The sequence below is a fragment of the Neofelis nebulosa genome, chromosome 12 (assembly GCF_028018385.1).
Source record: "Neofelis nebulosa isolate mNeoNeb1 chromosome 12, mNeoNeb1.pri, whole genome shotgun sequence".
Classification (NCBI taxonomy): Eukaryota; Metazoa; Chordata; class Mammalia; order Carnivora; family Felidae; genus Neofelis; species Neofelis nebulosa.
In genome coordinates this window covers 48,490,728-48,721,295 of record NC_080793.1, presented here as the reverse complement: position 1 = coordinate 48,721,295, position 230,568 = coordinate 48,490,728, and the positions used below count along the sequence as shown (strand labels likewise).

General features: G+C 40.2%; 2 protein-coding genes and 2 long non-coding RNA genes across 8 annotated transcripts; 1 reads left to right on the top strand and 3 right to left on the bottom strand.

Moving 5' to 3' along the window:
• Nucleotides 1-4,118: 4,118 nt before the first annotated feature.
• On the bottom strand, nucleotides 4,119-10,671 carry LOC131491830 (cyclin-dependent kinase 4 inhibitor B-like; the record flags this gene model as incomplete). Its single annotated transcript, XM_058695223.1, has 3 exons — nucleotides 4,119-4,330; nucleotides 6,506-6,812; nucleotides 10,357-10,671. Coding segments are annotated over 3 exons (636 nt in total), but the record flags the coding sequence as incomplete, so codon positions are not given.
• A 34,824-nt stretch (nucleotides 10,672-45,495) lies between these two features.
• LOC131491829 (cyclin-dependent kinase 4 inhibitor B) lies at nucleotides 45,496-49,865 on the bottom strand. Its single transcript, XM_058695222.1, has 2 exons — nucleotides 49,353-49,865; nucleotides 45,496-47,138 (listed from the first exon to the last, which is right to left on the bottom strand). Exons 1-2 carry the CDS (start codon nucleotides 49,506-49,508, stop codon nucleotides 46,878-46,880), a joined length of 417 nt encoding a protein of 138 aa, XP_058551205.1. The 5' UTR covers nucleotides 49,509-49,865; the 3' UTR covers nucleotides 45,496-46,877.
• LOC131491831 (uncharacterized) lies at nucleotides 49,515-215,997 on the top strand. 3 transcript variants are annotated; one of them, XR_009251671.1, is made up of 19 exons: nucleotides 49,515-49,628; nucleotides 60,553-60,584; nucleotides 69,857-70,664; nucleotides 73,870-74,018; nucleotides 78,287-78,471; nucleotides 90,288-92,594; nucleotides 116,345-116,506; nucleotides 141,822-141,959; nucleotides 144,490-144,616; nucleotides 153,999-154,129; nucleotides 154,707-154,899; nucleotides 203,058-203,150; nucleotides 205,741-205,782; nucleotides 208,901-209,100; nucleotides 209,753-209,870; nucleotides 211,965-212,054; nucleotides 212,749-212,890; nucleotides 213,025-213,131; nucleotides 213,777-215,997. It is a non-coding gene; the product is annotated as an uncharacterized LOC131491831 (long non-coding RNA). The 3 variants fall into 3 exon arrangements; XR_009251670.1 differs by lacking the exons at nucleotides 141,822-141,959; nucleotides 208,901-209,100; nucleotides 209,753-209,870; XR_009251669.1 differs by lacking the exons at nucleotides 49,515-49,628; nucleotides 60,553-60,584; nucleotides 69,857-70,664; ... (8 more) ...; nucleotides 208,901-209,100; nucleotides 209,753-209,870 and adding an exon at nucleotides 202,416-202,611.
• Nucleotides 50,411-77,725, bottom strand: LOC131491833 (uncharacterized). 3 transcript variants are annotated; one of them, XR_009251675.1, is made up of 4 exons: nucleotides 77,386-77,725; nucleotides 63,999-64,130; nucleotides 62,365-62,529; nucleotides 50,411-51,204 (listed from the first exon to the last, which is right to left on the bottom strand). It is a non-coding gene; the product is annotated as an uncharacterized LOC131491833 (long non-coding RNA). The 3 variants fall into 3 exon arrangements; XR_009251676.1 differs by lacking the exon at nucleotides 50,411-51,204 and adding an exon at nucleotides 54,101-54,313; XR_009251677.1 differs by lacking the exon at nucleotides 50,411-51,204 and adding an exon at nucleotides 56,103-59,087.
• Nucleotides 215,998-230,568: the final 14,571 nt, after the last annotated feature.

Genomic DNA, 230,568 nt, shown 5'->3' with positions numbered 1-230,568 from the left:
ATAGAAAACAAAAAGTAGAAGTGCACCGGTGCAAATAACAGGGTAGGAAGCCCCAAGAGCCCATCCCTAAAAAGAAACGTCAAGAAGATAAGCGTCAGAATTGACTTTGTGGGAACGCTGGAAAGTAGTCACAGGTTTACAGCAACCAACTGAACTCTTGATCAAGAAAAAGATGACTTGAACACAGTATAATGGGGACATTACTAGCGACATTAAAGGAACAAAAGGGATTATAAGATAAAACTATGAATAATGTATGCTGACAAGCCTAAGTAAAATAGACAAATTCCCTGGAAACACATAACCTACCAAAACTGACTCAAGGGAAAAAAAGAAAATGTAAATAGACTTATAACAAGTAAATAAATTGAATCAGTAGTCAAAAACCTCCTGACAAAAGCCCAGGAGCAGATGGCTTCACTAGTGAATTGTATCAAATGTTTAAAGAAAAATTAACACCAGTCCTTCTCTCTTCTTAGAATGGTGAACACTTCCTAACTCATTCCACGGGGCCAACGTTATCCTGATGCCAAAACCAGGCAAAGACATTACAAGAAATTAAGTCAAAGATGAAAAAAAATCCTCAAGAAAGTCCTTGCAAACCACCATGATCAAGTGAGATTTATCTCAGGAATGCAAGGGGTTCCACATACAAAAATGGATCAGTGTAATATATTAATAGAATCAAGGAAAACATACAATCTGTTGATGCAGAAAAAGAATTTGACAAAATCCAACACTTTTTCATGATAAAACATTCAACAAAGTAGGATTGAACAGAACTTCTTCAATCTGATTAATGGCACTTATGAAAAAATTACCACTAACATCATAATCATAATCAATGGTGAAAGACCAAAAGATTTCCTGCTGATATCAGGCACAAGAAAAGAATGCCAGCTTCTGCTTCTTCTATTCAAAATGGTATAAGCAACATTGTGCTGAAAAGTTTAACCTGAACGATTAGGCACAGGAAAAAAAAAAAAAAAAGGAATGAGGCATCCAAATTGGAAAGAAACAAGTAAAACTATTCCTCTTTGCAGATGATATAATTTCACATATAGGAAATCCTGGAGATTTTTAATTTACTTTTATTAGGGCTAATAAATTTAGTGAAGCTTCAATAAAAGACTAATACACCAAAATCACTTGTATTTCTATACACTAGTAATGACCAAAAAAATTAAGAAAACAGTTTTCTGTATATTCAAAAATAATAAAATAGGACTAAATTTAACTGAATACATGCAATACTTGTGCACTGGAAATTTTTTTTAAATGCTATAATTAAAGACTAAATTAATGGAAAGACATCCTTTGTTTATGAATTAGAAGACTTAATATTCTCAGGGTGGCAGTAGGACCCAAAATGATCTACATATACAATGCAGTCCCCATGAAAATCCCAGTGGCCTTTTTTTTTTTTTTTTGGTAGAAATGGAAAAGCTGATCCATAAATGTATATGGAATTGCGAGGGACCCCAGACACAAGCTTAAAACAGATTAAAATTATTTTGAAAAAGAAAAGAGTACTCACATTTCCCAATTTCAAAACATAGTAACCACAAAGTTACAGTAATCAAAATAGTGTAGAATGACATAAAGATAGACATATATCTCAATGGAATAGAATTGAGAGTCTAGAAATAAACTAATATCTGTATAGTCAATAGATTTTTGACACGGATCCCAGATCATTCAATTAGCAAAGAACAGCTGCTTTAACAAAGGATGCTGGGACAATTGGATACCCACATGAAAAAATGAAGTTAGAGCCCTACCTTATATTATATGCAAAAAAAAAAAAAAAAGACTCCAAGAAAACAAAACAAACAAAAACCAAAAATGGATCAAAGACCTAGATGCAAGATATAAAGCTGTACAAGTCATAGAAGAAAACATAGAGGTAAATCTTTATGACCTTGAATTTGTCCATGGATTCCTAGACATGGCACTAAAAGCACAACAAAAGAAAAACAAGGTTGATTACACTTAATCAAAATTAAAGTCTTTTGTGCATCAAAAGACACAAGAAATTGTCAGCAGACAATGAGAGAAAATATTTATAAATGATATATTTTATAAAGGTCTAGTATCCATAATATACAAAGAACTCCTAGAACTTAACAAAAATTTAAAAACTCAATTTAAAAATGGGCAAAGGACTTGAATAGACATTTCTCCTAAGAAAATATGCAAATCGCCAATAAACACATGAAAAAATGCTCAACATCTGTAGTCATTAAGGAAATGCAAATGAAATCTACAATTAGATACCACTTCGTACCCACTAGATGGCTTCTAAAAAATCCCAAAATAACAAGTGTTATTGAGGGTATGGAGATATTGGAACCCTTGTATATTGTTGTGGGAATGTTTAATGGTGCAGCTACTGTGGAAACAGTTTGTCAGTTCCTCAAAAAGGTAAACATAGAATTATATGATCCAACAATTCCACTCCTAGGTATATGCCCAAAATAATTGAAAACAAGTATTTGAACAAATACTTATATGTGAATATAGCACTGTTTGCTATAGCTAAAAGGTGGAAACAACCCAAACATTCATTATGAGATGGCATAAGCAGTGGGATACTATTCAGCTATAAAAAGGAATGAAGTACTGGTATGTGCTACAACATGCATGAACTGCAAACACTTAGGCTAAATGAAAGAAACCAGGCACAAAAGGCAACATATTGTATGCTTCCACTTACATGAAATGTCCAAAATAGGTAAATCCATAGACAAAAGGAGATTAGTGGTTGTCAGGGCCTGGGGACAGGGAGTATTTAATGAGTATGCCTAATAGATACAGGGTTTCCTTTGGAGGTGATGGAAACGTTTCTGAACTAGATAAATGGTGATGGCTGCACAACATTGTGAGTTGACTAAATGACACCAAATTGTACGGTTTAAATTTTTTAATTTTGGGGCACCTTGGTGGCTCGGTCAGTTGAGCATCCAACTCTTGATGTCAGCTCAGGTCCTGATCTGGAGGTGGTGGGATCCAGGCCCATGTGGAGCCTCACACTCAGTATGGAGCCTGTTTGGGATCCTCTCTCTCTCTCTCTCTCTCTCTCTCTCTCTGCTTCTCTCCTTTCTCTCTTCAGTGCATGCCCTTTTTCTTTCTCTCAAATAAACATTAAAATAAAATACACATAAAATTATTAATTTTATATGAATTGCACCTCAAAAAAATAAGTAATGAAGGTATGATACCTCTACTGCAGAGGAGGCGGCATGGCCTCCTGGCCTCTGCTGAAGTTGAAGCCACATTCCTCCTCCTGCCATGGCAGAGAAGCTGGAGCTGCTTTTGGTTTGAGTGGCGGTCAGTAGCTACTTCACAGCCCTCTGGAACCACTGTGGGAGGGTTTCAGGAAGCTGCGCTGGGCATGGTTGGGGGCAGCTCAGTCAGGCCCCCAGCAGACTGCAGAACCAGGCTCTGTGGTTGTAGACCACACTTTGCTGGCTCAGTCACATGCTTGCTTTGAAGATTTGGGCAAAATGCCCCAAACCTTGAGGGGCTCAACTCCTGCAGCCAGGTAAGTAGGGGAAGGCCAGCCGTGAGTCTGTCAATCTGAGGTCTCCCTGGAGTTTCTGTTCATCACTTTTTTATCCTATTTCATTGATCTTAAGACCCAGTTCTTGACATTTTATCATCTGAAATTCAGATGTCTTACAATCCATGCTATATACTCTTACTGCAGTGTACATTTATCTTTTGGAAACAATACTACCTTCTAGTCAATAAAATCAGCATAAAAATTTCTAGTCATGCGTTTGTGGGTTCATTAATTGATATCTGTCTCCATTTCCCATGCCCGTGGCAAGATGCCATAATAGGTACTCAGTAAATGTTGACTGAATAAATGAGTAAACAAAAGAACACTTTTTAAAAAGTGAGCTTTGGCACTGCCACTTAATGGCTGCTGGACACAGGAAAGGCCATGTAACCCGTTTAAGTTTGGTATCTTTAGTTCACAAGTGTCTGTAAAAACAACAGTGCCCTTTGAGGTGCCAGGCTGGAAAGAGGAAGTGCCCACATAGATGTGTTTTCAGGGCCTAAGAACTTGCTCCAGAAAACTCTAACCCAGTAATAAAAAGGCAGAAACAGTGTTGCTTTTTAGCTTTTATAACAATGTATAAATGGAAATACAAATGTAAATTTAGGGGAAGGGGAAGGCAGATTTAAAAAGCGCTATTTGATATATGGCAACTAAGAAAGCAGGGAAGAGCTGGGTGGGATGGGGTTATTTCTCTTGGGTGACGGAAGATCAAAGCCATATTGAGGGGTCTTCAGATCTCAATGATTCTTTAAGTCCGGCTGTCTGCAGGCGGTAGAAAGAGAAAAAGACATTAGAAACCAGAAGTCAAGAATGCGCGACCGATCCCTCCTCTCTCGTAATCTCCCACCTAGTATTCAGACATTTATGGACAAGATTCTCAAACGGCTTCCCTGGCATGTACACCTCCTCTCAATATCCACCAACCCTCGGCACAGGGTCTGTCCACCAAGGCTAGACCCTGCCAGCAGGTGCATTCCTCAGCCTCTCTGATATCGCATCGCGTCCACTGCGCGGCTGGCTGCTCGGGCTCGCCAGCAGCTCCGGGCCCGCCAGGCGAGGGCAGAGAGCGCGCGGTCACTCCGCCTCGCAGGCTTGCAACGGGAAAATCCCGGTATATAACGCGTGCTGCGGCCGTGCCTTGCACAGCGCCTAGCGCAGGGCGTGAAAATACCGCCTCGCTCTTGGCGCGTCTGCAGGCTATTCGGCGAACACGGGTAAGCAGAGGGCATCTGAGGCTTAGGAGCGGCTGGGCAATCTAGAAACTTCAGTTCCAGCCCTGTCATCTTTCTCCCTAGGCTCCCTCTCCCAAACCCACTAATGGCATCCTAAAGTTTCTCAAAATCCACGTTTCGACCCAACATCCTTTCTTTGACCTACAAGCTGGTACATTATCTGGCCTTTGCCCTCCTCCCTGATCTCCTTGTGTGCGCGCTCCAGTGCCCACCTTTCTGTCCTCCTAACCCGCCACATTCATTCCTGCCACAGTCTTTGCGACTTGAATGTGTCTCTGCCTCCAGTGGCTAATCTCTTCTCATCAGGCTCCCTGAGCACTCTAATCCTGTCTCCCTATTTACAACTAAATTGGTTTTACAAACTAACTCTGAAAATATATTGTTTAAAGTCTGTTTCCCAGAATATAAGCTCTATGAGGGCAAGTCTCCTGTTTTGTCTCGTTCATTTTTGTGCCCCATCTAAAATGGAGGTCGTGTAGTAGGATAAAGAGAAGGGAGGCAGGGAGAGAGGGAGGGACTTGGGTGCTTGGTCAAATCTCTTAGTTTTGCTTATAAAGGGTTACAATATGTATTTGTGACTCGATTCAATCACCTAATCCTTCTCTTCGGGCCGCTCAGCAGCCCTATGATTGGACCCTCGTCCTACGCTGTGTCCGTGTCCGGATACAAGCTTCAATGGGAGGAGAGGGTGGGCAGGCTAAAAGAGATCTTCTTGCTTCTTGTCAAAGGCACATCACTCGCTGCATCACCGGTCTAGGACCCAGAGGGAGCCTCTCCTCTCTGTCCTCCTAGGTCCCCCTAAGGCCCAGAGGGCCTAGTGCCCCAATTCTGAGCCAAAATAGAGTAGATCTCAGTATCTTCAAAGTCATGGTTTACCTTAAATAATCGTGTTAATGTCATGTATATATAATGGTTCTCCCTTCAGGAAAAAAAAATCAGGAAAATTGGTACTTCAGGCAGGCTGGAGTGGAGGTGGAGAAACAGGGCCACGAGAGAAGGCTTGTGGTTGTAGGAGAAGGCAAGGTGGACCATATAGCCATCTCCCTCTCAGTGATCTCTCTCACAAAGAAAAAAAGGCTTGAGAAAGAAAAGCTTAAGAGAGGGTCTCTGTTTCTCAGAGAATGCAGCAAATCCCCGTATGCAGACTGCCAGGGTTGGAGAGGTCTCTCTCCCTTGGACAGCTCTGGAAAACAACACCTCACAGAGCTGAGGGTCAGATTTAGTTGAATTTTGCAATAGAGCTGGGAGTGATAGATTTCTGTCAGATGATGCCACGTGCAAATGGTTGTAGAAATAGCAGGGCTGGTCCAGCTACCCATGCTAATGTGGACACAGAGCAGTTGAATGGATGCGGTTGCCAGCTAGTTTGGAGGAACTGGGGCTACTAGACCTCTAGCCTCCTGAGTCATCAATGCTCCTTAGTCAAGTCCTTGAGCTGTGGGGAGGGTGAGTATTTGGGGCGGAGGATAGGGGCACGGTTTATGGGATGGGTTTTAAAGTGCAGAAATCCTTCTAGGCTATTGCCTGTCCATAGCCCTGGCCAGGCAGCGAGACTGGACTCTTGGGGTTGTTATACAGGATGGCAGTGTGAGAGCTGACAAGGGACCCAAGATCCTGCTCTCCCGGCGCCAGCTTTCTTTTCTGAAAAAGGAGTGCAGTGGAATGCTGAAGCTCTTCGGGGTCCAAGTCAAATCTTCCACCTCACCTGCGACACCTTCTGCACCGTCTGTACTGGTGTGGCTACCACTTCCGGTGCCCCCCGTGGCTGCACGCAGGTACCGGACTATGTCGCGGTGGCCCCGCTCCTCAGCCAGGTCCACGGGCAGGCGGCCCCACGCATCGCGCACATCCAGCCGCGCCCCGGCTCGGTGCAGCACCACCAGCGTGTCCAGGAACCCCTCCCGGGCGGCGTCGTGCACAGGTCGGGTGAGGGTGGCGGGATCCGCGCAGTTGGGGTCCGCGCCGTGGAGCAGCAGCAGCTCGGCCACGCGGGCGCTGCCCATCATCATGACCTGCCGGAGAGAGCAGAGTGGTCAGGGCGGTGACAGGTGGAAGGGGCAAGATTCATTTAGAGAAACTCTTTGTGAAGCCTCCTCCCCGCGCAGACTCCGGTACAAGCAACTGGTGTCTAGTTACTCTCTATTTGCATTCAGTTACCAACTCTCTTAGCTAGTTCTCCAGTATACTCATTCCATCTTCTGTACACATTGAATTCCATTATATTCTCCAAACTTCTGTGGGTTTCCAGCCACACACACAACACTGCCAGATGCACAGACAACAGCAAAATGGTGAGGGACAAAACTGGCTTAACAACAGCCTGATCTCTTGTATTTCCCCCCTCGTTTTGGTACAGTTATATAAGGCCCAGAGATTTTATATGCTTTTCTGCTGTATATCCAAGTACAGATAATCGTTAAAAAGCTAAAATGAAAACAACTAACCTTTAATTCTTATAAAACTTTTAATCTATACTTAAGCCTCCCGGAATATTGAAATTCACTTTCTTTAAGTATAAAATGAGGCTTGCCTAACCAGCCCCCAAATTCCTTCCTGTGATAAGCTAAATAATGCCTCCCAAAGATGTCCACTTGAAAGCTGTGAATATATTACCTGACATGGCAAGAGACTTCAGATGTGATTAAGTTAAGAATCTTGAGGGAGATTAACCTGGATTGCCAGGATGGGCCCAAGGTAATCATAAGTTTCCTTTAAAGAAGGTCACAGAGAAAAGATCTAAGAATGGAGGTCAGAGAAAAGATGCAGGGGCCATGAGCCAAGGAATGTTGATGGTCATTAGAAGTTGCAAAAGGCAAGGAAACAGATTCTCCCCTGGAACTTCCAAAAGGAATGCAGCCCTATGGATCCATTTTAGATATCTAGATATCTAGATATCCATTTAGATATCCAGAATTAGAAGATAATAAATTTATGTTAGTTTGAGCCACTAAATTTGTGGCAATTTGTTACAGCAGAAATAGGAAACTAAGCAACTTTCCAAGTTTACACTCTGAGAGTTCATTAAATAGGAGGTGCTCCCGTCATTTGCTTCATAAATCATCTTTGAAACAAAGTCATCACCAAAGAGGAATTTTTAAATAGTATCCACAATCACAGCAACCTTATAATTTGAGTGTTGCATAGTGGATGGCAGTGATAGATAATTATTTTTTAGGGTAACCATTATTTGATTATATTAGCTAGACAACAGTGACTTATAAGGAGGAATTACTTATTTTTAGTTACATTGTGTATTAAACATGAATTATTTAATTTCTCTAGACCAAGGAACCATAATAAGTTCTAGTGTGGTGGTTGATTCTTGTCCTAGAGAAAGTGAAACTGATTTGGAAAAAGAGAGAATATGTAAGTGAATCAAATTACAGCTACAAAAAGAAAAAAAAAAAAAAACCTTGCAGTGCATTAGAACAATGCACTGTTTTTAGAAGAAAAACTGGAAAAGCTCTCACACTGTTAACTGCTTATTTACACAAGACTTCTAATAGATTATAGGGTCAACTACCAGAACAACGGGGCCACACCCAAGTATGCCAGAATCTTTTGGGGGCTCTAGTGCAAGTGCCAGAGCTAGGAAACACATGTCTAAAACCTGTTCTTAGAAGACATCAACCTCCATGTCTGCATATGACGCAAGTGAAAATATAACAGATGAAACGTTCTGTTTATCCAATGAAGTGCTTCATCATTTAATTGCTTTTAAGTGTTTTCATCATGTTAAAGTATGAAAGGAAACCTAACATTTAAATATTTAAATCTAAATAGCAATCCAAAGCAAAAAGAAAAAGAATCAATTAATGAATATTTGTAGAGTGTTAAATCCATTTGATAAGACATGGAGTTCCATGAAGTAGTTAAAATTTTCTATAAACTAAATAGTTTTATATTAAACACAAGTTTGGTTAGGGTTCTAAACCAAAATCATGCCCCCTTTTCTCTATGTTTTTAGCCTCCCTATTTAAAAAATTGCTAAAACTAACTATCCAATTATTTTTTTCTTTTTGTATTTGAACAAATGAAGTCTCTTCTAACATATTCCAGAACTTCAAGGCCAATTCAGTTTTCAGGTAAAATTTTTGAGATATCAAATTAGGAATCATGCATGCATTATTTTTAAAGGACTCATGCTTTTCTTCTATCACAAAACCTCTCTACTCTCAAAATCTCTCCACACTACAAATCCCAAATAATCTCAAATTTTAAGGCATTTTGGTTTTACTTTCATATCTGTATTTTATTTTATTTTTATTAAAAGATTTTTAACGTTATTTATTTTTGAGAGAGAGAGAGAGAGAGAGAGAGAGCACGGGGTAGGGGCAGAGAGAGAGGGAGACACAGAATTGGAAGTAGGGTCCAGGCTCCGGATGCAGGGCTCAACTCAAGAGCTCTGAGATTATGACCTGAGCCAAAATCGAGAGGAGGCTTAACCGACTGAGCCTCCCAGGCGCCCCTATTTTTATATCTGTATTTTAAAATGTGTAAAATTTGTTCGACGTAGCATAGTTTCAAGAAAGGAAGATGGACTCATGAAATCTGTGAAATTGCAAGTACAGTTACTTTCCTTTGTCTCGTTTCGCTGGAGTTTGTGCGAACCTTTCTTTCATATACATTTATTTTTCAGAATTAGAAATCACTGTCGACACTGGAAATAAAACTAGGGTGGGTGACTGCCAGGAAGAAATAGTTTTTTTGTTTTGTTTCGTTTTGTTTTAGCCTGGATTTAGGAAGTTAGTGAAGGCAAACAAAAACGACAAATACCTCTTCCCCCCGCCCCACCCCCCCCCCCCAAACTGGAGAAGGGGAGAAACAACCTTTTTGAACAATGAGGAATTTAAAACTCTGTCCCAAATAAGTTAATCTATAACAAATAAAGTTAAAAATAACAAAATAGGAGATACCCGCAAAAGAGTAACTAAATTGACAACATTTCAGGCAAGGTCACACTAACGTTTTTCTTCATATATGTCTGTATTTTCTAAATTCTTACAACAAGCATATATTTTCTTTATTCGGTTAAAATAAAAAATAAACACAATATATAGTTGCTTCTGAATAATTTCAGCTGATATTTATTCAACAAAAACAGCAGAAGGTTTCCACTGCAACCCCCCCCCCCCCCCCCAGCAAGGAAGATGGTCAGCTCCCTTCAGGTGTCTGTGAATTCCGAGCTAAGTGGGCCCAACAAACCTTACATTTCTTAAAAATCTTGCTTTTACCCCCAAGCGTTCGTAACTGTATATCTGATAAAGAACATACCTCGGACTATATTAACACAAATAGGCTCCCCCCGCCCGGATCTTCCCCACATTATACAGATCTGCACCCCAAAGGTCTCCTCATTCCTCCCGCGGCTTCCTAAGCCCCCAGGACTTGGACGAGGGGTGGGCTCCCTCTCCAAACTCCACCAGAGAACTCACCAGGAAGTCTCCCCTTACCCGAGAATCGCAACGCTCACCGGTACCAACTCTCTTGCAAACCTTGTGCTCCAAAGGCGCCCGCCACCCCCTTCTCCCGCGGCTGGCAGGCCGGCTCACCCACCTGAATCGGGTTCCGACCCAGGCGGTTCGGCGCATTGGGCTGCGCCCCGGCCGCGAGCAGCGCCCGCACCTCTTCGGCCCGACCCCGTGCAGCCGCGGTCGCGAGCCTGTCGGCCAAGGGCTCCATGCTGCTCTCCAGCGCTCGCTGTCCCGTTCCCTCCCTTCTTCTGGGGCTGTCGGTCGCCAGCGGCCCGCCCCGGCCTCTCGTGATCAGCCCGCCCCTCCTCTCTCCTCCCCGGCCGGCGGAAGCGGCCCCCAGACTCTGCCCTTCCCCTCCTCCTGCAGGAGTCTCTCTCCCGGGGAGCGCCGTCCGCCCTTAACTCGCTGCGAATGTGACACCCGGTGGAGTCGCCCCGCGCGGGGCCTCTGCTGTCAAGGGGTCTGCGGCTGGCCGGGGGGACGGGCGCTAGGAGCGGGACGCGGCCCTGGGGGAGAGGGAGCCCGGGGCTCCTCCCCTGCTACCCCCCCCCACCGCGTCCCCCGCCCGCCCTCCTCTCCGTGCTGCACTCCCCCCGCCCCCAGCGGAGGCACGCGGTCTCCGAGCGAGTTCCCGCGATTAAAGCGGTACTTCTCCCCTGTTTCCCTTCCTCCCCTGTACTACCACCTCGCATTTGAAAGCCGCACAGGATTCCTAACTGCCAAGTTCGAACCAGGGTGTTTGATGTCTTAGGCAAAGTACTGCTTCCTCTTTTAATCAGAAGAAACATCTAACTCTTCTGGCAGTAGGAGCCCTGCCCAGCATTGGTATCACTGGTAGCACTGCGTGGCTTACCTACTTTAATTTTTTTTAAGTTTAAAAAAACGTTTGTTTATTTTTGAGGGGGGAGGGGCAGAGAAAGAGGGAGATACAGAATCCGAAGGAGGCTCGAACCCACGAACTGTGAGATCATGACCCTAGCCTAGTCGGACCCGGTTTAACTGTATCCGGCCCCCTCCCCAGGCTTCCTAGTTTTAGATGACTCTTCCCCCTTCACCACTCAACACCTGGTTTTTTTTTTTTTTTTTAATTTTTTTTTTCAACATTTTTTATTTATTTTTGGGACAGAGAGAGACAGAGCATGAACGGGGGAGGGGCAGAGAGAGAGGAAGACACAGAATCGGAAACAGGCTCCAGGCTCCGAGCCATCAGCCCAGAGCCTGACGCGGGGCTCGAACTCACAGACTGCGAGATCGTGACCTGGCTGAAGTCGGACGCTTAACCGACTGCGCCACCCAGGCGCCCCTTTAAATTTTTTTTTTCAACGTTTTTTATTTATTTTTGGGACAGAGAGACAGAGCATGAACGGGGGAGGGGCAGAGAGAGAGAGGGAGACACAGAATCGGAAACAGGCTCCAGGCTCCGAGCCATCAGCCCAGAGCCTGATGCGGGGCTCGAACTCACGGACCGTGAGATCGTGACCTGGCTGAAGTCGGACGCTTAACCAACTGCGCCACCCAGGCGCCCCTCAACACCTGGTTTTTGCGTGCTGGGCCCATTATGCCAGAAATCCTAGCTCAAACATTCATTTCGGAGAGTCGGCCGCCGGGCCAGCAGCCTGTCCTCACTACATAACACGTGTAAAATGGATGTCGACAGCAAATCCTTTTTTCCAAGACTTGTGCAATGCCCGGTACTAGTGCCTTGAATAAGGGTTGGCTCCGAGAAGATGAGGTCTATTTAATAGGGATGATGGAGATTTCTGCCAACAAGCAGATAGGAAACTGGCAAGGGAATCATTGGGCTGCTAGACTCTGTTCTAAATAAATAATTACTCCTAGACCTTAAAAAGTGCTCAGAGCTCTAGAAGCAGAGTTGCTTAGTGAGACCAGGGTCACGCAATGTCCTGGGGCCGCTCCTCTCCCGCCCCCGCCCCTCCTTCCTACTAGGAAAAAAAAAAAAAAACCTTACAATTATCCTAGTTATAAATGGGAGGCTAAGAGTAGTCCCTACTTCATAAGGCTGTTGTGAGTTTTAAATGAATTGCTGAACATATAAGCATTTAGAACAGTGCAGCACATCTTAAGCTAATAATACCTTAGCTCTTAAATTTTCCATTTTGAGGATTCTTTTACAATCTTGTTGTGAGGCACAGAGAATAAAATGCTTTGGATAGAATTATCAATATTATATAAAAGGGAAGGCCAAGCAGACCTCACTCACTGAAAAGATAATGGATACCCTCCACCACCCACAAATTTAATAAACAGCTAAACAACTGAGAATATAGCAAGCAAAAGAAAATCCAGTGAGGTTCTCATTTTACCTGTGGTTGTTACTTTTTCCTGTGGCTAATATATTTTGCAATAGATATTATTTTTAAAAGATTGCTCAGGCTTTGCTGATGCCTTGAAGCACATGCTTAATATCCCTAATAGATAATCCAGCTCTACTTATGTTTCAATCCGTAGGTGACTTTTCCTGAAGCTCCAGAATACTCTCTGTTAGCTCAGGCAAAATATGAACGCCAATTAAGGAGCATCTGGCTGGTTCAGACAGTAGAGTATGTGAGTATTGATCTCTGGGTCATGAGTTTGAGTCCCACATTGGGCTTAGAGATTACTTAAACAAATAAAATGATGCCAGTTAAAACACTTATGGAATGTTAAAATCTGTTATAAAAATGCATTACTGTGCTTTCTATATTTTCTTCTAGGCACCTATCAATTATCTCAGTAATATTGGTGTGGAAAATTCAAACTGTGGCTAAGAACATAAAGTTCTAAAAAACAAAACAAAAAAAGGACATAAAATTCTTTTAATGTGACTGAAGGTATTGTATGATAGGGAAGGGGAAAATAGTAGTCGTGGTAATGGGAATGAGGAACAGATTTCCCTTATAATGTATCTGGCTGTTACACCAGTATCAAAATTAGCTTCCATCACCAAAAAAAAAAAATGCTTCTTAATCTTGGCACAGGGGAAGCAGGCCTTTGAGAATCTGTTGAAGGCTATAGACCCTCTCCTCAAAAAATAAAGTATGCGGGGCGCCTGGGAGGCTCAGTTGGTTAAGTGTCTGACTTCAGCTCAGGTCATGATCTCACGGTTTGTGGCTTCGAGCCCCGCATCGGGCTCTGTGCTGACAGCTCAGAGCGTGGAGCCTGCTTTGGATTCTGTGTCCCCCTCTCTTTCTGCCTTTTCCCTACTTGCTCTCTCTCTCAAAAATAAATAAAAGGAAAATAAAATAAAATAAAATAAAATAAAATAAAATAAAATAAAATAAAATAAAATAAAATAAAATAAAATATGCAATACTTTTTTAAACTAGTGTGTTCATGGGGCGACTGGGTGGCTCAGTCACTTAAGCGTCTGATTCTTGATGTTGGCTCAGGTCATGATCTTACAGTCTTGTGAGTTCTAGCCCCACATTGGGTTCTGGGCTGACTCTGTGGAGCCTGCTTAAAATTCTCCCTCTCTCTCTGCCCCCTACCCCACTCATGCTCTCTCTGTGTGTCTCAAAATAAATAAATAAACTTAAAAATATAAACTAGTGAGTTCATTTGCACATGTATTTCTGAATATAACTTTCAGGGAATTCAGAAATTCTTCTGAAACTCACCTATGGATTCCTACATCAAACTCATTAAAGGACTCCTGGGTGGCTCAGTTGGTTAAGTGTCTAACTTTGGCTCAGGTCATGATCTCGCCATTCTTAAGTTCAAGCCCCACATCGGGTTCTGTGCTGACAGCTCAGAGCCTGGAGCCTGTTTCAGATTCTGTATCTCCCTCTCTCTCTGGTCCTCCCCCACCCGAGCTATGTCTGTCTGTCTGTCTGTCTCTCTCTCTCTCTCTCTTTCTCTCAAAACTAAATAAACATTAAAAAAAGTTTTAAAAAGAACTCATTAGACTCTTATGCAATATACTGGACTGTTGTTTAAGGAAATGGGTAAAGGAACCATATTAAAACATCCACTGATGAATTGTAAACAGACCTGGAGGTTGACTTTTTTTAGACAGGTATATCCTAACTCTGACACTTGCAGTGGAGCTCCCAAAAGATTATGGCATCCCTGGGTGTGGCCCTTTTGTTCTAGAAATTGATCCCCTACTCCATTAGAAATCTTGCATAAGTAAGTAGTTAATAATAGTGTAAAACTCTCCTAGTTTTTCTTTTAAAGAGCCTACATACTCCCAATTTACTCTTCCATATCAGTAAATACCTGAAGGCCAGTACTTCAGAAGACATAAAATGTAACCTGGTGCTGGTTATTCCAGCCTCAGCCCACGTGTAAAATGGAATTGTAATATATTTCATAAGTTGATAAAATGAGATGATACACACCAAAGAGCTTTTTTAATCCTAAACTTATTACATATTATTATCTTTTTTTAAAGATTATTTATTTTGAGAGTGAGGGAGCAGCAGAGGGGCAGAGAGAGAGAGGGAGAGAGAGAATCCCAAGCAGGCTCCATGCTGACAGTGAAGAGCCCCATGTGGGGCTTGAACTCACCAACAGTGAGATCATGACCTGAGCCGAAATCAAGAATCAGACATTTAGCCCACTGAGCCATCCAGGTGCTGCTACATATTGTTATTATCATTCCCAAACTTACTTTTCTTCTTCCTTGAGAATATCATGGCCTTATTTAGGTCTGTGTTGCCTTGGCAGTTTTGAAAATCTATGCTATGAAATTTAAACTTGTTTAATTTTGATCAATTTTTTAAGAAAAAGACTCATGGGGTGCCTGGGTGGCTCAGTCGGTTAAGTGTCCAACTTTGGCTCTGGTTATGATCTCACGGGTTCATGGGTTCAAGCCCCGCATCAGGCTCTGTGCTGACAGCTCAGAGCCCGAAGCCTACTTCAAATTCTGTGTCTCCCTCTCTCTGCCCCTCCCCAACTCATGCTCTGTCTCTCTCTGTCTCTCAAAAATGAATAAATGTTAAAAAAAAAAAAAGAAAAAGACTTGTTCATTCATTTGACAAACTTAAGAGGCTAATGGTGGAGCATGGAGGTGGGGGGGGGGGTTTAAACACAATGGTTCTAGAGTAGGACTGCCTGGGTTCAAACCTGTACTTTTCATTTAATGCTCCTACAACTTTGAACAAAGTTACTTAATGCATCTGGGTCTGTTTTCTCATCTGTATAAGTGAGATACAGATGCCTCAAAGAGCTGCTGTAGGTATTAAATGTGGCATTGCATGTAATGTGCGTGGAAGCAAAAGGAAGCAGAGGATGACACAGGAAAGTGAAAAAGGAACGAAACTTCTGGTGGCTCAGGCCCAGGCTGCACGGATGCTGAAAGCTGACCCTGGCTTTGGAGAAAGGCGCAAGAGCTTAAAGACGTAAAAGGAGGAGCAAGATGTTCCAAGCAAAGGTGAGAGCGTGTGAAAAGGCATAGAAGTTCAAGAACACTGAAAATAATTCACTGGGATGTATGGTGAGAAGCTGGAGAAATAAACTCCCCGAAGAAGAGCCTTCAGAGGAGGCTGGGAAGGGCTGCTCAGATTGTCAGCTGGAAAACCCGGAGTGACTATTCTTCCCCGGCTTAGTGGTCAGTTCACAGCAACGTAGGGTGAAGGGAGGCAGGGCTGGGAGGCTTGAGCACACACAAGGAAAGGTGCCAGGTGAAGAGAAGGACAGTCAGAAGAGAAAAAAGGGCAGTCGAGGACCCAGGCAAGATAAGGTATTTCTGAGAACCAGAGGTCCTTAAAAAGTCAGGAAGAAATAGAATACAAGGCACAGAGAGCAGTCATGAATTTGGACGCAGGCACAGCTAGATTTGAGAAAGAAGAACAGGTTAAGGCAGGGAGGAAGTTGAAGCACTTCCTTTCATGAACCAAGTGGCTGGCTTGTTTGCAGTGAGGATAAGATGGTGGATTAGGAAGTGAGAGTGAATGCCATATCTGATAAAGGCTTAGTATCCAAAATATATAAAGAACTTACAAAACTCAACACCTCAAAACCAAATAATTCACTTAAAAATGCACAGAACACATGAATGGACATTTTTTTTCCAAAGAAGATACACGGATGGCCAACAGACACATGAAAAGATGCTCGACAGCAATCATCATCAAGGAACTACAAATCCAAACTACAATGAGATATCAACTCACACCTGTCAGAATGGCTAAAATTAAGAAAAAACAGGTGTTGGTGAGGATGCAGAGAAAGGGAAGCCCTCTTACACTGCTGGTGGGAGTGCAAACTGGTGGAGCCACTCTGGAGAACAGTATGGAGGTTCCTCAAAAAGTTAAAAATAGAACTACTCTATGATCCAGCAATTGTACTACTAGGTGTTTACCCAAATTTAATACAAAAAATACTAATTCGAAGGGATACATGCACCCTGATGTTTATGACAGTATTATCTACTATAGCCAATTATGGAAAGAGCCCAAATGTCCATCGACCGATGAATGGATAAAGAAGATGTGGTGTGTGTGTGTGTGTGTGTGCGCACACACACACACATATATAACGGAATTTATACTGGAATATATATAATGGAATATTACTCAGCCATCAAAAAGAATAAAACCTTGCCATTGGCAACAATGTGGATGGAGCTAAGAGTATTATTCTAAGCAGAATAAGTCAATCGGAGAAATACAAATACCATTGTTATCTCACTCATGTGTAGAATTTAAGAAACAAAACAAATGATCATGGGGGGAAAAAAGAAAGAGAAAAACCAAGAAACAGACTCTTAACTATAGAGAACAAACTGATGGTTACCAGAGGAGACCTGGGGGGGGAGGGGATGGGTTAAATAGGTGATGGGGATTAAGGAGGGCACTTGTAGGTAAGTGATGAATCACTAAATTGTACATCTGAAACTAATAAAACACTGTATGTTAACTGGAATTTAAATAAAAATTTATATTTAAAAAAAGGAAGTGAGAGTGGTGAAGATTTAGAATATCTGTTACTAGGAGAAAGGGTTGGGCTGAGTAGGACTTAGAGAAGCATTTCATCAGCCTGGAGAACCCAGCTAGAATAAGAGACTATGACATTGCAGGAGCATCTGACTATTTTATTTAAATTAAAGAAAGTCTTGCAATGGTGCTACCCCAGTAAACCTACAAATCAAAGAATAGTAATTCTAGATGTGACTATTAATTTAACACATCAGCAGAAGGAAATAGAAAGATAATTAAGAAGGTAGTATTCTGAAATTAGGTTCTGATTCTAACAAGGCACTGCAGGATTGGCAAGATTGATATGAATTGTGTGCAAACGTATCATATGAAAACATTTTATTGGGAAAATAAAAGGCGTTGGAGAAATCGTTCTGAAATGGAACCGAATGACAGTCCTGATGTATCTAGTGAACTGCTGTTGGACTATGAACTCCTTTGAGACTATTTTTAGCTTTAATGTCCATATTTTTAAAATGAGATCTATCTTGCTCTATTTGTTATACTTCATGAGGTTATGATATCAAGTGAGATACACATAAAAGCTATTTTTAAAAGCATATATATCTTTACCATATTCAATATTAGCACTGTTATTAAACAATTGTTCAAAATATAGTTTGAGGTTAAAAATAAAATATACATAGAATATCTCTGGAAAGATATAGAAAAGTCTGTTAACTGTTGGGAGAGGAAATGAGGAACTGTGATGGACACGAGACTTTCTTTTTCACGTTCTGCAACTTGTAATGTTTGAATTTTGTACTATGTGCATACTGTAGCCATTCTAATTAATTAAACATAATAACTTTAGTAGGCAAATAAGAGTTACCTTTCTGAAAACCATCATTCATATCTTTGACAAAGAGTAACTGAATACAGACTGTATGTCAGCTGCTTGGCTTTAAGCTGTGGGTCCAAAAAAAGAAGGGTCCTAGTCAAGAGAGAGTCCTAGTCAACATGCTTGCTTCTCTGAAGGAGGGAGGTGGTTTTGAAATGGGATGGGCTCTTGAGGGGAGTCTGCATTAATAGTATAGGAGAAGGAAAATGAATTCTGATAACTGACATCCCAGACCTGTGTTACCAGGGAAAAGATGTTTCAGGGCGTGGAGAGGATCCCATAATTAAGGAGAGTTTCTTAGGAAATAGCTTATCAGAGGAAGCTATGCTGTGTAATAGAGCTTCTGGACATAGGTGGGTTAAGCCTGAATAGATGGGCTCTAGGATTGAATGCTGGGTGCAATAGAGGATTATTCAAAGACAAAGACAATGGGAGAATAATTTCATGTGCCCCTTTTCATTTAGAAGTTAATACTGTAAGGAAAAGAGAGCCTACTTCTGCCACCAATCACCTTGAACAAGTCATACTTTATTCTGCTTAAATATCCCCATCTACAAAGCAAGTATATTAATGACTGTGCCTCAAAAGATTATTGTTGATCCAAGAAACATGCTCCTCCATTAAAGTGCCCCTGGGTAAGAATTCTGAGGGTTCAGTGTCCAATCTGTGTATTTTAAATGGGAAAGAAGGATTTCCTTAGGTGAAAAATGGCAAAGAAAATTAAAGACAAGGTTTCCCTTTATTTACTTTCCCACAAGAAGAAAATACCTTTAACATGAAAGGGAGACCCCTGAGAAAACAGAGCAGACCTCTGAACAAGTTTGCTGAGAAAGGGATCCAGGATTAGCTCTATGGAAAATTCAAGGTGGAGGATGTTTCCTTCTCCCTCTCAATATTCTCTAATCAAATTCAATATAGCACAATTGCTGAGTGCCTGCTATAGGTAAGGTGCTCTTTTAGGGACCCTATGACATCTCTGTTCACTCGGAATTACTGTAAATTTTCTCTTCTTGTTCAGACAGGACTTTGGCAAGGAACATGAAACTCAAAATGCCTTCACTTATTATACACTTGATGCATTATTATAGGTAAGTCACAATTTTCCAATTTTAGTTTCCAAAGTATTAACTGGGCACAGAATCTGCAGTTGCTATCATCTTCCCAAGATCATTTTGAGAAAAATTTAGAAGTGCATTATTTGTTATATAGCAGATATCATTTCTAAATTTTGTGCAAAACAAATATGATTTTAAATCTATGTAAGGAGCTTACTATAATGTATTTATAGAGTGGGTTCTTATGAAATGAGGAATCTTTGCAGCTCATGAAAACCATCATTCCCAAATTCAACTGTAAATGTCTGCTTTTGTATATGGAGAAGTTTCTGAGGTGAATTACTTGTATTTATCTATTTGTAGCTATTTGGCCAGTTGAAAAAACTAAAATGTTAGCACAGTGTGTGTGTGTGTGTGTACATCTATCTATGTATCTATCTATATCTATCTAGAGTATGTATTTGTGTGCACGTGTACAATTTTTTTACCTGTAGAGATACTGAGAATTAGCCTCATCCTAAGGAACAAAATAAGTAATAAGGTATATAATTAGAGGAAGGATAAACAGACATAAATAAAGAATAGGAAATTCATTCAAAATTGCCAAGAAAATCATAATGGCTACCATTTATTGAACCCCAACTATGTGACAAACATTAAGCAGCTTTACATATGTCATGTCTAATCCCCCAGCTGTCCTGTGGGGTGGACAGCATTATCCTTCCTTCATAGATCAAAACAGAAGCCCAGAGTGCTTCAGGAACAACACGCACAAGGAGATGGACTTCAAACTGCTAACGGTGTCAGCAGTTCTGTCTGAGAAGTCCACCCTCTCCCTGGTGCGTCTCCTGGTTGGCTGATTTGTACAGAACATGGGGGACAACTCAGCATTGCTCTTTTTTCTTTGAGAATTGAGAAGCAGGTGGCAGATCCTGACCAAGGTGTCAGGATCTCCACTTTCTGGAAGTACTGTGTTTCTCAGTGACGTACTGTTGGTTAAAACCACGCATAATGACAGAAATTTGGATCTTAAGGTCCTTTCAGAGTCACTTAACTCTATTATTTTTGAATGCTTTTTTCCGGATTATAGTTCACATGTGTAAAAAAATTTTTAAGGAATGAGATGCATAAAGAAAATGGAAAATGACACTGCAGAGAAGCAATGACTGTTAACATTTTGAAATACTTCCTTTCTTTTTCCTTGCTTAGTTCTCGTGGATATAACAGAATTCTGAAATAAGATTTTTCTCTCACTTATCATTAAAACAGTTCTATAAATTCTCCCCAAAAAATCACTTTATAAACACTACTTTTAACAGCTGCACCTCATTCCACTGAAACAATGTTACAGTTTACTTAATGATGCCCTGTTGTCAGATATTTAAGGTGTTTCCAATTGCTATAATAAATAGTATTGCAGTTTTTCACAAAGTATAAGGCTCTTGACACATACTGCAAAATTGCTTTTCAAAAAGCTACCCCCCTGACTTATAGATAAGAAAATGGAGGGGTGATATATTGCCATGGTTACACAGTTAATAAACATTTGCTGCGGGTTTTGAATCAATTGTCTCTCCATAATCTTTCTATGTTTACAGCTGTTTACTCTGACTTGGACAGGTGTGGTTGGTGAGATTGTCAACCATATCCTTCCTAATCTTGGAGGAGACACAAATACAGCATGGTAATGGGACAATCCCAGTCTGGAAAGCCTGATAGACCTGATCCCTCATTTAACTAGCTCTGTGGGATTGAAGAAATTGTGGAAACTTTCTGAGTCTACATTTCCCCACCTCTCAAGGTGGGGAAAATAAAGCTTACCTTATAGGGTTTTTATAAAGAATAAAGAATGTCAGATATATAAAAATCTAAGCACACAGTAGGCTCAATAAATAGAACTTACTTTTTTGGAGAATAGACATGGCATTTACTATCATGTTAATCATTTAGGCCATCAAAGTCAATTTCCTCTGGGGTATTTTTTTGTTCATTACTATACATTCTGGCTGGTATCTGCAGTTTGAACAAGCAAACTCCCTTCCAAAAGGTGTGATTAATTTTGTCTTTGAATTGTAAAGTCTGGAAAACAAAGCTTCTTTGTAATAAAGTTGGCTGTGTAAAACAAAAGAATTTACACAAAAACCTTCATTAAATCATGGAAAGTAACAATGAAGTATGTCAGTGTTCAAAGTTTTCTCTGCATTCATTGCCACCCCCCACCACTCCTGGTGTGCAGTTCAAATACCAGGTACAATGGGGAAACTACAGGCAAAACTGAGGGATTATAAAGTTTACCTCCTCTAAACCTCTATTCCCAACCTTCTTTTTCTTCCTGATGGGACAGATTTTCTCCTTTCAAACACATGTTGCCCTCTTCATTGCTAAACACGAACTTCAGGTGGAAAATGGAAACTTTGGAAATGATAGGAACGCTTGGTATCTTGACTTTGTGTGCATGTGTGTGTATGTATGTATATTGCAAACTTCTGTGAACACATCAAATTGTATACTTTAAATATACATAGTCTATTGTATGCAAAATCGACCTCAAGAAAGTAGTGAAAAGAAAAGCATATATACCAAACTAAGAAAATGAAGCATGAAACGAAGAGCCAATTGAGCTGTGAGGCATATAGGAATTTAGTGGAAGCCCCCACTATCCTGAGTTGAGCCCCTTATACCTACAGAAGCTTATCACAAAGTCAGACAAGGTTCCCAAGTAAAACCTATCTTAAAAGGCCTGTTTGCCCCAGGTTCTTCCCCAACCCGGGCACATTGGTATCTAAAATTCCTACTGGTATTGTCACTCTTTCCCCACCTCTGGAGACAGGGCCTTTTCAGCTGAATGTGTGTACACATCATGCTACATCATTGGCTAATGCCTTGCTTTATTTCCACTAGTGACTCCTAACCTTTCCCCCCAGGAACCCTAAATTGCATACCAGGGAGATTCTGTGACTCTACGCTTCAAAAGTAGCTTTCCTATTTTTCAGGTGATAAGTTTGCATGTTGGCATAATTAGCAGAACTCCCAAACTATTAAACCTTGGGCATCACTTACTCCTTGCCCAGTCCTTCTATCCCTAATGCCCTACCCTGTCTTCTCACCCACTCATATGGAAGCAAAGATGGATCATCATGACTCTCTCTGATTGATGCCTTTGACCCTGGCATCATGTTGCTTGTGACCACAGGGCTGAATTTTCCTTCCAGTTCATGCCTATTCCTTCCCCATCCATATCCTTTACCCTACCTTTTTTTTTTTTTTTTTGCTAATAAGTCACTCAAATGGTTCTTTATGATCTTCTGTGTAAATCCTTAGAAGTGCTACTTTCCACGCTGACCTGGGGTTGCAGACCAGTCAGCTGGGTAGCATTGCAGAGTGAGTTGTTGAGTGATTTACCTCTGTGGGCCAACACATTGGGCCAAGTTTGGTGTGTAGGGATAACATATGGGACTGGTAAATGTAGAATGTACGGAGGACATGGGGATGAAATCAGGAACAAGATGGCGCCAGGTCCTGGTGGGGGTGCTGATAGGCTAGAGTGCAGAGTTCTGGAGGTTGTATGGAGACCTTACCTACATCCCAGGGCTGCAGGGCTTCCTCCCTGTCCTCTGTCTCAGTGGTTCAGAAACATGGCATGAGGCTCTAGACACCCCTCTTCCAGGCACACTATCCTCCCAGGAGCCTGGAATCCCCACATGTCTTATTTCTACTCAGAGGAAGCAATTCAGATTTAAGTTAAGCTTTTAACTTAATGATGAGCTAGCCCGTGCACCTTGAAGAGAACAGCGTAGAGCCTTGCCTTTGTTCTAGGATCTATAGGCTGGTGCAGTCGCACACAAGGCCCATTTGTGAAGATGTCTCTGAAATGTATTCACTGAAGATAACTATAGAGGTTTAACACTACTGCTCTTCAGTTAATGATATAAAATTCATGGTCCTTCATTTTTACATCCTGTACAAATGATAGTGTCATCTCCAACTACAAGCTTCTCTGCTTGAATGCTGAATATGATTAGTATCCCTTTAAGTTGAATGAGAGCATGTGATCTTCAGGGGTATGACGAGGTGAAACTCTGCATGCTATTTCCAAGGTTTCATTATGGTATGCTCTTAAAAAGCAGAATTTCAGAGTTAACACCAAAACATGTTTCAGTGACTGATCTTTTGGGGTTGTGGCCACAGGAGAGGGCAGACAGGAACTGGGGGACAGCTCATCTACTCCTGTTTTCAGCCTGAGGTTTACCAGGCTCCACAATCAGCACATTTCCAAACAAAGGACAGACAGATTCCTGTAAGATAATGAGGCAGGTATAATGGAAATGCAGTGGTACTCAAATATTGTACCCAATAGAACCCCTTTTGCAAATAGACCCAAGGGGATGCTTGGCCAGGGAGTAGATGTATTTTCTTGGCAAGAAGTTCTGAGAACTACCAAAAATGGCTGACTCAGTGGCTTAGAGTGGGAAAAACTGATGTTACGATCTCTTATTTCAAAGACTAAAGTAGCAGAAACTTAGGACTTGGTGGCTTCTGACAAGGATGGTGACATCCTTGCAGGACTCACTGTGTGCACATGTCCATTCCATAAGAGGTGTTCCTGCACTGCAGAAAGCTTACAGGAATTGAAAATATTGGACAGTTTGAGTGCCCTCACACTGACAGTATCTTTACTCTCATTTGGGGAGTTATTGTCAAATAATGGGATACCATCTGGTATTTGAGTCCTAATGGGAGTGTGTAATTGAAGAGGACTGGGGACTAAGGAACATGACAGAAGGGACATGAAAGAAGGAAAACATCAAGAGCCTTAACAGGAGGAATTGGGTCCTAGGCTGATGAATTCTGAGGTCTCTGGCAGCCAGGATCACTTGGATTGATGGACACACTTCTGAAGCCAAATTCAAAGATGAGGCGTCTGGGTGGCTCAGTCGGTTGAGCGGCCGACTTCGGCTCAGGTCATGATCTCTCGGTCCGTGAGTTCGAGCCCTGTGTCGGGCTCTGTGCTGACGGCTCAGAGCCTGGAGCACACTTCTGTTTCTGTGTCTCCCTCTCTCTCTGCCCCTCCCCCGTTCATACTCTCTCTCTGCCTTTCAAAAATGAATAAATGTTAAAAAAAATTTTAAACAAAGAGAGTGTGCCTGTTTATCATTTGTGATCTGCTGAACTGCATGAGACACAAATATTCAGAGAATTTTTTTCTCTGTGGCAAGAGAGAATTCCTTGCTGCAGGAACACTGTGAGCTGAGAAAACTCAGAAGTCTGGAAGAGTCAGGTTTGAAGAGTCTGCCTACAGCCACAAATTTGCGGGGCGGGTAACGAGAATTGCACATGGGGAAACTGCTGAGCTTTTGCACGGGAGGAGTGTTGCATCTCACTGAAATAAAGACTTGTAGTGCGCGTGGCATCACTTTGCACAACCATGTTGCTGATCCCTGTCCAGCTGGAGCTGCACCAGGCAAGCAGCCTTCCTGGTGTCCTACCCCATTACAGGAAGGCATTCAGGGGGATGCTCCAACACAAGGTTATGGATATACAGGATGAACACGGGGGCTGGATCAGAAGTAGGAGCTGATTTCTGTATACATAATGAGGGAGAGAAAATCATATTCACCAGCATTCCTCTTAGAGAGAGCTCTGAATATATTTGGGTGAAGAAATACTTTAATAAACCATTTGGGGCAGAGGGTGAAACCCAAGGATATCATCAAGCTACAGAAGTTATTAGTAAACTGCTCTGCATGTGATAAGGAGAGGCATTTGTCATAATCATAAGAGGGAAGAGGAAAGAAAAGAAAGTCAGGGAAAGTGGTGGTGGTGCTGAGAAGAGGGGTGTGAGAAGAATGCCGCTCCATGGCTCTGGCTCCAGCCCCAACTCTTTTTTTTTTTTTTTAAGTTTATTTCTTTTGAGAGAGACAGAGCACGCATGAGTGCACAAACAGGGGAAGGGCAGAGAGACACAAAGAGAGAGAGAGAGAGAGAGAGAGAGAGAATCCCAAGCAGGCTCTGCACTGTCAGCACAGAGCCCAATGGGGGGTTCAAACTCCAGAACCTCGAGATCATGACTTGAGCCAAGTCAGACACTTAACTGACTGAGCCACGCAGGCGCCCCACCGGCCCCAACTCTTAAATAAAGTGAGGAAGCTCATTATGGGTTTTTGTGAAGATCCCCGAAGGAGCTGAATTAACGGTCTGGTTAAGGGGGGTGAAAGAGAGGTAGCACCCATGAGTGTGATCATCAGTGGGGAGGAGCCCACAAGCACATTAGCCATGGACAATCCCAGGATCACAGCACAACCTTTGGATCTTAATGGGTGGTAGAACTGGTTTTGAATCAAGTTTTTCTTATTCACCCAAAGGCAGGGGTAGTGGAGGTGTGGGCACCTGAAATCCAAGTTATTTATGTATAACTATAAAGCAACTGGAATCCCTGAAGATGGCAGTTATCAGTATATTTTGATGAGACATGCTATCTAAAATTAAAGGAAGTTATTATAGAATCTAATGAATTTGGAGATAGGGCCTCTATGGAGAAATTAAGGTAAAATGAGGTCATATGGGTAGACCCTAATCCATGTAAATTACTTGGGAGATAGGGCTTTCAAAACAGTAATTTAGTTAATCTAAGGCAATTAGAGTGGCTCCTTGATCCTGTATCACCCATGTCCTTATAAGAGAGATGCCAGGGTCAGAGGAAAAGACCATGTGAAGAGGCAGCAAGAAGGTGCCTGTCTGCAAGACTAGGAAAGAGTCCTCACAGGAAACCAATGCTGCTGGCTGGCATCTTGATCTTGAACTTCCAGCCTCCAGAACTGTGAGAAAATAAATGTCTGTTGTTGATGGCAAAAAAAAAAAAAAAAAAAAAAAAAAGGGAAATATTCCATTTTTGCTTATGCTGCTGATGCATGTATGTGCTATTAGAATGCAAAGAAACTATTGAAACTCACAGAGAAATAATTAAGTTTTTACTCTTGGGGGTAGGGGTTGAATGTTCATGGTTGATTGGGTTAACAGTGACATAGGATACTCTAATTTCAGGGTCATCATCTAAGTTGAAGCTTTCCTCTTCAAATGGAGAAATGATTGCCCTCCTCCCAACAATTACCCTTTAAGAGTAGCCTGCCTTCTTGGGGCTCTGTGGTCTTACTGTTATGTTCAATTTTTTTTTTTGGCTTTTCCTGGACTTCTGAAACCAAATTATCATCTGATATTATAAAAGACCTTTAAAAATAGTTCTTGTTTTGGGCTGCTTTTCCTCAAGTCACATTCTTCACCTAATATGTGATTAAACTTCTCTGGAAGGAATCAACTTCATAATGATATGTATCAACTCTGAATAAATGAGGAAATGCTTCTTATTCATGTTTAGCACCTTTTATTCACAGATATAACATCTCCATTCACGTTTTCTTTTGAGTCTCTGCGTTGAAGGTATAGCTTTATATATTTTTTCTTATGGTTAAGATGATAACTGCCATACATCATTTTTAAAAAGGCAATGATAACAATACATTTTATGCTTACTCTGCAACAATTTTATACACCTAAGTCAATTTTGACTTAAGAAAGTTTACATAATATATTTCATATTTTTGTAAATAAATGTAAATAATACATTTTATTTTTTTGATATCCTAATAAACGTAAATATCCTAATAAATCGCAAGCCACCTTCCAAGGCAGAGATTCTGAAGGTTTTTAGGATGACTTTAATGTTTCTAGTCCTCTTTCGTTGCATTCTCTCTCTCTCATACACACACAACTTTTTATTTATTTTTTTTAAAATGTTTTTATTTATTTTTGAGACAGAGAGAGACAGAGTATGAGCAGGGGAGGGGCAGAGAGAGAGGGAGACACAGAATCTGAAGCAGGCTCCAGGCTCTGAGCTGTCAGCACAGAGCCCGATGCGGGGCTCGAACTCATGGACTGTGAGATCATGACCTGAGCTGAAGTCAGACACCCAACAGACTGAGCCACCCAGGCGCCCCCACACACAACTTTTTACACTAAAATTTTTTTTACAAAATTCTGTGCCAAAACTATTGATTCAGATATTCAGACCATGGCAACCATTCTGGAGGAATTAAGAGTCCAGTATTTCAGTGTTCCCTCCAGAAATTATTATTCTGGGTTACTGAGTTTTTTGATCAATTGAAGGCAAGTCAGTAACTTTTTTTCAGCTTTCTAAAAGTCATTTGATTTTTCATCTTAGAAAATAGAGGTTAATGAATATTTAATATTGACATAATGATTATGAATACTAGAGTTCAGAGTCATTCTGTAAAGGACATCATACAGGGCTTCTGTATAAATGTGGGTTAAAAAAGTAGGCAAATTTACACTGATTTGACATCACACTTGGAAGGTGGCAGGGATTTGAATTGATAAATACATTTTTATTATGATATGTATGTATTTTAACATGGAGTTCAGCAATTTTCAGCTAGTCCAAATAATTAAGGTCAAATTAAGTAGGCATTTAACTGCAAAAGTAAACTAATGTGCTTTTAAGGGCATAGTTTAATTTGGCACTTTAACAACAACAACTGAAAAATGTATGCCAAATTAAAATTTACAGTATATCTTTACATAGACTATTTTATGGAGTTTTTATTAGATGAATATAATAGGCTACTGTCTCATGCTTACAGACTAGAAAATGTTTCAAATGCTTAGTCCTAATACTACATAGCTAGTAAGTAAAGGAAACAATCTAATCACAAGTAATGTATTCCAAGAAAGTTACTTTTCTACTTTGTGCTTTAAGTGATTCTTATGCTTGTGCATAGGTTTCCCACTTATGGCTCTTGAATCAAAGTGGGAATAAGTAATTTACACTTAATTTACAAGGGGGGTTTGGATTAATTTTACTCTGGGCAAGAAACAAATTCTGAAAGAAATTAATCTCCCTGTTTTATTATGAGCTGCAATGGCTTTTTGAGCCCATAAGGACACTTCAGTTATTATTATACTGACTTGTTTTTCAGAACTTTTCCATTCACCTGATCAATGTATATTAACTGGAACACATGTGGCTGATGCTGAGTAAAACAGAGATCCAAGGGAGTTAAGTAACTTATGAAGCAACAATGAACTAGAAGAGATAGAACTGAAACAATACAGATATAGATATAGACATAGAAATAGAAATAGATATAGATAGATATAAAGATAGGTGATATATGGATATATATATATATATATATATATATATATATATATATATCTATCTGGAAATTATAAAGTGGTTCGTCAGGGCACTTGAGGCAAGAAGCACACCTAGTTCAATTATATATGAATTACTGGTGAATTTTGGCAGACCATGCAACATCTTATCTGAACCTCAGTCTCCAGTCTATAAAATGAGAAAATAAAATCTCTAAAACAGACAATGTGACAATTAAATGAGATGCTGTGAGTTGATGTGCACTATTACTGTTAAGGTCCTTGTAATTATTTTGAAGGAAAAGAGAAAGCAAACTTGACCCTGTGCTCTTGGAACAAAGTTTCAATAAGCTTCTTTTAAAAATCATATATTACACAAAATATATTCAACTTCAATTATTCAGCATGTAAACTGAATGAGTTCCAAGTGCCCCATGTTGTATGGACATTTAACAATTGTTTCAAAGTTAAAATTTGGTACTTATTCTACAGGTGAGAAAGATTTGCAACTGGGAGGACTCGTTGTTCTTTGGATGGCTGCTGTTTCTTTAAATTGGGTGAAAAAACTGTACAGTTGCTGAGTCAGATGATCTGGCAGCCTCGGAGATTCAGAGCAAGAAAATGGTGGCACTCATAAAAAAAGAAAAGAAAAGAAAGCAAAACATAAGCTTCCTTAATACATCTGCAAAGTAGGTATAACATTAGACAAATTGTACTTTAAAGGCAGAAAAATTGTAATTTGGAAGGCATAATATTTTAGTTTTTCTTATAATGGCTAATTATTTTTTTAGCTTATATTATATATATATATATGTGTATATATATATATATGTATATATATTGTGTGTCAGTGTGCCTTTAGAGAGATACAAAGTCCCATTGTTTTGTCCATAAATGCTTTATTCTCTTATGGCTACATTTTATTGCAATTTTGCCTTTATTAATAAATATAATTTAAACCTGTAAAACACTTCTTTGTGTTGTTTTTCCTCTCTTACGTAATTTTAGATGGTCATGTTTACCAGGCTCGTTTCTGGTTTGGATAATAAAATGAAATGAAAGAAACCTCTTATCGATCTGTCTGTCTGTCTATCTATCTAACTATCTATCTAGAACCATTCATCCTATGTAAGCAGGAGTTAAGTTTGTATAGTGTTTCAAAAAGATATCACAAATGTTTTCTGTGGAAAATTTCTGTTTGGTGCTACGAGCTTTAACACACAAGTATATCATGTTATATCCTTCCCCCCTAAAATATGTTCTGATAGTAAAAATCTGGGATCTAAGAGATCATCTTTTTCAATTTAGATGAAGGACCACATAATAATAAAGAGTTTTCCTTTGTTTAGTAAAATAGCTTCTCCACTGATTATTCAGACTCTCCTGGGGCCCAAAGCATGACTGATTCTAAAATCTAAATCTTACCTAAAAGCCTGGGCCTTGATTTAAAAATAAAAAAGCAAACATAAGATTAGTTAAAAAGCAACATTGGCCATATGTGCCAAATGATGTTGCAGAAATCCACCTGTAACAGAATCCCCTCCAAGTGCTTATTTAAAATGCAGATTCTTGGAATAAAATAAAATAAAATGCAGATTCTTGGCACCTGCAGCAAGTATGCTGAATTAGATTTTCTGTGAGGAAGGCCAGAAATGTGTATTTTTAAACAGCATTCCAGGTAATGATGTTGCTGATAACCTTTGCCTCAGTTCTTCGACTTCTCATTACTCTCATGCTTAAATTAAGAAAGTAAAGGCATATTTGTTTATACCACTCTGATTGCACAATTTTATTAGTTTCAGTTTGTTTAAGAGATTACATATCTTTGCTCATATAGTTCTGAACCTCTACAAAACCTTTCTTCCTACTGGCTTTGAAACCATTTAAATAAATTGAGTTTTTTTTTTTTTTTGAGGTGAAGGGAAAAAGTGAGATCTTGTTGAAGAAGAATTAAAAAGTCATTTGTGATAGAATTTTTATATTATCATGAACAAAGCCATTATGTTACTTACAATATAAAAAATAAAAATCAACTTATTATTTTTCAAAGGACCTCTGAGGCACTGGAACTTGAAGTCTTGTAGTTGACGGTTTCGTTGTTTCCCTTCTATTACTTCTTTATGATTATGTAGGTCTGCCCAGTTGCAGCCATTATTCTAGGGCTCCTGAAATAAATAACTGCACTGACAAGCAGAGATTGTCTTCAATTTTCCCTTCTTTAAAATATAAATGCTGACACTTAGCAAGTTCAACAGTTGTCAATATACGTGGTTTTGCTGAATACACACCGACATAGCATGGCTCAGGATATGGTAAACCAGTGCAGGTCCCAAGTTGGGCATTTTCTAGGATGGGGGAGAGCCTTACAAAGAGACCTTCCTTCCCCTACTGAACAAAGCCTTCATTTATTCCCAAAGTTATCTCCATTGGTTGGCTTACTGTCATAGAAATTGATCTTATTTTAACGCTTAGTGATTTTTTTTTCATTCTAATAAATGAATGTTTTAACGTAGGGCAAGTGTTCAAACACAAGGAAAGCTGCAGTATGGGAAGAAAACAATTGACAGAACAATTTGAGGCAAATTCTTCATCACTGGAAAAACTTCTTATTCCATCCTCCATTCCGTCTTGTACCCCAGAAAGAGGAACAAAGAGAAGGAGGCCTTTCAACACTCGCTGGCGGCCAACTGGCGCGGAAGGGATTGGCTGCCGAGTTTTGGACACTTTCCTCGCTTGAACCTGACCCATTCCGCTCCACCCCTCCAGAAAAAAGGCCTGGCCAGTTCCAAGCTGGGGAGATGACCAAGAGACGTCCTCATCATTCCTTGCATCCCTCCTGAATCCGAGAGGCCCCCACTTCGTCCTCCACCTAGTTGGGCCCCAATCCCGCTCTAGGCGTCAGTCACTGTTAACGCAGATCACATCTTACCCTAGGAAACAGTTGGGGTGTGGGGCGAGGCCCGGGGCGGTTAACAACAGAAGGGGTGCATTCGCGGAGTGGGGTGATCAGTGGGCTATGCCTCTAAACTCTTGCTACGGGGTCCTACCCCAGCTGCCAGTTAAATCTCTGGGATCCGCAGCGTCTCTAGAAATTGAGAGGGTGGGGAGATGGGGTCGAGGAGGGTGGTCGCAGCTAGGAGGTGGGGGAGGCTAGGTCGGTGCAGCTTTGAGTCTCGCTTCCTACGGTAGACTCTCTCTGTGGTCCTGGGGAGGCCCTTTGCAACCCCAGCCAGGCTGTGGGAGGCGGTGAGCCCCAGTTTGAAATCGTCCAGAGAGGACTAGCGAGAGGGATTCCTAGAAGGGGGCAAGTTATGTGACCAGAGGCCTAACACCCAAGCTCTTTGGAAATAGACATAGCTATGCGTTTATAGTCTATGTAAAAACGAACTAGGTTGTGAATAGGCACAGCGAGCATTGGTCTGAAGTCACAATTGTCTCGTGCTTTCTCCAGACCTTACCAGAACCTTGTTATTTATGACCCTTGCACAACTCAGTTTCCTCACTGCCCAGCCCCAACCCCCCCCCCCACCAACAACCTAAGGCTAAGCAAGCTCTCAGTTCATCCTTAATGCACGATCATTTCAGGGTTTGAAAATGACTATATATATATATTTATATATATTTACTGGTGATGGTCATAACTTCTTGTAAAACTCAAAAGTATAACGAAGAAATTAAAGATCACCAATCCCAATCCCCTCATCCTGAGGAAAACACTATAAAAATTTTTGTACAAAAACAGAGTGTATGTGTGTGTCCAGAGAGAGGAAAGGAGGAAAAGTGAGAATAAGAATTGTTTACTGTTTTGAATCTTGAAAAATCACCTAACTTTATAATGTAATCATTTCACACTCTACTAAATATTCTTCAAAGACACGATGATTGTCTAGTATTCCAGATTGCAGAATATTCCAGACCATTATTCCAGAGCATAGTTTTGTACCACAATTTAACATCTTGTTGCTAGAATGTAAGGCAATTTTCAATTTCTTGCTACTATTTGTCTGTATTAACCTTTGTCAGAATCTTTCTTTCACTGGATGATGCCCACACAGAGAATACAAATGTATGGATGTTTTTTCTGATTAAAAAAATTTTTTTCAAGTCAGCTCTATGCCCAACATGGGGCTTGAACTTGCAAGTCACATGCTCTGTGGACTGAGCCAAACAGGTGCCCCCAAAAATGTATGGATATTTTAAAAGTTCTTCATACCTACAGTAAAAATATCCTTGCCAGTGAGGGGTTTAAGAAGTGCATTAATAGCTATCATTATGTGACAATGAGAATTTAGAGAATTGTAGCTTTTTTAAAAAGTTAGCAAATAACTATAATTTTATATTTATAAAGTGAAAGAATATCCATTGTTTACATAATTTAAACTGTAGAAATAAAGCACCACAACTTTTTTTTTAATCAGGTTAGATTTTGCAGCAGACAGAAGGATTCTCTGGCCCAAGGTGTTTTAGTGTGGAGGGGATGAGTGAGATTGTTATGCTTCTCAAAAAGGAAGAAAAATTGTGAAGAATAAAAATACTGGATCAAATGTTCAGCTAAGAAAGTATTTTTGAGATGATTTGGATCATTTTACTAACAGGGGTCACTCACATGTTGGGAAAATGGTTTAGATTAACCCTACCATGGTAGTTACTAGTGATGAATTAACATGTATTAACAGACATATAAAATATTATGGACGTAGACAAGGTTATGTCCTTGCTACCTGAGGATGACAATGGACTTTTTAAAATTCAAGAGACCCCCAAAGAAGTAAATAAAGATTGAGTTTGGTTAAGTGTTATTGTTTCTTTACATAATACAACCTGGGGATCATGTACGCATTGCGAATTATGGTTTATGCTAACTGTATAGAGCTTACCTTGAGAGAATGCTATTCTGTCAAAGGGGATAAAAAATCCTAAGGGTTCCCAAATAGCAGTAAACAAATAAACACTTACTGTTATATAAATATGACTATTTTGTAAACACACCAAGGTAGAAATAACAACAAATCAATTAATGTAATTCATCAGGCATGTGTGAATAAGAAACTAGTAATGTGGAATTTTATTATATACATTTTCCAGTCATATAAAAATAAAAAGTCATAATGAACATAGTTGCAGAAACTTTAAAAACAAAAAATAACACCTTCTATACTTATATTAATAATATTAAGTAATTCATACAAGATTTTTTTAAGCATTGTGGCTCGTAAGAAATTGTATGGGTCCCAACATAATTACCATCCATTCTATATACATTCTTAAATCAATATAACCATAGGCATAATATATATTTATGTGAACTATATAATTATATGTCATTTATAATTAATACTTCCATAAGTTTATATATGTGTATAACTTAAAAAATGAAGTTGGAGAATTGCACGTATATTTAAGAAATAGTCTATTCTACCTAAGTCATGTGTTCTGCCTTCAGATATTTACTAAAAATTGGGCTTTTCAAATAGTCAATACATTTTTAAATAACTTTACATATTATTCCTGAAAATTGATTTATACCTAAATAACAAGGAGTAAATGGCTACTTTCAAAGAACTACCATTTTTGTATTTTTAACATTTCATAAAATATATAAAATATGTCTTTAACTTAAAGTTAATTGCACTATTACATTGTGTATTCCTAAAATAGAAAACACATAATTATAATATTTACACAGATTAAAACTTTCTACTTTGTTACTATAGATTTCCAGAAGCAACCTAATAGTTTAAATAAAATAGCTTTAAGTAGAGAGTAATAGTAACCACTCTGGTATTCAAAAATGTATGATGGCTAAACATTTGCTGGCCAGAATAAATCACCATAAAACAAACAGGGTCTTGTTAATGTTGTTTAAAATGAAGGAAAGTTAAGTCCAGCAACATGCCATGAAATCTTTTACAAGCTCTTACTAATTCTTTAAAAATACTGAACTTTCATAATTATATGAAAAAGAAAATGTGTATTTACCCTATACATTGTAAGTTTTTTTAAGACTTTATTTTTAAGTAATCTCTACACCCAAAGTGGGGCTCGGACTTACAATTCGGAGATCAAGACGTGCTTGCTCTACCGAGTGAGCCAGCCATGCGCCCCTGCTTGTAAATTTTTGGCATTAGAAATGGAGGTACCTAACTAAACACCTATAGCTTAACAGTTTTACATTTACGTGTTAAAGGCCTATTAACGTTGGGGAGAAAAAAATTCCCCCTCCCCCCGCATTTGTTTTTTTAAAACGTCTATTGGTGGAAATGGATGCCTTACTTGTGTAAGGTCACAAAAATTAAGTCTCATTAAATTGCTTTTAGATTTATTATCCAAGTTCTAATTAGGATTCTGCATATTGTAGCAATGTGTATTTTTCAATTATTCGGGTCATAGGAAATTACACCGTGTAAAGATTTGTCTGTTGTGAAGACAAAACTACCCAGGATTTTGTTTTTCAAGAAGTAGGCCTCATTTTTAAACAAGTGCTCATTGTGGCCTGAGAGGATTAAAGTATGATTAATAGTGATTTCTCAGACTCACCAGTGTAGGTCTATTTTTTGCTAAACATTTGATGCTAAGCATCATTCGGAGCAGTTTGAATCTGTCAAGATTTCAAATAAGAAGTCTGCGCCTCACTACGAAAGCCCAACTCTCTCTATAGACTGCAAAAGCAAATGTTTGCTTCTTCGATCAGTGTTACTATTTCGGGAAGTCAAACCACGTGCCAGCCCCCAACCTCTAACATCCCCCACTACTGTATGGAGAGAGAGTTGACCTGGCAGAGGAGACAACAGGTGGCCCCCTTAAAACTAAGACCTTTGGTAATACTTTCCTCCAGGGCGAAATAAAGTGCCCTAGAAATACACCTTCACAGAGTGTGTGTGCGCGTGTGTATGTGTTTGCATGTGTGTGCGCGCCCGAGTGTTTACTGGCTCTCACCCAGGAAATTCAGGAGTGACTGACTTCTAAGGTGGGTTTGGGATCTCCCGGTTCCCCCCAGAGTTTCACCGGATTGAGGAGGTGTGTGAAAGGAGCTCCGGCCTCAATACATTGGGAGCACCACACCTCTAAGCAACTGTAACCCGAACCGGGAAAGAGGTTCCACCCCTAGAAACCTCCTCCTCCTATCCTGGTCTAGAAGATGGTTTATCTGTATTAAATCATACCAAACAAAGTCTTCCAAAGGCCGACTGCGCCCGGGACTTTTCGAGGCCTTTCTTACCTGCTCTTCTAGGATGCGGCTGCTGCGCTCTGCGACGGCTCCTCACTAGCTTTAGCACCAGGGCCGCAGCGGCCCGCACACCCGGAGCTGCCCACTCACCCGCTGGCCGCGCGATCCGCACAACAAAAGCCCTCACTCGTGGAGGGCCACCAGCGCGCCGAATCCGCACTGTGATCAAAAACGCGCGCACCATACTTCAGCAGCCGCCACCACCGCTGTGCTCCGAGGCCGCTGCGCCGCCCTTTGGCACCAGAGGTAGGTAGCGCCGCGCCCGCCCCCCGATCTCAGACTGAGACCCACGCACCGCCCCCCGCCCATCCCCGCCCCGCAGGCGCGCCCCCGCGTTCCCTGCGCGCGCTCGCGCGCCCCCGACCTCCCCAGGTCTCAGAACCGTTCTGCGCCCGGCGCGCGCGGGAAAGGCCGGCGGAGAAGCTCGGAGTGCTGCGCGCGCGCGGGCCGCTAGCACCCAAGGTTCTCCTCCCTTCCCCCACGACTTCTTTCCCGCCCGATCCGCGCGGGCGCCCCACGCAGTGACAGCTCAAGGGCCTGTCGCCAGAACGCATCTCCAGGCCCCCGCCCCCTCGCAACATTTGTCACCTGACACGGCCGTAAGCAGGAACCGCCGCGTTGCCATGCGGCAGCTTCCAGTCCTGCTCGCTCGCGCCCCAGTTCCCCTGCCCCCCCCCACTTCTTTTATTCTTCGCGCTCCTCGCTAGAGATCTTCCACTCCTCCAAACCGGATTATTTAAAAGAGGAAAAAGAAAGGAAAAGCAAGGTCATCTCAGCGCTCGATCAGCCACTCAGGAGGCTGGATGTCAGTTTTGAAAGAAATGGCGCTACGCTCCACTTCTAGATTTGGGAAACGAGCGAAATTAAAGGAAACCGCTGCCTGCAGCCGACGCGACATGTGGACACTGAGTGGCGCTGGCGCCGCCGGAGCGGCGGGCCTGGCGCCCCAGCAGGTAGGTGGAGCCGAACCCCAACCCCGGCTTCCTTGCTGGGTCGGGGTACCTCTTCCCCTCTGTGCTCCAGCGTCGCCGAGAGCGCGGGACTGGGCGGAGAAGCCCGGCAGTTTTTATTTTCGGTTTTAACCTTCGAGAAGCGGCGCAACATCTGAACGCTTCTTCCTCTTTCCTCCGCCCGCGGCACTCCCCTCCCCCCCAGGGGCTGCTCCCCGCTTTTCCCGGTTTCCTCGCGGTCAGTGATTCCCGGCGGAGAGCCCTCCTCCCTCTCCTCCCTCCCGGCGCTCTGACACCCTCGGCTTTCGCTGCCCGACTCCTCAGCGCGGTCGCTGTCCGCTCTCCCGCGCTCCCGGCTTCCTTCCCCTGCCCTCCGGTTTCTTCCACACCACTGATCTTTTATTGCCGGCCACCCTCCCTCCCCCTTCCCCTCAGTGGTCCCCTCAGCACAGGAAAAGCGGGGGAAGGAAAGGAAGCGGCAGCATAAAGGAGGGGTGAGTCGAGGATACGGAGGCGGCCTAAGGACACGGAGCCCAGTTCCAGAGCGCAGCAGGGCAGGTCCCCGCTCCGGGGCTGGATGGAGCTCGGACGCCGGCTCGCTGGCTCCCCAAAGGCGGGAAGTCCAGCCCAGGACGCAGCTTTCAGGCGGGTGGCGCTGACCCGGTTCCCCAACCTCCAGGGCCTGTAGTCAGTAGCGATCGATCTACAGCCTCTCGGGCTGGAGGCGCGGCCTGGCCGGCCGTGCGTGTAACAGAGGATGTGGGACTAGGCCCAGCCTTCGCGGAACCCTAAAGGTGGCCCGCCGCGCGGTGGTTTCTTCTATGTGCCCGGGGTGGTGGCTTAGCTGCCGAAGAGGACCCACAGCGTGAGAGCTGACAGAGCCTTACAGATCAGGTGCCAAGCCCCTCACTACGTGGAGAAAGCGAGGCTTGCCTTGCCCAAGCAGTGTACCGAGAGGCCGGGTCTGGCGGCAGATGTCTTCCCGTTCTGCATCCCTCCCCTCATCCCGAGACCGAGCCGCCGACCAGGCCGGTTAGAAGAAGCGAGACTTAGGTACCAGTCTTAAGTAGCTACTCTAAATGTCTAGGTCTTCACAAACGCACCTCTCCCGGAACCTGTAGGATTCACTCAATTTACTGAGCACTGTGTTCCGTGCTGGGGCTACGTGCTACTTCTCCGACTAGACTGAATTCTCTTTCTCGGTCTTCACGGGGCTAGCTCTTTCTCCTTCAGATCTCTTCTCAAGTTTCCCTGCTCACAGACTCTTCCTCTTTCAGGCCCCGTCTTATCACCATGTTGATGTGGTGGTTGTTTTTTTTTTTCTTTTTTTTCTTTCTTTCCTCCCTGCATAGCATTTAGCATACAGAAATTATCCTATGTGATTGTTTACTTGTTTGTGGTTTGTCTCTTACAGTGGTAGGTAAACTCCATGGGAGCCAGATTCTGTTCTGTCTTACACTTACACCCATGACCCCCCCCCCCCAGACACTTCATGGGTGAGATGGATTATAATGAGTGGATTTCATTTTATGGCCAATAGAGGAGGGGCACATTAGAGGGTGGGTAGAGAAAGCATCCTGGAGGGAAAATGCTGCCCAATTCCAGGAAGGTATTTTTTTTTTCACATATACATTACTTTTACTATTAATGTAATTATTAAGAGTAATACTTTCCATTTGTCCTTGGGTATATTGAATATAGTTTGATCATCAAATCCTCAAAGCCAGTCGAAACTCAAACACCACCTCCCTGGGATTTTCTCCCTAAGCTGTCACCAATGATGCTAATGATAGTAATAATAACAACAATACAAAAATCATGTAGAAGAGGGATATTGAATTTGAAGTTCAGTCCGTCTTAGGGAAGCGACTTTGCACACCATTAGAGAACAGTGTAATATCCAGTATGGTATTCTAGAAGAACCCTGGACAAGTGGCAGAGTGAAGGGTTTCCAGGAAGGGGGGATTAGCTGTGACAGTAAACCATAGTGGGTGAGGTCAAGAGGACCTGTATGGCACATCTCTTGAAATTATTAGGGTTCTTCAGAGAAATGGAACCGATAGGACATGTGTGCATGTGTTTCTGTGCATGATTTATTTTAAGGAACTGGCTTACTTGATTATGGGGGCTGGCAAGTCTGAAATCTGCAAGGCACGTAGATGAGGTTGGAGACGCAGGGAAGAACAGAGGAGGCAGCTTTGAGTCAAAAGACAGCCTGAAGACAGAGTTCCTTTTTCTTCCGAAAACCTGTCTTTTCACTTACGGCCTTGGTGAGGCCCACATGCATTGTGAGGATAATCTGCTCCCCCCACCCCCACAAAGTCTTTGGCTTTAAATGTTAATCATACCTAAAAAATGCCTTTGCAGCAACATCTTGACTGGTGTTTGAAAAGACATCTAGGTACTTTAGCCTAGCCAAATTGACACCTAATTAGCTACCACATTATCCCATTATGTCTGAGGGGTTTACTGAGCCTCAGTTTTCCAGACAAGTTTAAATTCAGGAATCTGTCTGTATTGATGCGGTCTGTATAGCTTAACCTATAGCCATTTCATCTCACCCAAACTTGGTCTGGGGATAAGGGAAGTTGCCCACTTCAGAGGAATGCCATTTGAGTAAGAACATTAAGGTCATTATATAGTAAGCTCTGTGTCCAATGAATATAAATTTTAACATTTAAACTTCAATTCCATCTTGGTTTTCCCCTGCTGCCGAACACCTGTGTTTTGTACGTTGTGGTATGCAGGGGGAATTCTATGCAATTTTAATAGTAGACTAAGCAAAATATAATTATGAAGCTGAATCTTTAGCAAAACAACTAATTTGTGGCATTACAAAGACTTTTGGAATCCCAAATGGCTTTTGGCTATGTGATCTTTAAAAAATGCATCCTTAAGAACTGGGTAGTATTATGGGTACGCACTTTCACATGTATTACTTATTATATCCTCACAGTGGCCCTTTGAATTTGGGATTTCTACTTCTACTTTACAGGTGAGAAAACAGGCCCAGAGAGGCTCAAATCTTGGACAGTCTATGGCCAGCAAGTGTAAGGGCTGTAATCATCAAGGAGGTCGTTAGACTACAAGCCTCGTGCTCTTTCTGTTGTACTAAAGGCTGGTGTCAGTAGGGAGTGAGCTATCAGTGGGTCATTTGTGCAGAATCACTGAATGTGATTTCTTTTCATTGCTCTCTTCCTTTGGCCTAAAAAACTGATCTCTCAGATCTCTCTGAGTTTTCAAACGGAGGCAGAGGATTTTCTATTTTGGATCAGAAAGTTCATCCCACGGGCAGAGATAGAAGAGAGCATTTTACTTAACTTATGTTGTACCACCTGCCCGTCTCCTCCCATGATGTCCCAGGATACTAGTTTCTTCCCTTCTTCTAACTCTTGATGATGAGAATTCCATGAGAAACTTCTCTAATATAGCACATGTTCAAACTGAAAACCCCAAAGGTATAAGACCAAAGTCACCATAAGCAAGATTTAAAAACTATCATCTGAACATATATGACAAAAGAGTAACTTTTAGGATATGTAAGTAAATACATATATGAAAAGATAAACTTGTAGAAATATGAGCAAAGAATACAATGGGTAGTTTATAGTAGGGCATATACAAATGGTCAAATGGGCAGAAAAATATATGGAAAGATACTCAGTTTTACTCATTAGTGAAGAAGGATAACAGAAACAATGAGCAGTATCTATGGATGTGGCAAAAATAAAAAAAGGAATGGTAGTGTTGGTAAGGTTGTCAGGAAACAATCACACACACTATTGTAACTTGGTGTATTGTTTTGGAAGGCAACTTTATTTTTTTTTAAATGTTTATTTATTTTTGAGACAGAGAGAGACGCAGCATGAACGGGGGAAGGTCAGAGAGAGGGGGAGACACAGAATCTAAAGCAGGCTCCAGGCTCTGAGCTGTCAGCACAGAGCCCGATGCGGGGCTCGAACTCACGGACCGTGAGATCATGACCTGACATGAAGTCGGACGCTTCACCAACTGAGCCACCTAGGCGCCCCATGGAAGGCAACTTTATAGTATTTATAAAAATTGAACATGCATATGTATCCCTTTGGCTTAGCAATTCCTCTCCCATAACTCATGTACGTATGCAAAGATACACACATACATAAATATAAGTATGGAAATATATATATGCTATATGCAATATACATGTATGTAAAGAGGTGTATGTTATGCATGCATGCATATATTTGTATTTATGATATTATTTGTATTTTTATATATACAGACATGTTTATATACATATATAAAGATATGCAGTCCCACTCCTATAACTCATACAAGTATGAAAAAATACATAATTCTATGTGTGCATATATACACACTCAATATTTAAGATATACATACACATAATATATATATGTATATATAAGTATGGAAAGGTTTTACATACGACACATGTATGCACACACACTTTGTGTGCGTGTGTGTGAGAGAGAAAGAGAGATGTATTCTTAACCCTATGAATTTCTCTCTATAAGTTTCTGCAGATAATTCACTTAAGGATGCAGAAAAGATTCTTTATAGCATCATATGTAGTAGCACAAAAAAAATCAAGAAAGGAAAAAGGAGATAATTTGTTTATCAATAGGTTTCTTTTTAAAACTGTGTTTAATCCATAAAACACAATACTATTCGCAGGATGCCTGGGTGGCTCAGTCTGGGACTTCAGCTCAAGTCATGGTCTCACTATTTGTGGGTTTGAGCTCCACAACGGGCTGTGTGCTGACAGCTCAGATTCTGTGTTTCCCTCTCTCTCTGCCCCTCCCATGCTCACGCTCTGTCTGTCTCTCTCTCTCTCTCAAAAGTGAATAAACGTTAAAAAACATTTTAAACCACAATACTATACAGCCATAAAAAAATGAAGTGTATCTCTGTGTCCTGATAAGGAAAGTTGTCAAAGATCTATTACTAATCAGAGAAAACAAGTTGTAGAATAGTATGATCCCATTTACGTTTTCCAAGTGTGATTATTGGGGAGAGGTGTTTACAATTATATGTACCTATATTTCTGGAAGGTCAGTTAAAAATTTTTAAAAATCATGGTTACCCCTGGGTAGTGAGAATGGGGAGGGGTAACGAGGTTTTAGGAGATTTTCACTTAATTTTGTTTATTATCTGTACTGTTTGAAAGTTTATCATGAACAAGAATTTTAAAGTAACCACCAGAGACACTTGGAGCCTCAAACCTAGGGATTCTAATTCTTGAGACTGGATGTTGGTCAATAAACCTAAATTCTAGAACATCTCTCTATATAGGTGATTCTAATATGGAGCCAAGATAGAGAACTGCATCCTTATATGTTGGTCGCAAATGACTGCTGGGGATAGCACTATCATTGTAAAGATACAATAAATACCTAAGGTGAATGTAAAATGAAGTATCATTCAATTTTTCCCTAGAAAGGATGATAGTAAGTTCTTTTGCTTATGGTGAGATTTAAGCAGATAAAAGGCTCCTGCAATATTGAATAGATCCTTATGTGATAACTCTATCAAAGGCGATCCAGACAATAGAGAGTAGTAGAAGATGACAAAATATTTTAGGCAAGGTTAGTATTTATAACTCTAGGTGACATGTTGGGAGGGGGTACAGGGATAAAGGGTTCTTCTGTGCCCTAGGAAAGGTGGTAAAGCTCAGCAACTCATACCCACAGGTACTGAAGGTCTCATGGAGGGGTGTGGGTGGGGGAGGGGGGCCTCTGAGTGGGAAGGGGATTCATAGGTGTTTGGAGTTCCTTTGTAAACTTTCACTGTAATGTAGATGGCTGTGAGATAGCACATTATCTTCACACATCTCTAATGTTTTTTTTTTCTTTCCCCCAGTCAAATCTTTGGTTTATATTTATTTCAAACTTCAAATTAGTAAATCAGAGTTGGTTGCTCAGTTTTGATGTACATGTTGATTTATATTACTGTGCCTAATATGTAATCCATGCTAGTTACATAGTATTTCATTAGCTGCACTGGTTTTGAAGGAAATTTGTGGTAAAATTAGTAATGGGATTATAAATATATAAATTAGATAACTACATATAGTCTACATTATACCTATATTATACATAATTATATAATTATAAATTATAAACGTAAGTGATATATAAAAGTTACCATATCTAAAAGTAATTTTTTTCCTTATGCAAGGAGTGATATTAAAATCTTCTGAGTGGGGGATTCAAGAGGCAAGAAAGGAGCTATCCCATTTGTAGTAGCTGAACTTGAGAAAGTTTTATAGAAAGGGTAGTAGGGAATGAGCAGATTCGAACTATTTTAGGCCTCAGAATATTTCACAAATCCCATAAATATGTAGACCATATAAGTTTGTTGTGGTTTGACTTGATGAATTCTGTTGAGTTGTTGACCCTCCTTCCACAAAACACCACCAAGCTGCTCCTCGTTTTTCTTTTGTTGCTTTCCTCTTCTCTGTCCTCCTGACAGAGTACTGACACGAACTCTGAGGCTGACATGTACATATTTAAGTGATACAGAAGGTCTTCCCTAACCAGATGGTTTCTGCTCCCACCCAGACAAAATTTAAGGATTCCAGTAGAAACAAATGAGAAAGTACAGACACTTAGAAATGGGTCTGTAAAATCCATGACAGCTGTTTACAGAGTTACTTATCTCCTGTTGACTATGTATTTTAGCATTTTCTTCCCTTTGCACTTTGATATCCCCAACCTTCTCTCTCTCTCTTTTTTTCTTCTAAACTAAGCTCTACAGGGGCGCCTGGGTGGCGCAGTCGGTTAAGCGTCCGACTTCAGCCAGGTCACGATCTCGCGGTCCGTGAGTTCGAGCCCCGCGTCAGGCTCTGGGCTGATGGCTCGGAGCCTGGAGCCTGTTTCCGATTCTGTGTCTCCCCTCTCTCTGCCCCTCCCCCGTTCACGCTCTGTCTCTCTCTGTCCCAAAAATAAATAAAAAAACGTTGAAAAAAAAAATTAAAAAAAAAATAAAATAAAAAAATAAAAAAAAATAAACTAAGCTCTACAGTCCAACAGAGAGTTGGGCTTGAACTCATAACACCAAGATCAAGACCCTCAAATAAAGACTTGCATACTCTACCCACTAAGCCAGCTAGGTACTCCAGCCCAACTTTTTCTCTTGGTTCTAAATCCTACACCAACCCATTCTAGGTCAGAATCCCTTCTTATATGCCAATAAATCTATTGTGTCTACTTGCTTATCTCACTTTAAGAAACCAATCCCTCTAGTGACTCCAGGTGGCATAAGAGAAATGCAAACAGCAACAGGAAAAATGAGAAGTAAAATGAAGTGAGAAAGACCTTAATGCTAAACTATTGATTTTGCAAAGCATCCTTTCTGTTCCTACTTCTCACAAATTTGTCGTGTCATTTTTCAACTAACTGGTGGAGGTGGTGCTTATAAAGATTTTTTTCCTTCCCAGGGCTCCAGGATTTTAAAACATGTTGTTCCTCTCTATTCTACATAATCCTTCCTGGATTCATACTATGGCACAATTATTACTAATAAAATATAAGACACCACTACAGTCAGGTGTGAGACAAATTCATAAAGGGTAAAACTTTAGTGATGGTAGGGAACTTAGGAGTAATCTGGTCCAATTCCCACCTTTTAAAGATGAGGGAAATTGAGGCTCATCAAAGTTATATGACTCAGTACATCATGTAGTTGAAGAACCAATACTGGGACCCTGGTCTTCTATTTTCCAGTCAGGCCCTAACTTCTCTTTCCTTCATCCTCTCCTGCTTCCCTGGCATTATAAATAGAACAGGAAAAGATCATGGAAAGTTTTGTGAAAAACTGTTCTTGCTCCAACCAATTTTTAAAATTAAAATTTTAGGGGTGCCTGGGTAGCTCAGTTGGTTAAGCAGCTGATTTTCGGCTCAGTTCATGATCTCACAGTTTGTGAGTTCCAGCCCTGCGTTAGGCTCTGTGCTGACAGCTCAGAGCCTGGAGCCTGCTCCGGATTCTGTGTCTCCCTCTCTGCCCCTCCCCAGCTTGCACTCTGTCTCCCTCTCTCAACAATAAACATTGAACAAATTTTAAACAAAAATTTTATTTTCTTACATACGTTCTGTCATCTATGATCTCCATGTCCATATCTACTTGTAGCTTAGTAATTGGACACTATGAAATTATACCAAGCCAAAAATTATTCAGGTTTTCACAAAAGAACTCAATAGGTTGTTAGTAATGAAAACTTAGTAAGTACTGTATGTCAGAATTTGGTTATGATTAGCTGCTGACATATACATGAAAGCAGATCTCTTATATTTTTAAGATATTTATTTAATTACTTAAGTAATCTCTGCACTTAAGTAATCCCTACAGTGTGGGGCTCAAATTCAGGACCTCTAGATTAAGAGTCACATGCTTTAACCAACTGAGCCAACTGGGAGCCCCAGACCTTTTGTATTTTAGATGGCACTGACTTTTGCGTTTTCTTCAGAAGCCAGTCCATAGAAGTGCTTCTTTTGATGATTTCTGTTCTTTTTCAGATCACTAATTCTACTTTTCTTTTGGTAGAGTGGCAATGTCTTGAACATTGGAAAAATTATACCCTATTATAAAAATAATCAATATTTCTCTGTCTTGTTCTCATCTGGGAAACGGTACCTATCTCTCAGGTTTAAGTATTAAATTCACAAATGTATTTTAAAGCATGTCTGGCCTAAGTTAAGAAATGCTCTGATTCTCAACTACCTTTCCCCAGTAATATATTCATTTGAGGCATAAAGAATTGATGGGGAAGTAAAGATTTTTTAGTCAGTTCAAAGAAACCCCTTCCTTTGGTCTCCCAAGTTAGTTTTTTTTCCTGTCTCTTTTTCTCTCATACACACACACCATGTATAAATCTTTTCCTAGTATGGGTAGCAGGTTTTTTTTTTTTTTAATGAATTGTTGTTGGTATCATTTATCAATAATCATTACAAAGAGTGAGAGAAATGACCGTCTTTGAGTCTTTAACATTTCTCAGGGGTTAGTGGTAAATCCATGATCATACATTTTTAAAACAAATTAGCCAGACGTGGAGTCCAATCTATTGCTTTTTTTTTCTTTATTAAAGTATTGAAGTATCAGTTGTTCCAATGCTGTAATGAATCAAGCAGCACTGGAAATTAAATCCCCAAAGCAGTGCCCCTTTAGTTTGTTCAGCGGATATTAAGACATTCCGTGAGCCATCATCATACATTTTCAACAGTTTGATACCCAGTTTACTCTTTCAGCAGCCCTCTGGGAAATACCCCGTGATAATTTACTGGGTGGGTGCATCGGTTTTCTAAAAGACATTTGGAATATTTCATAGTTTGACCCCCTGAGACACTCTAGTAAAGGAACCGGTCAGAAAACTTAAAGAAATAAATAGGTTATGGATAAATGGGTCTAGGCTTTGGCAGCGTGCCAAGGCTTCATTTAAAAGCTGCAGTTCTTCACTTCTTTACCAAGGAGTTACTTTCTTCCTTAAAGCCTCCCCGGTAAGTTAAGAACACCCCGAAAGTTCAAAACATCTCCAAATCTTTTCCGACTTCCGGGGGGGGGGGTGTATACCGTCGTACACAGACGAAGCAAATGGTTAATGGAGGCGGTTGCCCTCCCTGCAATCCACCACTTCATCCGGATCGCTGACTTCTGGAACTCCCGAAGAGTCTCCCCTCCTCTGAGGAACACACGGCAGGCTACAGCCCTCTTCCGAGAGCCGTTCTGAGTCATCTTGGCTCAGGGATTTTCGAACCTGTGGAAAAATTCCCCGCGCTCTCGTGTCCTCCGGTCCCTGGCGGTGGAGCTCGGCGCGTGTCTGCGGGGCTTCCGGGAAGCAGCGCTTCGCAGGTGAGTGCTTTGCAGCGCAACACACAGCGTGGAAAGCCTTGGGCACCTGGTGGCACCCAGGTCTGCGGTCCTCCTCGTCGTCCTCCGTCTCCTCGGCCTTCCGGTTTCCCCTCCAGCCTCCGGGGGCCCAACGCCTTACAGTAGGGGCTTCCGGGGCGCTCCCTTAAGGTCAGAGGGGCGAACGGATCACCCGCCCCCCCACTCACATGCCAGTGGCCGCCGCCTGCCCCTCTTGCCACCAGCGTCTTTCCTGTGAAGTTTCGCAGGCACCTTGGATCATTAGAGACCCTACAGGCCACTTTTTTTGCCAGAAAAGCCTGAAAAGTCAACAACACCAGGGGGCTTCACGTTCAGCTCCTAAATCTCTCTGGGAAGTCCGCTTGCTTCACGGTGAGCGTGAGGACCGGATCCAAAGAAAAAGGAAAAAAAAAATTTTATTCACGGTCTGCTTCTCCTCCCCCACGGTGAGTCAAGGCTCCTGGAAGGCTTTCAGGCTTTGCGCCGCTCCACGTTCGTAGCCTTCCTTGAACTAAGTTGGGCGTGGGGCACAGGGGAGAAAAGAAATGTCCTGGTGGGCGGCTGGCTGGACCGGCCATCAATCTCCCGCGGCTGCGCGCAGGTACCGGACTATGTCGCGGTGGCCCCGCTCCTCAGCCAGGTCCACGGGCAGGCGGCCCCAGGCATCGCGCACATCCAGCCGCGCCCCGGCTCGGTGCAGCACCACCAGCGTGTCCAGGAACCCCTCCCGGGCGGCGTCGTGCACAGGTCGGGTGAGGGTGGCGGGATCCGCGCAGTTGGGGTCCGCGCCGTGGAGCAGCAGCAGCTCGGCCACGCGGGCGCTGCCCATCATCATGACCTGCCGGAGAGAGCAGAGTGGTCAGGGCGGCAGCGGGAGCAGCGACACGCAGGCCTGGCCACCAGAGGTAGAACCATTCCGAAGAAATACCTATTCATGAAGTTTCTCACTAACGCAAAGGGGCTAGGAGCCTCGAGACCGTCTGGTTACGCTTCATTGGCTGATGCACTCACCGCTCCCCACCCCCCTGTCCCGTTTTACACTTTACTCAGCCCTGCTTGAGTTCCATTTCATGCTCCAAACAAGGGGAGACAAGAAAGAGCTGATAATCCTCGTGCAGAAAAAGAAAAAATCTTGATTTTCGTTGGAACATGGGAATCTAGTTTGTTAAATGATTTATGGGCAGAGTTAAGTTTAAAAGCCTTTAAAGTCTTAAATTATTTCCCTTGATGTCTTTCCTACCTCAGCCATAATCCACCTCTACAAATATTTATTAGGCAGTCAGCTGATATTTTTAAGAGTTAGAGTCATGCTTTAGAGGAGAAATAGGTTGTTTAGTTCTCATAGTAAATCCCTTGTCAGAGTTTTTACTTTTCACTGGCCTGCATGTCTGTTGTCATAAACTGAATATGGTCTGATAATTTGGGTCAAATTGGAGATAGAGGGGAAAAAGAAAATAAGATGATGAAAACAAGTTTTTTTTTTAACAAATGATTTACCAGTTTTAATATTTTTAAGTTAATGTTACAGGTAAGGGATAAAGTTTAAAGGGTAATATATTTAATGTAACATAAGCATGTAAAATAAACACTGTATTTACATTGTACAGGATTTTATAATGTAATAGGATTTTATAATGTTAGATGGTAAATAATTTGCTATATAAAAAAGAGCTTGGATGTTAGTCAAATCAGAACAATGCATAACTTAGAAAAAAGATGTTTTAGAGCAGTAATCCTGTAGCAGCCATTTGTGTATATGTACATTATGCAAGCATTTACTTTCTTGTAATTAACAATAAAAGTTTTTGATAATTAAATATCCAAAACGGAGTTACTTGTTCTTGCCAGTTCATGTATTTTGAAATGTACCATGTAACTGAAAGATAGCATACTACTTTTTTGTTTCATGAATATTAGAAGCATCCATTTACTCCCTTAAAAACCATGAGATGTTATCATTATCACTATTAATGTAAGGTATTTCATACATAGAGGGAAAAAAGGTTTTTTGTTATCTCAGGAAATGGTGAATTAAAACTATAATTAAAATCTTTTTACAATTATTAATATTGTTTGAAGTCTAAGAACTACCAGATTTTTGCTGCTTCTTAGAACACTTTTCCAAGAAGGCAAAAGGAATGGACACATATTTTCTTTAAAAATCTATACAGTTAACAAGACTCCTTAATAATAGTTTGGTTCTAGAATGTGACCTTGAGATGAATACTAATTGTGGCCATTATAGTCAACAATAAAGCACAAGATATTGGATTTTAAAGGAATGAAAAAATACATATGTACTCATTAAAGCGAGATTAATAAACATATTGAACAAAAGAACTTTATCAATGAAGAGGCTAATTATTCATGTAGAACCTCTGCCATTTAAAAAGGACCTAACAGTTGCTATAAGCATGCTTTTGTAATCCAATCATTTTGTATGATAATTAAGCAAAAATCCATAAAAGCATTTTTTTCTTATGTAATATTCAAGAGACTCTTCTAACATAAAAGTTAAATACTTTGATCGAGGAATCCTGGCTCATCTCTTTGTATTCAGTTTGCCTCTATGAGGAAAAAATATAAAGAATTTTATATCACAACCTATAAGTTCACGGTGAATTTTTTCATGTAATGTGATTCTGCATGATTCCTCAAATTTAATCCGGACTGTGTAACTTGTAATTTAATTATCATTGAAAGTTGATAGATATTTGTTTAAAGACAGACAAGACAAAAGTTTTTCTCCCCAAATAACCTCTCCTTTTCTTCCCAATTGAATCTATCCGTTGTATCTGTGATCATGAGACGGAAGAGAGATTGACATTTTTTCCACCACTAAAAAGAAAACCAAACTGAAGTAATGTTTTTTTCCACTCCCGTTCTTTAGGATCTTTGGGGCGGGAGAACCTGTTTTACACCTAGGCTCCACACCTCCAGGAAGAGAGAAAAAGGGACGTCGGTGAAGATCTCGGTCCCAGTCGCGTCCCACGGAGGCCGCTCCCCTGCACTCCTGCGCCCCCTGCCGGCGAGGCCCCAGGGCCCCAGCTACCTGGATTGGGCGCCTCCCGAAGCGGTTGACTCCGTTGGGATCCGCACCGGCTTCCAAGAGCTGCTGCACAGTGTCCACTTGCCCCCGCGCGGAGGCGTTGGCCAGGCCCGCGCCGTCGCCGCCACCACGGAGCATGCCCTTGTCCTCCTCGCGCATTTCGCAGTCCACAGACGCAGACTGGCCCGGATAATCCACCACTGGCTGTGAGCTTCGCCACACTCCTCCCTTCTTCCCCACCTCGCCCTGGCGCGCTCACCCCTACGTGGGAGAGCTCAGGTTAGCTTCAGCTCTCTTTCACCGTCCTCCTGTGGCTTAGGCGGCCCGTGCAATGGCCGAGCCACTCGTGGCTAAACCGGGCTTTTCCCAGCTCGCTCCCGGGAAAAAGCGCCTCGCTTGGTCGCAATGGTCCGGCTAGGTAGAGAGCCTGCAAGGGAATGAGTCCGTTTCCAGCTGGGCGGCCGGACAGGGTATTCCCCACCCCCTTAGGCTCCGCCTCCTGTCCGTCTGGCCGGGCCGGGCAAGTCCCCACTTTGCAGGCTGCGAGGCCCGGCCCTCGGATGACGTTACAGCCGACGAGGTAGGGGCGGGGCGCGGGAGGGGGGCGGTGCTGGGAAGCCAGCCCAGACTCTGCTGGGACGCATGCGCCAGACACCAAGCGCGCAGAGCCTGTTGTCCTGCTCGCCGAGTGTCCTGCAAGGCCTTAACTAAGGTTTGGAAAAGTTGAATCCATGCACTCAGCTCCTAATCCCCTTCCTCCAGCAGGCGGAGCAGAGGATTTCTATTCCTCAGTCCCGTGCCAGCTGCTTTCACTTTGGGGACGTTAGTCCTTCCTTGTATAATTGAATGGCTGGCTGAGAGAAAGGCATTTAAAATAACTCTGTCTCTCCCAAGATTTCTGAAAGTGACAGCTTTGCACCTGTCATGCAGGTTAAATTCACCCCCAGGCAGTACTTGAACTTCACTAGCTTTTCATCTTGCATCAACCTTAGCAATTTTCTTTTGGGTGTGTCTTCCTATTTGAATCGGTCAAAAATCAGTTACAGTGAAAAATCCTGAGAATCCTGTTTTGAATGTGATTTTTATTCTTTTCATCTTTGAATAATAGATACACACACAGCTCCAAAAAACAAACCTAGTTTGAGATTGACAATGGCAAACTGGTGCACGTGAGACATTTAAAAAATATAAATATATATTTTAAGAATCTGAAATTCCAGTTTCATGATATTTGAACAGTATTATTTTTGTTTGCACGCTTACCTATTTAAACCCACTTCGCAAGTATTTGATTTTTATTTATCCTGAGTAATAAAGGAAATTTATGCAGTAATAATGAAACATAATAAAACAGGGGTGTGGTGCTGGGCCTGTCATTAAACAGGCTGAACCTGTCATTAAATCCTCTTCTGAAGATTTAAAGGCCAGTTGCTTTTCTTTTCTTCCCAATCTTCCTAGGTGAGTTTGAATTAACATATGCATTGCTCTGAAGATTTAAGAAATTACAGCTGATGTTTGATTGAAATAGGAAGAGAACCACAAGTTATGTATCTGTTGTCTGAAAGTTTTGGTGAGGAACCACATTACACTGAGTTTCTCTTAACATGGAACAGTTCTCATTTACAAGATCATTTATTGGTTCATAGTGCAGAGGAAGGCAGTTTTTAAGGGAAGGCAATTGCTTGCTTACTCACAAATGAGTTTGTTTCACATGTTTCTTCTAGCATGCCTTAGCTTGGACTCCCTTCCCCCCAGTCCATTGTAGACTAAAGAAGAGCTCTTTAAAGTTAGGGGAGCCCATGGAAGTGGTGGTTAGGGATGGAGATCTACTGATTGAGACAGAGTCGAAATCCACCTGGATAGGGAAGGGAAGGAAGGCAGCATTAATAACTATTTTTTCTCTCTCTTATCCAACCTCCATTTCTTAGTTTTCAGTTTCTTAATTTTCCTATCTTTTCCTCTTATTTGAACCTCCACACTTACCTGAAAAAGAAAATTCCTTTTATTTGTTGATGGTGGCTCCATTCCTTGGTCTGGCCAGAGGAATAGAAGTCTATTTCTGGATGAAAAGAATAGATGAGCTTTTTTTTTCTCCAGTCTTTGGGGCCAGTCCCCACCCACAGTGTACTGGGGATTGCAGATATGTAGGTAGAATGGGAGAGGGAAGAGGAAATATGGACAGTGGGAAGTCAGAGTTTTTTGGTAGTCACTCTGAGGGGCTGAGTCATCAGACTCATATAGGTGGATGCGGTAGCAAATGTCTTTATCAGAATATCTTCATCATAGTATCTTCATCAGAATAGCCTGGCTACCCTGAAATTTAGTGCACAGCGAAAGGTAACAAGGCAGGTTGCTTTTAAAGGAGTGTTGTTCAGATATTTCTTCTAATGGGTCCAGTAATTAAATTAGTTCAACAAAATTTAGCTCCAGGATGTCCTATATTCTAGGAGTCCACAACTGAGTAAGATATGGGTGCTAGATTTTAAGAAAGTCTCCCTGGTGGCACTCAAAACTAATAGAGAGTTTCAATTTAATGTGATAAATTTACTGTGGATGTACCTATAGGATATTTTGGGAGTTAGAAGGGGGGAACTTGACTCAAGATGGAGATGCAGGAGATTTCTTAGAGGCGTTGCCAGATGAAGAGCCTTTAGAGAATGCATCATTAATTGTTTCTTGTGTTCTAGCTTTGAGCTTTGGGTTTCTCTGAAACTCAACAAAAAAGGTAGAAAAAGATAGCATGAACCAATTTTTGAGCCACCTTCTTAAGTGGTAAGCATGGCCAAAGTGTCTGAAAAATAAAAATTATTTGGAGTTGATAAAGAGATTGGAGAAAATTGTTTTTAGTTGTAGGGGACATAGATAAAGAGTGGCAAGATAGGGAAAAAGCCAGTTAGCGGAATGAGTAAGAATCTTCAGCGAGGCAGCTAATGTGAGAGATTCACCACGTAAGTTGACAGGAAAAGAATTTGGGCGGGGGAAATGTTGCCAGCGTTACATACGATTGCTAGCACCACGGACAGCGCTTTCCTAGTAAGCGTGTGTGGGTGGTCCTAACCCACTCCAGACTGAGAATTGCTGAGAAAGCTTCACACATTATCTTTCAAACCCTTTTTCTCTCCTGAAATTCAAAGAAAGCCACATGGAAACTCAATGAGCTTCTTTACGAAACATCTTTACAATGAACTGCTCGATCTGGTTTCCAAATACTACTGGATTATCTAATATTCTCTATGTAAAGAACATTAAATATCCTCTATATTTAAAAGAAGAGAGATCACACCTCAATGTCTACCCTGTTCCAAGTGCTTTACAAGCATTATTTCATTTAACTCTTGTAACACTCCTATGCAAAATGCATTAGTTTCTCAATTTTACAGACAAGACCAAAGATTCAGAGAAAGTAACTTGCATACTAGCTAAGCATTTTTGGAGGTAGGGTCTGACCTGTGTGGCTTCAGTGCCTCTATCCATAACACTACATAGTGTTTTTAGCAGCTGTCATGGTAGGCTTAACTGGGGAAAAATGCAATTAACTGGATTATAATTATTTTCCAGTCTACATTGTGTTTTCCAGATGGTTCACCTCACAGCACACCCTTAATAGACTTCAAAGATGACATTTCACACGTAATACAATAGCACATTTGTCTTGGACAATAGGGTGAGATAATGAAACATTTTACCTCTCCCTGAAACCCAGCTGTCTCTAGGATGAAACACAACTTATTGTTAATGCTTTAAACACATTTAAGAGATGAAGTGGATGGGAACATAGTGGGCAGCTGAAACTTAGAATTGTCACAGCTATGCCATTTAATAGGGTGGATAGTTTATAAGTGAGAAAAGAGAGGAAGTAAATGGTAAACTGACATAGAATTTCGGAGGTAAATAGAAGGGAATGAATAAATAGAATCAGTTTCAATATAATAAATAATGCAAATGTCTAGTGATAATGTTTATATTCTAGTTGGTGAAACTGTATATGAACTCACTATGAAGGTGTGAATAGAATTGGTTGAATGACCAAGAGAGATAATGACATAACTTTGCATATGGTTGGATCCATGGTTTCTAAGTGGAGAGAGAAGGGAATTCAAAATCTTTTGGGGACTTTTTCAAACTATATATGACCCACCTCCCATCAGGAGGCTTGATTCTCTCCATTTCATCAGTTGAGATGTATGTTTCAGGATTCATAGGGTATCTCTTTCTATATTCCCATATATATTTCTTAACTTTTATTGAACAGTGGATATTTTAGCATCTGTATTAATTTTCCAAGGCTGCCATAGAAAAGTACCACAGACTAGTTGGCTTAAACAATAGAAATTTATTTTCTCACAGTTTTGGTTTCTCCTGAGGCCTGTCTCCTTGCCTTGCAGGTGGTCACATCCCTGCTGCCTTTTCACATAGTCATCCTGTGTGCATGTAAGCTCCTGGTAATCTCTTGTGTATCCAAATTCCCTCTTCTTATAAAGACACCAGTCAGATTGGATTAGAACCTACCCCAAAAGTCTCATTTTAACTTAATCACTTCTTTAAATGCCCTATCTTCCAGTATAGTCACAGTCTGAGATAGTGGGGGTTAAAGATTTAACATGTGAATTTTGGAGAGACACAATTCAGTCCATAATGGAATCTTTCCCAGTTTTTACACATATCATTTTTGTTAATAATTTATTTATTTGAATAAGGATGAAAATAATATCAACACATTGAAATTTGTTGATATTGATACCAGTCTCTTTTATCTCTGTTTATTTTTTATTTATTTCTTAATTATTTTATTTTTTAAAATGTTTATTTATTTATTTTGAGAGGGGGTGGGAAGGGCAGAGAGAGAGAGAGAGAGAGAGAGAGAGAGAGAGAGAGAGAGAGAATCCCAAGCAGGCTCTGTGCTGTCAGTGCAGACCCTGATGCAGGGCTTGATCTCATGATCTCTTGAGTAGTGACATCATGACCTGAGGTGAAATTAAGGGTTGGATGCTTAACTGCCTGAGCCACCCAGGAACCCCAAGATTTTATTTTTAAATAATCTCTACACCCAACATGGGGTCAAACTCACAACCCAGAGATCAAAAGTCTCATGCTCTAACTTACTGACTGAGCCAGTCGGGCACCCCAACTTGTGTCTCTTTTAATCTGTAGATTCTCTTCTTTATTCCTTTTATTCTTTTCAATTTATTTGTTGCAGGAATTGGATTGCTAGCTCTGTAGTTTTCTGTAGTCTGAACTTTGCAGAATGCTTCTTCATGGTGGCATTTAACATTTTTCTCTGTCACCTGTGTTTTTTTGTAATTTATTATTTAGCTCTAGAGTCTGGATGTGATTCGGGTTTGATATTTTGGCAAAAACACTTTATAAGTATTATAAACTTCTACCCAAAGGCATATAATCTGATTCTTTGTCTATGATTATAGCAGCCATTGATAATTATTTCTATAATATATTATTTCCTTAGGGCTTGCAAAATGGTGGCATTCTAATTCTACCATCCCTTTTTCATTTACTAGCTGAAAAATTTCTGTAAAGAGAAAGCTTTCATTGTTATCTACCTGTTTGCCCTCAGGTACATATACGAAAGACAGGCTGAGTACTTTATTTTCAAATTTACTTATAAGTTTTAAAAACAATGATTTGAGCTTCAGCATCTTCCAAAGGTGACTGATGATTTTTGAATTATTGTAAACTTGTGGATTTGAACTTAATTGATGTATTTTAATGCACTATAACTATCATTCCTGTTGTGGTGATTATTCCATTCATCTGCTAGCCACTCAGCAAATATTTATTGAACACCTGTTATGTGCCAGGCATTCTTCTAGACCCTCAAGATACATCAGTGACAAAACAGTAAAAGACACCTGTCTTCATGGCTCTTACATTGTAGCATGGGTGGCCATTTCTGTTGTAAAGTTAATCACATTATAGACATATCGCTTAAAAGAGTGCTTCATGTTTTTATACTACATCATCAAACATACAAGGTTTGGCTTATAAGAAATCAATACCCACATTACAATGAGACTTCTAAAATAATTTTTGTTATATGAATGAGTCAATGATAAAACCATTTCCTTAACAATCATAAACTGATTGCAAAGTGATTGTTCATCTCAGAGAAACCTTTGCAGAGTTAAAATAAAAGTTTCAAGAACTAGGCTTTGGTACCAAAATAAGGCACATTACATTTAGGTTTTTAATTTTGCCATTCCCATACTAAATGCATACTCATAATTCAATGCTGAAAAGCTAGATATGGTTATAAACCAAGGCATAGTTGAAATGAAAGTTTAGAAAGATTATCATAAGCCAAAATTTAGTATCATTATGATGGCAGCTTTAGGATTTTAGTGTTGACACCCTAGTCTCACGTTGTATTTAATGTGGTTACAAACCTAGGCAGTGTTGAAATGAAAGTTTCAAAACAAATTAAAGAGTTAGGAAAAACATAATCAATATAAATGCATTGTAATGTTAATATTCCATGATTCAAATGAGCAAAAAGTTGCTTTTTGTTACAACATGGATAGTAGATAGTCTGAGTATAGAAAGTAATATTTCCTATATGGGACCATTTCACTCTCTTCAATTCTATTGAATCATACTTACTGCTTGGTGAGCTATAATCCTAGCAATCAGTTTTCTCAAAATAGATTTTTTAAGTCTATTTTTCTAGATCTAAAGATATAAAGCTCAAAGCTCTTCTTGAAAGAGAATTAAACATTTCAGTTACCCTCATCACCTGGAATACATGGTTTCAGCCAAAACTTACATGTCATTTGGAAAAAAGCAAAAGTGAGGTATCGTCTTCTTTTGAGGACAGACTGTGCAGTTAAACAGCTCACTGGGCGTTTAGAGTCCATGCGCTTCTTCTTTGTGTATAGCATTGTCCTTGGCTGGGAGGTCATACCGGAAGTGGTGAATGACACATCTCTGCCTGGGAAGGAGCCCTTCCTTATCTTTTTGTTTGCTCCTCTGCCCCTGGGAATGAGTGGGGTGAGAGTTTGGGCCAGTAGGTGGTTGGTTCTCTTATTCTGTTTAGTGTGTGTTTAGTGTCTGGGTGTTTGGCACACGGTGACTCATTCTCTGACCTTGTTTTGAATGCTCTGGTGTGGACGTATTTTCCCATGCTCCAGAAAAAAATATTGCAATGCACAAATGTAAAAGTGTAAGAAGTAGAAAAGGGTGAAGTATGGGCATAGTGAGAAGTTCAGTCCTTTTAAACTTTACTGGCGGAGTAACATTAACATGGGCTTTGGAGTTAGGTAAAACTGAGTTTAAATTCTAGCTCTGTTAACTTTCCAGCTGAGTGATTTTGGCCAAGTTATTTAACCTCTTTAGGCTTCAGTTTCCTTAAATATAAGCTATAACACAACCTTCCTCATAGGAGAAGTATTAATTGGAATTATATATATACACATTATATATATACACATTATATGTATACAATGTATATATATAGATGTTAGCATACAGTAAGCTCCTAATAAACTCGAATTATTATTAATACATTGCTAGGAAAGAAAATGCATCAGGGGAAAAAATGATATAAGTGTTTTATTAATAACATGGGAAGGATTCTTTGTAGGCAAAGCACTTGGGATTGGATTTTCATGTGGTCATCTCTTTCACCATTGTATTTAGGCTTACTCTGCTGGCAGTAAAGAATGTATCTAGTTTCCTTCTTAAACCAGAATCATGGAGCATGAGTCAATGCACAAGATTGGATGCATTTGTGGAGCAGTTTACATTTTATGCAGTTATTTGTATATCACCTTCATAATGTTTGCCCCATTCTTAGACCATCTATCATTATTTTCTTAATAGTTTTCTTCAAATTGACTTGCCTTTTTTCCAACTTTATTGAAGTCCCATTTAAACAACTTTAGCTATAAAATCATGGATTCGCTGTGCAAGTTATATTTTTCTAATGCACTCTAAAAACAAATACCTTAAAAAAGTTCCACCTCCAGTCCATATACCACCTATAGTCATGGGAAGTACCTCTTGCCCTACGTTACTGTGTTTTGGAAACACTCACACACAGGATATTTCTTGGTCCTCGTAATCATTATGCGAGATGAGCAGAGAAAACGTAATTGTGCCCATTTCAAAGATGAACAAGTCAGAAAATCAGATTCATGGATAAAATCTTATAGCCAGTATATTTCCGGAACTGGGCCTGGTACTCGTGCTTTCTCCTCATCAACCTACTGCTTCTGTACTACCAACTCTTCCAAGGAATGCAAATTTAGAATCAAAATAAACTTTTATCCTTTTAGACCTGACTGTTTTGGAGTTTTGTGGTAATCTGAATAGAGATGAGACAGAAAAAAATTCGTAAACAAAGGAAAGGGGAGTAGATTGCCAAGCTGTGGCAGGCAGCCTCTAAGATAGCCCCTGATTATCTTCCCTTCTAGCATTCGTGTCTTGTGTAATCCCTTCCACTTGTGAAATTGCTCTCTAACTAATATAATATGGCAACTTAGAGGGGTGTCACTTCCTTGCTTAGTTTGCAAAAGATTGTGACTTCTGTCTTGCTAGAAGTCTCTGTCTCTCTCTGTCTCTCTGTCTCTCTCTCTCTCTCACTGATTTTGATGAAGTGAGCTGCCATAGGAGGGAGGCTCTCCTGCCCTAGGAGAGAAGACCCGAGGACAGCAGGGAACTGAAGCCCTCAGTTCAACATCCCTCAAGGAAACGAATCGTGCCAACAATCCCATGTGTTAGTTGGGAAGCAGATCCTTCCATAAGTGAGCCTTTGGATGAGATCCAGCCTTCATGGACACCTTGCCTGCAGTCTTGTGGGAGATTGTGAAGCAGAAGGCCCAGTTAAGTCATCTCCAGAGCCCTGACCACAGGCGTTTTAAGCTACTCATTTTTGGGGAGTGGGTTAATCTGTTATTCAGCAGTATATAACACGAGTCTTCAGGACTCATTTCCAGAAGTGATTCAGTGGAAGTGGAACCAAGTTATCACTGCTGTGCATGGACCCCAAGTGTTTGCAGTTCTGATGAACTGTGATATCTAACATTGGAGACACTTTTTCTTTCTCTCATTTTCCTATTCTTTCTTCCCTTCCTTCTCTCTTTCCCTTCATTCCTCCTACTCTTTCACACTTCAAAACATTTTAAATGTTTATTTATTTATTTTGAGAGAGAGAGAGAGAGGAGAGAGAGAGAGAGAGAGAGGGATAGAGAGCGAGTAGGGGAGGAACAGAGGGAGAAAGGGAGAGAGAGGATCCTCAGCAGGCTCTGCACTATAATTGCAGAGCCTGACGCGGGGCTCGAACCCATGAACTGTGAGATCATGACTTGAGCTGAAACCAAGAGTCACATGCTTAACCCACTTAGCTACTCAGGCACCCCTTTCATACTTTTAATTAACAGAGGAGTTGGAAACTTAAAATCAGTAGCAACACAAAATAAAAGTCCTGCACCTGCGAAATGTTATCATTTATATCTTTCCACGATGCTCTGTGCCAAGCTCCATATGTAGGCTACCTAGTGCATATGTAGGAGTTACCTAACGAAGGTTCGGCTGTTGGTGTTATTGAATCCCCATGGAGTTGATTCAGTGCTATACATTCCATTTCTACTTGTGGCAATGTCTTGATTCTTTTATAGGCTTTGTATACTCATGTTCTCTGTCTTTTCCTTTGGAGGCAATTTATAGCACTGATCTATCAGTACCTCTCACTGACTTTGATGTGAAGATGGTTTTTCCTGCAGGTACCTACAGAATTAAAAACATAGAGCATAAAGAAATAACATTCATGCTTTACACTGTCTTACTGATTCTCTCCAGATTTTCCATCCACCACACTACCTGAAAAGATTTTCACTTTTGAGCAGTCTTTGCTTCTATTTCACATGCACAAATAGCTAAAGAGAATTAGGCAAGGCCCATTCCAGGTAAGGTTATCTGTATGAAACCTTGAAAATAATCCGAAACTAGCCTTGATAAATGGGAGAGGGGTGGGGCATGTGAAGGGATAGAGTAGGTGGTGGGGAGGTATATATGGACAAATCTGAATCACAAATTTCTTACTATATGCCAGCAACATTTAATAATAACACTCCTAAACACACACACACACACACACACACACACACACACACACATAAATGAGTCACACTATGAAAACTTTCAACAAGTGCTGGCAAGTCAGATGGCAGACTCACCCCGAAACCTGTCTCTCCAATAAAAACCTCATAATTAAAAACAGGGCTGTCCATAAATCATAACATATAATAACAATTATGTGCAACTGGTACAAGACTTGATTAGAAAATTAACATTTAGCTTTCTCAGGTGAAAATTCTGAATTTCCCTCAGAGTGAAAATACCTCTATAGTATATGGCCAGCAGGTTATCATCGATACCTGAGCCGTGAGGTGCTTTTTTGTCCAACTAATACCTACTGACCGTGGGGTGCTTTTTTGTCCAGTTAATACCTACTGACCTTGGTCCAATAAAAGACTGAGACGATGCAGTTTTACTTGTCGTTTGAGAACAATACTAGCATTTGCCATGTATTGAGAAAGTGCCTACAATGTGCTCGATACTTTGTCAGGCACTGGCTGTCCCATTTTCTCTTCTTTACACTCAGCAACAATGAACCGTATTTTACTTCTATAAAACTGAGGCTTAAACTGGTTTACTGACTTTCCTAAGTTTATATAAGTAGTAAGTGACCAAAACAGGATTTGAACCTGAATCGGCTTGATTCACCTTTCCATTAAAGGTGTGGCCTTGATAAAGGACATGAACTTAATGTATATATGGAACCAGGTGAATAAGCTACAGTTGTGACCTTAAACTGGATCCTGTTGAATGTATGCTAGAATGGATAAGAAGCCTCTTCTCTGTTGCTACCTCTTTAACCTTCGAGAAATCAGTCACTCAGCTTTGCTGGGTTCTTGTTTTTTGTTGCTTTTGTTGCTGTTTGTTTTTAGTTGATAAACTGAATCATCTCAATTAGTTACTATCTGATGTGTCTTCCATGTTAAAATTATATTATTCATCCGCTCAGGCTTATATCAATCTGACAAACCTAAACCAAGTAAACCCTGATATTCGTCATGTTTCCTTCAAATGTCCCCTGTGGCATGTGAGCAGGGTCTGAAAATGAAATAGAAGTTCCATGAAGCTATAACAACACTTTTTCATTGTGTTCTTCTCTCTCCTTTTCTTTTAGGTACGTAGTTGGATGGGATGTCCTGTGAGAAGGTGAGCTGAGGAGAAGCTGGAGGCAGGACTGGGAGGACATGAATGAATTAGTCAGTGAAATTTAGATTCTTGTTTTCCAATACTCTTTCCCTAACTGAGTTTTTAGGGAGTGGAAGAAAGCTGTACGTAGACGCGGAATGTCTTGGGGTAGCTGTTCACAAAGAAATTAATAATTAATTGCAGTGAACACCTGCTTCTTAGAATTTCATAATTCTCAGGAAATATTTTTTATTGTCAACATTTTAAAAATTCTTTTTCAAAAAAAATTTTTTGATGTTTATTTATTTTTGAGACAGAGAGATAGACAGAATGCGAGCAGGGGAGGGGCAGAGAGAGAGGGAGACACAGATCTGAAGCAGGCTTCAGGCTCTGAGCTGTCAGCACAGAGCCCACTGTGGGGCTTGAACTCACGAACAGTGAGATCATGACCTGAGCTGAAGTTGGACGCTTAACCGACTGAGCCACCGAGGCGCCTCAACATTTTAAAAATTCTTAATGGCACACCGAAGAGCAGAGGTTGGCCAAGTTTTTCTCTAAAGGGCCTGATAGTAAATTGTTTAGCTTTTGTGAGCCATATGGTCTCTGTCACAACTACTTAACTCTGCTGTTACAACACCAAAACAGCCACAGATGATACATAAATGGAAGAGAATATCTGAATTCCATGCAACTTTATTTACCAAAGCAAGCAGCAAGACGGATATGACACAAGGGTCATAGTCTGCTGACCCCTGGTATGGTGAAAAAAATTCAACTGGAGTTTGATTATGGCACTTTCACTTTAGCTGGGTATTTTGGGAAAAGATATTTATTTTAGATATGATAGAGTTTCATTATCTGTATAGGGATAATAAAATCTACTTCATAAGACTGTTACAAAGATTAAGCTATGTAGCTAAAATATAGCAAACTGGCACCTAATAAGTGTTTAGTAAATGGTAACTGTAATTATTATTATCATCATTACAACACTATTATTTTAATTTCTTGTAGGTTTTTTGGCTGGTCGTTTAGTCTAACTAATGTATTTACAGTAAACCAAAAAGTGCTATTGAAGGCAGTGGAAACTGTGTTTTGCTGGTTCATCATTGAAGATTGTTCTGCTGGGATTAGAAAATTGTTTTAGAGAGTGTTGGTGCTAGTTCATACTTACTGAGCTAATACCATTCTCTCTTGCTTTTAGCTTTTGTACTTCAAGTCCTTTTTAAAAGAATTGTATAGATATGGGTGCCTATGTTTGCTTTACTTCTTTATTTTCCTTGTTGGGCAATCATGCATATGTTGATTGCATCAAACCTAGATCTCACCTATATCCCCATGGCAATGAGCTTCTCCTGATTTGAATTCAGACAAGCCCGGGTGGCCCCGTGAGTGGGAGAGGCTGGGTGTGTCCAGCTCAGGCTGTGGCACCAGAAGGGCGTGGATGCACCTGCTGTGCTTGTGTAACGCTGGCACCAACGTGGCGGTGCTTCTCTGTGTGTTTGTCTTCTTGTGAAAGGCCACTGGCTGATTGGAGCTGTGGGGCTGTGCCCCGCATCCTCAGCAGGCCACAGGAGCTTTCTTTCTGTGATGTTCTGCCTCATTTCTAGAGGGGAGTTTGGCTCAAAGAAGGAAGACTCTGGCTTTTGTATTCAAAAATTTCCCTAGGGAGGAAACTATTACCATATCTAGAGGGCTTGAGTCATTGAAGAGAATTTACTCAAAGAGAATTTTTCACTAAGGGAAAAGATGGAACAATCACAGTAAAGCAGAAGCCACAGGGCCTGGGTTATTTTCTTACCATAAACCGAAGGGTTACAGGTAACAGACAACTTTCAGTTCCTGCTATCGGAAAGGGTGGTCAGTCCTTTCTTTCTTTTACTGAGCCGCTTTCCAACTTTTCTCCTTTTCTTTTTCTTTTCTTGTAATGAAGAAGAAAGACAAATGATAACAGATCTGCCTTGGGCTGATATGGGGATAGGATCAAATTAACATACAAGTTAGGTCAAAATGTACTTTTCTCTCTTTGAATTGAAATTGAAGTGTGCATGGGCTATTTGGACTAAAGACTTTAAATATGTGTTAGCTTGCAAAAGTGGCTATAGAGAAAGGGCCGAAAACAACCTAGTAATATTTAGGGACGGTATTAAAAATCTTCACACACTGCATTTCAAGACAAAATGTGTTTTTTGTAGGTAAAATAACAATCCAAACACCAAAAACATTTTATTTTATTTTTTATTTTTTTTAATTTTTTTTTTTCAAAAACATTTTAAATACAAAATTCATTTTAAATCATCATGATTCTGGAGGCATAACATAATAGTGATAAGTAAAGAATACATCATATTTCATACTTTATTAAGATATTTGCGTCATTTTCTGCTTTTACTTAACCTTCAGAAAAAGACTAAATTATATCAAGTCGCAAGGCAAGTTTATAGCCCAAATTGTCTCCTCCTGGCTGTTTTCTTTCATTTTTGTACACATGGAGACGTTTCTATTCTAGAGCCACATCATTCTCTTAAAATTACTATATGCGATATTCTATGATTTATTTATACTCCTCTATTAATGATTATACTTAGTTTACTTAGAAAGGTTTAGGGTTGCATGCTCATGACAAAGTTAGGAATAATATGCTGATTAAATGGATGGTGTTTTCTTCTGTAACTCCTCTGGCTTCTTGCATACCTTTGGGAATGATCTTATGAAACAAGCCTGTGATGCCTTTGGAAAGGTTTTTTTAGGTGCTTATATCTCCCTATTTCCAGGTCTGTTTCCATAGCTTTAGCTGCATCAAAGTCCCAGAAGGATGGGTTTAACTAGAAATTCAGCAAAAACTACTGCTATGTTTGGATTCTGGTCAGACAAGTTGCCACTAACCTAACTGTGGAATGGGACCTTCCATACTCTGACGTCAACATACCAGTTTGGCCTTAGCCCCTTTTTTTTCTCTCCCTCTCCCTTGATTAATCTCATATAATTATGTGTGTACATGTCTGAGGGGAGGGACCATGCCTTATTCATCTCTGTATTATTCAAGGGCCTGGCTCAGAGTTGTTGCTTAAGAAATGTGTGTTGGAGAAATATTTACACATAAGCTACAATTCTCACTCAGATTCCGGTATCTGAACGAAGTGGCTTTCAGCTTTTTGGATAGGATAAAAAAGAAATATGGGCTTTAGGTATATACCACCTTTTAAGAGCTGCCATGCAAGTTCAGAATCCCCTGTGATCGGCCAGTATTAACCTCATTTCTGTCAGTAGCCATGTCTCAATGCTAGGTGACTCTTCTCCTGGCATGTTTTGGCAAGAAAGAACTCTTTACCTGGTTTGGCTAATCTACATTGGCTTCTAGTTCCAACAAGAATTGTTTACATGCATTTAATTTTAGCTCTTGGGCTATAACATGTCATTGTTCTTTTTACTCACCTCCTCCCCTTGCTTTTGAAACAGGACAGGCATCTTCAATTCTTGTTGATCCTGTTTGGTGTGCTCTTAGGTGGATTTTAGCTTTGTCCTTCAGCTTTCATGACACTCTAAGATATTTTCGAGTCATATTTCCTGTATAAGAAAATATAGACTATGTCATCACAAAGGGAAGTGGGATTGGGGGACATTATTTAAATCATTCAGGGAACTCATATCCTGACTTGAAGGAAAATTAAAGCAATGTATTTGGACTAATTTATCTCATGTGATTGTTCTTCTCTACTCAATTTACAGGATAATGCATTCAGCTCTTATTTAATTTTATCTGTCACTGTCACAGTGAATCTAGAAGAAAAAAATACATATTTGACGCTTAGTTTAAAAAAAGTCATTGTTAGGAGAATTATTTTTATTCTTCCCCATATTTAGAGGAGAATGAACACCCTAGGAAAATAAAAAACTTTGGACAAAACAGTGTTTTCCTAAGAGTACACCACGAAATGGAAAGAACTCACAGCAAGCCTGCAGAAGTGCTTTGAAAAGTCTCTTGCACAATTCAGTTTCTTTAGAGTACTTACACAATCATATTTCTTAATGACTTTCTATAAACAATTTTTTCTTGACAAGAAGCATAAAGATGTAACAATCAAGAGATAACTTTGGGAAAAAATACACTAATGGTTTCTTACTTCTATATCATGACAGACATTAAATCATAGATTTTTTTAGTACAGTTTTCATGTCAATTGTGGAAGACACAGGAAACGCAATACACCGTAGGATGTTTCAGTTCGCCACCTAGAGGAGAGATGTGAAATTGAACATTTCTCCAAACAACTTCAGTAGAATTCATTCATTCATTTATTCATTCACTCACTCACTCACTCACTCAACTCATTCATTCAATTATTTACTTATTTAATTATTAAAAAGTAATTAAGTACTTGTTAGGCTTAATTACTGTACCAGTGCAGATTTGATAATCTATTCAAGAGCTCTGAGCTCAAAGAAGGCACAAATGTGTCTTATTTTAATCGCAATCTTTAAAATCTTTTATTAAAAGATTTTTTTTGTTAATGTTTATTTATTTTTGAGAGAGAGAGAGAGAGACAGAGTGTGAGTGGGGGCCCTCAACCACCTTTTGAGAGAGAGAGGGAGACACAGAATCTGAAGCAGGCTCCAGGCTCTGAGCTGTTAGCACAGATCCTGTTGTGGGGCTCCAACTCATGAACAGTGAGATCATGACCTGAGCTGAAGTCAGATGCTCAACTGACTGAGCCACCCAGGTGCCCCAAAAATCTTTTATTTTTAAAAGACTACAACTTAAATATCTGGACAATTCTAATTATCCATATTTGTGATGTCTATTACTTTTAGCTCTTGGGCTCTAATAAAGCTTTATTGGTTTTTATTTGTTACATCTCTTTACAATGTAGCTATTAGTGTCTTCTCCATACAAGTTAGGAAATGGAGTCTCAGAGAAATTAAATAACAAGTTTAAAGTGTCAAAGCTACTTCATTATAGAGCCAGTGTCTGAACCGAAGCCAGTCTAATACCAGAGCCATCGCCCTACTCAGTTCTTGTCTAGTCCAGATGCTCACAAGAGCCAGACTGCAGCTGGGGGTGTGGACAGTACTTACAGGTTGAAAGGAGATCATGGTCAGCACCAGGTCCATAAAGCAAGCTTGGGAGAAGCTTTATGAAGCTAACTCTCTGGACTAGATCTAAAGGTGGTAGGATTGTTCATATGTATGAATTTCTTGTACCCTGAGGAATGAACTGCAAAATTTTCCTAAGTTAGTCCAGTCCAAGCAAGAGTAGACATGAGGCTGGGGACAGTTGGTGTGCATGAGTGCCTCCTTTGCATCTGGGTGTCTAACATCCTCAACCACCACATCTCATGTGCTACAGAGACATACAGTTTGTAAATTAATGCAACATAAAGCTCCTGCAGTCTGCTTAAATTTTATTGTCAATTCTGTTAGGTAGACAGGGCCGTGAAGAGCAGGCTAATTATTATATGTATGTGTGTGTGTGTGTGTGTGTATATATATATATATATATATATATATATATATACACACACAAGTAGGCTCTACACCCAGCATGGGGTCCAACGTGGAGCTTGAACTCATGAGCCTGAGATCAAGACCTGAGCTGAGATCAAGAGTCAGATGCTTAACCGAATGAGCCACCCAGGTGTTCCAAATGAGCATGCCAATTGCGTAGATGAGGAAACTGAAATTCTCAAGAAGTTCCCTGAATTCCAAGGCCACAAAGTAATCATTGGTGCCAGAACCAAAACCTAGGTTTTCTGATTTCCACCCAGCATTCTATCTATCATTTCTCACTGCCACTAAAATCAGCTTTGCTCTCTGTGACTTTTCTAGTCGCTCCTGTGGTTTTATACCACTCCCTCTCTCCCATTAAACAGCTCTCTGTCAAGGCAGAAATTCCCATGAAAACAGATAACAGATGTACCAGAGACGTTGATGGTATAAGACATAAGACAGAGATAAGAAGGCATGTTGCAAAGTGGTGTCCTTCAGTGCAAGAAAAAAGGGATATATTTGGAGGAAAGGAAATGAGAGAAGATTAAAGGCAACAGGTCAGTTCTGAGATGGTGAGGAGAATAAATGTTACACGTGTACCTGACCCTCTTCAGTAGGCATGATCGTGAAGACTTGTGGGCAAAAGTGTAATGCGCTGTGGAAATTGTCTAGCTGTTGGGATCCTACTGTAAGCCATTTTTTAAAGTGAAGAAAACTCTGATCAGCCTCTGGTTTGCTTATGGAGAGGACTTTGCCCAGCTGTACCCAGAAAGCTTGAGAATACCACATAGCATATAACCCTGAGACCATTTTTCTTTGCCGGGAAAATTTGCTTAAAAAGGAAAATTAAGACTGTATGGACATGTGATAATGTGCATGGTGACCTTCTACTGTAAATTGGAAAGAATTAACCTTCCTGCATCTATTGCTGAGAGATAAAGGAGAACATTTTCTTAGGGCTTTGAACTACTTCAGTTGAAATCTGACTGAAAAAGTCAGCACCGGGGACTGTATTTTACTTATTTTGTATCTTTCTCTGCATCTAACGAGTTTTTTTTTTGAAGATTAACACAGGGTACTGAGTTTTATTTAGATTCCAGATATTATTATCCAATAAATTTAAATTATTTTAAAAGCATTTGAAAGAGAGTTTACATTGAAAGTTGAATCAATGTGACTTGTATTTCCCTCTAGTTGAAAACTCACAGACTCCTAAGCAACTTTTTTTGTGTTCGAAAAAAAATTTTTTTTTTTGTTTTGAGAATCACACAGAAGTAATAAGGAGTGGCCCTGATCCCTGTGCTTTTATTTATGTGTGGTTAAAGTTCAAATTTCTCAATATACCATAATCTCATTGTACTGGCCAAATTCCATGGTGGATAATTAGATGCAGTGCACCAGGGCCAATTTGGATAGAGAGAGCAATCACAGTGTACTTCTGAGAATCTATTAGCCAGGTTGACTGTGTTTGACACATGAGTGGTAAGGACTCACCTCACTTGCTCACTGGACTGGCCCAGCAGGTTCTGCAGGTGAGATCACCGCTTGGCTGTCTCATTGCTGGGCTTGGTACGCAGAAGAGGCTATGAAATAAATGGCTTGACTTTGGGTCTCAAAAGTTCTCTTTCTTATTTCCTCCCCCAAACTCCTTCTTCTGCTTCTGGAGACTAAAGCATTCATTTATAAATTCATTCATTCAACAAATATTTAGTGAAAACCTATAACGTGTCAGGCACTGTCTTGGGCTCTAGAAATACAATAGTGAGCCAGACATTTCCTGCCTTTTAGAACTTATAAATGAATAATTATAATAGTCAGTGGGAAATTTTACTATTGACAGAGCTCAGTAATCTAAATCTTTATTTCTGTCTTTATTTTTTAATTTTTTTTTAATATATGAAATTTATTGTCAAATTGGTTTCCATACAATACCCAGTGCTCATCCCAAAAGGTGCCCTCCTCAATACCCATCACCCACCCTCCCCTCCCTCCCACCCCCCATCAACCCACAGTTTGTTCTCAATTGTTTTTTTTTTTTTAATTTTTTTAATGTTTATTTATTTTTGAGAGAGACAGAGACAAGATGCGAGTGGGTTAGGGGCAGAGACAGAGGGAGACACAGAATCCAAAGCAGGCTTCAGGCTCTGAGCTGTCAGCACAGAGCCCGACATGGGGCTTGAACTCACAAGCTGTGAGATCATGTCCTGGACCGAAGTCGGATGCTCAACCGACTGAGCCACCCAGGCGCCCCAGTTTGTTCTCAGTTTTTAACAGTCTCTTATGCTTTGGCTCTCTCCCACTCTAACCTCTTTTTTTTTTTTTTTCCTTCACCTCCCCCATGGGTTTCTGTTAAGTTTCTCAGGATCCACATAAGAGTGAAACCATATGGTATCTGTCTTTCTCTGTATGGCTTATTTCACTTAGCATCACACTCTCCAGTTCCATCCACGTTGCTACAAAAGGCCATATTTCATTCTTTCTCATTGCCACGTAGTATTTCTGTCTTCAAAAAGCAGAAAGAGCACAAATGTTCTTTGGAAATATAGCATAGAAATGTATTTATAGATTTCAACACATAAAATGAAGACCAACTCATCTGTCATTGTGAGTTCAGAGTAAACCCCACCCTCCCTGTTGTACCCCAACTCCACTGTGTCCAATAGCCACTTTGCCATTATATGCACACACACATACACATACATACAGTTTCAATGATCTTCAAATCTATGCAGCATTCAGTTGTTGAGCACATATTACTACTCACCTAGGTGGAGACTGAATTTCCCCTTAAGTAACTTATAATTTAGGAGGTAAAACATTTGCCTCTTTCAAAATGTGACACTACTTCTCTACTCCTTAGACTGTGAAAGCAAATATTTGGTGCTTTAGTTAATTGCTTCCCGAACTTCAGCTGTTCACATACCATCTTCATAATTTTTGCTATATCACATACCACCTATGCTGTTATGACTCTGTAAATATACTACTATTTCAGCTTAATTAAATTTATTTAATAATAATATCATTTAGGGCGCCTGGGTGGCTCAGTCGGTTAAGCATCCGGCTCTTTGATTTTGGCTCAGGTCATGATCTCATGGTTCATGGGATCAAGTTCCATGTCGGGCTCTGCACTGACTGTGGAGTTGGCTTGGGGTTCTCACTATCCCTCTTTCTGCCCTTCCCCTGCTCTTACACACGTTCTCTCTCTCAAAATAAATAAATAAATAAATAAATAAATGAACATTAAAAAATAGTATCTTTAAAATCACCAGGTTGAGGGGCGCCTGGGTGGCGCAGTCGGTTAAGCGTCCGACTTCAGCCAGGTCACGATCTCGCGGTCCGTGAGTTCGAGCCCCGCGTCAGGCTCTGGGCTGATGGCTCGGAGCCTGGAGCCTGCTTCCGATTCTGTGTCTCCCTCTCTCTCTGCCCCTCCCCCGTTCATGCTCTGTCTCTGTCTGTCCCAAAAATAAATTTAAAAACGTTGAAAAAAAAAATTAAAAAAAAAAATCACCAGGTTGATGTGCTGGCTATATAATTTTCAAATATACTTTAATGTAAATATCTGATTATTAAATTATATATGTATTGTCTGTATGCATCCCCAAATATTCTCAAGTGCTCTCACAACACATATACTTTGGGAAGCTTTACAAAAGTAGGCCACCTTTGAGAGTGAAGAATGGCGGAAAAAATAAAATGCATAAGTAATGATAATAATCATAGGCAATGGTCACAAAGCTATTATTTATTGAAGGCTTTACATGTGTCATTTAATTTTATCTTATTTAATCTTTGCTCTCTTGCAGGCATGCAGATAACAGAAATGTGAGGCAAAAGAGCAAGAAAGAGGTAAGAGTAGAAGTGAAATTTCATCATACTTAGGGCAGCTGTAACTAACATGTGCCATAATGTTTTAGTTTTTGTTCTTTTCTTTAGTTGACTGAGATTTCACATTTGATTATTTCATGTAAGTTAGAGTGTGATGGTGGCAGATTGAAAAACTTTGTAATCAAATATATTTATTAATTAAACAAAATAATAACCCCCAAAAAAGCATGTTAGTGTAATTGTACCCATTCTAAGAATGCAGGATCAAGTGAGAGAAATCTGATTAAAACACATTTTCTTTTCTTTAGTTTTTGGTATTCTGTTTCTCCAGTTGCTAATCAGCAAGAATATCTTTGTCCTACTGAACTGAGGCATTTGTTCAAAAGCCTTTGCGCTCTTTGGCATAAGAGCCTGACTTATTAAAGACAAAGTTCTCCTAGGTCTCTGCTAAAAAATAGTGAAATAAATATTTTTATAAACATATTATCTCAAAGTATTAATGCTGGAAGAGACCTACAGGACCAAAGACAGCTCCCTCCCTTTACAGAGAGAAGAAGGTTGAAACAGCAATGATTATGAAAAATTTCCTTATGTTTTCATAACTAATATTTTCATCATAAAGCTCACGACATGCACTTGTTTTTATTTGTATGCCTGAATTTTGGTGGCTCTGAACCATATATGATGGCTCTGAGGACAAACCATATTTGTTTCCTGCCCTGCAATGTTGGCAGTGTGCCATGTACTTCCTTGGTAGTGAGTAATCATTTTTCAACTACCTAAAAGGTATGATATACCCCATAAACCTGCCTTTTTATTCTTCTTTGACATAAACTTTCTAGGTACTTAAACCTCATTTAACATTCCATTACTCATCTTCCCTGTAAAAGTGTCAGACAGTGTATTTGAGACTCAAATAGCTGGAAGAGTATGCTGTCCCTTGTCACGTTTATGTATTCTGGGCATAGACTCCATTTCCGAATGGCCAGACCTAAAAAGATGAAAACCCTAAGGTGCATGGACTATGTTGATTAAATATTTTAATTGGACATCTACATAAATGACAGGAGCTGTAAGAAAATTGGTCCAGATCAATTTACATCTTACCTCAATTGTAAGGTCGATTCATCTGGATCAATTATTATGGAACAAATTAGCTAGAATTATAAGATGCTTAGAAAAAGATCAAACTATGCTAGCTATTTCACATAATTAAATTACCAAACAATTACTCTGATTATTTTTCTTTTTTCCCCTCAAGGTTTCTTGAAATATAGGTATACAAAAACTGCACACAATTAATATATACAATATGATGATTCTGGACATATGTGTAACTGTACTGTGATCATTTTTCACAGCAGTCTAATCAAAGCGCAGCTTTGGGTTTGTTAGTATATTTGAACATGAATGTTTTGGAGGTTTTACCAGTGGCTTTCCCATGTCGGTTCACATAGTCTTTGTTATTATCCTGTAGATAACTGAATTGCAGCATAGTGATTTGTTACAAAAACACTTTGATGGTTAACACTTTTTGGTGTGAGGTATACTTTAAGAATCAGCCTATTTCCAGGGCCCTGTTTTTATCTGTGAAGGTCAATGCATCCTCCTTTTTAATTCTCAAGATGGGTGTTTTTATAGCTTGATGAAGTGTGACACGGTTCGTCTACCTCCCCCTCCTTCCGGCACCTTTTTCCTCCGCCAGTTTTTTTTTCCCCCTTCCGATTCCTCCTGGCATCCGGACATCTTTTTCTGCCAAATGAGTCAGTTAGAGTGGAAATGTTGCGCCCACATTTTTTATCTTGTCTGGGAAAAGAGGTTTGGAGGCCAAAGGTGCCTGAGTATATTTCGTTAGTGTCCTCACACAACCCTCCTGGTCCTCTCCTGAGAAGAGCACTCTGTATTCAAGGTAGAAAGTGCCAGATGATCCCCACTGCACATACATTTCACAAACTCAATACTCAGAGAGTTGTTCTTTGATGAAAGAAATAGAAAAAAATATTATTTTTATATTTGTAATATTATTTTTATACTTAAATACTATTTTCAATATTATTTATTTACCTGTGCATGTTTTTTTCTTAATACCTGATCTCCTTCCACAAAAGATTTAAGTGGGTTTTCTTTTTTCAACGTTTTTTTTTTTTTTTTTTTTTTTTTATTTTATTTTTGGGACAGAGAGACAGAGCATGAACGGGGGAGGGGCAGAGAGAGAGGGAGACACAGAATCGGAAACAGGCTCCAGGCTCCGAGCCATCAGCCCAGAGCCTGACGCGGGGCTCGAACTCACGGACCGCGAGATCGTGACCTGGCTGAAGTCGGACGCTTAACCGACTGCGCCACCCAGGCGCCCCGAAGATTTAAGTGGGTTTTACAAACCCAAGTAACACTGTAGGGCTAAGAGTGAAAGGAAAAATATGTAGATTTTTAAAAAGGGAGAAAGGAAACATGGGTAGATTTACAAAGTGAAAATGAATGGTCTGTATTCTGGCATTGGGTAGCTATTGTATGGAGCGTTTCTTATATATTAGATGAAACACTGATCAAAATATCTAATCTAATTGAATGTCCTCATCACTATTTTGAATTTGTTTAGATTTTGTAGGTGTAGAAATGGAGGCTTAGAGAGTTGAATTCATTCAGCTCCACACTGCTAAATTAGTGGTGGGGTGGGATTTAAACCTTCTGGTGGTCTCACCCAGAGTCACTGCTATAACCTCTCTAGCTTGTACTGTCTCAGCAAATGTACAGATAACTTAGCTTCATTACATTAGTCAATCATTTTTTTTTCACCTGTCAATCCTTAATAAGTGGAATAGGTTTGGGGAGCAGTAATTGTTGGGTTCTGGGGGTAGCTGTGGTTTTGATGGAGGATGTAGTAAAATACACAGCCTCTTTGTCACAGTGTAGGTCAAAAAGTAGTTCGTTTAAAGTCTGAAGTCATTCTTGGAGGTTATATTCTTCACCAAGATCTTGGTGTTAAATAAGCCGTATAGACTTAACAATATGTTATAAAAGTGAAGATACAACAGTATAAAGTTCTATCATGATGTAAATTCCTCAAAATTGTGGTCCAAGCTCTTTAAAATCTTCGTAAATCACCATGCACATTCATTTAACAATATTTTATATATACATGCAATAATCCAGTGCTATACTACAGTATCACAAATTAGACCTAACATGAATTTATAGACTAGATTAAATATTACATATTTAATATACTGAAATTTTGTTTTCCCTGGCCTTAGAACTTAGGAAACAAGTTTGGGACAACTTCAATAGCTCAGGTTTCTTGAGAAAGTTCTCAGCTTCTTTGAACAGCTTCTTTTCTTCCAGACAAATTTCCCTGTAGCAAATAGGAGCCATCAGAATGATTCCCTTAGAGCTACCTCAAAGTAGAGTTTTATTGAGCTGGATCAGAGCAATAATTCAAGAAAAATGTACTGACTCTTATTATGTCTTAAGCACCATGCTAGGAATTTTATGCACATCATTTTGTTTAATTTTAATAGCAACTCCATAAGATATTATCCCCATTTAAGAGACTGAGGAACCACAGAAAGATCAGAGAAGTAAAATAAATTGGTGCTTCCAAGGCCACATCAATGATGGATCCAGGATTTGAACCCAGATATGATATGAAAGCCCATGTACTTTTAAACCCCTAGACTGCCTGCCCTTCAAGGAACTCCCAAGGTTGTCTTGGAGACTTGACTCTGTATAGATAGTTGCTTCAAGAGGAGGAAAAATGTAGGAAGATGTGGTGCTTAGGTTTCAAGTAGACATCTGTACTCAATGAAAAGGTAGAGCTATTGTATTCTATTTATCAAGTACAGGTATATCATGTTCGATGTATTTCTCCACTCCATACACTGTCCATGGTGATAAAGGTGTCTGTCTAGGAAGGGGGATTAGGAAATACCTGCTATGTTTGGGTCAAAGCCAAATCACAGGATTAACATCTGCCTCTTCTTTCTCCTACATCCAGTCTCTCTTTTGATGAGAAGAAGAATAAACCTCATTCTTGTTCAGATGTAGCGATCAAGGAAAAGACTTCTGTCTTATTGGCTTCAGATATGTTATCAGCACCTAAAGAATGGAAAGCTGCATTAAAGGAGGCTTCCCTTGGGAAGAGAGGTAATGAGATACAATGAAAGAGAGTGGGTATTTTTAAAATCATAGCAACCTAGGATCAAATCCGGGAATTGACACTTTTCAGTGGTGTGGCCTATGTCACTATTTTGAGCACCAATTTCTTCTTCTGAGAAATGAAGGTGATTCAGATTACCTCCAGAGTTACCATACAGATAAAATGTAAGTAATGTAGGTAAATTTATCACACAAGTACACATAAAACGAACTGGGTGAGAAAAGAGTCTTTTTATCTCTTTTTTTTTTTTGCCCAAGCTACCATCCCCTCCTTTCCTTCTTCTCTTCCCTTTTCTTCTCTTTTCCTTATTTTTTTTCTGTGCTAAAGTTTTGCACAAGCTCTACAGTTATGTATATGTCTTTGGTTGCAGCAACCATATATAAAGGAGACACTGAATGTTTGCATTCATTTATATGCTGCTATAAGTATTTCATTCTCACAAGTTTTAGAGGGAAAAATTTGGCTGCTGGTGAATTGGTGAGAAAGAAGCAGTTATTTCTGAGGTTTAACTTTGACTCTGGCATCAGAGAGACAGTCTTTCACCACTGTTGCAACTCCATGCTTCCAAGAACTGCTGAGCTGAAGCACTTACCACGTGTGATGGATTAGCCAAGTGCAAGTATGAAGTGAGCAGAGCATCTAGAACAGCTGTACCCACTGCATTACAGATGCTAAAATGTATCATAATTATTATTTATTATGATTCTTATAGCTCAGGTTAAATCGTACAAAATTCCTTATATCATTTTATGATTCATACGGTCTTCATCAAAGAAAGTATATTATAAAACATAGCCAATTAGTAACAACAACAGTGGAAAAGAAACAGGGTCCTGCTATAGAACTTCCTCCTAAATATTTTCCCTTTAAGGAGATTTTGAGATACAGCTTTTCTGTGCTTAGATGCTAGATGAACAAATATTATATTGGAAACCCAAGGATGATGTAGATTACTGGGTATAGTTTAGAGCTGGATTTCATCAACAATTAGCTTGTCACTATCATCCTGTAAATGTCTTTCTGTACTAACCTCACTGCCCCAGGTTGTGTACCTCTAAGGTTGATGCTGGTAGGAAATCTCTCAGCTGGGTCAGGCCCTAAGGGGTGAGGGAGTTGGCCAAAGGACACATACCATATTGGCTCATCATATTGGCCTAACTCTCCTGATCCTGCATTTCTCAACAAAATCTCTTTTTTTACTTGTCTTTTGTATAACTCCAGTGGAATAATTTTATTGAATTGCTTAAAAGAGACTGCTTATGGGGCAAGTCTGGTCATTAGGATTCTCCATTGGATTATTAGGTTTCACAATCAATGTCATAAATTGCATATACCCTTTTCTTGGAGTAATGGTTCATTCCCAAGTCCTTTTCAGTTAATTGCCTTTACTTGCCTCTTTTAAGGTTTTTCTGTGTTTGTTTTGTTTTGTTTTGGCTCTTTTGGGGATAATTTCATGAAATATACTGAGTCAGCAATCCATTTCAGCAAAGCAGTAGGACAAATGAATGGATTTTTGGACTGCCTTGGGTGACGGAATAAGATATTTGGGAGAACACTGGAAAAGTGGGGAGGCTGGAAGGGGTGGATATGTGAAAATGTTCCATGGCTTTAGCCTCAACTCTACCCTCCTTTGTCACTTTGGTGAGCATTTTGACAATGGGAAATATTGATGACAAACTTAATCTTATTTGAAAATGAGAATCCTAACAGTGCTTGTCTCATAGGGATATTGCAAAAGCCAAAAGAAATAATGTGGGTAAGAGGTGTAATACTGTGCTTTTCATTGTGTGAAGGCTCAACAAATATCAGCTCTTCAGATATTACTATTACTCCACTTTTAAAATGCTATTGTTAAAATCATCCCAATTGGTGTTTCTAAATACTTTCTAATAACTAAGCTAATATGCTGTGAAGTTCTTCTAGGGTTAGAGCATTCTGGTGAAGCATATTAGACACTTTCCTGAGTCAATACTTCTTTTTATGACAAAAATTATATGCCTATTTGGAACGTATCTAACCCCAAAACAACCACCTGAGGGAGTGGGTGGAGACAGGAAACAACTTTTTAGACATTAATCCTAATTGGATAAATTTACAAAACAGCTCATTGCTACATCCGAAGGGTAGTTTTTATCTAAGTGGAATGACCAGAGAATGTAAGAAAATTTCTTCCTGTAAGAAAATGTAAGAGAATGTAAGAGAATTCCTGTAAAAGAATGTAAGAAAATTCCTTGGGCATTTACCCAAGAAATGCTGCCCTTCAGAACTGGGTCCCATAGGTGCTTTACTCACGAAGCTTCTTTGTCTCCTCCTTTTGGAGCTTTTCTTTCACAACGCTCCCCCATGTCACCCTCCAGTAACTGTCTGCTCTTTCATGAAGGGCCACATAGGGACTGACCCACAGACCAGCTGGAGCACATGGTCCAACATTTAATAGCAAGGCAAAATGCCAAAGCCTCAGGGCGCCTGAGTGGCTCAGTAGGTTGAGCGTCCAACCTCGGCTCAGGTCAAGATCTCATGGTTCATGGGTTCGAGCCCCACGTCGGGCTCTGGGCTGACAGCTCAGAGCCTGGAGCCTGCTTCAAAGTCTGTGTCTCCCCACCTCTCTGCCCCTCCCCTGCTTGCATTCTGTCTCTGTCTCTCTCTCAAAAATAAATCAAACATTAAAATAAAAAAAAATGCCAAAGCCTCAAGCAGAGGCAAAAGAGAAACATAGTTTCCTTCATGGGGAGCTAGAATGGCTCTAATTCAGATGAAGCCCCAGAGTGAGACAGATTTTAATTTCAGTTATCAGTCAGTTCAGATGATACATTTGCTCATAAGCTTAGGCTGTATAATGTTATTAAATAATACGTATTTCACGGGATTGTAATGAAGATGAAGTGAAATAATATCTGTAAAGGACCTCACAGATTGGCCAGCATGTAGTAAACATTTAATAATCAGTTGCTCTTCCTGCTTTTCCCTCATAATACTTGGTTTCTGACCTCTTCGCAATCACAAAAGTCAGTCTTCCGTAGACTTCATGACAAAGACTTAGAGAAGAAAAATGGTCTGAACAATTTAGACAACTGTCTTTTCCCCTAAAACCAAGGGTGGCATGTTTGTTCTAAAATACCTAGATTGTCTGTACAGTAACACTTTGGTTTGTGAGCAGAATTTGTTCTGGGGACATGCTTGCAATCCAAAGCACTTGTATATCATAGCGAATTTCCCCATAAGAAATGATGGAAACTCAGGTGATTCCTTCACAACCCAAAAATATTCATATAAAAATGATCACTGTAATGTAATATAAAATAATAAAGAAAATACAAAATGTAAAGAAAAATAAGCAAATTAACCTGCACTTACCTTTGAAAACCTTCATGGCTGGTGTGAGGGAGACAAGAGAGAAGAGGGTTATTACGTAGGACGACTTTCACTATCATTAACGGAATCACTGCCATCTATTGGCTCAATGGAATCTTTCTCTTTTCATGCAACTTTAACAAGGAACCTATCCAATGACACTTGCTTTTGCCTCCTTTTGAGGATTTCACGGAAATGTGACATTGCATTGACAATCACCCACAATCCCTCAGTGGGAGAGAGAGAGAGAGAGAGAGAGAGAGAGAGAGAGAGAGAAGAACCATTGGCTCAGTTGTGATCATGTGACTGTCGGCGTCACATACTACTCGTATTGCAAGATATCACTCATTTATCAAGTTAAAATTTATTAGACATGTTTGTTCGTCTTGTGGAACACTCACAGAACAAGTTACTTGCAATCCAAGGTTTTACTATATCACTTAATTTACTCAGGTGCTTGGTCAATCTACACTTCTCTTTCATGCAATTGGAAAACATTAAAAAAGTTGTACATACAGGGATGCCTGGGTGGCTCAGTCAGTTAAGCGTCTGGCTCCAGCTCAGGTCATGATCTCACAGTTCACGAGTTCGAGCCCCATGTCAGCCGTGTGCTGACAGCTCAGAGCCTGGAGCCTGCTTCAGATTCTGTGTCTCCCTGCCCCTCCCCACCTCGTGCTCTCTCTCTCTCTCTCAAAAATAAATAAAAATATTTTTTAAAAAGTTGTATGTACACCCACACACACACACACACACATATGTAAGTTTATATGCTATACCTTCTGTAACCTTTTGCTCATCTGTTCTCTCCAACTTTATAAGCATGTGAGGTAGGTTTTATTTTTTATATTTTTTAATTTAATTTAATTTTTAAAAAATTTTTAACGTTTATTTATTTTTGAGACAGAGAGAGACAGAGCGTGAACAGGGGAGGGAAAGAGAGAGAGGGAGACACAGAATCCAAAACAGGCTCGAGGCTCTGAGCTGTCAACACAGAGCCCGATGCGGGGCTCGAACTCACGGACCACGAGATCGTGACCTGAGCCGAAGTCGGATGCTTAACCGACCGAGCCACCCAGGCACCCTTGTGAGGTGGGTTTTATATTTCCTATTTTATAACTAAAGGAATAGGGGGCACAGGGAAGAAGCAACTTGACTGAGCCAAAGGCCTTGCAGCTGATTAGGGATAGAGCTGGGGTGTTCTGACCCCTTGGCAATTTTTCTTCCTCCATACTGCTCTGAAGACTGTGGAAGGGAACTGCACTTGAACTTGGCGCCAAAGGATTCCCAGCTGATAAGTAACCAAAGGAAACAGCGTGGCTGAAATCCAATTAAAAGTTAAAATCCCACTGGGCAATCTCTCCTTAACTGACGACAGGAATTGCTGTCACTGCCCTGTCTCGCCACTTTGCAAACAGCAGGGATGTTAGCAAGAGCTCACGGTGAACAGCGAATGCTTCCCAAGGGAGCAGTGATTGCTTTGGCTGGATTCTGCCGTGGCTTTTTTCTGGTGATGAAGAGGCTGTAGTCAGCCAATCAGGGGCGGTAACCATTTTCTAATAACCACCTCAGGCTTTTGGCACCAAATTCTCTGGCACTGTCTGGGGAAGCTCTTTATGCTACTTCATGCTACTTGTCAAGTCAAGCTGTTTGTCTCATTTTTCTGGGAAACTGGACGCTTCCCGTCAAATCGCTCACCTCAGTGGGATCCAGCCAGCAAAGTACTCCAAGAGGATGCTGATTGTCTGTGACATGTTTTCAAAAATGACCCCAGTTTGTATGGCTTTCCTATGGTCCCATGTTGTGTGAAATCAGGATGTGGTCCTGAGTTAATGACATCAGGAAGCACTCTGATGCTTGTATTGCCTTCTTGGTTTTCTTGAACCTCACATGGACTGGCTTCATCCTGTGCGGGAGTCCATAGCTCTGCACCTTCCCTCTCCACTTCCTGTGCAGGCCTTCCTCTGGTTTGTGGGCTGTTAGGCGTCCTCTTGTTCCTTCAAGGCTCACACTGAGCCACTGGTCAGAGTTTTTGTGGGTGGTTTCTGCTGCCTGCTTATCATCCAACCCCAGTCTCCGGTGTTCCTTCCCAGTTTTTAAGCCTGCAATAGCTCTTTCCCAGTTTGTCTATAGCTTGCCCTTTCAACTCTCCCTCCTGCCTTCATAGTAGGTAAGGAGGAGTTACCCTCCTTTTCCAAACCTTGATTTTGCAATACCGTCATTTTTGCCGAATTGTGTTTATAAGACTAATGTAAGTAGGTTAAACTTGGTATCGGTTTGATGACTTCGTCAAGATTCCTTGCCAGGTTGTGTGTGTGTGTGTGTGTGTGTGTGTGTGTGTGTGTGTGTGAAAGAATCTGCCTAAAATCTTTGCTAATCTAGTTTTCTCCTAAATGCAGTTACTCATAATGCCTCCTAAAACAAATTCTCTACATTTGTCATTTGGCAGCCTCCTGCTGTCACTCTGGAGCATTAATAAGTCTGAAGATTAGTCTTCATAACAGAAGTATGAAAGTTCTGATGCAGGTAAATACCACTGAAGACTTGAAATTTCGAGGAAGTTTGGAGACTTTTGTGGAGACTCTTAAGATGCTCTCTGTCAGTTACCACAGTGAACTCTCTCCCCCTAGTGTATATTATGCTCACACTGAATCATTCCATGCGGGTACCATATATGTTTCTGATCTGGGTAGATAAGCCAGATTTATAGATTTAAAGGAGGCTGTATCAGCTGCTGCCAGGAAGTTTTTCTTTCGTTAAGAGCCCGTGAAGCTTAATCCTTGACATTTCAGGAGCTGCAGTTTGTAATAAAATCAACTTTAGTCTAGACCATGGTTATATGGTCCTAATAACATGGTAGAAATAAAGGGCAAGCCCTTATTCTAATTTCTGACATCCCTACAAATTTATGTTGTGTGTCTTTAATGGAAGGATTTATTGCCTTTCCCAATAAAAATAATTGCAAATTTTAACACTTTCCTCCAACCAAAAATAAAATTATAAGGCTTTATTACTTTTCCATTGCTCTTAAAGATTTCAAGGTTGTCTGGGGGCTTCCCGAGGGCATTAACTGTGGTCTGATTCAGTCATTACTTTATCCTCAGAGACTTAGATGGCATCCAGAACATATGGAAAGTGCCCAATGAATGAAGTGAATGAATGAGTGGAACCAGATAGAACCAGGGTCACCTTTTAGTGGCCTACCTGTATAATTTCCGGGTAATGTAGTATTTAAAAAGGGACAATGATAACACATTTCTAAAAGGAGATGAAGGGCATATTTAACACTTTCCAAGAAGAAGGAATGCAGCTTCTATCACTTGATCTAGGTCTTTGATTACGGAGGCATTGAGAATTCCCTGTGGCTGAACATGGGCAAAACTTTTAAGGCGAGCTGAGGGCTCAGGCTGCCTGGTGGACATCAATACTCCCATGGAGCACTTTCCAAGAAGAAAAGTGTGGGCTTGCTGTCTTTTCATCAAAACTCCTAGAATTTGGCTGACTGCCTGGTTTATCCCAGGACATTAGTCAGCCCACAAATCCCACATTTGTTTATTCAGTCCGGAGCAAGTGAATACTGTCATTCTCCCATCTCCTTTGTTGGCAAATGCTTTGTTAACCTGAATTGAGCTCTGCAACACAAAATGAAGTGACTAATCTTTTGGGGGTTTCCCCCTCCCAGATTCTCTTATGAGCAACTAAATTGATAGGCCACAAAGCCCCATACTGTCGTTTTCCCTCATGCTGCCCTTTTATTCTGATGGTTCCACATTGTACTTAAGGAAACCAATACCTTCCAGAGTGTGGTTGAAGTGGCGCCACCATTAAGAAAAGGAGGTTGCTGAACTTTTTAGTCTTGTGAGAAAATGTTAGCAAGCAAAGGGAGTTGAGTTTGATTATTTATGCTTACGCAGTCTACTACTGGGCATTGGCAATAAGTGTCACCTTGTACTCTCAGAAATTTTTCCGATTCTGAACACGTGAGTCTGAAAGCACAGGAGGTAGGAATCTTAACACAGACAACCAATTTGGATGACCACATAGTTCATATGTCGTGGGCCTGGAATAGAATTTAAAAAGGATGTATATCCTTAATCACTAGGCTATTTGTGTATCTTCAAAGATCTGTAAAGACCTGGAATTTTTAGCTAAAGTTTAAGGATCTGTGTTTCTGAATTGTCATTGACCACGAAAGAGCGGTTAGTTTGGGAGACAGTTGAGGTACAACCTAGTACACAAGAGAAGAAGGGATAAAGGAAATCATAATATTTAACATTCTTGCCGTAAACCCCAGCCATTTTTACAGCATGTTGTACATAGCAGTTGAGCAGATAATTCTCATTAATAGTTAGGCCTGTGGAAATTCTGTTTGGTTCATAAAGCTTTGATTCTGTGTTTACCATTGATAACCTGTTTTTTTTCTCTCTCTCTCTCTCTTCTTCCTTCAACTCTTGACCAGAGCTACCTTCCAGAGGATTTCTTTCTACTACACTCTTCCTCCCAGTGTGAGAGAATACAAGTACATGTTGATGTTTGAAGCAAGAACATTCAAGAACTTCTGCCTGACTTTTAACCCAAGGCTTGGATTAGTATAATCTTTCTAGTTTTTAGTGTGAGGCTCAGGGATCACAAAGGTTGTTTCATCCATGAGACTTTTGCGATTTGTTATTCTATTTTCAGACCTGAGATCTGGAAGAAACCGAAATGGGTTTTAAAATAGCCATTAGCTCAGGAGATACATAACCAAGGCCTGTGGCAAGAGCTTTGCTTTCATTACCCTGTTTTTCAGTCACATAGTCTGAAAAAAAAGAAAGATATTAAAAAAAAAGTTTGTTTCCCAAGAATGATCACTCCCACCATTTTCCTACAGAGGAACAGGAAAATGTGTAAATAATTCCTGGGCTTGAGTGCAAATGATGCATGTGCTGGAAAACAGAAATCTAAAGTCATAAAAGATTTTGTCCTTTGCAGATACTTCTCCAGACGTGAGTTAGGTATTTTTGGATTTGACTCATTGCAAATCTTCACTGAGGGTCACCTGGATGGCTCAGTTGGTTAAGCATCCAACTCTTGGTTTAGACTCAAGTCATGATCTCACAGTTCATGGGATGGAGCCCTGCGAGGCCCATGATGAGGCTGCTTGGGATTCTCTCTCTCCCTCTTTCTCTGGCCCTCCCACCCCCCAAATCTCTCTCTTAAAGTAAATAAATAAACTTAAAAAAAGGAAAATCTTCGTTGAGCACCTTGTGCATACCAAACATTCTGCTATGTTATGAGGGTTTGGGGGCCTCCACTATAGTCCAACTGGGGTACAGGAAGGATGAAGAGAGACTACATGTAAATATAGCACAAGGCAAAATAAAATATGGTATACAACACGCTATGGGATATACTGGGGGAAGAGGTCCTATTTTATTAGTGGAGTCAAGATATGCATTACCAAGGTCATGGCATTCTTGCTGGGTCATGAGGATAGAATCTTGGCAGATGAGAAGGCATTCCAATGCAAGAGAATAATAAGAGCCAAAGTGCAGCTGTGAGAAAGTTGAAGGGAACTATGACTATTGCCAAGCAGGGTAGGGGCAGGGAAATGAAGGTGGCTGGGTTTATATCATGAGTACTGAGTCTCATGCACACAGTTGAGCGTGCCACCCTCCTTGAACCACTGTTTACTGCAGAACCATGGCTCCCCCCTGGCTCTTCACTAGTCTTACCACTGCTTCTCAGTCACCTTTCCTGGCTGTTCTTCCTCAGCCTGAGCTCTACATATTGAACGGCTTCAGCATCCCATTTTTAGCTCTCTTCTCCTAACTTGCTATCATTTAAATACTAAATATTTAACATCTACATGACAGTGGCCTCTAGATCCATAACTCTCCTTTGACCCATGCCCTGACCTCTAGGCTATATATCAAATTGTCTGCTGGACATCTCCACTGTGATAATTTGTAGGCCCGGATTAGAACTCTTGATTCTTAGCTTCCACCCAAACTCCTCTGCTTTGCTGCTGGAAATCCTCCTCTTCCACCAGTCTTTCCCATCTTAGTTAATGGGCTCGCCATCCACCTAGTTGCTTAGGGTCCCCTGAACTTGGAGTCACTTGACATATGGCCTTACCATTTAATAACACATATTGTGAGTTCACTTCTACCCCACCCCACACAAGTGGCTGTTGGTTTTTGTTATAAGCCTCATGGTGGTAAGATTTGCCTCCAAATGCACATGAATTGTTGAGACAAAAATAAATATTAAATTTAAAAAATTGATTTTCTAGAGATCATCTCTTGATTCCTTTCCAGAAATTAACTCCCAAGTTGTCCAGAAGAGCCTTGTTTTCTTCAGTTTGCACGCACATTGCAATCTGTTTTTCACATCTTCCAAAAGAGTTTTCACATTCCCTTGCCTTTCAGACCAAGCTGCTGTGGATTAGGTACACAAATACATGTCCTCATGTATCTGTCATAATAGTGAAAATGACAGTAACGATAAAAAGAATAGTATTCCTACTGCTAGTAGGACTCAACAGCATCTATTCAACCTTGCCATGCACTGTAATAAACACTGTATATTCACTGCTGGTTTAAACCTCACAGTGGCCCTCTGGGGTGGATACTGTCATTGCCTTCATTTTTGACCCGCTTAAGGTCACACAGATGGGAAGTGGCAGAGAACCAAGATGTGAACTTATTTCTGCTGGACTCCAAAGCCCATGTTTTTAACCGAAAGTAATTTAGAACACTGCACCACTGAACAAAAGTCGTGGCAGCTTCTAGTTCATAGAATATTTTGGCTGACCACACTCAAGAAGGCATAAAGAATAGAGCCATAGAAAGGTGGTGTAGTTTAATGAATCAATCCTATTTACCTACCTTCCATAGGACTCAAGGTGTATTCTTATGTAATTTTATCTGGGAGGGCTGCCCAAAAATTGCCGTTCATTTCATTTTCTCCCCTTCTCAGTCTCTCCGATGGTCACCTTCACTGACATCAGAAATATAAAGAGAGAAACCAGGGAGAAACATGAACTTAACAGGAAAGCAAAAAGAATTGTTAGAAAAAAATTCCCGGAGAGAACCATTCTTTGCAGCCCTTTCAAATATTTGTTTCTTTTTGGATTTGATAGTGAGAGTACCACACAAGCATGAATGAAAACAGAAAGATATTGAATCAGTCAAGATAAGCCAGGTTATGCTGTGGTAACAAGAACCTCAAAATCTCAGTAACACTTAAAAAACAAAGGATTATTCTCATTCATGACACATGCTCATCCATGGTCACATCAATGGCTTTTTTTATTCAGCATCAGTTTGTACCCCTATCTCTTCCTTCTGGTCATAGGCCCATTTTTTGGTCTTTCTGTAGAAACTACCCCAAGGAAAATCTGAACACAGAAGTTCTCTGAACTATTGGTTTTGTTTGAGGCTCTAAGTGCTTCCCTGCAAAGCTGATTACCCCCCAGTGCCTTCTTCACTTGGGATCTGGACCATCTTGTGGTTGAAATAGTCTAATATGTATTTCTTGGAGATATCTTTGGCTCTGAGAGTTCCCCCAAGTGAGACAGTATTCTCTAGTTTCAAGCAAGGGTTTTGGAAGCAGATGGGAGTCTGAGGTGGCTTTGTCATACTAATTGTGTGACATTGTGCAATGTCTTAACCTCTCTTCCAGCTCTAGTTTCCTTATTTGAACTAGGTTGTCGTTCATTATTTGAACAGGGGGAAGTAATTGGATTTGAGGGAAGGCAGGAGATAATATTAGTAGAAATTGTTGATGAATTGGGTGAGGCAGAGGGAGGAGGCAGGATGACTACCAGGTTTCTATCTCAGGCAACTGGGTGGTGATGCCTTTTATTCAGGAGGAGATAAGAGAAATGATGTGTGTGTGTGTGTGTGTGTGTGTGTGTGTGTGTGACAGAGAGAGAGAAAGAGAGAACCACACAGAGAGATGGACATACAGAGAAAGATGTCAAATGTCAATTTTGGACATGAGGATCTGAGGTGCTTTGTTGATAGGTATATAAGTGGAAATTTTGAGTTGAAGTTTTATTTTATTATTTAATTAAAAAAATTAAAAAATGTTTATTTATTTTTAAATTTTTTTTATGTTTATTTCTGAGACAGAGAGACCCATGAGTGGGGGAGGGGCAGAGAGAGAAGGAGACACAGAATCCGAAGCAGGCTCCAGGCTCTGAGCTGCCAGCACAGAGCCCAATGTGGGGCTCAAACCCATGAACCGCGGGATCATGACCTGAGCTGAAGTCAGACGCTTAACCGACTGAACCACCCAGGCGCCCCATGAAGTTTTAATGATATCTAGGACAGAGGTCTGAACTGATTAATAGAGACTTCAGAGTCCTTTGTGTAAAAGAGATAATTGGAGCTATAGTAGTAGATGATATATACTTCTGAAAATGAGGAGACAAGAGAGCCTAGGGTGAGGGTTGAGAAATTTTCTCTTTAATAGCCTCATAGGGTAGAAGATTCTTCAAAGCGAGTTTGCTCTTACGATACCACAATTTTCCTCTTACATTTCTGGACATCCTTTTTCTATCGGTGAAGAAAACGATTATGTTGTTTGCTTAGAGTAGGGAGGCAGGCTCTGATAGGGGTCCTCAATAGAGATACTTAGGTTTAAAATAATGGCCAAGGAAAGTAGGAAGGACAGTTGATCAAGTGAAAGGATTGAGGAGATGTACTGAAGTTCTAAAATCAGATGCCATATGTTTGTCATGACAATAATCTGAGTAGTTATAACATTTTCTTCAGGAGTGTTCTGCTTTGAGGTACCAGGATGACATTGACCCTATGTTGGGAGTTGGCCTGATAAATTCAATACAGGGAGATACATACATAGATTTGAGGACAATGGTGGTGAGTCGTTCATATGCCCAACTGTTTGTAGTTTCTTTAGAGGAAGGCTGAGAGACTGTGGGGGAAATTAAGACTCAGGAACTGAAGGACTCAGTGAGTTTGAGGACTAGGTGTGTGCAAGGGAGGATCCTGAAAGGCATCTGGGTCAGAGAATGCAATGTTTGCAGTTAAGATTTTGGGTGTGGAGCCATTCTTGGTGATGACAAAGTTCAGGATGTTTCCCTGGCAGCGTGGGGGAGTCTAAGCTGAGTGAAAGCGAGATGTGTTATTGTGTATTTGAGGTCAAGGAACAGTTGATTGAAGGTGTTGGGTGGATTGCCCGCAGAGATACTGAAGTTTTCTAGATGTGGGCAGGAGTGGGGTTGAGGAGGAAAGAGGAGTGTCCTGCCCTAAAGAATGTAACCAGAAATGTAGAATTCTGATGATAGAAACGTAGAATTGTACATGGTAGTATAATCAGATGGCATGGATACCAGAGTGGAACTCTGGTGGTTCTAAAGTAGATCAAAGAGCTCATAGCTTGTCACTCCTACCCTTAGTTCTATGGGAGGTGAAACACATAGCATAATGTGGGGAGATGCTTTGCTTTTAAGTTTTTTTTTTTTCCTTTTACATAAAGTAAGGAGATTCCCGAAGGCATAGTGGTTTGAAGAGAGAAGCCAGAGAGAGGAAGTACAGAAATTAAGGGGTTAAGAACAGGGGAGGTAAACTGGCCTTCTTCTGGCATAGGAGGATTATAGGAGTGGAAACCTTGATTGAAATTAATTGACCACAGATATTCCAAAGACGGAGTGAGTCATTTGGTGACAAAGATGTCTGAAGGTCTGAGGTGGGATCTGGCCCGGTCATGTGTGGGTGGGCTCGCTGTGTGGGAACTGGGGTCATGAAGGATGTGAGCATCGTCTGTCTCCTGTGTGCAGGGTGGAGGGATCAGGCCTCTTATCCCTGGGGTGGTCTCATGATGTGATGAGTGGCCACATGCAAGATAGTTTCACTTAACATCTCATCTCTAGCCTCATGATAAAGCCGAAAGCCGGCCACAGCGATCAGGATAATAAAATATCTGCCTTTCTTCCATCCCTGGAGCTGAGAAGATTCAGTGAAGTCATTTGTGGAAAAGCACTTTAAAAACTGTAATTGCTAGATGTGTGTTAAGTTTTATTGTTACCCACACCTTTGATGTATTTCTCTGTGTGCTCATCTGTGTATGTGTAACATATTCCCTAGGATAATAAGAGCTTCCCGTTGATAAAGCCAAGATTCTTTATTTATAGCGTTGGGCTGGCACCTGGGCTGATTCTCTTCGGTGATTATGTAGTCTTGATGTGGACTGGCATCTTTCCCTGGAGTTGGTCTCCCTCAGCAACTTCTCATGGCCAGAAGCTCCATCTCTGTATCTTTCTGTTACAAAGCCTGGATTCCCTTCTAGACCACCCACCAAGTTCCTTGCTCCAGGCTTAAGAACGCCTCCAGCTCCTGGCTCATTTGCAGAGCTGAGCTGACTGGCATGCCTTAAGCCAAGATTGCCAGGTTCCCCTGGATGAGTTGACAGAAGACATCCACAGGAAAGTGGTGCTAGACTCTGAGAATTGCAGTTTGAAACTGTCTAAAATCTTTCACGGAGACAGGCAGCTTTGATTCTAACCAAGAGAAAGGCATTCCTTTCTGAGTATTTCCTACCTCCCTTTGAAATTGAACTGTATCTGTACTCGAGTTTTTAGATGTTGGATATTCTTGGAAGGGGAAAGGCAGCTTCTGTGGTGGAATAGACTTTTTAAAGGGTAATTTCCAAGCAGGTTCATTAGCTTTGTTCTATCATCACTTTCCTACAGATGGTGATTTTGTTTTCCTTTCACGGCCTGGGACATGGAGACTGTTTTTCTGCAGAAACCACATGCCTTAGAGTAATGGGGTGCACCTATCTCTATCGTTCAGTGCGATACGACACGCTTGGTAAACGAGGAAGAAGTGCCCAGATTATTTTTAGTAAAATGTGATTTCGTCTTGAGAGAAGAAAACTCGGTTATATGTTCCCTTTTCTCTCTTAGCTTACAACATTATGTGATGTATGTATTCTATGCTGGGTGGGCTCATACCCCTGCCTCTTCATTCCGGAATAAGGGCCATTTTTGGCCTTCAGGTAGAAACTGCCTTGAAGAATCGCCTAGAGACAGAAGTTCTTTGAACTGTCACTGATTTTGTCTGAGGCTTTGAATCCTCCCCTGGAAGGCTGGTGACCTCCCAGTGCCTTCTTTCTCAGATCGCTCATGTTGAGCTTCTTTCCAGCAATTCTGATTTTATCCATTTGAATCTCCCCTGACTTCCTTTACAGCACCATCTGGGTGACAAGGAGTTGACATTTACTAGGTAAACATTAATGTGTTTAAAATTCTCGTTCAACTTACATTTTCTGCCTTGGTAATGCTGCTCTTCTGGCTTCTTGAGAATTTGCCAAACTCTATGCTTATCCTTTATCACGTCACTCCAAACTGCGTGGGGCATTCCCCTCAAAGCATAGGGATTTGGGAGGTGAGGATTTTTGTTAGAGTCTCCTTCTCTAGAATCAGCTTTGGAAGAAAAACCCCAGTTTCCAAGGATGCACAGAATTTTTGAATCCTCATTTTTTTTTGTAAGTCAGGGAAAATTTAGCATGAGTGTTCCTTGTGGAATGGTACAGGCTGTTATGTTCAGACAGATCGTAGCATGGATTTTTCTTACTATCAACAGACAGATGTATAGTGCATCTTTTATTTAGGAGACTGGACTTAATCATTGCCATCTTCAGTACTTAGTGGTGTTGCCAAAATGGTGTGGTCAGAATGAGGGAGGGAATAAGTGAAGCTTCAGAGAAAACATGAGCTGGGTTGAGTCATGTAAGCAAGTATCTCAACTTTCTCACCTAACGCAGCACCGAAGTGTGTTCCTGCGACCACAGAGTGCCGATTTAAAAAGAAACTGAAAAAGGGGCGCCTGGGTAGCTCAGTTGGTTATGTGTCTGATGCTTGGTTTCGGCTCCAGGTCACAATCTCACCGTTTGTGAGTTTGGGCCCACACCGGGCTCTGTGCTGACAGTGTGGAACCTGCTTGAGATTCTCTCTCTCCCGCGCTCTCTGCCCCTTCCCCACTCACTCTCTCTGTCTCTCTCTCTCTCAAAAATAAAGTTAAAAAATTTTAAAACAAAAATAAAAAGAAACTGAAAAGGATGAACACACACACAAGCAGCCATGTGTCTAGGAAGGATGTAGAGACGTGAGATATGAAGGCAGGCTAAAGCATCTCTGGCCACAGAGTTCTCCATGCTGGCCACAGGAGTTCCATAATACTTATTGATTGGATTGTTTTTTGAAAGACTACAATGATCTACCGAGAAAGGAGCCTAAAATGCCTTATAAATCTTAAATAAGAAGAAACAGGCTTTAATGTTCCATATTCAGCTATAAAACACAAGTCCAAAAGCCGGCTGTATGTTGGGGTCCAGATGAAGAAGGTAAAAGGAGTCAGTGGAGACGGGCAAGTGTCCAGAATCTGTTTCTATTCTCCTTTTCTTCATTCTTCCCAAACTGAATCAGACTACTCCACAGTCCTGTTTTCCTGTTCACAGCTGTGAAGGCAGTAGGGTCCCGGCCCTCATGGACCTTATAGTCATTCAAGGAAGGCAAACATTGAACAAATAACTGTAGGTGTGAAAAGGGTCAGGGAAGGAAAAGTTCAGGATGCACGGGGGCGTAATTGAATTCAAGAGATCATGGGAGGTATTCCTGAGGAACTGTGAGCTGAAGGAAAAGAAAATTTGATTAGGTGACACTGGGGAATCAGGCAGGGAGTGGGAGAAGGATATTCTAGGCAGATACGACAGTATGCACAAACTTGGATTTGAGAAAGTATGGTTCATTCAAAGAATCTGAAAGGTGGAGTTTTAGAGCATAATTGTATGTTTTAGGTACAAAATGGGAGTCAGTAATGTTCTAGTTTGGAGGAACTAAAGTTCATTGATTCATTGATTGAATCATTAATGTTTATCAAATGATTGCTATGTTTCAGGCATTGCATGTGGCCCTGAGGATGTAAAGTTGAATAAGGATGTTCCTGCCTTTCAAATGCCAATAATCCTTGGAGAAGATATGCAAACATGTGAACACTATACAATATGATATGCATGCCCTTCAAGGTAAGTGAGAAGGTTTAAGTACAATCGAGTGGTCAGTTTCACTTGAGGGGAGGGCTGTAATCAGGGAAGATTTCCCAGGGAAAAGTTTGGTGCAGTGGGTATAAACATTTTTCGGAGAGATAAGGAAGAATCAAGGCATCTAAGACAGAGGGAAGACTGTGTACAAGGGCAGAGGGACCTGTGACGACAGAGTACAGGGAAGAAGCTACAGTCGGGCAGAACTAAAGCGTGGGGCACATGATAAAGTGCCTGTTATTTGTCATGGCAAATGGCAGTAGGAGCCTAAGTTTCCTCCAAACAGTTAACTTATTCTTATACCCTAAGATAGACATTAACAGAAGCTCGCAGAACCAGAAATCAATGCACGTGTAAGTGACCTAAAAGGTATTTTGTCCAGTGTAGTTGTTGACTTTGCCTGACCCAAAGGACTTGAGTTGGGAGCACATAGGCCTAGAGTAGCTGACAGCCATCTTGTGACACACGGGGCCTGAAAGCAGAGCCAGTTTATAGGAACATAAGAGAGAGATGGGAGAAAATTAGATCCTGGTGACATTATTCAAGCCGCTGGATTAAGCCACACCTGAAACAGGTGCATTTCTAAATTCTTCAGTTACAAGAGATAAGTCAGTTTGCATTTTTTGCTGAAGTCAGTTTGATACATATATATATAATATATATGTATAAATGTACATATATATGTACATATAAATTATATGCATGTATATATTTTTGGTCATTTGCAACCTAATAGATATATTTGGCCTCTTAATTTACAGTTCAGGAGACTAATTTTCAGTATGCTAAAGTGACTCACTATCAAGTGGTTAGTCAAAAACTGAGACTAAAACTCAGGTCTCTTGACTCAGAGGCCAGATTTAGGAATATCCAGCATTTAAAAAGCATATGCTTGTGAAGGCCTAAATAAACATGTATCTAGAGATCTGTTTTGAGAGAACCACATATTTGAGAGTGTGACTGAGTTTAGTTTTAAAATGACATTTCCAAGTGACAACGTTGCAGAAAGTGCATCGCTTCATGGTCTACTTGCCACTAATCATCATTGTGACCTTGGGTGTATCTCTGGGCCTGTGTTGCTCATGGGATGTAATTATCTTTAATTCCTCTTCCATTTCTATGATTTGAAGAAGAAGTACACTCAATGTTCAATTACCCGTGGTGAATCTTACATATTCCTACATACTCTGGGCTAATCTTCCTTCTGGATTATTTTTGATATTATTGGGTTCAATGCCACAAATATTTACTGAACACTGATCATGGGCTAGGGGTTGCAAAAGAGAGTAGTTATTTCTAGTCAGTATTACTTACATACTTTGTATTCTCAGATGCAATTTGATATTGTTTGTAGCCCCAAACAGTCCAGGGAACGTGTGATCCCAAACAAGAGCAGGGTTAGAGAGAGGGCTCGGCTTGACTCTGTGCATCAGTAGGAGAAGTGAGGCTGTTGTCGGCACTCAGAGGGAGGCATAGAGCAGAGTCCTGAGGAACACAGGCAGGTTGGAAATACATTTCTGTCTGAAACAGAATTGGGGTTGAATCATAAGTCTTTAGAAGATCAGCACCATACCTATCACTGTGGATACCTTTGGGTCCTCTAAAAAAATTTTTTTTAACGTTTATTTGTTATTGAGAGAGAGAGAGACAGACAGAGCATGAGCAGGGGAGGGGCAGAGAGAGAGGGAGACACAGAATCCAAAGCAGGCTCCAGGCTCTGAGCTGTCAGCCCAAAGCCGGACGTGGGGCTCAAACTCACAAACCGTGAGATCATGACCTGAGCCGAAGTCAGACACTTAAGCGACTGAGCCACCCAGGAAACCCACCTCTGGGTCCTTTAAGAGTGGTTGTCTCCAAGTTTGGGAACAATTTACGAACAATTTTCTTTGTATGATATTATAAGCACTTAATTGGCTGATGAACTCTTTTGGATAATTTTTTTTTTGTCATATAGCAATTAATGTGATCCACCCAAGTAATTTTTTAGCTTGTAGTCCATTTCTTAGCCCGTCCACAAACAGTTCTGTCAGCTGCACAGTGACCCGGAGTTCTGCAGCCCCACCTGAGTCTGGGGAAGGGGCAAAGACGCCGGCTGGGCAGCTTGCTGGAGCCAGGTGCTGTCTCCTCTCTCACCACGTTGGCCTGTGTGACCCTGCACACGTGATGTAAGTTCTTTAAGACTTAGTTTTGTCATCAGTAAAATGGGAATAATGGTATCTCTCTCAAGGGATTGCCTAGCACAGAGCCTAAATAAATGTTATTAGATAATAGTGTATGAGTAGGGTTTCATTTGAACCGTGGTCAAGTGAATTATTAGGTTCCAAAGAAGGAAAATGACAGGCGCACAAGACAGCCTAACTTGTAAGGTCAATATACAGAATGAAGACAAACCACAGTTTGATAATTTCACTTGGCCAGAGGATAAAAGTCCCAGGTTGTCCCAGCTTAACTTACTACTGTGCTTTGTAACTCTACGAATGTTATTTAACCTCTCTAGATTTCTATATTTTCATAGCTAAATTGAACATAATATTGCAATCCTATTTTATAGAAACTAAAAGGAGATAGTGAATATTAAAGTCTTTGTGATAGAAAACATGAATGTGAAAGTTCATGTTAATATGGTACAATTAACCTTAAAAATTAATATGGTTATATACCTTTCCTTTTTTTTAAAAAAAAAATTTTTTTTTAACGTTTATTTATTTTTGAGACAGAGAGAGACAGAGCATGAATGGGGGAGGGTCAGAGAGAGGGAGACACAGAATCCGAAACAGGATCCAGGCTCTGAGCTGTCAGCACAGAGCCCGACACGGGGCTCGAACTCACGGTCCACGAGATCATGACCTGAGCCGAAGTCAGCCGCTTAACTGACTGAGCCACCCAGGCGCCCCCCTTTCCTTTTTTTTTTTTTTTTTACACAATACACATTATTTTATATCCATTGGCCTCTGCCACTTATTAAAATAATTCTTTTCTCTGTTTATTTTATTTTATTTATTATTTAAAAAACAATTTTTTACATTTATTCATATTTGAGAGACAGAGAGAGACAGGGCACAAGTGGGGGAGGGGCAGAGAGAGAGGGAGACACAGAATCCGAAGCAGGCTCCAGGCTCTGAGCTGTCAGCACAGAGCCCGACATGGGGCTGGAACTCACAAACCGTGAGATCATGACCTGAGCTGAAGTCGGACGCTTAACCAACTGAGCCACCCAGGCGCCCCATCTTTTCTCTGTTTATTAATTTCTGTGAGGCTAACACTGCCTTTGTACTTTATAAAAGGGTTCCAGAAAAGCAGTATTTGTCAAATGTTTCCAGCAAAAGAGTTAGAACCACTATACCGTTGAAAATAGATAACTATTGTCAACTTATTTTTTTCTACCAAGAAAATAATTGTTTCCTTCTAAGGAACTATTAATTTTTAGGACAATATTTTAACTATTCAAAAGATTATCTGGGACATGTGTCAAGCCTTTACTTTCTTCTGCTAAATATTTCTTATTTTTTTTTTTAAATATTTCTAATAGTATCTGTGCATCTAAGCTGGGAAACTGCAAAAATCCCCTAACATTTTCAGATCAAGCCACGTGTATTTAATATACACCACCTCAAAGAGGAAAATAACCATAGCACTCTGTAGTGAGGAGAGAACCGAGAGATTTCTAAGAATATATGGGTGTAACTTTCTGTTAACTGAGAGTGATTGGCATTTCTTGGAAATCTGCCTCTAAAATAACCTGTTTGCAGCCCCTTAGTTTTGTTTGGTATAAAGGAAACTGTCGCTTACCCATTCAGCTACCAGAAGCTCTCTTTACCATCTTAACTGCCTATAGATATATTATATAAAATTTATGTTTGGGGCACCTGGGTGGCTCAGTCAGTTAAACTGTCCACCTTCAGCTCTGGTCATGATCTCACAGATCGTGAGATCTGTGTTGATAGCTCAGAGCCTGGAGCCTGCTTTGGATTCTTTGTCTTCCTCTCTCTCTTTGCCCCCTGCCCCTCAAAAATAAATAAGCATTAAAAAATTTTTTTTAATTTGTTTATTTAATTTAGCTTTTTAAAAAACACATTCTTTCTGTTTCAACTTGAGAGTTGGCTGAAATAAGACAATGTATGTAAAACTAAACTGTGGTCTAGATCTAAAGTCATTACACACAACTAGGGGATTTTAATAAAATTTGAGGTTTTGGAATTTTAAGATCCTATTTCCAAAAGGAGGAGTTTTGTTTCATCTCATATGCTTGGCCAAAGAGCAACTATATGATACTGATAAAAACAGTAGTCCCAAAGAAGAAAGAAGACTTAGAAGAAAAGTCAAGCCGAATTGATTTTGTCTGCAGAACCTGGTTTAAAGGGGATTTTGAAATTATCACCAGATGTGATCTTTGATGAAAGAGGTTGGGGAGGGAGGTTTGTGCAAAGCACTTGAGAAACCTACCTGGTCACTTTGGGATACACAGCACACTCGAAGTCTAAACCTCAGACTTCATATACTTGTTTCCTTTTGCCTCCCCAGTAAAGTCTTCATCCATCCCAAGACTCTTAATATGTTGCTCAGGCAGATACCACTGCTGGAAGCCGGAAGCTGGAAGCTGGCAGTGGAGTGGGGTGGGGAATGAGTTTGGGGGATCGTTTTTGCTTTTCTTGGGCTTTACTGGATATCTGTGCTTCCCTATTTCCCACCCCCCACCTCCCCCACCATCCTGAGCTCTGAGTTCAGAGAGAGGATCTGCACTCTCTGTGGGCCGTGGCTCAGAGAAAGCGTTATCTGGTCTCCTAAACCATATGGATCAGTTCGCCATGAACTTTCATAGGCTCCAGTCCGCACATTAGACTTTCATCTGGTCTGCCACCGACATTCTAGACCATTGTTCCTCCATTTCATGGGCACACTGTTGGTGGTAAAAGAGAGGATTTTAGATGCTACATGGGTAAATCTTTTATTTTGATTGTTATATATTTAAAAATATTTTTTTAACGTTTTATTTTATTAGAGACAGAGACAGAGCGTGAGCAGGGGAGGGGCAGAGAGAGAGGGAGACACAGAATTCAAAGGAGGCTCCGGGCTCCAAGCTGGCAGCACAGAGCCCGATGTGGGGCTTGAACCCACGAACACGAGACCATGATCTGAGCCGAAGCCAGAAGGTGAACTGACTGAGCCACTCAGGTGCCCCTTGATTGTTACGTATTTTTAATGCATAGGAAGAACATTCATTTCCATTGATGCAACGATATTAAGTTTCTGTAATGTCTTTAATTCCTCTTCATTTTAAAATTTTTAGTTTTTATTTGAGAGAGAGAGAGAGAGAGAGAGCACAAGCAGAGGAGGGGGCAGAGAGAGAGAGAGAAAGAGAGAAAGAGAGAGAGAGAACCCCAAGCAGGCTCCACAATTAGCATGGAGCCTGATGTGGGGTTCAATCCCATGACCCTGGGATCATGACCTGAGCCAAAATCAAGAGTTGGATGCTTCATGGACTGAGCCACCCAGGCACTCCTAATTCTTCTTTAAACGCATTTATTCACATTACAAGTGTGTGTTGATTTAAAGACAAACATTAAAAGAGTTCTGGAGGATCTCAGGTGTGGCAGAAGACATGAAGGTGGCATGTGAATGGGTGAGGTTAGCTAAGCACTGTAGTAGACCCTAGGCTACCTCCTTGCTTCTTTCCAGGCCCGCAAACTATTAGACTCCAGAGTCAAGATGTCCTTTGCAGGTTGGCCTTTACCTTGAGAATGTCAGGCAATGATGGGGAAACACACCTCAGCAGGTTCTAGGGGACCTTTAACCTAGAGAGTGGTGAAGAATATGAAAGGAGGAGGCACAGGAAATGACTGAAATAGAGAAAAGGACATTTTGACTTAACAGTTGGATTTGTGAAGGTTTCCTGAAAGAGAGAAGCCTCAATTGACTAGCAGGAGCTAGCCAGGTGAAGAAGAAGAGGGAAGAAATGATGTATTCTACTCTCATTTCTTAAACCATGAATGCAAATTTTGAGCTCTTCGTTAATTTGAGAGAGATGGGAAGGGCCAGGCTATCTGTAATTTCATTTCTGACACAGGCTTTCGAGTGTATGCAATTTGGTATGTACCTCTTTTCCTGTGAAGGACAGAAGGAACAGGGTAATGGTCTTCCCTGTGACCAGTCCCACCACAGGCAACTAGGGCAATAGCAAAATAGGGCAACCACCTGACGGATGGCCTCTCGTCTGAAACAAAAGCAGAAAAGAGAAGGAATTTCTTCCTGTATTTAACATGTTCCAGAAATGTCCCATTTCCTTGTTTGGGAGTGTCTTCCAGCAGGGAAACTGTTTCTAAGAATGAGGCTCTGCTTAAATCTGGAGGGGACATGAGGAGAGAGCAGTGCTGGGGATCTTGCTCTTCTTGGCAGTTTTTATCTTTTCTTCTTTTTAAAAAAATCTATGTATTTATTTTGAGAGAGAGAGAGAGAGAGAGAGAGCATGAGTGGGGTAAGGGCCGAGCAAGAGGGAGAGAGAGAAGACCAAACAAACTCCACACCATCAGTGCAGAGCCGGACGCGTGTGGACCTCAAGATTATGACCTGAGCCAAGATTAAGAGTCAGACACTTAACCGACTGAGCCACCCAGGTGCCCCTATATTTCCTTCTTTATCTTTCCTCCTTTTTTAAAAATTATTTTTGTTTAATGCTTATTTATTTTTGAGAGAGAGAGGCAAGTGTGAGCAGGGGAGGGGCAGAGAGAGAGGAAGACACAGAATCCAAAACAGGCTCGAGGCTCTGAGCTGTCAGTACAGAGCCAGATGTGGGGCTAGAACCCATGGGCCATGAGATCATGACCTGAGCCAAAGTCAGACACTTAACTGACTGAGCCGCCCGGGTGCCCCTATATTTCCTTCTTAAGGTATGCTTGATAGAAAAGTCAACTACTGGCAACCTCAGCTTGGAGGGGTTTGAGTTCTTTTTTGAACATGAACAAAGAAATACAAATAATATGCTCTTTCAGAGTAATGTAGAACAGGGATGTCTAATAGAAATATAAACTGAGCCACATTTATCCTTTAAAAAAACTATTTTAAACGTTTATTTTTTTGAGACAGAGAGAGACAGAGCATGAATGGGGGAGGGGCAGAGAGAGAGAGAAACACAGAATCCTTAGCAGGCTCTAGGCTCTGAGTTGTCAGCCCAGAGCCCGATGTGGGGCTTGAACCCACGAACTGTGAGATCATGACCTGAACCAAAGTTGGACACTTAACCGATTGAGCCACCCAGGCGCCCCTCCATTTGTCATTTTTAATAAACATATTACAAAAATAAAAAGAAATAGGAAATTAATAATATATATTATTTAACTCAATATATCTAAAATATTTTAATGTGTAATTAATATACAAAATGCTGAAATAGTTTTCATTTTTTTCATGAAATAATTTGATATTGGCAGCGTATTTTCCACTTATAGCATATGTTAATTAAGATGTTAAATTGTCACTGGAAATAATGTTTAAATTTTATAATATATGCGGTTGAAAAAGTAGACATATATCTAAAATGTTTCAAATATACTTAAAGTTTTCCAATAACTGAATTGAATCTTAGTTTAATATAAATAATTATATTTATTATTTCAATTAACTTAAGTTAAATGAAAATAAAATTTTATTTCTGCAGTTCCACTTAACTATGTTTCAGGCAGTCAGTACTCCATGAGGCTGAGTGACAACCAGATTGGACCATAGGATAGGAGAAAAAAAAATAAAAATGATTTTTTGGGGTCACTTTTAGCCCCTTTTCTTCTGTAATGATGACCAAGGTAGGAATTTCATAAGAAACCATGTGTATGAAAACATATTGGACAAAGCTCAGAAAACCTCATTCTAGATCAAGATCCATCGTTAATCATGTTTTCCTCTCCTGTAATTCAAGGAGAATGGCACCTGTTCCTCTACCTTGTTGGTTTTTGCAGAAGATACTTTGAAAGTTTCATTGAGGGCCATAAATAATGGATTCATGGGGTTTGAATGGTCCTCAAATATCTTAACCAATGGTTCTTGATTGCTTGTCCACAGACCAAGCATGTGCTTTCCTCATGGCATTCTCTTATAACCCTTTTCCCCAAATCTTTTTTTTTTTAATGTTTTAAATGTTTTATTTATTCCAGGCTCTGAGCTGTCAGCACAGAGCCCGATGCAGGGTTTGAAGTCACAAGCTGTGAGATCATGCCCTGAGCCGAAGTGGGACGCCCAACTGACTGAGCCACCCAGGCGCCCCTTACCAAATCTTTTTGTAACTGGGTTTAACAATTCCAGTTCCTCTGAAAAAATCCCCACCACCATCCCGTGTCATGACTTCAATTTCATTACTCTGGACCCTCTCTCCTGAACATGTTCTTGTTTGTATTATCCTTCATTATGATGGCTTGAGATGAATGTACTTAAGATAAGATTTGATAAGTGTGAGGCACAGTAGGGCGGTCATCTTCCTGATCTAGATACCACGCTTCTATTAATGCAGCCTCTTGCTTTTGTTATTTGCTTGCTTTTCAATTTTTTTGAAACCACAGTCTCTTGCTTCATATCAAGCTTATCAGTAACTGAAACCCCCATTTTCCTTCTTCCTGTACTTGTTTAATTTTGTTTTACTTTTTGAAATGCTTCACCTTTTTTTTTTTTTGATACAAAAAGAAAGCTGATCTTGCCTCTATACCATTTGAGGCAGTTAGATTTCTTTTTACCCCATGCAACATTTTAAACCATATTGTATTCAGTTTGAACAGAGGGTGTCAGGGGGTGAAGGGTTTTAGGTAAGTACCTCTCAAACTTTAATGAACACATGTCTACGCTGTAGCTCTTATTAAAATGCAAATTCTGATTCAGTAGATCTGGGGTAATGTCCAAGATTTTACATGAGCAAACTCCCATGGACTACATTTTGAGTAAAAAATTCTTAGGGTATCTGAAAGTTTTTTTGTTTTGTTTTTTTTAAACCACCGATCCTCCTTCCACATTTTCTTCATTATCACAAGAATATACATTTTCTCACTGTAAAACAGCTCTCTGAGAGCCTTTAAAATCTTAGCTGGGGCTTATGTATATAGAATTTTGAGATTCTCATTTCCTTAAGGGAAGAGGAGCCGTGAATACCCTTCTTTTGGGTTTCCTCATAGTCTGATAGGATGAAGACTGTTGATCACGGTGTCCATTTTTATTGAGTTTGTTTGGCTCCCAACAAGAGCTAGGGAAACCTTAGGGAAGGCGGTGTCCACCAAGGCAGTTGTCAATCTCTGGAAAATATTTTTCTGATTGGTCTTGTTTTGTATTTTAACTTTATTTTCCTCAGTTCTGATTCATTTTGTCAAAATTAAAAAGAAGTCAATGCGAAACGTAAAATGTGCGAGATCATTTAATTTCACTGGAAGGTGGAAGAGAGAGGAAGGCTGAGAGAGGGTGAGGAAACGATTTGTGGAGAAGTGAATTTAGCCCTGTTGGAAGGTTTGGGGCCCCTCAGTGCCACTTATACTCCCAGATGCAGACCCAAAGTGAGGTAAAATTGAGGTGCTTCTGGGGCGCCTGGGTGGCTCAGTTGGTTAAGCGTCCGACTTCAGCTCAGGTCGTGATCTGGCGATTGGTGGGTTTGAGCCCCGCGTGGGGCTCTGTGCTGACAGCTCAGAGCCTGGAGCCTGCTTCGGATTCTGTGTCTTCTCCTCTCTCTGCCCCTCCCCTGCTCCTGCTCTGTCTCTCTCTGTCTCTCAATAATAAATAAATATTAAAAAACATTTTTTTTTAATTGAGGTGCTTCTTTTTTTTTGAGAATAGAAATTTGTTCCAGGTTTGTTATTTTTTCTCTTCTCTTGACTTCTTTATCATCCATCGATCTATATTCCCCTTAGATGTCCCTGTCCCTCCTCTACCGTTACAGCTTTTTCCTTCTTCATCTTCTTGGGTTCATCTGGCTTCATATTGCACTCGTCATACTGTTTTGAGATTTTATGTTTCTTGAAGTGTCTTTCTAGTAATCCAGATAGCCCTCAGTTGAGACCTTTAATGTGGTTTCAGTACAGTCATATGGAGCAGCACTGTTTTACAGAAATGAATTTGACTGAATCTGCCTGTTCACCAAAGCAGGGCTGACAGGAGGTAGAAAAAAAAAACAAAAAAAAAACAACTAGGTGCACTTCACACTTACAGTCTGAAAGTGTGGTAGTATTTTGTGCTCTTCACTAAATCTCAGAGGTAGTGTTGAGTGAATAATCACAGAAGGTATGAGATATTAAGGAGTCCCAGTTTGGCTGGCTTTGTGCAGCCAAATGCAGCCAGCCCTGTTTGTGTGTGAAGGGGCTGGGCTTTCCCCAAGCTGTTGGTAATGATGCAAGAACAGACTTTCCCCTGTCTGGATCCCTGGAGTAAAATGGCTGCCAAGATATTTTAGAACAGAACTTGAAAAGTATGTACCGACCACTGGAACATTGTAACAAGAGTCCTTTGATATTTTTGTGTTCACTGTGACTGAGCTAGCATCTGTTTCCTCTTAGGTAAGGATTCTTAGGTATCACTGGTTGATGCAAGCTTGTGACCTGGCTACTTCTGTTCTGAATACACTGTGGTGGGGGGGTGGCCCTATTTGGATTGTGGAATCTTTCACGAGCAGCAGTTTACAGATGAGTTCTAGTGGAGCCCATCAGGGAGAAGAAAGAAACCAAACACAACAGGGAATGTTTGACAATTGAAACCAGTCCTTGCTTGTGTGGTCCTGTGTTTTCACCACATCACTCTGTGAAAATGGACTGCTGAGAGGAAGACTGAATTTCTGATAGTTCATGAAGCCAAAACCCTGTTGACGGCTCTTTATAAGGTACAGGAGAAAATGGCAAAACCCTCAAAACTTGAGGGAAGTTACTTAATAGCTTTGATTACCACAGGCCACCGGGCTATTGGGTCATGGGATCATGGCTACATGACGACAAAAATAAGAGGGTGGGCCAAGCCAGACTCAGAAACAATTCCAAAATGCACTAGGACCTTCCAGGAGGTTAGTTCTTTATATATATATATATATATATATATATATATATATATATATGCTTTTAAATACAGTGTTTTTTTTTAATTGAGAATTTAATTTAGTTGAGAGTTAACCTATGCTCATTAAAAATATAAAATGTCAACAAGCAGAAAAATAAAAATGCTCCCACTGCCTAGGATCAACCCCTCCCTTCTGACTGTGGTTCATTCTTTTTGTTGTTGTTTTGTTTCCTATGCTTTGAACAAAGACGTAATTATGTCCATATGGTAGATACGATTTGACTCCTTTTTAAACGTTAGCTTGTACCCTAAGTCTGTTTCAAAGTTGTCATGAACATTTTTTCATGTAGGTTTTAATGGCCGTTTTGTAGATTTATGCCGAAAATTACTTATTCGTCCTTGTATTGTTGGGTTTTTTTTCTTTTGTTTTCTTTTTTTCTTTCTTTTGTGGGGGTGGGGGGGGGAGGTTATAACTAAGGCCATGTTTGAATGTCCTGGATTAATTCTCCAGAATTGATTCTCAGGGAGATTATTTACTTGTACATAATGGGCAGAATCTAGTGGATTTATGAGTGACCTTTTGGGTAATTTAAAAGGATAGTGTTGTGTAAGCCAGTATCTGAGACTGTATTGCCAACCTAGAGTTGGGACTTGAAATAGTGAAGTCATTCTCTGCTCCAGCCTCACCTGCCACCACCCGGCTTGGCCCTGTCTGGCTTGAACCAAACTCGTATGTTGAGCTTAAGGAAAAAAATAAAACAAAACAGATGAACATAGGGGAAGAAGAAAAAAAAGAGAAAGAGAGGGAAGCAAACCATAAAAGACTTTTAACTACATAGAACAAACTGAGGGTTGATGGAAGGAGATGGGCAAAGGATGGGCTAAATGGGTGATGGGCATTAAGGAGGGCACTTGTGACGAGCACTGGGTGTTATATGTAAGCGATGAGTCACTAAATTCTACACCTGAAACCAAGTTTACCATATATGTTAACTAACTAGAGTTTATATATTTTTTTTTTTTCAACATTTTTTATTTATTTTTGGGACAGAGAGAGACAGAGCATGAACGGGGGAGGGGCAGAGAGAGAGGGAGACACAGAATCAGAAACAGGCTCCAGGCTCCGAGCCATCAGCCCAGAGCCTGACGCGGGGCTCGAACTCACAGACCGCGAGATCGTGACCTGGCTGAAGTCGGACGCTTAACCGACTGCGCCACCCAGGCGCCCAACTAACTAGAGTTTAAATAAAAACTTGAAATAAAGAAAAGCGGGGGGAATCCTAGGGATGAAAGAAACAGGCACTAATTGCTCTTCTGAGCACAGCATGCAAATTGATTCACAAGGGCCCCTGGCACATGCCTGTGCTCAGTGAACTAAGATGTCTCCTTCAAGTGTTTTGATGACTGGGCTCCTGTGGGAGGTGGGGTGGGGTTGGGGGTGGGCTTTTTTTTTTCACTAGTTGTGTAATCTTGGACAAGTCTCTCACCTCCTCTGAGACTCAGTTTTTCCATCTGGCACTCAACGTCTTGTACGGTTATTGTGACAGTTGGAGAAAATGTTTGTGAAAGAATTAACATAGCATCAAATCCATAATGGATACTCCATAAAAGTCAGCTATCATTACCATCGTCATTACCTTTTGTGTGTGTTGTACTAATCTCTCTTCCTGAGGGCTTCACTCTCTTCCCTTTGCCCTTCAGATACCCCCCAGTCACAGGCTGGGGGTACAGCTTCAACCACAATGTACCTTTCTGAAATCGAGATGTTTCACCTTCAATAAAGAATAACAGCACTCTTGCTGATCTGACCACAAGACCCACCCACCCCCGGAAAATGACATCTCTCCCCTGGTCCCCTTTACCTGAGCTTCTACCTTTTTTACATCCATCTTTATTTCTACCTGAGCTTAAACTTTAGCTATTGGCTAAGGCAGGAATCACTCAGGACTTCATGTTTGGAGAAGAGTGTATAATTATGTATACCATGTATCTGTGGTAAATATGGTGCTGTACAAAACATATAGAGTATTGTGCTCATTAACTTCATTTAGAGTCAGGATACTTCACTCCGGTTAGCTGGTAGTTGGAGGAGTCAGACCTGAGCAGGGGAAGATCCAAATCGCAGACTAGATCTTCCCATTTGGCTGAACCACATAATCCGGGCATGGGAGTGAGCCACGGGAGGAAATCTGGAAAGGCGTGCAATATCATAGGATGCTTCCTGACTGCTTATAATTAAAAGTCCAGGTTGGAGAAAGGGAATTGGAATCCAGAGGTTCTAAGTGTGGGATTTGCTCACTGAAGAAGAGGCTTGTAAGCAGGAGAGGGACATGAAACAGAAATTACATAATTAGACTTATGTCAGAACAACGATGATGATAATAATTGTAACAGCTTGCTATATGCCAGTCCCTGTACTAAGAACTAATCTTCTTCATTTAAAAAATTTTTTTAATTATGTTTATGTATTTTTTGAGAGAGAGAGAGAGAGAGAGAGAGAATAAGCCAGGGAGGGGCATAGAAAGAGGGATGGAGAGAATCCCAAGCAGGCTCCGTGCTGTCAGCGCAGAGCCTGATATAGGGCTCGAACCCACAAACTATGAGATCATGACCTGAGCTGAAAGCAAGAGTTGGACACTTAACTGACTGAGCCGCCCAGGAGCCCCTAATCTCCTTTAATAGGTATTAGTATCATCCTCATTTTTCTGATGAGAAAATGGAGTCTTAGAGAGATGCATTACTTGCTCAAGATTATAGGCCTGTTAATTAGTAATGCAAGGGTTTGTTCTTCTCTAAGCTCAGGTGCAGATAAATAAATCTTGCAGCACTGAGAAGGATAGATTGAATGTGGCAAGGGCCAGGGGTACTGGATGCAAGATGACCACTAATAGAGTAATTTCAGTATTCAGGAGAGACATGAGGGTCTGTAGTAAGACAGCTATAGTAAGGATGTGAGGAAGGTACAGAAATGAGACCTGGTTAGTAGGTACACTATAGCAGTGGCTCCTAAATCTCCATGAACATCAGATTCTCTGTGAAGTCTTGTTTATTCGTTTGTCTGTAAGGAGGGCACTTGTGACGAGCACTGGGTGTTATATGTAAGCGATGAGTCACTAAATTCTACACCTGAAACCAAGTTTACCATATATGTTAACTAACTAGAGTTTAAATAAAAACTTGTTTATTCGTTTGTCTGTTCATTCATTCATTCATTCATTCAAGTAAACTCTACCCCTGATGTGGGGCTTGAACTCACAACCTTGAGATCAAGAGCCATATGCTCTATTGACTGAGCCACCTAGGCGCCCCTGTTTATTTATTTTTGAATGCAGATTCCCACGACATACCTCGGGCCTTCTGAACCAGAATCTCTGGGGTAGACTTGGTATTTTTACAAAACACCCTAGTTCTGAAACTCTGCCAGGTTCAAGAACCACAGCTCTATTGACCTTGATCTAGATGTTTGGGGTGGAACATGAGAGGGGGGATTTTAGGATAACAGCCAGGTTTCTGAATTATGTGACTGAGTGAATTATGGGTATCCTCTGCTAAGTTAGGAAATAACAGTAGTCTTGAAGGACCTGTGGGAAGTTGGATATCAGAGTCTAAAGCTTGGAGTAGAGGTCAAAGCTGCAGATTAAGATGTGGCGATCATTTGGTATTTGGAGAGTGGTTGCTCTATATTTTACATGGAATTTTTAAAATACCCAAACCTTCAATTTTCTCTCAATAGTCAAATAATCACTCTATATCTTAAATGTATTTCCTTTCTTTAACAAATTTTTTTTTCTAAGTTTACTTATTTTGAGAGAAAGAGAGAAAGGGCATGAGCGGGGTAGGGGCAGAGAGAGAGACGGGGAAGAGAGAATCCCAAGCAGGCTTTGCACTGCCAGTACAGAGCCAGACATGGGGCTCAAACCCATGAACCATGAGATCATGACCTGAGCCGCAGCCAAGAGTTGGATGCTTACCGACCCAAGCCACCCAGGCGCCCCTACATTTCCTTTCTGACTCTTGACTGAGTCTACTGCTTTTTAAATTTGTTACCACTTCTTTATAGTCCTTAAGGGCCATCCACTATTATAACCACTTATTTGTACCATCTCACTGGGGTCAAACCAACAACTTGTTGAAATAAAATTTATTATCTTTATGTGTTAGATGCAAAGATCAAGGGAGGTTTTGTAACTTGACCAGATGGTTAAGCCAGGACTTGAACCCAAGACTTTCTGACTCCAGGCTCAGAGCTTTTGATCAGGCAGACAGTCTTCATATTATCTTTGTAAAAGAAGCAAAACAATCTACCACCAGTAACTTTTGCATGCTAATTCCAAAGTATGTTTAAATACTGAAAAATTCATTTAGAAAAATGAGTTTAATGGTGTTCGAGAAATGAGATGCTTTCTAAATTATATTTAGTAAGATGAATTTATGTACACTTCCCACAGATCGGCAGGATTAGACTGTTCAAAGTACCTTCTGACCTTTGACCAAGAGCATGTGGAGTAGTCTACATTTTCTGCACTTTCAGAGAGTGAAAGAGGGCGAGTAGGAGTGTGGCATTGGTTTGCTGCTGGGAAATTCTGTTGCATGGTCTGGCCCCCTGGGATTTTCCCAACTTGCTTTTCAGGGCACGGGGTATATCCCGCTTTGGGTTGAAACTAGATCGACTTTTGGTAAGCCCAAGTTGAAAATATGTCCTAGCACTAGCATTGTTTTTCCTTAGGTTTGGATAAATACAGATATCTGCCAAGTCTTCTTGGTAGCACTGATAAGTATGAAAGAGGCTAATGAAAAATATGCAGGCCATTATGAAGATTGGCAGGTTAAAATTGATACACTAAAAGAAATTGCATTCTTTTCTACAAATGAGTCATATGGCTGAAACTATGTGGTATTATTTTGACCGACAACTGTGATAATGATATTTAATCTAAGTGACAGATATCTGGATAATAGTGACACTCAAATGACAACTCAGGCAACAATGCCCCACTTTTTGTTATGTGAGCAAAAGAAATGCTAAAATCATTTTCCCAGAGGAATCTCAAATATGGTAATACTATCATAGCTTTAATAATTCCTGATAAACTGTAATTACTAAAATTTATGATAAAAATAACTTCTACCAATGTATAAACCATGGAAATATTGGGGCCGTCCGTGATCAAGGAGAAAAAGTCTGTCAGTTAATTTAGAGTTAGGTAGCTAGACTTTGCCCTCAGATCCATAGAAGTGTAAAGTAAGGGAAATTTTACCTAGCGGTGAAAAGGCAACCTTACCATAAAGTAGGTTTCCCCCAACCCCACCCTGCAAAGTACATTCCTTATTCCCCAGGTGTGCCTGTTTGCCTGTTTATCCCCAAGTCCCAGCCACACCTACTCCCTGTTCTGGCCCCACACCAAGGAACATATAAAAAGCCCCTCCCTTTAGATCTCAGAGTATCTTAGAGTCATTATTGATTCTTGACTCCCTCCCTTCCCCCACCATGTCTAGAGAGGTTTTCCAGTCTCTTTTCTAGTCCAGTTGGCATACAGTAGGTGTTAAATGTCTATTTCTTGTCTAGATTTGTTCTTGACTTTTGGTTTTCTATTTCTCTACATATTTTAACTTGTTGTTTTGAACCCACTTTATAACCTCTTGAATTTGTCCTTTGGTATTGGGCTGTACAAATGCAGGATAGTTCAATGGAAATAATATGGGATTTGAATTCAGAAAGACCTTGAGTTCAAATCTTTGTTCCACTCTTTACTAGCTCTGTAAACTCTAGCAAATGACTCCCTTTCTTTGGTCCTCAATTTTACATCTTTAAAATTGGACAAAATTGTCTGTCTTGAAGAGTTATTATTGAGTCAGAATAAGTGCAAAGAACCTGATATCCCTTACATGCTCAAGCAATATCTCAGTATTTGTCGAATGACGTTTCCTGTCTTCTCATGGCTCCGTCCAGATCCTAATTCAGCCATTTCTTTAATTCCATTCATTCTAGGGTGGGAAATAAAGCCAAGAATTATGCTTAGAAAGCATTTATAACACAAATAACCTGAGAGCGGTGAATTGGAGGTTTATATCCTACTTCATTTACTATCACTAAAATTACCTGTCAGGGCAGATTAAATATTTATACGTTCTATGCATGGGTGACATAAAGATGCCCGTTGACAGATTCCACATGTAAGTGAATTTCTTTTAAAAATGAAAGGGTCTAACAAAGTCCAATAATGATCTTATCTTTTCCCTGTGATAACTATTGTGCAGCCTTAAAAAATAGATCAAATTCTTAAAAAGAACAACAATAACCACTTTTTTACTGCGGTGGGATTGCCCTTGCGTATCATTTTCCTGCTCACAATATCTGAGGGGTTGGGATAGGGGAAAAGGATTATCGGTTAATCAATGTTTTTTAACCCCCCTAAGATTATTATTTTTTTGAGAGTTTACTCCATATGGACCCTGAAAAAAACTACCATCTTCTACTTTTAACCTTGTATTTTTAACCTTTTTGCACCCCTCAGACTTGTTAAAATCTTGTACTAATAATGCAAGCTCATGGCAAACAATGTAGATTGCCTACCCAACAGCCATTCCCTTCATACTTCCTTGGCAAGAGAACCCCAATATTGTTGTTATTAGGCCTGGTATCTTCAGTAGTCCCTCTGGTGGGCAAATGGGGGTTGGGCTAAGGCCCAATTGGTAGTTTCCTTTTTTTGGCGATGTTATTTAGATATAGGCATGAGGTACAACCTTGCTAATGAAATGTGAAGGAAAACTTGGGAAACTTTTGAGTAAGTTTCCTTTGCTCTTGAAAGGGCCAGAAGACAGTGGTTCACACTTTCCTGAATCTGGTCATTGGTAGATGAGGAGTTGGTGTCTTGGAAGCTGTCTTGAGATCATGAGGGAATAAATCTGAAGACAAAACCACGTGCTAAGAATGGCAGAGAACCTGGGTTTTGATGATGTCTCTGAGTCACTGACTGAATCTGCTCTGAAACTATTAGGAGACAGTCCTTACTGGTTAAGGTAACTTTTAGTTGTGTTTCCTTCCTTCCTTCCTTCCTTCCTTCCTTCCTTCCTTCCTTCCTTCCTTCCTTCCTTCCTTCCTTCCTTCCTTCCTTCCTTCCTCTCTTTCTCTCTCCCTTTCTTTCTTTCTTTCTTTCTTTCTTTCTTTCTTTCTTTCTTTCTTTCTTTCTTTCTAAATGTTTATTTATTTTTGAGAGAGAGAGACAGAGCATGAGTGGGGGAAGGGCAGAACGAGAAGGAGACACAGAATCTGAACCAGGCTCCAGGCTCTGACGGTCAGCGCTGAGCTGGATGCAGGGCTTGACCTCATGGACGACGAGATCATGACCTGAACTGAAGTCAGATGCCTAACCAGCTGAGCCACACAGGTGTACCTTAGTTGTGTTTTCTATTACAAGCATTGGAAAACATCCTAACTGATTAATATTAAAGACATCCCTCACCATTTGGACTTATTTTTCAGAGATGGTTAATAGAAATTTCTATGGTTGGCTATAACATTTGTCCTAACTAGTTTGAGTTTTCCAAAAGACAGTCGGTCTTGGGGTGCCCGGGTGGCTCAGTCGGTTAAGTGTCGACTTCAGCTCAGATCATTATCTCACGGTTCATGCGTTCAAGCCCGGTGTCAGGCTCTGTGCTGACAGCTCAGAGCCTGGAGCCTGCTTTGGATTCTGTGTCTCCCTCTCTGCCCCTGCCTGCTTGCACTATGTCCCTCCCTCTCTCAAAAATAAAATAGAAACACGGGGCGCCTGGGTGGCGCAGTCGGTTAAGCGTCCGACTTCAGCCAGGTCACGATCTCGCGGTCTGTGAGTTCGAGCCCCGCGTCAGGCTCTGGGCTGATGGCTCGGAGCCTGGAGCCTGTTTCTGATTCTGTGTCTCCCTCTCTCTCTGCCCCTCCCCCGTTCATGCTCTGTCTCTCTCTGTCCCAAAAATAAAAAAATAAATAAATAAATAAATAAAATAAAATAGAAACAGTAAAAAAATACAAACATTAAAAAACAAAAAGACAATGTCAAAAATTAAAAGCATGACTTGATTAGCAGCTGTTGGGTCTAGTGTTTTCCAAATTTCTATCATTTATTTTTATGATTTTGTCTCCCCTTTTTCAAATTAGATACATTCCTTTAAAAAATAAATTTTCTCACTAGCTGTAAATCGAAAACCAATATTATTTGCCTTAAAGAGAAGGTAATTATAAAAAGAAATGCCATGAGTAAAGAGATGTTATTAAATTCTTGCCAGATATATATGCCTTTGAAGACTGAGCCTGAGGCTTGCTCTCTCTGTTGAAAAGAGAGACTAGGGAGTGTTCTAGAGGTGGTAAAAATAATCCTAACACCAACTGGACTATTTCTTTGCCATCACAGGAAGAACTAAAAGAGAACGTCAAGGGAGACATTTGGTAGCCATCTGAATGTATCTAATTGCCATGCCTGTGCCATCTAAAGTCACCCAGTGTTCCACCAGTGCTCTGTCCCTGGAACTGACCCTCCAGAAAGCTCTCAAAAGGGCCTGGCCTCCTGAGAAATTCTTACTGGAGTGAGGCTCAGGGTAACCCTGAGGAGAGGAGAAAGGCCTAAGAATCAGCCTTTTATTGATGCGATTATGAAGGGGCATAAGAATCCAATGTTGCTATGTTTTATTATACTTGGTAGTAAAGCAAGGACAAGCAATCATTTATTATTCTCTCCATGTCAGAGAGTTTTTGGAATCATGTGCCCTATTGAGAATTTCTGGAAAACTGTGGTTCTTCTACTCAGGAAAATGCACAATTACACACACACAGAATTTTCACATAGGATCAGAGGGCCCAAGGACCCTAGGCCAAGAAGCAGCATTCTTTATATTTTATGTGCATTCTTTTATAGCTTACCGTGGGATTCAGTTCAGTGCAAACTGTGGTTGAGTGCAAAACATGGTTTTAGAATGTCTATACATGAGTAAGAGTAGTAGGTTAATTTAAATACACTAAACTGGAGAATTACTTTCCCCTCAACATCTACTTTGAATAGACATAGATTACACTGATACTGCCTTCCAGGAGGCTTCAAGAGATGAGGTCAGGCTCTATAAAAAGAAAATCAGTCAACTATATATATATATATATATTCATCCTTGTAAACTTTGAAACACCACTGAATGTACCCAGTAAAATTGTCCCTGAGCAAGCAGACTCCCCAGACTGGATGGAGTTCACAGGCGTTCCTTAGCTAGGATAAACAAAAATGACTAGGAACTTTGGATTGCCATTGTCTGAACTTGGGTGTCTGACTGGATCAGCAACAGCAGCATACCGCACACCTGCTTGTCAAACCAAAGAGAAACCCGATAGACACCTGCTTCTTACATTGTCAACCGAGCAAAGATATCACGTGATTCTAATTTGTGATGGTCCATTAGTCTTTAAAAACACCCTCCAACTTTTTTTTAGACAAATAACTTTTCCCTTAAAAGGGATAGGATAAATAGCAAGTTGAAATAGATGCTTTTAACCTCTAATTTTAAAATATAATATTAAAAACATTCAACTGTAGGGCTAAGACATTACAGATGTAGTAAGACCCCAACTAGTTTTTGAAACAAATGTTAATGGGCTATGAAATTAAAAAAAATTTTTTTAAGTTTACTTATTTATGAGAGAGAGAGAGAGAGAGAGAGAGAGAGCGAGCACGAGTGGGGAGGGCAGAGAGAGAAGGAGACACAGAATCAGAAGCAGGTTCCAGGCTCTGAGCTGTCAGCACAGAGCCAGATGCAGGGCTCAAACCCACCAACCGTGAGATCATGACCTGAGCCAAAGTGGGACGCTTAACTGACTGAGCCACCCAGGTGCCCCTAAAATTTTTTAAATCATAAACTAAGCTTCTTAAAATTTTTTTCTTTAAATTGGTATGAAATTGAGCCAATGATTAATTTCAAACATTTGTAAACAGCTAAATTAAAACATTTTACTCCCAAACGTTACAAGAAGTGTTTGGATTAAAAATAGTTGATCAAAGTGATGTTGAAAAGGAGATCTGGAATTGGTGATATGCACCTGATTTAATTCTTTGCATAACAAATGTTTGAAAAATACTAGAAAAACCTTATAAAAGGTGAGGCGTTCATTATCTCTGAGTGAAGTTCCTTGGTTTATATTAAGAACCACCTCTCAGATTTCCTGTATTTTTTGGTTTACTTAAGGCTTGGCCAGAAATAATGAAAAGTATCAAATGTGTCAAATTTTTTTAAGATCAGTAAAGATGAATTTATCTGCCTTACTGGGTTGTGAGCTTAAATTTGTCCCTGGAAGGACTTTAGATTTAACTTCTTAATAATACTGTGGAAGCCATAATAATAATATTTCATGGCCATAAGTGAAATATGAAAATTTTATTTTTTTATCTTTAAGAGTTCTTTTTTCTAAACCAACAGAGATTGACTAAATTGATGGCAGACAAAGTCTAGTGATTCAGGCACAGAATCATTTGATGACAATGAATTCATTATGTTGACTTTTTTTGGCCTGTGGAAATGGAAACTTTTCCCCCTCAACTTCTTAATCTAACAAGTGGCACTATCCATGCATACATTTTCTTTACCAATATTGAAGCTGTTCATTGTGTGAACTTAATGAAGTGCATTGAAATATTCTTTTTTTATATACTTTTTTAAATGTTTATTTGAGAGAGAGAGTGTGCATGCATGCATGCTCGGGGGAGGGGCAGAGAGAGAAAGAGAGACAGAGAATCCAAAGGAAGCTCCAAACTGTCAGTGCAGAGCCTGACGCAGGGCTGGAAGCCACGAATCATGAGATCATGACCTGAGCTGCAGTTGGACACTTAACCAACCGAGCCACCCAGGTGTCCCTGCATGGAAACATTCTTGATGAGTGTATGAGGAATAAAGTTTGAATAAAACAATAAAGCCCTTTTAGGATTACGCAATGCACAAATTCATTATCCTTTCTGTAACAGTAGGTAAATTTGGGTGAAACCATCTATAGGCTAGCAGGCTGAAATTTAAGACTAGGTTGTATGAGATAATGAAAATAGACTGGCAGTTCTTTTATGGATACTTCAAAGTCCTGAGATCAATACTCACATGTACTTGAGTACACATATATTTGTCAAAGGAGTGTCTATTTATTTATTTTATTCTCAAGAATTAAACTGTCCGATAGTTGAACAATACTTTGAATTGGTCAGTAGTAATGAATATTTCCTAATAAATAATCCCCTTCAAACAACAATCAATCTTAAATCTCACTGAAAGTCCCGTTTAGGCGCCTGGGTGGCTCAGTCGGTTGTGTGTCCGACATCGGCTCAGGTCATGATCTCATGCTCAGTGAGTTCGAGCCCCGCATTGGGCTCTGTGCTGACAGCTCAGAGCCCAGAGCCTGCTTTAGATTCTGTCTCCCTCTCTCTCTGCCCTTCCCCGGCTCACGCTCTGTTCTCTCTGTCTCTCAAAAATGAATAAACGTTAAAAAAAATTAAAAAAAAAAAAAAAGAAAGTCCCGTTTAGATTCTTAGAAATAATCTTGGTTCAAGGCAGTAAATGTGCTGATTTAATCCCAAGGCAGTGATTTTAGTGTGATCCCAGGGCTACCAAAGCAATCACCTGAGAGCTGGTTCAAAGTGTAGATCTCCAGTTCTCTGGCCCACATCATTTTTCTGTTGACCAGCACTTGTGCTTTCTGCAATTTTAATAAATGTCCCAGATGATTTTATGCACTAGAAGGTTGAGACTACTGTGTTTGAGTGTAGTCACTGGGGCTTCAAGTAATTTTCCCCCTTCCAGGAAGTAACGGTGGCATGCTTTTCTTTTTCTTATAGCCCTGGAGGGCAGATGGCAGGCTTTTTTTAGGGGGGAAGGGAGAATGGAGCTGAAAACATCATTGCCTTAGTCCTTCATAATCCCCTCCTCTTCTTTATCATCACCATCATTATAGCTTCTGTCATTTATTGAGCACTTACCATATGCCAGGCATTGTGCTAATAGCCTTTCAAACATGATCTCACTTAATCTTACAATGGGTTTTATGATTGCCAGTTTACAGTAGAGGAAATGGGGGCTTCAGTTCACACAGCTGGTATAGGACAGGACTGGGTAGTAAACCATGTGGTTTCTGGTGGTGGCTCTCAAATGGTTGTGACAATGTAAAAATAGAGAACTAATTGGGTGAAGGAGAAAGAGACGTGACATTTGTGAAGTACTTTCGGTCAACCAGGTATTTTACATGCGTGTTTATATTTACTACTCTCAACAAACTGTTGAAATGTCTATTTCTTTTTTCTTTTATTTTTTTTTAACATTTATTCATTTTTGAGAGTGAGAGAGACAGAGCATGAGCAGAGGGCAGAGAGAGAGGGAGACACAGAATCCAAAGCAGGCTCCAGGCTCTGAGCTGTCAGCACAGGGCCTGACGTGGGGCTTGAACTCACAGAGTGTGAGATCGTGACCTGAGCTGAAGTCAGACGCTTAACTGACTGAGCCACCCAGGTGCCCCTGAAATGTCTATTTCTATCTTCACATTACAGGTATCAAAACTGAGGCTCAGCAAGTTTGCATATTCACCCAAAGTCACTGCTAATAGTGCAAAGGCTCAGATAAAACTGTCTGCTTTCCCTACCCCTTTCTCTCCACCAAACCCCAGCTCTAGGCCAAGAGTCAGAGTGCATAGGTTAAAATCTCCACTCTGCCACATACTAGATTTGGAATATGTGTTATCCACAAATTACCCAATTTCTCTGTGCCTTGGTTTCTTCATTTGTAAAATAGAGATAATAATGGTATGAATTTCATCTGGATTTCATGAGGATTAAATAACTATATGTATACAATACCAATCACTTAGAATAGTGCCTGACATAAATCTGGCATTCTACAAGTATTATGATTATTAAATAATATAATAATAATGATTATTAAACCTTGAGAGCAGGAACTAGAAATGGAAATGGCAAAATGGAAAATGATTAATTTTAGAGAAAACTGACAGTTGTTTCTAGTTTTTTTCATCTATTCTAATTTTTTTTTTTTTTTCAACTTTTTTTTAATTTACTTTTGGGACAGAGAGAGACAGAGCATGAACGGGGGAGGGGCAGAGAGAGAGGGAGACACAGAATCGGAAACAGGCTCCAGGCTCCGAGCCATCAGCCCAGAGCCTGACGCGGGGCTCGAACTCACAGACCGCGAGATCGTGACCTGGCTGAAGTCGGACGCTTAACCGACTGCGCCACCCAGGCGCCCCTCTAATTTTTTTTTTTTAAATTAAGTTTATTTATTTATTTTGAAAGACAGAGCAATTGGGGAGGGGCAGAGAGAGAGAGGGGAGGAGAGAGAATCCCAAGCAGGTTCCGTGTTCTCAGTGTGGGACCTGATGCGGGGCCCAAACCCACAAACCGTGAGATCGTGACCTGAGATGAAATCAAGAGTCAGACGTTTAACCTACTGAGTCACCCAGGCACCCTTTTTCATCTATTCTAGTTGGAAGGAGTAAGTTGCACACTCCATCTTGCTGAACACAATGCTTGGTAACCAGGGTTGGAAGAAATCCTTGTATATAGTGGTTGGTGGCCATAATGGTAATCAGGGAAAGAGACGTGTGGTGGGGGTGAGGTGGGGCTGCACTGGGAGTTGAGCTCTTGTTTACGAAAAGGAGACAGAGATTATTGCCACGACTCTGATTTGATCTATAGCTTTTCCTTCAAAAACCTACAATCATGATCATGCACTGGGAAAAAATGTGGCAAATGAGACAAAATGCATTACCTTTCATTTGTGCAATGTGTTTGCTCCTAGAATACTGTGGTTTTGGCTTCTGTAAGTTTCCTACAGGATAGTTTGGATTAAGATGGTGTCCGAAGGGCAAATGTTTTTTAAAAAACGATAATTAAGGGGCTACCTCATCTGACTTTGGACTCTTCAATCTTCAGACATGAAAGGAGAGAGGACAGAGAGGAAATCACAAGGGTGATAGGTTCTGTGGACACAGAATTATTCACCAACTCCCAAAGCCCTTGCTGAAGGTAGCCTAGGTGACTTTAGGATATGAAAAGGAAGAGTTGCTTAACACACTGGACGGTAAACCCTGAAGCGAATCAATTTCAGAAGTGATGAAAAATGAAGAGCTTCAAATAATATACAATTACATTTCAGAAAGACATTGCTTGAATGTCTCTTGTGGTCAACACCTAAGCTGGGAGGGGTGTTAAGGAAGCAAAATGAAACAGTCCTCTAGACACTCAAAATCTAAAGCCACACATAAGTAAATTATACTACAAATGTGATGAATGCAACAAAAACTATACAAATGAGAAAGTAAATAACCAGAACCAAGGAGTAAGTAGGTCAGAAGGAATCCTGTGTGGGTCAGCATAGTGGTTAGGGGGCTGACCCCCAAGTGGGTAAAATGTGAGCCGAGTATTGAGGCATAAGTGCAACTCAGAGGACAGAAAGGAAAGAGGCATAGGGAATTCCAGAGGGAACAGCATACAAGAGGCAAACAATATAGGGAATTTGGGTAAATTATACAATTTTTTTTTTTGTTTTAGGGGAGCGTTGGGAGAGAATGAGGCAGAAGTTAGTATTTATTTATTTATTCAACAGATCTTTATCAAATACCTCCATGGTGCTAATCACTACATAAGCATTAGGGACACAAAGACGAATGAGACTGGATCCCACCGTCCATTCATTCATTCATGACCAGCAGTGTGCTAGGCATTGTATCAGGTACCAGAGATATAACGAGACAGCACATATACTCCCTGCTTTCATTGAGGTTACAGCTTAGCTTGGACAGTCGAATAGTAGGTGCTGTGGACACAGCACTCAAATCCATGATCTATATGCTATGATTGACCTTCCCACAACTTAAATCTGATCTTGTTATTCTCTGATTAAAATCCTATAGTGGCTCCCAGTAGTGCCTTCAAGTTAAAATCCAAGATCCTGAGCATGGCCTCACAGAATCCTTCACCAGCTGGCCATTTCTCTAGCCTCAATTCGTCTCTCACCATGATGCTGGCCTTGGCTTCCGGGTATTCTGTCTGCATTCACGTGGAACTATCTGGAGGTATTCAAATGCCTTGTTATTTCCAGACTTAGAGCCTTAGTGCTTTTGTGTGTTTTGTTCCCTCTGCCCTTCTCCACCTGGCCATTCCCAGCTCATTCCTCAGACTTTCCTACTGTTCTGGCTCAAACACTAATAGTAAGTATATTGTGCCAGTATCTTACGGTTTCTGGAGAAATCAGCTGCTAAGAGGCTTCACCTTATTGCCCTAATAACCCTCTATCCTTCCGTGTCACTGTGTTGGATTCGATGCCTTTGCTGCTGACTCCCATAGCTTCCTGCACTTATTTTTCTTTGCCTGCTGGATTTGCAGTGTTTGCGGTCTGAACGGTGTAGACAGGTGACCTGGGTTCCCACTTGCTGGGCTTATGGGTCAGACACAATCCCTTTGAGACATCAGGAAGTTTCTGTCCTCTTCCAAGCTCATCTTTAATCTTCCTGCTAAATTCCTTGCAGTTCGTATACATGACAAATGGGGTCAGAGTGACGTGGTTGGCTGTGTATGAGACAGAGAATCTGGTGTGGGTGCTGACTTCTAACTAGTCTGTTTGCTCATGTGGAGCACTTCTGGAAGGGCAGTGGGCAGCCAGAGACTTGGAGTGGGGGGGGGCATAGTGATTAAACTGGGGCCATTTGGAGGAGAGTTTGGGACTTTGGGTCACCAACTCAGGTGATGGATGCCTGAGAAAGAAATCAGAAGGCAGAGGGCACGTGGGCAATCTGAGCCGTAACTAAACTTGCCAGTGAAAGAAACGTCTATTATTCTAATACCCTCATTTTGCCAAATGTTTTAATATTCTTGTACGTGTACCTTTATCATTTATGTGATCAACAGAACTGAAAGAATAAGAGGTATTTGTGCCTGAAACATCCCCTTGTCCTACCAGCTAGGCTGGTAGGCTAGAGGCTACCAGCTCTCGGAAAAAAAAAATGCAGATCTTGTTCTGAGTCACAGCCCCCAAATGGAAGCTATTTACAATTCTGAAAATAATCATTTCCTTTAAAGGTGAAGGCTCTTATCATTTACGTGATGAAAACCAGGTAGGCAATAGTAGGTGCTAAAGACCGACTAGCCTGCCTGCCAGGGCTGTTTGCAGCGTTCTTTGTACCTTTTCAGCCGGGCTAGGGTTTCTTTCCTGTGGCTTGGCGCGACAGGCAGGCAGATGGCTCCTTGTTTTAGTCATATAGTTACTTTGTGGTTGAAGCTGTGAGTCAAGCCTTTAACTTTTGCTTATAGTTTAGAGCCAGGATGCAAAAGCGATAAATAAGATACCCCTTTCCATGACCTGTCTACTTGATTGGAATTTTGCAGGGCAAACTTAGAAGGTCACAGAATTCCTTTAGATATTAAGTGGAAAGAGCAACATATAGAATAGCGTATATATATAACATGGCACACGTTGTGTAAGAAAAAGGGGGGAATAATATGTATTTATTTATATGTGCTTGTATTTGTCTTATGAATAAACATGAGAAGGATTTAAAAAAAAAACTGTTAAAGGTGGGAATGCCTGGGTGGCTCAGTCAGTTGAGATTTCAGCTCAGGTCATGATCCCAGGATTGTGGGATCAAGTCCCGAATCAGGCTCTGGGATGAGCTTGGAGCCTGCTTAAGATTCTCTGTCTAGATGTCTCTCTCTCTCTCTCTCTTTCTCTCTTGAGGCACCTGGGTGGCTTGGTTAAGCCTCCAACTCTTGATTTTAGCTCGGGTCGTAATCTCACTGTTCATGAAATCAAGCCCCACATCTGGCTCTGCACAGTGCAGAGCCTGTTTGGGATTCCCTCTGTGTCCCTCCCCTGCTCTCTCTCTCTCTCTCTCTCTCTCTCTCTCTCTCTCTCTCTCAAAATAAATAAATAAACTTTTTTTTTTTTTTTTTAAAGATCCTCTCTCTCTCTCTGCCTATCTCCTCCTGCTCATGCAGTCTCTCTCACAATAAAAACAAACAAAAAACGGTTACAGGTGATTACCTACTGGAGCTGGGGTAAAGTTGGGAGCAAGAATTGGCTGTGTGTCTTTTTGTCGTCTTGATTTCTGAAACATGGTTATATGTCCTCTTTTCAAGTCTGTCAAAAGGCGTTACTTTTTTTTTCAACTGATACAAAATAAAAGCGGGAAAACAAAGTCCGTTTGGTAGTACAACACATGTCCGTGGTGTGTCTGCTTTCAAGGTAAACAAAATCTGTTCAGCGGCATAGTATGTTCCCGTCACTCTAATAAAAGCTGCTGTCTTTAGAGCACCCACTCCATGCCAGTCACTTCCCTTCTAGGCTGGTAGTTACTGTTCATATTTTTAGATGATGAGACCAAGTCTCATCAAACTAAGATCAGAGAGTTAGTAGTGTCAGAGGCGTGCCTCAGTGGCTCAGTTGGTTAAGTGTCCGACTTCGGCTCAGATCATGATCTCACAGTTCACGAGTTCGAGCCCCGTATCAGGCTCTGTGCTGACAGCCCAGAGCCTGGAGCCTGCTTCGGATTCTGTGTCTCCCTCTCTCTCTGTCCCTCTCCTGCTTACGCTGTCTCTCTCTCTCTCAAAAATAAATAAACATTAAAAAAAAATAAAAAAATAAAAAAAGAAGTGTCAGAGCCTGCAGTTGGTGAAGCATCTGACTCTTGACTTCAGCTCAGATTCTCACAGTTTGTGGGATTGAGCCCCATGTCGGGCTCCGCACTGGCAATGTGGAGCCTGCTTGGGATTCCCTCTCTCTCTCCTTCTCTTCTGCTCCTTCCCTGCTTGCATGCTGTCTCTCTCAAAATAAATAACTAAAACATTTAAAAAAATAAATACACATTAAAAAAAGGAAGTGTTCAGAGCCTGTAACCGGCATCCTCTGACTTCAGATACAGTGTGCACTTTCCCCTATAATAAGCTGACCACACCTCCCTTATTGCAGATGTGTTGATTACTTCCAGGGGCTAAAGTACACATTCATTCAATAAATATTTATTGAATGCTCACCATGGACTAGGCACTGTGGCAATCCCTGGTGATGCGAGAAAAATAAGAGTGGTGAAGACAGACAAGGGAGCAAAAAATCCTGATACTGGGCAGGGAGTGCTCTGGATGGAATTAAGCACAGCGAGGGTGGCAGTACAAAAAGGACATTTAATTGAACTGGGGAAGTTCATGGCGATTTTCCCGGAGATGAGTCTTGGAGGACAAATGGTATTTAGCTAGGTCCTCCCAGTTAGGGTCAAGTGTATTCCAGGCGAGAGAGGACAACATGTACAAGAGCACAAAGTTTTGAAAGAATGCTACATTTTTGAGGAAGAGTCAATAGTTGGGCCTGTCTAGAGCGTGCAAAGAAATGAAGCCAGGAAAGGGAAGGGTCTTGTAACACTGACATTTGTAACACTGAGTTATTTGGACTTCATCCTGTAGCAATGGGAAGCCATAAATGATTTTTAGCAGAGAAATAAATGAAAAGATTAAACTTAGAGCTTAGAAAAATTATTCTGGCAGGAGAGTATGAATTGAGAAGGGGCCAGGGTCAGTGTCTGATGCTAAACAATGTTGTAATATATTTTATTATTTACATGTTTGTGTATATATATGCACTTGTTAACATTATGGGTTTTTTCCCCAAAACTGAGATGTATCTTACAATCAATTTTATGTCATAATTTAATTGGCAGCATTTTTTTCTCTCTTAATGGTCCCCAAATACCAGTGTGTTTTATAACTGATGGCATCTCAAAATAAGTAAAATACAGTGGGCCCAAGCAAAGTGGGACAGTAAAGACAGAAAAGATTTGAGTAATATTTAGATTCATATGTTTAGATTCTGAAATTTAGATTATTGATTATTAAGTAAAAAAAAAGAAATGTGTAGAACACTATGTATAATATGCTGCAAGCTGTGGGAAAGAGTGTGTGTGTGTGTGTGTGTGTGTGTGTGTCTGTGTGTGTGTGGGTCTGTGTGTGTGTATGTGTCTGTGTTGGGGGTAGAATACACATACATATATATTTCTAGAGATGCGTAAAATATTTCTAGAAAGACACACAAGAAACAAATAACAATGATTGCTTCCAAGAAAGGGCATTTGGGGGCTGAGGGAAAATAGTGGGAGAAAATTTTTTCTTTGTGTTCTATTTTGTACATGTTATATTTTGAACTATGTAGAATGAGGGGTGCCTGGGTGGCTCAGTCGGTTAAGTGTCGGACTCTTGATTTCAGCTCAGGTCGTGATTATGTTCAGGGGCTCAAGCCCTGAGTTGGGCTCTGTGCTGACTGTGTGGAGCCTACTTGGGATTCTCTCTCTCTCTCTCTCTCTCTCTCTCTCTCTCTCTCCCACCCCCCCTGCCCTTCCCCTGCTCACATGCACGCTCTCTCTCTTTCAAAATAAACAAATAAACTTAAAAAAAGAAATACGTAAAATGATAAAAATGGGGCTCTGGGTGGCTCAGTCAGTTAAGCGTCTGACTTTTGATTTCGCCTCAGGTCCTGATCTCATGACTGGTGGGTTTGAGCCCCGCATTGGGCTCTGTCCTGACAGTGTGGAGCTTGCTTGGGATTCTCCCTCTCCCTCTCTCTCTGCCCCCTCCCTGGCTTGCACTTTCTCTCTCTCTCTCAAAATAAATAAATAAACTAATACAAAAATGATAAAAAAAGGAGGTGTTTGGTAGGAATTATTGACAAATTTGTTGACAGATTTGTTGTAGGATAAAAGAGAAAATTTTTAGATGTCAGGTTTTAGTCTTTTAATGATTCTCTAACTTTTTAAAACAGATTTATTGAAATTTAACTCACATACCATAAATTCACCCATTTTAAGTGCACAATCTGGTGACTTCTAATAAACTTCTAATAAACTTACTGAGCTGTGTAATCATAACTACAATATTTTTAGAACATTTTCATCATCCCAATAAGATGCCCCATTCCCGTTATTCCTGTCCTCACCCCAGGCACAGGCAACCACTAGTCAACTGTCTATTTTTATGACTTTTTTGGACAATTCATATAAATAAAATCATATAATACGTGGTGTTTTGTGTCTGTTTTTTTTACTTAATATAGTGTTTCATATATATATATTCATATATATATCAGCATTTCATTCTTTTTTATGGTTGAATAACATGCTATTGCATGGACATACAACATTTTGTGTATACATTCACCAGTTAATGGACATTTCAGCTGTTTCCACTTTTTGACTATTATTAATAATGCTGTTAGGAGCATCATGTTCAAGTCTTCATGTAGAAGCATTTTTTCATTTCTCCTTAGGAGACATCTAGGACGAGAATTGCTATGTTGTATGGAAATTAATATTTAACTCTACATGAAACTGTCAAACTGTTTCCCAAAGTAGCTACATCTCTGTATATCCTTATCAACAAGGAATTAAGGAGGGTTCCTGCCTCTCCTTATCCTTACCAACACTTTTCATTGTCTTGGTGACAGATTTGATCCTAGTGGGTCGAGGTGGTACCTTATTATGGGTTTGATGTGCCTTTCACTAATGACTCGTGATGTTCAACACATTTTCATGTGCTTATAAACCGTTTATACAACTTCTTTGGTGAAATGCCTATTTAAATCTTCTTCCCATTTTAAAATTGGGTTGTCTTCTTATTGAGTTGTTAGAATTCTTTGCATCCTTCACTTTAATTTGACTAAGGAAAATTCTCCACCAGTAGGGAAACTCATTTCTCTTTCTATTTCTGAAAATCTTTTAAGTTTTTTAAAGGGACCCTTCAAAAGTCTGTCCTATTTATTTTTAGAATATTTCCATAAGAACATAGGGATCAATTATGAATATTGATTATATGCAACTTTCTTTCCTAATTACAGACTCAACCAAGAGTTATAATATAAATATTTTCTTAAGTTTATTTGTTTATTTTGAGAGAGAGAAAACATGAATGGGGGAGGGGCAGAGAGAGATACTCTCAAACAGGCTTCACTTAGCACAGAGCCCAACGGGGCACGAACCCACGATCTCACGACAGTGAGATCACTAGCTGAGTCGATATCAAGAGTCGATGCTTCACCTAGTAAGTCACCCAGGTGCCCCTACAATATCAGTCTTTGTCTCGCATTCATTTTTGTGGTACTTTCAAAGCTCATGACTATCTTCCTAATCACCTTTATGGACAGACTGAAAAATTCAATCTAGTTGAACCATGGCTTACTTTATAGTGCTCTGTAGGACACCTACTGTCTGAGTTGGGAAATGGGTAGCTCTAGAGATTCAACAAATGATCAAAGAAATAACAACATTTAATAAAGTAAATACAGAGGCTGTGTCAATATCAAGTTATGTCTGAGTTTTATATCTTCAGTTTTATCTGACCTAAATACCAATCCTTTTAGTAAAAATATATTTTAATATTATGGGATAAAATAAGCAGAGAAAAATGGCCTTTGAATTTTACTTGTCCCTAGTGAATAATTTTATTTTATTTTTCCTTCTAAAGTAATCACTCATACTGCAGGGTACCTATCTGTAATCCTCTTCAAGACACACATGCAAACACACACACACACACACACACACACACACATGCACGCACGCACACACACGACTTCTAGATTCTAAGTGGTCAGAGTCCAAATTAAGTTACCATACAGAAACTAAGACACAAGGCCTAGAAGGCCTAAAAGGAGGAAGGTGATATACTATCTTAGGGTTCAACAGAATATTTCTCTCTGCCTACACCAACGATGGGAAAGATTTTGAATGTAAGTGGTGTGGGTTGGCTGACCAGGTTGAGTAGGAGAAAAACAAGGCCCTGGTCTTAGTTTTATCATGAACTATTGGTAGCACATACTTTAAATACTGTTGTAAGAGTCAAAGTGCTCCCTGCAACTGGCCACTTGTGGTCATACTTCAGTCCTCAAACATACTTGGTTGGGCCTGCAGAGTGCAGTTTGCCTATTTGGTTTGTGAACCAACACTTAAAATGTAGGAGATTTATGGGTGCCTGAGTAGCTCAATCAGTTGAATAACCAACTCTTGGTCTCAGCTCAGGTCATAAAAATCTCACAGTTTGTGAGATTGAGGCCTATATCGGACTCTGCGCTAACAGCTCAGAGCCTGCTTGGGACTCTCTCTCCCTCTCTCTCTGCCCCTCCTCTGCTCATGCTCTCTCTCTCTCTCTCTCTCTCTCAAAATAAATAAATGAACTTAAAAAAAAATCTCTCTCTCCCTCTTCCTCTTCCCTTTCCCTGCTCATGCTCTGGATCACTCTCTCTCTCAAAAAAAAAAAAAAAAAACAAAAGATTTAAAATAAAAATCCAATAAAAATGGGAAGATGTGGCCATGCTGGGCTCATGTTTTCATATGGTAACAATTAGGTGGGTCTGGGTTATAGATACTACTTTTGGCTAGGACATTTGTTCTCACTTTTGCTAAAGACCACTTGTACTTCCTGTTGTTTCCCTGCCTTGAGATGATCAATTTTAGTTAATGAAAAATTATATGAGATGCTAAAACCACGATTTCCGTATCTGGACTGCTTGCTCATTTCATTGCTTGTATGATTCCTATAAGGTATTTGAGTTTATAACTGTATTTGTTTTCTATGGCTGCTATAACTAAGTACCCAACAGAAAGGTCTTCACAATTCTGGAGGTAGGAAATCCAAAATCAAAACATTGGCAAGAGCTGTGCTCCCCACAGAGGCTCTAGAGGAGGACCCATTCCTCACCTCTTCTGGCTTTTGGTGGCTTCAGGAGTTTCTTAGCTTGTGACTGTATCACTCCACTTCTCCCTCCATCTTTATATGGCTTTGTCCTCTTCCCCAGGCCCCCTCCATGTCTCTCCTCTGGGTGTTTCTTATAAGGACATTTTCCATTGGATTCAGGGCCCACTTGTATCATCCAGAATGATCTCATCTCCAGATCCTTAACTTTTTCCAAATAAGGTCATATTCCCAGGTTCTAGGCATTAGGCATGGACATGTCTTTTTAGGGGCCACAATTTAGTTCACTGCAATAAGCAAACTGGAGGATCCTGGAGGACATTTAAGTGGAATGGGGAGTTGAGGCTGGTGCCATCCTTCAGGTTAAAGAAGTGGAATGAGGGTGAGATCACAGAGAATGATTTTGCCTCAAATATCAGTGCATCAAGGGAATCAAACAGCCTTAAGCCCTGGGATCCCTGGTATCAAACAGCCTTAAGCTCTGGGATCCCCACGCTTTTTCAAGATGAATTAGGACAGACTTAGTTGCTGTGACCCATCAATTTCACCTTGGCTTAACTATACTGGTTTAATTGACCTTGGCCACAATTACTTTAAGTATGCAATGTACTGTCTGCTTACTGCTTTCAGTTGCCTAAAACCACAAGAACCATCTAAAAACAGCAAATATGAACATGCTAATTAACTTAGAACCAAGACTCTTTTCTCTGTTAAGTGGGGAGATGGTGGGACAGGAGATGTAAAACTAGGTCACATATAAAACTAGGTATTCAGGAGCTGGGACTAGTTACTGTGGGGCAGACAGCTCTGCTGAGTCCCATGGGCATCATCAAGAAACTGATCCCTTCTGAAAGCTCTTTGTTGTCTAATTTCATGCGAACATAGACTGGTAGGGTAGAAAGGACCTCGGGGATATCTCAGCTAGGCTAGAACTAGATCTGAGGCTTCAGTTGGGAAAGTCAGAAATGTGGGGGAGATTGAAACAGATCAAATACCAGGAGTACAAGCAACACATAATCCATTTAGAATCTAGAAATTTTGCTAGTGCTTGTTTGCAAGATTCTTTCTGTATTGTTTTCTTTCTAGGGAAGATAAGTGTGTGTGTGTGTGTGTGTGTGTGTGTGTGTGTGTGTGTGTGTGTGTTGGAAAGGGGCACCCAGAAAACCATACCCAGGCCCCCAAATATACCCATTCCCCCAAATATCCAAACCTTCCTCGGGCAATTATATTGGTATCCCCAGAGACACATAGCTGGAAACGTTTCTTGTTCCCCTGCAGAGATCTGGTGGGGATTTTCTTTGCTGGAGCATAGTAACCAGGGCAGCGAGAAACCCAACCAGGAGGCTAGTCAGAAGCTAACCCAAACAGCTTTGCTTAATTCTGGGCTACTCCTGGGGGCTGGGTGGGGGGGTGGCTGGCAAAGAGAAGTGTCTGACATTCTTGTGTGCTGACATCAAGCTGCAAAGCTGCTGCCCTCTGGTGAGTCAACAGCAAAAGGCCCACATCGTTCGAGAGCAGCTGCCCAATCAGAGAATGTGGTGCCACGCCTCAGAAATCTTTCTAACTCTCAGCATTCTGCAGCCTTCAGACAACTCCTTTCAGAGAAGAATGCAGAAATGATTTAACTTACAAAAAGCATAGAATCTACAATAATAACAACAGTAAGACAAAGTCCATATTTGCTTTTAAAGCAATTTATGACTATAGACAGCCAACACCCGGAATTTTACTCATTTAATAAATATTTAAACTTTTACTTTTATGCCGAGGCTGGAGGTGTCCCACTGGTGCATTGGGGTTTTCTGGATCTTGAAATTAAGGCGTACTAGAATGACATTGGTACTTGGGGAAGGCATAGACTTGCAACGGCAGTTATTGGAGCTCAGCCAACGTATCCGTAGCTTGTTAGCTGTTATAATGAGAATTTCATGTATATACATATATGTAAATTCTACGGTGAAAATGAAAATTAAGTGAAAATTAAGTGTAGGGGGGGCGCCTGGGTGGCGCAGTTGGTTAAGCGTCCGACTTCAGCCAGGTCACGATCTCGCGGTCCGTGAGTTCGAGCCCCGCGTCAGGCTCTGGGCTGATGGCTCGGAGCCTGGAGCCTGTTTCAGATTCTGTGTCTCCCTCTCTCTCTGCCCCTCCCCCGTTCATGCTCTGTCTCTGTCTGTCCCAAAAATAAATAAAAAACATTAAAAAAAATTAAAAAAAAAAAAAAAAAAAAAAAAAAGAAAATTAAGTGTAGGTTTCTCACCTTATTAATGAAAGTTATGCTGCTGTTTAATAATTTCTCTCAATTTCTTTAGATTGAGCAGAAATCAGTGGGGAAATATCACGCATGAGGCAAGAGGCGCATTATTTGCTAAGTGCAGCATAAACCTACTTTCAGGAAAGAGCAGAGTCCCTTTTACAGCATCGCCACCATATGGCGTTGCCATATCGTGGAGTCCGTAAAGGAGACTGACATTGTAAAAGATTAACTGGGTTTTACTTGGCAAGGTCAGGCGTCTTGATGGCAGGCTATAAAATAGTTAGACGAGGAAAGAGAATCTGCATTTGGAGGCCATCTCACATTTTGGCACTGGTTTTCCTTATAGTCCTGGCATCTGGTTTGGAGTGTCAGAAGCAAAAAGGTTGTCCTGGCCAAGTGAGGATGCTCCCTTGGCTTTGGGTGTGTGGAAGTCTCAGAAGTAATGGCTGGAACTGCTTCCCACAGGAGTGGAGATCTCTGTCATTTTACCCTCTTACACACTAGATCTGAGGAGTTGAAAGGAGGCTAGAGCACACATACCTGTTCACCTTCCTTTGTTTGTTTCTTTGTTCATTCATTTGTTTATATATTTAACAAAAATGTTTTTTGCATATCTTAGGTGCCAGGCATTGAGGGCACACTGTTCTTGTTCAGAAGAGGAAACAAACAAAAACATAGATAATTGCAATGCAATATAATTAGTGCTCTAATTACAGCAACATGTATTGAACTTTTTTGTTTAAGTTTATTTAGTTTTGAGAGAGAGAGAAAACACGAGTGGGGAAGGGACAGAGAGAGAGGGAGAAGGAGAATCCCAAGCTCCACAGTGTGGAGCCTGATGGGGGGCTTGAACCCATGAACCGTGAGATCATGACCTGAGCTGAAGTCAGACGCTTAACTGACTGAGCCACCCAGGCGCCCTGTATATTGAACTCTTATTAAATAGCAGGAACTTTGCTGGGAGCTACAAATGAATCACTATAATACCAAAATAGGGTTTTGTTATTATTCCCTTTTGTAGGCACAGGGGTTTTGGAGACATTAAATCCTGCAGGTTGGAAGCGGTGAACAAAAAAAGTTTAAGTCTAGACATTTTGACTAGCAGTTGGGGTCCTTAACCACTCACTTCCAAATTTGGGAAAGATGACTAAAATGACAATACCTACAATGACTCTTGAAAGCCAAGTAACTCTTTAAATGAGGGTGTGTGTGCGCTGGCTGAGGCATCCTGGGCTGGTAGTGATTTGTAGGCAGAAGCAATTGCTCCCGTGAAGAGGGCCATGAGAGGTGTGTTTGTCAGGGGAAATGAAAGTGATTAAATAGTGTTGGAGGTTTGCGTGGGTGATCTGGTTTTCTATTAGTGTGTGACAAAACACTCCAAAACTTAGTGGCTTCAATCATCATGATCACTGATTTAGTTCACAAATCTGCAACTGGGGCAGGGCTTGGGGAAGACGACTCCTTTCCATTCTGTGCAGTGACTGCTGGAGGTGCTCGAAAGATGGCTGATGGCTGGGGCTCCCCAAGCATTTCTATCTTTATGTGATCTCTTCTCATGGTCTCTCAAGCATGGCAGCTTCAGGTAGTTGAACTTCTGAATGGCAGCTTAGGCCTCCAAAGGTGCATGCTCTAAAAGAGATTGCCAGACAGAAACTTCATTTCCTTTTTTTTTTTTTTTTAATGTTTTTAATTTATTTTTGAGAAAGAGAGAGAGATAGAGTATGAGTTGGGAGGGACAGACAGAGAGGGAGACACAGAATCTGAAGCAGGCTCCAGGCTCTGATCTGTCAGCAAAGAGCCCAACATGAGGCTCAAACCCATGAACCATAAGATCACAACCTCAACTGAAGTCGGAGGCTTAGCAGACTGAACCGCCCGGTGCCCTGGCTTCATTTCCTTTTATGACCTAGACTTGAAAATCACATAGCTTAACTTGTGCCAGACTCAGCGGAGGCAACCAAAGGGTGCTGCCCCGGTTCAAGGAGAGATGACATAGATTCCACCTTTTGATGGAGAAGTGGTGAGGTTCTGGAAAAGCATGCAGGGCCAGAAAATTGTTTCAGCAACTTTAGGGGAAATAAGGTGGGATAAATGCAGCAGAAAGCAGTCATTAAAAAAAACAGATTCGGAGTGTGATGGACTTTGATTTCATCTATGGACTCCACCACTTAGTAGCTGGGTTACTTTGGCCAAGTTGCTTAACTTTTTTTAAAAGTTTATTTATTTATTTTGAGAGTAAGCAGGGGAGGGGCAGAGAGCGAGGGAGACAGAGAATCCCAAGCAGGCTCTGTGCTGACAGCGAGGGGCGGGGGTGGGGTGGGGTGGGGGTGGGGGGGGCTGGAACTCATGAACTATGAGATCATGACCTGAGCCGAAACTGAGTTGGACCCTTAACTGACTAAGCCGCCCAGGGGCCCTGCTTAACTTTTTTGAGTCTCAGTTTCCTTCTCTGTAAAATGAGAATGGCAGTACTTATCTCATGGAGTTGTGAATGATTAAAGAACATATGTAAATCCCTTGGCTTTGGGGGCTGGCACAAAGTGGGTCCTTCAGATACAAAACCTCGGATTACAGATCGGCCAGTAACAAGATAGATAGCTGGAGAGGCGGAAGGGCCAACGTGGGGAGAGCTTTTGTAGCGAATAGTAAGTTGGTAAAATAATAATAGCAATGATAGTCAAGTGACTGAACACTAGGCAGTGCTAAGGTCTTTAAAAAAATTTATTTTAACATTTATTTTTGAGAGACAGAGTGAGTGGGAGAGGGGCAGAGAGCGAGAGAGACACAGAATCCAAAGCAGGCTCCAGGCTCTAAGCTGTCAGCACAGAGCCCTACGTGGGGCTTGAACTCACCAACTGTGAGATCATGACCTGAGCCGAGGTCGGAGGCTTAACGGACTGAGCCACTCAGGCGCCCCAAGTTCAGCAGCACAAAGGTTTTTAAAAGGAGTGTCTCATTGATCTTCACAACAAACCTATTAAGAATGACTATTGTTACCCTATTTTATAGATGATGAAACTGAGGATCAAAGAATTTAAGAAAATTTCCCAGATTGGCAAATAGCAAAGACAGGATATGAACCAAGGTAATTGTTTTGACAGGGCCTGTATAGGAGGACAGTTCGGATTTTGGCTACTTGGAGCCACTGAAGAATTTTTAAACTGGGCAGTCCTCTGGTTAAACCTGCTCTTTAAAAAGCAGGCTGGTTTGTGGATCAGGGGCTCTAATAGGTGAGAAATATGGAGATTTCTGATATATTGCAGACACACGTACTGTGGGAAAGGTGGAGGAGGTCCTAAGAAGTGAGTGGCAGTCATTCTTGATTCTTGATTGGATGTGGAGAGAAAGGGAGGGAATTGCTGTAGCTGTTAGTCAGCTTGGGCGCAGGCACTGGCCTGTGCACAATTACTCAGGGCTCCAAGTGGAGAAAGAAAACAACCCCAGGGTGTCTTCTAACTTAACGCATATTTCCTAAGTCCTTGCGCTCTCAGTCTAGACTAAAAACAAACAACACAGACTCCTCTTGAAGCTCTCAGATCTCTTACCTTGCTATTCTAGCTTTCAAATTCCGGGCCGCCCTTCCTTTCCCACACCCCAAGCCCTCGTACTGGGGATTACAATGATCGTTTTTGTGTACCAGGCGATTGTTCCTTCCACATCAGGGGCCTTGGGAGGATGACCAAAGGCTGCTTTCTGCTGTCCTTGCTACCTTCATCCAGTGCTGGAGCTACACATGCAATTTACTGGTTCTCGTAGGATGACTGACTGGGGCAATGATACGGTCTTCAGGCAGCGGGGGGTAGGACGGGTGAGGGGTTGGTCTCCGTCGGAGGTCCTTATTGATTGTGTCATGTAGTTTCATGGTGAAGTTCCTTTGGAGGGACGATATGTGCTTTAAAGGACAGAGAAAGGATATGTGTCATTGGATACAGCATTCCATATCTCTGATAAGGGACTTTAATCTATTGCTGGGTCAAAATCTGAGGCACAAACTGGCCCTTGATAGGAAAGTTACCTAAAACAAGCAATAAACCAACACACAACCCCCAAACCTAGTTTTTCTGATGATGAAAATATTTTTTCAAATTATTTTATTTAAACTGGAATAATTTCTGAGATGAAAACAATTGGGGCACCTTGGTGGCTCAGTTTGTTGTGTCCAACTCTCGGTTTCAGCTCAGGGCATGATCTCAGTTTGTGGGTTCAAGCCCTGTGTCTGGCTCTGTGCTGACAGTGCAGAGCCTGCTTGGCATTCTCTCTCTCCCTCCCTCTCTGCTCCTTCCCCTCTCCTTCTCTTTCTTTCTCCCTCTCTAAAAAAAAAAAAAAAAAAAAAAAAAAAAAAAAATGCTGTGACCTTGTTTGATAGACTTATTCATGGTTATCTACTTGTTTGTGCCTTCTGTCTGTTTCTTTCTCTGTTTTCCTTATAAAAGGATTAGTTTTTGAAAGGTAACTTTATTCTGATGCTACATTTTGAATAAATTATTGCCTCCCCCAGTGGACTATGGAGGTTGACATTTGATCAACAGCTTTTGTCCACTGACTGCTGCCGTTAGATACAGAGGGTGCCCCATTTAACCCAGTGTTTCAGGCAATATATCACTTGGGAAGAGAGTATTACGCTAATTGTTTGAACACTGTCTATGCACATTGCTTGGTCATTCAATAGCTAGTTGTTAACTTCTCCTTTTGCTGTCAGTCTCTGAAGTTATAAGCTGGTTAAACTATACCAGTGCGTAGAGCCAACTAGATGCTCACACAGTTTGGTCACAGTCCTGGTTTAGGATCTTAGATCTAGCTTTCTTTAATGAACAGAGAGGCTTAAACTTGGCTTTGCGCCCTGAATTACTCCTTTAGAGAAATCATCCACTATGCTTTGATTACAATTCAACTTTTTCATTTGTAAATAACAAAAAAGAGTTATTTTACAACTGAGAAATTTCCTCTAAAATGGGAATTTCCAATGAAACTCATTAAATTGCTGAATGGCAGTGAGTGAATAACTGATGAGGTCATACTTTCTTGTTATGAGCTGCTACAAACACTGTGAAGTGGCAACAGATTAGAGTATAAAAATTAGAGAAGGGTCTGGTTCCTTTTTACAGGTCTTTTGCTTGTTAAAAAAACAAACTCCCAAACCACTAAATATCAGACCAAAAAAAAAAAAAAAAAAAAAAAGAAAAAGGCATAGTTTGATAATCTAGGCTACTTTTTCATTAATTAAACCTTGCATTTAGGGGATGACTTTTCTTTTTTCCCAGAAGGAAACTTCTAGCTTGGGACAGCTTCAGCAATTCAACCACATTTTCCAGCATATAAAGCAAATAAGAGGCAATCATTTTTCGGTCGTAAAGATAAGCCAAGGAATGGAAATAGTTTTGCAGGTCACGTCACCTGACAGAAACTTTGGACTGATCCTTTCCTGGTTCAAGAGTTCAGCCATAAGACCTACTTTCCCTATCAGCTGGGCTGAAGATGACAAGATTTTGAAGCAAGCAAAGTTTCTTTATGAGCTCTTATTTAATTGTCTTGTGACAAAAAGGTTGAGGGGAATTGTCCGCATCGAGTTACTTCTGCTTGGTATGTTCTTCTGAATAAATCACTGTCTCCCGTGATTGGACACAGTAAATGGAGTTTGATTAAACACTTTGCATTAGATTTCTAGTGCCTAGTACAGGCCTTTATCCTTTATCCCTGTGAGTACTTATTGAAGAAATAATTGTGAACTTAGCCTTAGATTGGTAACTGGCTAGGGATAAACATGATTTAAGAGAAAAATAAAATAGTTAATAACAAGTATTGTACCGTATGCTCATCAAGTGCATTAGATACAGATGATAGAGATAAGGGTGAGGTTGCGATAGAAATTTCTCTGAGGGGCGCTTAGGTGACTCAGTCGGTTAAGTCAGTATTGGACTCTTGATTTTGGCTCATGTCGTGATCTCACAGTTTGGGAGTTTGAGCCCCGCGTCAGGCTTTGCGCTGATAGCTGCAGAGCCTGGTTGGGATTCTGTCTCCCTCTCTCTCTGCCCTGCCCCCCCCCCCCCAATAAATAAACATTAAAAAAAGGAAATTTCTCTGAAATTGCCTATGAAATATTTTCTGCTAGGAGAATTAGCTGAGTGTGGCTTCTTCCCAGGAACTTGTCTCCAGTAGAGTTCATTCAGAGGTGCTACTCAAAAAGTAAAGTGGTGGGCCTATATCCTCTGCAAGCTTCAGTGGATTCCAGCTCTTATGCTCCTTTGAAAGGGATGGGGTGCTGGACTGTCCATACCTGATCTCGCTCACTTTTCCTTCTAGTCTCTTCTTCTGTTCTTTTTGGTCTGTGAACACCGATAGCAGGACATTTTCTGCAGCTTCCATCCCAACTTCTGTTCTAGTCCTGACTCTACCACAAAGTCACTGTTGACCTTGAAGAATCCAAATAACCTCTCTCAGCTTTTCCTTCTTCAGTCGTAAAATAAGCGGCTAGATAAAATGATGGTCAGGGTACGTGACTAATTCCACAATTCTCTTATTTTGCGAAGAGACCCTGGTTAGAATAGATCGAAGCCGACACTTGATCCATTGTTTCTTATTTTCTCTACTAAGATGCAGATATTATTTTTTCTTTCAGTGTTGGGCTAATTATGTGATATCAGGTAACTAAACACTTTATATTCATTACTTTGGATATCCACCGAGTGTCTGATATTAACCAAGTACGTTCTTGTCTGTGGCTGTGAATCTGAGAATCTCTTCTGGTACTATCACTTAGATGAGTAAAAGTTGAAAACCATCAAGTTTCAATCTCTGATGGGGCTGTGGTTCTAACAGATTTTTCAGGCATCGTGGAACACAGCGGTGTGTACACAGATGAAGACATACTTTTTGGTCTTTTCTTCTAAGTGGTACAAATATCTGCATCTCATTATGGCTCTTATCATTTATTGAGAGCTTACTCTATGCTAGACACTATTGCTAAACATCTGTAGTCTTATTTAATTATATAAAATAATAGTAGCTATTGTAATAATTATTTTTGTTTTAAAATTATCATATGTAGGGGCACCTGGGTGGCTCAGTTTGTTGTGTCTGACTCTTGATCTCAGCTCAGGTCTTGGTCTCAGGGTCCTGAGTTCAATCCCCATGTTGGGCCCCATGCTGGGCATGAAGCCTACTTTAAAAATATAAATATATGTATAAAATTGTATGTAAGTGAATTAAATATATATGCATAGAATTAGAAAACAAACATCCTATATGCATGTCTCAGTTTAAGAAATACAGCTTTTTCAGTCCTTAGATGTCCCTGTGTGTCCTCTCCAGTCACATCCCCCTCTTACCTCTGGAAGTAACCACTATCCTAAATTTTGCATAAACCATTACCTGCTTTTCTTTAGTTTTGCCATTTGTGTTTGTATTCCTGCGTAATATACATGGTTTAGTCGACTTGTTTTTGAACTTGATGTAACTGGAATCTTATAGTGTGAATTCTTCTAGAACTTACTAGTTTCTCAATATTTTATTTTGAGACTTATTATTGACATGTGTAGCTGTAGTTTTATTCATGGTTATTGCTGAATAATATGCCATTGGATGATTTTGCTACAATTTCTTCTACCATTGGTAGATGTCTGAGTTGTTATCATTTTATTTATTTTTGCTGTTATGAGTAATGTGGCCTTGGATATTTTTATACTATACAACAAGTGTTTTTCAGAGAAAACAAAATAAAATTTCTCTGTTGTGTGAGTCACATCTCTGTTGGTGACAAGTGACTAAACCCATCTTGAACTAGTTTAGGTGAAATGAGAAACGTTGAACAATCAACCCCCCATGAGAGCTATCAGGATGCAGACGGACTTCCTCAAAAATTGAAATAAGAGGTCAAAATCTCCCTCAAGGATCCCCCTCAAGCTCTTGCTTCCCTCTCTGTGTTGCCTTTCTTCTCTTTCACCATAGATTGGCTTCTTCTAGATGGCAAGAAACAATGTTGTCAACATTTCCCTAGTTCTACATCAAAAAGATCTCCTACAGGCCTTTGGACCTAATGTAGCGTCAGATATGCAAATGAATAACTTCTGACCCTGCGTATTCTCACCTCCACCCCCCACTGTCGTAGCCACTTCTATCATGACTTAGTTATTCTGGGAAAGTTCCCTTTTAAGTATTAAACTCCTCCAACTTCTTCTTTTATGATCTCTCATTACCCTGCTTCTTGGTATTAGATCAAATGATCTTAAATGCATTAAAAGGCTTAATTCTCGCTATCCCTCAACTAGTTCCTGCCTGGATCACTTTGTTAGTTCAGGTCGTCTGAGAGGCAGATGCTAAAATGAGATTAGACCTGAAAAGATCTGTTGAGGAAAACCTTGTGAGAGAAAATGGGAGGGAGCTGGAGGTCGCTGGGAGAGCTGTCGACCCCCAGGCAGGACTGATCCCTGTGAAGAAGAGAGGGAGAGAAGATGAGGAAGAAAGACCTTAAGATTTCAATTCTGAGGAAGTTCTGGCAAGGCTAACTGGGAGTCGCATCAGAGGTCTTTCAGGAACGGGCCTGCCCTTAGTAGCCCTGCTGTGCTTAGTCATGGCTGGGAGCAGCCACACAAAGCACGGCCTCAGAACAAATGTGGTGATGGATCTCAGAGGGCAGCAGCTGGGACCATTGGTCTATTATGCTTCCCACAGTGGCCACCATAATTACTACCCCAGCAATCTTTTTTGGTACATTCATGGGATAACGGTTTTCTTTTTCATGCCTTCAAATGCCAGGCCATTGAAAGGGCTGATTATTCAAATTCATGTGGCATCTCTGACTGAATATATTACATTTATTATATTTTATTTTTTTAAATTTTTTAAATGTTTATTTACTTTTGAGAGAGAGAGAGAGAGACAGAGCACGAGTGGGGGAAGGGGCAGAGAGAGAGGGAGGCACAGAATCTGAAACAGGCTCCAGTCTCTGAGCTGTCAGCACAGAGCCCGATGCGGGGCTCGAACTCACAGACCGTGAGATCATGACCTGAGCCGAAGTCGGACGCTCAACCGACTGAGCCACCCAGGCGCCCCTATTACATTTTATTTTTAAATGCTTTTACTAATTAACTCAATTCACCCTCACCATCCTGGTCACTTCTTTTGTCTTGTTCCTATAAATATTATTATTGTAATTTGTGCCATGATGGCTTGGATCCTGAACCTCCAATCCTCAATGAGCAACCCATAGTAATTATCGATTTCCTAATTGCAGAAATGTATTAGACAAAGGAAATGTCATTGCTAAAACCAAGGTTTGGACCCCAAATGCTTTTATGATTTTTCTCAATGGATCAAATGGACAACTCATCTGAGTCATAAGGACTCCTTTTCCTTGGTGGGTTGAAATTGGACTGGAAGAAGATTTACATCATGTTGTTTATGACTTGTTCAGAGTGGTTCCTGCTTGTCCTTTTAAGTGGGAGGGAGAGTGGGGAAGGCATCCGTTGGAGTGACCATATACTATACAAATGGAGAGGGAGCATGAATAATACTGCCAGGACAACATACTCATAACCAGGATGGTCCTGGGAAAATTGAGTTATATGCTCATTGTAGGTTCTCTCCTCTAGGGAGCAAGGAGAGTTTATACCTCTCACCTTGCTAAGCACATGGAAAGAAAGAGAGCAGTGAAATGGTTTAAAAGAAATGTCTGAAAAAAGAGTGATGCAGAAAGATATAACTTTTAGCCTTGTTTTTCCTTTTCAAAACTTCACACCCCTTATGACTTAAGGCTCACTTAGGTGTCTTTATTCCAGAGCTCTTCCTCACTGGGGTGAAGATGGGGTGAGGGTAGCAAAGGATGGGTAGGGGCTGTTCTCCCTTCAAGGCTCCACTAGAATTATTTCTAGATGATTACCAGCTTGGATCATATGTACTTGGGGATCCTTGGTGGTTTTCCAGGGTGAACAGGACACATCTTCTTGGAGGGCATATTTCTTCCAACAATTTGAGGGGAGATTTCTTTTATGCTAAATCAAACTCAGATATGTGATTATTAGAATGCAAAGTTCATCTGGATTTTATTTTTTATTTTTTATTTTTTATTTTTATTTTTATTCATTTTTAATTTTTCTTAACGTTTATTTATTTTTGAGACAGAGAGAGACAGAGCATGAATGGGGGAAGGTCAGAGAGAGAGGGAGACACAGAATCCGAAACAGGCTCCAGGCTCTGAGCTGTCAGCACAGAGCCCGACGCGGGGCTCGAACTCACGGACCGCGAGATCATGACCTGAGCTGAAGTCAGACGCTTAACCGACTGAGCCACCCAGGCGCCCCCATCTGGATTTTAAAAACATGTAAAGGGCACCTCTGTGGCTCAGTCGGTTAAGCATCTGACTCTTGATTTCGGCTCAGGTCATGATCTGACGGTCTGTGGATTAGAGCCCCAGGTCTTGGTCCCATGCTGTTAGTCTGGGACTCTCTCTCCCTCTCTCTCTGCCCCTCCCCCACGTGTGTGCTCTTGTGCTCTCTCTCTCTCTCTCAAAATAAATAAGTAAACATTTTTTAAAAATTAAAAAAATCCACAACATGTGAAAGATATATTGTCTTTGGGGGCCACTTTATACTCCTGTTCTAATCCCCCTAAACTATTAGTTATATCTTGTTGGAAAAGTTTGAAAAGAACTACCCAAGAAATTAGGGTGTGTCGTCAACATTCTCTTCCTCTCTTTCCAAAATTGGGATGAAATTGGACGTTACCAGCTTTTTAATGTTGTGAGAGCCATCTGATGATGTCATTGTAATTGATCATTTAGACTGGGTTACCCAATGTGTAATAAGACTCAAGGCAACCAGAGCTCCCTATGATAACGGAAGAGCTTTAAGGAGGTGTGGAGATGAGCCAGGATTTTTCCCTTTAACAGTCTTTATTGAGTGCCTCCTATGTATTGAGAGCTGTTCTGGAAATAGTAATAAAGCAGTGAACAAGACAGATAAAGGCCTCCTTCTCCTGGAGTATAACAGACCTGAAGCATTCCAAAAGTGCTTTACCTGCTGGGAAGAAAATAATGCAGGAAAGTGGTTACGACCTGCTTGGTGTGGGAGACATTGATGACTTCTGTGAGGAAGTGACATTTGACCTTAGACCTAAAAAGGAGAGGAAGCAGTTGGAGGAAGATGTGGGAAGTAGCAATGGCAAGTGCAAAGCACCTGAAACAAACTGGCCCTTTTGAGGAACAGAGAGAAAGCCAGTGTGGGGATGAGGGGGAAATCGGTTGGAGAGAAGGTCAGAGAATAGGCCATATGGGGTTCTATAAGTCATGAAAAGGAGTTTGGCTACTATTCTAACTATAGTGAGAAGTTACCAGAGGGTCTTAAGCTGGGAAATGTCAGCATTGTCCAGATTTAACCAAATAGTAAAACCATCTCTTCCTGGATAACTTGTCTAAAAAGGATATTACAGCTATGGATATGCGTGGAGATCAACCAAGCATGGAAGAAGGGCCTCGGTGACAACTGACCTCACTTAAACATGAGAGGACAAAATGGTGGCCAGGAGTGTTAAAAGGATTTAGGGATTATGACTTTTAATAATGAATCAAAGTTCTGGGGCGCCTGGGTGGCTCAGTCGATTAAGCGTCCGACTTCAGCTCAGGTCACGATCTTGCGGTCCGTGAGTTCGAGCCCCACGTCGGGCTCTGGGCTGATGGCTCAGAGCCTGGAGCCTGCTTCCGATTCTGTGTCTCCCTCTCTCTCTGCCCCTCCCCCATTCATGCTCTGTCTCTCTCTGTCTCAAAAATAAATAAAGGTTAAAAAAAATTAAAAAAAAATAATGAATCAAAGTTTTAATTTTGTTAAGAAGAAAAATGTTTTTTCTGTTATGTATTCCAGAGGGAATTCCCATTCAAAATAACTGAAAAAAGTCTTGGTTGTGTACAACAATAAGCCTTTTAAGACACATATGGAAAATTCATCTATTTAGAGCTTGATTTTTAAAGACTCAGACTTTATTGTATATAATATGCAATGAGATTTTATTTATAATTTAACCTACTTGAGTTAAAAAAACACAAGAAGCTTAGGGAATATGAATAACAATTAAAATGGACATTTAAGTGGCTTTAATGTCATGTATTAGCACAGTGTTTTTTTGATATGACCGCCGCTCCACCCCAAACATTGAAATGACAGGGGGTGGGGGTTGGGGGGGACCTCAACCTAGAATGAAAACAGTACAATCATTTTTCCAAGGAAAGAGAAGTGAAATAGGAAAAACAAAAACAAAAATCACCAACACATTTGGAAGGTCATGAAAGGCAAAGAAGAGTGTGCACATCTCAGACCGATTTGCCTCAGCATGTGAATCATTTAACAGGAAAAAACACTGGACTGATTCAGCTTGAGCAGGCTCTTGTTGTCCCTGCTGAGGTCCTCGCTTGGTGTGGCCCCTGCCACTCTCCTCAGACCTTGCTTCCCTCCTCTCTTCTCACTGTAGGGAAACAGGAAGTCATGTTGATTAATAAGACTGCCTGGGATCACACCCAAGGCAATGTCGAATCTTTACCTCTTCTGGGCTTTGGAAGAGGTGCAAAGATCAAGGGCAAGCTTTTGGATAGAGTGAGAGGCAAGGCCAGAACTCTGAAGAATCAACTCACAACTAACATTGACATAGACCCCTAGAGTGACCGATATCTGCCAGAATGAAATCTCATCAGTGTCTCCCGACCCTCTGGGTGAGCTTTTATCCCTTACAACAGTGATCCAACTGGAGCCTCAACAGAAAAAGAGCTTGCCCAAGATCATAGGGTGAGTGGTACTCGGATCTGGACCTTCCAACCCCTAAGGCTGTGCCATCTTCCATTTGTCATGCCTCCTTGATGGTATAACATAGGGAGCATTGCCCCAGGTGGGGTCTCCTAGCTTCCTTGTTACAAGCCATTGCCCCCCTTTGCCTTTCAGTTGTATTTTGTGGCCACATACAATTAGCTCTTATAATGGGATCATCCCACTCCACTGTACTTCACTCCTTCTCAGGGAGAAAGTACTAAAGATTATTGCCATGAGGGGCATAGTAAGCTAAATGGGTGTCACCCAGTCTGAAAAATCTTAGCGATGTCAATAAGCCACTTGAGACAACAAGGCACCTGATATTCTGTCCTCATTCCTTATCAGTCCTTGGCTTTGGGAAGAGGAACTTTCTGGAAGGAGAAGGACCTTTGTGGAGTTAAAAAGAGGAAGAAGAGTTATGAATTCAAGCCTCTGAAACAAATCAGTGACAAGTTGTTCTGTGGGCTGACAGTTTTCTCTTTACCTTTCCTTTCTAACAGCTATTCATCTCATTGTCAGATACTTTGACTAAAAGTCATGGTAAGAATCAAATGTAATCCCTTAAGTACACTCACCATAAGTTAGCTCCAGCCATACCAAAAATTCTCAGAGTAATTCCATCTCAAATGCTGTGTGTGATCAATCTAATAGGTATGTGAAGTGACCCTACAGAGGAAATTCATTTGATCACCGTGGCTTTGGTTTTCTTAGCATACGCAGATCATGTTCATTTTCATCACACTAACTGCTTGGTACAGGATTGTTTAAATGGATTGGGAAATCTCATGAAAACTATTAAACTAAATGGTTCTGCTTATGGGCATGCACTTGAGTATCTTACCATTTTCCAGAAGCAATCAGAAACTTGCTTTGAAAAAGCATGGGCATTGGAGGTTGGCTGCTGGCGTGTGGATCCTCATGCTACCATTGTTTTGTTCTATGACAATAAGAACACTACAAAACATTTCTGTGCCTCAGTTTCCTCATTAAATATGGTTATAACAACTGTGCCTACCTCACAAGATTACATGTGAGGCCCAAACAGAGTAATATATAGTGTACCCTGCCTGGCATCAGGTAACTGTCTCTTAAAATGACCATGAAGATAATGTGGATGTAGCTTAAAAAAAATTTTTTTTTTATTTAGGGTTTATCTATTCATTTAGAGGGAGGGAGACAGCGGGGGAGGGGCAGAGAGAGAGGAAAAGAGAATCATAAGCAGGTTCCACACTGTCAGCGGGGAGCCTGATTTGGGGCTTGAATGAACTCACAGACCTTGAGATCACTACCTGAGCTGAAATCAAGAGTTGGACACTTCACCAACTGAGCCACCCAGGAGCCCCTAATGTAGATGTAGCTTAACATATAATTATAATTTCATCTATTTAAGGCCAAACGTTCTAGTTCGGTGGAGTTTGCCAAACACAGTGATATCTTTGGGATCTCAAGACCATGGCTTCGTTGCTCCCTCACTTTCATGCTACTTCCTTTGAATGGGCAAGCAAGTCTGTTGACCAACTGGAGACTTTTCAGCAACAGTTCTGCTGACTTCACTTTCACGTGCCCTCAGGGCTAGCAGCCATCAAGCCAGGGAGCAATAAAATGTGTTGGTGGGAAATAAACGAGGAAGAACAAGAACAAAAAAAAGTGGCCTGAGCTCATTCAATGACAATATTTATTATATGGAACAATGATCATGGTTTAGACGTGTTTGTTCTCTGTTACACTGTAAATATGGAAGAAATGTCATTGCTCAATAGCTGTCTGGATCGCTTACAGGGTGGACTTGTGAGGTAGAGCTGTCTCAGGGTGCCTTCAAATTACAGTGACATTTTTGCATTGAGGCTTTCTTGATGAGTGCTGGATTGGGTCAGTCGCGAGTGGAAAATATTGCCACCTATAGGCCAGTTGTTACGATAAAATACCTCATCATGTTCTTGGCACCATTTATCGAACAAAACCTTTCAGTGGGCTTAAGGTTGAGCAGAGAAGTTAAAATGGCAACCCAATCCTAGTAGATTGCAAATCTCAGGGAGACAGTGTGGAACTTTAGCACGAGGTCAAGCTTTGAGCTCAGTCAGACTTCCAACCTGATTTCAACTTAGTAACTGTGTGACTTTGGGCACTCGTATTGAGCCTCTATGAGGAAATCATCTCAGAAATACGGGTAGTAAAACCTTCCACGCGGGTTGTTGTGAGGGCTTAATGGGATTGACATTATAATGATCTATATTGTAGATACTCAATAAATATCCTTGCCTTGTTTTATTCGTTGCCTGCCTCTTTCCAGTTTCTTACATGCCATTTGGTAGTCCAGATTTTCAAGGTGAGTTATTTTGCAGATAGCAGATAGCAAGCCAGATACTGGAGAAGGCATAAGCTATTTGAGGACTTTGGATCTTTCTGCTAAATGGAGGCCAGGGCCCGGAGTCAGTATTTAGACTTTCCAGAACATTGGTCAGCTGTTTCAGCAAGTCAGGTATACTGAAAGCATGGGATACTGATGAGTGTTTCCCGGTGAGCTGCTGCATATGGACGTGCTTTGTAAAATGTCAAGGGCTCTAGGATCGTACAGTTGTCACTATCACAGTTGGAAGCATTTAATCCTTTTTCCTTCTTGTTTTACAGGTTAGGGAGTTGAGACCTGGAAAGATGAAAAGTGATTTTCCCGAGCGCCTAGATCATTGTCCTCTTCAGCATCACAGTAGCAAACATTTGCTTGCCTAGTGCCAACTACCGATCTAGGCACTTCCCACGTAATTACTGGTAATCTCAAAATCTTCATAACAACCTCATGAGGCGGTTTCTATTATCCCCATTTTACAGATGAAGAAACAGAAGTAAAGAGAGGACACAGAGCTATTAAGTGATAGGGATTTGAACCCTAGCAGTTGGACTCCAGAGTAGTCATTTTGACAACTATGTATACATATGCACATTAAAGAAAATAAAACTGGGCCCAGATGATGAATACAATTCTCTTTATGTTTGATCCTTCCTTTTTCCACTTCATAAAGCATTTTGATTAGTTTATTAGCTTTTGAGACTGTTCTAAAGGATGCAACAATGCACAGAAAATGTATTGGTTGCATAAAAAAAAAAAGGAAATAACTGCCAAAGTCAACCAAAAGAATCTAAAGGTAGCTTTGAGACAGTCTCCTATGAGGTTGATGATGGCAGAGGTGAAAAGTGGGTAGTGGTTTGTTCCAAAAGAAATACAAGACATATCTTTTACAGCCTAGATGAGGAGACCTATGAAAACAGAATAAAGTTCAGTAGAAGTTGGGGGAGAGAGAGGAGTTTACACTGACAGGGTAAGGGTTTCAGGTGAGAGATGGAACTGAAGGAGGCCTCAGGGGTGTGAGAAGCTAGAGTTGGCAGATGCTATGGTGAGGACGACCAAGGACCCACAAATGACGTCGGAGGAGAAATAGACAAAGAAAAACAAAAACACCAAGGCTACTCAGATTGGAGAAGAAAAGAGCTGGAGAGATATGAAAGCTCACTTTCAATATTTTAGGGTTGTCATATGGCAAAGGGATTAGATTTATATGTGTTGTCCTAGAAAACCGCAGGAGGGCAAATGTATGCAGGTAGAGGGAGGAAGATCTAAAACCAAAATGGGGAGGACCTCTCAATATCAGATACAATGCCAGCATTTCAGCAGCCACAACAGAGGGGATTACTTTCACAATTATGTGGCTCTTGGTCACTGCAAAGACATGTATAAGCAGAGGCTGCATTACTGGTAATCTTGTAAAGGGAAGCAAAGCACACAGCACAACAATAAATATTATACTATGTTCCCACATCATAAAACTTATGTATGTAACATATGCAGACGAAAATACACCAAACTCATAAACACTTGCCTTATATAGTCATGTTTTTTTTCAGTTTTTAAGGAATATATATTAAATAATTTAGGACAACCTATAATAGTTTCTTTTTTATTTGGAAAGACTTAGGAAGTTTAATGACATTTTCTGAGGCCACAACTAAAAGCCAAGAATTGAATCCATCTCAAGTCCAGTCTTTATTTCTGGAAACCAGAATCCCACTTTTTAGAGAATTAAGAAGAGAATGAGTAAACATAACGTGGAGGTTGTGGGCACAGAATACGAAATTGTAGATTAGGAGCTTTTCAAGTAGCAAGCAGCAGATTTGAGGAATGAGACTCGCAAGTGACAAAGGGCACCGTTGAGTCCGTTGGAGCTGGATGGTGACGAAGCAGGGTTATTGGAGATGGATGCCACACCTTGGCAAGTGGCAGATGTGGTATCGAGATAAAGTTGCTGCCTGTCTCTTTAAAAGCCCTTTGTAATTGACAAAAATGCCCCCAAACCAATATTAAGCTTTTTTCTATGGTCGAAGCTGTTTTGATTTTTTAGTAACTTCTTATCCTTTTACAGGATTGGTTCCTTTGCCATGAAATTTCCTTTTTTTATTTTCCTGTGTAAGCTAGAAGTCATGTTTGGGAATAGATCCTGTGGTCCTGGCTACTTGAGAGTGGAATGGAGTCTAGCCATGTTTAGGGCCAGAAGTGGTCTTCTCTGAGTTAGAACCTGATAACATTATTTGTACAAGTGTAGTCTGCCTCCAAGATAGAGGGAGGTGTTTTATGACCACAGGCTTTATGAATTGTAGCTATAAAATAATCAATCTTTTAAAGCAAACATAGCATAATGTGTATATCCAAATGTGAATTGTCCTTCAGAGCTGTGACCCTTGGAAACTTCATACCTACTGGTATAAAACATATTTAAACCTACCAGTGGAAACATCTTTCAGAGCCAATTTATTACACACACACACACACACACACACACACACACACACATTATTTTACAGTATATTTTGGGGGCACCTGTGTGGCTCAGTTGGTTGAACACACGACTCTTGATTTCAGTTCAGGTCATGATCTCACGGTTCGTGGGGCTCTGTGTTGAGTGTGGAGCCTGCCTGGGATTCTCTCTCCCCCTCTCTCTGCCCCCTCCCCCACTTGCACTCTCTCAAAATAAATAAACATTAAAAAAAATAGAGTACACTTTATTTTTAACAGAAAATATTTTATCTCGCTTGATAACCAATTTTATTTCCCAGAGGGACTGGCTATGAACACCTCTTGGCTATTGGAAAAATCAAATCCATCATTAAAAGACAGAGCGTTTACCATGGATGAGATAGAAACGTAACAGGGTTATGCTGACTTTGAAGACCCTACACAGAACTGCAAAGTATTTGAAATACATTGAATGCAATACATTGACTGAATGATTTGCTCATTATTTGCCAGTTGCTGGAGAGAGGTTGGAGCTATGGCTGCTGGACTAAGTTGAGAGATACCACGAAAGAGAAGAGGATCCCGAGAGATGTTGCAAGTTCTGACAGGTAGCAGCTTCACCTATGGGGAGACAGGCTGGGTGAGTCAGGAAGGACGCCCTCAGGATGTGGATCATCGCTGGTACTCTCATTGTTCTTTTTCCGTATTCTTCACTATTCTTATTATCATTTTACTTAGGTTCAATGTAATTTTGTAAGGCTAACTCGAACCACCATGTAATTCTTAAAGGGGATTTTGATAAGGTTTCCAAGCAGTGTTGCACAGGTTTCTCATGTTCCCTGCCCTCATTACTTTTACAATCTGATTTGAAGTCATTGCCCATCCTGGAGTTTCAGCAGACCAACTGGGCTCCAGGTACAGAGAAAAGGGCAATCTTTAGGTAGCAAAGGGCTTCCCTGTCTAGTTTCTGGCTCAGAGAAGCACAAATATCCACTTTTCATGTGTATCAGATCCAGAATCATCTGTAAGAGCTGGGCTGACTTCAGGAGCAGATGATTTTTCCCTTTCATCTCTAACAAATAATGGTGCTTAGAGCAATGCGTGTTTACCGGTAACAAATTCCACCAATGGGTGTGGTTGAAAAGTTGAGTGCTGTGGACCGAGTGGCTTCAGCTATTGTCTACAGCATTTCCTCCCTTGTCTGGGAGTTTCTGGCTCCTCCGGCAAGGGCAGTTGCAGACCCAAATAAATGTCTGGGTTTTCTTACTCAAGGTTGAGGAGGTGAGGGCGGCGGGGCAGTGGGGGCGGTGGTGGAGCAGGCTTTCTGGCAGGGATTGCACTAGGGGGCAAGTCTATCTTTAAAACAAAGTAAACTGGGGCCACCCGTCTCAGCAGCTAAATGATTTCCTGGTTGATAGGAGGTGAGGACAAGATGAATGGCTCTGGGAAAAGAAACTGTGAGGAGAGAAAGGAAGAAGAAAAATGAGGGAAGCATTGAGGAAGGCTTATGAGCCAGAAGAAACGTAAAGGTAGACGATTTGCTTTTTCAGTTTGGAGCGGAGACAGGAAGATAATCCCTTGGTCCTCAAATAGTAAGAGCCCTGGGGTCTGTTCTTCCCTGGGAGTCCCCGGCGATGATACTGAGCCCCTAGGGAAAGACAGCTAGCTTGCCTGAGGTTTCCAAATCCCGTCTTGTGGTGAGAGGCTGAAGACTGTCAGGGCCAGAATCAATACCTGTCGTGTACACATCAGAGGTGGTGCCCTCAGATAGGATTAGGCTGTCTGACCATCGTTTGTCATGGGTGTTTCTCTGCAAATGTTGTATGGTTATCAGTCCAGTTCACCTGATTTTTTTCTTTTTTCTTTTTTTTTTTAAAACAAAACTGCAGGCCATCTTTGAGAAGACCTCAGCCTAAACGGTGGAAATACATAGATTCATTTGTGCCTTGAATTCACACGTAGCAAAAACAGCACACACCAGCAGCGGCTTGTCCTCTGTCCCCATCCATTAGGATTATGATAAATGAGGTCGGAGGAAGGCTGGGTCTGGGTGGTTCCATTTGTGTGTTGGTTTCTTCCTGTCCTCTGGGTTTTGGGTCACCTGCTGCTCTGTGTCAGTAGCAGAGTACTGGGTCACATCCGGCACTGTCTAGGTTTTATGGGTCACTCTCTTGAATGAAAGCTTGATTTTCCACAGAAGAGAATGCTGTCTCCGGCAATTGTTCAAAATGTAGCATCTCAAATGTAGACCCTTCAACTGTGTTTACATGCCTTGTGCAGGCTCTTTCTTTTCTTAGCTTTCAATTCTTCAGATATGGAATATACTGGAGATGTGACTCCTTTGTTGTTCAAGGGTGATTTGAATATCGTCTTGACTGATGTGCATGCACAACTTGCCTGTGACCAGGGCTGTGGTGGCAAGGGCTGTAGAGACATCTGTGACTTTTGATGGAAGGAAGCAGTTTCTTACTGAGAGTCACCGACTCCTTAACTCCCTCTAGTCTGTCTGTGAGTTCCATGTTGCCTTCATGACTGCTCAGCTCAGCTGAATACTGTCCTCTTGCTATTTAATTAAGATTTTGTTGTTTTTTGAAACCCTATAAATGTGTAATCTCTGTGTCTCTGTCTCTCTCTCTCACATACACATGTAACAGTGAATGACTCATAAATATGAAAAGTAAAATTTTGAATTTTAACTCCGGAAAATCAACCTGATTGATAAAGTACTGATATAATATTTCCAAAGTGGAAATTCATGAAGAAAATAGATTCTTAGGCACTTAGTAATACCAGGAACATTTTACCAGCATTGTCTCATTTAACTTCTAACAACTTTTAAAGACAGGGTATGCTTTATTGTAGCAATCAAGCAATTGTAACTTGCCAAGGCCACGGTAAGCACGGGGCCAGGCCAGGGGCCTGCTGATGTCCCACACTGTTAATTATTCTCTATGCTGAGCTTTAGCTACTTTGCAGCTATTTATTGCATTAAATTCATAATCCCGCTTTCATCATAGTAAAAACAGTAATAATCACACAACAGAACTATTTGCAGTGGCCTCTGGCCAAGGCCATTTGATCCAGAGTCAAAACCTCATATTTGTACAGTGCTTTTACTTTGTCAAAATCTAATAAGGGTGGTTTTCATACCTGAGGACAATCAAACTGATGTCTATTTAGTATAGTAACATATCAAATTATTAATGGCATATATATTTTAGTCTGTTCCTATGCTTATCATTCTGTTTTAGAAAGTTGGGGGCTCAAAAATGCTGTAGAAAAATTTCTTCTCCAAGGACAGGAGATGGCTAGGTGTCCCTTTTAAAGGCAACGCTTCTTAGTGAGAGAGTGGAGATGAGAATTCATGTCCCTAACTGAGAGTTTATTGTCCTTTCTAATAACACCACACAATCTGGTGTCTATCTAAAGGCGTGGGTTCCTTGTCTATTAATAGCTCTACTATTAATAATGTGCAGTGACTGGATATGCCAAGATTTTGCTGGTGTTTTGGAGAACTGAAAAGGTTTCCGAGTTATATCTAGAAAGTCTTTGGAATTTTTTCAACATGCTATGTGACTGGCAGCTGAAAATATGACAAGTAGGAAGGAAACGAGAATGCATCGACAATCTGTTATTTGCTAGACCTATCAGTAGGCACTTTTTCTATAATAACCTTGTGAAACTGATATTAACTCTACTTGGTAGGGGATGAAAGGTCAGAGAAATTAGTAATTGCTCCCAAGTTGTACCCTAAGAGTGTTTGAATCTAGTCTGTCCAATACCGAAGCTTTTACACTTTTAGTTCCTTGCCGCCATGTAGTTTGAAAAAATCAAATACATAGCATTTCGTGCCTGGACCACCTCAGCAAGAAAACTGGGCACTCACTGAAGTAACATACACTAAAAATAAACACCCCTCTTCCTCCCACGAGCTTCCCAAGGTTGCAGAGAGAAACACTGGAGGTCTCCTAAGCATAGGAATGCTGCCTACAGTAATCTAACATCAGAGAATATCATTCAGATCACTTTTTTTTTCTTTTCTGAGTTTCTCTCTCGGATCCCATATATATTTTTGAAGTTTTTTGTGATGGAAATTTTCAAGCATACACTACAGTAGAGAGAACAGTATATTGAAGAACTGGGTACCTGGACCTGGCTTCAATAATTTCTGCCTTAGGGCACCTGGGTGGCTCAGTTGGTTAAGCATCTGACTCTTGATTTTGACTCAGGTCATGATCCCAGGGTCATGTGATGGAACCCTGAGTTGGGCTCTGTGTTGAATGTGGAGCTTACTTGAGATTCTCTCTCTCCCTCTCCATCTGCCCCTACCCCACTCTCTCTTTTTTTTTTTCTTTCTCTCTCTCAAAACAATAATAGTTCATGCCCTAGTTTTATGCTCTCTATATACTCTATATATGTTGGCATAAATTATGGATGGTGTGTCTGCATTTGATGGTGAGTAGATAATGGACCATACATATGCTTTTTACCTTTTAGGCCCTAGTCCTTTTTTTTTTTTTTAAAGATTTTTTTTTTTTAATGTTTATTTATTTTTGAGACAGAGAGAGACAGAGCATGAACGGGGGAGGGGCAGAGAGAGAGGGAGACACAGAACCGGAAGCAGGCTCCAGGCTGTGAGCCATCAGCCCAGAGCCCGACGTGGGGCTCGAACTCATAGACCTCGAGATCGTGACCTGAGCTGAAGTCGGACGCTTAACCGACTGAGCCACCCAGGCGCCCTTAGGCCCTAGTTCTTATCCCAGTACAGGATGGATATTTTTTCCTCCATTACAAAGTCTTAATGGGTTATCAGTAACGACATCTTAAAGAGCATAATGAGAGACACCATAAACCAGCTATCAAAATAAGGTACAGTAGGAATATAAATATTTCACCTTGGAAACAAAGCAAGGTCAAGAGAAGAGCATGAGGACTCTGAAGATTAGGAGCATGAAAACAAAAGGCCATTTGGAGCCATTCTATTCCCATGGGTGCATGGGTGTTGCTTCCATTCAGGGTTGTTGGGAAGGGCACTGGTAGGGCCGGGCTATCAGGATGAGATCACTGGATTACCTGAGACACGACTGTCCTTTGCCACATGGAGCATTTGTCTTCAGTATTGAAGCTCATCTGCCTTTAGGGAAATGGAGACTCAAGGAAAGAAATGTGTTATACTGTCATTTTTCTTAAATTTTTCAATGTTTATTTATTTTTGAGAGAGATAGAGTGTAAGCAGGGAGGGGCAGAGACGGAGGGAGACACAGAATCCGAAGCAGGGTCCAGGCTCTGAGCTCTTTGCGCAGAGCCTTACGTGGGGCTGGAACCCACGAACCATGAGATCATGACCTGAGCCAAAGTTGGATGCTTAACTGACTGAGCCACCAGGTCCCCGATATACTGTCATTTTTCAATTATCCACATAAATGCTTGAGAACAGAGGCATGGATTATAGAAAATGAGGAAGGTATTGCCATACTTAGATTTGTCTGTGAGGTGTGTCTATCCTGGAAATTCCCTTTAAAAAGCATAGAAGGCCATTCTGTTATAGTCCGTCTCTGTTGGAGCTGCCTTCTTGTGCCACCAACCTTCAGCCACACACCTTCCCTGCTCCCCTCTCTGTCTCCTCCTCTGGTATTACCTTAATGGCACGGTTTCAGAAAGCCCTGGTTCTTACACTATATACACATTTAAAATATTGGCAAAATTGGAATTAGGCAGATGAGATTCTAAGAGTTCAGCTGGGATTTTCCAAAGCAATCCAGTTAACAGACTTGAAAGCATTTGTTACAAGTCTGCTCTCAGATACAATTACTGAAGACCTTAGATATCATAGACCTCCTGGCCCATTTTCCTTGGCAACAGGGGTTCCAGCTCTATCAAAAACTTCCTTTCATCGGGCGCCTGGGTGGCGCAGTCGGTTAAGCGTCCGACTTCAGCCAGGTCACGATCTCACGGTCCGTGAGTTCGAGCCCCGCGTCAGGCTCTGGGCTGATGGCTCGGAGCCTGGAGCCTGTTTCCGATTCTGTGTCTCCCTCTCTCTCTGCCCCTCCCCCGTTCGTGCTCTGTCTCTCTCTGTCCCAAAAATAAATAAAAAACGTTGAAAAAAAAAATTTAAAAAACTTCCTTTCAGCTCGGTTTTCACATGATAATAAGTCTGTTTCACGACTTTGTTCTGTCTGCTGGCCCCTCCCACCCTGGTACTGGGAAGGTTTTCTTCCTGACATTGTCCTCACGACAAATTGTCGGAAGAGAAGATAAGGTTTTCTTTAACAGCAATAGCCTAGTACACTGCACAGGTGTCTGTATTTATGCATCCCATGCAGGGGGGAAAAAGCTTGTTCTAACCTTCTTGCGAATTCAGAATCCAACCCCAAACCAATTAGTCCTTCACTTCACTTGTGTAGACCCAGCATACTTTTCTTTGAGGACTCAATTTTATTAAAAAAGCATAGCACAGGACTTAGGGACACAGTGATTTCCCCATCTCAAATCACCTGGTACTGTTTTTATTTCACTGCTTCTGTTTCTTTCCTGCATAAGTACGTGTGATTTTCTGGATTTGTCCCAATTTTAGTTCAAACAGTGCAGTCACCACATTTACAGGTGATACTAAGTAATATAAAATATTTTGCGTCCACACTGAAGAGAATTGCCTCTGTGTAGATGAAATAATGAATACAATAAGAATAATAAAAACCAGTATTTATTATGTGTTTACTCTTTACCAGCACTGTATTGAGTGATTTACTACATTACCTCTTCTATCTTCAAAATATCCTTACTAGGTAAAGTCTATTATAATCCTCACTTTACAGAAAGGGAGCATCGAAGCTTAATGGGTTTAGTTGACGTACCTCACAACAGAAGAGTGGAGCTGGGGTTTGAGCACAGGGAGAATGGTTACCCTGAAACACAAGCTGTGGCACGTGGGCATGCGTGCACACACACACACACACACACACACACACACACACACACACAAAGCAGCTGCTGAACATGGACCCAAGGCAAGATAGCCTTGAGCAGAGGAGCTGTGCCTGAGAGTGAAACTGTGGGGATAAAAATAGGGAAAGGCGTGAACATGGTTGGTTGGGGTTGATCAGAATGGGCCCATGGGGCAAGATCACTTTGAAGGAAGTTAAGGAGGTGAGAAAATAGTGGTAGATATGAGAGGAGGGGTGGTCAGTGGATTAGGTAAATAAAGGTAATGGAGGAGATTTCAAGTCCAAACAAGAAGCTGGGGACAGATGGGGACAATGGAAACATCTCTAGGCTCCCTCACATACTTTAAGAGAAATGGTGGTCAGTTGCTTTGCTTTTTAATAGCAACATGCTTATCATATAGACTAATGGGAGGCTTATACAGCATCCTGTTTCTGGAGGCTTCCATCTCTCTGATGGGTTAGAATTGGGTTTGTTCCTCTTTACCCACTGTTTTGATCTGCGGCGTTTTCTTCCCATTGTACTTTTCTTCTAGACACCTGAGATTTATTGAAAGAAGTGAAGCCCATCTATGCTTTTGAATTTGATGTCTAATATTAATTGCCGCATCTTACGAATTATAAATTATTCTTTTTTCAAAGGCTTACTTGAAACATATTAGAGATCTAATGTATATAAAGATAGAACCTTGTATACAGGTATCCTGTACAGTCAGTCCTGAGATTTTATGATTTAACATGTGCTTGACATATTCAATGAAAGGGTTTATCTGCCATGGTTTTATTGGAGCAGATAACTTATCTTTTTTAAGGTACATTTTACCGTGGAGCCAGGATATTTGCTACTAAGGTAGAATGTCATACTTAAAGCAATGTCTAAATAGGAAAGAATAATATTTGCACACAGGCAATGTGGTATATAATTGTATTTAGGGCTGAATTATATTCTGAAACACATTCTATAACATAAAACCTAGCACATTTAAAAATCATTTTTACCAAATTCTTAAATAATACCTGTTTACCTTTAAAATCTTGATCTGTTTCTCTGGAGACAAATTATTATTCTTTTAGTTGTTGAGCCTTCTGATCAAACAAATTCTTTTCCTGTTTCACTATAGTCATGTAAAATATTTTACTTCAAAGGAAAAATGCTATGAATTTATAGTGATTTCAGAATTTAAAAATCTGTTTCCTATTTTGTTGATTAAGACAGAGGAGCATTGATTGTGAATAAGGAATATGCTATGTTGAAAACAAAATTAAGGATCCTGATGTTTCTGTGCCAGATAGCACAAAAACTAAAAACACCACAGGAATTTTTCAACATTATTAACCTCTTGACAATGTGTGGGTCGTATAAAGGACAAATGAATGTTTTGAAGGGACCGAGAATGCCTATTTTAACCGACTGTCCAATCACTGTAGATAAATATTTGTGTTCCTGGAGATTATTAGATTTTTATCAAAGCAAATTGAATTGGAAACAGGGCATGTATTAAGTCATTGGTGCTTATTGTCTAATTCTTTTTCCCATAGAAGTTTCTATGCACTGAAAGAGCACTAAGTCATCGGTTAGACATACCATGTAATGATTCTTATCATATCCAGACAAAATAAAAGCCTTTTAAGAAGCTACTTCACAAGACAACTGCATAGCTTTCCTCACAGGAACTTGTTAAACAAATAATGATTATTAAAGCTTTTGGGTCAATCGCTTACACCAGTTTAACAAGAACAATTCCAAAACGTCTAGCCCATTCCACATTCCATGTGACTAACTATGGTATCCAGAGCTTGGAAAATATCCAGGCAACTCAAAGTAGCTTTTCTCAAATGCTTTCTGGACACTGGATTTTAAGGAAAGTGATATAATTAGGTTTACAGAGAAGAGTCTTCAAGGCATGCCCCTTATCAATCCTATAAATGGTCTCAATTATACCCGAAAGTTGTCTAAAAGTACCCAAACGTGAAAACCTCGCAGCTTTAGTCCCTATCTATATTGGTGTTGGCAAACGCATAGATTGATGTGGACATTTATTTGTATTTAGTGAGACAGATATACTAGCAGTTTTGCACAAGCCTCCAATAGAGGCCACGGTGAATTGGAATGATTAGCTTCTAAAAATGTGTTCAGATTAACCATTCCTTTATGCTTATCATCATGGCATGTTTGGGGTAGACATAAGAAAGAAGATTTATAGTGGAAAGGTAGGCACAAGAGAGGAGGACAGGAACTGAGTCAGACAAGAAGGACTTTGGTGGGTTTGGGGTCAAGGCGGATAGGAGCAGCAGTTACAATATCCGGCACGCAAAAGCTCGAGTGCAGGGAGAGAGAGGGAGAAGACCAGCTGGTTCTTTAGGTCCCTGTCTCTTGTAAGCAGGGTCTGGAATCCAGAACTTTGGAACTGAGTCAAAAACTCAAGATAAGGGATTTACAATAAAGTGTCAGTAACTCAGCAAACAGAACCAGAGGCCTAGGACACCAGCACTAACAGGCCAGTAATGCAAGGGACATACATTTCCTGCTTAGACCCCAAACTTGTAACGATTTCGGGAAGCTCAGCGTTTTATTCTGTTCATTCAATTTATATTTACTAGGCACCTGTGATGTGCCAGGTGCTGTATGAGCAGCAGAGGCTATTCCTGAACTAGATAGACAGATGATCTCATTTTTTAAAGGAGACATACAATAAGCCGGTAAATAATGAAATGAACAAAGAAATCTAGAAGAAAATAAATGCCACAGTAAGTCTGAGAATGTGAGGAAGCTGTTTTAGGGAAGAGGGGTAGAGAAAACCTCTCCAAAGAAGTGATTTTTGACCACCGAGAGTGAAGGTTGAGAAAGGGTAGACATTTGAGGAGCTGGAGGGAGAACCTTGTGGAATGACCTGGAGGGGAAAAGGACAAAAGGAAGAGGATTTTAAGAATAGGGAGCAAAGGAGAGGGTGGAGTGAAATGGGGGATAGAGAAATTGACAAGAGCTGGATCATACAGTTGGAGGGGAAAAGCATTTGGCTAGGGTAAGGCATGGGCCAAGTAGTCGAATGACCGCTTTGAAGTAATTCACTGTTTCTATAGTTGTAAACCAGAAAACAGGTCAGGAACTCCTGAAAACTCTGCCCATACATTGTGAAGAACTTCCTGAGGAAGTTTCCTAAATTGGACACCAAGTATGAAGCGGACCCCTGGTGCCGGATCTTGGTGTGCAAGTGAGTTTCTGAAGGGCCCGGGGTTAAAAATTAACTCCAGGGCAAAGCACTGCAGTCCAAAACACTGGTGGTAGTAGCCAGAGGGTTTTTTCTTTGGATGACGAAACTGATGGGGCAGGATGGTGAGTCACCCAGCGTGGGCTGGTGTGAAGCAGGGAAGCAGAGCATAATGTGGGTTAGCCTGGGAGGCACATGGATAAATAGTAAAATGGAAGAAACGCAGAAAGCATCATCGTTCATGTGATTTCCTTCCCTCTACAGAGTCAGAGAAGTCACAGGTCCCCTGAGGAGGTCTTTCAATTGGTTAACCACATACTATGCCCTTCCTGTGAATTTTTTAGTTAGTACAAAAATATGCTGATAATAATAGCTAAGAAAAGTAGTGGCAACATCTTGATTCTTCTTCCGGGTTAAACTGGGTCTCCCCCAAAGATCTGCCGAGGTCCTTATCCTCAGTACTTCAGAATGTGATCTTTTTTGGAAATAGGGTCATTGCAGATGTCATTAGTTAAATTAAGGTGAGGTCATGTTGGAGTATGGTGGGCTCTTAATCCAACCTGACTGGTGTCCTTGTTAGAAGAGGCAACTTGGACACAGAGACGGTGCAGAGATGGCCATGTGAAGACACAGACACACAAGGAGAATGCCATGTGAAGAAGGAGACAGAGGTTGGACTGATGTTTCTCTAAGCCAAGGAATGCCAAGAATTCCTGACCATCACGAAGCTAGGACAGAGGCATGGAGCAGATTTCTCTCAGCGCCCTTAGAAGGTACCAACCCTGCTGATCCCTTGATCTCAGACTTTTAGCTTTGAGGACTGTGGAAGAATAAATTTCTGCTGTTTTAAACCACCCAGTATTTATTTGTACAGCAGCCCTGAGAAATGACTACAGTGCCTTCTCATTCTTCTGTTTGACTCTCTTCCACCATTGTCCCTTTTGCACTATTATCCGTTAAGACCAAGTTACTTTTCCTACCACTTGTGCTCTTTCTGCCAAGAATATCCTCATTCCCTTCTTTGTCTGTTTTAAAATAATTTTAAATAATTTTAAATAATTATTTTGAATAATTTTAAAATAATTTAAAATAACTCAAAAATTTTTAATGTTTGGGGGCACCTCGGTGGCTCAGTCTGTTGAGCAATGGACTCTTGGTTTCGGCTCAGGTCATGATCTCCCGGTTCATGGGTTCCAGCCCCACGTCTGGCTCTGCACTGACAGTTGCAGAGCCTGCTTGTGATTCTCTGTCTCCCTCTCTCTCTGCCCCTCCCCCACTATCTCTCTATCTCTTTCTGTCAAAAATAAACATTCAAAAATTTTTGATGTTTGGTTATAAAATATTTCAAGCATACACAGAAAATAATATAACAGATTCCGTTTTCTCAACATCTCGATTTATCAGATGACAACTTTTTTTCCATATTTGCTTCAAATCTTTCCTTTTTTACCCTAAAAAGGAAATATTACTGATAAAGTTAATGCCTCCTCTCTTCCTACACACTTCCACTTCCCTGTTCTCCACAATGGTTGTTCTTCTTTAATTGTAAAGTAGCTTGCAGAACATCTTGAACATCACCCAGGCCAACTCAACAACTCTGTCTCCTGTTCCCACAGTATTTTATACACAACTTATGTTAAGTAATGATCATACTGTATTTTTGTTTTTTTGGTTTTTTTTAATTTTTTTAAATGTTTTTATTTATCTTTGAAGGAGAGAGAGACAGAGCATGAGTGGGAGAAGAGCAGAGAGAGAGGGAGACACAGAACTTGAAGCAGGCTCCAGGCTCTAAGCTGTCAGCAAAAAGCCCCATATGGGGCTTGAACTCACGAACTGTGAGATCATGACCTGAGCGAGCTGAAGACAGACGCTTAACTGACTGAGCCACCCAGGCACCCCGATCATATTGTATTTTGATTGTAGTCTTTTTCTCTATAAGAAAAAGCAAATGGTCATTTTCTTTTTTTAATTTTTTTTAATGTTTATTTATTTTTGAGAGAGAGAGAGAGAGGGAGACACAGAATCTGAAGCAGGCTCCAGGCTCTGAGCCATTAGCACAGAGCCTGAGGCAGGGCTCAAACTCACAAACGGTGAGATCATGACCTGAGCCCAAGTCAGAGGCTTAACCGACTGAGCCACCCAGGCGCCCTGTCACTGGTCATTTTCAATCATTATCTGGTGCCTACACAATGTTTAGCTCTTGGTTAAACAATTTTAATTACATAATGTCTGCATGAGAGCATCTGGCCCTCAGAAGAGCCCTGTGCTTATCAGGACTGGAATTGTCAGTCTTTTTTTTTTTTTTTTTTTTCCTGGAAATTGAAACAGAATTTTGCTTGTGTCATGCGCTAGGTGATGTGACTTGTCCACAATTCTCCCTTCCCTCCTCATCCTTGCTGTGGTGTATCCTGTGTGGAGTATGTTCTCTGCCCCCTGGGGTTGGGCTTGACCATATGATTCGTTTTGGTCAGTGGAATGAACGTAGGCACAAGTGACAGTGTGTCAGTTCCAAGCTGAGGCTTTGGGAGGTTTGTGTGTTTCTGCTTTCTGCTCTGTGGCTCTGCCATTCTCGAGGAAAACAGATGAAAACATGCTGCAAACGGCGGCCGGTCCCAGAATACGGAGACACCTGACTCTACCCTGAAGGCTAGCTGGAACCAAGCCTCGTGGAGCCCCAGCAAATGTACAGACTTGTGAGCAAAAGTCAATGCTTTCTGATGTAGGTCCCTGAGGTTTGGGGTGGGTGTTCCCATCAGAGTGGGAACCTTGTTGTTACACCTGACTAGTTGGTGGTAGGGCCAGACTAGAACACACACTGTCTGACTAGTAATCTGGTGTCTTGCTACAACTATCCTGTTATTCATCTAGGGATTCAACAAATATTTATCACATTTTACTATGGAAAACAGCACCACACACCACAAAAACTGAAAACAAAGAGACTATAGTCTCTGGCCTCACAAAGAACAGATTTCTAATAAGGAAAATAGACAAAAACAAGTCAATTTAAACCCGAATATGATGACAAATTCTTATAATAGCACAAAAGTCTTTCTGAGAGAGAATAATGGGTGGGGTGAAGGACTGGAGAGGATGACCTTTATGGTGGCTAAGGTAGGGCTTTTGGAGATGCTAGTGAAGTTGAGCGAGCATATCTTTCTCTCCCTCGAATGGTCTCAGATAACAGCTTCACTTTCTTCATTTTCCTTTATTTGCATAGTGTCTGTCCAACTGTGTGCCCGTGCTCTGGGCTGACTAGGTGTCCTTGGTTTGCATCCTGTGTTCAGAGAGCTATTGGGTTGTTTCGTAAGTTCTTACAGAAAGAGCGAGAAGGGCTTCATTTTCCCTTTTCCGAAGGGAAAAATCACATCCCCTCCCCAGAACAACAGGCCGACGTCTCCGGCTGTGAATGCAATCTGATTTCTCTCAGGTGAGAGGTATTCTGTAGATGGAAAGTCAAAGGAAAAATGTGACTTTAGCAACACTGTAGGGACTGTGGTCAGTGCTGAGCTTATAAAGGCCTTTGTTTTCCATGTTTTGATTGGCCCCGGGAGGAGCCCGGAGCAGCCCGCACACCCATCTGTATCCATGTTAGTGGGACTGAAAACTGCTGACACAGGATTGCAGATCAGGGCCTGCGGCTTGCCAGGGTAAACTTGTGCAATGCACTGTACATCCCTCCTTACAACACTGCCTCTTTTGTCGCTTAAACAGAGGCTGTTAAGAACACGGGTCATTAAAGAGAGCTTTAGGAAAGCAGGGAACATTCTCCAATATTGTGGCTCTAGGCAATCCTCATAAAGTTTCAGCAGCTCTTGACGAAGTGAAGCATTCATGAATGACTAACAATAGTTTGAGAATCATAATCCAAATTGATCAGAAGCAAGTAAATATTTCAAAATATAGCTTCTGAATGTCAAAACAAGTCTATTATTGTGGAGACTTGGATGAAGATTAAGTATTTTTTTTTTTTTTTGAATGTATATAAATATCACAAGTAAGAAGGTTTTCAAAGCTTCAATTGGCCTGGGAATCTCTAGCTTACAGATGGAAGCACAAATTCAGACACTGATTTTGAGGATTTCTTTTTCAAATTTTCAATACATAAAAAGTGCAACTGTAGGAATAAGGAGGGGGAAAGGTTCCTATTCTACCAGCCAGAGAAGAATGTGGTTAACATTTTAAAGCTGTTTCTGCTAGCATTTTTTCTACAAGTACTTCTTAAATATTTGAGCTCATACATACATGTAGTTTTATTCATACACTTTCTTTCACTTTTGTTATTCTTTAAATGTTTTTTTTTAATGTTTATTTATTTTTGAGAGAGAGAGAACACAAGCAGAGGAGCGGCAGAGAGAGGGGGAGACGCAGAGTCGAAAGCAGGCTCCAGGCTCTGAGCTGTCAGTGCAGAGTCCCACATGGGGCTTGAACCCGCACCTGGGAGATTATGACCTGAGCGTTAGTCGGACACTTAACCGACTGAACCGCCCAGGCGCCCCTCTTTTGTTACTCTTTAGAAGAGATCACAGACTGGCCGACTGTGGGCCAAATCTGGTGCGCTGAGTGGACACAGCCACATTCATTCATTCACTCACAGAATTGTGGATAGCTGTGTCATGCTGCAAGGGCAGAATGGGGTAGTCTCAACAGAGCCCATGTGGCCCACAAGGCCTAAAGTATTTGCTCTCAGGGCTTTACAGAAACAGCTCGCTAACCCCTAGGATAGATGATTAGATTCACACATGAACAACTGTAAGGCTCTTGTAAACATATACTAAAAGGTTATGTATCCATTGATACTTCTGCCAGCATTTGTCTGATGAGACTACCTTCTCCACCTAAACATGAGTTCGGGGGCGCCTGGGTGGCGCAGTCGGTTAAGCGTCCGACTTCAGCCAGGTCACGATCTCGCGGTCCGTGAGTTCGAGCCCCGCGTCGGGCTCTGGGCTGACGGCTCGGAGCCTGGAGCCTGTTTCCGATTCTGTGTCTCCCTCTCTCTCTGCCCCTCCCCCGTTCATGCTCTGTCTCTCTCTGTCCCAAAAATAAATAAAAAACGTTGAAAAAAAAATTTAAAAAAAAAAAAAAATTAACATGAGTTCGTACTGACGTTTCCAACTGCAATCCATTACCACTCGTATCATGTTAGCACCCCCGCCCCCAACTCTTGCTTATCTGGATGCTCACGCTCCAACAGCGAGTAAACTTGCTCCCACCGTCTGCCAATTCCAATATACGTGTATAGCCGTATCAGAATCGTTAACCCCTGGGGCGTCTGGGCGGCTCAGCTGATTAAACAACCAACTCTTGACTTCGGCTCAGCTCATGAGCTCGCAGTTCATGGGACTGAGCCCCGCATCGGGCTCTGGGCTGACCGTGTGAAGCCTGCTTGGCATTCTCTCTCCCTCTTTCTCTGCCCCTCTCCTGCTCACACTCTCTGCCTCTCTCCCTCTCTCTTTCTCAAAATAAATAAATAAATAAACATTTAAAAAAGAAAAGAATCGTTAACCCTTGTTCCTGTGGCAAAAGACTTCATCAACTGGAGTAGAGTCCTTATGCACAGTACCTTTTACTGTGAGTCAGAGACCCCACTCATTTCCAAATGTATTTGGTTTGTCCACTGATTTTTAACTCTTATTTTATTGCATTTCCTGTCTAGGTTTGCCTCTTGTTCCTGGTTGTCAGTCACGATGTTGACATAGTGATAAAGGGAACAGGTGGTATATGTGGGAGAGTTTCAAATTCTTTGAGGTCATAAAATGTATGTGTATGTGCATGTATTTATAATAAAGCCTTGATCAAGCAGAAAAGCTGATATTAGACTGCAGGTAGAAAATGGTATGAAAAATGTCTATGCATAATTAATCCCACCAATATATGTAAAAAGGTAAAGTTGGATGAATGTTGTGGGCTTTATAATAAAATATTTCTCTCCCTTTAAATCTAATGTTCTCAGGGCACGTGTAGGCTCAGTCCAGTGGGTATTCAACTCTTGGTTTAGGCTGAGGTCATGATCTCACGGTTTGTGGGATCAACCCCCGAGTTGGGCTCCGCCCTGACAGTGTGGAGCCTGCTTGGGATTCTCTCTCTTCCTCTCTCTCTCTCTCTCAAAGTAAGGAAATAAGCTTAAATTTTTTTCTGATGTGCAGGGCACCTGGGTGGCTCAGTCGGTTGAGAGCCCGTCTTCAGCTCAGGTCATGATCTCACGGTTTGTGGGTTTGAAGCCCACATCCGACTCTGTGCTGACAGCTCAGCCTGGAGCCTGCTTCAGATTCTGTGTCTCCCTCTCTCTCTGTCTCCCTGCCTCTCCCCCACTCATGCTCTGTCTCTCAAAAATAAATAAATGTTAAAAATCTTTTTTAATTTTTGATGTTCTCAGCAAAATAAGTGCAACTTCTGTACCATTAATGTTCTGCCATGACTATTACTTATATTAAATATTATAACGTAAAGATAAGTGTGAGATTTAGTCTCAAAAATCAAGTAATGCAAATATCAAAACATAAACGTTACAGACTTCTCATGTTGAGTCACTTTATACAATGTTCCACAGACCTTCAATTAACAAACAGTTTGGTTATCAGTGAGGCATGTGGCTTTCTTTAGGTAGTCTTTACATTAAAAATATTAATAGTAAAAAGTGAGCACATGTGATTTTGAGATAGCACATTTTAAAATTATCCCCCAAACTTCCTGCTTTTCTTTATGTTCTTTTTACTCATTCTTCTTCTTTTTGGTTCAACTTACTTTCCAGTTCTGTTGGCTGAGTGTCTGACTATTTCAAAATAAAATGTTATCTGTTGCATCAGATTCACAAACTTGTTGAATTTAGACATTAAAATGTTTAGCAAACCTGAACTAGAAGATGACACATTTTGGTGCTTGAATTTATCGAACATTATGGCTAAAAACGCTTTTTAAACAAAGCAGACCAATAAGTAAAAAAATACCAGTTCAGTTTATTGCAAACACATAATAGTAACTTACACTATTGACATATTATTTTTGGTTCACAAAACACACATATATGAGACATAGAGAGCACTTAGCAAATGTTTACTGAATTAAGTTATGCAGGAATGAATGAATTATATCTACCTCAATGCATTCCTGTGTATGTAATATTCCCTCCTCCCCTTAACAATGAGGAATTTGAGGCTCAGAAAAAAGATTAAGTAAATTACTTGAAGTTACACTGCTAATTAAGTGCTAAAGTCAGATACAAATTTAGGTATTTACTATCAGAAGGGTAAGTACCATAGTATCAACAGCCCCTACCCCAGTAGTAAATAGTAGCTGCTCATTAAATACTACTGATGAAAAAAAATTTTCTTTTTTAAATTTTTTAACATTTATTTATTTTTGAGACAGAGAGAGACAGAGCATGAACGGGAGAGGGTCAGAGAGAGGGAGACACAGAATCTGAAACAGGCTCCAGGCTCTGAGCAGTCAGCACAGAGCCTGACGCGGGGCTCGAACTCATGGACCGCGAGATCATGACCCTAGCCAAAGTCGGCCGCTCAACCGACTGAGCCACCCAGGCGCCCCGAAAAAAAATTTTTAAAAATGATGGTGCTAGGTAATTGAAGGGATATAAATTCCACTAAGGAAAATAAAGTGGCATATAATCTGATAAGTGTTCAAATAATAGCTGAAGAAATGACTAGCCGATGATAGCACAAAGCCACATCAGAACTGACAAACCCTGAAACTAAAGAGCTTTGTAGACTTCCTTCCACCTTATTTCACTACCGTATGAAGTGATAGACTTTGGTACTTTGAGCATTTTTGTGGCATTTGGTTTGTTCCTGCAGGAATGCTTTTCATACATTATTTTATACTTCCTTTTATATTATTTATTTAAAACCCCCCTCTCTTTCAAGTATATAACACTAAATTTTCTAGGCCTTAGACCCAAGAGTTTCTCTCTCTCTCTCTTTTTTTTTGTATATATTTCTGAGTATATGGGAGAAGTTCTATTCCTTTTTTTAAATTTTTGATGTCTTTATTCCCCCTGCCCCTGATTTTAGAATCAAATATTGACTGTTATCTCATTTTGAAAGATAAAAATGCCACAAGATAATAATTTAGAAAATGAAAGTTTGAAAAATCACTTCAATTTCTCCTCTACCCACCTCTTTGTATGTAACCACAGTTAACACATGAGTTGTTTTCTTTTTTTTTTTTTTTTTTTCTATGCACTACTATGACTGGGCTCATGATCTATTCATTGACCTAAGTTTGAAACCACATTGATTGTATTAACAAACCCTGCTTCCTACCAACTGACAGGCAGTGCCTAGTTGCTGATACTTTGTTTTTTTTTTTCAACGTTTATTTTATTTTTTGGGACAGAGAGAGACAGAGCATGAACGGGGGAGGGACAGAGAGAGAGAGGGAGACACAGAATCGGAAACAGGCTCCAGGCTCTGAGCCATCAGCCCAGAGCCTGACGCGGGGCTCGAACTCACGGACCGCAAGATCGTGACCTGGCTGAAGTCGGACGCCTAACCGACTGCGCCACCCAGGCGCCCCAACTGATACTTTGTTAAATAGTAGTCTTGAACAAATTATCAGAGGGGAGCTTTTCCCAAATCCCTCCCCCCGCCCCCGCCCCCTTGATTTAGTATCTCAAGTAGCTCATTAATTCATTCCTCCCCTTTCCTCCACTGGTGCTGCCCCAGTGCACAATCAGCTATAGGTGGGGTCTCCAGAATGGTCTCATGTACTTTACTGTCCCATTCTCTGCCTAATTCACCCTCCTCAGTGTCTCAAGTGTAATTTTCCTACAATACAAACCTAATGATCTCCACCTTTTTTCTCCACCTTTGCTATATGCTTGTGTTTTACATCTTAAGTCCAAACTCCTTGAGAAGCTCATACAGACTGTATCAGAGCCTCTGGGATTCAAACTCACATCTTCTCCATCTCCTCTCTGATTCCAACCTAGATGTAGTGGGTATTCCGGATTTGACTTATATTACAACAGAGTCTCATCTCAAATGTGCTCCCTAACTTCTCCAGTGCTATAGCTGGGCATGAGATTCTAGTTGTTAAGCCCAAACAGGAAGCCCCCAAATTTATGAAAGTTAACTCTAAGAGCAGTACTCAATCAACAAGGGATGGAAACCTAAGGATCAGTGTTTTCCCCAACTGTTCTTCTAGAGGACAACTCGGAGATAGATTCTGTATATTCTTTAGACACCAGAATTAAACCCCGGTATCCAAAAGCTGTGATATCAGAAAGGCAGCTTTATACAGACTTCTTCCCCTTCCCCCATTTTCTCTGGTTCCCCACTTGTACTCTGGAGTTATCTCCTTGACCAGGACTTTGCTTTCTGGTACAACTCAAGCTAAGAGATATATGTATGGGAGTGATTTATGAAGAGGAGACCTGGGAAACTGAAGTCTTGGGCAATTTGAGGTTGCTAAGACATTGGCAAGGTATGGGTCAATCATGGGCATTTCTTGCCATTCACATGCCTAGTGATAATAGTGACAATTACAGCAACAGCAGCCTGACAACAGCAAGATAGTCAAGAGCTCAGCCTGCTCAGGGATGAAGGCTACATCACCCCACTAGGATAGAAACCTGGACAAGTAGGAGTAATGGCTGAAGGAGAGGGAAATTTAATATGGGCGGTGGAGGAAGGAGGTGATAAAATAAATATCAGTTATGACTTCGGGACCAGTTGCAGCAATAAAGACTGCAGCTTATTGTAGTAATCTTTATCTATTAAGTCATGTGTAGAAATTGTGGCTGACTACCACCTTGAAGACTCAGCGGCAGTTGGGGCTTACCTAGGGCACAGGTATATCTGAGGGGTACAAAGGACAGACTGTGCGGATTGCTTCTGGACTCCTGACTCACATCCGCTTAGCCTCGTCTCTGATTTCAGTGCACATTCAGTGGGTAGTTTGGCTTACCTCATGCTGACATCTTTTCTCAAGCACTGGCTGTTTTGCACTTTTGCCCCCGGGGACTTTCCAAAGCCACAGTTGCCTTTGGGAAGTCCTCTGTTCCAGCAGGTATGCTCAGTCTGGAAGTATATAGGGATTTATATATCCCACAGTAAATTTCAACTAATGTGGGATATAAGCTGTGGATAAAAATCATCAATTCTCAGGCAAACAATTCCAAAAGGTATTCTCTATCCTCTTTAGAAAATTCCAGTCACAATTGAGTGCCAGTTGCCTATAATTATTTTATTTTATTTTATTTTATTTTATTTTATTTTATTTTATTTTATTTTATTCTGTTTTGTTTTTATTTTATTTATTTATTTTTTTGAAAAGTAGCAAGTATACTTGAGGTGGATACCATTTATTTGAATGTATACATTTTGGTATGTTTGAAAACAATGGTGATGTTCTATAATTATATATTGCATATTTTTATTCATTTTATTCTTTGTGTGTGTGTGTGTGTGTGTGTGTACAATAGTTATTTTAATAATGCATCTGTGCATTTGCTTTGTTTCCACTTTCCCTCGTTCTTCCCTCACTTCTGTTCCCTGCTTACAACTTCTTGCCTCAAGCACTACTTTTGGGAAAATTCAAGCTAAAAAAAAAAAAAATCCTTACATTCCCATATATCTCTGTCCTCTATTTTCTATTCTATTTTATGCTGTCTGTCTTTGCTGCTTCCTTGGTATACGCCAAGGAAATAAATGGAGAAATTCAACAAATAATTGAATAGAACTTCCACAAGATGTAAGCTGCCAAATTGAAAAGGTCCACTAAGCAGTCCAGAGAATGGTTGAAAATAGATTGTTTTGAAGTTTGTCTCCATTGAAAAGTCTGTTTTTATCTCCACATCTGGTGTACAGCTGGTATCCTGAGATTTCTCGTTATTATCCTCTTGTGCCAAAACTTCTATTTCTTATAACCCATGCTTTCTTTCTTGGAGCACTTCCTCAATAGTCTTAGAAAGGATGCATAGGAGGTAATTTTTTTTTTTTTTTTTTTGAATCCTTGAATGTCTGAAGAAGTGTTTATTTTTGCCTTCTATGTGATTGAATGGATATGGAGTTACAGGTCAGAAATTATTTCCTTTAAATATTTGAAGGCAGTATCTTCTGATTTTCAGTGTTATTGAAAAATGCCAAAGCAGTTTTGTTTATCATCCTATATATGTGACCCTCCCCACCCCCGGAAGCTTGTAGAATCTTCTTTGGTTTCCAGTGTTCTGAAGATTCAAATGAAGTGTCTTGATAAAGCTCTGTTGTTTGGTTCTGACCTCTATGCTAAAAATTTCCACGGATGTTTGACAATCCTTGGAAGGCCTTACTTTTTTCAGTTGTCTTTTTTTTTTTTTTTTAATTTTTTTATTTTTGGGACGGAGAGAGACAGAGCATGAACGGGGGAGGGGCAGAGAGAGAGGGAGACACAGAATCGGAAACAGGCTCCAGGCTCCGAGCCATCAGCCCAGAGCCTGACGCGGGGCTCGAACTCACGGACCGCGAGATCGTGACCTGGCTGAAGTCGGACGCTTAACCGACTGCGCCACCCAGGCGCCCCTCAGTTGTCTTTTAAATAAATTAAAAGAAGAAAAGATGGGGACGACTGGATGGCTCAGTCTGTTAAGTATCTGACTCTGGCTCAGGTCATGATCTCACAGCTTGTGGGTTCGATCCCCTCATCATGAGGCTCTGTACTGATGGTGGGGAGCTTGTTTGGGATTCTCTCTCTCCCCCTCTCTCGCTGACCCTCCCCTGCTCACTTTCTCTCTCTTTCTCAGAATAAATTTAAAAAAACAAAAGAAGAAAAAATATAGTCTTTATATTTACTCACATTTATCACATTGATTGCTCTTCATTCTTTTCCTGTAATTCCTGAGCTTTCATCTGACGTCATTTCCTTCAACCTGAAAAACTTCTTCTAGAGCAGACTTGCTGGTAATACATTTTCTAGTTTCCATTCTTCTCAAAAAGTCCATTTTACCTTCCTTTTCAAAGGATATTTTCACTGGATATATAATGCTGGTTTGATAGATTTTTGTTTGTTTACTTCCATATGTTCTATTGTGTTTTGTGTCTGTGGTGAGTGATGAGACGTCAGGCATGATTTGTATCATTGTTCCCCTGTATGTAAGGTGTTCTTTCCCTCTGAGCTGCATTCAAGACTTTTCCCTTTACCTTTGTTTTTCAGGAGTTTGGTTATTGATGTACTTAGGTCTAGTTTCCTTTATATTTATCCTGCTTAAGAGTTACCAAGACTCTTGGGTATGTACATTAGTATTTTAAACAAATTGGCAAATTTTAGGCCATTATTTCTTCAAATGTTTTCTTCTTCATTTTCTTGTTCCTCTCCACGTAGGGCTCCAATTATATGCATGTAGACTTCTTGATATTATTGTTCCATAGCCATAAAGGCTCTGAAATATGAAGGCTCATTTTTTCCCCAATATTTTTTCTTTTAGCAAGTCAATCTTAAAGTTCACTCTTCCCCGACCCCTACTTTCCCCCTGAAATCTCCAGTCTCCAGTTTTTAAATTCATTGAGGAGTTCTCTGCTTCAGATTTTATATGCTATAATTCTAGAATTTCCATTTTGTACTTATAGCTTTCATTTTTCTGTTGATATTCCATATCTGTTCTCTCTTGACGACCATATTTCTCTTCAGTCTTTGAACATACTATGATAGCTGCTTTGAAGTCCTTTTTGCTAATTATGACATCTCAATCGTTTCAGAGTTTGCTCTGTCTTGACTATTTCGTCTATTGACTGAAGGTTGCAGTTTCCTTTTTCTTCTAGTGCTTTTATATACAAGGCATTGCAGATAATTTGTTGTAGAGGTTTTGGGGTCTGCTCCCTTTGTCTGAAGAGTGCTGATTTTTTTGTGGTGGGGGTGGGACAATCAGCTGAAATCTCTGCTCAGTTTTTCAGCCTTTAAAAAATTTTTTTTAATGTTTATTCATTTTTTTTTTTTAATTTTTTTTTCAACATTTTTTATTTATTTTTGGGACAGAGAGAGACAGAGCATGAACGGGGGAGGGGCAGAGAGAGAGGGAGACACAGAATCGGAAACAGGCTCCAGGCTCCGAGCCATCAGCCCAGAGCCTGACGCGGGGCTCGAACTCACGGACCGTGAGATCGTGACCTGGCTGAAGTCGGACGCTTAACCGACTGCGCCACCCAGGCGCCCCGATGTTTATTCATTTTTGAGAGACAGAGAGAGAGAGAGAGAGAGCAATAGTGGGGGAGGGCCAGAAAGAGAAGCAGACACAGAATCCGAAGCAGGCTCCAGGCTCTGAGCTGTCAGCACAGAGCCTGTCGCAGGGCTCAAACACACGAACCGTGAGATCATGACCTGAGCCAAAGTCAGAAACCCAACGGACTGGGCCACCCAGGCACCCCTCAGGTTTTCAGCCTTTTAACAGTTGCTCTCTGCTGGGCTATTTGGAGCCTCCTCCATATGTCCACAGTTCAGTGGTTAGTCAAGGATTTGAAGGGAGTCTGTATGGAGATTTGGGGGCTTTCTTCTCTCTTCCCTCATTTCAGTCATTTTGGCATCTGTGAATTCATTCTCTGACTCCTTCAGTCAGAAAGACAATGGCTCTCTTTATGAATTTTAGCCACCCTGAGCCACATGAACTGAGAAATGCCCTGAGAAGAAAAGCTTTCTAAAAGTAAATCTCACCCAATGCAACCGCCTTCTTGAAAGGGTTGAATCACCTCCATCTGGGACTCCTTTTGGATGTTCTCAAGTAACTTCAAATAATTGTTTTTTATACTAGTTTGGAGTTTATAATTGTTATCTGTAGGAGGTTTGGTCTAACATAGGTATTCAGCCACTTCTAGAACCAGACTCTCCTATTAATTAGCTCTTACCTTGTCATGTATTTCTTTAAAAAACTTCAGTGGTTATTCCTTGTCAAAAGAATAAAAACAGATTCTTTAGGCTAAATACACTCCATTTTTTTGTTTGTGTTTAAAAAAAAATCTCCCCACCATAGACCCTATATTCCGGCCAAACTGAACTGTTCTCCAAACATTCTATTTTGCTATGCTCCTTTGTTCCCACAATTCTTTAGAAAAGCATTTGTCCTAAATTTGCATGCCCCAATCCTTACTGTCCTTCAGGATCTAACACAAATGTCAACTCCTCTATGAAAGCTATTCTTATCTACCCAATTTGAAGTGACTTCATTCTCTACTAAATACCTCTTTATATTTATTTCACTCATTTAGTAAGCCACTCAGATGGCAGAAGCTATGTGAGCATGAGCAGTTAAAAGATGGATCAGACATAGTCCCCACCCAAGAAATCTCTGCTCCTACATGCAGAAGTTGCTGTGGAAGCCCTGAAGAGGAAAAGCCAACTCAGTCTAGGGTATTAGGTACAGCTTCTTGAGTCAAGTATTCCTAGATCTGAGTCTTGAACAATGAATTATCTGGAATAGATACATGGGCCAGGAGAGGAGGAACATTCCTGAAAGAGAAAACTACAAATTTGAAGGCAGGGAAGTATGAATTCTGGGTATCACTGAGAATTCTGTCCTTAGATGATCTGATCTCCCAGTAGATGGTAGGAGTCCCTCTCAAATATCTGACTTTCCACTCCTGGCTTCTGCAGGGTCAGCCCTCTTCTGAGGTCCTGCTCTCTCAATCAACCAAAGTTTGCACAGTATAGGTAGATGCAGGAATCATTTACACAGGAACTTTTTCGTTCTAATTAGTTGGTTGTGTGTCCTGTTATTACCGGTGTGTGGGCAAGGACAATGCTAAATGTTTTGAGTCCTTAGAACCTAACGGTGCTGCAGCACTATGTAATCCATCATTTTATTTTATTGAATGAAGGAGGAAATTTTTCATGAACTTTGTACCAGCTTTGTTAAAGTTATGACAATAAACTAGCTCACCCTCCACATGCTTTGGGTTGTGAAACTAAAGGAGAGATTTTAAAACTTTGACGAAATTCAGTACACAGTGCAGTTACGATGATGTGTGAATGTGTATGGAGGAGGGCAAGAACAAAGAAAATAAAATATAGGTTGCTTAGTGTAGTAAAGTTACCAGATAATTTTCACTTCCTTTGCTTTTTAAAAGTATTATTTTTAAGGGACGTATGAATTGAATACAAGGTTGAAGGAAGAAAACTTGGCAGAAAATGACAGGTGAGTAACAGCAATCACTTAAGAGCCGTGACAAAGAGAGTTGGAAATAAAGTGGTTTCTGGCTTGCAGAATTTGAAAAGAGCCTCGTGCGAGAAGGCTGATCTATGAAGGATGATGACTATCTCCATCAGGGACCAGACAGGAGGCAACAGGCTTAAATTACAGAATGAGGGATTTAGATAAGAGAAAAGGAAAAATTTTCAGACGGTGTGATTTGATAGACATTGGAATGTGTAGCTGGGGAAGCTTGTGGAATTTCCTTCTCTAGAGGTTTTTTAAAAATAGAACAGTGTTTCATCTGCCTGAAGGATGGACTCTGTTTGACCTTTCAAAGTGTCCATTGAACCCAGAAGGTGCACCATACCTTAGAGAAGAAAGCAAGCCTGAATGACCCGGGGTCTCTTGAGTAATGAAAATAGGGTGGATAAGTTTCATATTTGATGTGATTTACATAAGTCACATACGTAAATTATGAATGTTAGAGTTCTTCTTTCTTTTCCTTTTGGTCAAATGTTTTCATTTTTAAGGCTTGGAGATTAGGCTTAAGTAAAAATATTATAGAGAAAGAAGGAAGAACGCTCATCTTACTTTAGGGCATATTTTTATAGGGACATAGGCAAGAAGAAACGGACAATTTGGACATCTTTGATTTTGATTTCACTTCCTATTCTAAATTAAAAAACACAGACTTTTCAGTTGGATTTAATATTTTGAGGGCAAAATTTAAAAAATTAATTTAGTCTAAACGTTTCTTACAGTGTTTTTGGTAACTCAAACTGGAAGAGATTCTCTGTATTTAATTTCCTCTCAGGAAGTTTACCTTCAGAAGTCCAAGTGTGAGGTCAAGCTTTGGGTTGCCGGAAATGGTAATGTCCTTTACTGTCTGAGCACCCAGACAACACTTAATAAAACATCCTATTTTGTGGACATTGGTAAGGATTAAAGAGCTTTAACTATTTCCTCTTATTTTATGATTGATGATTTCTGTATTCAGTCTTCTAAAACTCAGAAATAAAATTATATATAAGTAAGAGCTGGAGTCTCTGGATTCAGCTATAACTTCAGATTTCCAGTTATAGGTGATTTCCACCTTTTTTCCTTTCTAAACCCCAAAATGTTGTAAGGCCCAAAAGGGATGTAATCTTTAGAATTCATTATTTACCTCAAGCAACAACAATTCCAGGGCGTTCTGAACTTGATTTATAACTCTGTTTTAGTTGATATGAGGACATTTGTAGGATAAAGCAGTGAACTGTAATGTTTCATAATCGTATAGCTGTATTTGTCAAAATGCTTACTCATCGAATATCCGCTTTATTCTTAACAAGAGATTCATCAATGTCATGACCTTACAGGTGAGAAAATGGAATCTCCGTGAGGAAATGTAACTTGCCCAAGATCACAACACTAGAAAACAGAGTTGGAACACTCCTGATTTCAAAGCCTGTGTCTTTTCCACTGCATCATGCTACGCGGTCTATGGGAATCTATGATTTTCTGGTGTTTTGTTTTTTTTTTTTCCCCACCACTGATGAGATCTTTGTCTCTGATTCATTCTGAGCCAACACACTGTATTAGAGACCAATATTATTATCGTCAGATAGAAAGTTTTGTTAGCATTCTCATGGAATAGAACATCAAAGCTTTTAAAAAATCCTGCCACTCCACATACATAGGTTGTGCAAATTTCTGATAGGGCACTCCACGTGGATCTTATGATTTATTCTAATTCATGCTAGCTTTTGTTTATTAAGCAACATTTTGTTTTCATTAAAAACTTACATGAATGATTGTATCTGTCTGTGGCAGAATATTAAATACAATTCCTATGATCCCTGGCTCTCTGTCTTGGGTGTCTTTTGGGGTACGGTGGCTTTATTTCCTTCCTAACAGTTCGGAAGTTTGTTTAATACTGACTCAGAGGAAGCATTCTAGCTGAGTCCTCACATGGTCTTGTTTATAGCTCCGGAGTGCACATAATAGATAAGCTACTGATTTCCACAAGAACCCCCACATTTCCTGGGTGTGTGGGCGTGTGTGCTTGTGCCTGTGAATTACAATTGTGCAATCTCCCTGCTAGCTGCATCAGGTTGCAAAGACATTTCAGATCCCTTAAATATTTCTCTAGCAAGCCTGATTTCATAAACCAAAAGCCATTGTATTCCATGAGAGATGTGCTGGTAACTAATAATTAACACTGAAAAACCCAGGAGTTTGTAACAAGATCAAACTTGATATCGAGGAAGGGAGTAGGCAAATTTGCCTAAGGAAATATTGTGAAACAAAGCTGCAAATGGCCATAGATGAACACTGTTCCATCCGTGGGATTTCTTTCCTTGATTGTAATTATAATGATCCCTTACAGAGAGCCCGGTATGTGGCAAGAACTTTTTTAGGTCAGCATCATCTTATTTTATTCTAAGGGAGCCCTGAAACATAAATATGGCTAAAGCACTTTTATGGAAGAAAGGTCACCAGAGAATTCAATAATGTATCTTGTGTTACACTGATGGCAAATGATAGAATGATGAATGGGGCCAGGACAGTTGGACTCCAACAACCAGCTAGAGTCCACAAATCTCTCTTTGGTTCCTTTTTTGATGTGACTTTTCATGAAACTTAATTGTAGGTTGCATAAGGTATAGAATTGATTAGAAGAACTGTCTCTGAATAGTAAGGGACTTTAGGCTTCAGATGTTTGGTAGCTGAAATGGTGGTAGGCTGAAAATAGCTTCGCGGAGCTCTTGAATATTTCAGGGAAGGTGGTCCCAGGCAGAAATGCCACAGAGACCTCAGGTGTCCAGACCTTGCCTGGAGATGGGCAAACACGTACGTGACTGCATTTGTCATCTGTCTTGGGGATAGCCCTGAAGGGATTAAATCCAACAGGAGCAAGTTTTGAACACTAAAAATCCAGAAGCAGATTTGCCGGCACCAACTTTTTGCATCCAAAGTAAGCAACCTGGATTATCTCAAGATTGCCCTTACCAAGACATCCTTTGTCATGCTTGTTTTTCAAAGCCATCATAATTCTTTCCCTTTGTTTTGTCATTGCAGCGCTGCTGCTACTGAATTCGAGGCATGCCACGCTCCACTTCTGCAGTGATGGCTTTATTTTTGCAAAGTGATCTGGCTGGAGTTTGTGGGGATATAGAATGCAGGCACTGAGAAACCCAAGTGAATGTGTAAGAATGACCACAAGGCACCCAGCGTGGGTGGGTTTATCTGCTCGTCTCATTACTAAGAGGTTTTAGTTCTAACAGATATCCGGAAGGATTTAGCTTTGGGGACGTGGGGAGGGAGAAGGAGTGGAATGAGATTTTTGAAATTTTAAACAATTTATTTGAGCTTTCAACAGATATATTCCATTTTCTTTACATCAGAACCAGGATTTCTTAAGGGACAGTTAAGGAAAGATTTTACTCGCAGTGTACATAGGCATTAGAAAGTTGATTTTACAATTTATTTAGTACAGTAACAAGGCATTTTATTGCAAAGAAAATGGGAAAATGCAGAGTTGAAATATTAGTTATTAAAAAAGCAGTGAAGACTTTTTGTGGCCCAGAAATATGTTTGTCTTGGTGGCATGTTAATTGCCAATTGCAAGCTAATTGTGTCGATGCAGTTTTGTGTGATGTTCTACTCCTTAAATAGGTCATGTGGCTTCATTAACAGAGAATAAGCGAAGCTCATTTTCACTTTCTTTCAGAGACAGCATAGGACAGACTAGATATTCAGTTCTGGAGTCAGACTACTTGGGTTAAATCCAAGCTCAGCCTTTATCAAGTTTTATGACCTTGGGCAAGTTAGTTAACCGCTCTCTCTCTCTCTGTTTCTTTACTTGGAGAAAGGGGGTGATAATAATGCTACCTATCTCATGGGGTTATTATGAAGATTAAAATGAAAGAATTATGATAAGCACCTGGCATACAGTAAGAGATCAATAAACGTAATTCTTTTAAAAATTTACAGATAGTGGGGCGCCTGGGTGGCTCAGTCGATTAAGCATCCAACTTCAGCTCAGGTCATGATCTCACTGTTCATGAGTTTGAGCCCCGCATCCAGCTCTGTGCTGATAGCCTGGAGCCTGGAGCCTGCTTCAGATTCTGTGTCTCCCTCTGTCTCTGCCCCTCCCCTGCTCTGCTCTCTCTCTCATAAATAAGTAAACATTAAAAAAAAATTTTTTAATTACAGATAGTAATATTCACCTTTATTTTGTAAACAGTTCTGTGAGTTCTAATACATGCATAGATTATTGTAACCATGAACATACCAGCACAATAGGATGCAGAACAATTTCAAAAGAATTCCCTCATGCACCTCCCTGTGGTCACATACTAATGCCAACCTCTCTCCCCAGGTCCCAGCCCCTGGCTACCATTGATATGGTTTCTGTCCTTATAGTTTTGGGGTTTTTTTTTTTCAGAATGTCATATAAATGGAATCATACTGTATATAATCTTTTGAGATTGGCATCTTTCACTTAGGATAATGCCCTTGTGGTACAGCTTGACTTATATAGGAACTCATCAGAAAAGCTGACTTTATAGAAAAGGGATTAAACAAGATTTTTTTTTAAGGATCATTAAAGAGAAGAAGACCTATACATTAATATTATCCAAAAGAAGAGTCTGGCCTAGTATGAGAAAGGAATTTTTCAGAGTTATCAAAATATTAAATATGATGCATCTTTAAGAATAAATTATTTCCCTATCTTTCAGGGTATAGGCAGGCAGGCTGAAGGGCCATTTGGAAGGCCAGGTGAAGAAAACGCAAGAGTCAAACGTAAATTAACCAAGATGAAAGTGTTGATAACAGTGGCATATGGTGTTTTGTGTATGGGGCTTGGAGTGGGACAAGGTGTTGTAATGTCACAACTAATCCCAAATAATCTGTAAATGTAACCATATTAGTTCCATGCCTTGTAGGTGCCAGTTAACTGTTGTTGGGTGCAGAGGGAACTTGGTCCCTTGTCACCTCCCCAGCTGAGCTGCATGCGTGGGAAGGTTAGGCAGCAGCTAGGATAGAAAAGGGAGAAGAGGTCAAATCTTGACCTGGATTGGAAGAGAGCCATGAAGTGGGCATGGCAAGACTGAAGGAAGAGAAGGACCTGGGCTGAGGAGGCCGAGCAGACAAAGCTGCAACTTTGTACGGCATGTTTGATCCCAGAGGCTGCAATTATCATGATATTAAAAAATATCATGTATATTCTCCTAACTTACACAGATGCACACACATATATAATATAGTATTATGTATGTGAATGTATGTATTTACTTATTCCGATTTTTTAAATAAAATTTTTTTAGCATTTATTTATTTTTGAGAGAGAGAGAGAGAGAGAGACAGAGCATGAGCGTGAGAGGGGCAGAGAGGGAGGAAGACAGAATCCAAAGCAGGTTCCAGGCTCTGAGCTGTCAGCATAGGTCCTTGAACTCAGGAACCATGAGATTGTGACGTGGGCCAAAGTCGGGAGCTTAAAGAGACTGAGCCACCCAGGCACCCCTTACTTCTTCTAATTTTTAGTATTATTTTTAATTTTAGAGAGAGATAGAGACAGAGAACAGAGGGAAAGAGAGAGAGAGAGAGAGAGGGAATCTTAAGCAGGTTCCACACTCACACTCAGCATGGAGCCTGACCTGGGGCTCGATCTCATGATGCTGGGATCATGACTAAGCTGAAATCAAGAGTCCCACACTCACCTGAGTGAGCCACCCAAGCGCCACCCCTTTTTAATTTGATTCATCTTCCTCCTGCAAATCAGTTAATTTGCTCCTAAAAGCCTGAAAGTATACTTTACCAGCTATGATTTTTTGGATACGTATTATGGTAATTATGTGATATTTGATTTAATCCTTGATTTACCACTCTGCGGGAATTAGATTTTCATGTTGTCGATGAGGAAGCCAAGGTTCTGAGAGGTGAAGTGACTTACCCAGAGAAACAGAGATAGTAAGTACACACAGAGCCAGAGTTTGTTCTCAGGAATTTCTGTTTATCTTTAGAGTCTGGGTTTTTGCCTTCACTCTGTTTTTACATGTTAATGAGAATGATTGGATTTTGGTCTTTTTTTCTACTTGAAAATCCTCGATCCAATATTAAATAGAAGGGAAAACAATTTTACACTTTAAAGCACACTCTATCTTGATACTTTCTATGTTTGCTATTATTAATGGTGAGAAAACGTTATACCCAGTTACTGACTAAATTTAGCAAGGATTTTAGGAAAGGAAAGCTAAGCTATGCAAAGATCTTAGACTCAGAGGACCTGAGCTAAAATTTTAGTTCTGCTCATTACAGCTGCCTGATCTGTCTCAGCTTTGTATTCTTCTGTGAATTCAAAATAATAATGCTACGGTTCTTATGTGGTTTAAGTGAGAAAATGTATGGGCAAATGCCTGGCTGTGCTTATCATCACATGGTAGGCATTTCATAGGAGTTTGAGAAATTAGAAAGAAATATAATTAAGTGCTTCTAACTTCAAGACTGAAGTATAAGGAGAAAGGGTATGGCTTTGTTTGGACCGTTGTCAATTTGGGGCTCTGGTTTGTGCTTGGTGGTTTTAGAGTAGGATGCAAAGGGTGAGTTTGTTTACATTCAACTCAATCTTATGCATGTAGGTATGAATCTAGATCAACAGGGAACACATTGGATGAATTAAATTTAAGTATTGGATCTTATACGGATTTCCAGGATAGTTCACACTCTTATATAGATATAGCCTTTATGCTATTCTTTTCTTCTTTCAATTGCTTTCATGCGAAGACTAATAAATCCCTCCGGAGACTTCATGACTAAAAGTGAAAGAACCCAAGCTGGGCTGAGAAGTTATTCGTACCTGTTTCATTTCAACATATATTCTTTCCACTCAGACTTCTTTGATCTAAGAGAAATGCAAACGTGAGCAGTCAGGGAATCTCTGTTCCACGACGATTCAGCCTTTGTATAACTTTATGGCTGTGGTTGCCCTAAGGTTGCATTCTTCTATTTTGAGCCTGACATCTTTTACCATTTTAGTAGCACATTTTTTTTTTCTTTCTTCACTTGAAGTTCAGTTCTTCTCATCAAGTATATTAATTGAAAGTTTGCTCCCCCTTCTGTTCCCCATGCTGGGGCTTGTTGACAGAGGGAGGAAGCCAGCCACACCAAGTGAGGACAGCAGAAGTTTGGGAAGCCAGTGAGGAGGCAGAACCCAGATGGGCAGAAGAGAAGAGAAGAGAAGCCAGCATGGGGGAAAACCGAGGATTGACAAGAAGAAGAAGGACGGCGGGGTGCTCAGCCGTAGGTAGCCGCAAATTTGCTAAAGCAGGAGGAGGGAAAGAAAGCAAGCACTCGAGATTACTGCTGGAAGCTTGGCTGCTTCCCCAAGTGTGTTTTCAGCTGTGTTTCAGTCCTCCTAGCTGAACTGGTGAGTGCTGGTTCCATCTTTTTAAAGGCACAGATCACAGCTTCTGATAGAGAAGAGAGTTCATACAATGCTTACTTGGTGAAGTATTTTTAAGGATGACTCTGTTTCTGCTCCATCTGTTTACAGCTCTGGTGGGGATTTTTTCTCTTCTATTCTCGGTTCCTCAGTGTGCTGGTGAAGCCATGGTCGTAGTGGCCAAAAGACGCAGAGTCATGAAGTTAGATTTTAGTCTATCATACACTTCAGCCAAGTTGACCAAATAGAGTTGGAGTCAACTACAAAATTTTTAATTCTCTTAATGATGCCGGAACTTAAACAAGACCTTTTGTGTGTGTATTTTAACTCCCTTCAGCATAGCTGGCAGGTTACATAATACCCATTTGTCCCAAAAGTGGACATCTTTACAACAGAAATTACTGAAAAAGACATGGCAAACATTTCTAGCATCTTCCCAATTAATTGGTTGGTTTATTTTATAGTATCCTGGGCATTAACAACATTTCTGTTTAAAAAATAAAAAAAATACACCATTTTATGTCTTACAAGAATTTCTCAGCTATCTCTCACCTACATTTGAACCTTGTAAGAACCTCACGGTATAGATATTATCTTGGTTTTGCAGTGAAGTATCAGAGAAGTTGAGTACTTTGTCCAAGAACACACAGCCAGTAAATAAATAAAATCACATTCTGAATCTGTGGACACCAACTTAGGGGCATTGCTGTTTTAGAGCACACATTTTGTATAGCTGTTTTTGGTATTCTGTATCTAGTGATATAGATGATATAGATATGAATCTGTTGTTCGTGCTGTAGTAATCTCTTGCCCTCTCCTTGTTTCTCTCAGTTCCTATCCTAGTTTAACAACCCTATCTCTTTTTTCAAAAGAGTAATTTTTATTTTTTATTCTTATTTTTGAAATTTAATTACAGTATAATTAACATGTGGTGCTATGGTAGTTTCAGGTGTCAAATCTAGTGATTCAACACTTCTCTACATGACTCAGTGCTCATCACGGTATGTGTACCCTTCCTCCACCTGTTTCACCCATCTCCCCACCCAGCTAGTTAAGAGTCGGGTTTTTTGCTTGTGCCTTTTTTTCCTTTATTTTTGTTTCTTAAATTCCGCATAGGGGTGAAATCATACGGCATTTGTCTTCCTCTGACTGACGTGTTTCACTTAGCATTGTACCCTCCCCCTCCATCCATGTTGCTGCAAATGGCAAGATTTCATTCCTTTTTATGGCTGAGTAATCTTCCATTAAACATATCTACCACATCTTCTTTATCTATTCCTCTCTATTAATGGACACTGGGTTGCTTCCATAATTTGGCTATTATAAATAATGCTGCAGTAAACAGGGGTGCAAATATCTTTTCAAATTAATGTTTTCATGTTCTTTGGGTGTATACCCCGTGGTGGAATTACTGGATCATATGGTGATTAATTTTAATTTTTTGAGGAGCCTCCATACTGTTTTCCACACTGGCTGCACCAGTTTGCATTCCCACCAACAGTGCACAACTTTTCCTTTTTCTCCATATCCCTGCCAACATTTGTTGTTTCTTATGTATTTTGGCATTAGCCATTCTGATAGGTATGATAGGATATCTCATTGTGGTTTTGGCCTGCATTTCCCTGATAGTGAGTGATGTTGAGCATCTTTTCACATGTCTATTGGCCATCTGGATGTTCTTCGGAGAAATTTCTGTTCATGTCTTCTGCCCCTTTTGAAATTGGGTTATTTAGGTTTTTTGGTGCTGAGATGTATCAGTTCTTTATATATTTTGGATACTAACCCTTTATTGGATATGCCACTTGCAAATATTTCTATTCACCAGGTACAGAATCCTAATCATATGGTGTAGGCACAAAATTCACTAGTAAGAGGGTGCCTTGTTATTGAGAAGGTCAGAAATATACAAGAGTATTTTGAGAACTTTATTGTGTGCCAGGAAGTATCTTAAACCTTAAAAAGGAAAAAGAAAAATGATTGCCTTGCTATTTGAAAAATAATAAAGATCCCAGTTGACACCATAAACCACACACCAAGATGAAATCCAGATGGGTTAAAATGTAAATAGTCATTTAAGGGGCATGTGGGTGGCTCAGTAGGTTAAGCCTCTGGCTTCCGCTCAGGTCATGATCTCATGGTTCATGAGTTCGAGCCCCATGTCGGGCTCTGTGCTGACAGCTCAGAGCCTGGAGCTTGCTTCAGATTATTTGTGTCTCCCACTCTCTCTGCTCAGAGCTCATGCTCTGTCTTTCTCTCTCTCAGAAATAAATAAACATTAAAAAAAATTTTTTAATGCAAACAGTCATTTAAAAAAGTATAAGAACATGAATATTTACCTCATCTAAGGAGAGAACAGGAATTTTTAAGCATAAAAGCAATGAAAGAAAGCACAAATGTCTATAGATTTGAGTACTTAAAAATTGATTTTTGAATAGTCATAAATAAACAAAATGAAAATCAATCAACAAATGGGAAAATATTTGACATCAGACTAAGAAAGGCAGGCCTTTTTAATATATAAAAAGTTCTTGCAGATCAAAGACAAAAATCACTAAGACTGCAATAAAAAATAGATAAAAAGTATAACCAGAAAAATTCAGTGAAGACAACATATAAGTGACTAATTTTAATGAAAAGATTTCAACTCATTTTCTAAGAAAAGCATCAATTCAAACAAGATAGCCTTTCTCTACCAAAATAGAATGAATGTTTCAAAATATATATTCCATTTTGGTAATGGTCTCATGAGATGGACACATATTGGTTGGGTTATAAGTTGGCACAAACCTTCTGAAAAGCACTTAAAAATTTTTTTTTAAAAACTTCAAATAAATGTGTACCTTCTGACCTCATAATTCTCTTTCTGGGAATATACTCTGTGGTTTTAGTAAAAAATTCAAACATATAATGTATATATATATCACAGAAATATATATATATACATCAATGTATATATAAATTATATATATATATATATATATATATATATATAGCTTTATGTGTATATGTGTGTGTGTGTGTCTGTGCATATATATGTGTTATATATATGCAAAGATTTTTATTTATGTATTTTAGGAAAGCTTTTTATATGGAAAATTTTGCACTAATATGAAAGTAGAGAGAATATGACAGTCAGTCTCTATGTAGCCACTACCTGACTTCAGAAATTATTAATACTTCTCCACTCTTATTTCATCTGTTTCTGTGTGCTTTCTGTCTCTCCAGGACTATGCTAAAAGCGAATGCAGGACCTCTTATTTTATTTGTGAAAACTTCTGTATGATAAAAGCCTTAAAAAGTTCAAAGGCCGCTATTAAGTCTAGGGTATTAAACAGATTGATGTTCACATTTCTTCATTGACTAAAGAATGTCTTTTAATAATTGCTTTGCTCACATTAGAATCTCAAAAAGTTCTGCACATTGCACATGTCGATATTATGTCTCTTAAGTTAATGTATAACAGTTCCTTCCCCTTTCTCTTTCTCCTGTTATTTATTTGATAAATAAACTAGGTCATTTGTCCTGTAGAATGTCATACATTCTAGATTTAGCTGATGTCTGCCTCATGGTATCATTTAATGTTTTTCTTTTTCTTTCTTATTTCCTGTAAACTAGTACTTAGAATGAGGCTTGATTACAGACAGGCTCATTTTCAGTTTTATTTTTTGGCAAGAATACTGTATGTGTGGTGTTTTGTACTTCCTGTTATATTATAACAGCATGCACATAATTTCTGGTTGCCCCACTTTCAGTGACGCTAAGATTTGTAGGTTCTGATGAGCCCTCTTTTATCAAAGTCCCTATTGACTTTTTATATAATTTTTAGTTATAACATTTATTAATGACTATTGCCTAGATGCATTATTTCATTAGAATTTACAAAATGGTATTTTTCTAATTCTACCTCTTGCATTGACTGGAAAATTTTTATACAGAAAAACTCCCTATCCAACAGTTTGATTACTCTGAAACAGTTCATGCTGGAAAGACATCTTGATTCTTTCCCTTATTTATCAGTTTTCAGAGGAATGTGTCAGTGCTCCTGCTACCTTTATCCACATTGGTTCATTACAGTGCAAGCTGGTAACAATATAAAGGTCCAACAGTGGAAGATATCCTATGGTATATCTATGCTATAAATATTGTGCAGTCTTTAAATTTCAAAAAATATTTAACAACATAGGACAATATTCTGAATAAATATTAACTGAAAAAGATCCAGAAATGTATATATAGTGGTGTGATCTAAATATTACCTAAAATGAATGCATCATAAAATACTATCTCTGCCTCAGATATTAACATGATCACCATAGGATAGTGAGTTTTAGAGTCTTGCAATTTTTGTCTTTATTTTCCATAGACCCTTCTAGAAGATCCACTACTTTTATCTTAAAAGAAAATGTAGGGGCACGTGGGTGGCTCAGTCGGTTAAGCGTCCGACTTGAGCTCAGGTCATGATCTTGAGGTTCGTGAGTTCAAGGCCCGCGTCGGGCTCTGAGCTGACAGCTCAGAGCCTGGAGCCTGTTTCAGATTCTGTGTCTCCCTCTCTCTCTCTGACCCTCCCCCGTTCATGCTCTTTCTCTGTCTCAAAAACAAACGTTAAAAATTTTTTTTTTTTAATAAAAGAAAATGTAAATTTGTTTAAAAGAAATGTCGTTGGATAAGTCATTATACTTGAAGAGATTCATGGGATGCTAATCTTGGCTCCAGCTTTGACTTCTATTGTAACTTTGATTATATCTCTTTCCTACACCTAAACAAGTTTTTGTGGTGTTAACCAAACAATTGGAGTGATTTAAAATGTGCTCAATTCTGCAGATTCTGAGACATCTTTTACATTAAACACAACACACAATCAGTAGAATGGAATCTACTAAATTAAGCCATGCTCGACAAAATTTGACCAATTCAGGAGACAGCCGAACTAAAACTTCCTGTTTTTGTTGTTCTCGTGTGTGTGTGTGTGTGTGTGTGTGTGTGCGCGCGCGTGTGTGTTTTATCAACTGGTCCATAACAAAAAAACAGATGAGCCAAAGTCTGTTCTTGCCAGGGTCCGTTTAATATATTCTAAACGTGTTTGTTGCTTAGTTTCAAGATGAATGAAAGGAAACCAATACTGGCTTTGATTTTGACAAGTTCTTGGTAATCCCGAGAAAGTACTTGATTCTCCAGGGACCTCTCTGAGGCTTAGTTTTTACCTCTATAAAATAGGGAGCAGATGGTTTGATTCATGTGGTTGTTTCCAACGTAATGTATATAAAGCTCCTGGCATGATCTTAAGAAATTAGCAGTTGCCCAACAAATGCTACTTTTCTCTTCTTGCTTCCTAAATAGAAAGGGAAGCAGTCTTTTCCAGTTTTACTCTTCTAATATTGGAGAACTGATCCTGGGGACAGGTTATCTAGATTCAAGTCCAGCTCTACTCTTGGTTTTGAGCCAGTGAAATAAATAAATCTTTTGTGCCTCAGTTTTCCTTTTCTGAAAATGAGGAGAAGAGCAGTACTTACGTATGGGCTGCTATGCATAGTAAATGGGTTAGTAAATGCATATTGCTTAGAATTTTGCCTGGCACAGGGTAGGAACTATATGGGTGGAAGCCATTACCTTTATTATCTGCCTAGAAAAATGGAATTTCCAAGCTCAAGATTCAAGGTACTTCCCCTTGGATGATACATGAGATACACTGACCACTTCTTGCTTTTTTACTTCTCTTTTTCAAGGTCCTTCTTCCTTCTGTTGATACATTTAACACTTACAGCCACACAATTCAGATTTTGCTTAATTAGGTCAGGGTTTCCTCCTGTGATTATAATTGATTAAGATTATGTGATATTTGTCCCTTTTCCTTGTCCTTTTTTGTTGTTGGTGTGATGGTGGTGATGGTGAGGGTGTGTGTGCGTGTGTGTGTGTGTGTGTGTGTGTGTGTGTGTGGTATAGCCCTGAGATATGGTAGCAGCCCTGATGGCTGTGGGTGTACTTGCAACTTTCCACACATTCATTTTATTACTAGTTTTTATTCAGAAATTTCTATAGATCTCTGCTTCTGTTATGGGACATTTTATCAGCATATCTCCCAAAAAGTAAGCACTGCACCATGCTTATTGAGGGGTTTGAATGGAATAATCTAAGTTCTTCCAATATTTTGACAACAGAGTGTTATTAGACAGGTTTAGGACAGGGTGCTGAATGACTCAAAGATAGGGACAAACCACATGGCCATATTACTCAGGAATGAGACCACCTAATCAGTGCACAGGGAGCTCTAAATCCCACAAGGGAACATTACCCTCAGATTACATAAGGACTGTGTTAGAAAACATTTCTCACTCAAACTGAAGAAAATAAAAACAGGTCCAAAGTAGATGTAAGGTAACTTCCGTGGCAATAACCTAAGAGATAGATTTTTAAATGTGCTGCTAATGAGACAAAGATGTCCTTTCTATTAATTAATAGGCACTAGGATGTTTCTCAATTTCCATCAAAGTGGTCAGCATGTGTTCCCTAGGAAAACAGGACAGTAGTATTGCAACCCACCTATAGGAATGTTGTATTGTCAAAACCGATAAGAGTTACGGACATGGAGTCCAGAGAAATGAGTGCCCATGAGTAAAGCCTTGTCACTGGGCAGTTAGCAGTTCTCAGAGTAGACAGCAGTCTGTGTCTGAGGCCAGGCCCCTGTTGTCTGGACAGAAATCTCTAACAAGTGATAGGACAATCCACTCAGATATTCCACTGAGGCTATTAAGAGCATCTATGCCTAAGTGCTCTAATTCTGTGTTCACAAGGGACAGACTGAGGCATCCTTTGTTCCACTGATTGTTCATACCCAACAGGAAGAAGTGATTTGGGCACATACCTCGTGCCAGTAATCTTCTTAGATGAACCTTTTATCTGAGGCAGGTTGCACAGGGTCTTGTAGACCATGCTAAGGATTGGGGGGGGGGGCTGGGAAGCCATTTGTGGGTTTTAAACAAGGAAGTGAGAGAAAATGTGGCACTATTTATAGATTTATAAAATATGGAATCAGAAGAAAATAATCTATTCAAACTATTTTAAATGTTAAAAGGAGAGTCACTTACTTTGCATTTCTGAAAACCTTGAAAACACTCTAAGATGTTGTAGAAGTCAGGGTTCTCCAGACACACAGATCAATAGCATATGTTTCTATATATATCCCCAAACCTCAGTCCTTGCTCTTAAGGCCTTCAACTGATTGGACAAAACTCACCCACATCATGGAGGGTAATCTGCTTTACTCAAAGTCTACTGATTAAACATTAATCACATCTAAGAAATAGCTTCACAGTATCACATCTGGATTGGTGGTTGGCCAAACAACTGGAGACCACACCCTACCCAGATTGATACATTAAAATTAACCATTGCTGACAGAAAGAATTTATGATGTTACCCTTAGTTGAGAGGTGACTTTGTTAGTTTAAGCAAAGTCAGTTGACCATTTCTACCTCAGGGCTGAAACAGTAAGAAAGAGGGCCCCTCTCCTTACCTGCTTCACACTTGAAGGGAGGCATAAAGTAGCAAGAGCATTTTATAACTGCCCCCCTGCCCCGAAATTCAAGGTGACAAGTACCATTATTTGAACACTTCCCTTTTTTGTCCAATTATCACACGATCCTTTCATTCACAACTTTGTGATAACGGCTAAATACCCTTTAGCTTCACTGTTGACATATTGTGGAACCCCATTAAATTGATGGTTTGTAGATTAATTGAGATTTTCCACTTAGAAAAAAAAGGAATGCCTCCATTTCTAATGAACAGTCTTTTCTTTTTACAAGGCAATGTTTCAAACCCCAATGACCAGGTGGAAAGAAGAAAGAAGAAAAGGGGTATTGGGATGGATTCTGGAAGCTTGCTAACAATCTTGTTTGATGACAGAAAAGGGAGAGTTTTCTTCCTGCTTTCTAGTTTTTAAAGTCTTTTCCTGTACATTTTGGAGCCATGATGCTAAATACACCAACCTATAATGGTCCCATACTCAATACAGATCATCTAAAGTTGACAAGAAAAAATTCTACTTTCTTAGAAAAATGGACTCATTATTTAATTACATGAAAGTTAAAGATCACTTTGTGATTATTTGAAATAAAAATAATCATAACAATTTCCAATAGTATTTATAAATTTTCATTTAAATTCTGACTCTAAAACTCATTCCTATCAGGTTTTAAAAAAAACAAACATCCCCAAAGGCAAGTCATTTATTATCAATTACTAGTGTCCAAGGCCAATAAACATGAGTTGGATTCCCACATGAACCATATAGTTTTAAGGCCCATGTTTTAGACTGCATCCCAACATTTTAAACTATATCTCTAACCCTCTGAAATATCGTCTTACTCACTAAGGGGAATGGGCAAGAGGTGTGGGAAAATCAATATACACACATGCTCCTGTGAGAAAACAACTCAGAGTTGCAGGTTGTTGGGGAGTGGTAGTTGATAAAGGATGTCATCACCTCTCCATGGATGGAAGTAAAGGAACAGCCTCTTTCTGGATGCATCACATTCGTTCTTTAAATGAAATTTCAACTTTCTTTTAAAACTAGCCAGGAATAAATTTATTGTGCATATCAACGTACACAATAAAAGTTGTTATTGTTGGTTACCAGACTTTTAAGATCTTTTTCTTTCTCATATATATATATTAAAAACATTTTTAATATTTATTTATTTTTTGAGGGAGAGAGAGACAGAGTGTGAGGGGGGAAGGGCAGAGAGAGAGGGAGACACAGAATCCAAAGCAAGCTCCAGGCTCCCAGGTGTCAGCACAGGGCTGAACACGGGACCCGAACTCATGAAACGTGAGATTATGACCTGAGCCGAAGTTAGACGTTTAATCAACTGAGCTACCCAGGAACCCCAGTCTTTCTCACTTATATTACTCACAAATTCTAGAGAATGAAATGTGAAGTTTTAACTAATTTATTATTAAATTATTTATTAACTTTATTATAATTTTTAGCAAATTTATTTAGATTCATCCTCTCATCCTGAATATTACTCATCTATATGCAGCATTTGTGTAAATGAATATTCTTCCTTTGTTTATGGGATCCAACCAATAATGGTTCCATGGTGACACTCGTGCGGTGAATTAGGAAATTTCTGTGAGTCTAAGATTTATTGAGAGCTCTCTGTGTGACCAACACTGAGGACAAATATTCAAAGTAGCCCCTAGCCCTCAAGAAGTCCACACTGTCATGGAACCCCCAGGTAAAGGAACATTTGTAAAACATTTTGATCAATGATATAAAAGAGGTTTCCTCCTGTGCCTTTTCTCACACCACCCACATATACTTTGTTGTAGACCCAGTTGTTTTCACCTGTCCGTACTCCTTCTCTAACAGGGCCCCAATTTTCCCTGGTGAATCATGCCTTCCCCATTAGGACCTGTCATTTGAAGTGTACCAGACTACCACTCAAGGTGACTATTTAACCAAGGAACAGGTATGTGACCCAACATAGGCTGACACTCTCTCCCCGGATCCTGTATCCTAGGGAGTGTCTTAAGAAGGGAAAATGATTGGAGGCTTCATTGCCATGGCAGTATCTGAAGAGATATCCAACCTGCCTTTATGACTGGTGAGGCAGTCATTGTGTGAGAAGTCTCATTATTTGTTTTTTTTTGTTTGTTTGTTTTTTTTGTTATGTGAAGTACTTCATCCCATATCTTTCCAATAAATTCCTTTCAAAATGTGGTTTACGTTGTTTGAAATGAAAGAAACTTTGATACGGTATCATTCAATATGAATAGCTCTCTCTGGCCCTCCTTATTTTGGCCATATCCCATATATACTTTATCCTATTTTCTGTCATTCTCTACATTTTGACTCTAGGGCACAGCGACTGCCATTTGGGGGAAATTCTTGGCCCAAGTGAGGCAGACCTAGATTTTCCCTTTATTACATTAATCACATTGGGTAGGAATCTGAAGAAATATAATCTGTACTATCATTTCAAACTATCATTTGAAGAACTATCATCTACCTCACATATGTTACCTCATTTAATTATTACAGTATTTCTATGTAATAGGCATTATTCTCTCCATTTTATAGTTAACAGAAGTTCAGACAGGTTAAGGAATTGGTCCAAGGTTACATAGCGAGAATGTATCAGAGCTCTAATTTGAACTCATACCTACCTGAGCTCAAAACTCAATTTTTCCTTGAGGCTTCTCAGCTACCCACCCCCGAGATATCACAGTTTTGATGCGTCAACACATTACTTTATCTTTGTGGGACTTGGTTTCCTTATCTATAAAATAGGAATGTGAAAACCTACTATGTCGTATAGTTGTAATTACTAAATGGGATAATGTAGAGAAAGCCTTTAGTTTTTATAGGTGGCCAAAAGTGAATGGTTTCTAGCTTAATTTCCAACATATATATATATATATATAGGGATATATATATATATATCCCTATATATATATACCTATATATATAGGGATATATATATATCTGGAGATATATATATATATCCCTATATATATATCTGGAGATATATATATATCCCTATATATATATATATATATCCTATATATATATCCATATATACATATATCCATATATATATATATATCCATATATCATATATATATATATATGTATGTATATACATCTGGATCTTGGAGATTATGGTGAATTCAAAATCTTGACCAAATCAGTCATTTCCAATTATCCCTTAACCAACTTCTCCCCAGAGCAGCTGAAAAAATTTAATTTTATTTTTCTCTCCTTTCTCCTCTTATCCCCACACCTTCCCATCTCCTGGAAGAAATGCTAACAAACAATGAAACTCTTACAGTAGGACATCAATGGTAAGGCCCATTGTGAACTCAGACTCTGCGTAAGTGGGAGACGGTCTTCAGTACCTTTGCCTCCAGCCTGTATGTGTTTCTTATGTCATTTTTTCGTTTAAAAATGTAACTCATTTTTTTGATAATACTTTAGAGTATCTCTAAACTTCGATCTCTAAAGTTTTTAGCTTGAGAAGGAATTTTCAGTTTAGTAGTTGAAAAGAATAGGCCCTCTACCTCAGAGTTTTGCCATTAGGGTTAAATAATACACGACACTTACTGTGCACAGAGTAGGCACTCAATAACTGAGCTCTGATTATTATGACACATTTATATTTTCAGTATTTTGAACATAACCGATGCCTAGGCAATGTTGGTTGTATTGACTAGAGTAGTCCACAGAAAAAAGGTGTTTCATGGAATAGATGAAGAGTTGAAAAGAAAATATTTTAAGTTACACAATGTTTAAATGCAAACTGAGGGACATTAAGTGAAATTCAAAGTAAAGTTCTTTTTTAATCTGGTCCACTTTTCTGGTGTAAGATTGGTTTCTGGCAAATTAGAAAATACTGACTCAAATGAAGCTTTTGGTTTTAGCCTCAAGTTTAAGTTTTTACTCATTTTCCTTATTACCAGGAAGCAGTATCTGCATTGAGCGAGTATGAGGAAAGTCCTACTTTCAAAATATATGTGTCATTTTTCCCACAACTGTACATGAAGCCCACATCCTTTCCTTCTGACCAAGGTGATGGTCAAAACACCCCAAAAGAATACGTATTATCAGCATATCTTTTATAATACTTTTCAAAGCGACATGTTGTGAGAATCAAGTGCTTAGGGCTGGTAGATGCGATATCACAAGCCCGTAGCCCTGGGAGCATCAGATACTTACGTGGAGTTATATTGGGTTGTGGTTTGAGTGGCTGGAGGAGGGGCAGGGAAGTAGGAAAGCTAAAAAAAACTGGGAGGCGGGCATGTAGAACGCATTGGAACTAAAGTTAAGGCAAAAGGGAATAACCGAAAGCATGGTACATCAAGGCCTTTGGGGGGAAACTGCAGAAGGGGAAAAACTTATAAACATCAAGACCTATGGTGGTGCGGCAGCCAAGGATGGGAGTGGGTCACAGAGCCAGAAGTTCGGAGATGGGTAAGGACTATGAGGATGTGTTAGAATCAAAGAAACCTGATGGCCTCAAGTCCCATTGTGTTTGCATATCACCACTAAAACAGATCAACTAAAGACTCTGGGACAGAGTCCGCTCAGCCATATGGAGGAAGTCTCATATCGGTTTTAAAGTGATGAAAGATTTTCATAAGAGGTTTCGTTTTCTGTAATAATATGTTTCTGTACTACCTCCCATCTGAAATCTATAGCGGGGGAAAAGAAAAAAATTGGAAGAACACAAGAGATCTACAGCAGTCCATCTCATCTTAATGGTCTTCCCAAACTTTGCTCCCTGCTCTAGCAATAAGGAACACTTTACCGAATATAGCACAGTAGCGCCAATTCTGGGGATGGTACTTTTTTGCAGATTGACATTGGCAACAGTTATACAAATACATTAAAAAAATTTTTTTAATTGTTTATTTATTTTTGAGGAGAGAGACAGAGTGTGAGTGGGGGAGGGGCAGAGAGAGAGGAAGACACAGAAGCAGAAGCAGCCTCCAGGCTCTGAGCTGTCAGTACAGAGCCTGACCCGGGGCTTGAACACACGAGCCATGAGGTCATGACCTGAGCTCAAGTCGGACACTTAACCGACTGAGCCACCCAGGCTCCCCACAAAGACATTTTTATTTCCATTTATAACTGATGGGAATGTTGACTTATTTAAAAAATAGAAATGGAGTAATATGCTTCTATTACTTATTAAAAATATATAAATTAGAGAACATGGTTTTAAAAAATACGTTACACCGCATTTAGGTTATTGAGATTTTAAAACATTTTCACCATGGTTCCTGACCCACTGCTAGTATTCATGTAGTGGCAAACTTTTTTTTTTTTTTTTAATTTATTTTTGGGACAGAGAGAGACAGAGCATGAACGGGGGAGGGGCAGAGAGAGAGAGGGAGACACAGAATCGGAAACAGGCTCCAGGCTCCGAGCCATCAGCCCAGAGCCTGACGCGGGGCTCGAACTCACGGACCGCGAGATCGTGACCTGACTGAAGTCAGACGCTTAACCGACTGAGACACCCAGGCGCCCCGTGGCAAACATTTTTAATAGAGAGGAGAAGAACATGGGGGGTGTGGAGGGGAGGCAACTCAGAAGCAAGTGGTATTTTACACTTGAACAAGATACAAAGTACTGAGGAAAGATTCTACTGCCTTCAAATGTGTCATTCTGTCGGATTTCTTTTGGATGATGTTCTTTCCTATCTGAGAAAAGTATTTATTGGTAGCTACCCAAACTATTCCATTGGCCTTTTAAAAAATTTTAATTGTGAAAAATATAAAGCATACACAAAAGTAGAGAAAAATGTGTAAGTTCTCATGAACCGATCATCCAGCTTCAAGCGTTATACATATTTTTGCAATCTTGTTTCATTTTGACCCTCACTTTTGTGTGTGAGGAGGGCCTAGCGCATTTAAGCAAATTCCAGACATTGTGTCATTTTGCCCATAAATACTTCAGTATGCATTGCTAATTAAAAGACTGTTTTATGTACAAACCATGCCATTATCACAACTTAACAAAATTAACAATTTTAATATATTCAATATATATTTCATACAGTCAATTCACAATTTTAATATATTCAATTTTAATATAGTCAATATATTCAAATTTACATCATTATCTCATATTTTAACAATAAGTTCCCTGTGTTATAATTATGCAAAAATAATGTGAAAAGTCACTAGAAATCATAAAAGCCACTTATTTGAAGGAACATACTAATAATATATGATGATGGTGATGACAGACTTGTGATCTATTATGGTAAAAATAATTACTGTCTCTGGGATTAAGCTCAAAAAGTCCTTAGTTTTAAGTTGCATAATACTTTAGAGAGTCAATTTAAAAGTTTCGCTATTTAAAAAATTTTTTTTAAGTTTTTATTTATTTATTTTGAAAGAGAGAGAGGAAGAGAGAGAGGGAGAGAGAATCCCAAGCTGTCAGCCCAGAGCCTAATGTGGGGCTCGATCTCACCAAATGAGAAAACAACCTGAGCCAAAATCAAGAGTCAGACACTTAACCGACTGAGCCAACCGGGTACCCCTGAAAGTTTTTCCTTTTTAATTTTTATAGTAGTTGGCTTCCTGAGAATGTTGGATAGATTATTTTTGTTCTTTTGCATTGCTTTCCATTTTATAATATTTATTTTTCTGGTTATGAAAGTAATTCATGTTCCTTATAAAAATGTTGGAAAATCAATCATAACTTCATGACCCAGTGATGACCGTTCAATATCCTGGAATATTTCCTGCAGTCTTTGGTGTGGCTATTGCAACCTACTTTTTACAATTTACATTTTATTTTATGCATTTCCCAAGCCATTGAGCAACAATTATTATTTTTAAAAATCTTTGTGTGACTCTATGACTACTCCATGGCATAAGTCCCTAAAATGGAATTACTGTGTTCAGGAGTATGAATACTTGTAAGCTTTTTAGTATCTATTGCTTAATTATCCCTCAGAAATTATTTTCCTTTTCCAGAAAATGAGCACTTATTTTAATTCAACTTCATTAGCATGAAATACTAAAATGCAATCTTTTTGATAAATTGATGTATGAAATACTACATCTGTTTTCTTTTTTTCTTTTAACTTTCTGTGAGAATGAATTAGGTTTCGGTGTTTTTTGAAATATTTTTTCAAATGTTTATATCCATAACTGTAAGTTTTTGCCTATTATAATGTGTGACCAACTTTCTCTTTCAGGGCTCATCTCACTGAGTTGTTAATATTTTGTCTATAGTGAAGATATAAACATTTTGTGTGTCTTATGTTGGTAAATATTTTTCTTTTTCTTCTAATTTCATTTGTTTTTTCCTAAAGACCTTTTACATTTTTACAGTCAAGCCTATCAATGACTTTTATTGTTATTTCTTTCAAAGATTTTACTTAGTCTTTCCCATTCTCAAATAGTAAATATATACTCAAATTTACCTCATGTTGATTTATGATTTTTAAAAATACTTTATCCTTCATTCTCTCTGAATTAACTTTAGGAGTATGGTGTGATGAAAAGCACAAACAGGACTTTTGCCAATTATTTCATTTTCATATCATATTAAGGGATAACCTTTCCTTTCCTTATTAATTTTTTTGATAGTAACTTTATCACATACTAAACTTCTTTATCACACAATAAGCTTTTTTTTTTTTTTTCACACACTAAACTTTTATCTCCACTTTGGCCTATAAATGGTGCATTGATTTACAAGTAAATGGGCTGTCTACTATTCTCTTTCCTTGGTAGATTGTCCTTCATTACTTTGAACACGGTAGTCAGTGAAAATGTGTTGTGTGAAATAAGCGATTAATGAGTCATTAATATACCTGAGAAGGTATTAACTTTAAGTTAAATAAATGTCTGCTTTGACTGTTTTAAATATTTAACTTTGGGGGAAAAAAAGGTGCTGAGCCTGATGGGTTTTTTAATGACCCTGCCATCTTATGATTCTTTCATGTAACTAACTTCCATAGTTATTTACTAAATCGGAGCACCAAGCTAGATTCTCACGGTCCCCAGGATCAAGATTAACATTTGGATCTAAGGCATTTTAATTCATCATCCAAAGCAATTGTGACGCAGGCTGGTATTTCTGAAACCCTCGTAACGGGCAGACATCTTTTGCAAAAAGATCTTTGAAGATTGCATTGTGTCTTATCAGTTCAGCAGGATATCCATATATACCAACTAGTTCTGGACTAGCTCAACAAAATTCTCCTAAGAATTTGCCTCTGGGGCTTCTTTCTTAGCGCCCCCCCACTCCTGTCCCGCTTGCGCGCGCCCCCGCGCGCGCCCCCCCCCCCCCCCCCCCCCCGCAGCTATCCAACTTGACCGTAAACTACATTCCCGCAGGGACGCGATCTTCTGCTTTTGCAGCCTCCCGCAGTATTGCATTCACTCTCCAGATGTTGGCTTCTTGAATGAGCCCGCACCTTGCTGCGCTCCTCCTCCCACCCGAGCAGCGGAGCGGATCTCCAGCCTTCCGGCCACCTCCTACCTCCTCCCAGTCTCCAGGAGGCCGCGGCGTCCCTGGCGCTGTGTGGCTGCGCGTCCGCGCCGGCTCGGCCTCTGGGCTTGCGGGTCTGGCCCGGGGCCGGACGCAACACACGGTTCCGGAGGCAACACACGGTTCCGGACGCAACACACGGTTCCGGGCAAGGGGCACAGAGGATAGATGCCCCTCCCCACTTCCTCCCCTTTCTCTCCGTCTCCCTTTGCAGCCTAGTAAGAACGGATGAAGACAGTATTTTTATTCCGTTACTTCATTAAGTAACGTCTCTGCTCACGGAAAGACCTCGGTGTCTGGCCTTCAGTTCCCTTGAAAGAAAACCCGGGGCTGAAGTAGATGGGGCTTTTCAAACGGATTGAGTCCCTGGGAATGAAAAAGGTGCCTCAGGGGGCGCTGTTTAAAGTGAACTAAGCAAGCAAAACCAAAACAACAAAACACTCTCCCCTTCCCCCCAAAAACATAACCACCACTCCCCCCCCCCACACACAGCCGTAACAAAAACTCCTTGTAAAATCGTTGAAGCAATCTTTCAGTATGTTTTCAGCGCTAACGCTTCATGCTTTAAGAATTTTTGTTCATTTCCTTTACAATACATCACTTGCCTTTGTTTTCATCTGTAATGTTTTTCAAAAATAGGCAATTTTACCTCAACAATTCCTTTATATACATTTAATAACCTGTGTACATTATATCCATGAGCTGATTAAAGCAGCTTACATAAAAACCAGCATTACACAAATTCTGTTCCAGAGAAAATTCTGGAACCTAGACCAAAGATTAGAGTTTTAGTCCCAGGTGTGCCACTGTTTTGTTTAGTCTTGGGCAATTCGCTTCGCCTCACTTTTGATCTCTGAAGAATGAACTAGTAGACCTGAATGAAATCCAGGTGTCTTTCCTGTTTTGAGTTTTCAGGACACCCACGCTGACTGGCTGGCGAACTGACTGTAGTCAGATCCCGGGTAGACTATAGGTTTAACTGCTTGGGATGGTGTCTTGGGTCCGTCCCAATTAGGGGTTTCCCCCCTTGAGGCTTTGGCCACTCCTTTCTTCATTGGCCTTATCAGTAGGAAGCAGGCTGAGTCATTTGCTGACGAGTTAGGGCTGCTTCCTGATGCCATCTGAACCTAAGTCCCATGAAGGAACCCAAGGTCACACCTCATTAAAAGAAGAACACGCTAAGACCATGTTTATGGTAAGCCACTCTTTACAATCGGCTAGTCTGCTAAGTCTGCTATTACTGGGAACAAAACTGTAGGTTTAGTGCCAAAAAGTTAAATCAAGTGAAATAGGATGCAAAACAGGAGGTCGCCTGGAGTGAACAAAGGTGTACAACTCTCCTTATATGGTCAACTGTCTTAGATGAAAAAAAAAATGTTCACTTAGTTATTCTCAAGGAGGTTAGAAGAAGCATTAATGACAAACCTTTGGCTTAACTCGTAGATCAGAGATCTTCCTGAATAACTTCTATCTAATCTAGGAAAAGTTTGTTGAAGCAAAAGATAGATGTATTTTCCACATTAAGACTACTCTATTTACAAGTTAATTTCCTAAATAGTTTCTTTGGTGACGTAGATATAGACAGAGTTTTATGCCTTCTAGCATTCTGACATTTTTGCTATCCCCAAACCCAGTAAACTCATATCAACAGCTTATTTCTGTTTCAAATGATAAAATAAGGTTCTTTAAGGATTTTAATAAGTTATTTGCCAAAGTACTCTAGGAATTTGATTTGATTTTAAAGTATTAAAGGTTGAGGGTCTTTATATACCTTTCAAAAAAACATGGAGAGCATTTGGAGATCTTTAATCATTAGTAATGGCTATTCATTTTAAAAGTTAATTAAAAAGTTTTAGTTTGAGCAGTTAAATGAAGTCTGGTGTCAAGGAAACTAGGATTTTTGGTTCCCTTATTGAGGAATGGTATTTGAGATTAATATCTGGGCACTAGGGGTGTTCATTACTACTATGATAGCCTTTAAGCCATTTTGTGAATAGAATTCTATTGACAGCATCTATATGTATACACACACCATACATATACACATATATAAATTATGAAAATACAGGCTATATGTAAATACATATGCACATACATAAGTACATATATATGTGGACATACACATGCACATAGAAACATATATATACATATATACATATATGTATGTATATATGTCTACATATATACATATCTATGTATGTGTGTGTGTGTGTGTATATATATATATATATATATATATATATATATATATATGAAATCTTGGGCACCTGGGTGGCTCAGTCGGTTGAGCATCTGACTCTTGATTTTGGATCGGGTCCTGATCCCAGGGTTGTGAGATTGAGCCCCCTGTTGGGCTCTGTGCTGAGTGTGGAGCCTGCTTGAGATTTTCTCTCTCACACGTTGCCTTCCCCAGCTTGTGCACATGTGCATGTGCTCTTTCTCTCTCTCCCTCAAAGTAAAACAATTAAAAACAAAAAAAGATATCTGGAGTCCACACTGATACTACCAATTCAGTTGCATCCTCCAGGGTTTTTGCCTTCCTTGTTTCATATCAGTTTGCCCATTCTTCCCAGTGACAAAACCATGGTTCTCAACAATCTTGATGCATTACTTTATTCTCTAAATCCTATAATACATATAAAATAATTCCAGGACCTTTTTGCCTGTGCAATTAGAAAACAAACCTGTTAATAAGAATTTAGAATGTGTTTGCTGTTCTCCACTCCCTACTTTATGCTGGGCCCAAGGCCAAGAGTCAGATACTGTGGTCATTAGGGACTTGGGCTAGTTCTTTCACTGCTGTTCCATCCCTGTAATATTATGGGCCTTTTTGTTTTGGAAATAACATTGGATTCATTTGTTTCACTTTGCTTTGTTAGTTTTTCTTTTTTATCCCCTTTTTATATTTATGTTTATTCTTTGAGTATGTAATTACATGATTTCAAGTCATAACTATAAAAATAGGAATTCTCAAGGAAATGTCACTGCCTTGCATATTCCTTCCACCCGGTTCCCTACTCTTTGTAGGTAACCATGTGCATTGTTTTCAGGTTTCTCGTTCATTGTTTTTTTTTTTTTTTTGTAAAGATATGCAGGTATATGTATAACTCGTTACACAAAAGGTAGTATAATATATATGATGTTATGCATTGTGCTGTTGGTCACTTCATGACATCTTTGGGAAGTTGTTTCAAATGAGTTCATAGTGATATTCCTCATTCTCTTTTATAATTGCATGGAAGTTAGAAAGCAGCAATAAGCTAGAGATTCAGAGAGAGAGAGAGGCACAGAGAGACGGGGGTGGGGGGAGGCTACTGCTGGATGATGTATTTGGTAGGGAAAGATGAGTAAGAAACATTTTTTGGGAAATTTTTCCCTGGGTTGTGAGGTATAATTCCTTGAATTTTCCAACCCTTGAGAAAACTTCAGAGAAGGCCACTTTTCACGTATATTGGACATGTCACTTTGCTGAAGTAGATTTGAAAGTGTAACAAGAAGGTGCCGCCCGGGTGGCTCAGTCAGATGACAGGTCCATTCTTGATTTCAGCTCAGGTCACGATCCAGGGGTCACAGGATCAGGCCCTGCTGAGTGTGGTGCCTGCTTAAGACTGACTCTCTCTCTCTCTCTCTCTCTCTCTCTCTCTCCCCCTTTGCCTCTCTCTAAAATAAAACAACAAACAAACAACAAAAATATACCTTGAAAGTGGAACAAGAATGTTGATTTTATTTTAGTTACAGGGAAAAAAATCAATGATATCATACAGTGGATCATTTAAAAGTCCTGTTTCAACTGTGCCTAATGATATAAATCTTTCCAGGTGTGGCTGGGATGTATGAAAAGAAACAGTAGATGTCCAAATCCCCGTCATCTGGGGATTTGAAGGCTCGTCCTAGATAGGGAGATTTCTCACTCAAGGCGGTGGCAACTGTACAATTAGTGTGGAGAGCACAGCCACAGAATCATCATGGCATAAACATTTCAGTGACAGCCTGGAATCCGGAGGGTTAGATCCTGACGTCAGAGCTGGGTTATTGTGCCAGAATCTGAGAACTAGAGATGAAAGGCCCAAACATCTCAAGAGTAAACAGGGAGGGACTTGGGATGATCCTCCAGCTAGAACAAGTGCGGCTGTTCCCAGCTTCTTTTGAAGTTCTGGCCGGGGTGTGGTGGGTCAGCTGAGTGTAATGAACCCGAGGCACAAACATGTAGACATCCGAGGACTAAGAGAGAATGCCATACAAAAGGTCCAGAGAGGGAGTTAAAGTGAGTAAAATATCAGTGTGAAGGGAAAATATTTGAATTTCATTTCTGTATTTTGGAAAAAGATCTAAGACAATTGATCACGTAGCCCTTTATTTATTTATTTATTTATTTATTTATTTATTTATTTATTTATTTAATTTTTCACGCCGCCTTTTATTTTTTTTTTTTATTATTTTTTTTTAAACGTTTTTTATTTATTTTTGGGACAGAGAGAGACAGAGCATGAACGGGGGAGGGGCAGAGAGAGAGGGAGACACAGAATCGGAAACAGGCTCCAGGCTCCGAGCCATCAGCCCAGAGCCTGACGCGGGGCTCGAACTCACGGACCGCGAGATCGTGACCTGGCTGAAGTCGGACGCTTAACCGACTGCGCCACCCAGGCGCCCCTCACGCCGCCTTTTAAACACAGCACGGAATACCAAACTCAGACAAACATCTCAAGACGAATTGCATTTTAAACATCAGGTAGTAAATGTAAGCAATTTGCTTCCTCAAGAGGTTGAAAGTATGCCCGGTTTCCAGCAAAAATTTTTAGATGAGTGAATTGGAAATAACTAGGAAAGTAGAGGCATTGAAGTGACTTTTTTTTTTTTTCTGTAAGACAGGAGGTAAGAGTTTATAGCTTGATAGATTGCAAAACGCATCTTCTACTTCTTCTTTCTTTACTCTTTTCCTCTTTCACTATTAAATTTGTGACAAACATCTATATAAAAACTTGGAAGCTGGGGTTCCTGGTGGCTCAGACGGTTCAGTGTCCGGCTCTTGATTTCGGCTCAGTTTGTGATCTTGTGGTTTCGTGAGGCACGTCGGGCTCTGTGCTGACAGTGCAGAACCTGCTTGGGATTCTCTCTCTCTCTCTCTGCCCCTCCCCCACCTCTCTCTCTCTCTCGAAATAAGTAAATAAACTTAAAAAAAGAAGCAGAGAATACAATAATAGTTTCTAGGGGCTGGGGGCTGGGGAAAAGGAGGAGTGATTGTTCCAAGTTTCAGTTATGTCGTACATAAGTTACAGAGATCTGCTGTGGAACACAGTACCTGTAGTTAACAAAACGATACACAATGATCGCACGCTTCAAAATTTGTTAAGAGAGCACACACACCTCATGGTAGGTGTTCTGACTACAAAAAAAAAAAAAAAAAAAAATCAAACCAAACCAAAACAAACCAAAAACAAAGAAAAACCCAAAGGAACACAAGGAAACTAGGAGGTGTTGAAGGTGTTAATTATGGTGAGGATACCACGAGGTGTTTACATCTGCCTGAACTCATCAAGTTGTACATTCAACATGTGCAGTTCTTTGTATATCAATTGTACCTAATAAAGCTGTTAAAAGTAACAATGAAAACATAAGGCTCATTGATATAAGTGTACAGAAATAAACATGCCCCCATATATGGGCTGGACACCTCCCCTAGCACATTGCTAATTTCAATGATTGTATCTTTCATTTCTAGGAGTTTTACTTTTAAACAAATCTGCCTGGCCATTTTTATAAATCTCGGTCCCTTTTATGTATTTTTGTACTAATTTCTTTCTTTGAAATATTTATTAGACTTAATACTTTCGACTACTTGTTAACATTTATTATTTCTATGGATTTTTCATCCATAGTGGCTGGTTTTGTTGTGTGTAGACACCATGTGCCTTGCCACCTTATCTGTGGAAACGCTTCGAAGATGGAGTTTAAAGAGCTGTCCTGTAGAAAGAATTTATATTTACTGCTGTCAGGTGCTGGTGGGGTAGGGAGTGGGCCACAGGACAGAGGCACCAGCAAACCAAGAATCTTTTCATCTAAATTTTCACCTTTTTATTTTTTATTTTTTAAGGTTTACACAGGTACTGAGACCAGAAGGTCCTAAATCTGTGTGAATGCAGAATTATGGCTAGTAGCTTTCTGGATATTTATTCTCCAACCAGATCTAAGGATGAGACAAGGAAGTAGCTCCATGCCCCTTTGAAAGTGTGATCTTTGGGGAATCCAAGCTTTAGGGTTTTTTCCCCCATCTTTTTGGTACCCTGATCCTGGGTCCAATGTGAGTAGTGTGGCAGGTGCCCAGGAGAGGACTGTTGTCTCAAGCACTTGCTTATCTCTCTGCATGTGTGTTTTCTCGTTGTTTCTGGCCTTTGGGGATTTCCCTGATACGCTTGCATGTTTAGCCATGCATTACATTAAAAACAACTACTTTATATGTTACTTTTGTGTGTGTGTGTGTGTGAATGGGGGGTATTCTCTCCTGGGAGGATTTCTTTGGACACCTAAGGCATTGTATTGTCAGATTCAGTTCTGATTGATTTTCTACCTTGTTTCATCTTTACAAGAATACCACAAAATAGCTATTATGTCCCCCTTTATTATAAATATAGAAAAGGGAATCAGCAAGAGCAGCTGATTGCTTGCTGAAGATTATATACGTCAGGAGCACAACTGGGGTTTAATACTGTGCCTGCCAGGCCACGAAAGCTCTTTCCTGCCCTGGATTTTTACTGCCCTGGATTTTTTTTTCCTGGGCCTTGATATAGCATTATATCATGCACATTATACCAGAGATTTTTGCCTGTTTCACCCCCTCGTGCACACCTCCATATAAAGCAGAGCCGGCACATAGGAGAAGGTCGATAAGTACTCATCAGATCAACAAATAAGGGACTTTTTATGCTACCATATAAGCATCATGATAATTCTGTGGCTGTGTAATGTATCATTGCATTGATTAATTGGGGCAGTGTATTTTTAACTAATATACTGTAACAGCAGTCATGTAAGTGCAAAAATCCTCAGAAACTGGTCAATTATTTTATTTTCTGGTGCTGTTTCTGTCCCATCGTGCCCCAGTCCTTTTCAGTGCTTTTACGGTTTCTTTTTTCTTTTCTTTTCTTTTCTCTTCTTTTCTTTTCTTTTCTCTTTTCTTTTTTTCTTTCTTTCTTTCTTTCTTTCTTTCTTTCTTTCTTTCTTTCTTTCTTTCTCTCTCTCTCTCTCTCTCTCTCTCTCTCTCTCTCTCTCTCTTTCTTTCTTTCTTTTCTTTCTTTCAACAAGTCACATCTCAGGAGATGTCTGCATTTCAACTGTGTGCATGGAGCTGGTGCACACCCTGTTCCTGGTTGTGAGAGCTCTGGAGATACTTTCCCTTTCATCTACGAATTGTTCTTCTCAGAGATTAGTCACGACAGCAACGTGATCTTAGGCATTTCTTCTGCTGTGCAGCTGACTGTGAAGCCAAGCAAAAGGGCAAACTATTTATAAATCAAGCGGTTACAGGTGCAGAGAATAGATAAGAGTTTAGCTTTGTCCAGGTTGGGAGACCATTCTTACTGAATTTCCTTGTTTAGGGTATGCGAGGGCAGACTCAAATTTAGAGTCAGGGTTAGGGTTTTTTCAAAGAGCCTGTACCAGAGCTGAACTTACTCCCACCTAAGCTGCTTGCAAAGTCTGCCAGTGTCAGAGTGTCTATTGTTGGTTGATTTTCTTTTCATTTAACAACTGTTTACTAAGTAGCTGCTATAAGCTAACACCATGACAGGAGGTGATAAATTTGGCAAGGAAAACAACAAATTCAGTAATATATAAGAATACTTTCTCTGGCTTATAAATGTGAAAAGAGCTAGGTGTGCACCCGGAAGAGAGCCGTTCCCTCTCCAGTGGCCAAGTATGGCTCCACAGACCTGCCTTCTACTTGAGACAGCCCTTGCCTTCCCCAGTTATCCCCAAATGGCCTTGCCAGACTCAATCTTTCTCAACATTTTTCTCTTTCTCCATCCTTTTCCCACCCAATTTGGATTTGTAGCTGTTACTTATTAACAGGCATTATTAATATTTATAATATAATATTACTAATTATCATCTACAATTAAGCCTCATTGATTTCAGGGTGCCTGGCTGACTCAGTTGGTACAGCATCTGACTCTTGATCTCAGGGTCATTAGATCAAGCCCCGCACTGGGCAGGAAGCCTACTTAAAAAAAAAAAAAAGTCATTGATTTCTTCAGGAAGGGGAGGGACAGCTCTGGGTCTTTCTCCTCCTCACTCTTTGGTGACTGTTTGTCTTAATTTAAGTCATTCCACACACATGCACCTGGGAAACATCTTTCCCAGTTTTGTCCCTGAAATTCTCTCTTTTCTATTTTGTTTAAGTCCCCCCCAATTTTTTGAGGCCCACCTACTTTTTCTTATTGGTTTGTTTATGTATATATATATATATATATACACACACACACACACATTGTACTCTTGCCTATCATGGCCTTTCTTGCCTCTCGAATTATAGAAATGTAGAATATGCCAGTCCTGGGTAAATTAGCTTTGTTTGGCCACATGTCCAGTACTTTTATCATAAATAACTTTGGTATTTTTTTTTTAACAGTGTGTGTTGAAAATTCCTTTTCCCAACTTACTCTCTTGGGTTCAAGGCTTAGGTGTTATGTCTCTTTTTCCACTGTATACAGAATTGGGCTCCAGAGGCTCCTTTTTAGATTAAGATGTTAATTCACACAAAAATCATACTAAAGTGCTTATGTTCATAGAATAAATGTTGATTTGCCACAGGCTTAGTCTTTCTTTTTTCTTTCCTTTTTCATTTGCTTTTCCTGATTTCTCGCAATCCCATACCCATCCGTTCTTTATTTCTGTGACCAAAAAAAATCCAAAATATGTATGTTCCTGGCACATGGCAGGCACAGTGTGTACACAAACAAATAGGACAAGGAATCTACCATGGAAAATGGGTGAACATATGGTTTGAAATATCAAGAAATAAGAGCTGACTCTTTGCTATTTTTGTCCAATATGTATTTCATGTTGGGTTCGACTCTTTGAACCATCTATTACTTTGGGAGAAATTTGTTACGGATTTAGATTTTCTGCCTTGGAAGCCATAAGCTCCTGTGACAGATGTGTTGAATTTTGTATAAAGCTCGAGTAAGACACAGTATCTGTACTGAGGCTTACTGCTGTGCATTTGAGAAAATTGGTTTTTCAGTAAAGAAGCAACCTCCTGTCACCCTGACCCCAGGCAATGGGTTTTCAGATGTATTTAGGAAATCTGGTAATCCTTGCTGCCTCTTATCTCTGAGAGTGACTGAATTGAGTGGAATGAATATTTATTGAGAGCCCACAAAGAGGAGCCTCCCAGCCTCTGCATTAAGTTTGACACAGAGGTCGGCAGGGCAAGGGCAGGGGAGGGTGGGGGGGGGGTGGGGAGCCATCAGAAGAGGCAGGAGTAAACTCTCGGAGGCAAGAGAATTCAGGAGTCTGTGGGGTCTATTTCAGGGTATAGTGGGAAAGCAAGTTAGTGGACTATTTCTGAAAGGGCTTGGAATACTTGGCTGGAAGTGGCAAGTTACATATGACCAACACAATTAGGCCTTGGCTTTCCACCCAGCAATGAGTCAGTGTCAGGTGAGGCTCTGACGTACTGAGGACGCTGTGCCAGCAAACACGTGCAACGCTGAAGCCCAGTCTCCATCTGATCTTTGGGTCCCATGTGACTGGGAGGGAGGAGCCTGAACTGTGATGCTCCCTGAAGTCTTCAAGCAGAGTTCTGTTCAGCAGGTTTTTTCCTGGGAGGTGTGAGGAGCTGTGAGGGTCCATACCTGTCCAGGCCCCCATCCCGCATCACAAAACGTTCCTTCTCATGTTTTTATGGTGCTTCAAGAGACAAATGGAATACAAAGGTCATGCAGATATTTTTTTTTTTCTCTCTCACTTTTGGAAATGACGTCTATGAGGGTAGGAAGTATGGTTTCTCAGGTCCTTTGACCTCTTGTTTTCAATTCAGGATTGAAATCACTTGCAGAATTTTAAAACAATTCAAAGACAAAGTATAGTCTATTGCTTAGAAAACAAATGGTGAGTTTAGGAGAAATTCTTTATTGATTCCACGGTCCCATTTTAAACCTTTTGTTAAGGTGCTAGCAGTTATAGGCATATAGCTCTCGGAGGTCATCAATGGCTGTGCCTGGGTCAGTGATTTTCAAATCAGGGACTAATTGGGTGGGAGTAGGGATAAAGTGGTGTCAATGAGGGCATACTAATTGTGTCAATTTAGACACAATAAATCCTAAAATAATTTAGGACACCATAAATCCTTTAATTCATGTCTTGCCCATTCTTTTAACAGATACATCTTAACCGTCTATTATGGGTACGAATTATTGTCAAGAGATGGAGAAGTATATAGTCTTGTGTGCCTCTTTGTCACGTGTCAATACTGGTAAGTTTCAAATTCTTTCTTTCTCTGAGATTGAAAGGTTTTCTCCTGTTTCTCTTCTACACATCTCCTTAAAATGAGAGTCTCTGTGTCCTTTGAGTATGTAATAAGCAAAGGAAAGTATATTTCTGACGCTTAACTATTGCAGAACAGTTTTGAACAAACTACTCAGGTAAAGTACCATAACAAATCATGCATATAAATAGAACAAAGTCTATTTATGAAACATGTCTCATACTTGTTTCCGTGTAGTATGTGTAACAAGGCAGAAGCTGTCCCTATTTTATAGATGGCGACTCAGAGATCGAGTAGCTTGTCTATAGCTTGTTAAATGGCAAAGCCTAGACTGGAAAGGGGAGTCTGGTGTTTTTCCCATTGGCTTATACTTCCTCCACAAATGTCAAGGGCAACTGGATACTGGCATTCTTTTCAAAGTCCGATCAAAATGACTCTAGAACAATTGTGGCTGTTGTTTGAAATATCAAGTTGTTTTTTGGTATCCTTTCTCGATAAGAGAAGGGAAATATGACACCTAAACGTGGTTAAAGAAGACACATACCTTAATCTGAAAAGACATCTGTACGTATTCCGATGACCTTGTAAATTGCATTAAATACATTTTTGAGTTGTTTATTTTATTTTTTTTAGGTTTGGGTTGCTTTTATGGATATAGCTTTTTCAAGCCTGCCATTGTGGACGTGTATTTTACTCTAAAATCTGTTTTTAGAAGAACTAGAACTTTTCCATATCGGTGTAGTAGTATTTATTGATTAGTCAGTACATGCCAGGCACTATTACATGTTACATTCTTAGGCTGTCCTAACAACCCTGGGGGAAAAATACTATTATTATTTTAATATTAATATAATAATTTTAATAGTTTAATATTATTTAATAATAATACCCTTATTTTCATTATATTTTAATAAACTTTACTATTACTTTAATATTTAAATATTATTTTAACATTTAATAGATGAGAAGATCGAGGCACAGAAAAATTAAGTGACTTGCCCAAGGTTATACAGCTCGCAAGAATGAAAACTGGGGCTTGAATTTGGGCTGACTGGATTCAGAGCCCGTTGTTACCCACAGCATTTATAGGGCTTTTCCTTGGCATTGCTGTGAGGAGTGAGCGGCTGTTCATAGGGCACTTCGTAGCTTTGGTCTTCAGATTCTTTATTTGTGAAAAGAGATGGCACTAGATAATTTATTTATTGGGCTACTTAGCAGTAGTCCTTATTTAGGGATGTTCCCTATTTAATCCTCACTGTATGGACCTAGAATTCTAACCTTAAATATGGACAGTATTACCATTCTCTTCATTTTACATACGGGGAAATTAGGACTTAGGCCAAGTACCTGCAAAATGTGGCCTAGGTGGCAAAAGAACTGATTCCAACTCAAGATTCTAATCAATATACGTAACTGCCTTTCCCTTTTAAGGACTTGGGTGCCTTAAAATTCCATACCTTGAATCCTGGCTTTTTATTTCAAAGACATAGTAATAATATGTTTGTTTCATAAAGCCACGAATTTATAGCTCTTCCAAGAAGTGACCTTAGTCTACAAATGGCTGCCAGTGTTTGAGAACCATTGACATAGATAATAGCAGTCTTAACAATGAAACATTGTGCTATTAATATTATATTATTATTTTTTTTGAGGAGTCACATGCGTAGCAAACAGGATGTAACCGGACATGTTAGGCAAGCTGTTGCTAACTCAGAAGACTAAAGGGGATTAAATTCTCATTATTACTCACAGTTAGTCCCCAAATATCTGTGTATGTTCAGTTTCTACAGTTTGGCAGGAAGTTTTAGAGAACCAAACAGCATGCCCTTCCGCCCCTGGCATATTCATAAGCTATTTTGGGGTGAGTCATCGGAATTCTGTGGTTTGTATATCCTGAAGGGAGAGAAGAGACCCTGTATGGTTAGCATTTATTTGAAACAGTTAGTTGGGGAAAAAAATTCTTTGATAAAAGGTCAGCATTAGGTAAGCGATGCCTCCAGAAGGATCTCTCCGTTGTTGTAAAGATTCAGCTCATATTTACGTCTCTGGGAATATCACACAAACTTAAATATTCACACTGTGCGTATTTGCACCTAGTGCATACAGAAGCCTGGGTCTGGAGTTTAGTTAGGGGTAATTAACGGAGAATTCACAACTTGAATTGTAAACTCAGGCCAAATGACTCTTCTTCTGTCCTTAGAATCCCTGCTCCCTGACGTCAAAGTAATGCTCAGAGTTGGATAGTGTTGTAGGTACATGAAAACAGAGAGGCCAAGCCACACCTCTAAGGTCTGTCTGATATGACCAATATTATAATTGTGGATCATGATTTTTTTTTAAACCACGTGAATTTTGTGAATCGCCTAATTTAATCATGGCATCTAACTGCTGGTGGATTCTGTAAATATCTTTGTGTATCCACCATGCAAAACATTCTTTTAAAAAATTGTGGATTATGATTAAGTCACTTAAAGCAGTAAAAAAATAAGTGGGTAAGAGTTAATTTTTCTCCTTGTAGCTACAAAGGAGCCTGAGGGGGAACTACAGTCTTTAAAAAATATTTTTCTTGTCTCATCAGGAAAAGAAACTGATCATTATTGGAAGAAGGAAGAAAATACAGGTTAGTTGGGTACTCATGGTAGGACTCCCAAAAGTCTCATAGGGGCGCCTGGCTGGCTCAGTTCGAAGAGCATGAGACTCTTAATCTTGGGTTGTGAGTTCCAGCCCCATGTTGGGCATGAAGTCTGCTGGAAAAAAAAAAAAAATCTCATAAAGACTGTTTAGACCTGAGGAGAGTGTTACTTCCAGAATTGAAGTAAGCCTATGGTCTACAGCGCCAGTAGTCCTTATGACAGGGTTACCAAGGAAAGGAAGCGGTGACATTCGATGCTTGTGTTCAGTTACCCATGTGATTATGACCACCAGATTGGTGACTGTAGACATGGTGGACAACTTGGAACAGCCCTCATATTGGGCAAGTTAAAATATTGCCCTGTTTTCTGAAGAATAGAGAGACTACTGTTTGGTCCTTAAAATGGTTTTAGATGGAAATATAAATAGAGGATTACATAGCACTGAAATACATAATGAGTAAAAAGCTCTCTTTAGTTTTCTCTCAGTTTTCTGATTATGTCAAGTAGGAAGTTTTAGTTCCACATTAGTAAGATTTAAGTTCTCCTCGGAGCAGGCGACCGCCTCTCTTTCCCTAGGCTTGAATAACTACTTATTCATAACCCTTCTTTGCACAGTTACGTCTTATTTATTGCAAGTGAAACAGATTTTCTATTTACATGGAGGAGACATTTTTAAAAAATGTATCCATATAAAAAGTGAGGTGATTGGAAAAAACATTAACTAAAGAATAATGCAAGTGGTTAGCTGAATAGGCAATGGGGGCTCATCGGAAGAGGTACCCAGCACATGAAACTTTTTAACTTTGGTAATTAAGAGGCAGATGATTTTACAAATGAAAACAGAAACCTTAGTTTGCTTAAGTCCTCACTGCTTGTCCTTCTCAGAGAATAGTCCACAGACCAGCGATGGTCAGTGAACTTTTGTCCACCTGGAAGGAAAGAAGTCCCGAAACTGCAAGTAATGACTTAGAAACTTTTATAGCTTATCGCCATTGTGTTGGCATTCAATCACACGAAATATTTTTCTAGTAACTTATTTGTATTGTATAGTATTTTACTTAAGCCCTAGTCTGGAAATGAGCAGAAAAGAAACATGATAAGTTTGGGAAGCACTGATGTAGAGTGTGTGTTTAGAACGAAAACATGACTAAGGAAAGTGGCAGTTTGATACTAAACGGTTATGATAAAGGAATATGTGCTGGTTTAAAGTACATGGTCTAAATGGAATCTAGAAGAATGAGAGTAAAGAGGCTAAGTCCATACGTAAGGAGCGGGACTGTCTCAATCATTTCATATCCCCAGGTTCCAGCACAGTGTCTGGCATGTAGTAAGCACTCTATACATATTTTGGGACGGATGAATGAATGAATGAATGAGTAAATGAGGTGTTTGGCAGGTGGATCTAATGCCATTACCAGAAAGTATGCTCTATTACAGTGCAGGAGGGGTCCATTATGCTTTTCCAGGCATCTCAAAACACTATTCAGCTCTCTTTGTTCTGATTATATAAAAAGCAAGTCACCTTCTAAGTATTAATTAGGTTATCAATGTACCCTGACTCTAAGAAGCCTTAATGTAAAATATTTTTTAATTTCAGGACATATACCACAACAGGAAGGGTAGGTTGGGCTATGTTCATTAATACCCCCAATGTCTCAGGGGCTTAGCCCAACAATTATTTCTTTCTTTCTCACACACACGCCCAACAAAGGTTGACATAGGGCCTTCCTTGCTCCTTGTAGTCCTTTCTGTGCATCCATAATAACCATAGCAGCAAATAACATCCTGCTTCTTCGAGCTTCAGCCTGGAAATGACACATTTCACTTCTATTTATATTTTCTTGGCTAAACTAAAGAGCATGTCTAATATCAATGGTGGTGGAGGGAAGATAATCCTACCATGTATCAGGAAAGTGAAAAGCAGGAAACATTTTGTGGAGAGTGTTGCCATATGCACTCAGCTATTGTGAATGATATCCACAAGGGTTATTCCCTCTTTGGTTGATCTTCCGTGACTGCACCATCAGCACTGAGTTTCTGCCCTTTCAGATCTCTGGACTGAATCTTGAATGTGGTGACCCCAAGAATGCAGGGCTGTTTGTAACCTTTTGCTTCGGCCATCAGCTCACCTACTTTAGTTACTCTGTTCTGTTTTTTCTGTAATATTAATAGTGACCTCTGCCAGAGAATACCAACTCCTTGGGTTCAAATTCTTTCTCCACTGACCAAACTTTTCTGTTGAATATGTCTTTCCATAAGAAGGCAGGCGATTGACCTTAGACCTTGGTCAGGGAGTATGCTTCCAGTGAAATTTTCAAATGACTGTAAATATCAACATAAATATTCTTCTGTGGGATTGTTAGTCTGAGTCAGCTTCCAGGAGGTTGATCAATCCCAAGAAAATCAAGCATATCAAGTTTCTAGATCTACAAACAAGAATGATGGTAGGTCCTAGGTCCCTAGTGATCTGCAGATTCTTTCTTTCTCTTTCTCTTTCTTTTCTTTTCTTCTTTCTTTCTTTCTTTCTTTCTTTCTTTCTTTCTTTCTTTCTTTCTTTCTTTCTTTCTTTCTTTCTTTCTCTTTCTTTCTCTTTCCTTTCCTTCCCTTCTCTTCAACTCCCTTCCCTTCCTTCCCTTCTTTCCCTTCCCTTCCTTTCCCTTCCCTTCTTCCCTCCCTCCCTTCCTCCCTCCCTCCCTCCCTTCCTCCCTTCCTCCCCTCCTTCCTTCCTTCCTTCCTTCCTTCCTTCCTTCCTTCCTTCCTTCCTTCCTTCCTTCTTTCCATCTGTTTACCTAGCTATCTACTCTATCTGTATCTAGATTGGGCTAGAAAGGCTATTTCTCAGATGCATGAAAACTTTTACTGTCTAAGGGAATAGAAAACATCTTCTTCCCTTAAAATATATTTACATAATTTACTTGCAAATTTACCAGGAAAGAAAGGATCTGCTTTTAAAAAGTGGCCTTTTTGCAGCTATTGCTAGCATTATTTGGACTTCTGAAATTAGTGGAACCCGAATCAGGAATGGTGAAATTTGACAGCATGCTTGAAAAGCCCATGGTTTTCAGAATTGTAAATAAAAATATCAATATCTGCCTCTGTCTACAGACGGATGACAGAGAGAGGTAGAGGTCTGAGACTTCTAAATGTGATCAGAAGAAACAGTCAAATATTACTGAGCTTCTTTGTCCAAAGCTGTTTTGACCAGACCTTCCCCTCAGCTGCCTGTACTGAATGCATGAATAGAATCGCTTCCAGATCTTTACAACATTGTGCTGGTGAATACAGACTAATTACCCAGTTGAATGGTAAGGAAGGAGGGATCTTTTATTACTCCTCAGTCAGCTGTTGCACATCTAGACATGTAGCTAATAATTTATTAGCCTCTAATTTTGGAGACTGGCTCTAGATGATAAGCCTCATAAAAAGCTAACAAGGAGATGCTCTTGATAAGGTGGTAAATCATTAAATAGAGAAATGACCAGTTGATTTATGATTTACTGGAATACTTTAGACTGTGAAAGATAAACCTCCATTTCTGTTTTGCAAGTGATATCCCTGCTATCCTTAAAAAAATTAAGCTTGGATTACAGAATGCAAAAAAAAAAAAAAAAAGGCACATTTCCAGCCAATTTCAGACATCTTCAGCTAGAATAAATGCTCATTACTCGGTCCTATTTCCTCTCCTGAGCACATAGGTAGTTGGTTCAGAAATATTTATGCCAGTGTCTCCTTGGGAACTGATAAAAAATGGTAGAATTTATGAAGATAAGTACACAGGGACAATGTGGAGATTTAACTGAATGTAACATTTTCATGCCGTTTCACTCACTATGATATATGATTCACCTTCTGAAACAATAGCATTTTTATGTGTGTAGTTGTATCCAGGTGAAAATAGATTGTTCCTAATGTTTTCCTTTATTTTATAACTAATATTTTTTTTGTTTTTAAAAACAGATTTCATGAAAATAGCTGCTTCAACCTGTTATGGTCATTACAAAAATTACACGCATTGTACAATGGAATATTATTCGGCCCTTACAAAGAAAGAAATCCTGCCATTTGTGACAAATGGGTAAATCTGGAGAACATTATGCTAAATGCGGAAACATAAATACTGTATGATCTCACTTATATGTAGAATCTAAAATAGTTGAACTCATAGAAACACTGAGCAGAACGGTGATTGCCACGTAATTGGGGGCAAAGGGGATAGAGGAAATGGGAGACAATTTGGTTAAATGTTACAAAGTTTCAGGTATGCAAGAATAAGTTCTGGAGATCTAAGGTACAGCACAGTGACTATAGTTAACAATACTTCATTGTGTACTTTTATACCTATAATTTGCTAGGAGGGTAGATGATAAGTGTTCATCACAAATTAAAAAGAAGGTACCAAATTAATTTGTTTAATTTAAACAAATTAAAAGTAATATGTTAATTACTTGATTGTGGTGATCATTTCACAATGTATATGTATATTAAAACATCAAGTTGTGCACCTTACATATATACAATTTTGACTTGTCAATTACGTCTCTGTAAAACTGAAGAGGAAAAAATAATCTAATCTTCCTGCAAGCTGACTTTTTAAAGAACTCAGCTAGGGACATCTCACAATATAACAACATCTAGGGGACTTTTTTAAATAAACATTTTTTAAATTTAAATTTTAGGTAGCCATCATACAGTGCAATATTGGTTTCAGGAGTAGAATTCAGTGATTCGTCACCTACATACAACACCCAGTGCTCATCACAACAAGTGTCTCCTTAATACCTTAATACCCATCACCCATCTAGCCCATCTCCCACCCACCTCCCTCTATCAACCCTTAGTTTGTTTTCTATTGTTGAGTCTCTTGTGGTTTATTTCCCTCTCTCCTCTTCTCCCACCACATTTACATATGTTCATCTGTTTTGTTTCTTAAGTTCTGCATATGAGTGAAATCATGTGGTATTTGTCTTTCTCTGTTCGACTTATCTTATTTAGCACAATACCTTCTAGCGCCATCCACCTTGTTGCAAATGGCAAGATTTTATTCTTTTTGATGACTGAGTAATATTCCAGTATATATATATATATATATATATATATATATATATATACACACACCCCACATCTTCTTTATCCATTCATCAGTCAATATACATTTGGGCTCTCTTTATAATTTGGCTATTGTTGATAATGTTATGAACATAGGGGTGCACATACCCCTTCAAATCTGTATTTTTGTATATTTTGGGTAAATACCTAATAGTGTAATTGCTGGATCATAGGGTAGTTCTATTTTTAGTTTTTTGAGGAACCTCCATACTGTTCTCTAAAGGGGCTACACCAATGTGCATTCCCACCAACAGTGCAAGAGGGTTCCTCTTTCTCCACATCCTTGCCAACCCTTTTTGTTTCTTGTGTTGTTAATTTTAGCCATTCTGACAGGTGTGAGAGGACAATTTTTTAAAAATTACCTCAGAAAAATGCAGGCAGCAACAAGAATGTAATAAACAGTTACATGCAATATTTTTTAACTTTTATGACTCAAATCCATTCAGATATTTATTTGACAATTACTGATGAGGTCCCTGCTAAATTCTAGAATGTAAAGTTATTAAACACACATAGCTTTTGTCTTTATCAGAGTTGCAGTCTAGTATTAACTTTATTCTAATTTTCATTATGATTTTTCTTAATCTTTTGATTGTTTAATAAATTATGTTTATGACTTTTCCCAAATCTATTTTCTTGTAATATTTGTTTTTACTTATTCCAAATATAATTGCATTGAACAAATAGAATATGGTTTGAAGTATACTGACTGAAATTTACTGAAAATCTTTTTATGGTATGATATGTGGTCAGCTTTCATCAATGTTCCACGTATGCTTGAAAAGAATATGTTCTCTGATCATAATGTGTGCAGGGCTTAATTTGTCCCCATTACGTAAATTATTAATTGTATTTGTTCAAATATTCTTTATTCCCATGATTATAATAGTTTGCTTTATCTATTAATTGTGTAGAAGGTGTGTTAAAATTCCCCCCAATTATGGTGCATTTGTCAACTTCCCCTTGCAACTTCGTTAACTTTTTGGCTTTGTATGTTATGAGGCCATGTTAATAGCTACATACAGGTTTATAATTTTTATATCATTCTGACTAATTGAACTAGTCAAACTCTAGGTGACTGCAGCATTGGCTGACAGCAAGACTGAAACCTCCTGTGAGACCCTGAACTCCTGTGAGATGCTGAACTACTCAGGTGAGCAGCTCTCAGATTCCTGACACCAAAACTGAAACTTCCCTCTGAAACCATGAGAAACAACTGTTTGTTGTTTTTGCTATTTTATTTTTTAAAGTTTATTTATTTATTTTGAGAAGGACAGAGACAGCTTGAGTTGGGAGGCAGAGAGGGAGAGAGAGAGAGAATCCCAACCAGGTTCTGTGCTGCGAATGCAGAGCCCAATGTGGGGCTTGAACTCACAAAACTGTGAGATCATGACCTGAGCTGAAACCAAGAGTTGGTTGGTTAACCAACTGAGCCACCCAGGCACCCCTGTTTGTTGTTTTTAAGCAGCTGAATTTTAGGGTAATTTGTTACATGGTTATTGATAACTAACACAATCCAATTTTCTTTGTTTTCTCTTTCTGGAACTCGAATTGGACAACTGTTAGCCTTTTTTTCATTCTGTCCTCCACATCTCTTAACATATATTTTCCAACTTTCTGTCTCTCTGTGAAGTATTAAGCATAATTTACTGAAATCCAGCTTCTAGTTTACCAGTTCTTTCTTTGGCTTATTCTCATCTGCTATTTAAATAATCTAGTGAGTTTTTAATTGTGGCAATTAGATTTTCACTCTTGGAAGTTATGTTTCTTTCCTTTTTCTCACATATTTTTGCCCCTTTTTTGTAAACATCTTATTCCTCATACTTGGCCAATCATAATTGTTTCAGAATACTGAGGATACTTGGATGAAGATGCCCAAAGTTCCAGAAAAGATCTCGTGTTTCATTTTGACAAGATCCTGGAGTGTTACCAACCTAGAGGCACATTTAATTAAATATATTTGTTTTCATGTTCCAGAGCTTCCCAGAGGTACAAATTAAACCTCCCACCCTGGCTTTCCTGGTGGGAAACATAGAATTTCAAAATTTATCAGGGAGATATTTTCTTCACTGAGCAAAGGACTGACACAGGCAGGTTATAAGTGACATTTGCTCACCTTTTAGTGCATGCTGATGAAGCACCATGAGGGCTGTTTCCACCGCCTCTGTATCTTCAAGAAGACTGGGTCAATCCTGTTCATCAGGGCAATTCCTAGAGCTGGTTTCTGCAGGTACTGTAGAAGAAATGCCCACTGGGTTTGCTCGTTCTTTCTTTCTTTCTTTCTTTCTTTCTTTCTTTCTTTCTTTCTTTCTTTCTTTCTTTCTTTCTTTCTTTCTTTCTTTCTTCCTTTCTTTTTTATAGGGCATGCAAGGAATAGCTCTGACTCTTATCAAGAATGACCAAGGACTCTGGCTGAACTGCCTGAGCACATGAAATCCACCATTCTTAAAACATACGCAGATAGTGGCTCATCACAATTTTGTATTTCATTTCACATATATCATTGGAACATAAGTTCAAAAATTACTATTATTGGTATCAGTTTTATTTTCAAGACCTACAGGCTTCAAGCACTTGAGAGAGTAGTCTGTTGGCTGAAAGAAAATGTCTCTTTATAAAGTGGCTTCTGTTTAATGATTCTTAAGCTTTATAAAGCAGACCCAGAGGTACTTACCAAGACCTTAGTGTAGTAAACTGGTGCTTCTCAAACTATTTATGGTGAAGGATATTTTTCTTAACCAATTCTTTTTTGCATTCCTCCATTTTAAGTTTCTGGCTTCATTTTCTTCTCTCTCTTGGTTTGTAACTTAAAGGGGACAGAGTTTATCAGGTATTGACTTAATTTATTGTTTCTCTTGTTTCCCCCCTTCCCAAGTATAGGCATCAAGAGCAATAGATCTCCTCTAAGTACTACATTGGCAGCATCCCTGTAGACTCTCGTAATTTTTTCTGTTGCATCTTAAATGTCTCCCCAACCAAAAGTTTATTTAAGAAGAATTTACTCTCCTGAATGCAATAGGAAAAAGAGCTGAAAAAGAGGTACAACTAGAGGAAGGAAATGGCATACGATAAAATGATCAGTTGTTGATATTATGATGTTTCACCCAAGATAATAAATGAAAATTAGTCAACACTTAGTTAAAGTGAAGAGATGTAAAATAAATATTACCAAAATGATTCCTTTCTTCCTTTGTACTAAGAATTAGAAAACAAAACAGTAGGCAGACCCCATACACGATAACAACTATAAAAATAAATCATCCTAAAATTCGTTTACCAATAAATACGCAGAAAGTATATGAAAACTACAAGATTTACTACGAGTTATAAAAAGACAATGGGGCACCTGGGTGGCTTAGTTGGTTAAGCTTCCTACTTCAGCTCGGGTCATGATCTCACAGCTTGTGAGTTTGAGCCCCATGTTGGGGTCTGTGCTGACAGCTCAGAGCCTGGAGCTTGCTTTGGATTCTGTGTGGAGACACAGACACTCTATCTGCCCCTTCCCTGCTTGTGCTCTGTTTCTCTCTCAAAAAAATAAATAAACATCAAAAAAATAAAAATAAAAAGACAAGAAAATAAGTAGACATATCATGCTCATGCATGAAAAGACTCAATGTTGTAAAGATGTGTATCTTTTCCTGTTAGTTTATATCCTTAGTGTAATGTCAGTCAGAATCTCAATGGAACAGTTTGGAAAATATGCCCAAATGATTCTGAAACTCATCTGGGGAAATAAATGGCAATAATTTGTCCTACTTCTCTTCCTGGTGGGGGTGGAGGTCTGGGCTGGGTGAGGAGTGGAGATGGGAGGAAGGTGAGGTGGTGGTCTAGGTGTAGAGGACCAGCCATCACCGGGGTTGTCTTGAGGCCCACTTGAAAAATGGACAAGGGCAACTCCTGGAAAAGATTTTGGGCACTTCCCACTGAGAAATGAGTGCATTTTGGTCATTCAACAAATATTCCTTGAACATCAGGCGTGATTCTAGGAACCAGGGATGGAGCAGTGGGCAAAACAAAGTCCCGCCCTTGGGAAAACTTAGGTTTTATTTGGACAAGGGTGACAGTTGACTTGGGTTTCGCTGGATGATTCTTCAGCCTTATAAGGGAGACCTGGAAACACCTACCAAGATCCTAATGGACTAAATTAAAGATTCTTGAACTGTTTGTCTTGAAGAACTGGTTGTTTTTATTTCCAATCCATGGCAGACATACTTTTGGACATATAGAATCTTTTGCTTGGATGATATGGGACTACTAAAGGTTTCTACACACTCTCAATTTTTGTCTTTATCTCACCCAGGGGCCCTTGGGCAACACTGAGTAGCACTGAAATAAAAGACCTCAGAAAATGTCTTGTGGATAGGCTTTCCTAAAGACAAGCCAGTTTCTAATGCAACTTGGCTATGGCAGCCCATTTTCCTTCATTCCATTGGCATTTCCCAGTTGTTCCCCTTCATTCACACAAGAGTACTCAGATTTATAAAAGTTACAGTCCCTCTACCCTTCAAACCTGGTCACCATGGCAGGGGCATGAAAGATGCCAAAGGTGGAAAGTCAGCCTGGGAAATGAATGGGAGTCCAGGCTCTGAACTGGATGGTCTCGGGTTCAAATTTTGGACATTTGCCTGCTAGCTCTGCACCCATGGATATTTTGAATGAGTTATGGAGTCTACTGGGAGAGAATATGGATAATCTTCTAAATGAGAGAAAGGCAAAAAAAGGGGATGGTCAAAACATATGTTTCTCTCCTTTGTATAATGAGAAATATTAGGTGTTTTCATTTCTGAAGGTCTGAAAATTAATAAATGGTCTAATTTCCCATCTTAAATTCTAACTCAGTTTTTCCTAATACCCAGGTCCCTCACGCTCTCAGGCATGCTCAGGGCCTCAGGCAAATTACGTCAGAGGAAATTGCTGTTCACTTCAAGGAAAGTTTCAGATCTTTCTGAGAAACAGCTTTCCTATCTGTTAAGGACACAATAATGATATATGGTGGTGATACCATTGCAATGTATAAATGTATCAAATTAACACACTGTGCACCTTAAACTGACATATGTCAATTATACCTCAATTAAAAAATTATATACACGTTTTAGGGTTGTTGAGAGTATTAGATTAATTAATGTTTATAGAGCCCCTAACCCAGAGCCAGGAGTATTTCAAGCACTTGATAAACATTAGCTGTTATCTTAGAAACAAGAGTTGAAAAAGTAGTTACTGGTTTGCATGTATGATTTACTTTTACATCTAGAGTTTCTAAATTCAGGATTCCCCTATACACTTCCCAAAAAGTATTTCCTTAATTCCTTTTCCCTTCTGACTCTCATACAAAAAGAAAAGGCGAACCAGTATAGGATTGTTTCTTTGGGGTTTAGTCAACATTTAAGTTTTGAATTAGCCTCTGTGGACCCCACTTTCTCTTTCCCTTATGGCTTGCACTTAGAATTTAGTTACAGATCCTCTTAGGCTTTAAGGAGATAAAGAAGACATGTCCCTGAAAGGCAACCTGGGGCCACTGAGGTGCTTGACAGGAGGAATGCTTTGAGGAGCCAGAGAGCCAGCTTCTGTAAGCAAACAGGGTGCCTTTTCATAGGAGTCTCAGCTCTTTCTGGACCCAAATAAGGTCATTTCAGTTTTCCTCTCCAGGCAGAAGCAAGCCCAGTCTGTGGCCATTCATCACTTCGTTTGGAAATTGTTTTGGACTCTCAGATACAACTATGTCTGAAATCAAGATTAAGGCTTATGAATCTTTGGCGAATAAGATGGAAGCGAGTGCTGAAAATTCCCCGACCTACCTTGAAAGGTTAACCTGGGGAGAGATTGTTTTCTGGGTTAGGTTGATCTTTCCAGGTGTTTTGCGGAAGCCTAGGGAGCCAGTCGGCGAGTGTGAGTCATCTGGCTGTGGTTAGATTAGAAATTCCTACAACATGATATAGGAGTCCAGCAGTTGAGGCAGGGAAAGTGAAGGGAAGCGGACCTCTAGGCTTTTGTCACTACCCCCATCCCTTGGTGGCCCATTTTCCTGCTTAAGTTTTGGGCAGGTGCAGATAGAGGCACCTGTTTTCCAAATCTTTTCTTTCTCCTTTCCTTTTCTGGTCTCTTTCCCCCACCCTCCCCTCCCTTTCCTGACTCTTTAAAGCCAGGGCAAGGACTTATTTCTGTTGAATGTGTCAAAGATCATAATCAGAAGATTGATTCTGTGTGTGCATAAAAATGGTTAAAAGAGGGAGAAAATGGAAGAGGAGAGACAAAAGAGGGGAGATGGGGAAAAAGACTGGAAAGGAGAAGGGGCCTGCGGGAAGGTGAGGAGGAAAGGGGACGCCGAGCCCGGAGAGCCCAAGGTGAGAAGTCTGTGTTTGTAACTTTGCCAACTTGGGACACACTTTGCCAAATCATGCTTTTCTGTTTGCCCGTGCCATAACTAAAGAAAACAAGGCACTTGCACCTGCTGTTTCAGGAAAAGGCAATGGCTGCAATTTACCTCATTTAAATTTTAAGATGTTTAAATGTTAGAAACGTGCCAGAGCACAGTTCTCTATGTTTAAATTTGCTCAGTAGGAAATTGCCAGGGCTCAGGGGTGCCCAGGGGTTCTGTACCATGCAGCGCCCTGCAGAGAGCCAGGCGAGAACAGCGTTTGCCCATTCCAAGCCTCCGTGGCCTGTCTTCCCTAGGCAGGGTGATACAGACCCTAATTGAAAATGAAAAGGAGCAGCTTAAATGCCGCTTTCTTGACAGAACTCCCTTTCATTTACAGAGGTCGTTTGTTCCCGTTGAATTACTCAGTACCACCCTATCCCTAAGAGCCCAGGAGTCAAAGAACCTGGACACATAAGTCAAGTTAGTTCTCAAAAGTGAATATAACACTGTAGGTTAACTCCACTGGAATTAAAAAAAAAAAAACAAACCCAAAGGGCCCAAGTACTTTGTCTCTCATTATTTTTACTCGGGGGACACCTAGCGGCGGTTTACTGGCTGTGTTCTTCAAAGGCAAATTGAAAGAAACCAGGAAGGATGTAGTGCTGGTGGGGAGGGACCCAGTTGTCTCAAAGCTGGCACCCTGGCAGCCAGGAGTTGCCTTCAGCCTCAAGACAGATCTGCCATGGCCCTGGGTGACTGACGGGCCCTTGCCGGAGTCTGCAGCCAAGTTCCCTCTCCCAACTTCCACGCTTGCCAACTGAAATTCCTCTTGACCTAATTGTCTCACAAGTGGTCCTTAATGAGTTCATTGTTTATTTGACGCCAATGACCTCTTTTTAAGGCTACAGAATGGCCACAATCTGGTCAGTTCATCAACTAATAAACAGTTGTTGATGGTCTGCTAAGTTTAGGCAGGCATTTCGAGGGGGTTACAAAAACGAGATAAAGATCTGCATGAAAGGGATTTTTTCTCCCCCTCTTAACCTCTGGTGGCAAAGTGTGCCTTCCCAGCTGTGTCTTTAGAGTCAATGACCTAATCTCTCTGACTTGTCTTTCCCTCATTTGTAAAATGGAGGTGAGTGTGCTTAGTTCCTAAGGTGGTTGTGAAGATTACGTAAAAAGTCGAGGCAGCTCACATAGTCCCTAGGATCTGGTTGATACTAAATAATTGTTAAGCCCCTCCCCTGTCTCTTTACCTAATCCCAGTTGATTCCTAGAAGTTAAACACGTCTCCCTGTGAGGGTTCTCGCTTGAAATTCACATCAGGCTCACCCCAGATTTGTCTTATAACTCTGTTCTGTGCAATCAAGGTAAATCAACATGGAGTTAGATCTGTAGAGCCAGTTTTCCCATTAGGATACTAGCATCAAACCCGGATGTTTTAATAGTAAATTCCCAGGCAGTTGTGGTTCGGGATCCAGTCTTTGCCAGGAAGGCTAATGATACCTTTTTTTTTTTTTTTTTTTTTTTTTTTTTTTTTCATACGGCTTAAGTTTAGACAAGATGGTTTCCATGACCTTCACTGCGTTTACTATAAACTTCAAACATTTTAATATGACCTTCTGGGAGCCACATAGCTAGTCTCTACCCACTTCTCCAGCTTCATCTTGCACCACTCTTGGCCCCCGCTTATCGTGTTCCTACTCATTAATTTTTAAAACTCTTCTGCGAACCAACGGAGCTCTTTTTAAATTTTCCTTGTGAAATTAGAGCACGTGTGTTCTTCCTTTTGGACCCCTTGTTCTCCTACTTTTCATCTGGCTAACTCCCTCCTACTCACTCTTAGGGTTCCACACAATCTGGCTTTCCCAGAGCGTTCTTTCCTGACCCTAATTTCCATTTGCTCTTTTCCCTTATTCTCTCTCCTTATACTACTTCTCAACGCCTACCATAATTTCTAGCTATGTGTTTGTGTTTGTATTTGTTTATTGTCTATGTCCCCTAGACATGTATGCTCGGTGGAAAGAAGAATATGCCTGTTTTGGTGGTTTATTTGCTTTCTGTACCTAGCAAAGTGTCTGGTTCATGCAGGGTGCTCATTATTGAATGACCAAAACCAGTCCTGCTAAGAAAAAAAGGTCCTGGATCATTTCCACACACTAACACACCCAACGTTTCCCTTGACCAAGCTTTTGTTTTGTTCAGCAGCCTTCTGGGGAATCCCCTTTGCCTCAGAGATTATTTCTGGCTGCTGAGAGTTTCAAATGAACAAAAATTGGCCCCCAAGAAGAATCTTTATCTTTCTATCATTCAGAAAATAATTTTTCCCTCCTTAAAACAGGCATTTCAATCGATGTTTCTTATACATCATTTGTGCAGACTTACATTAGTTCAAATTCCGTTGGGACAAATTTATATCACAAGAGAGCTTTGTGTAATGAAAACATCTTTCATTGCCTCAGTTTGTGGGTTGAGAACTAATCCCAAAATACAAGTCTGTTCTTTAGTCAGTAGCTAACACACAAATCCATAGTCCTTGCTCTGCATGTGACTAAGACTTACCTACTAGTGAACTATTATGGGAGGTATTAAGGTATTTCTATAGTTGATATTCACCTTAAGACTTTCTCACATTATAATTAAAATATGAATCATTTTGTCTTGCTTTGTCTTCCCAGAAAGCAGAGCTTGAAACAAAGACTTGTGTGTAAGTCATTTATTTAGGAAGTAATTCCAAGAGTGAGAAAACAGGAGAGTGCGACAGGGAAGGAGGGAAATCCCATATGAGGATGTGTTATTGAAATTGTTACTATGATCAGTGGGGGCCTAGATTCCCCTGAGGCCTCTTGAAGACCTTGAAAGTCCAGATTAGGCAACCTCCAGGTCCAGTAGACTTTTTCAAGGCTTTTATCAGAATTTGTCTTCCAGGTTATCTGGCTATTTCATTCAACTCTCATTTCTGTGCTGTTTCTGCTTTCTGTATTGCCTCTACCCTTTTTTTAAACTGGGTTAATTCCTGGTTACTATATCTTGTAAACTATTTTATTTTATTTTTATCTTGTTATCTATTTCCTTTCCTTTCCTTTCCATTCCTTTTCATCATATATTATATTATATTATATTATATTATATTATATTATATTATATTTGAGACAGTGTGAGTTGGGGCAGAGGGAGAGAGAGAGAGAGAGAGAGAGAGAGAGAGAGAGAGAATCCCAAGCAGCCTCCACACTCAGCATAGAGCTCCATCCCATGACCCTGGGATCCTGACCTGAGCTGCAATCAAGAGTCTGATGCTCAACTGACTGAACCACCCATGTGCCCTGATATCTTGTAAACTTCTAATTTCCACTTGTCCTTTAAGATTTAGCTTAGCGGCTCTCCAGATGACCTCTCTCCCTTCCCACCCCCATCTTCATTGCACTCCCAGATCTCCTTGTGCATGACTATTTTAACATTTACTACACTGTACTGTCAATGTAAGTTATTTCCCTCTCCCCCAACCATATTTCTCAAAGGAACATAGCTTGTTTTTCATTAGCATTCATTGCCTTGACATAATACATGATCAATAAAATGAATGTGTTTTATTTTTTCAACTGGACAGCAAACTCCTCAAGGTTAGATAGTAAGTCTTACTCGGCCCTGTACTTTAGTCTAGCATAATGTCTTTCATAGTACATGCTTTAAAAATATTTGTGTCATGCTGAGGGAAAACCCCTAAAATCTCCTTTGGTCTCTGTAAGAAAATGGGGCTATAAAAATATCTCTGACTCAAGTTGTTGAGCACCTACAGATTGCATTTCTATTTCAGAAACTCTGGCTATGAAAACATCAATGACTCAAGTTGCTTGGTGTCTGCAGACAGCATTTCTTTTGTAAATTTTAAACCCAAATAGTGACTCAGGCTGTTTCAATAGAAGTGAGAAATGAGAAACCATGTAGATAATGCACTAGATGAGTCAAATTAAATTTAGAATAAGAAACCAATATTAAAAAAAAAACACTTTAATGTTTATTTTTGAGAGAGACAGAGAGAGACTGAGTGTGAGCAGGGGAGGGGCAGAGAGAGAAGAAGACACAGAATCTGAAGCAGGCTCCAAGCTCTGAGCTGTCAGCACAGAGCCTGATATGGGGCTCAAACCTGCGAACCACGAGATCATGACCTGAGCTGAAGTTGGAGGGTTAACCGACTGAGCCACCCAGGTGCCCCAAGAAACCAATTTTGAAATCCTGCTTAGTCATTGCTTGCCTGAGATTTTTTTCTTACAGTGTGCAGGATGCCCACAAAACAAATGATGTGGGTTTGGTGAACCTAAGACAGTGACCTTGTATATTGTAAAATGGAGTGAGTACATTACATTACACTACACTGACTTTTGAATTGATTATGTTACAATGACTTTTATAAAGTTTATTTCACATAGTCCTTCTTAATACTTATTTCCCTTTTCCTCTTTCTATTTTTATAGCGTAGCTTTGGAGGGATCTGAAATGCTTTTATGATACAAACCTATATTACTACTGGTGGGAAGGTAATATATCAAAATTTGGGGGGGTCAAACACAAACATCTTTGTGTAAAAATTATTATTCTCTGGAATTTTGACCTATTCTTTCTCTTTCCTTCCAAGTTTGACTTTTTACTCTCACATAAGTCTGACTTTTGGTCCTTATAGGAAAAATAGTTGTGCATGGTTTAGAGATAATTTGAATTCTTTTAACCGGGGAGACAACTTTATATTCTATAATAAAGTTGAAGCTCGTAAAGCAATCCCCAGGAGAAGTAACATGTGAACTTCATTGCACAGGGAGCTGTAAGGGACTGTGTGCATATTTGATAGTGGAGGACGGTTCTGATCTTGTGGATATTAGTTGTTTGAAGATGGTGAAGATAAGCTCTTAAACTCCAGCCAAAATCGTGACAGCCAATAAATAATAAATAAATAAAAGGAGAGGTTCTCAAGAAATAAATAGATTTCTTTATCTTTTGTTGAGGAGTACTTCAAATTAACAATCCTTTCAAAAGTCAACTGTTTCTGGGAGGATTAAGTGTTGGGCTGTGTGTGTGTGTGTGTGTGTGTGTGTATGTGTGTGCACGTGCACCAGCATGTTTTGATGCGTACTGCTGGGAGAGAATTATAACTCCTCTTTATCTTAATGCCAGTTGACTTAAACACAGATACATATGCATGAATGCATGTGTGTATCTATTTTATTATCTAGCCGAATTCCGCCATTTTGCAGGAATAGCCCTTTTAGGCAAGGTCTGGGTGGGGAGGAGGAGACAAAGTTTTGGGGCATGGAACACCTCAAGAGGAAGGCGTGCCTGGTTGCCTTCATGCTGAGGGCTTTCAGAAAGCTTAAGGATATGTACGTGCACCCTCAGGTACAAGGCGTGATCGAATCCCAGCCACTTGCCAGCTGTGTGACTTGGGTAAATTGTGTAATCTTCCTAGGGCTTAGAGTGTTTTCTCATTTGTAAGATGTGAATCGTAATAGAAAAATCACATAGGACTGTCGTGCTAATTAGATGTGATTAATGGAAGATGCTTAGGGCATAAGCACTCAGTAAATACTAGTCCCAGTCCTCGTCCCTGCCTTCCTCCTCCTTGTTTGTCCTCTTCCTTGTCTCCTTTTACTTCATTTCCTCCTTGATCCCCTGGTGGGTAGAAGACAAGAAGATACCAGGAATTGCAAGACACCAGAAAAAGAGGGCAGACAAGCATCACAGATAATTCCGGTGAGTCATAGTCTTTCTCTCTCTGTCCCCCCGTCCGTCCTCTGTCCTGACGTGGAGGAGGCTGTAGGGACCACAGAGTTCTCCAGTCTGAGACCCTTAGCCCCATGTAGCCATGAGCCGTTGGTTACCATAAGGGCTGTGGAAAGGTACTGGCGGCACATCACCTACGGGGATGAAAAGGTGAAAATGATCACCTCTGAGGCACCTGGTTTTCTAGACGACCCCTTTGTGCCCTTGCCCAAGGGAAATAGACCTGGTTGTGAGCATCCCTGGGCTCGCTCTACTCTGGAACCTGTGTGCGGAGGGAGAGAAGAGAGGGAGAGAGGAGTCTCAGCTCCCGTTTGTTCACAGCATAACCATTCATGCATCCTGTGCGGACTGTCTCGCTTTCTGGTCCATGAGCACCGACACTCCAGCCAAAACAGTTACAGCCAATAGCTGGTGAGCACTCACGCTGCGCAGGTGCCCTTACAAGCACATTCTCATAACCTCCTGATGTGGGAGACGCTATTATTACCCCAGTCTGACAAAGGTGAAACCAAGGCACACAGAATTAAAAGAAGCAGAATCAAGATGAAACTAGACCATTCTGGCTTCAGAGCCTCCTTCTTAACCACTGGCCCCTCAGGGCCCCTGCTGTACTCAACTCCTCATGGCCTTCCCATCTGTGCTTATGAGCCGTTTCAAGGCTGTGATTTCTGTAAGGCAGGCCTTTTCCCTTGATTCTTTACTTGGATGCTTCCTGCTATTCTTAAAAGTTAATTCAGGCAATAAATACTTATTACACTCTATTGTATTTAATCACTTATTTCTCTCCTCCAGCAGACCGTGAGGTCTTGTTTCCTGTCCCTAGCCAATTGCACAGGGCATGGTACAAAGGAGGTGCTGAATAAGGTCTGCGGATCCAAAGAATGAATTGTATATTGGGTTGAATTTTTTTTTTTTTTCAGGATATGAGTGTGTAGACGTATCCAGCTACATAGGGTTGTCATAAACCTTGAGGATCCCAATGAGCTGAAACACTTCACAGCTTCTATTTATGGTGAAGAGGCTAACAATTCCCCAGGTGGTAGCTTGTTTTTTCTAAGGAAAAGAAGGAACCGGCAGCTTTAGGCAATGATTTCCAAGTCGTGTTTACGGTGTGAATTTTGATTGGCTGGCACTAGGGGGCGCTAAGGAGCCTCGCAGGGAAGCTCGGACATGAACTACAACGCCTCAGACTGTGCTGTAAATTGAAAGATTGTTATTTTTTAAGATTTGTAAGTGGGTACATTATTTGAGCCAGGCATTTACTCTCCAATGCATTTTGTCCACTGGTTGTCTTATTTTTCAAATGGGAAGATCTGATACTTTATTTCTTCAAGTTTCCCAGTAACTTAGTTTTCAAAATTCAGGTCAAGGCTCTAGTTGTGTAATTCAGACTCAACATCTCTGATCTTTCTCTGCCTCAACCCCCAACCCCACCTTTTTTTTAGTATAGTGTGGTTGCAGACGCCAAAGTTCTGGCTTTTTTTTTTTTTTTTAAGGCTCTGGACTGAGGAGCTTTCTTTCCTCTTGTTTTTCTTCCCCCCCCCCCTTCCTTCCCCACTCTCCTTCCCGCTCCCTCCTCCTCCTCCTCCTCCTCCTCTTCCTCTTAGCATTTTTGTAGGTCAAAACAGTGAATACTGGCAATTTCAGTTGGTTCAACCTAATAGTTCTGACTCTGCCTTTGACTTGCCTTATGACCTTGGTAATTCACCTATTCCCTTTAGGCCTTACTGTTTTCATCTGTTAAATGGCAGGAATGGGCATTTCAAATCATATTGACTTGAAAGACCATTTTCATTTTAATGTTTCATAATTTTGACCCCTAAAATCTCCTGTTCTGTGTCATCAACTGGTTCTTTATGTCTTTGCCTAGCATGTGTTCTGGACTTTTATTAGCTGTTGGTTAATTGTGGACTTTTATTAGATATTTATTAATTATGGACTACTGGAGACCTAAAGTGTGCCCTGTTTATTGCCCTGAGTTTATTGTTACTTTCCTGGAATAAGTTCTTTACAGGGTGCAAAGTCACTAAACCTCTTTAGTCCAATTAAAGGAATACAATAATAGAAACTTATGTTTCATTATAGTATCAATCTAATTTCTCCCTTTATAATTAGTTTAGTGAGGCAGCTTATGTGGCATCTAATTACTTCTGTGATGATCTCCTTGCAGAAAATTTTACTCTGGAAATTTTAATCTTTCTAGTAAGATTATTACGCAGGAAAGTTGAACCAAACCTCAATTTTTTATAGTATCATTCATCCTGAGTGGGATGCTGAACCACATCAGTTCTGAGAGCTTTCCATAATTCTAATCCAATTAATAGATTTTTATAGCATTTCTCTATGATACTAAATTGGTAAAAACCAGAAGATGAGTCTCCAATGGTTAACTTGTAGGTGTTTGTAAATGAGAATAATACCACCTGCTAGAACAATAATTCCCCCAATTAACTTTCTTGGCCCATAAATCCTGAGAAAACTCCTTAAAAAAATAATGTGATGGTTAAATACCTTAGGAAACACTGCATAATATATATGGAGTTTCATAGTGAATAAGATGTTAAAGCTTCTGAGAATACCAGCAGCACTCATTCTTATTTGGCTTTTAACTACCATTCCCAAATTTCTATGACTCTTTTTTCCCATAATATTGTGCAAAGCTTGGGATCCATGGAACATATCGTATGCTTATTTTCTCTTATTAAAATTTTCCCCAAGGCAGGTGTTTATATTAACTTTCTATTACAGCCAGTATTTAACTTTAGGACCAAGAAAGAATATGCAGAATTTAACTACTCTTTGACTTTATTTACTTAGCAGTAAATAAAAGCGAAATTATCACTGGAAATTGTATTTTGGAATTGTAGTTTCTTCTATTTTGAGGGAGAGTTTTATGTCCAAAATTCTTGCTACTAGTAGACCAGATAGATTTGTCTTCTACTCTAAACATGATGGAGGAAGCACACTATTCTGGGCCAAAGCCATTAAATAACTAATCCATGTTTTCCATTTCCCTGATGCAAAAACCTTGTTGCTTGTATCTCATGGAAATGGTTCTTATTGTCATCTAATATTTCTGAATATAAATCCTGATTCTGTGCTGTGTGCCTTTTCTCAAGTTAACTAACCTCTCTGTGCCTCATTTCCCTCATCTGTTTAGTATCTATGTTTTGAGGTTGTTGCAAGGATCAGGTAAATGAATGCACAAAAGCACTTGGAGGTCTGCCTAGAAGGCCTTCCATGATGTGAGCTCTTACAGTTAATGCTTGTGATGTTATGTTTAGGTGGTGATGGAGAGATGATACGTCAACCTCTCCTCACACTTTCAAGAAGTAGGTGAGTCCTATGCTCTGTATAATCAAGGCAAGGATTTCTGGATCATATTTTTTTCTTTGATCAAAATTTTGTTTTGCCTTCTCTTCTGTATTTTTTAAAGTTTTATTTAATTAATTTGAGAGAGAGAGAGAAAGTATGAGCAGAGAAGGGGCAGAGAGAGAGAGAAGGAGAGAGAGAATCCCAAGCCCTGATGCAGGGCTAGATCTCATGAACCGTGAGAACATGGCCTGAACCGAAATCAAGAGTCAGACGGTTAACCAACTGAGCCACCCAGGTGCCCCTTCTCTTCTATATTTTTAAGATAAATTGTTTATTCATTTATTCATCCCATATAAATATGAAATGAGTGGCTGCTGTTTCCTAGGCACTTGTGCTAATTATTGTAGATACAGTGTTGATCTAATTACTTATGGTCTCCCTCCTTGTGGGCTTCAGAATTCTAGAAGGACAAGCAAGGAGCAGCTGGGTACTATGAGAAGAGAAGTGAGGGGGCAAACAGGAGTTGTCCAACTTGGGCAGGGAGCTTATGGGACTTTTTGTGGAGGATGTGATATCCAAGTTGAAATCTTAAAGGTTAATCCGAGAGAGCCATCTGGTGGGTGACAGGAACAACTTATGTGATGGTGACAGGGAGGAAGCCATATTCAGAGAACTGATAGATATTCCACAGGGCAGAAGGACAGAATGAAAGGTTGGGAAGGTGTGTGCTGAGTGATGAGGCTAGGTGTAGTTCTTTCACATTAATTAGGGCTATTGTGAACTCTACAGTAGAGTGATAATCTGATCAATTGTTTCCTATCATAGCTGGTAAGAGATTGTCATCAGAAAACCTTCCAGATGGGGGCGCCTGGGTGGCGCAGTCGGTTAAGCGTCCGACTTCAGCCAGGTCACGATCTCGCGGTCCGTGAGTTCGAGCCCCGCATCGGGCTCTGGGCTGATGGCTCGGAGCCTGGAGCCTGTTTCCGATTCTGTGTCTCCCTCTCTCTGCCCCTCCCCCGTTCATGCTCTGTCTCTCTCTGTCCCAAAAAAAAAAAAAAAAAAAAAAAAACGTTGAAAAAAAAAAAGAAAACCTTCCAGATGACAGGACGTACCTTTTTCAAGGTACCAATTTTTGATATAGTGTTTCATAATCATGCGCTGCCTGACATCTATAATGTGAGGGGTTGGTTTGGAGGCCAGTGTACATAAATCAGTAACTTTGAGGCTCACTTACTGGGGTTCAGCAAAGCTGGCCACAGGATGAAGTCATTCGTGGTGGTGAGCTGAGAGAAAGCAGCTGGCCCAAGCTTAGCTCTGTGCCTAGAATGAGGAAATGGCAAAAGCCCTCAGACGATGTTGCTGTGAAGGGAATTGAAGGGAATCAGAAAGATTTGATCTCCCAGATGCCTTCATGCTGAGAGAGGCTTTAGGGCATCATAAAATCACACATGGGCCCCATTGGTATTTTCACTAAAGAGGTAATTTCTGTTCTTATTAACCTGAGACAGGAGTTGAAAATTGCTTCAGAGTCTGACTCTTTGCCTGTTTTTATTACTTTTTAATGGTTTATTTTCTCTATGCCCAACTTGGGGCTCAAGCCACGACCCTGAGACCAATAGTCACATGCTCTACCAACTGAGCTGGCCAGGCACCCCATTAGCCTGTTTTTAAAAACAAACACACTGACCCTGAGTTTAGTCACTTGCAGCAGATGGCCTCACCCCACTTCCTAGTATTGTAACCGTTATGAAAGATCAATTCATAACGAAACCTATTTCTCTTGACCATCGTGTATGATCATGCCCGGGGGGAATATAGTCACAATGAAAGTAACTACTTTTCTCTCTTTTCCCACAACTGAATTGTAGATACTCTTCTCTCTTATGTTGGTATATTACTTTGAAATGGTCTTGCTTGGATCATCAAACTTAACTCCTTGCAGAAAATTCTGCTGTAGCACTACAGACCCTTTCAGTAGTGAGTCTTCACTTGTTACTATGAAAACATGGGACTGACATTTCCTGAATGTGTCCTGCAAAACATCTGCTAATAATTATAAGCTCCTGGCAGTGACTCTGCATTCTCATGGTGCTGTGACCTCCCTCTCTAGGCGTCTCTTTCCTAATTTCTTCTGTATTCTTTTTATCGTGCAGTGATGATGCGAAAGGTTTTATCCCATTTTGGGTTTTGGAAGGAAGACGGCCTTTCTAATTGAGCCTAAGTTAAAAGGATCACCTCATTGCAACACTCCCAATTTATTTCCATTAAATGAAACTTCTGGCTGCCATAGCTCTGAATGGTATTGAAGCTCCTAAGTCCATTCATCTTTTCAATAAACACTTAACGAGCACTTTCTGTTTGCTAGACATGGTTATGGCACTTGGCATATATCTGTGGACAAAACTGACAATGATACCTGTTCTCCTACAGCTTATTTTCTAAATAAGAGGACAAGAAAATGCACACTAAATGCAATAAATCTAAGAAGTTCTACTTTAAAGGTCTAGAAGAAGGGTACATGCAAGTGTATTCTAAATTTGAAAATACAATCTTTATATTGAGAGGTTAAAATGGAATTCACAAAATTATATAAAATATTTCAGTCCTTGAATCTGCCTAGGAATGGGCTTCCATATGCAAATTCCCTTGATTGTCTTAAACTATCTCAGTTTGTCCAAATCAGGATCCAAACAAGCCCCTTGCTGATTTGGTTATTTCACTGAAGTCTTTTGCCAATTTCCTTTACTCTGGAATAATGCCTTTTCCTCATTCCCTTTTTTCTGTGGTTTGGTTTCAGTTGTCCTATAGATGACTTCGCTGGCTAGAGCAGATGTCCTTAGTGCTTTGAATGCTTTCCTTTGGCACTCACTGTTCCCAAGTGACCTGACACAATGGCTTCCAAGAAAAGGCAACTGTGACTCTTCGGGCTTTCTGGCCTCTCTCCACCACCAGCTATGCATGAGCTAATAATGCCACTCCCTCTTCCCCCAGCAGTCTTCAACCAAATGATTGAGGAAAGTAGATAAATGATTCAACTTCTTAACCTTTGGGATAACTCGGAGATACAATCTACTCTTTTGAACTTCCATAGTCGGACTGAACCCCAGTTACTTGCAGCCATTACCTGCTCAATAATACTCCAGTTGGTGGCTTCCTTTCTTTCTCTGGCTTGTTTTGCTTCCTCATTTCTCTGCCAACGATATCCCACAAATAAACCATAAACCTGTCTCAAGGTCTGCTTTGGGGAGAACCAGCCTAAGGTAGCCACAATCTAAATTTGGTTAAATAGTTCTTGTTATATCATTTAATCTACCATTAATCTATTTCTATAAATTAGAAGTTAGAACTAAAGTTGTTTCTTTGGTTTCTTTTCTTTTCTTTTTTTTTTTTTTTGGATTCAGTGGTTTTTTTTGGGGAGGGAGGAAGGGCAAGAATTCTTCATAGACAGTGCTGAGTACATCATATCACATCACATCAAGAGTCAAATTATCTTTAGTAATCAGTAAATTCAGATGATGAAGGTGTGTTATTCTCATCAAACGTAATGCCTAATGGTTTTAAGATCCATTGGTGACCATTGCCTGAATCCATTATTTCATTAGGGATTGTAAAATGATGGTTTTCTTAATTCTATTATCTGGAGAAGAAAGCCCCAGCAGAGAGAGCAGTATGTGCAAGGACAGAGACGTGAGGCCAAGTATATTAAGATTAGGGAAATAAAGTATGCTTAGTTTGCAAGGTGCATTGGGAATCAGTGGGAGATGGATCTAAAAAGGTAGGTAAGACTTTTTTTTATATAATGTTAAGGACTTAAGATCTTGTACTAAAACTAATTGATTGACACTGAGAGATTTTAAATGTGTCCATTAGCATGAACATATTTTTTTCGGAGTGATCACTGTTAATATTGTGAAACATAGATTGGTGATTGGTGAGAGTAGCTAAGAAGATGTTGCCATGGTCAGAGGTAGTGGGGAGGGGAAAGATAAGTTATATACTTAAGACCGTAGACTCAGTGGGGCTGACTGACTGATTAAATTTGGGGCAAGGGAGAGGAGGATCCTTTCCTGCTGGGACAAATGGTTTGATAGTTGTGTCCTGCAAAAAGATACGGAATGTGGCAAGAGTAGAAAGTCTGATGAAGCAAATAACTGAGTTTGGCTCTGGACGTATCAGGGGATTATGGTACACACAGATGTAAGTGTCCAACTGGGCGATA

What these genes read in the sequence shown, in the direction of transcription:
- LOC131491829 (XM_058695222.1), bottom strand. Translation starts at nt 49,508, where the DNA reads ATGCGCGAGGAGGACAAGGGCATGCTCCGTGGTGGCGGCGACGGCGCG. An exon ending in TCGGGAGGCGCCCAATCCAG is followed by an intron (nt 47,139 to 49,352) that starts GTAGCTGGGGCC and finishes TCTCTCCGGCAG; the next exon opens with GTCATGATGATGGGCAGCGC.